The sequence below is a fragment of the Ammospiza nelsoni genome, chromosome 2, assembly GCF_027579445.1.
Source record: "Ammospiza nelsoni isolate bAmmNel1 chromosome 2, bAmmNel1.pri, whole genome shotgun sequence".
Lineage (NCBI taxonomy): Eukaryota > Metazoa > Chordata > Aves > Passeriformes > Passerellidae > Ammospiza > Ammospiza nelsoni.
In genome coordinates this window covers 43,931,203-44,219,560 of record NC_080634.1, presented here as the reverse complement: position 1 = coordinate 44,219,560, position 288,358 = coordinate 43,931,203, and the positions used below count along the sequence as shown (strand labels likewise).

The following is a 288,358-nucleotide window of genomic DNA, read 5'->3' as shown; positions in this document are numbered from 1 at the left end:
TGTTGTTTTTCACAGATGAATGTTTGCATTCAGCAGCATGCTCCTGAATTTCTCCATCTTATCAGGTTGTGAGTAATTACCATGCGCCACATCACCTGGAGTGCCATTATGCAAATTTGCATATGGCTTGAATACGCTGCTTGGATAAATATTTATCATCCTTTAAAGCTTCTCTTGGAAAAGAATGTCATACCTTCTGTTCTCTCTTATCACTTCACATGTACCATGATTCAAAAAGAATTTACAGCTAAAGGGAAGGTCTGTGGAGAAAAGGTTTGGTGCCTGCAGAGAACTTTCTTTCAGAATTCTGGAAGAATAAAACAAAAGGAAAAATTGTAAGTAACTAGCATATAAAAAGAAACATATAGCTTGGTGGTCCACCTTGTTCAGAAGTAATTTTATTCTCTTCTGCCAGGTTCTATTCTGTAGACTCTTCTCCTGAGCCTGAACCCCAAAGGATTCAGTAATCATTGTGAGAATATTACAGAGAAAGGCTTTGTCTTTTTAAGGTTACTGGCATGTTTGCTACCATCACTCATTTGCTCTCTCATTAAATGTTCATAGAATAAAATATATAATAAAAATTATATAAGATTAATGAGCAAGAAAAATATGCTCCTAATCAGGTTTCCTTTGGAGGTATTAAGGATTATCTGCCCAAGATATGAATGAGGTCTAGCATTGACCCTTTTGCCCAAAAACTAAGCTGGTACAATATTGCCTCATTAAAATTTTTGGAGCACAACTCTAATTTAGAGATTCAAGCAAGGCACACTGACAAGTGCAAATATGCACTAGGTTTTGATGGAAAGGAAATGAGCAAGATAAAAAGGTTCTCTTTCATAAAACTTTGGGTTTAGGAAAGTGTCAAACCCAACCTGAGATCTAGGCATGGCTTGAAAGCACAGGCCTTTATAAACTCCTAGTCTTGACTTTTCCAGAATGAACAGGTTGAGGACAAGGCTACCCAGGGAGACAGGACAGTAGACACAGATTAGGCCTGCTTGCTGTTCCCTCTCCATGCATGGTGCTTGTGGTGTCTGGGAAGGGTCAGAAAAGCTCTCCATACCACAGGGATGAGCTGAAACTTCTGGAACTGGAGTCTTGTAAATGTTTCTGTTGATTGGGCAGAGAAAGACCAGATGTTTGTTGTGGTGAATGCTTGTTGCATTCACCCCGAGTCATCCAGCTAGATGTCATTTCACCCACCCAGAACAAACAAATTCTCTCCTGCTCTTCTTGTGGGTGTTAGTGCTTCTCAAGAGGTCTCAGAAGGCAGAAGTGCAGCACCATTGCATCAGCTGAGCACCCTAAATCCCCTCATCATTGGAGGACCCCACTCACATGCTGGAGCTGAAATCCCTGTTCTGTTTACCTGCATGAGCTGAGTATATGCCAGACATTTTTCCCCCCAGTTCTAGCTTGCTCTTTCTTAGAGAGCACTACAAAAGATACATGATGCCTTCCCAAAGACACAGCATAATAGCTTGTGATTAATGGAGGACCAGTAATCAAGAAACAGGCAAAGAAAATGGAGCTTTTTACTTTAAATTATAACAAGAAACAAGCTTGATTTTATGTAAGTCAGGCTGATCTGATCAAAAATAGGTAGATAGATCAGGGAAGGGTATTTTGTAACATAAGAAGGAAACTTTAAATCTCTTGAGTGGCTAGCAATCCTAATTCTACCAACTGAAGAAAGAGATATGTAGATGCACACATTCATATTACAATTTGAGATGCCTTGAAAGAAAAGGTGGTGATGGTAAAATCTTTGCTAAGTAGAAATTAGTAAAATAATGATTTGTTCATTTTCTTACCTGTTTTTCCTTAATTGTCTTCTTTGTCATGTGAAATTTATGACCCAAGTTCAACAAGAACATAGCAGTGCGTTGTTAATGGCTCACATAAATCAGGCAAATTAGCTATTTTTACCATTTGTCTTCCTGAAAGCTTTAAGACCAATTTGTGTTGCCTGTCCAACTGAAAGAAAAATATCTGTGCCTTTGTGTGTTGATAATGTGGGAGCTGCAGGAACTGTTGCATTAAGCCAGGTGTTTCTTAACATACGATTTTCCTAAAACTGTCATGTTCACCTCCTTTAGGACTACTCCATTCTGCTTCTTCTTAGTACGGGAATATGTTCAGGGCTATACCCTCAGTGTAAAAGAACTTTAAAACAGTATCATTTTCTTAAGTCTCCCTCTGCAATCACTAGGGAAAATGCTACAAAAAATTCTCAAGCATGGTAAAGAATTGTTGTTTCCTATGATTTGGAGATGCCTAGTTTCAGAAACCTTAAGAAGACCCTGGTTTTCAGAGAGAAGATGTTGATCTTGATATAGCATAGGACACTATCTTCCTTTGGTTTTAGTTCCTGAGTGATTTAACCATGGTCATACAATATAAATCAACATTATCTTTCAGACTACTAACAGTTCATGATCAAAACAGGAATAGAACCTTGACTAGAGAGTAGCAAGTAACTACTTTAATCACTGAGCAGCCTTTCATTCTACACTGGAATTAAACCACTCCATCTTTGTTAAATCAAATCCTGCTTTTTATTTTGTACTCCACGCCCTTCATGCACTTCAGCCAGCTTGAAAGCCTGTTGATAAACCATGCTTTGAGGAACAGAAGTTGCCTTGTTCAGCCCAGAAGTACCATATGTAGTATGGATCATCAGGGCATTGCACTTGCAGGGGCAGCCTCATTATTCCCGCATCCAACAAACCCCATCACGTAGATTTTCCCACTTACTGCTTCAGAGCAGGTAACGTTTTTTTTTTCATTTAACACTTCTGATGTTATCCCAATAACATTGAAAAGACTTGAGCATCAAGGAGGAAACTTTAACAATGCCATAAATACAGCCAGCAGAAACTTGCATTTTCCCTGTAAAGACAATAGGTGTGTTTTGTGATACGGCTGAAGAGCCACTGCTGTCCATAGGGTTGGTATCCACTGTGAGAGAGTAAGACTTCAGCCAGCTCAATAGCATTCCCTGCAGCCAGAGAGAAAGGACTCATGCTCTGGAGTTCCCCCCAGCCTGCTTGTCCTTTAGCAGAGTCTCCCCACTACAAACTGCACAAATCACGGATGAACAGTGAGAACGGATAGCTAGGGTGGGCAACCTGTGAACTTCTGCAGAACATTTAAATACATCATATGTAGGGAAAAAGGCCTAGTCTCTGCAGGCCACCAAGGCTGATATTCATAGGACACTCTTTCTTTAGGAGCATGGAGGCAAGCTTCCCCCAAAGATGAGAGCTGAAATGCAAAGTCACTGTGCTATCACACAGTGTGCCCCCCAGCTCAGACAAACTTGCTGTACATTTCTTGTTTTGGTATCCATTTATCATTTTAGCACTCTTGGAAGGTTGTCTGCTGTATCAGGTGCTATTTCTCTTGACAGAGAGAAACACAGTCATGGAACACCACCCATCTCCATCACGTACTCTGGATTAAGAGAACTGGATCTGGGGGTAATACCAAGTCTGGAATTCTTTCACAAGTTGACTTTACTTCAAACAAATATTTTGTTCTGCTTTCCCTTTGTTCTTCATGATAGTCTGGATTTTCATTCCCAAATTGACAGAATAAAGAAGATAATAAGCTTCATAGTATAAAACTTAATTGCTGATGTGTTGCACTTTTACATTTTGCAGCATGCCAGTGATCATTTCTGTTGGAAACTGGATTACATAGCATATACTTAATAACTAAATTTCCATGAATGTAAATTCCTTGTTCCATTCTACCTTCTACTTAATTTCTCTGAATAAATTAACTCTTGTTCACTCAGAAAAGGTGTTTGTAAAGTCTATGGACTTTACAAACATTAAGTCCATAGACTTTATGTGTATGTTTATGTCCATTATGTTGAACATAAACATGTTCAACATGTTTATGAGAACATGTTGAACATATTCAAAGCTCCTCCTTCCCTGCCTCTTTCCTCCCCTCAACACACATGACTCAGGAGGAGAAAACAATGTTCCACCACAAAAGTTGTTGAAAGCCCATAAACTTTAAAGGAAAAGTGAGTATGGGCATGCAGTTTTGGGATAAAATGTTTCAGATTCACCATCAAGTTGCAGTTTAAGACTATTCAAGTTTTTGCCAGATAAACCACAATTATCAACTACTTCTCTCTGTGCTCTGCAAAACACTTAATCTTCAAGCTCTCCCTAATATTCAGTGAAGAGTCATCACCTAAACATTGAGATTATGGGATTTTACCTCTGTTTGTGTCCTGTAAGTAAGTCAGGTTCCAGTTATCTTCAGTAAGGCAACAGAAATTTCCACAGAAGAGCAGTGGTAACTGGTTCTGGGGGCTCTTCTTAGTAAGGACCCTTAAGCCTTGAACCAGACAAGGCATGTCTGGTGTGCCACTACAGCAAAATATTTCTCATCCTACAGAACCCAGGAAGAATATTTAGTGCTGGGGTAGCGCAGAAAAATATGATTTCCATTATGTGAGAAATGGTAGCATTTTGAAATTAATTTCTGCACTGAATTAGATTGTTCATGAAGAATGCTAAAATCTATGAAAAGAAGAATGCTTCTGCTAAAAATGGGAAATGCCAACTAAAACTGTCAGCATTTTCAATACAAATGAAAGTATTCCACTTGTTGAAAGAAAATAAATTTTAACCTGACAAATGGATGCTATGTTCTTGTGACTAACTCAGTTATGAAATGTAGACTCCAATTTTTACCTTTCCGTTTTCATCATCAGATTTGTCAGCTAAAAAAAAAAAAGTAATATTTGGTCCAAGAAGTTATTTACTTATGTTAAAAAAATCATATTTTCTGAAGGGAATTGTCCAGCATCAGTAGCTTTAAGAAGCATTGACTACAGTGTGTGGCACATGTGGTGTGTACATGCACATGTCCACACAGATGCACCCTAATTTTTCCTGGAGATCCAAGTAAAATCTCAAATTCTTAGAAAAAAAGGCTTTAGCTTCCAATGTGCCAGGCTCCCAGCAGGGTCTCTCCACCTCACTGCAGCAGATTTACTGCTTGTGTTAAGCTTTGCTGCTCTGCAGTATGTATGCACTTGCAAAGTTAATTCTGACTACTGAGAGACTACTGGAGCCCCAAATTAAGCATGGGAAATATATCTGGAATTGGAAATGCTTCTGAAAGCACAGTGAACTCCTGAAGTGTGCCTACTGTTTCTGTAAATTACATCTGCCTGGGAGATGCAATGCTATATGCTTTGGGATTCGTTTTATTTGGCTTCTTGTTTGTGTAAGGCTAAGAACATAAGCAAAATCAAATCTAAGTAACTGAAAAGTTCAGCTGTGAAATAGTAAGACAAGGAGAAACATTTCTTTCTCTTTGTCTCCTGGTGGAGGATTATTGCAATCCAAGTAAAAATTTTCCTAATGTCTTCACTGCTCTTTGCACAAAGCTAGCAAACATAGCCTCCACAAGATCCAACCTCTCTCCTACTCCTGAAAAATTAAAAAAAAATTAAAAAAAAATAAAAAAGCACCCCTCTTTCCTCTACACCAAAAATCTACAGGAAACACTTTGTATTCAGATTTGCCCTTGGCTTTTTCAAAGAAGATTTTGTCAATTTACATTCCCTTCATGCCCTTCCATAGTTAACTTACTCCTGTTTGCTCAAGCTACCCTCTCACCATTAGAATGATGTGAATATTTTTCAAATATCAGCCTTTACCCTGAGTCACCACGCTGCTAAAGCATCTTGACTGTGGCACTGGATGCAGAACACACACTGCTTTTATTAGGTTCCATTTTCAAAAATCTGATAGGGGCAACCGTATTTTACACTATCTCATAATGCAAAAACAAAATGAAGGATTGAAATCAATAGGCTATGGAGAATTGCATCAGCTGCATGAGAGATGGGCTGGCACTGCAGAGTGCTGTATTTAACCTGCTGGCTCTGGAAGCCTGAGAGCATGCTGACCACAGACATCAGGGCTAATGGTTATTTTCAGGCTGGTGTTTATCATCACTGCGCACAGTGTTTAGGTACAATAGTTTATAATACATCAAAAGCTTAAACTAAGTGAATGGATTAGTGAATTAGGAAGCAGGTGATAATAGCTGGCAGTTCTACTGCAAAACAGTAAAAATGTTGGGTGCATACCTGCCTCTCTCCTTCAGCCAGACCAGCTGTGGTCTCAGGTTGTGACAGCTCCAAGATAGAGCTTGTTTCAAATGCACATCCCAGGGGTGACACAGGAACACACTGCTTTTTAAAATTGTGGTACTTGAGCAGAAAGTGATGGAGATTTGTCAGAGTCATGAGAAGGCAGAACACTGTAGAGGAGATCATATGGATTACTGTCAATACTGTCACAAGCACATAACATGCTGCTCCCCAGTGAACAGGCACCGTTTTGTCAGGCTGGAAGAAGGAAAAAAATAACAGCAACATCCTGCAGTTGGAGGAAAAAAATTAAAGTATTATTAAAAAAACTAATATAAGCTGTACTAAAAAATAATTTCTTAGGTCACATCAGCAGGACAGAACATGCCAAGGGTTACAGATGAGGCTATCTCCCTGTACAAGATAGCTGTGGAAGCTCATAGATCCAAGAAGTATGTCCTTTGTCAATGCTGGGGACCTAAGAATGACTAGCAAAGACAATTCATTTCTGCTTTATACTGCTTAAATTTTCTGACCAAAGCCATTTTTTAAAGAAATATACTGATAGACATATGGATTAATTCAAGGTTCCTCGAGGACTCAAACTCCTCACATGATAAACAAGTTTTGTTCATTGGTTTGAAAAATCTTTTCATGAGAAGAAAAACACAGTTTATAAATTCCTCCACAGTTGAAACCACACATTTGACAACTGATCTTGCAGGATCTTAAAATCACAGAATCACGTAGCTTGGATAGTAAGCCTGGGAGTGATCTGCTCCAACTGTCCCAGGCAAACCAGGGCTAGATCCTGTGCAGATCAGGTTGTCTGGGGTCTTGGGCAGCTGAGTTGTGGGTACCTCCAAGGATGGGTGTGACAGTGTTCACAGGGGTTTTCAGGTGAGGGAAGAGACGAGAATATCGACTCCATGTTCAGAAGGCTTGATTTATTATTTTATGATATACATTACATTAAAACTATACTAAAAAGAATAGAAGGAAAAGTTTCATCTCAGAAGGCTAGCTAAGCTAAGAATAGAATAGAAAAGAATGATAACAAAGGCAGCTGCCTCAGACTCTCTGTCCGAGCTAGCTTCGCTGTGGTTGGACATGAATTACAAACAACCACATGAGACCAATCACAGATGCACCTGTTGCATTCCACAGCAGCAGATAACCATTGTTTATGTTTTGTTCCTGAAGCCTCTCAGCTTCTCAGGAAGAAAAAATCTTAAGGAAAGGTTTTTAATAAAAAGATGTCCGCCGCAGATGGGGATTCACAACATCTCTGGGGAGTCTATGACAGTGCTTTATCACTATTGGTGTAAAGATTTTCTCTTCCCCTAATGCAACTCATATCTGTTTCCTGAGGTGTCTCGTAGAACCCCTCCACAGACAGACTGGTTTCTATGCAGAGAAAGCATAAGTGTCTCTGGTTGGTATTTAGACACCAAATGAGATTCCTCTGCATCTTCTCCAGGCTACAAAGATCCAGCCCTTGCACTTCACATGTTAAAAGCAACAGTCCCTTCACAGTTTTCATGGTCCCGCTCTGGACCTGCTCCAGAGTGCCCATGTGTCTCTTGTACTGTGCAGCCTAGCACAGGACCTGGAATTCCAGATGTGTTTCACCAATATTGAGCAGAGGGGAAGAACCACCTGACTCAACGTCCTGCCCCATCTCTTGATGATACAGCACAGTACAAGGAACCTGCCAGGGCAGATTTCCACCCCCTGCTCGGTTTGTGGTTCTTCAGGACTCTCTCTGCAGAGCTGTTTCCCAGCTGGTCATACCCAGCTGGTCTTGTGCCTGAGATTGCTCTTCCCTGGGGTCAGGACTTTGACATTTGCCCTTGCTGAGCTCATGAGGTTCCTGTCAGTCCACTTCTCCAGGCTCTCCAGTTCCCTCTGAATGGCAGACCTGCCCTGCATCTCATCAGCTGCTCCAGCCAGTCAGGCAAACCCTGTGTCTGTGCTCAGTCTCAAAAAAACTCTCAGTCTGAAACTGGATCCTGAGAAAAATACTAAATCCAGGAAACAAACCAAACCAACCAACCAACTAACCAACTAATAAAACTCACCACACACCTCCCAGTATTGTGTATTACTGGTAAACACAGACCTGGAAGGAAAGTCTCTAAATGAAATCACTTACATCCAAAAATTACCCCAGGTGCATGATACTTCAAATCTGACACCTTCACCTGAAGATCTCTGAAGACTTTCCATTGCTAACACTAGTAATGAGTGGGGATGCGTGCTGAACCAGCACTAAAGTGCTGAGCATTGGCCCATGTCATTTCCTGGTCTCCTAAGACTCAGTTCAGCTGGGACAGGGAGCAGCACCTCTGCGTGGTGCAGGCTGCTGACACACCCCTGTGTCCCCACCTTTCTGCCTCAGGAGGTCTGTGCTGAGATCCCATTGCAGACTGCAGACAGCTACTGGGCACTGTTTCTATTAACCCAGGAAAGGTGTGCTCTGTGAGCACTAATTTATCTCTTGCATTCCTCCTTTCTTTTCCTAAGGTGTAACTGATCAAATTCACTTTCCTTACAAATTGCTATCAGCCATTCAGCAGAAAAAGTGGTAGCTCTTAGGTGACAATCAGTATATTTTTTCAAATGAATTGAACAATCATAGCAATAGAGAAAGAAAGCAATTTTTACTAACAGTACATTTTCAGACAAGGTGGGGGGTAGCCATTAGAAATCCTGAAGAGCACAAAGGTTAAAAATACCTGATTGTGCACTGCCAGAATATTTGTATAAAGGGGAAAAATGAAAATTTTCCAGCATAACCATACTGCAATTGTGTTTCAATAAAACCAGGAAAGCTGTGGAACATGGAGACAATGCTGGTTTAATCTATGACTATCAGAGACTGATTTCCATTGAGAGTAAATGCAGGAAAAAATGCCAATGTAATTTCCTTTAGAAAAATGCACTCAAAGTGAAACAGCATAGCTTTATTTTCCATAGCATTTTTATGTACAACAGTTGATAATATTGGAAAGTGAAATACTTGGATGGTAGGAAAATGCCAATCTTATGATACAGGAGAGAAGCCCTGTGTAATGTAGTGACTTGGTTTCTACATACTGTACTCTGAAGGTAAGGTCTGACCACCTGCAAGACAAGATTTGCTTATTCCTTGCAATTTAAACATGTCCTGTTATAGTTCTGGAGCTCTTTACGTGTGCCCATTTCCTACAAAAGACACAGATTTATGGAAGAACAAATATTGTAAGAATCAAAAGCCTTAAATCCATTATTTTAACAAACTATAAATGAATTGTCATCACTTTTGCATAGTTTAGAAGTCAGAAGAGAGATCTTATGAGTTAGTAAGATTTGCTGCATAGTACAGGAAACATCGAAACCATGAGGCCCATTTTCAAGCTCCCATGGAGCCCTCCACATGAAACATGGATCCTAGTCATGGCTTCAGCAATAACTGAATAAAATGGTAACAAAGTGAAATCAATTGGATTTTGAAGTCCATAATTTTCTTTGTTTATAGTTTTGAGTGAAAAAGATGAATGCACATGGGAATGTGAACAGACTAATACAAATCATTTACATTGAAAACATCTTTTCAGCAGAAAAATTTCAAAGCACAAGTACTTTATCCTGGCAAGATCGTCATGAAAACTAATAACATAACTCATCTGCAAGACTGCTGGGCTTGCAAGAAAATATGAACTGACTTTTCCAGCAGTTAATACAATCTGTTGTCATAGAAGGATGCTTCACTTTAAAAACTTAAGCATCTGCAGTCGCATGCTCTTTTTTAAGACACGGAGAGAGCAATGCTACAGTGCTCATCAAAGGCTCATTTGCATGCAGTGCCTCATTATTTTACTTCTGTTGAGGCCTCCAAAGTTTTGCTGACTGTATACAAGAAAGATCCAGTCCTTGGAAATTTTCTTACCAGGTCTGTGAAAAGAAATATTTTCAGGTCCATACCCTTTGGAAATTAATGGAGAAGTGGACCACATGATCTGCCTTAAAAGACAGATGAAGGTCTTAGTCAAATTTTCTAAGGGTTGATAGCAAGGAATTTTTAAGAAGAAAGCCTTTTATTTAAAGTATTACATGACAGATTAAATGATGAAATACATGTTCTGTCTTCCTCATTAGTAAATTATTCTAAATCTCAATTTTTTTTAAACAAAAGCCCTGTTAATGTAAAATTTCACTGGCAATTAACCTTCAACTGATGTATCTGCATCAGTCAATCTCATAAGACAGGGTGAATCAGAAAAGGAGCAACATTTTTTCTCTAACAGACTGTCACTTTAGTATTTCCTCCCAAATCACACAGTGTAATGGTTTCAGTCTAGTGAAGTCTCCTTCTGGGTCAACGCTCACAGATAAATAATGCAGATCTCTGATTTGCATGTGCACAGCTCAGATGGTGATGAAGCAGATGCTCTGAAGGCTGGCAAGTAGAAGACTGCACCTGACAATGTGGGAAGCATCCAACCAAATAAAATTTGGGACCCCACAAGTGGTGCCTGGCTTTGACTTGGGAGTGCTTGAACTTTGGCTTGGGACAGCATAGGACAATAGGTGCAAAGATGGACTATTTCCCTATAAAGGAGGTGGGTGGCGCCAAGGGCTGGACGTGGCAAATTCACACAGAGAAGTCAAAGGCTGTGGCTCATATGGGTCAGCAGCTGGGCCAGAGGCAGAGCTGCCAGATTTTCCAGGGAGGAAAAAACCAGTAAAGAAAGGAGCACTGGAGTACCTGCCCTAGGAAACACACAGCAGAAATCCTCACTTGGACAATACCATATTTGTAGGAACAATATCCTCAGGAATGTAATCCTTGGAGAAAAGTAACTGAGCTCTGTTCCCTATTCATTTCCTTTAATCTTAACTTGTATTCTATACATTTCCTCTGATTGGTCTCCTCCATGGAGAAAAAAGTTCACTTTCCTCACAAAGGCTTTTAAAAACACACATGGTACCTTTATACAAAATAGAGGCTACAGACATGACTCTCCAAGGTCTTCTAAACCCATGGTGGAACAGAGAGCTTTGACATTATACATATTTTTTTGCATGATGTAATTCCTTAACTGTCCTATTTTTTTCCAAAATATCGGCCAATTCTGAAGGAAAAATGTCAACATCAGTCTTGAATTCTGGTTGCCTCTAAGATAATTAAGTATTTGAATACAGCAAAGGCACTTAAAGAAAAAATGACAAACAAACCCCCAAAAAACCAATAAGCCCAAACCAAAACAAATCAACAAAAAAAGCACAAAACCCAAACAACTCTCAAACCCCAACACAGATATATTCCAAAGTAGCAGAAACCAAATCGGAAAAGATCGTCCATGGATTCTAAGTTTCACAGGAAGCAGGAGGAAGGGCTACAGGTTTTCTGAGTTACTTTTCAACCTGTGATTCTATAATTACAGGAAAAAAAGACAGGAATTGAATATGGGGGTCCATGGAGGATATGACCTTTCCACAGATGTGGGGAGGGTCTGGGAGCTCACCATTGGCACGCCTGACTGCTCCACTGCTTTTCTTAGGAGTTCATTTTTTTTGTTAATACAGTAGGCCATGGTCAATCAGTAAAACAGGGTCATGGAGGAAAATAAAAAGCAGTCCAAACCAACAGCACAAAATGAGACAATGGTTGCAACAGTTAATTTTGCACTGAATGGGAAAATTGACTTTGAAATTTTGGAATAACTTTTTGAATATAAAAGTTACAGGAATGCTGATGATCCATGTATGAGTGTTCCACGCATGGGCTGAAGACTTTCTGGTTTCTGTCTTGCTGATCAGATCAGTTTTCACATTAAATATTCTGACTCAAGCCCCAGATCATGGCTAACTAGATATAGATCTTCTAATATAAAACAGTAATTCCACTAGAATCCTAGTAGAGCATGGACATTAATGGATCCTCTACTCCTCCCTTTTCCGCAAATGAAGCTTTAACTTTAGGCTAAACAAATCTGAAAAATTACTTCTGGTGGAATTTAATTTCCCTGTTCACTAGCTTTACTTGTATTAATTAAAAGAAAATTCTCAGTCATATCTTATTTGACTGGAAGAAAATATTTTACCATCAAACCTTTCTGAATAAAATATCATTTCTGCTTTGAATAATTTCCTCCTCCAAAATATCCAGGTAAATTATCTTGCTATGCACATTTAATGAGTCCATCTCATTAGTATGTAGGTATCAATCAGAAACCTAAAATCCATGATAAATTGTTTATTTCACCTCATCCTGAGTTCAACAATATTCGTGTATGTTCCAAGGATGTATGGGAATATTGGGGTTTTTAAATGTATACTTTATTCCTTGGCTTATAAAGCTAACTTCTGATTTCTAATTGTAGAGCACGACAACCATGCCATTCCACATCTTGGGTCTTCCTCACGGTCAGGCTCAGGAGTCCTAAAAAGGGCAGAGAGTATCTTACAGGGAATTCAAACCTAGATTTATCACTGGGAAAAATCCCAACTTCATATGTTTTTTCCTGGTTGTCCTTTTAGTGAGACATTCTGTTTCATGGGAAATAACTGGTTATTTTGATACATTCTTCTTCTGCTATTTTCCAGAGAGGGCCAGTTAGACTATTCTTTTGTACTAATAAATAGTTTTTACTAAAATCAGCAGTACATCTGAGAGTACATTTGCGTAATCACAATCTGCATCTCTCCTTCTCTAACAGAACACAGTACCGCAGTAGGAAAAACCAAAATTATCTGAACAGTTCATTCCAATTTTGCTAATTGGAATGAATTTGCAGGTGTTACACAAGAATGTAGTATCAGACACTGAAGTTATGCAGGACTTGCTCAACACAATCATAAGCACAACCAAACTTTCAGAGGCAGACTGGTTGCCTATTCAAAGGTAAGAGAGACTCTCCAGAGAGGTGGACTGAGCTTCTTGTCAGCTGTAAGGTCAAAACTATCACAGTTTTTTAGCTCATCTTTCTACCATTACACTATTTCCACACAACTGGGCCCATGGCATAAAAAAATTCACAGCCCTGTCTAGGTCTCTACTGACACCTCTCTCCCAAGCTGGCAAAAATCAGCATGTTTCATAATCTATGTTCTTGTATGAACATGGTGTTTATAACACCAAGGCATGGGTTTGACCCCCACCCATACAGGCCATTTACTGAAGAGCTGGATTTGATGATCCTGGTGGGTCTCTTCCAACTCAGAATTCTGTGATTCTGTGATTCTCTATTTGTGTCTTGCACCTTGCGTTAATAGCTGAGTTTCTACAATTGTTAACATGTTAAACTACACTCATTGGAAACTGGTCATGTAACCTCTGGTGGTAAGTATCATGATTTTATCCCCCTTTGCTCCCTGCATAGGTGGTTCTTGGACATTCAGGGCTATTATAAATTCAGTCCTCAGTTCTGTGTTTGAGATGTCAGTGCCCTGGGCAGAGGGGGTGCCATCCCACCTCATGCAATTGTGGTTGCTGTCAGACTCTGCGGATTTACGTATCCTGCCAAACAGCCATTCCTATAAACATACCATGGATGGTGAACTTTTAACATGGCAACATGATCCACTTGCAGAAAGGCTGCCTTTCTAGTTAAATGGCTGGTGTGCTTGTTAGAGCCATCTCTCTTACTGTGAAAGCCTTTCTTCCCTCCAGGACAACACTGACAGAGAATTTGAACATTTATAATCCAGTAAGTGAGTTATTATCATAAAATATCATGAAAAGTATTGATTGAAGAAAAAAAATCTTTCTTAACATATAGTCAGGAGTTCACGACAGCAAAAATAATTTAACAACTATTAACTGACAGAAGAGATAATGTACATTATATAAATTCTCCAGTAGATACTGATCACAAAGGTTATCTGATTGAGATTCTCTGGAGTGTATAATACAGCAGGATTGTAGTAGCCTCTGAGACAAGTACAGCTGAATAATTCAAGTTGACATCTGTCTGGGTGCACTATCACAACTCGTTCCTTAAATTCCTAGATGCTGGTCTAAGATGTTTGTTCACATCCATGAGCAGTGAATGAACAATTCCCTCCCAAGACAGGTGTCCATTAGCAAAATGGCATGCCTCATTTGGCCTTAAGCATGGGTGACAGCTAATAAAAGCATATGAACATGTGTTATGTGTATATATGCCATAAAGCATAATCCTCTTTGCTCCATGCAGAAGTATTTCCTATTGCCCCAATTTTTGTGAGTGCTGGGAAGTATTTCAGCATGGAAAATCATGTCCTTAACATCTGTGTCCAAGCTGGAAACAAGCAGATATTGTAGAGTGCTTTTCACAAGCATCCATTTAGGAGTTATTCCCTTCCTGCTGTCTATCAGCAATAGGATCCCTAGAAAGACACTTCACTGGCACATGCTCCCTTCCTGCCAGCTGTCACAGTGGCTGTGATGGGCCCTGACCCTGAGTTAGGGCTGACAAGTGGCACAAAAGCCTGATGCCCCTTCCTGGTGCAAAGTTGTAGTTCAGGAAGGGCAAATTGTTACTCCGGGCTACCTTCTGAGGCAAATAATGAATGGAACATCTATCCTATAAACCAACAGGTAAGTTTCAGCATTTGTGCCCAATTTTTTCCCAATGCCTTAAAAAGAGATGCGAAAACACCTTCTACTATGCTCACCGATAGGAAAGATACATTTCATTTTAAATCTTTTATGTGACAGTATGTTTCAGCAAGTAGATCATAAAAATTTAAATTACTGAAGAGGGGGAAAGGAGACATGCAAATTCTTCAAAGCTTACTGAGAGCTTGTACAAATCTGATTGTGCATCAGACTTTTCACTTAGGTAAATGCACTCTATCTCCCAAAGATGAGTTATTCTGACTAAGAAAGGCTTCAGCAGCGGACATTGAATTCAATTGCGCCTCTGCAATACAATTAACTGCAACCAAAGTGTCAAAGCTGATCTCCTCATTGTATTTGAAAGAAAGCTGTCTCAAAGCAGCAACTGAGAGCTCCTGCTAGATGAGTTTTCTACAACAAAACAAGAACTCTTGGTTGTCTAAAGAAAGAGAGTGTTTTCTTCTAAGCTGGCCAAAATAACAAGCCTATGGGAGTGTCTATCTTAGATACTTTGACAGCAAAGAATTACTATTACTGCAGGACATGAGCTCAGAAAGAAAAGAAAAATGTAAGAAAATGTCATTCATATAATGAAGTTTGTTTCTGCATCTGAAAGCCCCAGGTAACAACCTGTCTCTCAACTTTTAGACCTTCTAACAATTACCTTCAAGCGTTCTCCAAATATGTTCTCAAAATGACAAAAAATTCCCTTTAACCAGTCTCAAGTGCTCAGAGCATTAACTTCCCAAAATCTCCCCAGAGATGAATGACTACAGAAAACAGACCCATTGGACATACCTATGCAGTATTCATTACTCAATATTCTTTCACAACTTCATTAGGTTCCTCATGCGCATGCAACACTCTCACACCTTACACTTTTGTACATGTGGATCCTCCTCACCTTCTGGGCTTGTGCACAGCACGAAGCTAAATGGTAAATTCACCTACAAAGTCTGGCCAGATGAGGATTCAGATTCAGCAGCTTCTGTGGCTGTTGGAGGCATGAAGAGGCAGCTGATGACCAGCTCCTCCATGCTTGACTGACATATAAAGGTCAGTGTTTCATGACATTGGGATCTTAAACATATTGTGGACCCTCTTCCTTGTGCTGGCTTAGCATCTTGGTGCACTTCCTTTTTCTCTCATTCTCTATGGCTATTTTGGTTTCCTGATCCTTTTCTTACCTTCCAGTCATCTTTCTCCACTGCTGGGCAGATCACTGTTTATCCTGATGTCCAGCTGACAGACTTGGATAATACAGGAAAAGGGAGAACTGAGAAATTATTTGCATTCACTTAGCAGGAGGTGGTAGAGGAAGAAGTGAGAGAAGACACTCAAGTGAGTACTCACAGGGAGACCAGGATTAGCCATTAGCTTGGGAGCCACTCTGGGCATGGTTATAACAGGGAGGTCACTGAAGAAGAGGAAACACTGAGATCTCAGGAAGATCTCCTGTCTTGCAGCCAAAGCATGCACAGGAGGATGAGTGGTGGTGCTTGGAGCAGACCATGTGTGGCACGAGGAGCTATGACTCTGGTCTTCCAGCTCCTCACTGGCATGGAGACAGAGCCAAGCAAGGGGGAGCCAGACAGGTGGAGAGTCTAGTACATAAAAACTACAGAGCAGACTCTCTCTTTACAAGATATCACACAGATATATGGATATATGTTCCTGAAGCTGGGCACCAACCAGGCCAGAACTGTGTTTGGAACACAGAAAATATAACTACTGCTTTTGTGATTTGGAAAGTTTCCAAAACAGTTCTCCTAGCTAGAGGCAGATGCTGCAGGCCACAGAGTTTAATAAAACAGTCCCAACCAAAGGTTTACAGCACTAAACTGCACACTTGAGGCCAGATTAGTAATAACAGATGGGCAAAATATAAAGCTGCACAGGCTAATTGGGTTCCCTGTTAGTGGACACTTTCCATAATCCAAGGGATTTTTGAATGACATATGTTTATCTTCTCCCCCTTCTTTGGATACTATATCATTATACACAGTAATAATGAGACACCTGTCTTGGTGATTACTGGGCTGAAAACCCTTATGAGGATGTTCACCTGCTGTGTGCCAGCTTTTTCATTGGTAAAACACAGACACTTCTCTCTGATCGCTTCTCTGGGCTCAACCTGAGACTGGCTGTCTGAAAATCACCGTGACTGGAGCTATCAGCATTTGTGAGGCACCTCTGCCTTGGCTAAGAAAGTCACCTGGAGGTCAGTTTTTAGATACAGAGGAAAGGTAGAGTGGGAAAAGGATGAAAAGAAGTGGAAATTGTTTCAGACATGTCACAGACAGTCTGGATAGAAGCACAGCAGCAGTGAGTGAGTTCACGAGACCTCGGTTACCACCCTTGTCTGAAGGTGAGAAGCCAGCCTAGTGTCCCACAGCCATTTGAGTGGCCCACCTCTGCTTGGGGCAGTAACAGCACTTGAGACACATTCTCTGAAATCCACATGCAAAACAGCAGAATTGTTCCTCCAAGAAGGCTGTGGTCACTGAATCATTGTGGTGGAGGTTTTTCTGTTTCTTAGTGATGCACAACTCTTTGTATTCACAGCCCCTTTTCAGGCGAGAGACCTCATGATGGACCTTCACAAAAGTGACTGGCCTTTCCAACACCTTAAAGGGATTTTCTTGCTTTCTGTGATGCAAACACCATCCCACCAAACATCTAATGGTTTTTTATGGTTGTAAGTACAAGACAAATCCATCTGTGTCCCTGTCCCTTCCCTTCTACCTTTACATATATACCCATTGTCCCTGATGGACACAAGATCCTGCCACCTGCCCTGAAGTGTCTGTCAAAGCTGTAGCAGGTGGCAGGTCTGTACGAGTTCTCACCTCTGAACACCTGTGGAATTGCTGGTATGGAGCTCTAGAGAGGAGCTGGCTCTGGCCACAAAGACTACACAAAGCTCAACATTGGCTGAGTTATTGGAGACAGGCACTGAGTAATCGTGTTCCTACCTGTATAAACTGGAACCAAAAGTGAGTTATTCAGTCAGTGGAAATAAATGGATTTTTCCAGTTGGTGTGGCTGACGTGTACTGTGTATATCACATTTATATATCTTCCTTCCACCAACCAGCTCCCCTTTCAATAATCAAGCTCTATAGCTATAACAATTCTACTGACTGGAAGGAAATGTGTGTTCACAACATGCGCCAAGAGATAAATCTTGTTACAGCGCCAGCAACACATTCCATGCATTACATGTGCCAAAGGAGTAGGATTTATTCAGGTCATTTATGCTCCACTGGAGTGGAAAAAGGGAAAAAAATAGGCTTTGCTATAATGAATTGGACTCTTTGAGTCCTGCAAAGAATAATGCCCATGCATGGACTGACAGGGATTGCCATCCATCAAGGCAGCAAGAGGTGGCCTTGCAGGACGTGTCTGTCCAGCACTCACAGCTCTGTGTGCACCATTCCCTCCTCAGCTGTGTGTACTGAGAGCCCTGCTCCATGTGCTGCACACCCCTCACACAGCCACCACCATGCTGTCCCCACACTTCACAGGGGCACCTCCTGCTGCCCAACACACCCTATCCCATGGGAAAACCCTTCCTGCAGCTCTCTGCTCCTCTTGGACAGGCCACTCTGACCGAGTTTCATTTTGCACAAGTTATTGTTCTTCCTGTAAAAATGCCCAGAGGAAAGTGACCAGTGTCCCACTTGGCTGTGCAGAGCCACAGATTCCTCTCATCTAAAAAGGGCAATGAGGGAAAAAAAGGGCAGAGGAAGGAGAGCTCAGCAGGCCAGAGCTATGGCAGAGACCAGAGCAGGCTTCAAAGCCATCACAATTCTCTCAGACAAATGAGGAGAAATTATTTATAAACTCCTGGGAGTTGCTGCCTCCTCCTTCTCTTCCTTTGTCTGAGCATAGAGCTGTGAGCTCTCAAAGCAGAAAACACCCCTTTCCCAGGATTAAGAAAACAACCAGCACATTTTAGCTAGTGCTACCACTACAGGGTAACCCAATGTACATTTGCAGGCGCCTTGTTGGTATCTCAGTTACTGTGGGTTAACAGCCTATCTATCTATCTATCTATCTATCTATCTATCTATCTATCTATCTATCTATCTATCTATCTATCTATCTATCCCTTTATGCCTTTATGCACCACCATGTGTCCTTTCTTTATCACGCTTAAAATTCACTGGCACAGAGCAAGGGAAGTTAAAGAAGAAGAATAGAGCAGGGAGAAAAGGGCCAAAGTTCTCTATTTGAGTTTCAGCATGAAACAGATTAAATCCATCAGGATGTCACAGGCCACCTGTCCCTACAAAGAGAAAAGGGGCAACAAGTTCACCTTTACTGCAGTGGAAATAACATCAATGGTGCTTTAAACCCTTACTAGCTTGAACTTTACCCAGAAAACACTGTGTGAAGTCAAAGCAGCCAAAGTATCTTGGAATGTAGAAATGCAGGTATGGAGTTGTGTTCATGAAGAATTCGAATGGCTCTGTACTTTTTGAAAGCAAAAATTTAATTTATTTTTCTCAAGTAATATCAGTGCAATAATACATGTGTCGATCTGAAAGGACATGATCTTTAGTCTTTCACTGTGAAGGAATGTTTGACAGTGTACCTATCTCCAGCTTTTGAGTAAAAAGCAGCAGACTACCAAGATGATGTATTTCAAAAGACTTCAAGCTACACAGGAAGCCATCAATTATGTATTTGCTGTTCAGTCTATTGACTCTACGTCTCTGTTGTCTCAGGCAGGAAGAAACAAGAACTATTACACTGGGATTAAAATGGAATGGTAATGAAAAGATGTAGGAAGGGAAAGTGCCTCTGAAAGAGTGAAGGAAATGTTTGCACAGCTCCCGAGGGCCTGGTAACACCAAGCTTCTTGGTCTTTCTAGTTTGAGGCAGGTTTCCCATATTGTCATAACACAAGACGTCCTAGGGAGGATGATTGAATATATCATGTTCCACTGGGCAGAGAATTTTGAAATTCTTCAACTGATGAAACAGACCAGATCCCATCTGACTTGTTTTCCCATCATCCCACCACACCTTATTGGTCTGGCCAAGAGAAATGAACAGGAGATACAAGGTATATAGAAGTGAATGGGATGGGGGACTGCAGAAAATTTCCTTTTCTCTATCATTCTCTTGGAATGAGACATGTGTGTAAAAACAACATACTTTGAAATGACATAGCACAATATCTGAGGCATGGATGCAGAAGGATAGTAGGTGTCAGAGGATCAGAAAAGGACGGGTGAATCATCACAGTAGCCCAGGACCTGGAGTGGACAGTGGGGTCACTGACTCTAACTGGCAACACTCTTTGCAGCTACCTAACATAAACTCAATCCTTGCACAAGCACAGTCCATCATGAAGTGCTGAAGGACGCTCCTGTTGGAAAAGAAATATATCCATGTCCTCTTGCTCTTGCAGTCAGGAACACACTTATTATTCTGTCTGATCTTACTCACAGCCATGTAGGAATCTGTTGATTCATACAAATCTTCTCTGCTCTTGTTTATCCTTCCCTAACACTGTCTCTAAGAAATATCAGTCCTATGGTTGTTTTGTGAAAAAAAACTTACTGTGAAGTCATCCTTAACGCCGTGTGTTCAGTCTTTCTCTCATTCAGAACTGGATTGTTTTTCTTTTTTTAATTTTATATGGTATTCATGTGTAATTGAGGGGGGTTATGTATGTTTAGGTTATGCTTTCCCTTTTCCTTAAATGGAGATGCTGTGTGTTTTTGCTTTCAGGGAAGATATTTGAAAGGAAAATGGTGTAAGAGGAAGAGGGATTAACACAATGGGACACACAGTTTCAGGGTGGGAAATGCAGTTGTGTATTGCACATGGAGGCATACATTGAACTGCAGCTTAGGTTCAAGTAAATAATAAAGTATATATATATATATATGCTTACATGTAATGCACTCCATAATCAACAGTTTTAGGGAGAAAATTAGGTAAGCTCTTTAGAAACACAAAGGATTTGAAATTTTGTAATTTTGTAATTTCTTTCTAAAGAGAGTTGGAATTCAGCCTCAACATGGAACCTGCAAAAGTGCACAAAAGGCAAGCTGATTCACATTTTGTCATTGTATGCTTATCCCTAAGTCAGTAAATAATACCCAAAAAGATAAACAGTAAAAGTAATTAGAGCAGATATTATGCATATTTTTGTATGTCCTGATATTTCTGCCTCATTAAAATCAATAGGAAAGGCAGAGCATGAGCCTGAAGCCAGGGTACAACAGTGGCTCCAGTATAGTTGGCAGAATCCAGCTGCACTGCTGGAGCAGATGGCCCAATACAAACAAAAAGAGTTGTCAGTGTCTTCACATAGAGAGATCTGACTAAGCAGTCACCGAGGTTTGGGTTTTTTCACAACCTCCCTCCAAACCATGTTAAAATTATAAATATGCTACTGGTGAAGCAACTCCTCTGCTCTCTATTCAGTCCCAGGCACAGTGGCTTTTATAGCAATCCTGATCTCTTTCCCACAGCACCTTGTTGAATACAAAGAGCCAAGCACATGCACGGGAAGAGATGCCTGAAGTTTTCCATGGATAACTTGTGTCCAGGCCTTTATCCCACCCAGTGGTTCAAGGTCCACTCTTAGCATGGGTGTCTCCACAGGCTGAGGTAACTAAGGAACATCAATGTCATAAAGCAGAGCCCTAAAAGGAGTGATATTCATGCTTTGAAATCCCCCTGGGAAAAAGTAGGTCTTCTTCAGGCAAATCTGATAATAGGATCAGTAGTGAAAAACCACGGTTTCTCCTCTGCCATATTCTCTGTGCATACATTACCTAGACAAATCATCCCAGAAACAGGAGACTAACACTGTTAATCAGTGTAGCATATTAAACATTCTTGATGCTTCAGGGGGAGTGGGGGAAGTCAAATGTAATTGTCCTGAGCAGAATATATTTCCATAACAATGAAATCTCAAAATCAGTCCCCTGTTCTTTTTAGCAAAGGAAAATTAGCATATCCCCAGATATTTTTGGTCAGTGGGGATACCATTACAACCTCCTGAATCTGTGAGAGCCATTTTGAGCTGCATTGTTTTATGACGACTCTGTCACTCCAATGTGACAAAATGGCACAGGTTTTAGTTCAGACCAGTAGATGGGGATTAATCAAGCTGTTATTCTTGTTGTTGTATACCATCAGTGGAGACTTTTAAATAACCAGCTGAGAGACTTATGAGTGTGGAAATTGGTTTTTTGCATATTCATTAAGAAGGAGAATTGTTCTGCCTTAGCAGAGCAATCTGTACGAGAGCAGAGGACCAAAACTTCCAGCAGAGTCAGGCAAACTGCCTGGAACAACTGAGCCATATCTCTGCCAGTGGGAATGAGAATTTGAATGCCCTGAGAATCTGGACTAGTCTGTAAATAAGAGGGGATTTTCCCTGCAGACAAAATCCTTGCAGAGTTTAAAGGGACAGCAGGAAGCACTACATTTTCTCTTGAAGCCATATAAAAATTGGGTAAAAATAGAAAAATCTGCTGTGTGCTCCCCTTACTGTGATGTAAGACTGTTACCTCTGCACCTGGAGAGAACAGATTTGGAAGAGGTACAAAACCTCCTATTGTCTTTATCGATCTCCAGGTGAAAACACTGGCATTGAGGGTAGAAACTTTGAGCTGCTGCTGGGAGTTTGTGATTGGCTTGAGGGGAAGAAGCAGCACCTGGATCTCTAAATGAGAGAGCCTGGTAGACAAAAAGTTTGAGCACCTGAAACAATCACCTGAGACACTTACCTTCATAACTGGCCAAGGAACAGTCATCATCAAAGCACAGTTCAAACCACCATGAAGTACATCTGACAGTCAGACTGATATTGGGAACTGTGCCCCAAATCAGTTTGTGTCACTTCACTGCCCAGAGGTCCCAAACACTGCCTCCTAGCACTGTTTTGTAGGTATGAAATTGGTTAGGACAATTGCTTCTTTATCCTTGAATCCAAAAATTACCCTTGAGGTCCTCAGACAAGTGAAATTTTTGTGGTGTTTTTGCAGCCTTCTGCAATGCCAGGTGCTACACATGCCTGTAAGACACCATGTTCCTGGGTAAGATGTGCGTAGAAACAGATACCCCAGACTCTGCTCAGTGTGTAGAAAACTGCTGAACTCAGAGAAAATTGATGATGAAGACAAGTTTAGTGCATTTGGTAGGTTTATATATTTCTAAGTCATGGCTCAGATTGGGCCTTGACAGTCTATTCTTCAATGTCAAATCCCTGAGGAGTATTATTTCCAGAAATGTTTAATGACTATTTAATAACAGCTGCATAAAATATCTCTGATCATATTTTAATATTCCCAGTGACAGAATTGTTCAGTGATTAATTATTTTATGATTATAAAAATATATCTCTCCTTTTTCAGAGGGCTTAAAGCAAACCCTGGCCATGCAGCATGACCCTCTCATCCCAGCTGAAAGGGCAGTCCAGGTATGAACTACATGAATCAGAGGGAGAAAAGGAGCACGGGAAATGCTTTGCCTCTTCATAGGAACTCACAGTGGTAAGACCTGTGACTGGCTTTTTAGAAAGGCTGAAAATCTTATCACTTAAGCATTTGCGAGTGGGCAGGTAAAGACAAGATACGAGTAATGAAATTCCTTGCTTGAAGGCACCAGCTGGTCAGCAGCAGGATGCAAGGCAAGAATTTATCTTCAGACAGCTGCCTGAAGAGCCCAGAGCAGATGCTAACATGTTACTGGAGCGCTTGGTCTTTCCCTGAAACAAAAGTTGCTGCCCAGAGGTTGGATACAGGTGTGCAGGAGTTTTCACACCCCAGCAGCATCCAGCCTCTGCCTCATGAGTAGCGAGGGCAAAGCAGGCGCAGCGGGTGCTACCAGAACCTGCCTGAGCTTGCAAAAGGCACTTGGGGCTCCCCTTGGCGTCTTCAGTGTTGCTGCTCTCCTCAGCTCAGTCTGGCTGCCTTTCCCTTGGCTTTTGGTTTTGGAGCCAAAGCACATTAGCATCTTGTGGCAGTGTCCTCCCCCCACAGCAGAGTTAAGCCATAACCCTCAGTAAGGCATCCTCTGGGATCTGGGGAGCAGATGTCACCAGGATAGCTGAGGGTGGTCTGGAATGGTGACTCTAACATCTTGCTGGTTGCAGCTATAAGTCAGTCATCCTTCTCCGTAGGATGAGCCAGGGCCCACTGAGCAATCCTACATGGCAGCAGGCTGCATGGCAGGATCCCCCCTTGGGTAGGGATGTCAAGGTTATTTCTCAGTGTTTAGGGAGTTCTTATAGCATCAGATATCTAACTTTGAAATCTTTAGAAACATTAGCATGTTAAACTTTGAAATATTAGTTGGGTGATATAAAAGATTGTTCATATCACAGAATCACAGAATCACAGAATCACAGAAGTTCAAGACTGGAAGAGACCTATAAGATCATCAAGTCCAGTCGATGTTCTAACTGTTCACTAGATCATGGCAGCTAGTGCCACATCCAGTCTTTTTTTGAATTCTTCAAGGGATGATGACTCCACCACCTCACTGGGTAAATGATTCCAGTATCTGACCACTCTTTCTGTGAAATATTTGCTTCTTAATTCTAACTTACATCTCGCTTGACGCAACTTGAGACTGTGTCCTCTTGTTCTATCTGCTATCGCCCGGAGAAAGAGGCCGACCCCCAGCTCACCACAGCCACCCTTCAGGAAGTTGTAGAGAGTGATGAGGTCACCCCTGAGTCTCCTTTTCTCCAGGCTGAACAACCCCAGCTCCCTCAGTCGCTCTTCATATGGCTTGTGTTCCAAGCCCCTTATTAGTCTCGTAGCCCTCCTCTGGACACGCTCAAGTAACTCGATGTCCCTCCTAAAGTGAGGGGCCCAGAACTGGATACAATACTCCAAGTGAGGCCTCACCAGTGCCGAGTACAGGGGAAGAATGACCTCTCTGCTCCTGCTGGCCATACCATTTCTGATACTGGCCAGGATGGCATTGGCCCTCTTGGCTACCTGGGCACACTGCTGGCTCATATTTAATCGACTGTCAACCAGCACCCCCAGGTCCCTTTCCACCTGGGCACTATCCAGCCATTCCGTCCCCAGCTTATATTGGTGCAGGGGGTTATTGTGGCCGAAGCGCAGTACTCGGCACTTGGACTTATTGAAGTTCCTCCCGTTTGATTCTGCCCATGCATCTAACCTTTCCAAATCTCTCTGGAGAGCCCTACACCCCTCAAGCAGATCTACACTCTTTCCCAATTTAGTGTCATCAGCGAATTTACTAATAAAAGACTCTAAGCCCTCATCCATATCATCAATAAAAATGTTGAACAAAACTGGCCCCAACACAGACCCCTGAGGGACACCACTGGTGACTGGTCGCCAGCTGGATGTGACACCATTCACCACCACTCTCTGGGCCCAGCCATCCAGCCAGTTCTGAACCCAGCAAAGGGTATTCCTATCCAGACCACGGCCAGAGAGTTTGTCCAGGAGTATGCTATGGGAGACAGTGTCAAAGGCCTTGCTGAAATCCAGACATAAACTGTTGAGCAAGCTGGGACGAGGACTGAAGCTAGGTTCCTCTCTGAAAAGGAGATTAGAACAGTTCAGTTAGGTAGGGGGTCCTTTCTGAGCCCCACAACTCAACAGGAGGGTCTTCCTGATACTTCTGACCCTGCATTCAGTTAATAACCAAGTTTATCTTGCCATTAAATCTTGTTAAACCACTACTGCATTATAGCCATTGAACATTTTTGACTCACTGGTTCAGATCAATACTAAGATATCTGAGCTTCCCTCTCACAAGTGAGGTGCTTGACTCATCTGTGGCACAGCCACGCCCAGGAGTTGCCTTGCCTTGGGTGAGATGAGCACTAGTTCCTCATGAACCGAGCCACTTGTAAATGCGGATGTGATGTGGTGCTGGTCAGGAACTTCCCACTGCAGAAGATCTTACTTGTCTTTACCCAGATATCATCTGGAGCCAGCTGGTGGCACCTCCCTGCTCCTCATCTCAGACAGGCCTGGGTATCACTGCCTGCTGTATGCCCCATTTTGTACAGTGATTTTGGGGTTCACACTATTCACAGGGACATCTGTAATAATCCTCAATAGTCTCTTATCCCAAACAGGACTGCAGGTCAAGCATGGTATGTTGTAAGAGGTTTACAGCCTTCAGGTGGATGAAAGAAATATTTTTAAATAAGAGAAATACGTGTGTCTGTATGTGCATAAAATAAAATATGAAGAGAAAATTTGCATGAGTTTACAGTGTTTACACTTTTACATAACCATTAAATGCCAGTTTCTGGTAAATGGATTATTGGCTCAATTGACTCAAATTCTCGGCTTCCAAAATTTATTGCTAGTTTAAACAGTTGCCACTCTTCTTAAGATGAGGTGGCTCTGAGCTGGGGAAGCAAAATATGTTCTTAAAGCACTTTGCATTCCTAAAGGGGATTGAAATAATCCTAGACCTTTTTACATTTCCATTTTTAACTGAATTAGTGACCCTGTTTAAATGTGCAGCCATTAGAATTTTCTTTGCAAATAGACATGGTTCCAGAAGGAATCATTTTTTATTGTATCTATCATCATCAATATCCAAAAACTGTTTTCTCTAAGTTAGTTACATGTGCATTTAAATTCCATTTTGAATGGGCTTCACCAGTCTGTACTTTCAAGTACAACTACCTCTGAAGAAAAACACCTTTAAAATCTATTCAGTCCATTGCAGACTATCAATATGGAAGAAAAGTCTGCTAAATGCCCTGAAGATTTATGCCCACTCTTTCAAGAATTTTTACAGTCTATATCTTTTTGTAATTGACATTTCCTAAAGCTGTCTGTAAAAGAGCATTCCATGGCAACCTAAAGGCATCAGTTTACCTGCTGCTTTCTAATGCAGCAGTGTCTCTTTAAAATTCCAGCATTTACAGCAAATCTAAGCTTATGTACAAAAGCATTGCTAAATTAATTGTTCATGTATTGATGATTTCACTTTTTCCAAAGAAAAGTGGAGAATTCCCTGTAACTAAAACATTCCTTTGAGTGGTGTGACTCTTGTCCAAGTTGTATATCAGTTCCAGAGAATTTACTTTCTGTTGAAGGAGTTAGTGGCATGACTGATGCACCTCATGTAATTCAGACTTCTTGGTGTGCTGGAGGAAGTAACAGAGCATAGAATTGTCTCCCTTTCTGTATGTGGAGGTGCTTGGTCAGTCATCTGCACAGGAAAGTTACTGTTCTATAGGTAGCTATAATACCTTGATCTATCATCCGGCTTACCCTTAACAAGCCTTACAAGGCAATACCAAAATGAGTCTGGCTGCTGCCTCATCCTTCCAACACCACTATGGACCACTGGGGTTCAACCTGGTCAGGCAGCTAAGCCCCAAGCAGACACTTCCTCAGTCTTTCTCTGTGGGATGCAGGAGATAATTGGACGGGCAAAAGGAGGTGTGCTGGTTTGGGCTGGGGTAGAGGTTATTTTATATATAGTAGCTGGTATTGGGCTATGCTTTGGATTTGTGCTGGGAACAGTATTGATAACTGAGGGATGTTTTCATAGTGGCCAAAATGTCGGAACCCAGGAAATTCCTCTGGCTGCCCTGGAGGACTTGAGCCCCTGCCCAGGGGTTCAGAGACCTTGGCACAGAGTCCAAGAGCCCTGTGCCTTTGAGTCAGCCCTTGGGAAAAAAAATTACCAACTGTATATGAAGAATTACAAGCCACGAAGTTTTAAGTAGAATGATGGTGAATTTATCACAGGGTGAAAATAAATTTTTGGTGTTTTAGAATGGGGATTCAGGGGGGCAAGATGAAGGGATCTGGGCGTGTCCTGCCTTTCTCCTTCTTCTTCTTGGCCTCCATCTTCTGCTGTGATGTTGGCACTTTTAGGTTGGTTTAGAGTAGAAGCTCATTGTCTAACATGGGTGATAGGTATTGGAAAGTAATTGTAAACATTGTAAACACAGTTTTTAGTATAAAAAGATAACACCGCCCCGAGGGCAGGCAGAATGCCTCTGACTGTCTTGCTGAGGTGCAGCGATGACTGGCCGGAGACCCTGTGACCTGGCTAGCTGAGAAGGTGGCCAACAGTCCCACTGCAGCAGGGGGTGTCAGCCCCGGTGGCAAGGCCCCAGGGCTGGCAGCTTCAAGCACTCCTCGGCAGTAATAGCCTTGGGCTGTGCCTGCAGGACGAGGTCTCGGGGTAGAGCTGCTGAATAGGGCGGAGCAGAAAAGAGCCGGACACTCTCTGGGGTCAAACGAGTTTAATGTCCCGGGGGGCGACCAGCAGGGAGTGACCGCGCCAGAAAAAAAAGTTGGGCATCGGATTATAAAGGGAGGTGGTAACTGGAGGTGGGATTTACAAAAAACCAATCAGGGGAAGTCAGGGGACGTGCTTAACATAATAGACTGTAAGGGAGAACTAATCGATACATTATAAAGGAGGGGCCCCGGGACCTCAGCCAATCACTACTCCCACTGAGAGGAACATTCTGGAAGACTGGGAGTGGTGGGGAGTGATTGACTGGGCCCAGGGAGGAGGGAAAATAATACATATTAGGAGATACAGGGTGGGGAAATTACATGACATGGGGGCAACCATAGCAACTAAGTAATAGACAGAAACTAGGGTGGGGAAAACTGGGAGGACAGAACCATCGTAACAAAGGGGGGGAAGAAACAGAACATACCAACACACCACAACATCTCCCCGTTTTTTGTTAAATAAAATTGAAAAGAACGGAAAAATCTGTACTAAAAGGTTCAAAAGGCTGGATTCCGGGGCTGATCAGTCCAGGCGTCTTCTTCTTCGAAACACAGCTCCTGGTGGTATAAGGGAGGCGCAGCGAGCTCTTCTTCATCTGCGGTTTCCTCTGCCTCCGAAGGATAGGTGTCTCCCTCTGCAGATTCTCCCGCTACCACCTGGTTGACACTTGGAGCTGTGATCTTATTAACGAGTCTTTGGACCAGCCCACGGACCAGCGAAAAGCAAATCAAAAGTAAAAATAAAACTAAAACAACTTTCATAACCGATTCTAGAACAGAACTGGCCCAACTGCCCAAGCCCCAGCCCTTAAAAATGTCCCTCAGCCAATCTGATGTTTCTTGCTCCATCCGATGGACTTGGTCTTTCATCTTCAGGATGGTGTGTCTGACGTTCTCAGCTCTTGATGACAAATTCATGCAGCAGAGGCCCTCAAACTCCTCACATTGATGATGATGGAGCAGCAATAGGAAATCTATTGCTGCCCTGTTCTGGAGTGTCGCCTTCCTTGTTATTTCCTCGTCTGTGAGGAGGTCGTATATAGCAGCCGAAGTCAAATTGGCTTGCTTAACCACCCAACACTCTAGGCGGCCCAATTCACCTAGAGACTTCGCCACTGATACCCACGGCAACAGAATGGTAAAAGCGACGGTTTTGGAATGGGACCAATGTGTAATTTCATCATCACAGTCTTCTGGGAGATCTTTAAGATCTCTTTTGGACCTGGCCAATTCTGCTGTGATGTTAGTCTTCTTCCAATTCACAATTTGAGTCATGTTGGGGGTAAACAGCGTCAGCTTGCCTAATGTGCACGGCCCTCCGATCAGACCAGAGGGGATGCCTGCCCACGCTCGGTCGCCACAAATTAAGAATGCTCCCCTGGGAAGGGCGTATGGGGTGCGGCCCGTGGTGGTGGGGCCGCTGATCTTTAAAATGGCCTTGCACCACTGGTAGGCTTGATATTCAGCTTTATTCTGTTGCACCACCTCACTGCCCTTCTCAATAGAGGAAAAAGTATACTCAAATTGAAAACAAATAGAGGAATTGGCGGAACCGAGCAGGTGGAGTTCAGTGGGCTCGGAGGGCAAAGGATCCAGCTTTACCACTCCGTCTCTCCAAGCGTTGCTGGAATCAAAACTAGGAAGGATAGTAAGACTCCGTGCCAAAATCGGGGAAAGGGCTGACTGAAAAGCGGAGGGGAATTCACCTGGAGAGAAAGGGATCCCCACAAGGCACGACGACATCGGGTCCTCTGCTGATGCTGCGTCGAGGCAGATATGATCTTGCCCTAACGCCTGAGCCAAGGTACGCCAGACATTCACCTTTGGCTGAGGGACGATCCACGCTGCCCAGGGTGGAAGGAGGAGGCAGAAAATCAGGAGATGTAAAGGAGCGCTTGGGCGCTGCCACAGTTGAGGGCTGAGCTGGGCCATTCTGGCGTGGTGTGGGCCAGGCAAAGGGAGACAAACTGAAAAAACAAAACAAGCATGGTTATAACTTAAATATTTTCTTAAAGAGATGGTTCTGTCTCAAAAAGTAAATTAAGTTCGGGGGAAGAATCTGAGACAGGGGAGGAAGGTCGGGAATCAAGAACGACTCGAAAAGGGGCGCGAATCAATGGTGGAGAGGAAGGGGACCCGGTCGGAGGGAACCTGTGGAGAAAATAAAGGTGAGAGAAAGTGAGAGGTTTCCTCCTCCGCCGCCAACATGCCTCCTGCACCTGTGGCACAGTCTCGGATGTTTTTGCCTGCTTGGGGAGGAAGGGCTTGACCCATTTTGATGGTATCCATTTCGGCCCTGAGGGAGTGGACACGCAAGCGTATCCCCTCCCCCAGGTAACCAGGTCATATGGCCCTTCCATCCGCCAGGTCTCCGGATCCCTTATCAGAACCGGAGGCCTGGCCTTCGGCTGCAGCTGTTGGTGACTGCCGAAGTGCCGGACAACTGGAGGATTCAGGTTGTCAAAAGAACAGTTTAGGAAGTTTAAGGTGTACAAAGCTCTCGACAACCGGACGTGGGGGGTCTCCACCTTCACTGCCGCACGTTGTTTCTCCAAGATCCTTTTCAGGCTCTGGTGGGCCCTCTCCACCATGGCTTGGCCTGTCGGGGAATAGGGGATGCCGGTCTTATGCTCTATTCCCCATTGTTGCAGGAAGCTCCGCAGCTCCTTGGAGGTATACGCTGGGCCGTTGTCAGTTTTTAAAGCCCTAGGGATGCCCAGGACAGCGAATGCCAGAAGCAAGTGCTTCTGGACATCCGCCGCCCTCTCACCTGTGTGGGCAGAGGCAAAGATAGCTCCTGAGAAGGTATCGATGGAGACATGGACGTAACACAACCTCCCAAAGGATGGGATGTGTGTCACGTCCATCTGCCACACTTCACAGCTCGCCAAGCCCCTGGGGTTTGCCCCAGCTGCGATGGTAGGCATTTGATGGGCTTGGCATTGGGGACATGTGGCCACAATCGCCTTGGCCTGATCCTGCGTGAGATGGAATTGCCTGACCAGGCCTGGTGCATTTTGGTGAAAGAGCTGATGGCTGATCTTAGCCTGGCCAAACACATCTGGGAGCGGGCCCACCGTGACAGCAGCCGCAGCCAAAGAATCAGCCCGACGGTTGCCCTCAGCGATGAACCCTGGCAGATCAGTGTGTGATCTTACATGCATTATAAAAAACGGATGCTCTCGGTGGGAGACTAATTCTACGAGTTTTGAGAGCAAATTAAACAATTTTTGGTTAGAGACCTCCTGCAGAACTGCTGATTCCGCTCTAGATACTACACCAGCCACATATGCGGAATCTGTGACCAAATTGAAGGGACCAGGAAACCTCTCAAATGCTCGGACGACTGCGTCTAATTCAGCTACTTGTGGAGAGGCCTCCACAATGGCAACATCAGCCTTCCACCGCTGAGTCTGAGGATCCCTCCAAGTCATTACAGACTTGTGGGATGCCCCGGACGCGTCGGTAAATATTGTCAGAGCATCTAGAGGCTTCTTACTCTGAATTCCCTTGATTGATAATTTAAACTCCGAATTAAAAAGTTTATGGGCCGGCCGATCGACCGCAACGCGGCCAGTGTAGCTGTCTAATGCGAATTGAAGCATTTCATTGGTTTCCAGCAGTTCATTAAAGGTCTTTAATTTGAGTTGGCCCGAAACCAATTGAATTGGAAGGTGAATGCATGCAAAATCACAGCCTGCCAGCTCCCTGATCCGAGATCTTGCCTTTCGGATCAGTTCGGCCATCAGCTCTTGTGGCCTTGTCATCCTTTTGGACCTGTGGTGGCTGAGGAACACCCACTCTATGATTAAGAGGGGGTCGCCCAGACCCTGGTCCTTTAAACTCTTGTCCCACTGATGGATCAAGCCGTGAAGATGTGGCAGCTTCCCCAGAATAATGAATTTAAATGGCAGGCCCGGATGGTAGCGGTGGGCCTGCCTGGCCGAAATGATTTTCTGAACCTTCTCCAGGGCTACCTGAGCCTCTGGGGTGAGTTCCCTAGGAGAACTCAGCTCCTCTCCCCCTTTCAATAAATTGAAAAGGGAGGCTAGGTCTTCTGTTGGTATACCTAACCAGGGTCTCACCCAATTTAAAGACCCACACAGTTGGTGAACATCCGCTAGGGTCTGGACTTTCGTCCGGATGGCCAATTTCTGCGGAACAATGGTCCGCTTGGTGATTTCAAGGCCCAGGTACCTCCAAGGTGGCATCCTTTGAATTTTTTCTGCTTGGAGCTCGAACCCTGCAGCAACCAACGCACTGGTTGTCAGGTCAAGCGCATGGGCAAGTAGATCATCTGTTGGGGCACAGATGAGGATGTCATCCATATAGTGATGTAACAGGACGACATCCCCGAGGGCTGTACGGACAGGAGACAGCAGCGAAGCAACATACCACTGGCAGATCACAGGACTATTCTTTAATCCTTGCGGAAGAACTCTCCAGTGATAGCGCTTGGCCGGGGACTCACGGTTGATGGAGGGAACCGTGAACGCAAAACGCGGGGCATCATCAGGATGCAGAGGAATTTGGAAAAAACAATCTTTTATGTCGATTATAGCCAAATTCCAATTTTGGGGGAGCATTGTAGGGGATGGCATCCCTGGTTGGAGGGGACCCATGTCAATTATTTGTTCATTAATTTGGCGGAGATCGGTCAGGAGCCGCCACTTGTCTTTATTAGGTTTTTTGATAACAAACACTGGGGAGTTCCAAGGTGACATGGTCTCCACCAGGTTGCCTTTGAGCAGCTGCTCCTGAACGAGCTCATTGAGCGCCTTCAATTTTTGTTTATTAAGTGGCCACTGCACTACCTGTACTGGCTCATCTGATCGCCAGTCCAGCTTCCAGGTAGGGCGCTCCTCAGTGGCCACTGCCCGAAAAACCTGGGGAGCCTTTGGGAGGTCAATTCTGGCTCCCCATTGGGCTAGCAGGTCCCTTCCCCACAGGGGCTCGGTGTAATCTAAAACAAATGGGCGTACAGAAGCCAATTGCCCATCTGGCCCCATAATTTGTACAATGCTCTTTGACTGCTTCGCCAATTTTAGACCCCCTACACCTTGTATGTGTCCGGCTGCGTTTTGCAAATCCCAATGTGACGGCCAATCCCTAGAGGGAATGATCGTCACATCTGCCCCTGTGTCCAGTAACCCCCGCACGATTTTACGGTCTGAGCCCAGGGACAGTTGACATGTCAGCCTGGGCTTTTCTCTTCCCACAACTTGGGCCCAAGCAACCGTTGGAGGTGAGGACCCCTTAGATGACTGGGAATCCTGTACCTCCTCCGGCACTGGAATGGCTTGGGCGATGATTTGGCCCTTGGGGAGAGAAAGCGGGGGCTGGACGCAGTACAGCCCTAATGCAAATCTGTCCCGGTCAGTTGTTACTAACCCCGGGACTATGTGAAGATTGAATGGTGTGTGTTTGGTGTCCCCAACAATGATCCACCTGCTACGTCCAAGTCTCCTCCAGCTGCCGGGATGTTGAATGTCGGCAGTCACCAGGTGGAAATCAGTGTCCGGGAGATGTATTTCGCGGGTCAGCTGCAGCCTAAAGGGAGAAAACGAAGAGGTGGTGGTTAAAGCAGGTTGAGGCTGAAGCCAACAGGTACAGTAAGTCAAGTCCGGTAAGGAAAAGTCAAGTCCAGTAGAGGCATGTGGCGGGCTTCTCCCTGTTCCCTCCTCCCTGCCTGGTGCAACCTTGCCCGCCTTATTTGTATCATGGCGCAGGGAGGGGCTGCGCTCGCTTTCTAGTTTTTTTGTTGTTTTACTTCCTGCTTCCCAGCAGGACACTCCTTCCTTTTAAATGTTAAAAATTCTTGCCGCAGTGGGCAGTCAGGCATCCAGTGCCCCGTTTTTCCACATAGATGACACGGGTGGGTCTCTGGATGTCTCCTTGCAGCTCCTGGGGTAGACGTTCCAGCTGCTGCCGCGCTGTAATCCTCCTCATCGGCGCTGGAGGTCGACGCGAACGCCACTGAGTTCCTCTTGTTCTTCAGCTTGGAGTCAGGCGCTCCTGGCAGTGGGACTTCTCGTGCCACGACCTCCATCATTTGCTCGATGGTAGGTCGTGGACTACGGGGGAGGGTTCGGATGGCTCTCCGGCATTCAGAGTTTGCGTTCTTGAACGCCATCCGCCGCAACAGGTTTTCTCTTTCTCCCTCCTCGGAAGCTTGAGTCTCCACGTATCTGTAAAGTCTTTCTAAAAAACGTAAATAGGACTCGTGTGGCCCCTGCTGGGGCTCTTCCTCGTCTTGCTGAGAGAAGACCGCTGGGAGCTTGAAAAAGGCCCTCTCTGCAGCCCGACAGGACTCGGTGATCTGCGTCGGGAAGAGCACCCGCGCCTGAATCGCCCCACTGGCCCATGCCCCTGTACCCACCAGATGATTCGTGGATATCAGTTGGCCATCTGCGTCATGTGCAGTCGCTTGGTTCTCCCAGAGAGCTGGGAGAACTTCCGCGACTTCCCTCCCCCACTCTACCGCCCAGGCCCTAAACTCCATAGGTCCTAAAAGGCTGGAAAAGAGAGCTCTCAGGTCAGCAGGGATCAGATCTCCCGGTGCAAGGGCCGAACAGAGAAGTCCCCAGAAATACTCCGATTCCCTGGAGTACTCTCTCTGGGCCTTGCACAGATCTTTGATCCGATCTTGTGCAATTGGCACCCACTGAGCCTGGGAGCTCCCCTCCCCGCTCAGGCGGTAGGTAACCGGGGCAGCTTCAAAAACAGGGGCTCGCCCTGGCTTCCAGTTACCCACACCCCCCCCCCGGAACACAAAGCGTGGGAACCGGAAGGGAAGGCGTGGGAACCGGAAAGGAGGGAGGCAGAGGCGGGGCCTGGCATCTGGGAGGGGCCAGCTGATGGGCATGGTGGAACTGGAGGTGGCAGCTGGGTTTTCTCCGCCTCCAAAGTGGAGTCCGGAGGCGGGGCGGAGACAGGAGGCAGGGTGAAGGAGGAGCTATTGAGGGGTGGAGCGCAGGGAGGAACAGAGGGTGGAGGCAGGGGAGGAAAGGGTGGATCTTGGGATAGGAAAGGATTTGACTGAGGGGTGAAGGGATTATGGGAAGGAGAAGAAAAATCGGCGGGAAAATGCACGTGGCCGCCCCCATCTTGGGCTCCATAGGAGCCATCTTGTGGAGGCGGTGGGACATTAACCGGGGGGACATTAAACAGAACACTCTTGGGAACGTCAACCGGGTACTGGGGAGGTTGGGAAAAGGGGTAGGAAAACCTGCTCCGAGGAGTCTGGCCAGGATCTCCTCGGAGTCCTCCTTTTGGAGGGCCAGGTCGGACCGATCGAGAGGGGGCAGAGGGAAGATGGAGCCTCTGCTGTGGGTTGGCCTTGAGGACCCCCCTCAAGGGCTCCGACCGAGGGACACGGGGTGAGGTAGACGGGGTAGGGACAACAGAACCGGGGGAACTGGGATTCAACCGCGACACTGATGAATTTTTTCGCAGTTCCCTCTGCTGAGACAACAATTGCAAAACTTTACCCGCCCAGTAAGCGGCCGGGTAAAGCTTTGCCTCCCCAGAGCTGACCTCTTGATCTAATTTTGCTAAAACAGCTTTCCAATAGAGAGGGTCTCTAATTTGCTCTGGGGTAGTGTTGGGGAACTGAGAAAAAATCCACTTTACTAAACTCTTTAAAGCAACCTTCGGGGGATCTAAACCTCCCCCAAGCAACAAACTTCTAACCTGGTGAAAGGCTCTTTTTAGAGGGGAGCTCTGACGCGCACCCATCGCGTAAATTAAAAGAAAACGACAGAGAAAGTAAAGAAAAGAGCACTCCTCTGATGACACTGACTGCCTAAACCGAAGTAAAAAAAACAACTAAAACAAGAACTGCCCGTCCGCCCGCTCCCACGCTGCCGCTTGCCTAGAAGACTGGTCCCAGAGCAGGCATGAGCCCCCAACAGCAAGACAGCAGGAAAGTGAAGGAAAAGAGGGGTTGGGAGCTGTCCCCAAAGCAGGGCTCAGGTCCCGGGAAGATTAAAAAGGTGGGAGGGAAGACCCCCAAGGCAGGGGCTTACCAATCAGACGAACGGCGAAAAGAAGATCCGGTAGAGGCAGAACTCCGCCCTCGGAGCTCTCCTTGGGTGAGAGGAGTTGTAGCTCCGGGTCCACCGGGAGCGCTGCTCCTATAATGGAGCCTGCTGCGACCGGTGGTAGATTAGTGTCCAGAGGTCCGATGACCTCGTCCACGGGGTCCGAGCAAGGGCCCCACGTTGGGCGCCAATCTGCAGCGATGACTGGCCGGAGACCCTGTGACCTGGCTAGCTGAGAAGGTGGCCAACAGTCCCACTGCAGCAGGGGGTGTCAGCCCCGGTGGCAAGGCCCCAGGGCTGGCAGCTTCAAGCACTCCTCGGCAGTAATAGCCTTGGGCTGTGCCTGCAGGACGAGGTCTCGGGGTAGAGCTGCTGAATAGGGCGGAGCAGAAAAGAGCCGGACACTCTCTGGGGTCAAACGAGTTTAATGTCCCGGGGGGCGACCAGCAGGGAGTGACCGCGCCAGAAAAAAAAGTTGGGCATCGGATTATAAAGGGAGGTGGTAACTGGAGGTGGGATTTACAAAAAACCAATCAGGGGAAGTCAGGGGACGTGCTTAACATAATAGACTGTAAGGGAGAACTAATCGATACATTATAAAGGAGGGGCCCCGGGACCTCAGCCAATCACTACTCCCACTGAGAGGAACATTCTGGAAGACTGGGAGTGGTGGGGAGTGATTGACTGGGCCCAGGGAGGAGGGAAAATAATACATATTAGGAGATACAGGGTGGGGAAATTACATGACATGGGGGCAACCATAGCAACTAAGTAATAGACAGAAACTAGGGTGGGGAAAACTGGGAGGACAGAACCATCGTAACAAAGGGGGGGAAGAAACAGAACATACCAACACACCACAACACTGAGGGGACCTTGGCAGGACAGGAGAAAGAATTTTATAGATAAGATACAACAAACAACCTTGAGACCGAGAAATGAAGAGCCCTGACTCCTTCAAACAGAGACTTTCTAATCCATCTCGGAGTGACTCTGACCAGCGAGAGATGCCGAGACCAAACAGGGCTTACACAGAGCCAAGGCCTTTTCTGCACGTGAGGAGGCTGGGGGTTTGGATTTGGGAGGGGACAGAGCTGGGACAGCTGACCCCAGCTGACCCAAGGGACATTCCAGATCATATGGCATGATGCTCAGCATAGAAATATGGGGGCAGGAGAAGCAAAGGGTGGCATATCTAGAGTGATGGAGTTTCTCTTCCCAAGTCACTGCTATGTGTAATGATGTGTAATGGATCCCTGTTTTCCTAGGGATGGCTGAACACCTGCCTGCTCATGAAAACTGGGGAACAAATTCCTTGTTTTGCCTTGCTTTTGTGCATGGCTTTTGCTTTAGCTATTAACTTGTCATTACCAGGACCTATGAGGTTTTTTAGCAAATTTATTGCCTTGGATCTATTTGCAAATTCTCAGTGGAATGATCATAAAATCATAGAATGCTTTGGGTCAGAAAGGACCATTCATCTAATCCAATCCCCTGGGATGGACAGGAACAATTTCCACTAGATTAGGTTGCTCTGGAGCCAATTCTGTCTGGCCTTGGGCAATCTCAGTGATGTTGCACCTCTCTGGGCAACCTGTTTCAGTGCCTCACCACAAAAATTTTCACATTTCCAATCTAAGTCTACCTTCTTTCAGGTAGCTGTTAAAGCTGTTGCCCCTTTTCCTGTTAGGCCCTGGTAAAAGACCTCCTCCCATATTTCTTATATTGAAATGCCACAATAGGGTCTATCCAGAGCCTTCTCTTCTCCAGGCTGAACAAACCCAGAGGTGCTGGCTTTGCACCCATGCCACAGGAAAATGGGGTGCAATGGTATCTTTGCAAAGAGGGACATTACCGTCTCACACAGAGAAGAAAAATGAATGGGCTGGGAGTTTTCTCTTACAGAGGAAGGCAGGCACACCCTCCTGCCCAGAGCCTAGTCCCGAGATCCCTAGATAGGGATGGTCTTTTCTTCTGCCTCAGCCCTATATGCTATAAAAGACTGCCCTTCCTCCTATGTAGCCATACCTTGGGATTTTTTCCCAGGCAGCAATGCCGCTTAATACTTGGCTTCAAACCCAGATCAAAACATCTGCATGCAGCCAGTACATGCCCAGCATCAGCTGCAGGAGGCACACAAACACGTGGGGAGGTAATCACTCTACTGTTGCTTCCTTGAGGCACTGAGAAGTACATTGTGATTTCCTCTGGGAGACCTCATGAGGACAGAAAGAGCATTTTTGAGCAGTTATTGTGATCCAGCCCTCCTTTGGTCTGTTTGCATGGGAGACACATGGCTGGATTGAAAGGAGTCTGAACGGAATTTGTTTATTTATTCATGTGGTCTCTGAAAGGTTATCTCCTGCATCGAGCAGCTGAGGACTTGTCCTGTCATGTTGTCTGAATAAAAACACAGCTCCTAAACCTGCCTGACTCCAATAACCTTAGTGAAACCTTGTTGGCTTTGATGGAACAAGTGGACGTGACATCAGATGCCGAGGATTCGCTTGTCATCTCCATGGTAGCTCCACTTTGGGATGCTTGCTGGGCCACAGAAATCTGTCACAGACTAATCTGCTTGGGATGTCAAGGAAGCCAGAGCTGAAGCCTTGATGTATGAATCTTCTGTGCTGATAACTCTCTGCTGAGATTTGATGAATGCATAAAGAGTTGGCAGATGAGTGGGGTTTTTGATTAACTGTGCTAGTCTATGCACACTCAAGCTTCAGTGAGATTGTATATTGTCAGTCTGCTGTCTCCTGTGTGCTGAATTCTCATTTAAGCTTTTGTATTTAACAGAAAATTTTGATTTCTCTTTCACTATGGAGTTTAAAATGAAGTTCAAATCAGACACTATTTACAGCATTATAAAGACTGGGTAATAACTTCTGTATCTGTAAGTAGCTTTGAGATGGGATTACCTTTAATGTTTATAACTTCTCGTATTCATATTTGCATTAATGCATTTTCCTTAACAAGATAAGAATATTTCTCTACCAAGCAAATCCATCTGGAGTTGTGCTCATGAATATTTTTTTCCCAGGTATAAAATTCCTCAATTTCTGCAAAAAAAAGTAGTTAACTTATGCTTTTTAAAGATGACATGGATCTAACTGAATCATTCAGGCACCAATAAAACCTTAAAAATTACTAGGAAGATCTAAATTTGTATTGCAACATACATACTGAGCAAGGCAAACAAACATACAGAAAATTATGTATTTCAAACCTGTAAGAGAAGAGAAATAGTTCATCTTGCTTTTTTTGTAATAATGCTGCTTCCTAAAGTGGTGCCTAGACAGCCACCAAGATGGGGAACCACAATCTTCATCATGGACAAACATTACAGGTAATGTAATTTCCGTCCTGTTTCGCTTGTGGACTAAAAGCAAAGAGAGGCTGTAGGAACAGGGACAGACACACAATGTAAGAAGGATAGAAAGCTATTAGAAAACATCCAAAGAAGGGCTATGAAGATGGTGAAGGGTCCGGAGGGGAAGCCATACAAGGAGCAGCTGAAGTTACTTGACCTGCTCAGCCTGGAGGAGACTGAGGGGAAACCTCATTGCACTCTGCAGCTTCTTCATGAGGGGTAGAGCAGGGGCAGACACTGATCTCTGCTCTGTGGTGACCAGTGACAGGACCTGAGGGAATGGCCTGAAGCTGTGTCAGGGGAGGTTTAGGTTACATAGCAGGAAAGGTTCTTCACCCAGAGGGGAGACTGGGCAGTGGAACAGGCTGCCCAGGGAAGTGGTCATGGCACCAAGCCTGCCTGGGGCCAGGAAGCATTGGGACAATGTTCTTAGGCACATGGTGTTATTCTTGTGGTTGTCTTGAGCAGGGCCAGGAGCTGGACTTTGATAATCCTTGTGAGTTCTTTCCAGCTCAGGGTATTCTAAGACTCTATAACTCTGTGATAATACTAAAATAGTCAAAAAGGTGCAAATATGGCCCCAGGTGCCTTGATGTGTTTTTTGTTTCCTTTTTTTGGTTTGTAATTTTCTTATCCTAAATATTGAACATGTTCATACAGCCCTTGGTTTTAATCAAGTTTCCATTCAGTCAGTATGTCAGACTGTCTAGTGAAAATCATCCTGGCCTAACTGTTTTCCTGTACCTCAATACATTGGGATGAAACTTCTCATAGCCAATGTTAGATGTCATTTTTGCAGCACATCTGTGTTGACTATAGGAGTTAATCTTGTTTCCAACAATGCAGGTGAGGCCATACCCTGCCTCTGACCCATGAGTTTGTACCTCTTTTTGCTTGATCTCACCTTGTCACTATGATAGCAGTAAAGCATTAGCCTGATGAAGAATTATATGGCTTCATCTGCTATGTTCTTTTGCACTGTCCCTTGCTATTATCCATTTTTTTCCAAGAAAATCACTATGGAGAATTAACCCAGACTATGCACTATTTAATAATTATTGTATATTACAATTATTCAATAATTTTAATACATTGCCTCACTGCTCTATCTCAAAACCTGCCAGTGTCAGCTATATATGTAGGAACATATGTCTTAATTATCCTCTGATTTATTCCTTTAGCTCTTAAACAGAATACACAATCTAATTCAATGCAACATAAAAGTTCACAATAGAAAAATTTATTAAGGTAAGTAATCTCCATTGTATGAAACTCCTGAAAATGAAGAGAAAAGGGAGGAATAGCAGGTACTGGGTTTTCTTGCCATGTTTTGCATTCCTTAGTGCACAAGTTTCAGAGAAATCTCTCAGACTCTTCTAACTCATTTTCATTATAATGGGCAATGGTAGCACTTACTGGCTCCACCCTTTCCTGCACCTTTTACTGTTTCTAAGCCACGCAGGATTGCAGTCAAAATTCACAGTCTGGATGTGCTGCCAGAGCGTCACTGCTTGCATGGCTCTGTAGCCTGATGTATTGACAATGTTTAAATGTTTTATTGCCTTCGTATATCCTGTCAGCTGGTCTTCCAGCAGAAAAGCCCAAGAGTTCTTTAGGAAGAATTGGTCACAACTGACGAGTTTTGAAAACACAATTTTCACTGTCCTTTGTAGGAATGGTGCCATTTACAACTATTTCTGGCAGAATGCCCCTCTGTGCCCAACAGAACTAGAAGAAACCAATGAAGTGTGGCTGAGTGTTTCTTTTATTGCTTTGGGGACCTCACAAGATTTGAGTTAGACATGAGGAATTAAAGGAAAAAAAATTCCAAAGCCAGTTCATTTCATCAGTGTTTGGATAACATTACAAAGTCTGTCTCCTACTACCAAAGCTTGGTATGCATGGCACATTGGCTTTTGACAAATCATCCCATCTCTACTGAAAGGCCTGTGAACCATTGAATAGTACAGAAAAGCCAGTGAAAAAAGGAAAAGGAGGAAAAATCCAGCATATTTTGAGTTATAAAGGCTCTACTTGTTCACTTCTTTGGAACACAATGCAACATTTCCATACACCAGTCTTCAGTGACTTTTAAGTTGTCTTTCAAAATGATCAAGTGCGCTTCAGAGCACAGCCTCCTGTTTGTCACCCAGCAAGGAGTGCCCCTGTCCAAGCCATGAGCACCCAGCTTCTCCAGGAGAATGCTGTGGGACATGGTGTTCAAGGCTTTACTAAAGTCCAGGTAGACAAAATCCACAGCCTTTCTGTCATCCACTGAGGGTCACCTGGTCACATAAAGAGATCAGGTTGGTCAGGCAGGACCTGCCTTTCACAAACCTATGCTGGCTGGGCCTGATCCCCAGGTTGTCCTGCATGAGCTAAGTGGTGACACTCGAGATAATCTGATCCATGGCCTTCCCAGCACTGGGGTTAGGCTGACAGGAGTTCTAGTTCCTTGGGCCATCTGATGGTACAGCCCACCTGCTTTGAGATGGTTCCTTCCACCTATTTTACAAACTAATTCCAGCATAGGATGAAAGGACTGCTATGCTTTCACTTAAAAAAAATAAATGGGGCTGTAATGTAATGGTGAGTGAAGCCCAGTGTTCCATGACAGCTGATGCCAAAGCCAGCTGCCTGCCACCCCTCCTGCATGGTGTGGGGAGCTGGGGCACAACTCTTGGGACCTACAGCTACACCGGGATTATAGGTCACATCTTGACAGATGAGGATGACTTGCCAGGCCAAGTGAAAGTCATATCTGGTCCCACTTTGGACCAGATAACTTGGCTGGAAACACTCAAATGCTGATGAGAGAAATTTTGTGTAGAGCAAAATACCCTGGTATTATTCCCAGTAAAAGCCTGTGTCAACACTTCAGCAAAAACCTGAGAGACCTGAGGTTTGCTGACTACCAAATCCTCATGAAATCCTTAAAAGCACAAGACAGGATTTTTCATAAGGTTCATAACTCCAGAGGATTAACGAGCCTGAGGCACTTCCAAAGTCCTGTTCATAATTATCAAAATATCGCATCCTGTATGCTGAATTCTGAAGGGAAATATTGGTGTCTGTGGTTTCAGATTGTTTTCTGTACTTTGTAGTGTGGGCAACAGCTATTTCAGTAACTGAATTTGCAATTTTTTGGTAGTCTTCTTGCTTGTCTGAAAATATATTTTTTTTATACTTCTGTTCCATCATCCAGAACAAACCCCAAATATCGCAGCAATCTGTAGGAACCAAATAGCACGAAAATCAAGGGCACATGCTCTAAGACAATGACAGCTTATCTCCTATCATAGGTCTGAACTGCTCATGCTATTACAGTCTCGGTGAAGAATTTCCAGTGCCACACGTTTTGGAGTTATAAACAGACAATTTATACAATTTATACAGAAGGAATCTAAAATTGTAGTCACATATTTTGGAGTAAAGGCTATAGTATGTACCTTGAAAGTGGCCAGACTCTGAAAACTAAATTTTATAATGGCAGGAATGAGTCCCTGTAGCTGACAAAAAATGCACTCGTATCTTTGATTAAATCAAATCATTTTTATAAAGCAAATTAATTGTCTTGACATATAATTTTAGTATTAACTGTTTGAAGACATTTTATTTGTTATTGGATAATTAATCTCAGATGTATAATTTATTTGTTTTGGTATCCTTTGGTGGTTTTGGTATTTCATTTATACTGGTATTCTTTTAGATATGGAGGAATATGTTCAGGTTTCAAAACAGAAAATTCCTATGAATTGAGGGATAAAAACTTCTGTATTGCAGCAACCCTAGAGGGACAGTCTAAAGTATTAAAATCCTTTTAAAATTTCTTATTTAGGACTGATTTCAACGTACTTTCCTTCTCAGAAGTCATGTTCTAGTGAATCATAATTTTCCAAAGGAAAAAGGAATCAGCACAAATTTCTTAACAGGCCCACAAAAAAACCCCAACCAATAAGTTCTGCTGTTCACCACAGCCATGGCCCCCACCACACAGAATTGTTTAAGGTCAAATTAGCTCAGTGAGACATTTCATCAGCTGATGTGAACCAGCACAATTCCCCTGAAGAAAACAGAGATGTGTTGACTTATGGCTGCTCAGAGTGCACATGTAAATTTTCCAAGTTTTCCACAGCACTATTCCTTCTGATGATTTGTGTTAATCACTCTGCCCCAGATAGGTCTTCAAGGTGGTCGTGATGGAATACAGTCAACAAATAGCTTGTCATACCACAGATTACTCATGTCGAACTCTGGACTGAATGTCAAACCCACAACTTTGGCATTATCAGCTCCAACCAACTGAGCTGATCATATGAGATCTACTGTAGAACCTTGCTCGGATTAAACATCCCACACAGTGGATCCAACTCCTCATCCTCCTGTCTCCAGCAACATTCAGCTGCAGATGCTTTGAGCTGAAAGGAAAGATGATCCTTCAACAGATGCATCACTCCCTTCTTGGCTTTCCAAGAAAATCACCACAAGGCTCTTCCTATATTTGCAAGTGTCCTCCATAAGGTTAAGACTAGTTCATAATAGGCTAAGATGAAAGTGGTTTTGCAATTTTGAAAGAAAATATAGTTCCTGCCTGTTCTTATTCTCTCTTAACCCATTTCTGTTCTGTTAAAAGTCTGGAGCCCGGCAGCAGTAGGAAGGGATGTGTGCCTGCTCCGGGCAGATGAAACCTCTGGGGAACAGAGGGGACCTTCCACCTGGGAAACAAGTACACCTTTGAAGTTCAAGGGACCTTCTGGAAAATAGGACAGAGGTAAAACAACCCAAAAAACCAGAGCGTAGAAATCCCACTAGATCAGAAACTGGTACTGTTGCAAAATAATTTAGAATTAAAATTTTTTGAGCACTTTTTTAGAAATATAAAAATTTCTCTGCAAAACACCTACCTCTGAAGTAGTTCCATCTGTAGGTGGGAAAGAAATGTGATCTATTTCTAAACAACTGTGAAATGAATAGAGAAATACAAATTTGTAAAGATATATTCAAATTTAGTGTTCCTTTAAATTAAAATGGCAAGAATAAGTAAGTATTTGCTTAATGGATCTTGGCTCAACTCCCATAATTTAATGAAAGGACATGAGCAACCCTTCACATTATAATATTTGTCCTGTTCATGAAGAAGCACTGGGAGAGTGTTGTTCAACAGGATATGAAATCTGTGGGAAGCAATTTACTATAGTATATGGATATCAAATAAAATAAAAAAATTTACATAGTGTTACCTGAAACTTTGTGACCACCTGATCATTAAAAAAGAAGAAAAAAGATAGTTCAGAATTCAGAAAAACTTAGCAATAGCAGTTGAAGATGGAAAACAACTAGATGGAAAACAACATTTTTTTCCTATCAGCAGACTCTGAAAGGCTGTGATTGTTTTGACCTGGAGGAAGTTATTAAAAGGGCATATAATTAACATGCATAAAGTAAGAATCTCAAAAGAAAAAGTATGTCTTGGGCTCAAAATTTCAGACAACTCAAAGAAGTTTTACACAAACATATATATGCATAAGAGAAATATTCAGGGATATTCTGGGTAATGCATGTTTTCCTGGAAAGGGAATGAAATCTGTGCTTTGGAAAATGGAGAAAACCTTTAGTTTGTAGGAAAGAGAAGGAAATATACATAGCTTTACTGTACTGCTTTTGCCTATTGCTGCGTGCATTACCATTTTTTTTCCTTTTTCCTCAGCTGTTTGCAATGGCAGCATTCTGGATCATTTGACATGTGGTCCTGATCTAAACCAGAAGTTTTCACCTTCCATTCATGATGGCAGCACCCAGTTGGATGCTAAATTTGACTCGTCTTTGCATTTTTCCACTGCACAAGTATTTTCTGGATTACAAGGCATACAATTCTTCGTCAAGTTGATAGATTTTCAGTGTGGACTACTCTTCAGGGTAGCTGGCATGATGCCAGTAGGTGTCTGGCTCTTCTGACTGCAGTTGTTTCACATTCCAGTAGTGAAGCATTCCACTAAAGAGGTGCCTAAAGAGGCTGATCTGGAGCAGAGACTAGACAGAGTTAAAGGAATAAAGTAGGTATTTATTAAAAGGCCTTCAAAAGATACACCTAGGGCAGTACAAGAGCCCAGCCATGGCTCTGCCCAAGATGGACTCAGATGGATGCAAGATGGATGACCAGTAACAAATTTTCACACTTTTGTAAGTTTTCGTCCATTTACATATTTGGGTGAATTGTCCAATTTCAGCTTCAGGTTAAGAAATCACATCCTCCCAGACTGCTCTCATCCATTCACTGTTGTTTGTACTTTTAGGGCCTGAGGCTGCAATGGTGTCCTTGGTTCTCAGGCTGCAAAAGGATTTTGTCAAACTGAACTGTGAAGAGAACCTGCTAACACTTTTTATGAAGTTCAGAGTCACACACTAAGGCAGTGCAGAGTATGGAAAATAGAAAAGTTAAAACTTAAGGCATCACACCAATTCCTCAACAAGCATGTCAAATTCAAAGATTATTTTTACAGAAGATTATTTGGGATTCTTCAGTAATTTTTAGGGCTTTTGCTCCTTAATTTTTAGCTTTCACTTTATTTAATTTTGTTCTGTTCAACTTTCTATTGCTTAGGAAATTGCCATGTTTCTAGTTTCTTCTGAAACTTTTTATTTGACAGGTCAGTTTAAGATGATCCCTAAGGCTCATCCCTTATTTAAAAAACACAGACTGAAATGTCAGTATGACATCACATGAGAACCACACTCAGGTTCTCTGAAATGAATTTTGATGCAAAGAATTAAGATTTCTGTTGTGGTCTTACCTTCTCTGAGTACTCTTTTTGCACTTAATCTAATAACCCAATACTCGTCTTGGCAGGCATCTTGCTTCTGAACTGTTCAGAACATTTATTGTTGGGTTTATGCCTTGAGGTTCCTCTAAATTGTTTTTGGCTTGCTCTATTATGGTTTAACATTTCATTCATCCATTTATTCTGTGAACTGCTTCATTTTCCATTGACTAACCCCTGAACTTGCTGATTGCTTATGAGGCAGCTGTAAAACTGAAGGACTTTGCAGGTCATTTCTATATGAAGCAGAAGGTAGAAAGAGCAGAAGGACATTATTTTCTTACTGTAATTTATACACTGTGCTTGAAATGATGAACATGTAACTAATCCACCAGACGGAGGCATATCATATTTCAGGTTGGAGGAGACACCAGGAGGTCCCCAACAACAGGGTCAGCTCTGAGGACAGAACGGATTGCTCAGGGTCTTATCCAGTCCAGTTTTCAATACTTCCAAGCACAGTGACTGGACAACATCTCTGGGAAACCTGTGCCTGACCTGTCCTCCTGCCATGAAATTTGATAACCTCCCTGTATGCAATGGCAAGCTGCCAACAAGTCCCTCCCCATAAAAGCTGCCTCTTATCCAGGCTGAAGAAGGCCAGTTCCTTAAGCCTTTTCCCAAAATTCATGTGCTCTAGCCCCTTGACCATCTTGGTGAACAGTCTCTTGTTTGGACCTGCTCCCATATGTCTGTGTCTCCAGTGGGGCGGGAGCCCAGCACTGGGCCCAGAATGGCAGATCTGTGTTGCCAGGGCTGTGCAGGGAGGGATCACCTTCCTCAGCCTGCTGGCCACGCTCTGCCTGGTGCAGAGCAGGAGGCTGGTGGCCTTCCATGCTGCAAGGGCAACCCTTCTCCTCATTCTTCCTTCTTCCTATGCAGTCACTGAAGATGTACAGAAACAGCTGCAAAATGGGTTAGAGTGGTCAGTCAGTGCCTTTTCCACTTGCACAAACCAGGCATCTTGAAGGAAGGAGAAATTCACTTGCTGAATCACTTATTTCTAAAAAGAACTACATCACAACTAACTAAAAGCATTTTTTTAAGATGTAGCTGCTTATTCAGCACTGCTGTAAGAAATTTCCTCTGGAACGGACTGTTGATGCAATGTTCTATAGACTATATATTGTCTTTACCTTCCAAACCCAACTCAGTCCCCTGTGCCAGGCTCTCACCAGGGTCTAGTCCACAGTACCATCTAGTGGGAAATGCTGATATGACCATGCCCTTCCCAAGAAATTGTCATTTCTTCCCGATCTCAGTAGGTGAAATGTAAGAAAATCCTCTTAGGCATGGCAGTAGTACCATGTGGGATTGCATGAGGAGAACTCACCTTGCCAGGGGCTGAGATGAGTCAGTCAGCTCTGACGATGAAATTGCCTATCTGAAACATTTAATAAGCACGATTACTAATTACTTCTTCCAAGGCTGATCTGTTAATAAGAATAAGAATAAGAAGATAATAATAAGAACAATAAGAAGAGTCCATGTTTGCTGCTCTGAAAAATTAAGTAGATCTGACACTAGGGGAAAATGATGAAGAATATATCTAAGACTTCTTCTAAAGAGAGATGGGGCAGCTTGCTGTCTCCTGAGATGCAAAGGCAGCAGCAATTTTGACACTTCTGTAGAAACTGCTCGCAGTTAGCGTACATAGATCTGACACCCACCTAGGGCATCTGCTTACTGCAGTTCAGGCAGCTTCCCTTACAGGATCACCCAGCAGAATGAACACCAGGCAGGGTATTTACACTGTGCTCAAACGACATGTGCTCTCAGTTAATTTATGTGTTGGACAAGACACTGCAATGCAGATGGCTTTGATGAGGAAAAAGTAGAATTGCAGCATATTCTCACACAGGGTGAATACCCAAATTCTTGCATTGAGTAGCCTGTCATACCTACACACTCATTCTAGAACTAGCCTGTATAAAGATCTCTGGATATTCTATCATGATTATTTATGTGCTATAATTAAGTCAAATTAATTCAACTTTAAAATAAAAATAAATAACAACCTCAATTTCCACAAATATCATATCCTAAGAACTATTTGTGCGGCACATTGTAGCCCATACTAACAGTAATTGTTGTGAAGCTCTTCAAAGAACACCAATTTTGCTCCGTGATTTTCTAAAACAGGCCAGTGGCAAGTCTTTATGTTTGCACCAAACACACAGAAAGTGAAAAACAAAAACCTTCTTCTGTTGCTTTCTAGGTCATGAGAACTAGGAGGAAATCTAGATTTGAAAGACTGGCAGTTCTTAAAACACACTCGTTTGGTGAGCTCTGCTGTAAGGAGCTTCAGTATCTGAAGAGAAACTCAGCTTCAGGAGATGGGGCTGAGTTATGCAGCCTCACTGCCTGGAGGCCATGAGCTGAGATGCAGGAGGATGGCCTCTCAGGCACGTGGGCTTCCAGGGAAGCTTCCGAGCTGTGAAGAGCTCCAGTGCACTGATGAAGCTGCACATCTTCAGAGGAGCACACAGCATAAGGACCCACTGAGGCTGAGCTTGTTTTCTCCAGCATGACCCACTGGTCATGGTCTTCAGACTCTCCCACATGTAGTTTCTCATTCACACCTTTCATTTGCAAAGGATTAAAAATGTAAAAATTAAAGGGAATTAAAAATGTCTATGTAAATCTTCATATGGAAATTTCTAGTCCTGGTAAAGGCTGCACATTTTCATATGGTAACCAATATTAAGTTGAATTTATGCAAACCTATTTTGTCATTGAAAGACAGTCTATCAGTTTAAGAATTCATATAATTCGTATTTGATGCTTTTGAGCATGGAGTTCAGGTTATTCCCCCTTCAACTCTAACAGTGATATAGCTGCTTGGGGAGGAATTACTGCTGTTCTGAGTATTGGTGTCTGAAAGCTGAAATAAAGAAACAGAGAGGAAAGACAATTTGCATCACCAGTTCTATTTATACTCAGCATAACTTGCATAACTTGCCTTCCACTGCAGCATTTGGACTTTAGTGAAATTGCAAAAATTTTCTGGGAGAAAAATTCTAAGTCAACTTAACTTAGCACTAAGACATGTGAGGTATTCTATCAACATCATAGGTCTTGTTTCTGAAAGGCAGTTTACCCCAAATAGCACAAAGTGAGTCTGACTCTTTAACAAACCTGTATTCTTGTTTGAGTACACAGCACATTTCTGTCAGTAGACTTGCAGTGAATTTGCTAAATGCACCAAGCAGCACGTCATCCAATGGAGAACAGCACCAATATCTCACAGAAACTTCATTGCTATAAGGTATAAAAGGAAGAAACCTTTCAAGGTTAAAATACATGCATTTGTAAAAAATTGTTTGTATTTTAAGGACATTCAGATATTAGTGCATAATCTTCATTATTTTCAAAGGTTTTGTTATCTTTTAAGGTTTTTTTCACTTTGCATTTTGTCACTTTGATTTCTGTTGATAACAATTTGCACTTCCTGAAGATCTGCTGATCTCAAGTCTTCGAAAGAGTGTTTACAGAGCAGTAATGTGTGTTTTCTAAGATCTCTTTATATATCTCTTTTTAGTCTTACAAGTTCCTATACCCTTGAAACTGAATAGCAGAAAAGACTCTTTCAAACCCTTTCCAGACCATTAAGGCATTTCTGATGTTTTTATTTCTTATGTTTACTGATTCATACTTCTCAATGGCTTATGCATGTGATACAGCTACACTTTGGTGGTAATAAAAACTCTGCAGTTCTGTTTTTTCTGCCAAAAATACAATTTCTATGATCTAGAGTAGCAGTTATCTATAGTATCTTTCATTTAAATTACAACATTGGGTAGAAAGACAGCATATTATACAATGCAAACAGACAATATGTATCAAGGAACAAATGATAAGTAATTTCTTTTTTCCTCTTTAGGTCATCTGTGAGCCATCTAAAACATTAGGTTTATAACTCCAGTTATGAGAAGGAAAGATTAGTAAACTTAAATCACTTAAACAAAAGAAGTATCAAACACACTGCTTAATACACTGTGAGTGTAATATACAGCACCCAAGGTTTGGGGGTATTTTTGTGATGATAATATTACATAATAAAAATCTACTAGATTTCAAGCTGAAAAATTAGATTGACATTTAAATCAGTTTTCTGTCCTGTGCTGAAAAAAATATAAAAGACATCAAAGATACCTCAGAAGAGAGAGCCTTTCACATCTGTAACAAAGATCAGCCTCAATGGGCTCCCACAGGATGTCTGTCCAAATAAAAATATAACTCAATGCTCTGGTTATAGCTAAACATTAAGAAGCTTGGGGTTTTTTTTCATGTCAGTCAGGGAATGCCTTAGAAAGAGCAGAAGCAAACTGACAGTCCCAGTAATGTGAAAGGGCTCTAAACTGAGAGGACAACCGAACAAAATGAGATTTAATCAAGCTGGCTAAGAGAAGGCTCTGACAGAAATGCATGAATGTGTGTCTGGCACCAAAACTCCTGATGCTGTTGGCTGAGAAATATTCCACAGTTCTAAATCCATGGCAGTAGTGGCTGATAGAAGAGGTTACAAACCTCCAGAGATAGGCCAGTTCTGAGGATTAGGATACAGACAAGTCATCAGTAAGAAACTGAATCAGTTCCTGACCCTGAAATAGAAATACGGTGTGGAAGTTTGGGAGGAGTCTCTTTTATATCTGTTCTTTGTGATAGGATCAATACCTGTATATTAGTAGAATCAGTAAGACTAAATATGTAGCAAGAAGAGACTTGAAAGGAGAGACTTTAAATATTACTCATATTTCTTCTGGCAATATGCAAGGCATTTTGAAGCTTATAATGAGAAGAAAAATTTAAAAAAAAAAAAAACCAAACAAAAAAACCCCAAAAAACCAACCAAAAAAAAAAACAAAAAAAAAAACAAAAAAAAAAAAAAAAAAAAAACCAAAAAAAACCCCAAAAAACCCACAAGGAAATTCCTAGAATATTCTTCTAATGATTCCTTTCATGATTTCTATCACTCACCACTTTTATTTCCCATTACAAGTAAGATAGGTCATCAAAACCACCTACTATGTCTCTGGTCTTTACTTTCTGTGCTAGGTAGATTAAAAGAAGATGTATTATTTTCCAGACATCCTTGTCCAAACAGCTGAGCATCTGTATTTCTCTATCTGACACTAAAAAGAAGCTGGAACTCATAAGAGCCAGGATACTGATTCCTCAGTTTGAGATATATGAGAGCTGAAATTCAGTATAGGTTATAAAAAAGTTGGATTCAAAAGGGAAAGTTGCAGTATGTTCTTTACATGTGCCTAAGGGAATTAAAAGTATACCCTCTGCAAAACTTTTCATCTTCAAGAAAGTCTAGTATGGCAGAATATTTTCTTTGGACAAGTCACCCTTTAAATCTTTACAGAGCTTGTACATAGATTTACACAAGTGCTTTTGTTCTGCTAGAGACTTTGTCATTTTCCCCCCAGTTCTTCTTCAGAAACATTCTTTTCCCAAATTTTCTACCCTTTTACTCTTTGGTGAATTGGAATGAAATATATAAAGGAAGATATGGCAATTATCTGAAAAGTATTAATTAAGTCTATTCTGCTTTTAGACAGGATTCAATTTTAGAAATGTACGTTTAATTGTATCAAATTATTTTAGGCCATATATTAGAAGAACAACTAAAATTTCCAAATAGAGATGAAAGACCAAGTTTAAGGCATGAACAATAGAGGAGATAAAAATGCTTGCTTGCAGAAGTTGACCTGAAAATGGGACCAATCTTTTCTCAGCTTTCCTTCTCTCTCCCTCAAACCATCAACGAAAAATATCAGGAAAGTGAAATATAGTCTTAATTTAAATACTAATTCAAAATGATTATAAAATCCATCACATATATCAGACTGAAAACATCTATTTTGTTTTCCAAGCAAACCAAGAAAGTGCTTTGCCTTTGGCTTTTAAAAATATCTTCATAAGGTGTGTAATTCCAGTTAAAAATTAGACACTTTCAACTGTTATGTTGAGACATCAGTAATGCTGCTTCCTGCTGGATTTTAGGATTTTGTCTAATTGCACTCCAATGCTATGACAGCATCCCAACCTGACATATCATGAAACAGTGAAATCAAACTTGGGTATCCTGCACTAAGAACAAGATCCCAGGTGTTTCTCACGTCACAGACCAAAAGCCCTATTAGATCCCTCTGTCTTTCATTTAATAACTGGATGGAAATCTCTCTTTTTTTTTTTTTCAGTAACTTCTAGATAATATCCATGATAGTAATCTAACTTTGTAACTTCACATGAAGGTTATCAAAATCCTATTATTTACTAGCTATACAAAGAAATACAATTTCAAGCAAAACATCATTAAAAGAGACTGAAACATTTATCCTGATTCTTATCTTCAAGTAAAGCATTAAATTTCAGTTACAAAAGGGAAGTTTTTAATTTTTATTTTATTAAATAACAGAGGCATATGAATAACCGTTTCAAAAGGATAATGAAAAAAAAAGATCAAGGAAAAAATGATGACTTTGAATTTTTATTCAATATTTCTGAGCAAACCAGAAGAGATTTCAATAACTTCAAGAAAGAAATACAGCATATTACAAACTAGAGAAATAATCTGAATTAGCAGTTTGCTGAATAGTGCCATGTCAATTTTTACAATATCCCACAAAGATACATTGAAGTTCTATCAAGTAGAATTATTTAAATACATCTTAAAAAAATAAACAGGAATTAATAAACCATTGCTTTAAAAATATAAAAACAAGGAATCTAAATTTCTCTTTGGGTAAGTAAGAAATTAGATGTTAAAATGTCTCTTAACTTCACAAGTTGATGCAATTTCAGATTACTGATTTTTCAAAAATAAAGCAGCTCCGCATTGAATCCACTGGTCTTGGTTTCCTCCGCAAGGTACATCAATATTTGTCACCACACGGTCTCTCTCCATACTAGAGTAGACTGGTAAAGATATGCATTCCTCTGGAGAATATGGACCATATGCATCCTGTCAACAAACAAGCTCTTAGTTGTCACATAAAAAGACAACAAAGCATGAGAAAGCAATATTGTCCACTGGCATGGTATCTAAAGTTAAGATACAGTTTGGACACTGCAGCCTTGGACAAGGAAGTCTTCATTCAGGGCACTAAGGAGAAGGATTGAATGAAGCAGGGACTTCAGAAAAATTGCTGTCTCCATAACTCAAACACCAGGAAGTAAATAACAAGGGTGATCCTCTGAACTACATATGAAAATCTTCCTTCAGCTAAAACCCTCCCAAAAACACACATCAAAAGTGTCTGCCAAGCAGGCTACGGGAAGTGCAGGTCAGTTTCCTGCAGGGAGAAAGCTGCTCAGGAGCCCCTGTGCTGTGGCGTGGGGAGCAGCTCTCCTGGCAGTGCCCTGGCAGGGCCTACTGCCCCCTCCATCCCTGCAGCAAACCCTGCCCTCCTCCTGAGGCACAGCCCCTGGTGTCATCTGAGATACCTGCAACCATCATACCGCAGGGACTACAATCCAAAAATCCTCACCCCACCTGTTCCAGGCTACTTTATTGAACTGATCCTCTCTGTTGCCTACCACAAACTGCCTGATTTCCTCCTAGGGCTTTGCATGGGGCCCTGTCCATATGTGTGACCACAGAACTGAGCTCAAAGACTCCATCAAGACTTCCTACAGCACTTAATTTCAACCCATGATGTATTTAGTTACTACAAATAGATCAGGGTTTGATTCAACTGATATATATTAAGCATGTTTTCTGTCAAACTCAAAATGTCCCATCCTGTCAACAGGAAAATGTCAGATTTTCAAGAACGAAATAACAAAGAAGCAGACTTGTCAGAAAAGAATTTTAAATAAAAATGAGTGCCATTTTAACTCAAATCACATCAAATGTGAGTTAGTGATGCTCCAATATTAGAAAATAACTAAAAACAGGAAAAAGGAAACATGCAAACAATAACTGTTTCAAGTACTTTGCCTTGCATGTGAAGTATAAAAATCATTTTGCTGTTCCTTTTGAAAATCAACTTCCCCTGTCTTTTGAACAACAGTGTTTCAATCCTTGCAGAAGATTTATGTGTGGTAATATTTGTACAGAATAATTTATAACCAGGAACTCAGCTGTTCTCAGAAGGACTGTACTTAGTCCATTTATTCCTTGGTTAACACTACTGAAGAAGACAAAATGCTGGCCAGACTGAGAGTAAAATGTTAATCAGAGAATTTAAATTTTGCCAAAGCTGGGAGCCAGAAGCTGGCCAGTTTGCTTTCAAAGACCTGTTTTTACACTTTTAGGAACAAAATATCTGTTCTTGTGCCTTTCTCAATCCTGCTGATGTTTTAAGGAATCACATTATTGGAGGGTTAAAACCATTCTGTGGTAGTCTTTTTAAGTCACAAATTGTTATGTCCTTGGCTTAAGTACAATCCAAAAGTTCTCTTTGTTAGACTGCCTCATGCACAGTTCCATCCCCTTTAGTGACACCCTTCACAGCATGAGATCCATCAGTGGATTAAAAATGGAAAGGACCTTCACAGTTTAATGTGAGAATAAGAGAACAAGCTTATGAGAATAAGCATGAATATGAGAATAATCATAGTGTTAATAGCTAAAAATATTCTGTTTAGAGCACTGCAGGATTTTGAGGGGATTCTCTCAGAGAAATTCCCTAGGTTGAAGTTAAGTTTGGTTGAAAATTCAAAACATTACATTATACATATACTTTTGCTCACTAGATTTCAAAAGTTGCATTTTTGGAGAAAAGAAAACAAGTTCAAAACCTAAGAATTCTAAGATAATATGTTCAATTTTATGCACTCTTCTCCTAAGGAGAGATAATTAAATTAAGGGAAATGAATGATATCCAATTCTGCTTTGGTTTCTGAGCACAGTATTTGATTATAGTCAATTTTTACAGTGATTGTAAAACAACTCAAGGGTAGACCAATTCAGAAAAACTCTCCTTAGAGACACTTTGTATTTAAAAAGTGGGCAGTTGACAGGTTATGGCCTGTGTTTTATAAGAACTAGATTTTTTTCCCAACACAAAGATGCCAGTTGCTATTCATTTCAAATATAAGTATATTTGACAAAGTTTATTTCATTGATTATTGAAGTATCTAATTTTTTAATTTTACAGATAAAGCTCTCCGCTGATTTCACATATAACTTTTGGATCCTACCTTTGGAGTTTAAAAAAAAATAGTCTTATTAAGAAAAGTACTAAAAAATCTGTTTTATTTCAAACACAAGATGAACATCTTTCAGAACAATGGGAGGACTAAGAATTCTCATTTAAAATGTGTTTCCATTTGGTGATACCATGGAAAACCACACATATTACCATCCTCCACATCCACCACTGAGCCAATATATTAGAATGTCTGGCAATTCTGTATTTATCCCATGCACCACCTCTCAAGTAAATTAGGAATCTGTTTATTAAGGTGAAAAAACCAAAACCTGTAAATACCAAAAAACTGAGAAATCCTTCACTGGTCAACTTAGTAAGAGCTTTTGTGATGTTTTCATTTTTTGTCCTTTTTTAAAATTTTCAGTATTTTCTTTCTTAATCAAGCTGGGAGCAATGGTGCAGATGGTGGCTAGCATTTACTTCTGTGTTCAAGGTCTAAATCTGTTGACCTTTATACTTCTAATGCTGTACTATGATACAATGCTATATTTCCCCTGATGGAAATAACAATGAGAGAAAAAGTAAGTTGGGATACAGCAGTGTGTTAGCAATGGAGCTCCTTGTGCATTATCTGTCACAATACACAAAGGCCATCATGGAGGTCTAGTCTGTTTCTAGAGTCACACTGGGCAGACTCATCCCAGATATCTTCTGATGGGATGGGCTTCCTAAATGTAAGTGAGACGAATTCCATAATAAGCAATTTTTTGTTAAAAGACACACCCTAGAATATATTCTATGTGACTTTATGAGTTATTTATCAGCAATTGCTATGCCAATTGGAAGGCAGAAGCAGTAACAGGTTTTACTGTTGGATTACTTTCTTTCATCTTAAAATCTGCAAGCAGTGACTTTTTTAAAATTAGTTTAAGTAGGAGAAAGGCTTTCTTTGCTTACAGCTCACATCATATTCTCTCTTTTTTATTGCCACTGCATTTTACTTTAATATTTAAAATGCAAAGAAAATATATTCTAGGAATGAACTCCCAAACATATGTATATATTTACTAAATAAGGTTTGTAAAACATGCCAATGTTTTTAAAACACAAAGAAACTAAGGTATGACTGAAATAAAACCCTTGAGTTCATCTAAGCAATATAAGCTAAGGAATATACACAAAATAACAATAAGTTTCAGTTTTAAATAATGTAACTGCTTTTCCTAGTAAAGACTGTGATTTTTATTTTGAAATGAAAGGAAAACAGGTCAGCAACATCATACTGAAAAGCTACTACACAGAAAAAATAAAATTATGGGTCTTGAAAGTTTAGGGCTTTTAATAATTTAGTACCTGTGGAATCCAGGCCATGTAACAAGGGAGAACAGATGACACACTGGGAGAATCATGCAGATTTTCTGAAAGTCGATTTCCATCGAAACGACAACCTTCCAGTTGTAAGCCACTGATCTGCCATGGAAATATAAAATATTCAAACATAAATAACAGAATTAAAATGTCAATAATGATTACACTGTGCTTTAATAAATGATGAACCTTTTTACTGTGAGCAAATTTTTAAATGACAGGAAATTAATTACTGTTATGTTCTTTGTGAGAATAGGAAACATGATTTAAAAGCAAGATCTGGACCACACTTCACTGTGAACTTCCTCTGATTTGGATTCACATTCTTTGAAATGCCAGAGAAAAATACCTGTAAATGTCATTAATTATGAAACTGCAGTTGCCTGGCATTTGATTAATGGAATTATGATAGCAACAGCCAAGTTCACAACCATTACAATGTCAAGAAGAAGAGAAGAACAATCACTGCAATAAGCATGACTTCCTGCTTGGAAGTCTGAGCTCAGCTTTCAAAGAATGGAATGTGCAACTACACAGCTTCAGCAGAGGCAAACAAAATACACTGAAATAATATGAGAGAAAATTTTATTTAACAAACTCAAAACTTCTTAGACAAGCATTTTGTTGTTTGGCAAAAAATTAAATAAGAACCACAGGTGCTCCTTAAGTAACTATGCAATGCTTTATTTGCAACATCTTTCAAGTGTTTTCTTTTAATTAAGTAATTTCAGCCTCTGAATTTAAGGTTCTATTTTTTCTTCTCTGGAGTCTTCCATAAGTTGGTGACCTCTATTCTAGATTCCTTAAAAATTAATTCCAATATTTGCTGATAGCTTTATATTCCTCAGTACAAATACTACTAGATTGCAAATAATAATATTAACATTAACATCAACAACAACAACAACAACAACAATAATAATAATAATAATAAAAAAATTATTTTTTTTTGGCCTGCTGAAGTGACAACTTCCATTTTAACAGTAATAAAACTTAATTCAATAATAACTTTTATGCAGCTTTTCAAAAGGCTAACTATCCAGCTGCAGCAGATATGTAACAGAAGCTACAATCTGAAAATCATCAGCCTGTTACACTATCGTACTAAAGCCTGAATTAAATTTATCATACTGAGGTTTGCTTTCACCAAATGCATGGTTCATAAAGAAGTGCTGGAATTAGGAAATACAATGTTGCTGGAAATTGGAGGAGTGATCACATAAGGAAAATGGAGAAAAATGTAATTTTCCAATATATTTTCCCTTGCAAGAAATTTTGAAACATCTATCAGATTGCATAAAGGAGTTAAAGTATGATGTTACAATGAAGATTAGTATCATAGATGAAATGGATATAATTTCCTTAGGTAATTTTAGTATTTTAAAATTATGTATTTCACACCAAAAGATGGAATAAAGCAGTAACACAATGTGAGTTACTGTCATGACTGAAAAGCAATGCTTTCCTCCCCAGTGTTAGGGGTTTTCAATTAATAGTATATTAAGTGTAAACTAGCTAAGATTACATTTTGCATATTTAATCTCTAATTATTCTTTTGATTGTAGACAGGCATTACACTCTTCAAGAATTTGCTTCTTTAAACTCATATTTCTCTTTTATTCTCCCAGCTGAGCTGGAGAATCTTCCTTACAATGTGCAAGATGCAGATGTAAAAATTTTAATATGAAAAAAAAAATATTATAAAACACGGCTTTTAAAAAAGACACAGAACAAAGCTGTGGTTCTCCTTGGACAGACAGTGACCAGAGAAGTGACAATGCTCTTTAGAGCAATCTGTGCTTCATATAGACTAGGACTAACAGCAAAACCACCAAAACTGTGGGTAACCTGAACCAAAACAATCCCAGATGGAAAGTTCAGAGTAGACTTTTTGTCTAACTTTCACACAAATTTTAGAAAGATTCATCTCCTATGTTATTCTTTCTGTCCTTCTTGCTTTCTGCAGGGAATATTTTTAGGGATCATAGTTTAATAAATAACTGGCTAAGTTATTGCACAAAGATTGGTCTGATAAAGCGATTTCGAAGTTCATTGCCAGGGTGTTCAAAGGTCTGGCCATCCTGAACATCTCTGAAAGAAATTTCTATAGAAGTGGGTTACCTATTGAAAAAACTTTTTACTGCACTTTTCTTCTTTGGTATTTGCAGTCCCTTTGACACTACAGTTGTGGAAAATACCATTTGATCTCCTGGAAAACTTCTCCTGGAAACCAATGCTAGAAACTCCTTTGAAGATTAGGACCCAATTTCTACTTTCATTCAACATTAAAAGACATTAAGAAAAAAACCCTAGCAATACTAGAACAATGTACTTTCCATACCATTTGACTGAGTACACCAATATGCTTTCATTTCTATAATACACATTATAGAGAAATTACAAGTACTATGATAGACTTGAATTTCACAGCATCTGTAATATAATCATAGTATCTTTGAAACTCACCAGAGAGTAATGGCAGAATTGACCATAAATTTTAATTCTTACAAAGAATATGGCAGTTCACAGCTATCAGTACTAGTTTAGATTCAAAAAACTTATTTTTACACATTACAGACTATGTTTCTTTAAAATACCTTAGTAGAAAGTGGGCTGATACCATGGTCCAAAGCACATCTGTTTCCAAATTTCAAATTCTCTGCAACAGATCTTCCCTTACTAATTAATGCCATAATTTTCCATGACATGATCCAAACTGCAGCAGACTTTGGGAAGCCATATTTTCACTTCATTACCTCTACAGGCCTCCATCATTAATTTATTGACATTTTGGGATGGAGGTATACTGTAAAAAAAGACCTCTCAGCATGCCTTATAATAATATATCTGTCAGTTGCTAAGAGTATAGTTTTGATCTTAATACTCATATTGTGGATTTGAGACTCTCGGTAATTTTTTTTTTTTTTACTGTGTATATTAAGTCCTACCCAATAAGTTTCTTACCATGTTTCTTCCTTTCTTTCACTCTTTTCTACAATACAGAAAATGGAATTGCAAAAGGAATGACTACCTGCTGTTGTGCAACAGCACAATCAGTGCACAAAGCAAACAGAAGAGATGTATTTGCATATCAATATGTAATTTTAGTGCAATAACCATACATTTTCAGTACCTTTTGTTAAAGAAACGTGGAGTGACATTAAAGAAGATGTAATTTCATACAGATTGATTCTAAATCAAATATTCATCACATCCTACTAGAGGAGATCCACTCCACATCATACATTTAAACCATCACCTGAATTAACACTGATAATTTAGCATCTCGTTTGATAATTCATATAAGACTAAGGTGTGTTCTTGGCCTGATTTTTCCTCTGCCTACTTTGCAGTTTCACTGACAGTTCTAGAACTGCACACTTCTAACTTACAGATGATCATGGGGTAAATTATTTGTATTTTTATGCATAGTAAGATCAACCATCTACAATTGCTGAAGCTTGATGCCATTTTTTAAAATCACAGCAAGACCAAGAAAGCATTTTCATCATACAGATTACAAGGAGATCTCCTTGTTCTTTCCTTGTCATAGAATAAATTCTAAGTCATCAAAACCTTTTAAAATAAAAAGTAAGAAAAAAATCTTGAAGAACATGTCTTCAAAGCCTGACAGTTTTCCTAAGAAAGTTATATAGAGTATGTGTGACTATCAGGTTTAAATTCACCTGTATTCCTACTTGTACTTCCTTCAACAGAGACATTCTATTAGGTTTTTAAATATTTGTTGATTCAGAGACTTGAGCACAACTCTCCCAGAGCCTGAAAGAGAGTCCCTCAACTCTGTGAGTACAAAATCAAGTCTCTCAGTGGAGTTAGTTACATGAAGTGAAATAATACCATTTGCATCAATTGAGACTGATAAACCTCAGAATAGCCTATACCATGGTCTGGTTCCTGCAGGGGAGTCTGGTAAGCTACAATTTCTTATTTAGGTGGGATAAAACAAGTCCCAGATATCTCACCACAGGATGTGTTCCAGGACTTAGTATTTTTGCTGATGGAATTCTCTTTCTTTGAGTTCCCACTCAGAATAGGTTCCCATTCAACAAAGTTAGCCTGAATTCTTGAAACTGCTGATACAACATTTACTTTACCAGTATTAAAATTCATAGTGCTCTGGTGAACCAACCTAAATGTACAATCCAGAGGATCCTTATCAAAAAAAATACATTTCAGAAAATTACTTTTCTGAATCAATAACAGTTTTATGCCCTAGTTATAGTCCCTCTTGTATGTAGCTTTACTAATGGGGAAGTCTCCTCTCAGTTCTCCATGAACATGAGGAAGGACTTATGGTAGGGAAATCTAAATATTCAGCATTGCAAAGGGTTCCAAAGCCTTTCCATTCATCAAAAAGGAACAGTGAAAATACTAGTGATTTCTTACTAACAGAGAATCAATGAGTATTTCTCTTACAGAGGAAAAGATAATATTCAAACCAAGTGAAGAAACTTGACAGGATTCTTATGTTTTGCTAAAAATAACCAATCACCTCACTGCTTCTTCTATTCTCAGGGCAGATGATTTCTCCTTAAACAAAATTCTCTTTTGATTTTAAATCCCTCTTAGAACATGACACATTCTTGTAAAGCAATAGATCATATACATTCACCTTTTGCCTACACACGATATAGACTGCCAACAGTGTACTTTAACTAGCATTGCCAAAAATTTATCCCATAAATTCTCAGACAGTAAAACATTTTAAACTTCAGTCAGAAGTTTAATATAAACTGGAGTACTGTAACAAAACTCTTTCCTCTCATTCTTTATTTGCCAAGCAGCTCTTTCAATCTGGCAACTGTAAAACACTGTGATATTTTTTAATATATGAATACACTGAGTTAATGTTGTTTAGGAGCTGAGGTACTTGACATTGACTTCTGATATTTTTCAGAAATGTTAACATGGTTTTGAAGAACTTCAAGCTCCTACAGTCTGCAACTGATAGCTAGGCTACTAGAATGACTGGTCTGAGAAGTGAAACTCAGTTTTGACTTACTGCTATGGCCTTAGAAGCCTTGGCTGAATCTGTAACCTCAGACCATGTGATTTGCAGATATATTTGTCATATAACAGATTTATACCAAGTCCTAAAAGTTCCCTGGTTTATTTATCTCCAACTTCTACAGACCTGTCTTCTCATGCTTCTTATGAAATGAAGCAGGCAAGCATTACTCTTACTTAAATATCAAGACTGAAGGATTTGTAAAATTACATTCTCTAGGTCCAACAGGAATTATTTCAACAAAGTTCAAAAGACTGCACTGTATTTAGGGCAGATTGGATGATTACAGTTATGTTTACTGGCTTTACAATATATTAAACTTTTAGGAGTATGAAATCTTACATATTCTGTATTAATAATTTTTGACAGTGTCAGAAGCCAGCTCAGAACCCTAAAATCTCCCCCACCCTTGTTTCTGTCTGCATTACTAGACTAGAGAAGGTCCCCTGCCACTTGCTCTCTCTCTCCTCATGCAGCAATCTCTGCTTCTGCTGCAGGGACCCCACAGCTGCTGCTGAGTTGTTGCACGGGGCACAAGTGTCTCTGTGGGGATGTGGTTTTAAGGGCCGTGCTCCATGCTGACCCAGAATGTGGAGCTGTGCAGCATTATTTTGGGATCAGCATATCTGTAAGAAGACACAGCAGAGAAAACTTATTTTGTCAATTCCCTACAAAATTAAGTATAAAAAAGGTGCACAGAGACCTTTGCTGACCAAAGTGGTAGTTTTACCTGGAATTAAGAAGTTAGTTAGTTAGAAGTTAGAAGCTAGTTAAGAAGCTAAATTAAATCATTTGAGGATTCATCTCTACTTTGCTGTCAAAGCAACCAGTGGTGGCTTTGTGGCTGCTGGCTGGGCTTAACTAACATTTAAAAATTCTTGGGTTTTTATCATATCAAAAAGTAGTCATCTTATGGTTTACTCTGGTTTATCTCCTTAGTAGTCTGCTTCCAGTGATTAAAGAAATTCTAACACATAGTCTTAGACTTATAGATTTACATTTTTATTTCCTCTGGCTACCAGCCACTCATCTATCTGGACAAGACCAAAATTCTAACTCATAAAAATTGCAGCTTCAATTTTCATCTAAGAGGTGGTTGAAGAGAATGGTGCAATAAGCTTAATTTTAAAATGAGAACAGTGACCAGGGAGAAGACAAAAGATAACTGCTTTTATTTTCGGTTTTCTGTGGAATTTTGCACTGTCATTTTAGTAGCTGTACACGATTTACCAGTCTTTTTACCTCTGGTAGACCAATTATTTATAGCTCAGTTTTCTAGGAAGTTTATGGGCAGATGACTTAGGTTATACTGATAAAACATCCTCATAAAATAGTAGTACAACATCCTAGTAAAATACCTTAACTTGGAGTTTGCCTTCCTGTATTCGCCCTTTCCATGAAGCTGTAAATTTGAGACTGTCCACCGAACACCTCATTACTCTGCAATGGAAACACACATACAGTAAATCTTACAGACGTGTAACAACAGGATAGCAAACAAAAAACCAAACTCAATGTATTTTCAATGTGTACCATATGATACTAAGTCTTACTTTGAAGAAAAATACATCTCTAACTGAAAAAAAAAAAAAATCTAAGCATTTAAACAGGTAACCGCTACTTTACTTCAAGGCAAGAAATAAAAAAAAAATGACTGATGACAGCAATTGACATAACTTTTTGGCTCTGTGTCCTCAAAATGAAATAACCATCCTCACACATAAGGAACAATGGCACATTAGCACAAATAGGCACATTATTTTTCCCTCACCTTGCAGTCTCCTGGCGTAAGGCATTGAGAAATGTGTCTGGATGAAACAGCTCAGAAAGGTCAAGGGTGTCTGACAACAGTTTCTGTTTCTCTGCTTTGTCTACCCAATTCTAAAAGAGAGAATAAAAAACAAAACAAAAAAAAAAAAAAAAAAAAAAAAGAAAAAAAGAAAAGAGATCCAGAAATAATTGAAATTATTATTTGATTTTTCTACATTTTGAGTTAATGTGGGTATGTCAATTATTATAATTAATTAAAAATGCTTGTGTAAACATACTGTAACCTCAAAGCTTAATTTCTATTATTTCACACTGGTAAAAAAGAAATGAATGCCCTCTTAAAAGATAAAGAAAATGAGCAGTTTATATGTAACATGACTCACCCATTCTAAATAAACTCATGTTTCATTCTTTGTTCATTGCAGCTTACTTTCCACAGTGAAATGTTATCATTGTATGATGAAAATTATAATTTCAACAATTTTATCATTGTTGAAACCCTATTTCACCTTTACTTATTGGGGTGTTTATGTTTTCCATCAAAATAGCTGCCATTCCTGTGTTTGCTTTAATAAGTTCAGGAAAATAACTGCATTCCTTTTAGGTACACTTTAAGATCATTTTTCCATATAAATAGCACATTGTATTGAAGAAACACTTGATTTTCAATCTGCAGTAACAGTTTCTATAACTACTTGCCAACAGGTTTTTTAAATATTCCTTACTACTAGGTTAATGCTGCCATTTTTAGTATATTAGTTGGAGACATGAATTCACAGAATTGATTATAAGATAAAAACTAGACTCTACTATACGTGGCAATAAATGAATCTAATAAAGGTGGGGGGAATAACTGTCCTCAATTATCCTTACAGAGCACATGCCTCAACCTTCTTCCACTCTTCTTACAGGCAGCTGGGAAGCCTGTTAGGAGCAGCAAGCTTGGAATTTCTCACCAATGCAACATCTTGCATGCCAGCATGGGAAAAGAGACACACATTGCACCTCGCCATCTTTATAAACCATGCCATCTTTATAATCCTAAGAAATGCAATCTTAGTTTGGTTCTCAAGACATTAACAATCTCAGGCAAAGAATTTGCTCTCTTCAGACAAGACATTTAGGAACCTGACTGGTTATACAACAGTTTACACTCAAAATCCTCTTCTGAAACGCTTACAATGTATCTCTTTGGTACAATTTATTTATATGATATAGTCACAGTCCTTACAATGGCACTGCAGTATGAACCTGAGGTCACTGTATAACCCACCCTACAAGTAAGTTCTTCACAGATATGTCTTCAAGGCCAGGTTGGATGGGGGTCTGAGCAACCTGGCCTAGTGGAAGGTGTCCCTGCCCATGGCAGGGGGATGGAACCAGATGATATTTAAGGTACCTTCCAACCCAAACCATTCTGTGATTCTGCAAATACTAAGATAGAAACTAATCAGAGAATAAGATTCCACATGCTGTCACATGAAATATAATATCAAAACAGAACAGAGAAAGACAAGCCCCACTCCTTTCTAGATACCAGCTCCCAGGAAATGATAAAATTGCTGCAGTCACTGAATAAAAAAATCTGGGAAGTTACACTCTCATCACACAATGTACCTGCCAAGAATCTATATCATGTTTAAAAATTACTTTTTTGTATTGTTTGAACTGCTGACAGATGAATAATTCCATAGAAGCACTTTGGAAGTGACAAAATCATCGAAAATGCAAGTAGATAACAGTAAGTTTTATTTTATTTTGGCAGTGTGTCACATATCTCCATAATGTTTCCACCATGTTAAAGCCTTTAATCAGTTTTGGTTTTTTTTATATGCCACATCACTGACTATAAGCCCTCAACCCAAATGATTATGAATCAGTTCAGAGATTTCTGCTTTCCATTTTCATTAGGTAAATGTACACAGTTAATGACTCTTATCTGCATGATTCCTTTAATGACTTTATATAACTTTATGAAACTTATGACTTCAATTTCTTTTATCATATCAGTAAATGTATTCTGATTAGGAGAGGTTTTGTAAATTGTTTTGTGTAATAAAAGTAGACATCACTTCAACTTGTAATTAATATAAACATTATATTGCTGTTATCAAATACATTTTTAATGTAACTACTAAAGAGAAACACTGTCAGGAACACAGATGTTTCTATCCCACCCAATTAAAAGACCAGTATGGGTAATATTAATTCTGAATTCATATAACTAATAGTACTAGGATGTACACAATAACAAAAACTTTCATTAGACCACAAAAGCAGAATTTTAATGTCTTGTACTGCTTGGTATAAACCTGAATATGCAGCTCATTTACATCCATTTAAATAAATAATTTTAGATGCAATCAAATGTATTTTACAACCCAATTGTAAAAAATATCGTTATGTTTATTTCAGTCCTATAAGATCACATGACAGCCTATTAGGGAAATGCTACAGTCTCAAGAGACAACACCAATCTATTAACAGATCATTTGTCACTGGTAGTGCCACTGCCATAGGGCTGGAAGAGATCAGGTGTTGACGGGAAGGAAATTTAAGCTAAGCTGTAGAAAGACTGAAGTGATGTTTCTTGAAAGGGAGAAATCCCTCACCCATCCCAAATCTGATAGAAACATGTATTTGTCAAAGTGATGAAAAGTTGTTTGACTTCTTATTCATCTTGGATGGCCATGCAGCATTTCAGTCTGAAGGGCTTTCTTCCATCACCAACTCTTATATAACCAACAATGTGGTCTACAGTCCGAATATCCTAACTCTGAAAATAAGTTTATTCCAAAATGTAAGAAAAAAACCATCATCCACTCTTCTTTGCAACTGTTTATTTTTAAAAATCATTATTTCAATATTTTCTGAATATTTCTCATTACAATTACACTAGGAATTTAACTGTCTGTGATAGATTAATTTAGAAAATTATTACTATTAGAAATATAATATCAAAACTTATCAGCAATAGCCAAAATGCTTGCAAAGAATTCCTAGGAGGGTATTTCAAAACTTCCATTAATGTGGGGTTCTGTTTGCTATAATAAAAACATTTTATTTTCTTTTTTTTCCCCTTACAAAAACAAATCTATTAGCATGGTCTCAGGTAATTCAAATAATATTTTTTCATGCATCTTAACATTCAATAAACATCTATTCCACTTTCAGAGAGAAGTCTTCCTTATCATCAATAATCCCAAAGCAAACTGAGTGCCTCACTGAACAGTGGAAGAATAAGGAGGCTGCCAGATTTTCACATTATTATTTATACAGCTTTAGGAACACAGAACTCCTCTAAAATGAAGCAAATACTCTTCCTTCACCAGTTTTAATTAATTCCAAATGTATATTATTCTACTGCATTTTTCTATTTCTGTGGTCCCCAAAGAGAACTTATACTGAAAAAGAAAATCCTATAAATCACCACAGAGGTGATTTCATTTTTGTGCCTAAATGGAAAATTGTATTCAGTGTTACACACATAAGCACAGCCAGGAACCATACAGTATAATTCTGTTTTTCTACAAGTTTTAGAAGTTTTCCACATTACTAGGGAAAAATATGCAGAACTTTGGCTAAGTCTGGCAGTAAATGATGGTGAGTAGCACTGCTAGGGGAGTCAGTACTCAATTAACTGGAGTTTAGACTGAGCCAAGGTCAAACAAGCAGTTATGCTACAATCCCATTTTCCTCACAGTGCAGCAGCTGTTCTACAGGTGTGCTCCAAAGTGCAGGCATTCAATGATAAACACCAGCAGGAATGACAGTATTACAGCTCAAAGAAATGAAACAGAAGGATTTTTGTAGGCACTGAGCCCAGAGGGGGTAATGCCTAGGGTTCTGAGGAACAACAGGTATACAACAATTCGCTCCCTTGTGGTAATTCTTTGTATGTGAAATCCTTCAGCCTTTATTCTTGAGGGAGCTATCCTTCATTAAATGAATGTGTGAATATTGCAGTATTTCAGATATATGATAAGGTGTTGGCCCATACTTACAAATGATAAGTAACAGAGTAATTTAATTTGGAGTTTATGTTTGATTTTTTTTTCCTTTTTCTCTTCTTCCTTTCCTTTCCTTTCCTTTCCTTTCCTTTCCTTTCCTTTCCTTTCCTTTCCTTTCCTTTCCTTTCCTTTCCTTTCCTTTCCTTTCCTTTCCTTTCCTTTCCTTTCCTTTCCTTTCCTTTCCTTTCCTTTCCTTTCCTTTCCTTTCCTTTCCCTTTCCCTTTCCCTTTCCCTTTCCCTTTCCCTTTCCCTTTCCCTTTCCCTTTCCCTTTCCTTTCCTTTCACCACTGACTACTGCTTTAAACCAAATACTATTAAAGCTTTATTTCAGTTTTCCACACCTCAGAGCCCCCCTGTTTGTTGAGGAAGTCTGAGCAATAACAGCACAGTGTTACAGCATGAATGTTCTCGGTCCCTCAGCATCAGCATGCTGGCTAACCATGTGCTAGAAGCAGATACACAGTAAGGCACAGGTGACAGAAACATAAGCAGATGTGATCTCATTATGGTTACTATATTAGCTCATCGTTTATCAAAACAGAAACTTCCCCTGAATTTCTGTTTCCGACATTTAATATGGATACCAGAATGATGCATAGGAACTGCAACAACATTCCTACAAGTTCATGACTGACATATGCCAAAAATATCTACTTCCAGATATTTCCTGTATGACCACTAAACACAGAATCCAGTTAAGCAATACTCCTATGCTTCATGCCTTCTAGTCTCTTTTCCCAAGTACATCAGTCACCAAGCACTAGATTGTATTTGCAGTTATACAGCAAGTGTATAACTGGGTAAGGAAGCCTAAGAACTGGAACTATTCCTTGGTGAAATCAACTCTCCATCTCCAAAAATAAGTTGCAGAGGACAGAAAACAGTGGCATACAATATTCTGGTGTAGATAACAGACTAGACTGTCTACAATAATACCTGGACAAAGTCAGGACTACCTCAGATATAAATCCTTTACAGAGCTCTGGAGCAGGGATGCTGAAATCTATACTGTGATGGTGCTGGTGTGACTAAACAGGGATAGAGAATACTCAATATATTGGCCACTGGTAATGATGGGATGCACTGCAGTAATTTGTTTTATAGTACCAGCTCAAAGGCTACATTATAATGAAGAGAGCCAACAGAGAACTGCTTACTTTGCCATGGCTCATTTTCCCTGGTAACACTCCATGAAATACAGATTTTCCATTAGCATCTCCCTCACAGTCCTTGTTCCTTTACTGAAACAATGACCCCTTGAATAGCAGTAACCAGTCTCTTTCCATTTTTTTCATTCTCGTTTACCAGTCATTTATTTTTTGTTAACATCCTCTCTTAAGGCTGTCAAAATACAGAGAAACTATCTCACCCATGCCGGTGTCACAGAACTCTACTATATTAGCAACTATTGAGGCTTAACTAACTCTCAGACAAGTAAAAATGTTAATCAAACAGACTAAAGCAATCTAATCAGAAATTGCTTAACTCTGTGGGGCCCATATCCCAAAATGCCTAGAAGATACCACAATTAAAAGGCAAAGAAGGAAATCTGGGTTTTTCACATGAGAAAAAGAGATTACCAAATGGAAACAGTGGCTGGTGCCACTCCATTTAAACAAAGGAAGTAAATGATGTCATGGATAGTCTGTGATGTGGCATCCTGGCACACCCTCTTACACTCCATTAAACAGTACACTCCAATACTGCTCAGATTAGCAAATAGTTTGTTCAAAAGAGAGATTACTGCTCAGACTAGCAAATAGTTTGTTCAAAAAAAGAACAACTTTGTGTAGATGCCGAATATAATTAAGTTGGGTTTTTTTTAAATTGATGCAGTAAGCTAGTATGGATTGTTGTTTGCTCCTACATTGTAAAGCTATGGCAGTTAGCAAAAATATACCTCAAGTGCAGCATATAAGCTCTCTGAAGCTCATAAAACCTTTTGTTAAACCCAAAAGCAAATTTCACTTGTTATGGCCAATTCCAAATGAACAGCTCATCATAAAGGCTGTAGGTCTCTTTCAGATGTCCTGTCACATGAGAAAGCTAAGAGAATGCTGCAGAGCATAAAACTTCATTCACGCCTGTTCTCAGGAAGCCAGAAAAACATGCATTAGGGAGCAATTCAAGGAAAAAATATTTCACCATTTGTTAAACACCACATTTTCTTTTCTTGTTATATTTTAAAATTAATTTTTGCTTTCTTTTTACTTAGCTATAATGGATTTAGTTTTTAAATTACTTCCATCATAGAAACAATTTATTCATAAAATTAAACATTTTGGCATCCAATCCAATTGCAATTCAGAGTAGCTCCAAATTCAACACCAATTTAGCTTGCCCAGCACACAGTCTACTGTAGTTCTGTGAATCTCCAAAGATACCTCCACAAATCATATATTTCCACAAACATCTCTGGACAATATGGGTAATGTTTCTTAATTTAGAAGCTGAAAACTAGACAAGTGTTTCAGATGTGGCCTCAAAAGTGTAGAAGAATTAATAACTGCCTTTGACCATTTGTAAGGTCATTAGGAATTTTGCATTTCTATGGTATCTTTGGATTTACACATTGGTTTCAGTTTCATTATTCTAGTAATATCTTAATGTGTTCTTTATTTGATGGATTCTTCTGTTGATATATCCAAATCAGTGCTCTTTCTCAGTGTGATAAAATACATGAATACACATGACAGAGCAAATCTTCATAGCTTTGTAATCTGCATATCTGAAGAATGAACAATATTTGGTTTAGTTCTAATTTATTTACTGCCTTTTGCTGATATATAAGTAATTTCAATTGCTTAATTTATTGCATGGGATAATGAAATATTAGAAATAATACTGAAAATGTTAATTATAGAAAACGTAGAAGAAAACACATTGTGCGTATAAGGAAAAGCACACACAATGCTGCAAAACAGTATAAACCTGACAGGAATTTTGAAATTCAAGTTCAGATGTAGAGAACAGATTTCTCATTGGATCATAACTCTCTTAGTTCAGAGTGACTGTGTGGAATTACCACTACAAATATCTCAATATGCTTTTGCATACTGTCCTTCATATGGGGGCACACATTCTAATTTAGTCGCTATTTATAGCACTCAGCTGAACACACTGGGAAACATCATAGAGCAGGAGGGCATTTATCCTTCCTGCCTTTATGCTTCACTTACACACCTTAAATAGGATCTAGGCTTCCCATCACTCTTAACAACTCTTCTACTTTGACTCAGGTTTTGTTTCTTCTTTCTTTAATTATGTACCTTGCTGAACATTTAGAAACAAAGACTACATCAGAAAGAATTCTACCAAGTAAAAACCAAACAACAAAATGAACAAAACCCCAAATCTGAATGCCTTTCTGTTGACTTCAGTTTTAAAATTCAGTCATGTCTGTTTACAGAATTGCTGAGTGCACTTTCATCCTGCTCTGATTGCTTCATTTGACTGTGAATTCCCAAGAGTAAAACTACTGCACACTCAACAGATAAGGAAGGGTTTAGTCAAGAATTATTCTTATGACTCTTTTCCTTCACAAACGAAATTTGAATTGACAGCCTTGAAACTTAAAAGGCTCCAAAATTTTAAATATTTTTTATATATTGGCAAATGGATACAATATGAAACTGTTGTAATTTCAAATTCAATAATACTGCATCTCCTTCAAAGAGAGAAAAATAGGTCAGGATGAGGTTACATCTCTGCCTTCCTCCAAAGAAAAGATTGCTAATTAGGGATGATGCTCACTTGTGGAATGGAAATCCGCTTCTAATAAAAAATGAGCTTATTTTTAAATACATATCTGCAAATGATATTTAAGAAATAGTTACAGCATGTTAACATTGATTATGACCTATTAAAATCTCAAAACAGGAGATAAAATATTTTGCAAACTGCTACACCAATCCAGTTCCCAGCAAACCATCTAGAGGTTAAAAAAGAGCCACGATCACACTACCTTTTTGTTACAAAGCTAATTTATTTCTACATATTCCACATAATTTACTTCTATGTATGAGCTTCTAACTACATATTCTGAAATCAGAATTACAAATAAAACAATAACAATGGATTTTTAATAGATTGCTTACTTTTAGTAGATACAATATTTCTGTCAGTGTAGTGGTGATCAGAATAGCAAGTTACTGTGACCAAGGACAAGTCCCACCAAACCAACCCAGTGGTCTTTTATAATGGAGTGATTATAGCACTGAGCAAGGGCAGGGCTACATATTGGGAGCCATCTATCTGGATATCTGTAAAGCCTTTGACATGGTCCCTCACAACATTTCTCTTTCAGAGAGAGACGGATTTGATAGGTAGATTGGGAGATTGATAAGAAATTGGTTGGATGGTCACATGCAGAGGGTGTTGATCGATGACTCAGAGTCCCAGTGAACATCAGTGACAAGTGGCGTCCCCTCACGGGTCAACACTGGAACCAGTGTTCCTCAATATCTTCATTAATGGAATAGATAAAGGGATCAGGTGTACCCTCATCAACTGAAGGACAGGATGCCACCCAGAGGGACCCAGCCAGGCTTGAGGAGTGGGGCCCTTGGAATCACTCGAGGTTTAACAAGACCAAGTCCAAGGTGCTGCACCTGGGTCACGGCACCCCCTGGTACCAGCACAGGCTGGGGATGAGCAGATGCAGAGCAGCCCTGCTGAGAAGGATGTGGGGGCACTGGTAGGTGAGAGGCTGGACATGAGCTCTCTCTAATTTGAAGTTGTCTTAAAAAAGCAAAGCAGATTGATGGGATGAACCTACAAATTGGTGCATTAGCATGTGCTGCAGCCTTCTCATTTATTAATGGATGGAATTTAAAACTACCAGTTTTTGACAGAATAACAGAAGGACTCATTTTCATATGTGAATGATAATAACATCGTTTTCTACCACTTGTACTAAAATTAACCTTTTTTGCTTGAGCTTTTGTCAGACAAGACTATCCATTTTACTCTGCTTTCTCTTTTGCAGACAGCTCTGTCCATAATAAAAGAGATACAGTGAAAAACAAGTTATTAGAAAGAGAGCAATCTACACTTTTAATTTTGACAGATTCAATGCATAAAATTGATTAATATTTTATCATTGCATCTTTTCATCTTTCTTCCTGTATTGTGAAAATGTATCTTGTAGCTTAAAGAGAAAAATCAATAAATGATCATTACTATTTTAGTTTAAATGAAGGATATCTACTACAGCTTTGCATCTTCTACAATATATAGCACAGCTTTTTGTAATTTACTAAGTATATAAATACTATCTTGCATTCATAGAAGAAATACAGAATACTAAATCTAGGTTTTTTAATTTAAATCTAGGTTAGGAAAGAAAGATAATTTTCTTTAAAAGATTGTAATTTCATACATAATATCTGTAGAGACAATGACCTGGGTTTGTCCTCTTTTAATCAACACTTACAAAAAGTCATTTTATGAGTAATTATCTCCTGAAATAAATATTTTATAATCAAAGAGCTGAATAATTGCTTAGCAGTATGATAAGGGGTACTGCGCAAACTTCTAGTTACAAGGTAGTATTTCATAATTTCAACAGAACAGCCATTCTCACAAAACATGCCTAGAATTTCAAGACTTTAATGAACAGCCACTGAATTCTGTTGAAACAAATTACTTTTCTCAACAGTTAAGCCTGATATTTATTAAAATGCCCATAACTTGTGGATGCCTCAGTTTAACAGAGCACCAAACACTCACTGGGAATAAGCTTCAACAGCTCACAATGAAATGTGAGCTGGGGAAATGAAAGGAAATGCAGGTAGTGATATTTTCCCTTTTCCAATGCTGCTTTTTAGAAACTGTTTTTCCAGTTTTTTGTGCAACTCTTTCTTGTGCAAAAGGCATGTTTTTCCAAAACTTGAGATAAGTACAGCTCATTGGCAACTGAAATTATTTACCTTTGAAATAGCATAGTTTGCAGATTTAAAACCTACTGTATTTTGGAGGAAAAGAAACATTTCACTACAAAAAAAAAAAAAAAAAAGTTATATTTAATTTTGGGCACCACAATATATGAAAAATATTATGTTATTAGAGAGTGTCCCAAGGAGGGCTGCAAATATGGTGAAGGGCCTGGAGGGGAAATTGCATCAATGCATTAACACAGTTTTCTGTAAGAGTACAAAAAATGCTTCAGCTTTTGCTTTAATTTCCTTGGATATTAGATCTTATTTCAATGGACAACTCCTATTATCCATCCATGTCCAAACCTTTTATCTCCCATTCTGTTTGGTCCCTCGTTTGGATGGTGCATTTTTACAAAGCACAACTGCTCTATATCAGCCATTACTTAATCAATGCAATCTAAATGAGACACTGATTAGAAAGGACATGATAAAACAGCTGCTAAGAACTTCAAATTTGCCTGTCAGAGACAAACAAAACATTTTTTTAGTAGAACTTGCAAATTTCCAATTTTTACCAAGCAGTTATTAATTAGATATAAGGTCTTAAAAGACATATCCTGGCTGATAAATTTGGAACAAAGTAAAATCATTTTGCAACATTATGAGAACTGAGGGAGCCAAATGAAGATCAGTTCCCTAGCAGATAATGTTTGGCTGCAGTTTTATTTTTGTTTTGATATTCATGACAGCTAAAGAGAGAACCTAAGAAAAACAGCAGAAAAATGCTAATTCTTCAGAATAATGTGGAAATTTGAGCTAAAATAATGGAATGGGTGGATTTAAAACACAACACTTTTATGAATTTTTGTGCTTCAATATTAGAATACTGAATCTGGAGTATTCTGCACTGTACAGATACCTAGGTAACAGCTCTTCAAATAGAGAGTCATGAGAGGAACAAGGACAAGGTGGGGAACCAGCCAAACTAATCTATCTGAATCAGCCTTTCCTAAAACTGTACAACACAAACCATTAAGCTATTGTCCCTGCTGCAAACTGCTAAGGCAATGTATTAGAAAACACTCTGAAAACTAAGTGTGATTACTTGGACTGGGATAGGCCTTATTATGGAGTGCCCAAGTGAATGAATAGCAGGACTCGGCATGGCTATTCTGGATTTGTACAAGATTTATTATGTGAGTTCTTTAACCTGGTGAAAATTGAGAGGATTTGATTCCCTCGGTTTTCTAATAGCAGCCTTTCTGCCTGTTATCAGCGAATGAATATTTAATATCACAGCCCAGATACCTGGGGTGTGAAGGAGAAATCCTGGGGTTCCTATTCCCAGAAGGTTTTATAGTACATTCAGCAAGCAATTTCCAAGATTTCAAACCTCATTTACCTTGGGCATCCAATCCACCTTTCTGGAGACCTAATTGTTGAAACGGAGGAATAGGGTTCCAAAACAGGAACAAAGTCATTCTTCCTTAAACAGTAAAAGACCATTAAAATAGTAAAAATCTTATACTAGGTGATCAAACTGGTATTGAAGTTAAATATTACCATGTTAGATTTTACTCAGGATGGAAAGGGACAAGAGAACACACAATTTCAACAAAACCTTTCATAAATTATGCAACTAAAAACTTTCAGTATTCATAAACATGTCCCTGATTAGAACTCTGAAACTGGTGCTTATGATTCTGAGGTCAGAATGTACACTGCAAGACTTCTAGCAGCTTTCTAACTCAACAGTCATCCAAAGGAAGTACCGTTTTTGTAAATGACATAAAACTAGATGAGTCCAAAAGAATGAAATATAAGGTCTTCTTGGAACAAGAAGAGTTTGGGATTCCTTTTTGAAAAGGAGAATTTAAGCTCTTTATTTCATTCTAGTGGAAACAAAAATTAATTTCCAATTTGTTGACCTGAAACAATTTTTAAGGTTGCTATTCAGCTGACATTTGCCTGGGCTGCTGTTTTGCCTCTTGGTAGCTGCAGTTCTGAGTCTGCTCTCTCTCCTTCTCTCTTGCTGGTATCCACAGCCATGAGAAGACACTTATCTAGAGACTGGGATGCATTTAATACCATTATAGGCTGATGTGCCTTATTGCTGAGCTATGATCATGAACCACAGGAGAGGGAAACCACAGAAAACATTTAGGGTGCCATCATGAGGAAACTGACAGTAAAAGGACCAAGAATTAAACTTATACAATGACCACTGATGATTCATACATTTCATATCTTAATGTTGGTAGCAAATATATCACTATAGACAGACAAGCTGAAGCACAGTATTATGAAGTTCAATGTCAGCACTGCTAATTGAAAGTATTCAGAACTCCATCTTAGAAGAATGTTCAATACATAACATTTGCTTCAATTTAAAGCAAAAGCTACCATCCAAATATCAGAACTTTCACCGGGATAGAAACCACCTATTTACATCAGGTCTGTCACCACAACATAGTACACAGCAACATATGGCTCTACTGCATTTTACATACACAAATTTCTTCACACTTTCATTAGGCAGGGGTTTTTTTGGTTGGGTTTTTTTTTTGGTTTTTTTTTTGTTTTTTAAATTTGCTTTTTACTGAGTAAATTCAGACCTAAAAAAAATGCAACACCTGTTGTTTTTCTGCCTGTTGTTGTGTAATGCTCTCAGAACATCTTTACACTTCTATAAATTCTGCTATAAATATTTTACCATCTGGCCTATATTTTGTGTTCCTCCCCATTCCCATTAAATGCTTGCTGCAGTTGCTTTTATTGTTTCCTGCACTGGCAGCAAACCACTTGACAAGGCAGCCTTTAACTAATAGCATAGGCAGAGACTTACTCCATCCTTAGTAAATGTAATCCTTTAGTACAACTTTGATCTTTCAGTGTCTCCTATTTTGTCTTAAAAATGCCTAAATTAAACCTTTGTCAAACAGTACAGTGTAAGTCAATATCTTACAGTTAATGTAACAGAGGGACATAAGAGTAACTAAAAAAAAAAAGCTTATAAAGCTGGTCATATAAAACTAATCCAAAATATGGCATTTATTGAAATATAAATCAGAAGATAATTTTCAGAGTTGTGAGATATCTTTACTGAAGCCCTTATTGAATTTCTGAATACTCACCTAGAATTACCTACTGATTAATTATATTTATAAAATCAATAATGAAAAGATAATTAAAAAATGATCAAGACTAATCAGGAAAATGTAATGGGCACAGTCAGGATTTGGAATCACATTTAAGCAAAAAGATGATTCAACTGAAATGCCTAACTAGAAATAATCTACATTTTATAATAATGTACAATATAGAAATTCACACACTGTATTTTGGATGTGATTTGACTAGAAGCTTGAGATGCAAAACAGACTGATACTTTATTATTAAGAATTGCTCCAAACACAACTATATTACATATTTGACATTAAAGAAATAAAATGAGACAACCAGTCGCTATTATCACTAATAAAAATTTAATATCATGTACTGCTTATGGACACAATCAAGTATCTACTGCAAAGCTGTGGCTTAATAATCTTTCTCTCTCTTACAATAAATAACTGTTAAAAACTGTAAATGAGTCCTTCATAACTTTCATAAAAATTACTAATCCAAATGTACCATTTTGTCAGTAGTTTGAGAAATGAGAAAGGAAGATTACTATCATGGTAATGCAGCAAATATAATGCAACACATTAGTCAATAGCTGACTGGAGTATTATATGGAAATAAAAGCTTCTGGAATATGAGTGGTTGAAAATCACCTGTTACTATTAACACTAATTTCATCCTGTTACCTCTGCATACTTTGCATGGGAGGTGCACTCCACACAGAAGCTCAATCTTTAATCTCAGACTTCCACTAAAAATAAATCATATTTTTAAGGAAAATTGCATGCAGTTTGGTCACAACCAAATGAAAGTAGAAGTTGCAAACAGTAATGTACTCTTGAAGCTTACAAACACACTGAATCGCCACAAATGATGTCTTTTTAATACTAAAGGCTGTAACAGTCAGAAAAAAGAGAGATGGGACGAAGTTCAACTCCAGTTATATGACAAATTAACATCTGAACATGCATTAACTTGTTGCTATACATATTTATATTTTTTCCTGTTTTGTACTTTAAAGTTTTTTTGAAGGAAAGGTTAAAGAAAAAATAAGTATTAGCCAAAATAAACTGTTTGTATAACAAGAATATTATTAATACTTCAGAGACATTTATTTGATAGTTTCTTTAGAAAAAGAAATGCCTAGAAGACACATGGCACTCAAATCTTTCTTCTGAATCTGACAGTCAACATAAATGTTGACAAAAATCTTGGTATCCCATTGGACAAGATCTGTTAATCAAGATCAAAAGCAACAGCTTTCTACTTATTGTCTGGAGGCAACAAAGATCTGTCCTTTCTGAAGTAGTCCTCCTCTCTTTCAGGTTTTCTCTCTATGTATCCAACACAGATAAGGAATCTGTTTCCTTAAATACTAATTAATTTAGATAAATTATTGATCTTTAGATTTTTATATACCTTTTCACACATCTAAAATTCTTTTGGACCTGTGTTTGTAAAGGTCTACTGTAGTGGAATTTACAAAATATACAGTGTCACTGAATACCAGCACAGTGAGTAAAAAATGACTCTTTAAAATTACCTGTATAGCAAGTGCTCGAGCTACAAGACTTCTAAGATATTGCAAAGGATCTTCTGGACCTTCCCACTTGCTTTGCCATGTGGCAGGACACTGAAATAAAAATATATACACTGAAAGTATCAAATCCACTGTCATTTCATTTTAAGTTGGCAACTTGAATAAAAAAAAATAACCTGGAGATCAAATATATCTAAAAAAAAAAAAAGACAACACCAGCAATATAATGATCAAGAACATACAACCTCAAACAGAAAGGTTGGATCCCTGCTAATTCTTTGTGTGACCCAGCCACAGTGTTAATGGAGAGCTTGCAAGAACCTCTGCTATTCAATAAGGAAATATCAGTTGGTTCCATAAATATTTCCAAAAAGCCTAAGAGCATTATGGCTTGGGAAGTCACAATGTTATCTTTCAACTGCAGCCAGTTTCCTACTCCTCTGCTGTAGCCTCCTCAGACTTCAAAATGCAGCTGTGTGGCTCTGTGATGAAGACAATCTGGTACAATTCCTCTGCATGATTATTTTCTCATCACCTTACAGCTTTTGTAGAGCAACACCTGAGAAAAAAAGGCGTGCAAGACTTCCTGATATAAATTTTTCATTGATTTCAAAAAGAAAGGCTTAAAAGGGCATCTCTTAAACTTCCTCCTTATAAGATAAGGATAGAAACACTAATTTTACCTACTCCACAGGAATCTAAAGCACACTGAAAGTGACTGCAAGATTCCCCTACTTATGAGAAAGAGAATTAATGTAAATCAGTACCTGTGGAATATTGTACACTACTGAAGATGCTAAGCAGAATCAACAGTTTATACTGTTTAATATTTACAGCTGCATTTTCCAGGAAGTTCCCATTCTAATAGAATATGTACTGAACAGGTATTCAAAATCCAATCCCAGAAGTTTGCAAAAAAAGGTATCTTCAAAGTAAATACACTGTATTTACCTTCTATAGATAAAAACCAAAACGTAATGAGATTCAAGATACTAATTAAAAATTAATTCAATAATCTAGAATACATACAAAACAATTAATAAAGGACAGTTAACTGCATGGGGTTTTTCCTAACTGGATTTTTTGAAAATTATTTTTTATTTGAGACCTTGCATTTTTGCAGCCTCTTCTACTAGATGTGCATTTACAAGCAGCTCATCAATCTATCACTTACAAGACATTTGCCTAATGCTGTTAATATATCAATCTAAATTACTTTAAGTCTAAAGAAATTATTTAACTAATTGTTATTATGCAAGTGTATCTCAGATGTGCTTATGCTCTTTTTGGGTGGGGTGGAGTTAATTTTCTTCACAGTGGATAGTATGGGGCTAACATAAGAATTTTACACAAATACAGGACATTGCCAAACCTTTACATGTCATACATTTACTGAATTTTACATTCCTATCCATAATCCAGCAGTTTCTTCAGGTGCTATAATCTTAAAAGAGCTACAATCCTAGTGGGTTTAAAATACAGCTTTTGAAAAATAATCCTTTGCTACATAAAACATGAAAACGCTAAACAAGAAGAGCGTATAGAAAACACATGAAGAAAATCATTTTAGGATGACAAATGGAGTGAGGTTTAGCTGCCATGCCAAGAATGTGGCATTAGCCTCTCTGGAAGGCTGCTGAAAAAATTGCTATATAGTCACAATCCAATGAAGTGATCCATGTCAAGGAAAGTGGGTAAGTAAGCAGGTGAAATGACAGAAGCACTGGTCAATACATCAGGAAGCGCTGAACCGATGCTTATGAGAGGTTAAAATGCACAGAATTTTGAAGAAACTTTTTGAGGCAGTGATCAGCTTCACAGCTCCTGCCAATTCCAACAGAAGAGTGCAGCTAAAACACAAGCAAGCCATGCTCTCTTGCTCAGTAACAATAAATATAACTAAGAGCTAAAGAATGGCCATTACATGTATCCCTTCCATTCACTATGACTTGGACTTAGTGCCAGTTTCTACCACATAGTCAAAACATGTTTTAAAAGGCAATGAGATTGCTAACAAGAAAACTTAATTTAGTCTGACTGTACAGCAATTTTGCTAACAAATGCTGTCTTGTGAATCTGAAATGACAACAAATTCAATTATTGTTTTGATTAAAATTTGATTTATCAATAAATGTATAACAATCTTTTCAACAGTACTTGTTTGTCACATGAAGATAAATAGGATGTTAATAGGAATTATTGTTCATTGCAGAAGCAATCTCATTATCTATGCATTTGTATTGACAGAATTTATCAGTTGCTGGAGGCAAAACGAAACCAGAGCTTCATGTCACATCAATGTTTGACTATCTTTTAACTCAATTATCTAGATATTAATGATAGAGCATGTATATTTGCTGTCACTAATTGTATCAGTTTATAAACATGCCCAGCATAATACCAAAAAAGATGGAGAAAGTATATATAATTCTGACTGATTTCTTGTATCTCAATAATATAGGGTGAGATGATAGGTTGGTATGACAGGCACAGTTTTTCTGGTGAGGTATGGCAATACTCCATACTGAATAAATGCAAAGAGAACTATTATTACAATTTAAATTTTAAGAAAATATAAAAACTAAGTAAGGGGACAGGTTTATATATTCTACTGGCTAATAGTATTTGACTTATCTAGCATGACTTGGTATTTGAAATTGAAATAGTATTCCACAACTTCTAAACTTATTGGATTTGTCTTTTAGAGAAAGTTTGATAGGAGAGTAATACATTCAGAAGATGCTGCAAATACTTCTGAAAAATGTACAGAAAAAACGGGTTTTGTTTTAGAGTTTCTATATTTAAAAGAACTCAATTTTAGAGTCTTTATCAATAAAAAAAATTTAGAACATGGAAATGACAACTAGTTCAGTTTCCTTGGGTTTTTTCAATGCTTATTATAATGTATATTCATTACAAAATGACTTACCTTCTGGTTTAACAGAGCACTTGCTAGTTTTTGTACTTCAGAACTCAGCAGCGAGGTGCCTCTGATGACTTTACTTAAAGAAGCAAGTGACTGATGGACGCTCTGCACAAGGCGAATGGCATTGAACTGCTCCAGGGTAATGAACGATAAGATTGGAGATCCTTGTTGTTCTGCAGGAGGAGACACCTTCTGATGGATCAGGTTAGAATTCTAAGGAAAAACAAGGGATATCCAGTTAATAAACTCAGGGAAACTATAGTGTTGTACAACACATAATTTATTTAATTCATGATACTTCATATGACCTTATTAGCTTTGAAGTAGTAGTGGTATCATCTCTTTTCCAGTACTGAATTGTAACTACAGTGATACTTTCAGTACTGTCTGTGACATATTCAATAAAGGCACCACTCTTCTGAAACAAGTCTGTCTATCCAGTTACTTCAAAAGTTCTTGAATTGCTGAAAGATCTTCCCTTAGCTGAATCACTGCTTTTAGTATTAATGTGCTATAAAAAGCAGTAGTGTACTCAGCACAACAAAATTTTACTGGGTACTGTAAACTATGTTGCCAGTTCTTGCTTCCTGAGACTAGTTCAACATGGAATTGAATTAAATACTATAAACACAAAATAAATATCATTTTATGGGTAAATCTTGAGTAACTTAGATTCTGAGAAGTACTGCTGCTCTTACAATGCCATTTTTACTATTCACTTCCCTTCCAATAAAGTCACTAAAAATCCAAATTTATTCAATAATTTCAAGAGATGGTGCAATTTTGCAAATCTTAATTCATATGCAACTTATTACATAAATATATTTTTGCATGTGTTTGGAAACTGCCAAACTGTAATGTGGCAAGATGCTGCAAAGAATTCCAGTTATAAAATTAAAAACCTTTTAGAAAATTCTATAAGGCACAAATGCTAAAAGTAAACCTTAGCCTATGGGAAAAAATGTTTTGGTATTTCAGTTTCTAGTAATTTAGGAAAGATAAAATCAGATTTTATTTTCTCTAAAATACGTTTTTTAAAATAACAAGTTTTGATTATTTTTCAGGTTAAATAAATTTCTGAATTGTCACATGGCAACTTGCTTTTCAGAAGGCACAGGATATTTACCTCTATAATCTTTCCCAGGCACTATGTATTTGGCAGAACATTTACATTTTTAATTTCAAGCTCATATTCCACTCAGCTACCAAGCTAAAATATGAGAAAAGCTAAATGAATGAGCAATACTTTGGCTTATGACTGACCAACAAAAAAAATTAAGGATAAAGTTTTCCAACACTGTTAAAAAGGTATACAAGAAAGCTACTGATCCAAGTGCCAAAGCATGCAGTATTTACAATTGTGATGCTTTGCATTTTTTCTTTGCATTCATTAAAAAATCACAGTACCAATTTCACATCAGTTTTTCTGAGACCATAATTTGCTGAGGATATGTAAAATGTAACACAAAACTAGCATAAGCTAGCTGATAATTTCTTATTGAGGTGTTTAATTGCACAAAATAAAGAAAACCCAAGACATTCCACCTTGGAGGCTTTGCTCAATCTTTGACACTCTCATAATTCACAAAAGCTTGTTGAAAAAGAAGTCCTTTAAGTTCCTCAATATTGTCCTTTACAATAAGAGTCTCCTATGAATTTCAGATTCATTTCATCACTCTTTCTAGTGTTTTCCATTGAGAATTTGTTGAAACAACCCATCTATCATTTCCATAGGAAAATTAAACATAAATACCAATATCAGCTTACACATTTAATGTTCTATTATATTCTCTTAAAATCCATTATGTATATAACTCACATCAGGTTTTAAAATATGTGTATGCTCATGACCTGCTTGGGAATTAAGACAAAAAACTGCTGAAGTACTGGGTGTTTTTCCTAATCATAAGAAACTGAAGGTAGATTCTAATCTTTAATATCAAATACTGTATTTTGCTACCAATATTAATCAGGTGTGTTTTCAGATGTTGATAATTTCTCCTCTTTCAGTTCTGTATATGTTGCTATCTTAGTATAATATAAGACTTCATAAGGTCTCACTTGAACTGTCCCAGAGCTTTACTTTGTTACCTTCTTAAATGCAAGCTTTTGCAAACTCCAGTATGTCCGGAAAACTGCCTCCTCAGAAATGTAACAAATGCAATGAAAATAAACTCATATACCTTTACTAGTTCTGCATTTGATTCAAAAAGCAGTTTTGGTGGTGGTGGTGATGGGTTTTAGAAATCCCCATTGCCCTTTTGATGTACCTCTTTTGCCTCCTCCTTTGAGACTCTCTGCCTATTTGTTTTAGATATTAGCCTCTCACTGTTTTTCACATGGTTTTCATCATTGAAAATAAAATAAAGAATGACCCTATATTTCTGTTTCACTGATTTTCCTTCACGGAAAAGTCCCTGTTGTATTTTTAAAGCTGAGATAGCTAATGAGGTACCAGGCACATGGTGTGATTCTTGGGGCTCTTCTGCACAGTGCCAGGAGCTGGACTTCAAACTAGATGGCAGGTTCATGAGAGTTTAATTAATTTGGTAAGTGTCAAGATGTCATTAAATCATGTTGCAAAACACTGTAAAAGCTGTTTTAGGACAGTATTCATTACAAGGATGTTTTCAATCAGAAGAATTAATATGTATGTTTTCAAATCAGGCTAATACAGGTGAAAAGGTCATGACATTCTGCATAAGTTCAGAATGGCTTTGCTTTTGTAATTTCAACACAGATGCAAAATGATTTGAAGCTCATTTTAAGTATCTATTTAATTTAAATAAAATTCAATTAAAAATTTCATTCTGAATTCTGGCTAGACTAATAATCAGTGGAATAAGGAGAGGCAACTGCCATGATTCTATTCTTATAGATAGATAAAGAATAATAAACCTCCCAGTTCAATAATGTCAGGATACCTGAATAATTGGTAGCAACAATTAACAGGGTTTTGCATCATGCATGATCTGAGAGAAAAAATGAAGCCCTGCAAATTACCAGAAATATTTCTGAAAAAGTAACAGCATGTAAGTTCCTTGACACCCTATTAATGTAGAAGAATCATATTTCATTTAGAAATGTCTAAACTGAAGAAAGCTAAAATTTCCAAAGCATATCTGCCATTTTTGCTGTTTGGCCATGAAGAATGTTATAGGCTCTGAAAACTGAACAAAAATAACTGCTATTCACAGAACCACAAAACAGCTGAAGGTTGGAAGGAACCTTTGGAGATTGCCAGGTGCTCAAAGCCACAGCAGATTGCCCAGATCTGTATCCAGTCTCCATCCAAGAATATGACCCCTTGCAGCTTTTCCACATAGACTCCAGCCAAGTGCCAGGGGTAGTGTGGAGCATATGAAGCTCCAAGGGGTCACAGTCTGAGGGCCAGACCAGCCTCAGCAGGCTTTCCACAACGTCCCACAGCTGAGCCCCTGGAAGGCAGCAAAACTGCCTAAACAACAGATGAGGTCAGAAAATGGGAGCATCCTTCCCCCAGCTGCAGGGAACTGCTCACTGCTTTTCCTTAGCACTTCCTCCCGGTGCTTCTGTGTGCATCAGGTTCAGTTGGCTTTTGGAGTTTCATTAAGAGTGCAAAGAGAAAAATATGTCCACACTGCAAGATTATGATCAATCATTGAGATGTAAATTCTACAGGATATACTTATGTCAAATGGTAAATTTTGTTGAATTTCAGAATTTTCAGTACATAGATGTACAACAACTGTTTTCAAGGTATTTGTAAGATAATAGTTTTTTAGTTAATTCTTGATTGACACACTCAACATGGGAATAAAAATGTTCAAACCAACTTAATCGTTGTCTACATATTAACAAACTTCTAAGAGTCTTTTTGCCTCTGGAATAAGTTTCTTTTACAGACTCCAGGAATACTTTTTTTAAATTTTACTTCTTTATATCTGGAAAACTGTATTAATTTCATATCCTCTGCCCATTCATGCATAAATAAAATAATTTATGATTATTAACTTAAGCAGCAATTCAACTATCTTCTTCATTCCAATTTCCAGGTCTTTAAAAATTCTGCAAACAAAGATGATGCCTTCATTGAACCATCAATCTAGAATGAGAATGTAGTACTGCATGCAATGTCTGTAAAATATTAAAAATATCCAGGCCTTTTCAAAGCTGGAAGCAATTACTGGTTGAACAGATAATGAAAACTAATTTTGATAAAAATATTATTATTCAAATTTTTTTTAAACACTCAAGAAAATGTCCCCGACACAAAAAATAAAACCTATAAAAGGTTTTATCCTTTTATAAGATATAAAAGGATTAAAGCCATCCTATTCTAAAGGATATATTCAAAAGATTAATTTAATTATCTGCTATTGGCATAAAACCTTTAGAAAATCAAAGAAACTTCAAGATAATATGGAATCCTTGAATGTTTTGGGTTGAAAAGGACCCTAAAGATAATCTAGTTCCAGCCCTCCTGAACAGGCAGCGATACCTTCCATAGACCAGGCTGCTCATTTAACCTGGTTTTGAATATTTCAGGGATGGAGCATCCATTAGCTCTCTGGGAAACCTGTACCAGAGCCTTACCACCCTCTCAGGAAAGAATTTCCTAATATCTAACCTAGACCTACCCACTTAGCATGGATTAGATGAGAATTCAATGAGATACTCGAAAATGTTATGGTAAATTCTAATGTGTACCTCATGTCACTTCTATGCATGTGGTCATTTGAGTAAGGGAAAGGTTTTTCCCATTACAGTGTGGGTGTGTACCCACACTGTAGAGACAGACTAAGACACAGTTTTAGGCCACAACATCTTTTGATCTTTTACTTGATCATTGAGGAGACAAAATAATGGCCTAATGTCCAAGTGTGCACCTAGCATGAGGTGGGAGAGATCCTTCCCAAGTATGCATACTGTCTGCATTCACACACATCATATCTAAATGTATGCCTGGAATAAGAATTCAATGGGTGGAAACCAAGCTTTACAATATAAGTTAAAAAACACTAACAAACTGAACTAAGCAAGACTAACAAAGGAACTTAAAGAGAGTGATACTGGATACTGCAGAGGGGATTTTCATGAACCTCAGTTTAAAGCTAACACCATATTTCAACACTATTAATACGTCATTGTATTTGAAATCATTAAAAATCACCTTGTGAATATCAGATAAATGAAGAAACTAAATAAAAATCTAAAGTGCATTAGCATTTTTCTTGGAAACACGCAAAGGATGCTAGTTTATGTTTTGAGTGTGATCTCACTTCCATATGGAGAAAAAAGGTGATAGCCTGTTGCATCACATACAGACTTCACATCTAATTATGCACCTAACACTGTACTTTCTACCTCAAATGCATTTAATTTATTTTTTTCTCTTCTTATGTTTCAACACTCGAGATAATTCATTAGACTATATTTTTAATGTATTTACCAGAAAAAAAAAAAAGTCCTCTTTTCAAATTAGGTACAGTCCTACCTGATTAAGCTTCTTCCATAGGTTGAGAACAGGAGAAAGTTCTGTTGACCATATTTCTCTGTCAAATTTGCAGCCAGCAGTTACTGACCTACTCAGAATCCGAAGCTGTGAAATGACCTGAGTGATGAGAATACAAATGCATTCTTGAAGAAAGATAAACAAACTTCTTTTAGTACAAAAATGCCATACACTAGCAAATACTCTTCAATTTATCTATGAACTGTCCTTTCCTGCATACCTAATTACTGATCAAAACACAAACAATATCCATATTCAAGAACAACACATGAACTTCATTCATATGAACACCTGAACTTCATTCACATTAAACTTAAAAAAAATCCCTACATATTGTCTTATCATAATAATTGTCTTCGTCCAATTATAATTTAAAAACTAATGAGATGCATAACTAAACAAAAAGCCTCTTTTCCACAAAATTTAGAGACAAAACTTGAGCTCTGCCTTTAACTAGGCTCCATGTGTAACTAAAATTTTAAGGGGAAACAAACTCCCAAAATATGTTACTAAATACATACAATAACTATCACACACCAAAACTTGAGACAATTATAGGAAATTCAATCTGATCTGACCAGGATCTCTTATTTACATATTCATGCCACCTCAACCTCTTTAAATGCATAACTATTAAAAAAACAGAGCATGAAATTAAAAAAATAACTGCAAACCTTCCAAATAGGAGGGGAGCTTCTAGTTCATTAGGTACAACTGCCTTTTAATGTAAGCAACCCTAGTAAGTTTACAAATCAACCGATAAAATACATCCATACATTTGGAACAAAGACCACTGAAATTAAAATTCTTCAGTGATATTGCAGTCAGTCTCTTAAACTGTATATAACCCCCCTGGTATTTTTGAGGCATTTTCATTAAATTTTAGTTATTTTTCACAGAGTATTTTTGCAAGGCATGTTAGAGAACAACTTATTAATTCTCTCCTCTTTCACTTGAAAATAAAGAATTAAGCTTCACAGCAAAAATGTATTAATCATTCAGAAGGTCTGGACTATTTAATTGTAACACAGACGGAGGGAGAAAGTCAAGTTGTTTTTCTGCTGGGATTTTACTTATTTTCTAGTCTTGAAAGATGTGCAATGATGAAGTGCTTTCTTTTGTTTTTCATTTTCTTTCACTGAAGCAAACCTCTCCTTCCTATTTATCAGCCTTGATAGGGACTGTGAAGCACTACAAGATGATAGTACACGCGACCATCATTTCAACTTCTATAAACAAGCTCTGACCATGAGACTGTGGTTTAAAATCCTGAAAGAATAATTTAAGGGCAGTAGTAGAATCACAGTCTCAGAATGTAGGAGAGTAGATTTCAGCTTAGTCAGGGATCTTTTTAGCAGAAAGCAGTTGGCAACTGTTTTGAAGAGCAAAGAGGGGCCAAGAGAGCTGGTCAATCCTCAAGAAAAAAATTCTCAAGGCACAAAACCAGTTCTTTCTGATGCAGAGGAAACAAGCATGATAAGCAAGTCAAAGAACAATCATGACAGAAGATCAACATGGATGTAAAGGAAGTTAGTGACCTCAAATCCTAGAATATGCTGAGTTGGAAGAGACCCACAGGGATCACTGAAGTCCAACTCCTGGCTCTGCACAGGACATCCCCAAGAGTCAAACCAGGCATTTTCTGAACTCTGTCAGGCTGGTGCTGTGACCACCTCCACTGGGGAGCCTGTTCGGTGCCCAACCACCTCCTGAGTAAAGAACCTTTTCCTGATATCCAACCTAAACCTCCCCTGACACAGCTTCAGGCTGTTCCCTCAGGTCCTGTCACTGTCACCACAGAGCAGAGATCAGTGCCTGCCCCTCCTCTTCCCCTTGCAAGGAAGCTGAAAGCTGCAGTGAAGTCCCCTACAGAAGATGGGGAAAAGGATGGACTACCCAGCAAGAGTAGAAAGGCATTGCTCAGTTGTGTTGGGGTCAGGTAAGGAAAGCCAAACCTCATCTGAGATTAAAAGCAGCAGTGTATGCAAAGGCCTAAAAGGGTTTCTGGCAGTATTCTAGTAGCTAAAATGAAAATACGAGCTACTGCTCTTTATAGCTTCTGTTACATAAAATAACATTTCACCCTCCCATTCTCATAACTTAATTTTAAACTTTCATAATCCTTTGTGTACCCCAGCTATTGTGTATATCAAAAAAGATTCTTGTTTAATTTAGCGAAAAATTAATTTCTCTGATGAATGTTTTGATCATAGTAACTTTATCATTCCAGCTATTCTTCCTCATTTTCACTCTGCACATATGCAAATGTTCTGACAAGCAATACAGATAATAAACATACATTTGTGCCTTCCAGATATCATTCTTTCAGCTATAGTTTTGTATCTTTTAATTTGTTTTTGGGTAGTTGCCTGCCATCATTTGCTAAGCAATAAAACATTTATATGAAATACACTTTAACTGGTAATTCAGAATGTGGTACTTCATATAAACTTGCATATAGTGCATACTATAAAGCTGAAAAATGTTTATATGATTGCTTTGTGAATATGGGGGATTGAAAACATTAACTCTGGTATTCATTTTCAAAGTGCCTTTAGAGGTACAAACATGCATCTCCATACAGCTGAAATGAGTTTGAGAAGTAGTGACTGCAAGGTAAGTAATTAAAGTATTTTTCTATCTCTACTCCACAGTGTTAGCTGTCTTTTTCTAATTATCTAATTATAAAATTTGTCAATATAGTTTAAATAGGAAATACAGTACCTATTCTTTATTTGAATTATTTTTTTCCTTCATTGTGCCTATATGTTTCTGCTCTGTGTATTTCATCAAAGTAGTTCAAAAATATTGGGTTATCATTATCAAAATTTAAACACTTAAATTAAAGGTACAGAATCAAAAGAAATCAAGTCTTAACTCTCTGTGTTCTGGAGTACTGTAACATACAATGATCTTCATCAAATGTTCATGTAACCATGTAACATCATTAACTCTTTACAGTTCATCCCATTTCTTTTCTCAGGTATAGCAGGCATGATGGTAGCATACTTTACTCCTAAAGTTTCCATGACAGCACAGTTTTCAATTCACCATAATTTTTCTTTAAATTTATGGGTTAGGCTGAAACTTTTTGTACTGGTAGCTCTTTCAGCCTGATTTTTATTTTTTTTCAAAATTTTAACCTACAATAATCATTCACGTTCAAGACACAGATGAAAATACATTTGATTCATGTCAAAAGACTCAGGTTAACTTTTGAACTGCTTCAACACCCCAAACTTTTGCTAACGGGCTACAAATTTAATGGCAGGACATCTGTCCGAATTCAGGAAAGAATTACAGATTGTAAAATAGTAACACATATTACTATTTAAGTATGATTACAAGTTTGATATTAGAACTTGAATGGTGCAAGTATTTCATTCTCACAAATCCCAGTGAAGTTCCTTACAGGGTTGACTAGTCTATACTACTTTGAATCAGCTAAAGCTTGAGAAAATGTTTACTTTCTTCTCTCAAATCAGTCTATATGTGGTTGTTATGAAAATGAAAAGGGAAATATATTTTTTTTAAAAAGGATCATAGAACAATTAACACTAGAAAGAAGATAGGGAGGTCTCTGGTGTAACCTCCGGTTGGAAGCATGATGAGCTTTAAAACCAGACCAGGTTGCTCAGGGCTTTATCTGGTTTTGAAAAATCTCAAATATAGAGACTGAAGAACATCTCAGGATGACCTCTTCCACTGCTTTACTACCCTAATAATTAAAAGGTTCCCCTAAAATCAAATCTGGACTTTTCTTGTTTTGGTTATTGTCCTGTAAAAATAAGAGTCGAATGGACTGGGACAAAGAATGTGTTAATACTGGGAAGGACCAGAATAAAATCATGAGTGGGATATATCACGCTATTAGAATTCTCAGGTGTATCACAGAAGTGTCCAAAGGATTGTGGTTTGTTTGCAATTGCTCCACTTAAGTATTTTCACCTCCAGGCAACAGAAATAAGTTTTCAGTTGGAAGGTAAACTGGATTTAAAAGGAAAAGGACTATCAGGAACACATTTCAGGGGTATATATGAAAACCAAAGGGACAGGACAGGAATGAACACATAGACTAGATAAGTACCTAGAAGGAAGGAGACCTTGGTTCAGATGACAAAAGGAACATGATTAGGAATCTGTGTTTAAGAAGATGAAACAACTCTTGGGTTGAAAGAGGGCATGTTACAGTCACATTAGGCAAGCACAAACTCACCCTTACCTATCCTTAGACACTTATTTGAAGCTTACTTAAAACTTACTCCAAAATATTATCACCTTAGCCTTAGCCTCCCTAAATAATCAGTAGACAGATCTTAAGTGGGATAACTTGCATTTGAAAGGTTCTCTTTTGAGCACATAGGAAAACTAAGTTCTATACAGAGGTACCTCAGACAGATGGGTCTATGCCATAGAAATTAGAATGAGGCTTTTAATTTAATTTCCTGGAAACCTAGCTACAAAACTTGAGAAGAATTTTTCGCGATGTAATATATATACAATAGCATCAGCCTAACCTATCATAAACTTCAAAACTTACTCTACATTAAGCTTGCCTTAAACATGATGTTTCTACATGATGAGCACACAGTGAGATCACAAGTGACCAGTACAGATGCATACATCCAGATCTGTGGAATCCTATTCTTTGCACTCTAACCCAGGTATGTACTTATAGTACTAAGGAAACTGAAAATTCAATCATAGATGTAGAATACAGGGTACTCAAAGTAAGAGTACTTTTACAATACCTAACCTTTGAATGTTCCCCTTTCTTATTGCAATGTATTCTTTTTATATATTATACACTAAAAGCTCTTACATTTTGTGCTAGTTCACACCAAATGCAAATCTACCATTAAGCAGGAAAGCAGTACCTTCATGAAAATATGAGAGCGATAGAAAAAGAGATAATAAAAATATAAAAGCAATCACAAAAAATGGTCTGTTTAAAGAGGGGCAAGAAGATTATTCAGAATCTAAATTCTTGGTAGAATCTGTCTGTTTTAAGTAAGGCTAGCTAATCACAACAGTATTTAAATAAAAAATTCAAGAGAGCAATTTATTTGTGAACAATGACTCGAATACTGATGAACAGACTAGAGAAAATGCTACCAAGTATTTTCTCTATTCTTAATAGAAAATTCATGCACTGTATGTTTTTTTCTGAGTTATCAGCACAGGAAAATACAAATTGCATATATTAAGAAAGGTGGGGTTGTCAAACTAAGAATGACAATATTTATTTACCTAGATATTAAATTACTTGTGCATCTCAGCTTTTTAATCATTACACACTTTTGGGTGCATCTACAGACATATGCTGCTATATTGACCAGCATATTAGAGTAGAAAACGTGTATCTAGACAAATTATGTGAGATAATGAACAAAATGGAAAGCTATAAAGATAATGAATATTCCCGTGCAACTTTCTATGGAACTACTAAAAAAAGTAATGTTTTACCTGAAAATTAAAATTCATGGAAACAAATAAAAATGAGGAAATGTTCAGATTTTAATTTTTCCTTCTCTGAAATTTAGACAAGACACTTCTAGGAACACAAATCTATTTCTGTTCTTTACTGATGCAAAAGACAAAGTCTTGCTTTCAGTCATTCACGCTACTGCAAAAAATGCTGCTTCACAAATACAATATATAATAAATGCAGACTTACATCTAAGACTTGTATTCACTTAAGAATCAAATCAAATTTTATACACATTATTAAGACTTGAAAAGAGGAAAGTAACACAGTCAAAAATATCTTGTGAAATTCTGACAGTGAATTAAAAAAAAACAGATAATTTCTGAACTCAGTATGATTACTGTTCTAAGAATTCAAAGCTGGAGAGATTTGCTAGTCAGATAACTGTTATTTTTTTTCAAGATTATGGAACATATAAAAAAGAATTTTTATTTTTGTACAAAAATCAAGCAAAGTCCTCTCTGTAAATCTACAGATGTCAAAGCAGATACTCTACTGCCATCTACCAGTTTTAAAAGGATGTAGTATTAGCACAGAACTTCTACGCTCCATTTCTCTGAATGAAACAATATATCCCTTTACACAGCTGTTTAAGGAGATATTTCTGGTTTTATAAGACTTTAGAGTTCAAAGTAAAATATGAAGCTATAGCTTAATTACTCTGGTAAATACTGTGAAAGTACTAACTAGTGCAGGGCAACTGTGTCTTTACTGTGTCACAAGAGGGAGCAGGTTTCTGTGCGACATCCCTTCTGCCAGAACTACACGCTTCCATCCTGCTTCTCACAGCTTGGCTGCTGTTCCCTCATTGCTGAGAACGGAGCCTAAGACTCAACTGGCATTGAAACCTCTCTGACTTTCAGTCCCTGCCTGTGTCCCTTACCCTCTCTGCAAGCACAGGATCCATGGATGCTGTTAGGATGAAGGTACTTAAATGGCACTTGTAAGCAAATCATTCCTACTGCATGTGGATCAGTAACAGACAGTGTAGGTCTGTCTATGCCTGCTCTTTTCTTGTTCCATCAAGGCCACCTCAAAGATGCACTTTCAGTCATTAAGGATCTGAAGTAGGGCTGGACTCTATACAGATACTTGCCTTCTCAATCAAACATAAAGTAAATGGGCAAAGATTCACCATGCCTGTATCTTCCTTTATACAGAAGAGAATCATGTATCACATACCTCTGACAATAGGAAGACCTTCTGTATAGCAGGGCTTCAGGGGAGGAAGGAAGAAAGTCAGCAGCATGCTGTAGATGGACAGCACAAGCCCTAGCTGAACCTTCTCCTAAGAATAACTAAGAGGTTTACTTCATAGAAGTCGACAGGATACACATTACCTGGAGACCATGAAGCTAAAAGGAGTGCCAGAAGAGCTGGTTGACCTTAACTAATCACACACCCTGACAAAATTTAAGGAGACTGGAAAATGAGAGCTGTTTTTTTGAAGAGAACAAACTTCTCATATGCAGAGCACCACAAATATATTTTCATATACACAGCAACAGTCCTATGAGAATTAATAAGGTTATTTGAAGCATTACATTGATTCACTAAATTGGTAAAGAGATGTTTTCTACCTCTTTTTGTTAGAGCACAGTACTGTGGCTTCCACTCCATTAATGGCACAGCACATTTCTTTCATGCATCACCACAGGTGTATTCAAAATACGTCCCATATATCAAAATTCCTTTTAAGTACTCAGATCTCTCAGTTGCAGGGTAATAAATACAGGTTGACATTACTCATCAGTTTCTACTAGAGACTGTTAGTCATGTATTTGTGATGTGGGATGTAATAAATGTCAGCAATTAAATGCTCTGAATAATTGAAAGGTTATATAATTGCTAAATTATTTTAGGAAAATAAATTCATGTTCATCTGGAATCTATAGTAATAACATAAGATTTTCAATAATAATACAAACTGCTTTTCAATAATGAAAATACTTTTCAATAATTATACACATATTACTCTATGTGGCATAATTAGAATTGTGGAGGAACAGTAAATATAAAATTCATGCTCTGAGTCCTGCTGAGCTGGATTATGAAAGAGAAAATTGTATCTGTTGACAAACAATCACGAAGCTACAGCTATCATTACAGCTGCACCTTGAAAAAAAAATCCCACACCACAGCCCACCTATTCTATAAACAGTAGAAATTCTGCAGTCAGATGTATGACTGAAATATTGGGTGGACATACCCTAACGTTTTTTTATCTTACTTGGGTAATGACAACTGTGGGTTTTTGGTGTACAAACTCAAGCATGATCCTGCAGTTTGAGAGTTGCCAGTGTCCTCACATACCCTCCCCTACACCTTCTGTCTCTTGCTGTCAGAAACAAGGCAAAAAGCATCACTGGAACCATATATCTGATCAGTTTTAGTAAGCCAGAGAGCAGTTTTAATCTAAATATAAGGATATTCAAGGAATAGCAAGAAGAGGTACAGAATCATCCAGCGACTTGCTGAAAATAAAAGTACATCATAAACTAAGTAAAAAAAAATATAAAAAGCTATTTTATTGCAGTCAGTGAGATCATTGCAATTACATTTAATGAGGCAAAATTTGCTTCATGTTTCCTGACCTTGATTTGTACCTTGTCTACTTTACTAGATTGCTCTACACTGTTCTTCATTATTAGTTTAATATTAATTTTAGCTTGAGAAATATCCATCACATAATAAAAAATAGTTATAAAAAAGGTAACTTTTTTCCTATAAAATTTCTCATTTTCAAGTAAGACAGAAGATCAAGAGTATTTACTTTAAATAAATACTGTACTTAGTCACTACACTAAGGATCAATTAGCTAGTCCTTTTGATTTCTGATGGATTTCAATAAAGAAATTGTTGTTGCTCTTTAAGCAATCACATCTATGATTCAGTAAGAGATTTCTGTGCAAGTATTAATTCCTGTGGAGTATTTAATTTGGCAACATGTTTTTTGCCTGAGTTTTAAACTTGACATTGTTCAGATACCATAATTTCTAACTCATGTAGATGTAACGTGTGAATATTAATTCCCTATGTTGAGTTTCTGCTAGAACAATCTCTCAAGTTTTCAAATTATTCAGCTGCCATTCATGATGAGTATGAAATGTCATGTATGAATCACAGAATAATAGAATGGCTGGGGTTGGAAGGGACCTCTAGAGATCACCTAGTCCAACACCCCTGCCAAAGCAGGTTTACCCAGAGCAGGCCCCACAGCATCACCTCCAGACAGGTTTTCAGTATCTCCAGAAGAGGAGATATTCAACCACATCTTCTCTGGCAGCCTGTTCCAGTTTTATGTCATCCTCATATTTAGGAAGTTCTTCCTCAGATGGAACACCATGTGATTCAGTTTGTGCCCACTGGCCCCTGTCCTGTCACTGGGCACCACTGAAGACATTCTGGCCCCAATCCTCTTGATACCCACCCTTAAGATATCCATAAACACTGATAATATCCCTCAGTTGTCCCTTCTCCAGGTGAAACAGACCTAACTCTCTCAGCCTTTCCTTGTAAGACTGATGCTCCAGTCCCCCAGGCATCATAGTCCTCCCTAGAGCCCCTTCCAAAAGCTCCTCATCTTTCTTGAACTGAAGAGCCCAGCCCTGGACACAGCACTCCAGATGTGCCTCACCAGGGCTGAGTAGAGGAGCAGGATCACCTCCTCTGACTTGCTGGCACTGTTCTTCCTGATGCACCTCATGATCCCACTAGCCTTTTGGGCCACGAGGACACTGCTGGCTCAGGGACAGCTTGCTGTCCACCAGGACCCTCAGATCCTTCTCCACAGAGCTGCTCTCCAGCAGGTCACCCCCAATCTCTGCTGGTGCCTGGGGTTGTTCCTCCCCAGGTGCAGGACCCTGCATTTGCCTTTGCTGAACTGCATTAGCTTGCCCTCTGCCCAACTTCCCAGCCTGTCCAGGTCTCACTGAATGTCAGCACAGCCCTCTGGGGTATCAGTCACTCCTCCCACATGAAAACAAGTATGAATACAGGCACAGATCATTCCTAGGCATTTTTAAATACTCCCTGTAGTATAATACTGTGCACTGGAGCTCTGTACAAAAACAAATTTATATTTATAGCAGTGATCTGCAAGATGAGATTTTTACTGAGATTAAGAAAAAACATAAAAGCTTTATACTATGTCAAAGAACTGCATCAACAAATTTTTCACGGGAATTACAGCTTACAAAATCTTAAATTAAGAGTTACCTTTTAGTCACAGAAGCTCTCTAAATACCATTATTTGCAACTCTGCATCTTTAAATTTCAAAATATATGTGAAAAGGCTGTATTATTAATGATGACTTCACTGAAGGCAATTTCTGAAGTGCTGGTTAACAGCCCACATTGCAAATGCAGGAAAAATTTATTATTTCTATTTATATATATGTTGAGGATAGCCATGAAGTAAACTACAGAATTAAGATTTTGGATTATGGAAATAGGACACTAGTTTAATGGCCATAGGGAGAGGGAAAATATGATACAGTATAGTAAGCAGAGGCAAAATTTGAGGGAGTAGAATGGACAGCACATTAATTTCAGTTGATTAAGAAGGAGAAATAAAAGATTATTTTTGAATAAGCTTCAGAAGAAGTCCCCTCATTGTGTAGAAAGGCCAGAATTTTTAGCAAAATGACTGAGTAAGCATGGAGTATCTCTGTGGATTGAAAGGTGAAAAAATAAGGAACATATAAGAAGAAAAATCAAGGACAGTGAAAGAACTGCTGGGCAATTCAGGATGAAATTAGAAAAGTCAAAGCCCATGTGGAGATAAGATCAGAAGGAAACAATTAGGGATGAAATGGGTTTCAACACATATGAAAAAGTTCAAAGACAACATGGGGCATTGACCAAATGTAAGAGAACATGTGAGGCATGGTACATAAACCATGTATTCTAAGGCCTCTGTGCATGGTGTAGGAAGCAAAGGTGCAGATAATACCGGGAAATAAACAGCCCATGCAAAGAACATGAACACATTCATACACTAACAAGGACTTCAATCCAGCTGTTGGCTGGTCACCAGTGGTGTTCCCAATGCTCAAAAGTGTGGCCAATTCTGTTTAAAATCATTATCAATGATCTCAACGAGGAGGTTGAGTGCACTCTCAGCACCCTGGCCGACGGTGGGCAAGTCTCACAAGGTAAGCCTCACAAGCACACTCTCTGCCATTAATGTGAATGATAGCCTTGCCTGAGGATGCATAATGGTGGGAACCATTCATTTGCTTTAGCAGTTGAATGAAATAAACTGGCAACGAACAAATGAAATTTTGAAATGTGTTGGTCTTTCACTGCTCTGGAAAATGAAACAAGCAAAAAAATGTGTCTACTAATTAATAAAATCCATCTTGTTTTTGAGACAAGCACAATAACTTGCATACTTTAGAATGCTTGAAATTTCACTTCCTTATCCTGAACTTTTCAATTTGAAATTGAATACTTAGATATGATATGCAAGTGTAACAACTATATTTACATTCTTACAATACTCAATGCGGAAATGGCAATAAAACCTATTTTCAAAATCCTGTTCAAATAAAAATCTAATTTTTCAAGCAGTCCAGTTTTCAGAAGAAAAGAAAGCCTCCTGTATTCTGAGTAAGCAACACTTCATAGTTACAGGTATTTTCTTTAATCTCTTCAATGCTCATGAAAATGTTCATCATACAAGTATTAGAAATGCTACTGACATTATTACAAAGCTTGACTCAAAGGTCAATGGAAAGAAATAGGTAATTCCAAAAGGTGATTCACTCCTTTATTTTAGATGCCTATCTAAGACTGGCACAAATTATTGCCTGTAGCTGTTTGTCTTTCTTTAGTAACAAAAAATAAAATGGATGACTAGCTAAGAAGAGGTGGATAAGAGTCATGTGATTGAAGCTAGTTGAGAGGTATTACACTGGGGTTTCTTTGTTTTCATTTCAATTGGCTTTGAATTTGGCTTATCATATTTTTCTATCACAGTACCTAAATACTTTAAAGAAAAACAAACTCATAAGAAATTATTCCAGTATCAGTCAGGGGAATTTGAAGATGCTTGAATCAATAAATACATCACAAGTCTTCCAGCAGGATTTAAACAAAATATCCTCTAAGAGCTGAACTAGAAATCTCACAAAACCTTCCTGTGTATTCCAAAGATAAACTCTAATTCCACGATATCTGTTTTTAAAATACCATTGACTTGTGGGAAATGTTAGAATAACATCTAAATAAAATATTTGGTGTTAACACAGAAGGTATTTTAAGAAATATTAAAACACTAACTGAAGATAATATCAGTGAACGAAACAGGATTTCACACATCTACATAATTCACACCCTGGCAGGTATGAATTTGCTATCTTGGAGCTGGACTCTAATACACAGGGAGCCTAGATAACAATTAGATTAGGCACATAACTCTGAGAACAATAAAGCATTTTTAGATGACTATCATCCTTAGAAAATATTTTTTCTATTATATTAGTTTCACTGCCAATGTGTAGTGACTAGCCAAAAAAAAATGTCTGTTCTGGTAAATAAAAGGGAAAGTTTGTGACTTCCAAGCAAGAAGGAAAATTTAAAAGATTAAATTTGAGAAAAATAAATTACCTTGTATCTTCTACCCTGTCACAGAAAATGATACACAAATTTGGATTCTATTTGAGACTATAAAATTAGTATGAAAAAGGTTCTTAAAGCAAGTAATTCTGTTGCAAAATCTGAACCACCTAAACTGCAGAGTATCACTGGTCTAGTTGAAAAGCAAATAAAATTACAAAGGACAAAATACAGGAAGAGAAATACTTCTAGCAAGTTCAGTTGAAGTGAACTGGAACCCAGTTAATATTTAGGTTATAAGTATTCAGACCTCAAAAATTTTAATTCATATATAAAATCTACAAATAAATAAATTTTGTAGTATTTCTTCAAAAATTTGGTGAAAAGCTACAGTCTGTGGACTCTTCAGCGATGAGTCCCAAAGGATTATTTTAAATCTCTGATGCCCTTAAGCATTTTGAAGGTGTATTGGGTGGACTTTGGCTAGCCACCAGGTGCCCACCATAGCTGTTCTATCACTCCCCTTCCCAGCTGGAAAGGGAAAAGAAAATGTAAGGAAAGGTTCATGGGTCGAGCCAAGGACAGGGAGAGATCACTCACCAGTTAGCATCACGAGCAAAAGAGACTTGAATTGTGGAAATTAATTTAATTTATTGCTAATCAAATCAGATTAGGCTAATGAGAAAATAATCTTCAAATCTCTTCTCACCATCCCTCATTTCTTCCTAGACTCAACTTCATTCCTGAAATCTCTACCTCCTCCAATCCAAGTAGTGCAGAGCAACAGAGAATGGGGGCTGTGGTCAGTTCATCACACATTGTCTCTGTCTCCTCATGTCTTCCCCTGCTCCAGCACGGGGTCCCACTCACTTGAGACAGTACTCCATTCACTTTAAAAAGCAAGTTCAATTGGGCATGCACAATCAACCTCAGGAGGTCATAAAAAGCTACTGCAAATCCACAGATTTGCCTTCCACTTGTGCTGTCACTGGGATGGTGGACATAAAAGAATCAAGATGCTGTCCAAGTACAGATAGACTGTAACTATCTTTTATCTTTGCATGATAATGTGAGAGTATTCATTCATTTATGAAAATATCCAAAACAACCTAATCTTCAACCTTACTGAGACTTAACCTATCTCATATGATACTCTCTGTGAAGCATTACAATGTGTAAAAGAATGCAGAATTCCTGAGGCAAGATATTATTAGAATTATTAAACATTGTATTGTATACAGAAACAAGCAATGAGCAAACCACGTGCTAGCCATATTCATTATCATTGTCAGTCATATTTGAAGAATCTTGTGCATCTTGCCAGCTACTGATTGTCTTTTTTCTCAAAATAATTTACTGCATTATTGAAGAATGTTTAGATTACTCAGTTGAGTGATCATATATAGCTACTACTGACAGGCTGCAGTTATTTGCATTTGGCAGGATTTGTTGGGATCACTCAACACATGCTACACTCTCTAGAGTGCCTGCAGTGAATATGTCTGCTGTGCTAAGAAAGGAGACAAAACAATGCCTCTGCATTTTCATTTCATCCTCCTAAGGTGGTTACTGGCAATAAGTCATATTAGTTGCAGGTATGGTAAATCCTGTACAGAACAGGATAATTCTTGTTGCTTTTCCGAGGTTTAAAAATACATATGCAGGTCTGTCTGTTTCAATCTGTCAAAATTCAATTTATCACATAGGATAAATTTTATTTTGATGATGACACTTATGTATAGTTCTATTACAATTACAATGAAGGATGAGATTTATTGATAAGAATTCATAAAAGCACAGAACTAAGAGTAAGAAATGAGTCCACTGGCACCAAAAGCCCACTTTGCAAGTGTCTAAATTGCACACTCTTCTCATCGCACAGGAAGCCTAAAGCAAAGCTGCATATATTTTGATTGGTCTAATCATTGGTTATGATTAGACTGGGAGCTGGACCGCCTGAATACAAGTCAATATGCAGGCAAAATACAGGGTTTATCAGGTCAGGAGGAAGGAGCATGATTGTAACTAAGTGGTGATGACTGTTGCTGAGAATGAGGAAACTGAGCTGCAGTACAGAAACCCTCTACTGGTGTACAACAGGTAGGATGAGGTGTACTGACTCCTGCAGCTGCACTGGCAGTGGAGATTTTTTTTATTTTAATGCACTGTTCTGCAAAGAGAACATAGCAAGGGATGTGAGATTATTCATTACCATATTCAACATATGAGATGTGTCAAAGGCTTATTCTAACATCAGGTGAGGCAGAAACAAAGAGACACAGTGAACTCTGGAAATCCAGGCTCTAAAACTTTACCATCTTCATCCACTTAGCACATCATTCAGAAAAAAACACTAAGTCATGCTTCTAAGATCATGCCTTTTTAAACAAAATTTTTTTACCTGTATGAATTCAGTATTAAGACTCTCAGAATTACACTACAGAATACTTCAAGACATAATTTCTAATAAATCAATTAGTAATTGCCAGTGTAAAAATAATACTGGTAGCAATATTCAGCTTTTAAATTAGAAAAGTTCTCTGCTGATAAGAAGCTGTGAATATAGTAACACAACAACACTTGCAAAATTTCTAAAAAAAGACCCTTTCTTTTTATTGATGTTTTGGCTTTGCCCAAACACTGGTAATGCACAGGTTACAGAAGAGATATCTGCATGACTTCAAAATGCTGCACTGTGCTGCAGCCTATTTCTACTAAAGTGTTTTGCTGCAGCAACAGCAGCTATCGCTTCTAGGCATGAAAAATTAATAATATTCATAGAAAGTCTAGAGAATCAGTGAAGTAGTGGACATGATACTACATTTCACCTTTCTAAAGCTAGAGACATGGCAGCTGAGCTGGTATCAACTTATTTCTGACTACCCTTGTCCATTACCTTTAGCTTGGTAATGGATTTCTGAGAAACACTCCTGTTAGAAAACAACCACTGAATTTCCAGTTGTGAACCATGGCATCACCTATGGATCTAAAACAGCTGCCATACTGTCAGAAATGGAAAGGGAATAGAAATCACAGTGAGGAAGAAGCACAGTTTAAGAAAGTAACATTTCTGTTACTTAAATTGCCTAAGACTTAAAGAAATACTGCAAAATACTATCAGAAGGATGAGAAAATATTTCATATGACAAAAAAAAAATCATCTCACAGAACTGTAACTAGAGCAGTCTCACATTTTCAAGATTATAACCCATAGTTTATAGCTTATAATCAATGCTATGGCAGACCAGTTCAGCAGAATGTGAGTTTACATGTAAATGCACTCATTATCTACTTCCCTTACACAGGAACTCTGAGTCCATTCTGATTTTCAAATATTAGCATTTTTAACAACAGCAGATTTTAACAAGTTATGCAAGCCCAGCTGAAATAATGAAAAAAATCAGCAGTCTACAGTGAATCTGAGAGAAACAAAAGCATCTAAATGGATGTTTATGTAAATGATTTTAAGACAAAATCAAAGAGAGATACGTTTAATCTTGGAGCATGCATTAGCTTTGTATTAGACAAGTTATTCAGTTCATCCTATTACATTATGCACCTTCATCCTACTGATTTGTCTTTACATGTCTTTATGTTTGCATGTTCTAAAGAAAATAGTTTGACAATACAGCTATGGATTTAAGTCAGAAGAAATATTTAAACAAACTTACAAGTACTGTATTTGATTGGCAATAAATGCAATACTCAAAGGCTTTTTTTTTTTCAGTCAATCAGAGGTCTTACCAATAGGACATTTCTGCTTGGAGCCCTATTTAAGTGACTGTGAGCAAACAATTAGATACTTTTTTTTAAAACTGCAATTATTAGTCTTGAATTCATAGGAAATTCCAGCTATAGGGAACTTTCAACTGATTTTGCCAAGAATGGTTGGGCCAGATGAACACTGAAGCTTCTTCCAACCTATGATTCTATAATTTTATTTTTTCCCCTCCATAATTTGTCTGTACATAAGACATCACACCAGGGCTGGGCAGACAAATACAGAGAGCCTTGATATATAGACCAGCTCACTTCACAGTTCTGATTTATGAGTCTCAAATCCATCAACTTTCACATTATCTGACACAACTAATTTACCAGTCAAATAAACTATGCTAAAGAGTATTTAAAATATTTGTACTGTTTAACTGCACCTATACAGTAATTGTATGCTCTCATCCAGACTTCACTTAAAAATCATATTTCTATTTGGAATTGAATTTTTTGACTCATTGGAAGAACTCTGGAACTTCTGGAAAAATTCTTCAGAATTTCTGTTTCAGCAAAAGCATAAAATCTTACCCATATTCCATGTGCAAAACTGTCGTACCACTCTTCAGTGTGAACTGAATTATATTATTGGAAACTTTCTCAATAATTATATGTTTATTTAAGTTCTAAATGAATACTCTTGTAACTAAAGATTATATGTTATTATATTAAAATATTATACAGATAAAAATCAAAATAATTAAAAATACACCAATTTACTCTGACTTTCTTATGGAAACAGCATTTATGAACAGGTGGTTGGGTTCTTCATCTTACAATGGCTGCAGAAAGGATTCAGAGGTCAATGAAAAATGGTAACTTTACCTGGGAACTGATGATACGCTGTGATGAACGAGCAATATTAGCTGGCAGGCCAAAAAAGTCAGGTTTATCATCTTCTGGGAGGCTTTCAATAATATGACGATAATCCTGCATAAGAAGAAAAGAATAGACAGAACAGCAGAAACTTTTTATTCCACTCATGAAAATGAACAGCATATGCTGAAAAGAATTTCATTAAGTGCAGAGCACAACACAAAGATTAAAATAAGTATATAAGACATGACACATTACGATAATCCTATTTATAGGTTTCTTAATTTTATTTATCAGAAACTATTTTTATGTAACATTTCCACCCTAAAAGACCAAAAAGCAATTCTGATTACAGTGATGATATCAAACGAAAACAAAAATATGCCAAGACCATTCCTGAAAAGTAGGTAAAATATTTCTGTTGAAAACTTAAAGGTAAGATTAATGACAATACAGAAAAAAAATACTTTGGCATTTGGAATTCTAATAAGAGTATAACACATATTTATAAAATTAAGAACACTCACTTCTATTTAAATCTACAAAAATATTCACTCAAATAAAGTGAAAAAGTTTAGATAAAAATAGGCTTGAATAATCATTGGAGATGCAGAATAGCATCAATAGTGGTTACAGTGTAAGTCACTAGTGCAGGATGCTCTCCTGCACAAAACAAACAGAGCCTTAGTGGTAGACTAATAGTGTTGCACATCTCTTTTATTGTGATTTAAGGGCAAAAATGTTTACAATCTGCAAGTCTGGCTACACCCTGTTGCTTATGTGCCATGTGCATTTTGTCTTTGCCTGCAGGAGCACGTGCTGGATAGGCACAATTCACTTTAACATGGAATCTCACTTCAGAAGTAACAACAGTAGCAGAACTCTACACCAAACTGAGGATAATACTACTTGAGGAAATACTACTTGAAGACACAAAACCATAAATTCTTACATACACAATCATATAAGATATCAAGAGATATTAAATGCTGTGCAGGCTAGAAAAAAAGATTCATCTACTTGACCATATTATCTACAAGAACAGAGACCAGCCTGGTTTGTTTATCCCTTCTGTTTTTATGATATTAACTCAGCACATCTACAGAAAATAAAAAATAATGGTCATAATAAAGTAATAAAAAAAATCCAAACCAAATCTAAGCAGTCAGAATCCAGGTAAAGAATGCCAAATCATAGCACTTTACTTTAACTGAGATAATACAATTTATATTTGTTCATATTAGAGGTCTAGTCTGGAGTCCTCCATTAGAATGCAAGTGAATCTTAATCACAGTAACAAAAAAAATTATATTGTGAAAGGACAGGGGGACATCAGTTGTTTAGACTGTTGAATTCCTTCTCTTTTACACTAGAGAAATACTGAAGGAGAATCAGAATCCATATTTATCACCAAATAAAATGTCATATACCCTCCATGGCCTCTCAACAGATTTCAGAACGTTGATACATTTTGGAAGCAAGAAGGTATTATTCAGATTTTCCTGTTTCATCCAGAAGTTGTAGGAATATTTAGCAGTCTTTAAAAAAACACTTTTATGTTAATATACTAATTATATAAAAACATAATTATATCTTTGTCATAAATTAACACAATTTATTTTACACAACTCTTCATAGCTAGGCTGCTCTGCACCACAGTCCAATCAGATCTCATAAAAAAGAAGAGTAAACAGACAGACTTAATGCTCCACACAAAAGAGATACTTTTCTGAAGAAACAGAGGTATCCTTTGGATTGTAACTTGGGTTTTCTTTGTGGAAATATTTCAAGAATAATTCTTGAAAATGAATTATTTTTTAGGTGATAGAAGATGTGTACCTACCAAAATGCTGCAGGAATTCGGTAAAGAGATGGAACATGGGAAAGTACTCATCTTCTTGCCTCTGGTATTTAAACTGCCAATGATTCGTGAATTGAAAAGCTGCTCCAAGTAGGACCGAAGAACTCTCATATCAAAGTAATTATCTACACGACCTCCATAAATTGCATTTTCAAACAAGCCATGAACAAATTCCCACTGAAAATCTTTGGAACCTATGAATTAATTAATTAGTATTAGTTTTGTTTCACTGAATAGCATTGCATTGTAAGCATTTCTTCTTGTCACTGCAGTTCTTCAGGGTAATAAGAACAGATGAACACATCAAATAATTAATTTTTTTTTAATCGTTCTTCTATATGACCAAATAGTAAAAGCTGCAGGAACTTGAAAGAGTTTGTAAATATTTGACATAAAAAAAATGAATACTTAGTGTGTTGCAAATGAAATACTAGAAATTTTGCTTTAGACTTGAAGTGCTTTTTGAACTAAGTGGTTATATGCATTTCAAAAATTATGCTATTAAAATTTTAATTTTGTGTTTCTTTGTCATAAATAAAATTTTATACACTATTTTCTACCACAGTATCATCTGATCTCATAAAATAAGCTGACTGATTAAACCAAAAGCAGATCATGCTCCAAATAGGTAAGATTCCTGGAAATGTCATCTTTCAAACACAAAGAGGTCCACGATAGATACTTTGCAAATCATTATGAATCACACAAAATAGCAAATAAATTAAAGCATGTTAACAATAATTTCCTGGTCAGGTTGATGTTGCATTAGATTACTCTGACCCAGACATATCCCATAAGTTCAAAGAAGTGATTTTTCCTCCATTCTATCATTGTTGCCCAAAATAACTATGTGGCACAGTGATCTACTTGTATCCTACAGCCTTCATGAGCAGGTGAAAGCTTGATCAGAAAGGTAGTCCCTAAAGTCCTTGAAAGGGGGAAGTGGCAATTACTGTAAGTGGGGTTTACTGGTGGTAACTGTTGTTTCCTAATGCCTCAATCATTCCCTCATAAGAAAACATATTTTCACAGTCATAATTAATGATTATCATTGACAGTTAATGATTCCATCTCCTTACCTCTCTGTGTGGTTCAAGTCTGCACAACTAAAGTCTGATTTTAGAAGTACTAACCATCCACAAACCCCATCTAAGTCAACAATCATAAATTATCTCTACATATCCCTAAATTTAAAATGCAAGGAGTTAAAAAAAATGCCTTTACCACATTAACTGATATTAGAAATTCCTACACTGGTTATCAGAACAATGAAGTGGGATCTACCTAATAGTGAGTTTCAATATGAAGAACTCTTTTATATTCAATTCACAGTCAATTCATTTTTTAAATATCTAGGTGAACTCACACTGAGAAAGAATAGACACACAAGATTTCATCTTACAGGCAGCCCTGTATTTCCTATTTCTTCCTCTGGACTCAAGAAGCTGAGCAGCATACTCCCTGGGCATCAAGAATAATTGGTTTGCCCAATCACCCAAAAAATGGATTTATGATTCACTCTGTTTTACTAGTTTTGCTTACTGATGATGAGCTCTACAGCATCTCCACTTTTATATGAGTGTTATAGAAAGATAAAGCTCCTCATGCAACATCCCTACTAATGGGACTTTCCTTAAGAAGTGACTTACCCTCAAAGAGTCCATCAATAATGTCAAAACCAGCACGGAGATCAGACAAAGAAAATTCATAAAACTTGGTCCAACCCTATCATAAAAAGAAACCCAAAGAATTTAATAAAGTGATCATTTAATCACAGATGATAATGAAGTAAAATACCAGTAGCATGTAGTCACTGAATGCTGTATAATACTTAAGGAAAAAAAAAGAATCAACCTGTGTCCTCTAAAGTGTATTTTTTGAAAGATAAAATAGCAGTAGTATAAAAAAATTCAGTTGTAACAGTGCATTTATTTTATATACTTACAAAACTCAGAATCCATTGAGTATAGAAAATATAAACTTAAGGTTATTTTATTTCTCGTCAATATTTACTTCAACTAAAACTTGCTGACATCTGAGACTAGATCATGCATTGAATTACAATATTTTATTTCTGAGGGACTTTTTGTATTTCAATATACAGACAGGATTTTCATTAATAGAACTGATTCTTCAAATACAGTCTTTAAAATACTCCCATCACCTTACTCCTTAATTCATGTCACTTATTGTCTGCCAAAAAAATCTATTAATTACTGCTACTATTTCCATAAAAATGCTGACCATCATATATATTTCAATCATTTGCAGTTTGTACCTCCTTTTTGTTCTTGGGGCATTAGTTTTTATGTAGCAGGAATGCATACTGTGTATGTAATTCTCACAAAAAGCTTTCAGTGTAAATAAATACTGACAAATGAGAAATCATTTAGGAAATCTAAGTTTCAATGGTATATCCTGTTGCTCTATCCTTTTACAGTGTACTTTGCATATGGATGATAGCATAGCAACAGTGCACATGATTCATGATGAGAAATGCAAATGTGTCAGCCACATGCACACGGTCCAGTGAGATGAATACAGCCTGAGGTGAAGCCTGCAGCTGCTGCCCAGGTCACAAAAAACTATCAGCCAGCCACTCTGAAGGTCATACTCTGGAAAGATGTGCCTAACAGTACTATGCTGTGGTTTTAAGACAGATCTGTACATGAACCCAAAACAACTCAAATTCATTATAAAATGCAAGAGCTTCTACCTGAGATTAGCTACTGTCCACCAATGTTAATACAAAATAATTGTGAAATAAAAACTCATCACTGTATACACATTTGTGCAGCTAAATTAAAGAGAGCACCAATCCTATCTTGTGTTACTTGAAAAACTGGTGCCAAAGGAACATGATTTTGAACAAGAACAAAGGAGAATTCATTCCGTTTACCACTTCAATTATTTTCACCTACTGTACTTCTTGAACATCATATTCAAAAGCCTTTTTGGTTGTGACAGGCAACCAACCTCAAAAAAAATCACAAAGTCAAAACCAGCAAAAAACTCTCAAACATGCCAGATCAAATCCTTCAGATGACAAAGTAATTTCGTATCTAGTCTATACAGAAGAAAACAAACAAGACATAAAGTAGTTTGCTGTTTGGTGTTTATTTTGGTCTGCTTAATTTAAGCATCTTGCAGCCAGAAAAAATGTTCACTTTAATCAAAAATTTAGCTAAGGTAAAAATGCATCTCTGAAAATCGTTATAATCCTTGCAAGAAATTAATCATTTCCCTTCTTCTTCCTTCTCCTTGAAGGAGTTTGTATGAAGAAATTGTAGACAATGTCATCTCTTCCTTCCCTCCAGTGTCTCTTTTCATTCAGCTGTGTTTCCATAATATTTTTGCCTGTCCCAGGCAAACAGGATTCACAGACTCTTTTCCACACTTCTGTAGCAGTATCACTTAGGCCACAAATCACAAAATAACCCCATGGAGGCAGAAGCAATTTTCTGAGGGACAAGAACTGAGGTTATCAGGATCTTATTTTGCAATGAATTCAGAGACAATAAAGGCAGCAGAAATACAGAAGTTTTTCTCATTTCTGAATATGACCCAACATATACGTGATGAAAAATACTTTTAAGTATAAAAGCTAATAAATAGGGCAAATTTTTTACAATATAGCAAATAAATTACTACCTGAGGGATATAATTTCTTCTTTCTTGGCATACAGCATGAAACCATGCTAAACAGAAGAGAGAATGCGCTCTAGACAAATTTCCCTTTTTGTTGATTTGTTCTGGTGTCCAGGATTCATAAGTTCGCAAGAGATTTTTTTTGAGGCCTGGAGGTGCCTGCATTGGAAGGAAAAACACTGTTCAAGACAGAACACCTGGTATTTTTATGTGCTATTTTCTTAGATTATAAACTGGAATTTGTAACTTAATTAAATGACAAACAGTACTTAATAAAATAAAATTTAACAAGAAAAAAAAAGTTTGTAATAAATGGCCTAAAACCAGAATGATTCTATAGTGAAAATAGACATACTGAAGGAAATGGTAACCAGAACCAACTTATAGGACTGTACTACACTAAAATAACTTAGTGGTAGGTAATGTTCACAAGCACTAGAAATAACTGCATTTAAGGTGTAGGCAGTAGCCACAACCAAAGTGCTTAAAAGTAAAAACAACTGAACACTCAGCCATTCTCAAATTATTTACAAATCTGCAGACAAACATAAATTTTAAAGATATTGAAACTACAATTTTGTATCTCTGAAAATATTTGTTGTTCTTTCTTTCTTTTGAAAAATGGCTTTTAGGGTTTTCATAAATTACCACTGTTGCTTCTGACAAATAATTGCAAAATATTGTAATAAATTGACTTTTTTTTAATATTTGTATCTTCATTGGTAACATTCTACATACATTAGAACATACTACAACCATACAACAATCAAATACCATTTGCAAAGTCATTGCCTATCATGTGGTAACAAAATATTAAATACAATTGGAAAGGGAAAAAAATTATTTAGAATATTACATATGTGCAAAGTTCCAATTATTCCAAAGATAGTGGAATGAGTAACACAGTATTGCAGTTTCTATACCATTAAAGACCTCAATATAAGCAAGAAGGGACTGCAAAAACTTTAAAATACCTGCAGTCAATGTAAAAGTATAACTATTTCAGCTTCTATAAAGTCAGCAACATTGGACTCTTAAAGGTCAAAGTTTCCTGGATTAGCTGCAGGCAAAATCTCCAGACTCCATTATCAATGGAAGACTTAGAAGCACTCCTACTAATGATTTCCATTTTGGACATCACTGCTTAAGTGCATTCATGATTAGACTACTTTCCATTTAGTCCCAGTTATTCCTTAAGTGGAGCCATTTCAAATGCAAAGCTCTCAATTTTGAGAAAAGGCTTTTAACTGTATGTTGTGCTGTATGGAAGGAGAGTCAGTTTTTGTTGAAAGAGTCCAATGAATATAAAGCTCTAAGGCCAAAAAGGAAAATAAGGGAAAAGAAACCGGGATTCTGTAATCTTCAGATGAGGCTATTCATCAAGGAGCAATTCCTTGTTTTCCATCCATGTAACAACACTTGAGTAGATTTTTAAGAAAAAGTGACTAAATGCACAAAATAACCTGGAGCACAAAACAGAACAACTAGCTCTCCGATGTAAACTTATTTTCAGTTCATACTTTCATTTGAAAAAGCACCTAGGAAAAAATAATATTTCAAGGTAAACCCATATTTTTTGTATTGCATGTAATTGAAGTATAAGGTAAAACCATTTATACTATCTAAACATATAACTTGTTATACATCAAGGTGCATTCAATGTAAGAATCTAATAAAAGCTTTCCAGACAGATCTTACTTCATAAGTTATTTTCAGGCTTGATTGAAGCAAAATTGGAGTAAACTTTGGATGAACTTCCGTAGTAAGCCAAAGACGAAAGTTTGGCTGAGGGTGTAATGTATTCAGTTCCTATTAAAGAGATGTTATATATTGAAATAGGCTTTGAGGTGATTGGGGGTTTTTATACATAGAACAGTATTTACAAAAGTATAATATCCTGGATTAGAAAGTTAGGTTTATTTAAAAAATCGACAGTTGCTTATACACATAAAGTTATAGTTCAAGATGTGTTGCCTCCACACATTCTATATCATTGCTGTGCTCAAATCTGAAGTTCATCCTAGCTGTGTCAAAATATTTGCACCTTTCTCTTAGATACTAAATTCACTACATAAAAATATAGAGCAGTTCTTTACTTCTTTTAAGTACAATAACACCAGAAGGCTACATCAAAAATGATGAAGGCTTGCAATGTGGGCTGCATATCAACAACAGATCTCAATGACTTTCAACACCAGTATAGCTATATTAATTTCTTTTTCTTCAAGTATTTGTTGTATGAATCCTTCATGTATCATGATTCACAGAAAACTGAAGATTGGAAAACTGAGTTCTAAGAGAAATACTGTCAAAAGTTATTTCAAATATAAAGGCTTCACAAAAATATATAATTATTGAATATATGGAAACACACTGCTGGTGCTTTACGCTCAGTTGAAACCCACACATTCGTCATCAGACACCAAAGTTGCCTGACAAGTGGTTTCAGAACAAAGTCAAGAGTTTTGTGTATGTGTATTGGAAGAAATTTAGCTCAGAAACCTCTTGAAAGACTTTCTTACAAGCCATTCATTCTGATAATCTCTAGACCATAATTATTATCATTTTGTTTTCAGTGTTTTTAGTAAAGAAAATAATCTGAAAAACTGTTACTTGTTCAGCTACTTAAGTAAAATGACAACTATAAGTGGTACACAGTATAATGGAATTGTGAAGCTTGGAAGGAACTACCAGAGGCTGCCTAGTCCAACTCCATGCTCAGAACAGAGCCAGATACAAGTTGCCCAAACCTGTAGCCAGTCAGGTTTTCAGAATCTCCAAAGATGGAGACTCGGTAGCTTCTCTAGGCAACTTGTACCAGTGTTTGACCACCCTCACACTAAAGTAAGCTTTATCATATATTTAAATAGTATTTCCTGTATTTTAGTTTATGCCCATGATCTCTTGTCCTGCCATGGGATACCACTGAAAAGGGTCTGATTCAGTCTCCTTTATTCTTTCCCATCAGCCAATACACAAAATTCTAAGATTCCCTCTGAGGCTTCTCTTTCCCAGGCTGAACAGTCCCAGTTCTCTCGGTTTCTCTTTGTATGATACAGGCTCCAGTTCCTTCAGGACCTTTGCAGCATTTTACTGAACTAGTTCCAGTATGTCCATGTCTGTCTTGCACTGGCCAGCCCAGTAGGGGACACAGAACTCCAGGAGTGTCTCACCAGTGCTGAGGGGAAGGACGACCTCCCTCCACCTGCTGACAGCATTATCTAAAACAGCCCAGGATGCCAGTAGTCTTTGCTGCAAAGTCATTTTGCTGGCTCATGGTCCCCTTCTCACTCACCAGGACTCCCAGACCTTTTCTACCAAGCTGTTTTTCAGACAGTTTGTCCCCACACTGTTTGGGTGGCTGAAGTTACTTCTTCTCATGGGAAGCACTTGCCATTTCCCTTTGCTGACCTTCACAAGGTTCTTGTCAGCCTACTTCTCCAGTCTATCAAGGTCCTTTTGAAGGAAAGTACACTCATCTGTTACATCAATCATTTCCCTCAGTTTTTTTATCATCTCTGCTAGCTGAGGATGCACTTTGTTCCATTATTCACCTCATTAATTAGGATGTTAAACAATGTTGGTCACAGTATCAATGCCTAGAGCACAATGCTGATGACTGGCTCCAACTGGATTTTTTAATGCTGAAAGTAACTCTTTGAGTAACTCAATTAGGCCATTTTCAATCTACCTCGCTGTGGTACACTTGGGTCCACATTCAAAGACTGTAGAACTGAATTTCTGTACCTGGATGGAACTGACTTATGAATATGCAGCAGTCCCTTGAGAGGATGTTCAAATGTAAGAATTACATAGCCTCACACTTGCTAATGGTATGCAAAACAGGCAAGGGGATGTGCAGACTCAAACATCAGCAGATCTTAGTATATATTAAGCTCAGCAAGAAGTTTAACACATTCAGTATTACGTTCATGTGGAAAGAATAAGACCCTCCTGACACATATATCCATATTTTAATACTTACAAGATCTGAAATTTTGTATTCAGTAAGGAGCTTACAAATATTTCATTACTGTTGACTACCTTGTTCAGACTACATGACAAACATATCAATTTTATCTTGCTTTGCCTGTCCATTTTTTCAGAATGGATTATAGGAATGCTGAAGGTACGTGCCACGTGGTTACTGTGAGACAATGACAGACTCCAAGCTGACGTCCATGGACTATGCTTTACAAAAATAATTGAAAACTGGAAAATTAAGACTGTAGTAACTGTTGAAGGAATTCCATGATTTTCTTCTGAATTTCTTTTGAGGATTTCATGGTGATGTTCATGAAAAGTATATCATGTAAAATCAATTTTAATTAGCAAGTTAGTGATTTTATATGCCAAAAGTGCATGTTTCTATAAAATATGAGACATTTTAATTTCAAATTAGCAAAAACCTCCTAGTGAGTCAGCCTGAGTCTACATTTCAAAAAAAAAAAAAAAAAAAAAAAAAACTACTAAAAAGAAAGCCCTAGAACTAAGGGGGGAAAATTTCAATTCAAGCACACGTAGATTCATGGTTCATGAAAAAACATGGGTAGTATCCCATAAAATACCAGAAGTCCTAACTGGGGCATTTGCTCACTCACTGTGGTAGAAATACTGTACATTGTACAAAAATTAAAGCACTCACACAAAGAAGGGAGCTGCTTAGATCTGAAGCAGTTCACCTTATTCACAACTGAGAAAACCCCAAAAGTATATTTTTAAACTGCAATTTTAAACATCACCATAGAAATGCCTGAAATGCTTCTAAAAGGTTGCATACTAATTTTGTCTGGTTTCCCGTATCATCTTCTCTATTCACCCTCACCTTCTCCAATACAGGAAGCCAAGATGTAACGAGATGCAGGTTCTTCAAACACAGCCATTCTCCATTCTGAGCACATTCTCTTAAAGTTTGAATAGCCAGGTCAGCTTGGCCCTGGCCCATGGCAATCTGAAATGACAGACACAGTTGTATCAAGAATCTCTCATACCTCATTTAACAGTTAAATACAACTTCATGCTTTCAAGTTAGGAATGCATACTTTAAAAAAAAGAGTGCTAAAGACAACCAGAATTTTCTCTAATGTTAAAGGTTACTAAAGTAGGGAAAAGATTAAGGAAAACAAGTTCTTCTTTGCAACTTATCTAGCCAGTTTCTGTACAAACAACATTACCTAGTCTTTTAATGGAAAAAACCATACATCACTCGGTGACAGTGATTATATTCTCTGGGAAGTCAAAAAGTAATTTAAATAACAATGACTAAAGTGCATTACTGCAGAACTGCAAATATAAGAGAGAAATGAGAACTAAGTTTCTTTTGGCTAGAAGTTAGGAGTACTCCATTTGAAGAGAAATACTCAATTTTGCTGGGATATATGAATAGTTTAACATATACTCCTTTCTTCACTTTTTATAGTACCACATTAGTTCTACCTTACAATCTATTTGGAAGATAAAGACAACAAAAAACCCTGAACCAAACAAGTTGAAAATAAAGATGTTTCAGCCAATGCAAAAGGTCTTATCCTGGTATTTTGATTCTCTGACTAAGTAGAACTGTCCATAATATCTTAAAATAATTGAAAATAGCCAAAAAAAGACAGCCGAAAGTCACTAGCAATACAGTAGCAGACAGTACAAATTTAGCACTCTTCTCATTATCCCATGTGAGAAATTTATCAGCAGAGAAGAAAATTCTATCTTTTATGTTCTATTCAAATTAGACGAGAAAGTGTAGGAAAAAAACCAAAAAATATTCTCATTAGTGTTACAACTTTCAAGTGATTTAACTTTGAATCCTGATCCTTAACTGAATACCATACTATGTTGCATTTTGAAACTCCAACATATTGGACTTTATCCAAAGGATATTTAGAGATAAACATGAAAATCGATGTGGCAGAGTAAGAAATATGCATTCTGCAATGTTCACAGCTAGATAAGATAGCAGTAGGATCTAAATATTTACAGTTTGATGGGAAAAATATATTATACCAGTTTATGTTCCAGGAAAGGAAGAATTTCAAGGACTATTTAAAAGCAACATTAAACTCGACATTTTCCATTTGTATGCTAACCAGTTATCAGCTAGATAACAACTTCCCTCCCCTTAATATGTCAAATGACAGAAGGAAATAATATTTTTGAGAAAGTTATAAAGCATATTGGTACTGTGCATTGGGAATATTAGGAAACCACTTGATTCATATAATAATTTTAATTGGAAAGGATCCTGGAAGGTATCAAGTCCAATCTCCTGCTCAAAGTAGGGCCAGGTATGAAAGATTAAATCAGGAACTAAGGGCTTTGTCCAGTGGATTCCTGGAAACCTTCAAGGATGTAAAATATCTCAAAATATTTTACAGAATTTAATGAAATACCTAACTATTCACAAGCACTGAAGACGCAATTTGTGTTTTCTATCGAAGAAAGAAATGTGCAAATCCTATAAGCAGAGGAGATTATGAAGTCTAGGTTTTAGTGGTTTTTGTTTTCTTCAGTTACTCCACACCAAGAAAGATGATGCTGCAGCACGTAAAACAATTCTCAGCCTCTTTTGTTCTTTTCCATCCATCTTCTCATTTTTTCCTTCTCCACACTGGAGGAATGTTTCTTATTTGGATTCTGCTTTTGAGAGCATGACTAATGTGTGTCCCTTCTCCAGTCCATTTTGCCAGTGGAATGAGAAGTTAGTGTCAAGACAGGTGGGAAAAACAAAACAGCACAGACACCAAACTATGATTTTACTTACTAACTTTCTTGGAAAACAAAGTAAAACAGATATTACTACAAGGTTTTACATATTGTGGGCTTTAATCACTACACTTATCTAAGACTGACCTGATGGTAGCACTCAGTATTTCTTTCAACACTGGCAAGTTCCTGTAATTCTTGAGAAGGATCAGCGCCAGGAGAAATTATTATCAAGATGGGTTCAATTTCCAGTGTCTCTTTATACAGACGTTTCATATTCAGAGGTGATGGAGATAATTCTTTTATTCCTGTAATTAGAATTATAATTATTATGGAAATAAAGTGACTATACATGATGGAGTGCTTCATTATCCACTTAAGAGTTCATCTGGCTGTCAAGAGTTCTGTTCATGAGACACCATAAAACCAGTTTGAAAATGAAGAAAATATCCTTACAACATGCAGGTAGGTATTAGGCACCCCATACTGAGAAGAAAAATATTTCTGGATTTCCAGTTTGACAAACTGCAGTCTTTATTTAGAGTGTAGTCTTGAGGAAAACATACAAAAAGAGAGGAGAGGAGTGGAGTGAGAAGCTATGCTATTTGCTAAAAGTCATTGCAGTGTGTATGTCCACATGCAGAACTTCTCTCTTTACTGCTTTGAGAGCCTTAACTATCCGGCTTACACAGTTCTTGGTACTGTGATTACTTACATCTATTTTTTGTTCTAATATACAACTTAAATGTCTACAATGTTGACCTAGTAAAGGCAAGGTATTTATACATGAGGCCAAAGATACATGTATAACTGATTCATAAATTAAATAGTGTTGACCACATATTTTCATGCATCTTTAGAGCAGCACTTAACCAATGTAGCATTGGGTGCAACAGGAAAGCAGAACATAGACTAACACAGAAGAGCCCAAATCAGTGACATCTATGCCACAACTACTAAAAAGATGCAATACACACTTCCTTGAGGATGCAGTCTGTTTTCAGACTTGAGCTATTGAATGTTGCACATAGAACAATGCCATATCATTTGTACCATAGAATCATGGAATAGTTTCTATTGAGACCTCAAAATCATCTGGTTCCAATCCCCCACCATGGGCAGAGGCACTTTCCACTAGACCAAGACGCTCAGAGCCCTGTCTAGCCTGGCCTTGAATGCTTACAGGGATGGGGTATCCACAACTTCTCTGGGAAATCTGTTTCAGTCCCTCCCTACTCTCACAGGAAAGAATTTCAGTCTAATATCTAATCTAAATCTACTCTCTTTCAGTTTGAAGTTGTTCCCTCTTGTTCTGTTACTACATGCTTTCTTGTGAGCCCCTTTAAGTACTGGAAGGCTGTTACAATGGTGTATTTGTGTATAGCGTGTAAAATAAAGAAATAAGCATGCATCAGGTGTTACAAAATACCTTAGTAGAAAATTATGAACATTATCCTCAAAAGAAATTATTTTACTCTCTCTTCACCCATAAATTTCAAAATATAGGTAAAAGGTGAGAAAAGAAAAAAAAGGTCTGGATAAAACAGAATTGAAAGGCTTTCTTTTAGGATATACAGCTCTTTTGGAATTCATTTTTTCTCACAGGAAAGCTGCCAAATGAGATTGGAAATTTAATGGCTCCCTTTAGAACTATGTGAAACAGTTTGTTTAAGTTGTTTCAGGGCAAGGACACTCAAAAAGACAATGCAGAAAAAAAAGATGAAAAAATATTCGTACAAGCATGATGTTTTTTATTGGTTAGAAAGTGCTAGTCAGGATTTTTCCAATCTTACTGACACACATGAAAAATCTGTGGCTAATTTGTGGATGATTTACTGGTTTTGAAAACCCAAATGGAGTCCATGGTATTCTGCCTTCCTTGGTGAGGCTGTAGCTTCACTCATCAAAAACAGTCCCTTGTGCAGCGTTCCTCCAAGGAACTGGCCCCAACACAAGTAATTTATGTAATACATTAAGATTTGGAAGACAGTAAGCAAGCAAATAAATTTACTCTGCATTCAGGTCTCTGCTGGTTTTTGAGCCACACACACTGTAGATCACTCTTGTCATTTGAGTCCAGCAGGCAGGGACATTGTCAGCATGGCCATGTCACCATGACCCACATACCCTCTCTATCTACTAATAATGTTTGACAGATAAGCTATACCTTAATGCTGAAAATCCCAGTCTGGCTGACAGATATGGAGCCAATTTTGAGCAACAAATAATGTCCACAGACAGCATAAGGGAGTAAGATAACGTGACTTTTAAAACTTACAGTGCTTACCTTGATGAGACACTCAAAACTGCTAAAAACTGAAGGAAGGGTTTTGTGTGCTGTACTGCAATATAAAGGTTATTTGGCATACTGGTTTCAAACTTTGGATATAATAGATATGAGAGAGGAAATTGACTGACTAGAATAAATAGACAACCATAGCACTGAACCACGCTAATCATGTGTATTTTTAAACAGACAGTAAAAAGTATTACAGACCAAGAGCTCTACAAAAATGACTGATATTAATGAAATAATATTTTAAGACTCAATTTATAAAATATCAAACCTAATAGTCTTTAAATGGTAAATTACATAAAATAATATTTATGGAAAATCTGAGTCTTAAGGAGAGTGCTGCAGCGTAAAACTTAGAGAAAACCAGTTATCCTCCTTTCTTGATTACTCCAGTGTTCAAGAATTAAAAGAGTTCGGCAGATCTTTTTATTATATTTTCAATCACTGTGCAGAATAAACCAAACCATTTTAAAAGCACTTATAAGAATATCTTACAAGAACAAAATTAGCAAACCATTTACAGTATATTTTCATACACTAAAACTTAGGGATTCCATGAGAACTATAATACAAAAGCGGAACGTAGGACAAAAAATCCTATTTAATTGTTGTGCAGAAATACCCTGGTGGAAATTTAACTTACCTAGGGCTTTACATGCAAAAAGAGCCATGGCACTCTGTAGTCTGTCTGGTCTGACAGCCTGGATCACAAGTACCTTAAAATAAAATATATTCAGAGGAGATGAGTTATATATAGTGATAATTTAAAACGCAGAACTCTTATAAGAAGGATGAATTCTTTGAATTTATCTTCAGAACAAAGTTATTTTCTCTGAATATCTACAGCTATCTGATCATTGCTTTCCAAGATAATTGACTGTAATTGTCCTTTTCTAAGTAGTTTGTTCTATTAACAGAATCAGAAGATAGATCTATACCTAATGTCTACTTGTAAGCTACAAACTTTTCTACAATATTTTAGAAGAAAAGTAGCTATGTGGGTAGCTAGAATGAGAGAAAGCACACTTAGCTTTATACTAGCATCTAAATTCTGTGCACATATAGAGGCAGCAATGTCCTACTTGGAATAGAAATATTTCTGGTTTCAGTTCAAACTAATTTATGAGTGGCATATCAATCTAACAATGTAATTTCAATACATTTCATAAACATAAAATTCTTAATATTTTCTGTACAAGAAACAAGATGCACTGATCATTCCAGATTTACTTTCGGATAAAAGCAGACATTTTCTGACAACACACTGCAGACATAAGAAGTGGTCTTCAGCATTTCATTGAATCAAATATGACTCAGAAAAAATCCTTTCCAAAAGGGTTTGTTCCTAAATTGCATCCATGCTATTTCAGAAATTTCCCTCCTCCACAAAAAACTCCAAATAGACAGTAGCTAAGAGCCAATCAACATGGAACTACATTGTCAAATACCCCATCATTTCTCTGGATGTTTTCATATAAAGTAACTTCAAAAGAAAATCACAGCATCATTTGAAAGTAAGTAACAACATCTTTTTCCACAAACACAAGTGTTTATATTTTTCTCTTCCAGAGGAAACCAACCTTCAGGTTGAGGAAGGAACTTGCCTTTCTCATATTCTTGGTGTGTTCTTTAGCACCAGCTTTTCAGAAGTCATTTTTCATTTCTTCTATTCTATAGAAGCAGAGGTGGCTACTGCACTTTGTGTCTGATGTGTGAGCTTGCACATTCAGTGAAGTAAGATGCTCAACAAGCTGACACATACCGCAGTAACAAGTAGCAACCATGAAAGAATTTTAATACATATTCATAAAATTAATTCTGTGAATATTTCTAAAGAATTTGTTACTTGATAGGGTGTACTCAGTTGTTGCTAATATATCAACACTAAAAAGAATCAGATAACAGAGAAATAATATGCACTATAGTAAAAAAATATAGAATTCTTAGATTAAAAAACCAAAAAAAACCCAAGTTAAACTGCAGGACAATGTAGATACTGTCACTGCTTATAATTCAATCAGGCCTGGATGTAAAATATACTTTCACTGGTGAAGTCATAATTAATATAATGAATGGAAAGATTACCTGCTGAAACAAGGACATTCTTTGTACAACAGCAGACGGAAAGTCTTGTTCACATACAGAGCTCTGAGAAAAAGTGCGCCACAGACTTTCATCTTCAAAGCAAAGTGTCTGATAGAGACCTGGGAGTGAAAGCTACGAAACAAATATTGTAGATTTAACTGTAAAGAAGAATAGCCATTTGGGCATTGTATATTTTAATTTATTTCCAAATATCATTATGAACACTACTTGGCAAATCACAAAATTCAATTTTATCCTTGGAGTTAGGGAAGAAAAGAGTACATTTTAAAATTAACCACTTGTTTACCTGTTCCCTGGAAAGACTAAATCTATATTTGCACTCTAATTTTAGTTTTATACCTTAAGGTTCTTTGATTTTAAACTTTGGGCTTTACCTTTAAGCCCTTTCCTCTAATAATATCTGCTATCTGGTATCAGTAATGGCTTGCTATCAGTGCATGCTACTGATTCACTCAGTTACTCAAGTTCTGTTTGTTTGTTTAAACCTCTAACTATTATGCTTGCCACAAAATTATTGTGATTATTCTTGATTTCTGGTTAAAGAGAAATTAAATAGTGAACTCTGGGTTTAGCAAAAGGCATCCTTGCCAAAGAGCAGTCAATGTTTTTTTCCTTGCTGCTGAGCTACATGCAGGAGGAGAAGAGGCTAAGACAGAATTTCAGGACTAATATTTTCCTTTAGTACCCTTCAGAATCACAGGACTTCAACATTGACCAATGCAGGAAAGAGCTTTTGTTTTAGTTCAGTCTGAGCAATCACAAACTCTATAACACCTATGAAGATGTACAGAGAAATCTGATGAGGAGTATATTAATTTCTGAATCAACAGTTTATGGCTTTTAATACAATATGAAGTGATTTGTGAAAGTCATTACACTAGTGAAATCCACAACTAAATATTGTTTGCAATTTTCTTCTATCATCCTGCCTATAAAAATTGTAGAATTGTGCAGTATTTTCTAGTATCAGTAAGATGACAAGTTCACTCACATGCATTGAAATTCATTACAGACAGGGTAGAAATGTTCATGAAAAAGGCTCAGAAAAATGAGATTAAAATGAAAACCAAAAAACATTTGGTCTTTTTTAGGCAACTATATATTAAGCCATGGTTCCTGGAAAATAGAATAAACAGCTTAAAACAACAAAATATTTTGTTCTGACAAATAGATATCTGAGTATTCATGTCCAGATTGCCATCTGCCAAAACCAAAGTTATTTAAATTTAAATTCAAGAGACCACATGATGTATACCTTCAAAGATGCTACTGCCCAGACTCGGTCCTGTTCTATCCAAGAGGGAACCTGGTCACGAGCACTTCTTTGTGAATCCTTATGGAAGCAAGTTATATCACACATGTAAGCTACACAATCTTTTATGAAACACTATATTCAGTAATAAGGTTGTGAAATACATGTTTTTTAATAAAAACATTCACAACAGCAATCTTTCCGCTGTTTTTTGCTAAGTTCATAAATGGCATAACAAAAAAGCTACCAAAATATTTAAATACGAGACATAATGTTCACATTAACACTCGCTCAGCTACTTGAGCTTGAAAATACTTTATCCATTTAGAGCATCCTTATAACATTCTCAATTCTAAGTAATTTTTTACTAATAACAAGTGACACAAATGATTGGCTATCTGCATAGGCACTCTGAGAAACTGGCTTCAAAAAACAACTCCATTGCACATATTCACAATCATGAAGATGGTTCTTCACACAAAGAGCCAAACACCTGAACATCTCTGCACTGGTAATTTGGCAACAGCTCTATTTTTCTGCTCTTTAGATGTTTGGCATGGAGGAAGTGCTAAGGATGAACTATACTGTTTAAGCTCCAGTGGAATTTCTGGATTCACTACATCATCTGTTATTAAAAGATCTTACAGTACACATTAACTAGTCTGAGGAGTCTCTGCATGGAAATGCATTTGGATCTCTCAAGGAATGAGAAACTTCAAGAGAATCTTAAATGCTCAGCAGAGAAAAAGAGAAGCTTTTTTGTGAAAGGGTATCTCAGCCATGAGTTACAAAGTCTGAGAAACAAAACTAGGAAATTTGGAAGTGATTGTAAGAATAAATTTGACATGGGTGTGCAATATACATTCCATTTGGGCTGAAGGGCACACAAGCACAGTCTTTCCAAAACCTATGGATTGTGCCTTAGATAGGGTAGAGGTAAGACTGGTATTAAATTCCATTATACAATCAGATCACACATTCCTTGAAAATGGCCTACAGCAAGAAATACTAGACAATCACTCAGTTCACAGACATTTAAATGAATTACAGTGACTCCAGACAGATGAAGGGGGACTTCTGCAGTCACACTGAAATGCAAAGCCTGTAGTTGAGCCTTCTAATGGCTAGAGAAACTGGATTTCAAGGATCATTTTAGCTACCAGCTGCCTGAGAAAATGTACCTAAAGTACAACACATACATGACTCTGGGAGAAGGAGGGATTTAGAAATACTGATTTTAGTTACAGAAGAGGGCTGAAAATGTCCTCAAACATGCAATTTCAAATTGCCATCCTGGTCACAGAAAAAATAAAAGAAAATACACAACAAAGTCAAAAAGATATTCAAATTAAAAAAACTATTTGCCATGTTCAAAAATTCTTTAATAAATTTATATCTTTATATTACTATGCGAAAAGTTACTTTTTTCTTTAATGTATGAATACAATTAATTAAACAACACAGTAAGAATAAAACTTTAACTTTTCAGGATTAAAGAAAGTGTTCCTTATTTCAAAATATGAAAGTAAATGTAGCTTACTGATTTTTTGATTGTGTCTCCAATGATCACACCTGTAAAAGTCTCCCATTCCTGGGTGGAATAAATGAACAACTCAGATAAGTCACAAGACACCTTTAAGAACTAAGATTAATATGTAGTAGCATGTAGACAGAGTAGGAAGATAAGCAAATTAAATGCTGGATTCTGAAAGAGTTCCAAGACATTTTTTAATGTCTTGCTAAGAGATGCTACCAGAATGTAAGTCCTTTTGCAGAATTCAAGCTAAGTGGCTGCACTGCTTTATAAGAAAAAAAAGCAAAGGGGAAATTCTACACTTTCTCAGCATCCACAGTTCCTACCCAGACTGCCCATCTACAGACTATCAGGAAGCAGCAAATGTGGCTGGCAAGGGCACACGTCCTGCCTGGTGGGGCATCAGCAGCCCACACAGAACAGGTAACTATAGAAAGCATGACTGAATTTATGTATGATTAAAACTTTTAGACTTCATATATGTATCCAGAAAGACAATTTTAAGTCGTTTAGACAAGTATTTAAAACCACTAGAAATCACATAATCCTGTATTTGGAGGTGGCAAGAAACAGACCAAAAATTCTTCATAAGTATTGAAATTTTGCATAAATAATACCTATATTCTATGATGAAGATTTTTTATTAAAGAGAATAGTAACATCAGACATTTAAAAGTCGATTGATATAAATCCCAGCATAATATTTTGCATCCATCAGTCTCACTGAGTCTTGAAAAGGCTCCCTCTTTCATTTACAAACTGATGCTCATCTCCCAGTTACAAAGAAAATGCTTGTGCACACAAAAACGCATGGAGCATTTTTTGGTTTGTGCAATATTGTTATGAAGAAAAGAAGAAACACAATATACACACAATATAAAACTACCTCAGAAAAATCTATACATATTGATTCAGAAAGAGAATGTCCTTACTGAGAACCAAGGCATTCTAAGGCATATTGCTGAAGTTGTACTATAAATTTCAAATCGCTATGCAAAAAAATACTTCAGTGAAGAAGGTTCAATTCTTTTGGGACAGGGTCTTAGAATACTAAATTCTCTAGCAGCATATTAAGCAACTCCTAGTCTCATCACATTAAAAGCTTTAGAAGAAATAATTTCAAAAGAATAACCACTTCAGCTTCATTTTCTTCACTAAATATTTTCTACAAGCACTTTTCTCTTAACAATTTAATGAAAATAACTTTTACCTTTAAGAGAAGTAAAAAAATTATTGCTATTATTTGCCTGTTTTCACTCTTGAGAATTCAGATACAGTAGAAATATGCATTATATGTAACCTAGATTAAGCTAAGAGCTCTAATAGCTGATGGAAATGCATGCTTAACAATAGAAACCAACACTTAGGGCTGTACTTTACAAACACTTCAGAAGCCAGGATTTAATTTAGTCAGAAAACTGTTTCCAGGTTGCTGCCTTCATGACTTTAGAAACTCAAGAAAGATAAAGCAACTTATTTTCAGAAGCTCAAATAAAATAATAAATATCAAACAGCAAACTTTGGATAATGAAGAGCAGCCAGGATATATTTCTGCTAACAAATGAGCTATTTTTATAAGGCCACATCATTGCTTTGTCAATCCATATGTCTACAATGAAACTACTTCTTCATTGGAGGGTTCCAAACAACTTGTTTTGAACCTTGTACCTTAAGCTCATATATTTCATATAATCAAGTTTCATTACTTCCTTCAAATGTATTATCTGATGTTTACCTCTATAATGGACTCTATTGAACTGACATCTACTATCATTTGATGTCTCTTCTGATCTCCAGCTTCTAGAACAGAAAGCCATAGTTCTGTCTCTCCATTCCATGGAGGTACTTTAGATAATTAAATGTGTCTTGACTCAGTATAATCAGCCATGTTTAAACAATTCTATTAAATCAATTATGGCATACTGTTTCACTGAGGGCAGACTATATAGGATTAATCTGACTACACTACAGACAACCACAACTAAGTCCTACACTTGCTGACAAAAACTTTTTATCTACTTATTTACTCTTCATATAAAGTTTGAGTAAAATACTTGGGGATTTTCTTCTTTAGCACTTACATTCTCTTGAAAAAGCTCAGGGTGCATTCCTCGTACAAAATGTAGAGCAAACATTAGCTGATCAGCCTGAAATAAAAGCAGTAAAATGTATTTATATACTCAGGAAAAGTCCTATTTCCAGTTCTTTTTTATGAGTAACATTTCTTTAGAAAAACACCTCCAATTCCATAGTAATGACTTAGTGACATATATCCTAATGCAAAATTGCTACATCCCTTTGCAAATTAGAGACAAAAACTAACTCAAAGTGGGCTGTGGAGTGGAGGGCAAAGAGGCCCCTACTAGGAAGTAAAATCAAGTTTTGCAAGGCACTGTAGTTCTCATTTTATTGATAAACATGAGCATCATACAACATTGTGAACAAACCACACCATTTAACTTTTTCATCTTCTCAGACAAGGTCTGCAAGCAAATCCATATCATAACTGCCTATTGAGATGCTCCCTGGATGATCTAATATCCAAAATTTGAACAAGAATTGTTTAGAAGAACAATAAGTAGCCTAGACCAAACCAGCTTTGAAACAAATTTAAGCAAATCAAACAAATTTGAACATTTAAACAAATTTGAACATTTGAACATTTAAACAAATTAAAGAGGGAAGATGGGCCTGTTCAAGTGCTCAGGTAAATTTCTTGGCACCACTTCATTTAGCAACATTCATGAAGCCTATGTACACATAAATAACGTCCACAGACAGACAAAATCCTTCTTTTTCATTCCAACATGCTTCAAAGGGTATGAACTCATATAACCTATACTGTTTATGAAGACACTAGTAAAGACTCAATGGCACAGCAGTCTTTTAAAATTTTCATGGATAAAAGGAAGAATTAGCAGTGAATTGTGGATGGTGTGAAGAGTTTATTTATTCTCTCCATTATTAGAACACAATAGTAAACTGGAGGGACCATTAGTTTGAAGCTGCAACAGTACCAGTAAACATATTTTCAGTATTTTCTAAACTCCAGTCTGATCACACTTAAAATCTTTCCTACTAGAAATCTCTTCTCTGCCTTGCACTTGAACTCTCTACTCTTCTTACATATAAAAATTGCTACCTTCCATATTCACAAGGTGTAATGGAAGGCTTAGTGGAAGGCTTCACATAGTTATGACTTCAAAGACAAACCTTAATTATTATGAGACTATTTCATGAGATTCCACTTGGACTTTGATAAACAAAACCCCTTAGAAAGAACTGCCACTCCTATATCTTCAATACAGCATTGCTAGATTGGGGGGCAGAGGTAGGAGGTGGTGTAGAATTTTCAAGCTCTCTCCATTGTCACAAATCAAACCACAGACTTGAGCGATTTGTACTGCTCAAACCATATATGCAGATCTACTGTGCTTCCTTCAGCCTGGTGCTGTGAGACAAACACCTCCTGCTGTGACAGTTTAATGCGTAAGTAAAAATTAAAACTAAAAATCAAAGGCTTAGTTTCCCTAGGTTTTCAGTAAGAAAGTAAGAAGTGAAAAGACATCTGACTGAAATAAAGAAGAAATACATTAAGAACATTTTTTTGAGGCAGAACAAGGAACAGACAGAAACAAAAAAGGTAGCAGGGAGACCTTTGGCTACGAAAATAAAAAGGCGAATATCACAATGTAGGACTTTTAGAAACATAGAATCATCTAGGTTGGAAGGGAACTTTAAGATAACCAAGTCCAAACATCAACCTAACAAACCCACTTTTGTTTTCTTTTTAAAACAAACCAAACCAAAATACAAAAAATTCCCAAATAATCACACAAAACCTTATATTTAGGAATGCAAGAAATAAGAGCAAACACAAAATGAGTGCTCAGAAAACTGTGATGCCCATGTCTGACTCTGAAGCCAGAATGAGGCAGAGAGGTAGAGCTCTGTGGAGAAATGTGCATCAGCAATATTAATTTGGTCATATACTGATTTTAAGTCTGCATTTAGCATGTTAATTATTGATAATGTTTTGTATCTATTACACAATACTGTTATTTGAAATAGATCAAGTGTGAGCTCCTGAAAGAAAACTTTCAAACCCAGTGCACTGTATAAAAGCCAGAAAAATACAATCTTACCTTAAACAAACAACGACAAACGTATTCATACACTGTATGTTTCAATGTGCCAATAAGCAGCTTGATTCTTTCCTCAGTATTACCTGAATCCTAAAAAAAAAAAATTCAGATTTCAAAAATTCCCCTGGAAGTAAAAAAATTTCCACATACTTTGTAAATTTCAGCAAAATGACACAAATAATCTGGGATCTATATGACACTAGTTCTAAAAACATATTAAATTCATCTGCAGCTATCAATGATTAAATAGGAAATTCATGCTGAAGTATTAAGAAATGAATATTTTGGCATTGAATATTTTGACTATGAACATGATAAAACTTTGTGTAAAAGGAGAAATACACTGAGAATGAGAGTACGTTTCCTTCTCCTAACCTCAAAATCATTAAGATCTCATCATTGTCACTTGATAAAAAATTGCTTATTAATTGAATTACTATATTTAATACTACTAAACAAGTATGTTGATCTTAAATGTAGTTAATAAACTTCTGGTCAAATCTGGCCCAATTGAAAAGAACACTGTAGAAAACAGTAAGTGTACACTGTTCTTCAAAGCTCATAGACTGAAAAAATAATTCTAACAGGAAAAAATTTGAAAGACAGGACAAAAGAAGAAAGGGACTGGGGGGTAGGGAGTGTGTTACAGGTAGTATAACTTCTTTTCCACCATGCTGGAATTTGAAGAGACGAATTTAAGAAGGGCATTTGTGCAACTGATTTGCCTAATGCCTTTCCCATGTCTAACAGATTTCTTGGCATGAAATATTGGATAGAGGAGAAGGAAAAAAGAAAGCAAGTAACAAAGACAAAACCAGAAGTTGAGCTTTAAATAGGTAACATTACAGGCAGGAAAAAAAATTATGAAGGAATATGAGTAAGAACAAGAAGTTAAAACATCATGTTGTGGAAAAGAAGTAATAGGAACTTCAAAGAGGGCCAGTTCACATAGTCAGAACTGTGTTCCTAGCAATGACTGGAGCTGAAGGAGAGTTGTAATCACAGATGCCAGAACAAAGGGGAATCCAAAGGAAACATGATGAAAGGCTGATGAATGACTTTCTAAGTAAAAACAAAGAGAAATATGAAGAATTTTGGAGATGCTTAATAAAAAGAAAATACACTATTACTCAGTGTGGGTATTTTGATCTAAGGAGTGAGGTGACAAGGGATAAATCCATTTTTTGCTTCAATAAGAATATACTGGCCTAAGAACACAGAAGAATAAAAAATACATTTTAAACAGGACAGGCTGCAGGCATGCTTACAGACTGTAAAAAAGTAGATAAAGGTATGACCTTCCTTCGGGTAAATGAATCAGGTAGAAATACAGGATTTTCTTATTCTACCCCTTGTTGATAAAATTAGCTTTATTAACATTTCAGATCATTAATTTATTTAAATAAAGCCCTCAGTAAACTTATAATCAGCCTTTGTTTTCCTAATTTGCCATAGACAAAGAACAAGCCTGAAATCACAAAGAGTCACTTTGCTTTCAGATGGTAGAGAAATTCTGGGATTTATATACAACATAATTTATAAGTCCATATGCCTGTATTCTGAACATCTAAAGCACAACAGGTCAGCATCACTACTTATTATACACTTCATCATCAGTTATTCTAAGCTTTTTTAAAAAAACGTCCAGATTGACTAATAAATTCTAAGGATCAAAGCAGATGGACACTTCTGCAGCATTAGCAGCTTCAGGAGAAGAGCAAATACCTGCTCGCTCTGCAGAGCCCTTTGGAAAAGCCGCAGGAACGCCGCCAAACTAAAGCGGTACATATTATTAATTTTGGACAAGTCAGAGATAATGAAGTACATTTTGCTAGCGCTCTCAGCCAAAGGAAGATAGGCATCCCTCTCCTGTGGAGGAAAACAACACACACATAAAAAAGCCAGGTGCATTACTGCCACCTACTGATTATTGCATAAACATTTACTCAGCCCACCGAGAAAATATTCCCATGACTCCCACTGATTTAGAAAACAGAATCCTTTCCAAGCCTTCAAACTGAGGGATCAGCACTCCAGACTTCAACACTGTATTGAGATTTCAAAATTGGAAGAAAAAATTTTTATCAAAAAAAATCCTTTAAATTATGAAGAACATGTTGGAAATTAATCCCTAGGGCACTAAGATCTTTTCCCACCACAGATCACATCTCAAAATTCAATGGGAAATTTTAAACTAAACAAATAGAACACAGAAGAAAACTCTGCAATCTGTCACAAAAACAGGATGTCAGATGAATAGCACCAGCAATTATCTAAACTTTTCCAATAGCAAGGGGCATATTAAGCAAAAACACCCACATGAACTATAATGTTTGCAACAGTGGATGACAAAAATAAAGTCAAAACCCATTACTTGCCAAAATTCCTTTAGTTCAAACTGGCAGACTTTAAACTGTGTAAGTACTCAGCATATACAAAACAAAACATTTTAATTACTGAAAATACTGCATGTACTTTCATATCCAAAATATCATTTACCCAAAAAGAACTAATATAATATGCTCCTCATCCTATAACCCCATGGATGTACGTATCTTCTCTAGATAAAAGATGAATAATTTTAGCAGGAGAAAAACAGTACTTTAAAGATTAAAATATTCTTCTACCTTATCAAGGAAACTCTGAAGTCTGGAAGATTCAGCCAGTGATTCTTGGATGAGTGCACTGCTTGCTTTAGTTTGATTCAAAGACTCAATCAGATCCTTATTTTCTAGTATATTGCCTTGTGATGTGGCAAGTGTCTGGAAAAAGTAAGTCATTTATGTTACATTAAAAAAAATCCTGTAAACCATTTTGGAAGCTATCTTTCTGATCTGTATGCATTTCTGAATCATTGAATGCATCTCAAGAGCTTTTGAAAACTGATAGTCACTCCAAAAACTGAGACATTTTTTAAAGAAGTATGGAAAATACAGCTCAAGAACATATTCCAAAAATCCAGACTGCCGTATTCTGAAACCAGCAGGCTTTTGAAAATGATTTCTATGACTAGAGTCTTAGGAACTAATATTCCCATGGTAAATACAGATAAGGTATTTCTTTCTTGTGTTTAACTTCTTGTTTAACCTGAAGTTGGCTACTTGTAAAAACTTCCTGTACTCAGTCATTCATTAATTCATTTTCCTTCAAAAGCATTCCAGTTCTCATAGAACTCTCATCTCCAACTGAGATGAATATTCACATTACAAAATATGAATATTCACATTACACAAGGTGAACAATTTAAGTTTCATAATCAAAGATCACTTTAAAATCCTTAGGATTGCCCCACATTTTTCCTGAGTTCTCCTCATTAAATTAAGTGATTAAGAAATTAATCTCACTTCTAAGAAGTGGGAAAATCTTGAATAGTTCACATATATCTAAGGTTTTTTACTAACCTTCAGTAAATACACATAAAGATACTTATTTTGAAAACTGGTTGCTTGTCAGTCAAATCAGTTCTGAGCAACCACCTGTAGGACATCATTTTAGAATATCTGGAAGCACAGATTCACCAGTTAGAGTAGTAGAATATACCTACTTCTCTACCTGAAACAAGTTTAGGAAAGGATCATCTGCTTTTTCAGATAGCCCAGTTCATCCATGAGGAATCATATTGTGAGCTATGAGACAGCACCCATGTCATTACTCTGAGGCTTTTAGAAGGAAATCAGTACAGTACTTCAGAGAGAATGGAAATGTTACTTTAAGATTAACTTAAATTTAGCCAGACCTCATCCAACATTGACTTCTTTGATAATGAAGTCCACCTGCCAGTTTCCACTGAGCCTTAGGGTTTTTTCTTCAGGGTCAAAGAGTATCCTGATTTCAGGATAACTAGCTAACAAGAATTCCAAAATTGAAATCAACCTTGCTGTAATTACTCAGATGCTTTTTGTTGCAGATATCTTTAGGCATCAACTTCTTTAAGTTTTGTACTCAATAATTCAGATCAGATAAATAAAAAAGATTTTTGAGTTCCAAGATTCCATAAAAAGTGTGTTCTAAAGTGTAATTTGCTTTGTTGTATCTCTGAATCCTCAGCTTCTGGTAGACAATATGTGTTAAAATGGTCAAATCTGGATATGAAATTTTATTGGAGAGCAAGTTTCTCTCTTCCTGTAAGAGAAATCTACCCCATCAGAGTTTTAAGAAAGGGCTGACCTTAGTATTTGAGAATTAATAGGGAGTTCAATAGGGACAGTAAATGGAAATTCAAATCACATAAAATAATTATGTACAAAATTCTAAAACTGAGCTATTAATCATAGAATTATGATTGCATGGGACCATCTGGTTCCAACTCTCCTACCATGGGCAGGGATGACCCTCACTACATAAGGTTGCTCAAAGCTCCATCCAAACTGGCCTTGAACACTTCCAGGGATGAGGCATCTCCACATTCTCTGGGGAACCTGTTCCCAGAAGAATGGTGCCTTACCACCCTCCCAGCAGAGAATTTCCTTGTAATATCTAAACTAAACCTTCCCTCTTTAAAAGCCATTCCTCCCTTGGCCTGTCACTGCATATCCTTGTAATAAGCCCCTCTCCAGCTTTCTTGTGGGCCAGTCTAATCTTCAAAACTATTATTTTATGCCAATCCATTGCACTCAACACTGCAAAGTTCTGCGACTTAGCTACAGACTGAGGGTTTAGGGCACCAGGTCAATCTCCCTGCATCTCTGACCTTTCCGAAAGACAGGATTCAAGGATCCATTCTTACAAGCATGAAGTACAATTTCTGTGAAATCCATGGCTAGAAATAATCAAAAAATAAAACAGCCCTTCCTTGGAAGCTACCTTTTTTTAGAGAATTGAACAGATGTTTCTGAGCATAAATACTTTCAATAAAATAAAAAGATGAACTGGAAATTGAGAACTTTAATTTTAAATGCAAGACAGGGAATGTTTACTGTAAAGAATATTACAACTCATTGCTAATAGGAAACAACTGTAGAGGTTTAAAATTTTAAATGTCTCAGCAATTCTTCCATTTTGTAGGGGGATTTTTTTCCTTTTTTCACAACACAGGATCATTTCTCAACTTGAGAAAGAGTCACTTGATATAATTCACAGGCTTAAAAGTGTGGCTTTTTTAAAAACTCATAATTTCAAAATAAAGTAGTATAATTTTTAATAAAGCTTTCTCTTCTTGGTATGTTAAAATTACTTAAATTTCTAATCAACCTAAATCAGCCTGAATCTATCTCACCAAATTAATAAATTTAACTATGAAACTGCTTAATGTATTGAATACTACAGTTTCATAACAGACGTACTTTCTTATCTACTCTATTCTTCCAACAGGTCCAGGCCAATAATGCCTTTTTTTTTTCTAATCAAAAATCCTGACAGCTCATTATTCCAACACTTCCAGCATCTCCACTCAAATAACAATAATGTGATTATCATCTTATTGATCTAACAGATATTAAAGAGGTAAATTTGTTTTACCTCCAAAAGAGAATCCTCAAGTTTAGCTAACTGTATCTTCTTATCTTCTTCCTGTTGTAATAGCTTTGTCTTCTGCTCTTCCAAATCAGGCTTTTCATGCTGAATTGTTAAAGCCAAAAGCTAAAAACAAAGAGAGAAAACAAAAAAGAAGATTTTTTTGGGGTTTTTTTTTGCATTTCCACTTCAAGAGGGGTCAGTTTTCATGTATACATTGCATGATGCCAATTCCATACATCCAGAGGAAGGAGGAAATCCATATGGTTATCTATGCTTCACATTTTGAATTATAGCTTACTTATCAACATCTCATCCGCATCCCATTCTAAGCCCCTTGTTAGTGTAGAAAAACTTTTTTCATAGCAAATAAGGAGGGGATTTTCTTCCCTTAACTGATCTCTTTCTTTTTTTTTTTTTTGCTTTCTTCCATTTGTATGTCACATTTTGATTCCTAGACTTTATGGATAAAACCTCAACAGCTACTAGCATTTTAAAGGAAATAAAATACACAGTATTTTGGTTTCACTACATTTTTTTCTGTACACAAACTACTTTGATGATACCAGCATTATTCTCTAAGTAGGACACTGGAGAGCTGTAACAGAAATGTTTCCATGGTACCATAAATGCATCTTGAACAGAAAGAGAAGGCTTAGCAATTAATCTGTTGCAACTGAAGTCAATGAGAACATTTTCATTTTCTCTACTGGACTCACTCCTTGTTTCCAAAGTACATAAAAATTTTACTATTTTACTTGTTAGCTTGAAAATACCTCCATAACCGTTAACGCAAACTGCACCGTAGGGCTTATTCCAGGTGCTGGATGGAGCTATGCATGTTCACTACACATACACTGGTTTTATTCTAAATGCATACCTGCCCTCTTAAACCACTTGCTGTTGTGGTAAAGTTTACTTCTGTAACAATAGAAGAAGCGTCAGGTGGAATGAAGGGATTTGGGTTCCTTGTTGATAGAAAAAGACGGAACTCTTCATTATAATCTATCATTTTTTCACCTATTTGTACAGCGTAACGGGGTCCTGTAAACAACAAGCAGATATTAAACTCACTCTGATTGGAACATTCTATAATCATCTGAAAACAATGGTATTTATGTAATACTTTATGATCAATGGATCTAAATATATTTTATGATATATATTTTTAAATTGATTGGAAAAAATACAAATTCAAAAAATTTAAAGAACACATTCTAACCTGCATTGTTAAGAGACAGAAAATTAATAACACAGCAATAATATAGGAAATTACCTAGTGAGAATACTTAATACATCTGAGTAGTTTAATTATCCTTACCCAGAACACAAAGCATCAAGGACAAAAATGCATTTGAAGTAAAAGTAATACTAACAACTTTTTGAGATCTTCAGACCATGAATAGGAGACAAAACACCACAGAAGATGACCTTGAGAATCCCACTTATGTATAAGAATTTTGTCATAATTTAAACACATTCCTTTACTTTTAAATATTGGTCTATACACTAGCCATAATTATATAATTATATACTGGTTAACTAAGATGGTTCAATATTTCCTCCTCCAGACCCATTAGATTTAATCTTTGGTTCTATTTATTTGTAGAAGGTTGATGTTGCTGTATAATCATAATTCTATTAAGATACTATTTTCTACAATAACTGTTATAGAGCAAGTCAATGAAACTAAAAACGATGGAATAGCTAGACAGCAGAATGAAAGAAAAAAATTCCATCAGAAATATCCCATATTGTATTTTAAATATATTTAATTTAATCATGTTAAGTAATTTATTAAATAACTGATGTCATGGTCTCAGTCTGTTTATACTCCTCATACTTCTCTATATGTCTGTTACAAAATAAAACTATATGTACAGTCCCCTCCACCCCTCTTCCATAACAGGTTTCCATTCCAGCAGGGTTAGAAAATAATAGATTCAGAAAATGAGATGATTAGATAAAGATTTTGCCTCCTGATACTGAAAAATAAGTAAGAACGGAATTATAAGTTGAAAAGTGAAAATTTCCATTCCAGAAAACTTGCCAAGATGGCAAACTTAGGTGCTTCTCTATTTTTAGCACTGGGTGCAGATCAGAAATATAAATCTCTGGCTAAAACACTGGTAGAGATGAAAATAACATACCAATTTTCCTTCTATGCCAAAGATCAGAATAAATTTTAAGACTATGTTGTAAAAACGTCAAACAGAAAATGGAAGCTGTACAAAGACAAATTTACTACAGCATATAGATTCACATTTTTTCTTAACATTTCATTCCAGGTAATGGAGAGATGTACAGTCATCACAAGCAAAATAATGCAGACAGGTCCCCACACCCAGATTTTGACAAAAAGAAGGAGTGCATGCCTGCTTATAAAGTGATGGAAAAAATTCAAATAGCGACCCATTCTTCCTTTTTCAACAACACCTCTTTAGTTTGGACCTGCACAGACTTGGCATTAACATAGCTCATTAAAAAGCAAAAGAGGACATCAGAGCATTATGAGCAATTTTCCTGAACAAACCAGTATATTTGAATTTAATCTGCTTTCTCCACAGTTCTGCAGCCACAGTCATCTTTCATACTGTATCTCATTAGCTCTCCAAAATTCAGCAGAAGCTAGAGGGGCAAAAAAAAAGTTGTTACAGTGTTCTACCTAACCCTCCACAGATCCCTGAAATCACTACTTTGGTTCCATTCTTTTAATGAGAATAAACAAGCAGGTGCATCTGTAATGGAAGCCTGATTTAAAATAACACTTTCTTTTCCCTAAATAGATCTTTCTTATATTGGTGATAAATGTATATATGAATCCTACAGTATTTGCATTTATTTTTATTATCTACTTACATTTGAAGAATTATTGTTACCTCACGCATCATTAGATCTCAATAGTAGATGAAATGACAGCAAAAAAGGAGTCTTGAGCTATTTTTAGTACCCAAAGTTCATAGAGTAAATTACATGGCACATGCTGAGGAATGATCACTTGAAGCAGAAATACAATTACAAAGGATAATACAAATCTATTTTAGTTACTGTAATTTAGAAAGTACTCAAAACACACATTGCTGTACTTTTTAATTTACCAAGTTCTCTTAATATAATTTCAAAACATGTAACATAATTCCACTAAATTTATGCTGAGGTATTTGCATAATTACAATTTATTTTTGCTAAACTTTTATCACAATTTTTCATATTAAAAAAAATTATTTAAAGCAGCTACGTTTAAAGCAATCATACAGTTAGGTAGAACACATTATCTGTCCAAAACAGAGATATTATATTGCAAAACCTAATCATTGTGATTTTTCACTTTTCTTGCATTGGTTAAGGGAAACCTCCTTTCATGAAATTCCACCATTTTGCTGATCTCTATGACCTTTCCCATTCCAAGGGCACATCAGGAACAGACTTGTGTTGTCTTTACGTTCAGAGAAATCCAAGAGAAGCAGGAACATCAACATCCTAAACCTTTGATTTCTAACTGCACTAACACTTGTGTAACTTGTGGTTTATTTAAGGCCTAAGTTTCCAATTAAAAGTATGTAATTGAAATCATCACTGGAAATCAACTTAAAATTTAAATTTTTAGGAGTCTATAAAAACACATTTTTGTAACTTAAATTTAATACTTTTATTTACTTTTAAATAACTTTCAATTCAATACTTTCCAATATTTTTCCACTTACTAAATAAGAACATATCTGCAACATATTTCATGCACTGAAGTGTTAGTAGCAGGTTAATACTACAGAGGAAACAAACTACACAATATTATGTTTTCAGAAAAATCAAGATTCATATAAATAGATCTAAACTACAAAAGTTTTGAGCAAGCTTATGCAATGATCTTGGTGATTTACCTTGAGCAATAAGATCTTTTCTTAGCAATGGGTAAAGCACAGGTTCCACTCCATCCATTTCCTGTATAATAAGTGTCTTCCCAAATCTCACTGCTAGCTCAAGAGCAGTTAGGAAGTTGCTGTCCTGGATAAATAAGAACACATTCCTTTGACTCATGCTTTTTTGAAAAACGCAAACACTTCAGAATGAGTAGAAAGGCATTACACCAAACAATCCAAATCTAAAAATCAGTAGTATAGATGAAAAATCCTATTATAGGAATGTGATATTTTAAGGTTTAGCCACAAATGTTTACTTTAAATAAACTTGGTCAACTGATCAAGAAAACCTATTTAACATGCCTAGATCCTCAAGTGCTGCAACAGAAGAGAGCAGGTTCACTGTCATGTCTGCCAGGTGCACCTGGAAGTCCTGGTCAGGTCTCTTATCTCAAATTTTAAAATGTAGCTATGTCTCAAAACTGAACCAAGCACAGGATTCACATTATTAAGAGGTCTACAGGCAGTCTTTTGTTGCACACAGGTGTTTAAGTATCCATGTGGTGTTTATGATCTCATTAGTCAAGAGAGAACCTGGACAATGTAGGCAACAGAGGCTAAAAGGTAATCAGGCCAATCAGCTAGCAGGACAAACTATCAATTACCCGAAGATATGTTATCAACTACCACCAGAGAGTATCTACAAGGGTTGCACAGAGCCAGCAGGGATCTGTGGAAGACCCACATGCTGTTGAAGGCCAGGTGGGGTTCAATAAGGGACTTCTGAATAGCACCACATGCCTGCCTGTGTTTTAGCAGGCTGAAACAACATCCAGTTGTTTTAGCAGGCTGCAACTGAGCTGCACCACACTACTCAGGTAAGCAGTTACAGGTACACAATGAACTTCAGATACCCTAATCTCCAAGTGAAATCAAATTTACTCTTTCCAATGTAGATAATACAACACAGCAATCACAGGGAATTAAGTGTATATATACTCCTGAAATCCAGTGAACTGCAACAAAGTATACAAAAGACCTCTCTATTTGAAAATCTTTTCTATCTTCCTCTTAGCAGGGAATATGACATTCTCAGAGATAGTAGGACAAAGAGGCAAACGTGTAGAAATAATACCATATGTTGACTCTCCAATTTTAAATAACCTAGAACTCTGCAGGGAATTGTATGCTTCACACAATATAAACTGATTTTTGGTGATTTCTATCACAAACCTTTAAACACTACTTTGTAAAATCTGGAATAGAGAAAGCTCAAACAGAAAAGACTAAGAGTAAATACTGCACCTGTTGGTTAATAACTTCCAAACGAGATTCCTTCAAATGCGTCTTCAACCATTCAGTAGCCCGGAAAGAAGGGTCTATCAAAAATGGACAAACTTTACTCTAGGGAAAAAATACAAATATATTTATTAAAATCTATTTTAAGAATAAAATTGGTTTTTTTTTTTATTTCCCCAAACTAATGGAATATGTATTTTAAAATCTTTTTTAATTAACAAACTGCTTAGAGAAACAATAACAGACTAGGAAATTTATATCTTTCATTTTATCTCTTCTTTAAAAAAACAAGGAGACCATCCAAATCCAAAATTCTCAGACGTTAGTCCTGCTGAAGTTAGGCAGTTCCTCACCTCTTAAAAATAGGATTCTCTATTCAATGAGTATAATCTACAGTTGTTATTCACAACTGCTTTTAAACTTAGAAGAATTATTAGTTTTCCTTTTTCTTCCTCTGGTGGGAAAAGGTATACAATACTTCTGGGTTTGGACCTCAATACATTTTAGAAAGAATCGTGAATAAAGTATTTTGCATGCACAAAGCTACACTCGACTCTCTCCAGTACATCCATGTCTCTCTTGTGTTGTGGATCACACAACTGGATCCAGGATTCCAGGTGTGGCCTCACCAGCGCTGAGTGAAGGGGAGGGATCACCTCCCTCGACCTGATGCCAATACTCTGCCTAAAGCTGTCCATGATACCACTGGCCTTCTCCTTGGCAAGGGCCCATAACTGTCTCATGGGCTACCTGGTGTCTACCAGGACCACCAGGTCCTTTTCTGCAAATCTGCTTTGCAACTGGCTGGTCCTCAAAACATCAGGGTACATGGGGTTGTTACTATCCAGGTGCAGGACTGTGCAATTCTCCCCTTCCTGAACTTCATGAGGTTCCTGTCAGCTCATTTCTCCAGTCTACCAAGGACCCTCAGGGCCTCAGTCCTACCCTCTTGTGTATCAAAGACTCAGTCATAGAATGGCTTGGGTTGGAAAGTCACTCAAATACCACCTAGTTCCAACACCCCTGCCAAGGGCAGCAATGCTACTCACTAGATCAGGTTGCCCATGGTTCCAATGCAACCTGACTGAGCACTTCCAGGAATGGGGCATCCACAGCTTCTCTGGAAAACCTGTGCCACTGCCTCACTATACTCTAAGTAAAAAAATTTTCCTTAACATCAACTCTAAAGCTCTCCTCATTTAGTTTATAAATATTCCTCCTTCTCCTCTTATTATCTACCCATGTAAGGACTTGTTCTCCCTCTTTTCTGTAAGCCCTCTTTAAGTACAGAAAGGCTGCAGTGAGTAGTCCCTAGAGCCTTTTCTTCTCCAGGCTGTACAACCCCAGCTCTCTCAGCCTGTCTTCATAGCAGACATGCTCCAGCCATCAGGCCATCTTGGTGCAGCAGCTATGTCTCCCAGTTTTGTGTTAGCAAACTTGCTGAAGGTTTAAACATGTATTTTCCCCAACTCTGTGGTTCAGTCTGATAGAAAAGCATTTCCAAGTTTGGGGCTTTTTCTAGATCAAGTTCCAGTATTCCAAACTGAGGAGCTACACAGATCTCAAACTGGAAGACAGGACATGATGAGTATTCAAGCATCAAAAGATGATCAGCACAAAACGCTGAGAACTGTACTCTAGATCACACTGGTAAAATATAATGTCAAATTTCAGCTTTATGAGGATGTACACAAGGAAAATTATTTGACTTGATTGAGTGTTTCAAAAACCTCTTTACACATGGTGAGATTTTAAGAGCTCAATCTATTCAACTAATGAAAAAGATGAAAATAAGGTTCTATTGTAGCATATAAGTAGCTTTAATGGTACAAGACAGTGTTTATTGAAAAGCTTTTTAGTCAAACTGAGAAAAGAATATACAGATCTACTAAAAGGATGATAAAGCAAGATAAATTCAAACTGGAGAAAAATCGGTAACTAATTTAAATCATAAATCATCTAAGCAAATCACCTGTAGTAAATGCAGATTCTCCTCATGCCATTAAATATTTACTTGTTAGTAGATCTAATAAATGACTAGAATATTACATACATATGTATGTACATTACATCATATGTTATGTATTATATGTATCTATATATATGATAAAACTGGATATTTTCCTTTTCTCAAGTATTATTAGACAGACATATATATAGATATTTAGAGAGATATATATATATAGGTATATATATAGATATATTTAGGTCTTGAACGGTATCTGCATATAGCCTCTTCCTTTTTCTGAGAAAAAAAAGGTAACAGAAATTATATGCCAAACTGAACATATATAGGACATAATCTTCTACTGGTCATTTGGTGTTAATAACTATTCACACTTTAAACCTGAATAGACTGATATGGAATAAAATAGTGGCAGCAAAACTGAAAACAAGTATTTTCTTTTACATATTTTTTCCTTTTGCTACAAAATATCCATTGTTACATAAGTATTTATTTCTGTAGGCATGTGCGCTCTGTGATGCCAATAAAAAACACAAATGAAATAGTTCAAGTTGCCATGTTACTGAAATTTGCAAAAATTTAAATACTTCCAAGACAAGACAAAAAAGCAAATTTACCTGCAAGATGACAAGAGCATTTTCTATTGAAAGGTCATCTGAAGGCAAACCTTCACTTTTCCAAACTAACTCCTCACTTTCTGTACACAGGAACCGTCGTAAATCAAACTCTGGCAAATGAAAGTGTAAGTTTCTGTCATCATTTACAGTCTGCATATTTTAAACGCATTTACCAGTGTATACAGAAGAGAGACTTTGTTCTATTAATAGAGTGCAAGTCTGTAGACTTCCTTGAATCTATTATTTTATTGCTTTTATTGAACTTATTATTAATAAGTTGCAGATGTCATAGAAATATTTTATAGTTTTGCTAATACACAGATAAAAATGATAATTGAAAAAGCAGAAGCATTCAGAATGCACTGGCAAATTTACCACATTTAATGTGAACACATTCATTTTTGTAAACTTTTCTTTTTAAGAAAGGACTATAAAGATACAATTCTTTATAAATATTTATAATCTTAATAATTTCATAGAATGATTCTAAGAAATCATCTGTCGGTATCTAGAAATATTTATTGAGTAAGAAAACATCTCTTCTCATTTGGGAGTACAAAGACAATTGAGACAGTTCATTAGAACTCACTGGCATTTCTTACTTCCTCAATCAAGCTTAATTACTTATTACTTGCATGCAGACACTGACACACACACACACAAAATTACTTTCAAGGCCGGCTGATTTGGTCCATTCATCCAAGCTGTTTTTCCTCTGATCCTCCGGAGCAGCAGAAAGATATGTAATAAATGCAGCTGCTAACTGAGCTCTTTTAGGCAGCGTTGTCAGGTCATCTGTTATCTCTGACACCTTCAAAAAAGGAAGTACAGAAAGTATAGGGGTTTTGCAAACATAAACTGCATTAATACGTCTCATCAGTTACTAAAATGTCAGAATTAAGTTTGCCTGCCATTGGTAATACAGTTGAGAGAGTTTCTCTTCTTGCATTTCAGATACCTATACCTAGCTAAGACACATGGAAGTATGGGATAAATTCCTTTCAGCTCTGGGCTAGAGCATGCACAGATATTTCTGAGAATGTAGCTGATAAAAATCCATGAATTTGATGAACAGTTCAACTTATAAGCCAATGGATAAATAGTATATAGCAAGAAAGATAAGAAATATGTGATCCTAGTCACAGTCAGGCTGTAAGTTCAACTTACAATATGTATACAGACAATAAATACTATGTGCAACTTTTATATTTACTGCTACTCACTGCACACTTATCTGATAAAAATAAATTTATCATATATCTTCAAATAATTTATCTGCACTTAATCAACTCTGGTTTGAAATGTTTCAGTATTTTGAAGAAAAATACAGTGTATCAACATCATATGCGACTGCCATAATTGGTTTCAAAGTCCTGTCACTTTTACTTTAATCAAATTTACATTAAAAATAAATGCTGATACACAAAATAAAGGCAAATTTTTATTGGTTCTTCTTCACTTTAAAGGGAGAGAAACACTGCCTTTTTACTGTCTTCATTACGGTATGAGTTCCTAATTTATCTATTTGCCAGTTTAGTCTACAGCACACCATTAACAGATAGTTTGAATTTTCTAATGTACCAAAAGGAAAAACTGTGAGGAACCACTTTTAGAAGCACTTAAACACTGGAGTTCAAATACCCAATCCTTACTACAGCAGGTAGCTATATAAAGCTAATTTCAGAGGAAAATCTTCCCAATTTTTCCAGAATGGTGGTCAACCTACAAGAAGGATTCATCTAATTTTAACTTTGGTTCTCCAAAATGCAGGCATTTAGTCTGATTGCTGAGGCTTTTTTCAGTATCAGTGGAGACACAGAATTATGAATCTCTACATGAAGATTTCTTCTGAATTATGATCTTCTGACCCATGAAAGTTACTTAAGGGCTTTCTGGAGGTGACAGCTGTTTTCAGCTTATAGGTATCTTCAGATTCTCCTTTCTGTTTCAGACTGTAGAAGGATCTGTGTCTCCAAGACTTGTCAGTTTCTCTCAAATATACCATTTGAGCAAGAAAGATATGCTTACCTTCCCTACTTCAGTAGCAGAAAAGTTTCAAGCATTAAAGTGAAGACTTCAAAAGAAAAACAACATTTTGGGTATACCTATATGCACATTTACACACAAATGCCATGAAGGTGATACATTATAAGACTTTAATTGTATAAAAACTGTATCTTAGGTTGGAGAGTCCAACTGCTGACATGTTCAGCCATCATAACAATTCCATTATTGGGATTGAAAACCAGCAACGAATTTTGTATGTTTTCATTGAAATACAATATTGGAGGAGTTTTACACATAGCAAGGTTATAAGTACGATGAAGTAAAAAGAAGTTTCAGAAAAAATTAAAGCTTTATTTTCTAATGAGAAATCAAAAAATGTGCACTGGGAGAAAAGCATAATGACAGTAACTCATTCTCCAAGCAGTGCAAAACTGTATTTTCACTTATTAGCTATAAGATGTACTTTTGAAAATTTTTGCTAACCTGAGTGCTCCATCTTTTGTGCTCCCTATCAAGTTGATTTATCAGCACCTCTGCAGCTTTCAACGTTTTCTGTGCTTTACTTAGTTCTGCTTCAAGTTTTGTTGCTTCTGTTGTTCTATTCTGGAACCTGCAAAACAAATACTCTTTGTAATTGCCATCATGAACTACTAAACTTACCAAGAGTTATTTTCAAGGAACTTTAACTGACTGAATTTTTCATGAATGCCTGGCTGTAGTACTACTACTGCAGTAGTTCTTTTTTTTTATACCTTCTGCTTCTAATTGGTAGATGGGCTTGTTAGACTTTTAGCTAACAAAATCTAGATGGATGCACAGGTGAGATTTAAAAATTGATTTGAAATACAGACTATAATGTCTGAAAATCATTCCTTCTTCTGCTTAAACAGCCTGGCAATTTTAGTGATTGTGTAAACCTTTGTTCTGCATGTAGTCAGGACAACAGCAGGCTCAATGCCATACCATACATTTGTAACTATTTGGTAAATTTTATCTATCAAATGTTTAAAAAACAGAATTAATAATTCACATGTATGACTCCAGTTTAATTCACAGTAGTCTATTTTGTAAACTAATATGAAGTAAGAACATGCCCAAAAAACAGGCATGTTTTAGGTATTATTTCACACTGTTCAGTATCTATTTAGTTTGATTAATATATAAAATAATTAATACATTTAATTCACCTATTCAAAGTAATATATTTATTACTTTATAAATATGTAATATATAATGATAATATTAAATATTAAACTCTAAGATATAGTATTTAATTAATCTAACAAATCACTGTATAGTTGATTTACAATAATTCAATAATTATTTGGTTTTTTTCTTTGCAGACCACAAAACATGACTTTTAGTAATATGTACATATGTCAGGTTGCAAAGTATCTCCTATACTAAGTACCTAATAAAAACATCAAACTGAAAAACTTGGATTAAACAGAATCTGGAGAAAGTATAAATGTTTATCAGATCTATTTTTATGCCTCTGTGAGTCATGTACTTGATGAGAGGCTAAGAAAAAAGGAGAGAGCTAACTAGCTAACTGTCAGAAAAGTAGGCCATCCTAAAAGAAATACTGCTTCTCTTCAAGCTGTGATCAGTAGAAGTTTTGTATAGGAATGTTTCCAAAGTCCTAAGGAGTCATTGAAGTCCTCTGTGATTCAGAAGGTGATAAACACACTGTTATCCTTTGACATCTACAATGCCTCCAATAAAGGCTACCAACACAGTCAGCAGAGAGAAGCAGATACTTTTAAGGAGCATTTATTTCATCTGATCAAGGAGATGAATTGTGATCTAACAATATTTATCTCCACTGAGAGTACAGATCGCCAAAGCATCACTAATTCTGATGTAAATATCTCGCAGGACAGGAAGTTACATTTCCTTAGATAAAATTCATTATTCATACTGTAAAATCATCCATGTTTTTTATTTATATCTTGAAATAAACACACCCAACTTACTTGTCTTTCAGTTCCAATACTTTTTGACCAACAGAGTTCAGAAGATCCTCTAATTTTCGTTTTCTGTCTTCAGTTTTCTTGAGATTACTAGAAAAATGTAACAATTATTTTAAGACTATGGAACCAAGGGAAAAAAAAGAGTAAATCTAACAGGAAAATAATTTGCATAGAGATAGTTCAAAGATGTTCTTCATTGTGTTTTATAATGAAATATATATTTTTCACATGTAAAAGCTTTTGAGTACTTCTCATCACATCGTTTTAAAAACGGAAACCAAACACCCCACTCCTAAAGATCCGAACAAATTCTTCTCATACAGAATTTTAAGACCTGGAAAAATAATCAGTACAGATTCCTCAGGTTATGGATGGTCACAGGACTATGTCTTATCTTTCTGATCCTAAGGAGAAACTGATAATGCTCAGTACATGACTGAAAAAGAGGAACTTTATACCTCATAAAATAGCATGGGTTTCACTGAGAGAATACATTTTAAGCATACCTGTGATGGTTAGTGAACAGTATTCACTGTTCTGACAGTATTCAGCTGAGACAGGTGACTCATGATTGTACAAAAAGCATCCAAGATGTAGCTTCCAGGAAAAAGAAACTATTGCACACTTACTTCTTCTGTCTCAGTATGTACGTTTTATTGCCTCTGTATGAGGTTATCTTTTATCATTTGTTTTTAATAAACTTCAATTCACACAGAATCTCAGAATGGTTAGGGATGGAAATTACCTCTGGAGATCATCTAGTCCAACCCCCCGCTAAAGCAGGATCATGATCAGGCACAATTTTACTATCAGAGGAGGAGACTCCATAAACTCTCTGGCGCCTTGTTCCAGCGCTCTGTCACCCTCAAGAAGCCTTTCCTCATACTCAAATTCCTCCTTGGCAGCCTCAGTTTCACCCATCACCATTGGAATTGGAATTAAAATCACTGATTTTGTAATAGAGTCTAACTTACGCTTCCAAGCCAGCCTTTTCTTTTTCCAAAGGCTGAATTCGTTCTAAGACATGGGAATACTGGATGTTGGCATTCACCCAAGCTGCTAATGGAGCAGCTGCAGCACTGGCTCGTTTAGCATTCTGAAAAATTCAGTACAAGTAAAGTGGTTATAAGAAAGTCCTTGAAGTATAACGTAGAAGAGATAAATACAGGATAAGTAATGGCAACAGATTTTCTAGTTACCAACTTAAATATGCTAATAAGCCAACTCTTCTAATGAACTAATCTTTTAAATTGCTACTAAGATTATATTGAAAGCCATCAATCCGCGTAAAAAACCACAGTGGGTATTTTTACAACTATGAAGCTAAACTGAAATCAACAAGTTTTAAATCAATGAATGATTTATTAGACTCTTACTGGTACAAGGACGCCAAAGGAGCCAGTTAGAATTCCTTGGTCTGAGTTTTACTTTATAGCAGTATAAAAATCTTTGAGTACTCAACTCCATAATGACTTCTTACCCCATCCCTGCACACTCACCAACCAAATTTTCATTTTAGGGGCCAGTATGTAACAAAGTAATCTCTGCTACACCTTCATCTGCTTATACTGACAAATTCTGTAAGTAGAATTCATCACTTTTTCTCTAACTGAAGTTCATCCTAAAAATTTTGCTGGCAAACCAGGCTATCGTGTCTTTTCTTTTGGTCTTTGTTTGGTCTTTTTTTCCTTTTATGTAATGCAATCAGGAATTACCTTTGGATCAAAAGATGCTCTGTTTTTAGAAAGAAGTTCTTCAACACTTGCTCGTATTTCTTTTGGAATATTACGGGCATCAAATGATCCTATGTCCTCCCTTACACTTCTTTTGGCCAAGAAACTGTGAAAAGAATTAAATAAATAAGTAAAGAAGAAACAAATGTTACAAAGGTTACTTCTACACGAAACTGAGGAATTCTGAGCCCAAGATTCCTGAATATGATAGAAAGTAGTTCATATGGTAAATTAATGTTTCATTTTAAATGTTAAATAAAATTCTTACCTCTTCATGCTCACCCACGATGTATCAAAAATCCCCATCAGGCGCAGAACGCCCTCTAGAATGTCTCTGATTATGTCAGGGGGCATCCGTAGTGACCGGATTTCTAACAAGGCCTCTGGCTTTATATTTCCAACAGCCAATTTAGCTTCAGTAACCAATGGCTTAAAACATGAAAATACATTAAAAAGAGAGATGAGCATATGAGAAACTGAGCATTTCCCATTCCAGTTTTCACATAATTTCTTGTTCTTTTTAAATACTTTATTACCTATGAAACTAACATTGATGCAGATTCATGTTTACAAGTTACTAAAAAATTGCCATGTATTTACTAAGTGATAATAAGTTTACTTCCATATAAAACAGTATCATATAATCTTCACATTGTGATACAGGTAGCTTTTAATAATGATGCTAACTACTATTTATAAGCATGACTGGGGATCTCTTTGTAAATATCCATAGAAGTACAGGCCACAAGAGCTTTCTGTTTCCAGTTGCTAAACAAATCCTTCACCCTTATCAACAAAGCAACAAAATGGTGAGGAAACAAAGTTACAGATTATCATTAAAGATTGTGCACACCTTGCACATCCTTCATATTTATCAAAGACCACAGAATGGGTCTAACCCTGTAGTTCTATGTCTCTTTCAATACAAGGATATAATTCCTTGGTACCTGTAACATTTAAAAGAACAAAAAATTAAGTTGTTGCACTGTTCTCTTAGTTTTTAGTATAAATTTAAAATGCATGGTATGAAAAATACAGACTAAGAGCAATGAGTGAACACACATACCTCCCAAAAAAACTGATGCCTAACAGTTGTAAAGTCTCTAAAACAAGCAGTTTGCTGTATCATCATTAGATATACACTTTTCAGAATTTAGGAATAACTGTAAATTATCTCCCACTAAACTATGTCCGTTCAGCTGATCATAAAAAGCCCTATATTACCAGCTTGATCAAAGCAAAGTAATGTAGTTGGTTTATATAAAATATGAGTAATTGAAAAATAGTATATAAAATCAGCAGAACTCAGCTGGAGAGCATGGCAGCATAGAAACAGCAGGTGAAGTAAAGATTTGGCTTGCCTTTCTTTCTGTAATTACTACCTAACAGAACACAAATGCCAGAATGACAATCTCCATTTGCCACATGGCATACTGTTTTCTAATGCAAAAAAGTTTTAAGATTAAAATAATTTAGAGTAAAATTTACGAATTGCAGGGATAAATTCTGCAAAACTATTTTGCACAGCAGGACATAAGTCAGATAAAATCAGAGTGCAAAATATTACTTTTACTTATCAGCTCTTACCTGAACCTCTTTCAGTTCATCTTCAATTTTTCTTTTTCTTTGTTCTATTTCTGCAGCCTCTTCTGCTATTCGTTGTTTTATTTTTTCCATTTCCGCTTTTTGCTCACTAGCACTCTGTAAAAAAAAAATCCTTTAGTTTGCAAATTTACACAGATTTTATTCCTTTAGGTCTCTTATTTCTTTTAGTCTTCATTATAATAATTTGCACAATACCAATTACAATAAAATAGCTGAATGTATTTGATATCAGGCAGACTGGCTAAGTAAATAAACTATATAGAATAAGCATAATTTGCTTTTACTGTGTGTCCTTCCCTTTCTTTACCACAGATCAGATCTGTACCTCTATCAGTGACGCTCATTATGACTTTTTCCCCCTTCCTTCTGATTTTCCATTTCTATGTCAGCCTTCTTCTAAAAGCATAAGGCTAACGCCTCTGTAACATTCTTATTATATTTGAAAATACTATTTTCCTTTCACTGTCTTTGTCCTGATCCCATTTCATTTTCAATTTCCTTCACAGTGCCATTAAAATACTCTTTTTCTATCATGTTCATAAAAGCAGCAGTATTGGTACTATAGCTTATTAGGTAGGGATCATAGGTAGGGATTCTTTACTTGGAATTTCATACTGATCTGTCTGTAAGGATAACTGTCTTATGTCATACACTTATATTGTAAATTGTTTAGGTTTACACTTTTTTTTCTGGGTTTGTACTGTACCGACCAGTGTCTACAGGCAGACAGTAGCTATTAGCCATCTCCAGGAATCCTAAACACTTCAATACAACAATTAATATCTAGTACATAAAACCACAGTGGAAAGGACCTTAAAAGGTTTTCTTTATTTATTGAGGATAAAAGTACAACATAAAATATCAGTATTCTAGGCTCAGATCACCTAAAAGATAAAGACAGCAAAGCCCAGAGTTTCTTTTTCCAGTATCTAACACATTATCATCACCAGCAATTGTCAAGTTGCGTTGAAGCTGTAGCAGAAGGTAACAGATGCATAAAAACAGAGAAAATCTTAAAATAGTAATAATCCTTTCAGCACTTAACCCAAGCTACAGATCAGCATATTATTGAAGATTACATTCAAATCCATAAAACATTAGCTACATAAAACTAGATTAGACATTTCATGCAAATGAACATGTACTGAATGATTGCTCTGAATAAGAAAACCTTAACATTCAGTTGTAGGTCAAAAGCTTTTCTCTGAAAGGAGATTAAAAGAGTCTGTATGTATTAGAGCTCTCTCTGTTACATAAGCTAGATCATTTGCAGTGACATTAAAAGATTAGAGGGCACCTATACTTTATGCTAATCTAAATAATCAGACTTTCACTGTAATGTTTCTGATGTCAGTGAGGCCATCGTGTTTCATTGCTTTTGGCCTATCCTTTGATTTTCTCCCACGGCGTAGCATGTGCTACCCACATACCTGTAACTCTACTGGACAACAGCAGATGCAGATTTAAAACTGAAATCATCAATACACCAAGCCAATCATTATTATTCAAATTCATGTACTACAGACAGGAAGAGCCTAAAAATATTAAAAACTGCCTACAGGAAGTTACTTACAAAGAATGGAAGTAATGCACCTTTAAAGCACTGTGAAACAAATGGTTTGAAAGACCAGGCATTTATTCTACTGCATACTGCAAATGTCTTTGACATCAAATTTCTGACTAACCAGATTAAACAGTAACCAAAAAAAAAAAAAAAACCAACAGTGTAGTGACAGTAGACTCATTACAGTTTATCTTACATTTATAATTCCAGGAAGTATCAATGTAGAGACCTATTGTCTATAAAATTATTTTACTTGACTGAGAAAACACTACTGAAGAAAATTATAGAATTTTGAAAAGAAAATCTGCCTCTGAGCTGAAGAATAAAAATTCAAAGAGTGATGAATATAAAGACATTATCTAACCTTCTCTGACGTTAACTTCTGAGAACCAGACCTCATGAAATACATATTTTCTAATAGTTCAAAAATTTAATTCCTGGTATTTGTTACTTAAAATAGTGCTACTTGTAAGTATTTCATTGAAATTTCCTATCTGGGATAAACATAAAAGCCATCAGTTTGGATTAACAAAGTTCTAGGAAAACTTTCAGACAGACTAAATTACAACAGTGAATACTGCTCAGGTACAAAACTTGTACTGATATCTTCCTACTCAACCAGTTCTAACCTGATTTAAATTACATAATACTCTGTCCTGTTGCAACTTTATTCAAGCCTCTGGGCTCATGCCTTCCCTTAGGTAAATTCTGGTAAATGCATCAGGTTTGTAACAGTTGAAAAGAACGTGAAACATAGGCAGTTACAGAGACCAAAGATAGAAAAACATCTTTTTTGCCTTTTTTTTCCCCCCACTTCTGATGTGATTGTATACCCACCTGCATAGATATTGTAATTTCTTGAAGAGCAGCATCAGCTTCATCCTGCTTCGTTTTGAGCAAAATGCTTTGTTCTCCAGCTTTCCTGTTCAGTTCATCTACCAGGGCTTTAGCTTCATTCAGCTTTGAAACACCTGCCTATAAAGGTTTATAAGAAGCAAATATTTAGGAACAAATTTGAAGTGAATTTAAATTAACATTTGCTACAAACAGTATGGACAAACAAAGAATAATGTAGACTAACCTTTTTTTAAAATTGTTTTTCACATTTTCTTGATACTATTTAACCTAAAATTTAGATCTGGTAGTTCTAGCTGTGTCGCTCTAAGATCTATTACTACAGCCAGAAGATAAAAAAAATCTCAAAATAATAAACTTTAAATGAAAAAACAGCTAGCATATACTCTTTTTCCCAGTAATTCAATAGCATTTCAGTTAACTGATATTAACTCAATGTAACTATATCTCCCCTAAAAGCAAATCAATAAAAGTTAAACAGAATGAAATAAAATAGATTATCTGATTTCTACATATTTGAACACTAAAAAACATATATATAAAATAAAGTTTCAATTATGCTCAAAATTAACTATTTTCTTAATTCACACTTTCTACATTGTTTACTTAATACTAATTATATACTACCAATATTTCAAGATATGTTTAAAAAAAATATCTGTAAGATATTTTGATTGAGGATAAACATTTTCCATAAATAATTTTCCAGTAAATTATTACCTTTACTTAACAGAGCATTTAATAAGAAAACATGCCCAGTCTGATACATTCTCGAGGAAAAGTATTAACAAAAACAAGAAAATCACCTTTTACTCTTTCAGGCACTTGAACAGAGAAGGGCATTAAGATTGATACTATTTCTCTCCTGAAACCAGAGCATGAGCATTTGCCAATAGAGGACAGACCACATTACCATGCTAACAGCCACAGCTCATTAATACAAGAGACATATCCTAATGCAAGAATATATTGAAGAGTCACACGTTAAGGGTTTCAAACACATACCTGCAAGTGGTTCTGCCTTTTTATTAGCTCTCTTCTTTTACTGCTGTTGATGGTACTGTACACACGGAGGAATGTCATATACCTGCTGGGTGTTGCTCCGTACATTTTGCATGATTCGTGGATTGCCAAAAATGACTTCAGAAAATCAGAATGACCTGTGCAACATCATTTGTTATACAGATAAAATTATACTGAATTTTATCTCACATTAAAATAACTAAGAAAAAGCAAGAGAATATGCTTGCTTTTCGAGATATGAATTAAGAGTATTCAAAATAGCAAAAAGACTACACTTTTTTATAGCACTCTCAGGGAAACAACATATAAATACATTTGGAATGCCTATTTCTCAGAAGGAAATACACTGAAATTGTTTGATGTTTGGAAAAGCCAGCAAAATTAATTGCAGACTACTGAAGGCTAATCTTATAAGAAACTACTTCCACAAAAATTGAATTTTAAAATACTTGGGACTGTTTTAGAAATAAAGCCCATGTGTTTTTGTCTTCTCCCTTATCTCTGATGACGGGCAAACTAAAAGGTTTTCCTGTCATTCAGTTTATTGAACAGTTTCTCAAAAAAAGCCCAAAGATACTGTAAAATAAACTGCATTACCCTACAAAAGAAAAAAATGCTAGAGCATATCTATATATAAATGAATGCCTGCAATAAGTACTGCAGCCTAGATTAATTACGATGATCTAGGATAAAGAGGGATGGTAATGTGAACACCAAATACTATTTTTGCCCATTATTCTGATTGCTCTATTAAAAAGCAATATAAACCAAGAAACTCCAAGTGATCCACTTACCATCTTATATTCTGTTAGCTCCACGACCTCTAAGTGCTACTTTTATAGGAAGTGGCTAAAAGTAGTACTCTGCAAGTGAGTGCTGGCACTGGTCACTTAGATTATGTTTGAGACACTCTTTTTAACATGACTATATTTGAAGCCTTATGAAAAAACCTAATTATTCTGAAAAAGGGGCATTACTTCCAACAAAGGAGTTTTTGAAATTAATAAAGTAAGATGAAAATCTACAAAAATAATAATGAAATATATAAACTCTCAAAACATCAAATTTTCAGATTGTGAAATAACATCCACATAGAAGGAAGACACTGACCAAAACAAGATATAGCTAAATCAGTGTATAAAACTGAATATATACAGTGACTACTTGTATAAAATTGAATATATACAGTGACTACTTGTGACAGAAGAGACTGCATTTGATCAGCCGGGATGTATGTTCCAGACTAATGCTCCCTTGTGCAAAATGCCTGACATGTGAATAGCACCAACGTCTATGAATATGCTGGTAAACACATCCTTAAAGTATCTATTTTATTACCTACGCCCAACACAGGATCAAGTGTTTAATAATAATAACTAGTAGGTGTACTTAAATATTACCTGAATGTTTTTTCTTAACTTCTTTATGTGTTTTTCCAATCTTTTCTTGTTCATCTGAATCACACAGAAGCATTTCAGGTATCTAAAAAAGCCACATAATTTTTTGCATGAAAATTATGAACAATGACATTTTGAGTTAAAATTTTTAAACATCAAAAAACACAAACCTTCAATCTAGTTTCTCTTTCCAAAAGACTGAAAATGATACACTTAGAATAAGGAATCTACAGAATACTTTTAGCATTAGAAAGATAAATTCTGCCTTTCCATGTCACTGATAACTTCCTGTTCTCTCAAGTGGAAGATATTTATCCCAGAGGCACTGCCACCACTGCTGTTGGGCTCAGACTTGGCCAGTAGCACATCCTTCTTGGAGCCAGCTGGCATTAACACCACCTGACATGGGGGAAGCTTCTGGCAGCCTCTCACAGAAGTCACCCCTGCAGGCCAACCTGACACCAAAACCTTGCCACACAAACAAAATACAACTGGCTTTAATATTTTGCTTGCAATCTATATTTTGTTCTTAAATGCTGTGTTTGATCAGAGTCATAGCAGTCAGCATGTTGTTCAAGTCAGCCCACAGAGAGAACAAAACATAATGTTACTGGTAAAATAACAATACTAATAATACTTCACTGTTCTGTGGAATTTTCCATCTTTGTAGAAGTGTACAAAGGGATTAAATAGGTACAGTGATAATTATTCCTTCACAACCTTAAATATCTTGACCTTATTCACCAGAGCTCAGTTATATTTAGAGATACTAATTTACGTAAGTCACAATTAATGCAACTTACCTTTTTCATACTGTCTTCTGACCAGGTTTCCATCCATAAAACCTGACATTTCTTATACAGTGCTGGATTACTTTCACAGTTTATTGTGAAATTTAAATTGGTAGAATCCATGATCAAGACAACATGCAGATTTTGTTGGATCCCTAAGAAAATGCAACAATTTTTAGTAAATAAAATCTGACTACATGACGGTAGCTTTAATGCAAATACAACATAATTCACTTTTTTAAAAATACTTATCAAAAGGCAATTTCTGAAAAAAAAGAGCCTATAATATCAAATCACACTAGGAAAGGAATGTTTGTAAGTAGAAACTTATTAAGTACCATGAATTCTTGTTATCTATACTACAGTGCATTTTTTAATTCTGAAGAGCTGGCAGTATTTAAGTAGAAAGCACTAGTTCTCATTCTAATTCATGTAGACCAATAGAACCAATCAGAAGTAGTTCCATGGCTGGCTGCTATGACTGTATTCTTTCAGTCATATTCCTTGATTTATTTCTAAACTATTTAATCTTCTCATTGGGCCAAGGAAGAAACACAAATAATTAAGAAAACTATCTGTAAATTTGCTTGTAATTACTGAGAATCCAGAGTGATTTCTTGGTATAATTGATCAATAGAAGAAATCTCTCTTACCAAATATAAATAAAAGCCATACAAACCAGAAAATAATGGGAAAAAAGCTTTCTTCCTTCTAATTACTTTCAAAAGCAGATTTCATAACATTTGTACAACATTCAATACAAAATTTCAGACAGAAAAATAAATTTTCAGCTGAGGGTTCTGTGCTCTCAAATACCACAAATATTATTCCTGCCTGCTATTTGATTACTAATTAAAAGTAAAGACTGCACACAATAAAAAGACTATGTTAGAAATTATTTGAATCCATTATTATATCACTTTTTAAACTTCATATTTAATTATAACTTATAACTCTGTTGACATACGGTATGTGAAGTAGTTGAAAATTGGTCCTGTAAATCCATCTTGCGAAGCTTGATCCTTCAGAGGAGATAGCAATGGTTCTAATTCTTCTATTTTATACAGCCCAGGAACTTCTCCTATTTCAAAAATTAATTTGAGTCAGATAAAATACACTATAATTATTTAAATTGCTTTGAAGGTCTCCCTTGAATCCTCTGTATAGAGAATTCCAATTTCATAGTTTTCACCTCTATACTTTCTTGACCATTATCCCACTTTCTTAATAATTCTTTTCATGATATCATGAAAACAAAAAAAAACAACTTACAGTGACTCTATTTAACAGTCTACTTTGTTTACATTGCTGAAATGTGTTTGAAAAAGGCTCTTTCAAATCTATCCAAAGACAGTGACCCTGTTCTGCATACAAAACAAATCAAACCAAACTGACACACACCAGGAAGATGAAAGTGAGTAGTCATCCAGATTCTCAGACATAAAGTTTTAACACTGCATAATCAAGATTTGGGGTAGATCTGGGGTAGCACCTGAGAGACAGGAAAATCTGGTGCTCTTATTAATCAGCTCTTAAACTACTGCAGTTCCAAAAAAACAATTTAGTAACTTTGACTCAGTCCTTCAGTGATCTTCTCATTGATCCAGGAACAAAGCTGGACACTAAAATAAAGTCACTTTTGTTATTTGTTATTGTTGTTTATCATCCCTCTCACTACCTTCAGAAAAGTGAGCTTTGCTGGTGACTCTTTAGTAAAAGAACTCAGTCTATACAATCTAGTAAAGCATTGGAAACCTCTCTATTTTGAGTTTTATTATAAAAGGGAAGCAGAAGAGTAGAATGCATTTTAATTCTGTTGTTACGCTGTTATCAAGAACTCCTTTGAAATGAATTAGAGGAACTGAAAGCACTGTACTGTAAGGTAAATTAAAGGACAACTAAGTGGACCTTAAGTCAGGTTCTTACATACAAGTACTCTAATGAAAACAGCACAGAAAGCTATCTAAAGTTAGAAAACATTCTCTAATTCTGCCTCGTTGAGCTAAGTCTGTGTGGTAAAAGTAGTACCATACACTCTTTGGACTTGACTCACCTGAGGACAGTAAACTGTTGACCATCTCCAGGAAAGTGGAATGAACAAACTGATAATCTTCCAGCAGCAATACCACCTGCTGGGCTTCAATGCCTGCAAGCTCCATCACCTAGAAGCAGGGAAGACATTTAAACCTCAGTGTATGGTCCAGAAGAGAATGATAATCATACAATATCCTGAGTTAGAAGGGACTGGCATGGATCATAATCTTTCCTTGACTAGATATTACAGACATATTTTCTCCACAGCATCTACACTATTATATATTTACAAAAGATTTCCAGGTGATTCAGTTAAAAGAGATATCAAATATAAGGAACATTTTACCTAGATATACAGCTTAGTAATGAAAAAATAATTAAAACCAGGCTCTTTCATAAAGTATATTTTTGTATATTACTCAATGATAGAATTGTATCACTCTTTTGTATAGGCAAAGATCTAGAATTTTCTTTAGGATAGCTGAAGGTAATGAGAAACTGTTGATTCAAGGCTTGCATCTGGTTTTAAACAATATGTATACTTTCGCCAATCACTAAAATTTCATTTTATTTAACTACTGTTAACTGGAAGATCATAGTAGAGACAGAAAATAAAAGTAAATACCAACCTGAAAATATATATATGAAAAAGCCTGTCACATAAATATTCACATAAACTTCAAATTTCTAAGTTCTACAACAATCAAAAAGAGCTCTGGTATTCCAAAAAGAGGATTTTCAGTTAGTTACTCTAAAGAACAGTATCCACATCTAGAGTGAGAACTTCTAAAAAATTACTTGTTTCATTTAGACTATCGTTCTTCTTCTCTTAAAATATCTCTTTTCCACAATCTTTGGTGTCCTTCAAAATTCCCACATTCTTTTTTTTTTCTTTAACATACACCTACAGCATTAGAAAATAGATCAAACTGAGTGACTTACATATTTAAGATCAGTTTTGAACTGCTTCAGCTGATAACCTCTGGAAATTTTGGGAGTAATCAGCACAGCTCCATGCATATGACTGACTAAAGAGGTAACTGTCCGACGACCTACACCACTCTGTCCTGCTAAAAGAAGTGATCCTCCAGGAAAACTCAGCACTCTGTCCACTTTGGACACATAACTGAGGACTTCATGGAACAGTAAAATATCTATCTCTTTTTTGTCCCGTCCATAATGAATTATACCCTATTTAAAAAAAAAAGAGGAAAAAAATCTGATCACTAATAATAAATATAAGCAGTGAGATATGCAAACATCCAACTTTTTAACGTTTCAAAAAGAAAGGCTTAAAAGCTTAAGAGACCACATTGGGCTTCATTCAATTTTTTTTTTTTTCACAGAATTTAGAAACCTCACATACCCTTTATGAGTAATAAATATATCAAAAATTAACATATCACACTACGCCCAGCACCAGAACACCTTGGAAGTCTTTGATATATTGAAATAGGAATCTACCACTGAACTAATTAAAATTGAATAATGGACCAGAACAAAGTCTGAGCTGTGTTTCTGACTACAGCTTAATTAATAACTCAGGAGAGTGTTTTAGGCATCTAATTGCTGCATAATTGCTTATTATGGAAGTTCCTAGTGAAAGACACACAACAGCAGATCCTATGATTAAATTATGACCTTGTTATACTCATTAAAACCTCATCTTTGAAGCCCAATGTATCCTGCAGTCAGGAAAAAAAAACACCAAAACCAACAAACTCCCTGCTTACTGAGGCTATTGAATTTCATAATTTCCCATGTAGTGTATTGGTCACAAGTTGGCACTTAAGGAGAGGTGGTAGATTCCCATCTACAGGCCATCAAACACTACAACTAAGGGTGACAATCTCAAAATTCTCATCCTAAAAATCAGATAGCCTAGAGGAGTTAAAATGTTTGCATTTCCTCATCAAGCTCACTTTTTTGTACTTTAACTGCTTAAAAGCATGCCAAATCTCCAGCAGTTCTTCAAACAAAAATTATGCGACCATACTGCAAATTCAAAAAGAAATTATTTAGTAAAACACTTAGGTACTCAAACAATACACAAATATATATGGACATAAATGTTTCTCAAAATGTTGGTTCATCAAACTTTGAATCAAAATGTTGGTTCATCAAACCATCAAATGTTGGTAAACAGCAGGAAAGACAACTGATGTCCTTTCATCAACCTAACCTTGCTACATGCTTCCTACTGCCTGCCACATAACACCACAAGTCTTCCCTTCATCAAATGCAAAAAGTGATGCCTTGAACAGGAAGCAGCCCCCACCATAAGCCTTGTTGCTTGCATGTTACTCTTAGGCAAAACTGTCTAGAATCATTGCTGTGTATATTCTTTAATCACGCCTCACTTTTTGAATAACATCTTTCAGGTCTGTTGAGTTTAGTCTGCCAAGTGGCCTCCCATGTGGTGGTAGTGCCTGGCCCAGAGTGATGAATGCCTCTTGACAAGCTCCCCAAGTTACATAAAAGGTATCTGTGGGAAAAAAAGAAAACTTTTGAAACTTCGGATGTTCAACTCATATGCTATCTAACTTGACTAGGCATTTCCTAAACAAATGTTTCAGGTTTGTGTGGTATGCTTCAAATGGCTTACCTGCCATATTTTCCAGAACATTTGAGCCCCAATCATCTTGAAACACATTGGTCAAAATGTTATCAAATACTTGAAGTTCTTTTGTGCCAACAATTCTGTCACGGAACAAGCAGCGTGCCTCATAAGCAAGAACTTCCAATACAAAGTCTGCAGTGTGTATCAATGAACCTACAAAATTTAATGAGAGAATTAATTTCATATTTTTATAATAAATTTTCAATTTTCTACTTTAAAATATGAAATTGAAAATGATAACATACCAGCAGGAGAGCATCGGTAAGGAAGAAATAAGAGAAAAAGTAAATATTATGAAGTGCTTTTTAATAATTTCTTTATGGATCATTACAAGATAAAATGAAATATATTCTATTAAAACAAGTTCTCTCTATTAAAACATGTGTCAGCTTTTAACAAAACTGAACAAGGTGTTGCACTCAAAGTTAAAATTAAAAGTCAGTTTTCCAGGCAATGAAACCAAGAAAAGCCAGAAGACATTTCTAAAATGAAGAGAAAGACTGATAACAAATACTAAAATAATAGTAAATACCCAAAACAGTCTGTATTAGAAAATGCCAATAGAGACTCCAAATCTTAAATACTCCTCACAAAAGGAAGGTGAGTAAATAACAAGCCTTCATCACTGGAAAAGCACAGGCACATGTCAATGTTAGATACAACTAAGAAGTCCTTAAATCAGCTAAGATTACCCATCCATTGATTGTCAGTACAGCTTTTCTGACATCATTAAGGCTGCATCTACCATCTCATGATCCCAGAAAATAAATGGAAAGGGAGCACAGCATTCTTATCACTTTTATCCTCTTTAAGCAGCCCTCTATGCAACCTTCTAATGAATGTAAGAGCTAAAACATAATGAGTAATTTCTTGTGATGTAGTAATAATACCAATTTCAGAGACAAAAACAAGATTAGAAAGCAGCCTATGAAGTATGTGTATAAACCAGGTTTATACAACCAGGTACAGCAGGACAAGCATGAGGCAAGGCTCTGGGAACACAGAAAACAACACATATGCTCAAAAAAACCTCAACACAAAACACAAAAAACCACAGAACAAAACAGTGAAGAGTAGGGGGCACAGCTCAAATTCCCATAGTAGGAATGCAGTCCCAAACCATTAACTTCCCTTAAACCATAAATAGCTCCCACACGTATTTTAAAACATTGTTGTATTTTTTTTTAACTTGTTTACTCTTATATTATGGAATGAACTGTCAGGCATTTTTTCCCTCCATTGAGTTACAGACAGTTCACAGTTTAAAAAGATGAATGTGGAGCCAACAGTAAGACTGACACCAATGATAATCTAGCCCATTTTAAAACTACTTTATTAATGAAAACCAAACAAGTGACTTACCACCTTCTAAATCATATCTGAATAAACCAAGAACCCACTGAGTAAGAATACATGGTGTAAAAAGGTAATGACTGCGATCATCAACTGTGAATTTTGCTCGTACCTAAAAATGGGAGTTAAGGAAAGGAAAAAATGATATTGTAAAATTTAAAGTAGTTTTCTAAGGTACCAGATAGATTAGTTTTCTAGTTGGTGAACATTTAGATATTGTATGAATGTACTCCTTGTTTAAATCTTGTTTTCTGACCATGAAAGATTTTCCTCAGAACATTTTTTCTGTACCATTTTGTGATGGAAACAACTGCACATCTCACCTAGGACTGTTAGTGCAGTATTATTAGACAAAATACATAATTTTTTTAAACAATACCAAATATGAAACATAAAGGCAATACTGAAATGTAATAAAAACCTACCTAAATTATTAACATTTTCTCACTAAAACCTACCTAAATTAGTAATATTTTCTCACTACAAAATACTTCATACTTACTCTTCTCCCAGAGAGGATATTCTAAGTACATCTTTAATTCAAGGAATAACTGCTTTTATCAGTTATTTGATCACAGTGTAATGAGACTTCAACTCATATTTCTTGGAATACATCAATAATGTAATTGGAATACATCGATAATGTCATGAAACTCCTGCTAGGAGGTGAATGCCAGCCAGTGACTGAGCCCACATCATAGTCAAAAGGATCAAGTCTGTCTATATCATGCTTCTGCCTGGATGGGGATGTTCATACATTCTACAGCAGCACCACACAGCACCTTCCCCAGTAAGGCTATGTACTGATTAAGAAAAACAAGCAGTTAAGCATTTTGCTAGACAAAAGTTCTTAAAATTTCAAGTGGGAGGCTAAAATGAATTTGTGTCCAGTTGTAAACACCTGCTTTTAACAGTGTACCATTGTAGTAGGTAGTCCTTGATGTTTGTAAAGGATGCCACCCTCATATCTCCTTCTGTGTTCATAACAGCATCCGTAACAACTCGACACACATCATCTGTGGCACTGACTGTCTCCTCATCCATTAAGTACTAAAACACTACTATCCACATTTTATAAACCAGAAACGAAAAGTACAGAAGTGTTAAGATGTGAGCCAAAATCCTAAAACGAATCTGTGGGAAAGCAACAGCACTTATTGCTTACTCTGCTTGCTTCTAATACCTAAGATTTTCTGAAAATAAGAAGTTCCAAAATTGATATCAGCTTTATTAAAAAGATATAAACTTAGATTTTAATACTGATAAAACTTTTTACTTGCTTGTTAATATCAAAAGCTTATTATTTGTAATAAAATATCTGAACTCCATCTCCTTGAAGAAAAAAAAAAGGTTTCCATACCTGTTGATAGACCTGAACCATAGATCCTGCTAGCTGATGTATTTTTGGTAAAGAACCCCAAACAGGGTGATTCTTTAGGTTTTTCTGTAGTACAGGTTCCAGGTAGGCACTATAAATAGTTTGCAATTGTTCTCTTTCTGGATAGCTAAAAAGGGAAAAAATCTAGTCATTATGGACTTTTTCTGCATAACTAAAACTGAGTTAAACTTATATAATTACTGAAAAATTTCATTGAATAGCATTTCCATCCAGCAGCTAAGAAAAATCATAATTTTATTGAATTAGGCCACTCAATGAAATTTTCTAAGTACATCTGTTGGTATGGTCACACTTAAATAAATAAACTTCAATTTCTCTAACTTTATAACCAAATACCACCTTAACATAAAGCTGCAGAAAGCAGTTTACTGCAAGCAAAATTATCCAACAGGAAACATCTTTCAAACACTTCACTACCAATAGGCACCTGTAGTTGGACTCTCAGGCACCAAATAGCATCAAATCTAACAATCACAAACTGTGAGAAAAAATGAAAGACTGGAAGAGCCACATCTTTGTAAAGACTAAATTGACAAGAGGTCCTTATAAAGAGAGGCTGAATCTGAGTTCTGAGAGTTTGATTAATTTACATGTACTTACTCAATTGCACAGAGACGAACAATAGAGGTAAATCTGGAGGTAAGTTTATGTCTTCCTAACGTTCCTCCAGCTGACATGGAAGCCACAATTTGGATGTTTTCTAAACCAACCCATTCCAGATTTTCATCATAAAATCCTTGATATGTAAGAACCTTAGATAATCAAATAAATACTTCTTTAAAGGAAAGTCAACAGAGTATCATACAAAAGAAAATATAATAAAAAGTGAGAAATATACCATTATTTATGCTTTCTTAACTGCCTGAGGCATCTTACTCCTTATAATTTTGTCATCTGCACATTTGCAGGACTCCATTTCCCTATCATTAATGAAGATGTTAAAACAGATCACAGCTTCCAAATAGACTCTGTACCACTGACAATCACCCTTTGGGCCTGGCTCTTTAGCCAGCTTCCAACCCACCTCACCATGTGCTTATGTAGCCTGTATCAACAGCTTTTCTTGTGAGAATCTTTTGGGAGACAGCATCAATGGTCTCAGTGAAGTCCAGGTAGACTATATTCACTCTCTTCCCCACATCAAGCAAGACTTGTCCCTGGTGAATCCATGCTGACTGCTCCTGGCAATCTTCTTATCATTCATATGTCTACTGCACTGTAACTCATTGAGATGAGTGCTGCCTTTATTTGTTTATAAATATCAGCCAAACAAAAATGGTATCTTATTTCTGGCTGACACCTGCACAGTCTACTAAAGCACAAACAAAACCAATGCCAATACAGGATGCAGTATTTTAACACTGAAATTAATCAACGTAGGTATTTACTACATATGCTAAATTATATCCAGTATACTTGAGTCTCTTTATAAATAACAGACATAAGTATTCACCTGCTGCAGAAAAGCCACGAGAGTACTTGTTCCCCATTTATCAGGTTTGGGTAGATTTATGTCTTTTAAGTACAAAACAAGCCTTTCACAGTCCTTTGGTCTGTACACTCGCCCAGTGTTTGTGCTGATTACAATGCAAGTCTGACTTAATTTCTGTAGAAGATGTTGAGAAGTAGTCTGTGCACTGCAGTGAACAGTGGCAATCTGAGTGGAGCGGAGCTGAGAAAATGCATAGTGAAGCAGCATCCTAGAAAACCAAACAGGTACATACATTTAGGCATAAATAAATTAAAATGCTGTGTATTCAAAGATATTTTATAGTTTTTGAATTAACATGCATATACTACATCCTATATTAATGGAAGAGGTGGAACATGAAGTTTGCTGAATTCAGGATTCTTGCCTTTAAAACTGTTAACATTTTCCATTCAAAAAATTCAATGGAAGTGTAGTGTATACGCTACACAAAACAAATAGGTAATTCAATACCTTGGTTTAGTGACTCAAACCATCTAAATAAGGAATCTAACAAAGGCAACAGGACGTGCTAAATTGAGTTGCCTGCACATGGCATCTAGAGCCTCTTGAAACGAGACTGGATATCATGTGCCTCTAAGCTGCTGCTCCATGACAGTTGGTTTTCCAAAGATCCTGTTTCATATCTACAAGCTACATTCAGATATCTTGGATGCAGTGTGACAGTATGAAATGTCTCTGTAGAGCTTCATAATTTACTTACTTGCACTACATAAGGTTTTTTTAATTAATGACCTAAACCAGTCATATTCTATCAGAAAGTCATATGATAAAAGCATTATAAAAAACCTACAGATTCTGTCAAACAACTGGAAGTATATTTTACTTAAAGTAGAAATTATTTTTACCCCTTTCCGCATCCTTCAGGACCAACAAGAAGAAATGGCTGCTTATTATTAATATCTAGCCACGGTTTAAAGTAATCTAAACCTCTCTGCATGTCAGGGGTTTGGATGACAGGAAGTGTTTGGTGATTACTGAAGTCATCAGCTGTTAAGTTTTCAGGTTTTTTCAGCTGATACAGCATTAGCTCTCCAGTGTCAGTGTCATAATATGTGTCCAGGGGCTTCCTTGGATCAGGAGGAGACTCTTGCGCCCAACTGAAGATCTTTAAAAAAAATACAAACAAAGTTTCAGTTAAATCCAGATTCCTAACAACAAGATCTACCATTTCAAGCTAGTCTAAAGAATGTTCAAAGAATATTTACGTAAAATCAAACATATAATTCTTCGATTTGATAGTTTGAGACTGCCTTTGAAAATTAATTAATATCATGCATATACTTTATGATTAAGTCCTTAACTAAACAATAATATATTACTCTTCCACTTTTCATAATATAAGGAAATTAAAATAAATTGTATTTAGAAAAGCTTTAATTCTTTTTTATATTAGGCATCCTAATAAGAAGAATACCCAAGAATATGTCCCTGATGAGGAAGAGGTAGAGTCCTGTTTCTATTTCAAGTATTCTGAACAGAAAAAAAACTCACAAAAATAAATCTGAATTACATATACAATACATATAGACAAACACAGTCTGCTGCAGTGAGTCCTAAAACTAAGCAGTATGGACAAAGGCATTTCACTGTCTCTTGGTGCAGGACCAAAGGATTGCTATCTGGGATGGTTGCAATCTATCAGAGACACATAAAACATTCCTTCACTTCTCAGGTTTTTCCCTACAGATTACACAAATCAAAATCAAATTAGAGCACAGAGATTACCTCTTTTGCAAATTCTTGTCGTGATTTCATGTTGAGATTGCCACCAAGACCACGTAACAAGTTAATAATAAACTGTCGACGATCAGTGCTTCCATGAAGATGAGACAGCCCATTCATCACAGTTCCAACTAAACTTGTTTCCACTACAAAGTCATTCTGTAAATTGAAATTTATAGTAGATGTAAATATATTCCTCAATGCAAATGTGATGTATTGCTAGCATGCTTTTGTTACTCATTGCTTTTTGACATTTATGCAAATGAGGTAAGATCTCAACACTGCTATTGTTCTAGAAAATTCACTTGACATTAAATTATTTCTAAACAATGATATAGTGGTTTTAATTCCAGACTATAAGTTAATGTAATTTAGGATAAGCAATCAGAACTTTCCTCACAGATTTTGAGAATCTATAAAGAATAAACATAACTGTACACTGGAAATCTTCCTTTTGAACAGATTATTTATGGATTTTTCTCTTTGGCACCAAAGGGAATTTGCAGCCTCAGGAACAATGCCATGGCTTTTACTTTGATACTTTAAAAGTCAAAAAAATGCCATGGGTAAAAGAACTAGGAGGAAAAATAATTAGAAGAACACAACAGGACCATGTATGTTCCCCATGAGGAGATAATGCACATCTGTTAAACACTAGCACACTGGCCATAGCAGTGGGGAAGTCTCCTAAAAAATATTTTCAGCACATAAGCTACTTGATCAATGCAAATTCAACTCCTCCAGAAGGGAAGTCTGGGAAGCAGAATTAATGTGGTCACAGCACCAAGCCTGCCAGAGTACAAGAAGGGTTTGGACAATGCTTGCAGGTGCATGGTTTGATTCTTGGGGTGGTCCTGTGCAGGGCCAGGAATTGGAATCCAGTGATCCTTGTGGGTCCCTTCCAACTCAGGATATCCTACAATTCTATAATTCTATCTAAAAAGTGCTGAGATTTTTTTTTTTTAATTACAGTTCAAAAATTAATCTGAATGATTCATTTAGTGCTAAACTAGAAAAATGAATCATACTTAACAGAAGCTGAAATTTGATTAAGTATTCATTTACTAACCTTCTTTACAACCCAGTTTAAAGCCTTTTCAAAATAGTCCCCAATCCAATTTTCAAGGTTGCATCTGTATTCTTCAGGCTGACTTCTTATCCAAGACTTTATTAGAGCATTAAGATCTGTATCTTCATCACTAAGTCAAAACAAAACAAGATTCAGATAAATACAAGACACCAATGTCTTTAGATAGATTGTTTTAAAAGAACAACAAAATTCCAGAAAAAGTCTAGTAAAATACTTTAATAATTTCTAACCAATATTTAAATAATATTGGGCTTTCCAGTGAAGAATTTAAAGTGTCTTTTAGAAAAAATCTATAGATTTTAGAAAAAATCTATAGAGATATTTCAGTCAAAAGTTTATAACAAACACCACAGAAGGGATACGCAACCTAAAGAAACTTCCCCAGTGATTTACTTCCTAAATGTAAGCAACTAATCAGATGCTCCCTTCACTTGAGCATACCTTTCAAGAAAAGTAGTACATATTTGCTTACTTTATAAGTATGGAATGCTCTTCTGGCTTACCTGAGAAAGATCATTCCCATTCGAGATATTGTAGCAGGAGAAGCACAGCTAAGGTCGTGAGTTTCAAATATAAAGTTGACATTTGAACCAAACTGAATTCTTTCTCCACTGGGCATAGTCAACAATTTGTTGTCATCCAAAACAGAATTCAAAGATTCAATCCATTCAGGATCAATATCACCATCACAAATTATCCATGAAGTAACATCTATTTCCAGACAGAAAAATAAAATATCAAACCCAAGAAAACTAGTTAAAAAATATCACCGCTTGCTATCTTAATATTATTTATTATTCTTTCTTCATTACGACTTACATTTCTATGAAGATACTCCTCACATGCTTTACCTTCTGCTGCCTATTTTGTTTTCTTATAACAAAATTTGCAAAGAATGTACTGAGGCATTTGGCTACAATTGTTACTAGAAGTTTTCCTTGCCTTATGCTATCCACAAACAATACCACAACATGAAGAAGTACTTGAAAAGGAACGATTTCAGTAATTTCAGTCTAACACCCACAAGCCCCTCTCAGACATACCTCGGGGCTCTCGCACCACTTGCCGAGCACTGTTTGTAAGCACTCCGTCAGACCACTCCCTGGTATCCATGTCAATGCGGCCCAGCAGCTGATGCCGGGGCATGGCTTTGGGATTCATTGTGTACTGCTTCACCACTCTGCCAGTTTTACCAAGGGCTGCCTTCAACATCCGCCAGAGCGTCGATTTACCTCCACCACTGGGGCCTACGATAACTACACCCATTCTTTGACGCAGTTGTTCATATAACTCCAAGGCCTTCTTGATCTAGACAATGAAAGAGATAATGGCTATGCGAAACTGTAAAGCTAAATGAAACATGTTCCTTTACAGTATTTCTGAGATTTACTTTGCATGCAGATACTTTCTATAATTTTGGGGGTTTTTAATAATAGATAATAGCAGATATATTTAGAATTATGATACTATGGTTTATGAAGAAATTTATTTTACACGTTAGGAGCATTTCACTAAATTGCTAATATAAAAATATGCTGGAAGATACAAAAGTTATCTTCCAGCATATTTTTAATGAGAATTTAACAAATCTTCAGTCACAAAACTTCATCCAGTTCTACAATAAATAAAAACAAGGCAGAGAACTGCTTGTGAAAATCAAATATTCACATATTTCATTCTTTCATTGTCCAAAATATTCATTGGCATTTGTATCTGGCTTGAATGAAACTGTGTGTCACATGTTCACATCTTGATTTTTCTTTCACTATTTTTCTTTGAATTACATAACTGATCTACAGTGCTTCGAACACACATGTAATTTTTTGTATACATGTAAATAGAATCTAACAACCAGTTATTCTCACTTTTTTATAAAGAGTTCTTCAAAAAAACCCAGAAACTTGTTAAATGAATGTAATATGAATCAAAATAATGCTGTTTTGTTGCTGTAGTTGATGTTTACCTGTGTGCTTATAATTTCCAAGTTTGCCTCCTCAAAGACTTGTTGTAAAGCTGCAGTTAACTCAGCATATTCCACATCTTTAGAATCAGTGCCAGGAAATACATCTTTAACCAGCTCATCAAAACGAGTGCAGTCTGCAAATGTAAGCTTTGATGTGGTGTTCAGTCGCAAAGCTTGAACCACTATGTGACTTTCATTAACTGGAAAGAAAAACAAAGAAAACAGATCAGTTTAAGCTGTGTCAACACTGCTCATACATTGAAAGTAGAATTGGAGGATAGATTTCAGAATTCCAGTTCATATACCATTCTACTTGCAAGTCAGGTATTGTAAGTACAATATATGTCCAGAAATGCATTCTATACAGATATGAGGTGGCTATGATGCTGGTCAGATGCAAACCATTTGTTATGTCAAAATCTGTAAACTTTCAGATACATGCTGGTTAAGCAAATAGAAAGCAGTAGCTGTCTTCTAAAGATGTGAAATGCTCATCCATTCCACACTCTTTAATTCCCTCTCATTTAATATCTAAACGATAACTTAAAAAATCTTTTAAAAATGCAGTGACTCAGTCTAGGCCAATATATTTCTATCATTCCTCCCTATCCTTATATTTGTCTGTCTACCAATCTGAATCTAGTGCCATGTGATAACTCTGCAAAACTCAGAGACAAAATGGTCTGATAACTAATGAATACTGACAGCATCAGAAGATCAACTTTCCTGTCCTGAGACAAGTGAAAACAAGAGTTTGAGAATCATTTTAAATTATTCCCAAATGTAGCCCTGTAATCTATGTTCTTATCATCACATAAAAGCTCAATCTAGAATACAACAAATCTTTTGTGATCTCCTGGTGAAGGTGGGCTTTCATAGATATTTTTTCTTTCCTAAATTACCTAGAGATACAAGCCATGGCTTTATAAAACTCCAGTGAACAAGAAAGCTCAAGTGAATTATAATTGTATATGATTCCAAAGAATCAAAATTAGGTATGGTCAGTCTTACCTTCTTGCTTTGCATCACTTTTCTTCAGCTGATGAAGAAGACTGCCACAGCCTCTCAAAACAGTCTTCAGTGCTCGTAAACCCCAATCATAGTGCTGCTGTGGTGTCAGAAGCTCTCTGAATTTAAACATAACAATATTGCAATAAGCTGTAGGTGACAACAGCTGAAATTTTGGGTTGGTGAATGAACACACTTATAATACAGGTTTGATCAAAAAAGAAACTGTCACATATTTGTACTTCCATCTGAAATGCATCTCAGAAATAGAGCAATGACACTCTGGAATTTTAAGAGGGGTTATATTCAACACGTACTTATTACTGGCCCTAACAGCATTCACTATAACTTCTGATCTTTGTACTCTCTAATGCACATAGTTTTAACCAAACAGGCACTTGTATTTCAACAGTTTTTAGAGTTCAATACAACACAATGCTTGTCAGCATTCATATCCTCACATTTATATTTAGTGAGATACTAGGAAAGCAGTAATTTGCTCCCTTGAGATTGTAACTGAATTGAAGATATTTTCACATCTCAACCTCCCAATATATTGCAGTATTTTAACTTATAAAGTTAAAATACTGATGACCACAGCATCCCAAAAACCCACTTCCTTTTCAAACCAGGACAAGTATCTGTACAGAGATTTGCATGGTAAACCACTTAGATTTAAGAGCTACAAGGGAAGAAAGTTAGAAAGGTAACTTTACTAAGGAAGGGAGAGGTGGGGGGGTGACAGCTTACCTTGCTAGATTAAAAATAGCCACTAATTTTCTACCCAGTATTTTAGCATCCTTAAAGCCTTCTGAATACAATATAACTTCTGCAATGAGTTCATTGTCTGGATGAGTCATGGCAACTGGCCTGAAAAGTTGCTTGAGGTTATCGGGCAGCTTTTGTCTTCCTCCATAACCTTTTCCAGCAGGATTCAGCGTGATAAAAATTCCAGAATTCGGATCCATTTCAACCTAGCATTAGAAGTGCATTGTAATGATATGTTGTCAGATGAAACAGCACTGAGAAATGCTGGGTGGACCATGTTTAGTTACAGTAGTCAGTTTTTAAATGTGGCCAATGTGAACAAGATAATTCAGATTTGCTGTACCTTTTTGCCAAGCATGTCACATACAGGACTGTGTTTCTTCAATGCATGTTGAATAGTCTGAACCTGCATGGATACTGCAGACAATACAGCTTCCTCAAGCCTATTGAATTCATCAAAACATCCCCAGGCACCACACTTCACTAAGCCCACAAATATGCGTCCCATTGACTTCACATCGATGCCCTTGAAATTGAAAAGAATGTTGTCAAAATTCAAATAACAAGAAAATATAAAAGAATGTCTTCCCATCCACTAAAAAGCAGGTCCCTGAAAACATCCACAAATTTCTAATGGCAACTGACAAACCATTTAGAATAATTTCCATAATAATTTCAATAAAACTACTACTACTACAACTACAACAAGTACTACTACTAATAATAATAACAACAACAATAACGATTAATATTATAATTTTAATATTATTTATGGAATATAATATTGCTTTATGAAGTATGCATGTAGATATCCATTTCCTAAATTAAACAAAACCATATTCACCTCATCACAATTAAAGACCAATACTTGTCTTCCAAGAATCCCACCCAAGGCTTTTACTGATTCTGTTTTCCCAGTTCCAGCTGGACCATAGGGATTTCCTCCAAGGCCCATCTTCATGGCCTGAGTAAGAGTTAGGTAACACTTATCTGTCAAAGGTGTATAAACAAGTTTTGGGGAAATCCCCTGCAGAAACAAAACAGATTATATTGATTGGTAGACAGAAAATACTGGCAATTTAGTTACTTTTATTTTATCATAAGTAATTAATTTGATAATATAAAGCAACAGCCAAAACTTCTGTGTCATTAAGAATATGAATTTGTTTACAAAGCTGTCCTGGTTTTATATCAAATGCCAATGTATAGTTTAATTTTTTTCACAACTACATATGAAACAGCATTCGATATATAAAAACAAGCATATTAAAAAATATGTAGATGATAACTTGATACAATTTATATTTACCCCATCAGCATTAAAAATGAAAATTATTACCCTCTCAAAATTATCTATGAAATAGCATGTTAAGGACATAATAAAGTTTAGAAAAATGACAACAGGTCGGAGACAATCAGCCGCATGTATGAAATGAGTAAGTGTTTTACTCATACATAAAAGCCACTATGTAAAAATATCACACCTGATATTCATAAGTATATTGGAGTTCAGCATCTACCATCTGAACATAACATTTTTGGTCATTCATATAAAATCTCAGCTGCTTCTTCCATGCCCAGTCTTCAACACTGTGAACCTCAGCTTGATTCAGCTGCTTCACCACATCAATGTTATGAATGATATCAAGAATCAGAGCTTTAAGCTTGAGCTCAAGAATTCCAGATTCTACAAATAATCACAACAAAAGAAAAAATCACTCTTGTTTAGCAAAGAAGACACGTTACCAATTCACAAGTTCATTGCGCTGCTTTCTATTATCAGCAGATTTTAATTAGATTTTGTTTGAATTATATAAAGGTTTTTTAATTTTTTTTTATTTTCTAAAGCAAGAAGCGTAAAATAAGATCCTGACAGACAATGTAAATCATGTAACTTTAGTCATTTTGATGCGACTTTGTCTGCCTCTATATGGTGGGGGGGGAGGTGGGATTTGAGACAGAGGAAGAGGGGGAGAGGAAAAAGGAGAGGGAGAGGCTTTTCTGCAAAGCAATTTATGCCAGGAGTCTGACATAGCCATGTCTACTTCAGCAATCAGTGGCTCAGCCTGCTGAGTGACCTGTTGAAAATCTCAAAACCATTCTACACACACTCTCCAGATTTTACTCAGAATAATTGTGGTGATGTGGAGTGAAAGTTCATTAACAGATTGGGTAAATTAAGTATACTCTTAGAGCATATTGTTTCATTTAGTTTCATTGAAAGAAATCAATGTTTCTGTGTTTCTATACCATTCCATGATGGGAATTAAATCAAAGTAAGTGAGAATAATCACAACTCACCTCCAAATCCCACCTATTTTCCAAACTAAAGCATAAATGTAATGTATTATACAAGAAATGAAATGAACACTGTAACTGAGGAAATTTCTCTACAGAAACAGCTATAGAAAGAGCACAGAAAGGGAGCTCAGATAAAGAAACACACTTACATACTTCTGGAGGTAGGTGATATGAATCCTGATTCTAATTAATGTATCAGATGTTTACAGTTCACAAATTGTAAGCTAAAATTTAATGCAGTAAGCAGCTATACAAATGTGGTTGAAGATTATCAACTACATATCGAGTCTTTTTATACCTAAGATAAAAGCCATCTCACCTAACCTGCAGTGTAGAGTTTTTTATCTGAAGTAGTCACTCAAAGCCCCACCTCTCATGAAAAAAAAGAAAAAAGCACTGAAAGGCATAATTATTCTAACCCATTCAGACTATGTAAGATCTAGAACAATCATGTCTTGAGAATAACTAGCTTATTTTGACTCAAAGGTACTCAAAATTATTAGCTCAGAGGCAGATGTGGACGTCTAATATAGAAAAAGAGAATAACCTACACAGTTGGACAGAATATACTGGCTTGACACAACGTACCTCAACTGTTGTTTACCCACTTCCTGTGAAACAGTAGATACATAAGCTAAAAGACAGAAACGTACTAAAAAAGTTCAGAAAAGAGGTCTCCAAATATATAAACTCTCCAAGACAGTTTCTAAGATATATATAAAAATCCTTTTGTTTACTTTGAAATATTAATGACTCTAATCTGGGCTGCAATAGGTGACTTTATGTAACTCAGCTTTGTGAACTCAAACTGAGACACATTTATATACTTTCCTGTTTAAAATAAACAATGTAAAATACTACACAACTCCAGTCATAATAAAGAATTATATATTAAATATCATTTTAATACCTGTACTCCCAGTATCTTCTATGTCACTACCAATGCTAGTATAATGGTCCAGTTTAGCCGTAAGTTCTAATTCTAATTGTTGCAGATTATGGGTTTTGATAGCACTTTCAACATCTTCAGTGAACAGAATTTGTTCTGCCAAGGAAAGAATCTTTGGAAGAGAAAGTTCAAATTATATTTTGTAAATACTTAACACATATGAAAATTAACCAGTTTTTCAATTAATTTGTAATTGCTTATTATGTCTGATATTTAAAATATTTTATTGTATAATTTTTAAACAAAGCTCTACATTTGCTTTCATCCTAAGAACAAGTAAAGCTATCAAAAAACCTAGCAAAATTTTGCCTAAACTTGCAACACAATCTAAAACAGCAAATCTTTTTCATTAAGTGGTATGTCAAAATGCCATGCAAAAGACTTGAATATTTCAAATTTTGCAAAGGAATTTAGTAAGAGCACATATTTTTAAGGACTTCACTACATGATCAGTGAATAAAATGGACTTGATTTGGGTTATTTTCTTCCAAATCTAAAAAAAAATAACTTATTTTGTAATTCTAAGACTACACAGTGGCACTGTTGGATCAACTACTACCTGGGAAGGAAAGAGTGATGGATCGATTGAACCTTGTGATTTTTTCCCAGCATCAACACAGTCAATTAACATTTTTTTCAGGGTCTCCTTCATCTCCAAAGCCAAACTGTTTAGCCACACCTGAAAAAGAGATAAAAAACCTCAAAATTATATTAGAAACTAATATCTCAATGATGTTTGAACTAGACTAGGATGTGATTTTTCTTACCTCCACATCATTTGATAGAAGAACTTTATTTCTAAGTGGCACAGTTTCTCCTTCTACAGACTTCATGGCAATAATGTATTTAAATTCTTCATCAAAGCTCACACTATTAATGCCTATTAATCAGAAAACATCAATAAAGTTATATATACTCAAAGTCAAATATTAATTACTAAGTGTCTAGTCATGGAAAGAGAAGAACTGCAACATATTACATGGCTTCAAAGACACTTATCTCAATAATAAGTAAATAAGTAAGTTTCATAAATAAGTAAATTTCACAAATAAAGATTAAAGCATTACCAGCAAAAAGTTTCTTAAGATGAGACTGAATAACCAGAGGATTCGTAGACTGTCCTAAAATTTCTAATAAATCATCATCTCCAACAAAATAAAATCTTGGAAATGCTGAGCGCTTTTCCTATATAAAAACAGAATAAATCAATTTTGTTGATTTAAACCCAAGCTTACTGACTCTCTTTATAAAAAAATGTATTAATGTTCACTGTACCTCTAAAAACTCATTCAGAGATTTCTGACACCTCTGAAGTTGGTCAAGTATGGTAGTTAAGGTATTTTTTATTCCTGCCCGGGCATTCAGTGATGTTATCCTATTGTCACTCTTAATATCTGACATAATGGATCTTGACAGAAAAAAAAAAAATCATAAATAAATTATAATTTTAATTTTAATATTATATATATAAAGTTATGTGAAAAAAAATAACACACAAACAAGTAATATAAACAGCTGATATATAACTTTTACGTTTTGTTATTAATGATGAAACATTTCAGAATTTACCTCAACATCTCTCCAATTTAATTTAAGAACAATTTCCTCCTAAAATTTCTCTACCCAAAGCCAAGATAACTTAATTTTTTGACTTTTATTTCCATTTAAGTTATTTCAACTCAAGCCAAGACAGATAATGGTACATATTTTTCCATATTTCTAAAACCTACTCCCTTTTTTATCTTTTTATTTGTTTGGAACAAATAAACCATCTGTTTCCTCCAAAACTGTGTCACTTTCTTAGTGAACAAAGTGATAGTCTTCAACATGATTCTTGAAAAAACAATTCCATCCCCTCTGGTTCTGCTGCTAAGACTAACCTTGTGTTTGCCTGCCTTGCTCACAATCTTTGATACTTCTCAAGATTCCCTTCTTCACATGTTCCCCATTAAATGAAAACATTACTACTTTTATTCAAATATATGTTGCCATCACACATATATATCTTCTGAATTCTGAATATATATCTTCCTGCCACCGACCTTTTTGTTCATACATATGCCAATTGTTCCATATATTTTCACTATGAAGAATGTTCCAGACTACATGTCAAAAGATACTACAAAAGGTAAGTTGCATTCCATAACACTAACCTAAAGTTTTCATCAACTCTGTTAAAACGAGCTTGTTCTTTGGGGAGAGCTCCACGACCAAATATGGGTTCCAAATAGACCCATTTCCTTTGAATTTGGTTTAAATTCTGCAGGTACTCATCCAAGTCAGCTAGCTTTTTTTCCCAGATGGACACTTTATCTTCAAAACCTTTGTAATACGGGGAGTCCTTAAGAGATTGCAGAAGGCAGCGATGATCTCCAACTTGATTGACTGTGTCCTTCCAGTCTTTAATAAGCCTGATAGTCTTGCCTTGGCTATCTTCATAATCTGTTAACACAAAGACAGCTCCAACTCCCCAGAGTTCAAGCTCACGTAATGCTTCTCTGATTGTGATTTCACCTTGAGCTCGACAATTCAAATCCTATTTAAAAGCAAGAATAGATCTCATATGAAACTACAGAGCTTGGAATAAACTCTCCATTCAAAAATATAACACAAATTCTACTTCTACAGTATTTAAAATATATGCATATGGAAAAACATATACCACATCAAGTAAGCTATAAAATAAATATTGATCCTGTATTTAATATTATTCATACCTTAAGCTCCATTGCATTTTCAATAATGGCATCTGTCACTTTTAATAGATCTCCAAATAGCAACCCCTCAAGTGTAGTGCCTCGGGGAAGACCCAGAAGACGAAAGAGATCCAACCAATGGTCTGGAGAAAGATGTTCTCCTCTTACATATTTTAGGAGTGGAATTATCATCTATAGAAAAAACACACAGGAAAAACCATGTAGGTGTTAGGAAAATTGCATCTCTTTGATTACAGAGTGACATGCCATTCAAATAAAAATAAAATTTAAATTCTTAAACTGAAGTACAATTTTTCCAGTTCCTGAATTTAAAGTTTGGGAGTATGATTCTGAAGACAACTCACTGTAAATCTGTGTCTATGTAAGCTGTAATGACCACTCTGTTTACTGTAGAGAACTAAAAGTTCCCAAAATTAAGTGAAACGTTCAAAACACTATCAGAAGACATTTTGTTAAATATTAACATGGTTTTATTGTAAGAAATTAACAATGAGGCATAGAATGGAGTACATTACCCAATAATACCAAAACACTTTTTGTTTCACATGACTTTTTGAAATTCATAGAATCACAGAATTATTTGGGTTGAAAGTGACTTTAGAGATCATGTGGTTCCAACCCCCCTGCTGTGGGCAGGAACACCTTCCACTAGACCAGGTTGCTCAAAGCACCACCCAACCTGGCCTTGAACAGGGTAATTAGCATCTTACTTTATATTTGTCCACTTCTTTTTGCAACTTTACTGTCATTACAGTATGTTCTTTCATCTTCCTCAGTCTGTCATGCCAGTTAAACAAAAATTCTTCAAATAGGTATATCTTACTTCTGCAGAATCAAACATAAAAAGGTCATAACAACACAGTACTACAACCACACCTGTATGCCCATTAAAAATAAAGTAACAAGATGTTACCTAAAAGTAATCCAGTCTTCTTTGGCTTTTTCCTGGAAACCTTGATAAAACTCTTCATACAGTGCCCAGACATCTGCACAACTCTGAATATCTTGACTTACAGCTTCTGACAATGATAAGTCAGGCTCCTCCAACTTAAAATGACGGCATTCTTCACTGCATAAAAAGATCATTGCATTATGCATATTCCACTGTACTTTTATGGGTTAAGAAATGGTACCACACAAAAATCATCATACTTTTTTAAGAAAAGTCATTAGTTTTATTGAAGAATATTGCTGCCAACTGCACTTTCCTTATAATCCCCTTCTTGAATAAAAATAATAAAGAAATATGAGTGATAACTCATTCACACAATAACCTTCTCCCATAATCACTATCATTTTCCATGAACTTTCATTTATTTTTTATTTATGAGAAAGTTGAATTAATTTGTGCCCTCAAAATCCAAGCTGGAATTAAAATATTTTTGAATTGATAATTTCTTCCTGGTGGTAAAAAGAATATGCTAATTTTATTTGCCATCATTTACATGCCAAGGTAAGAAGTTAAATAGAAAACCTTATCTTCAAGATCTGCAATAATGAGCACAGACACCTACTGGGAGAGGTGAGCTCCTCTCTACTTAAGTTACAAGATCCCAAATCTTCTCTTAGTGAGAATTTCAAAAGTCAGAATTAAGCCTTTGGGGTACAAACTTCCTTTTGCAAGACCTCAAGAGACTTCTCAATATATTTATGCAAAAAACATCTAGAAAAACTTAGCTTAAGAAATTCATGTTACGTAAAACCAACAAAAAGGACCCTGAAAAGCTAATGAAAAACATGTAATACAAATTAAATTATTTGCAACATCTGTTGTGATAAAAATTAGTGAACATTTTCTGAGATACTATTGCTGTAAAAGATCAATACATTAATGAATAAGATATACAGGGAAATAAACACACATACATGAGTTTTTCTTTCATGATTTTAAGTTCATCAAATTCTTTTTTTTTTTCCTTTATCATCTGAGCACTTTGTTCGAGTACATCCTGACCACCTTTTTCAATTACATCATCACTTGGCTTTAGCTGATCCCAGCGAGCTTTGAATTTTTCAAGATCTTGAAGATATATATTGACACGTGAAAGCACATTTCCTTTCATCACTTCCATCTGCAAAGCAATAGGCATAATTACATTCCTTAATGGTTTGTATCTACAACTATGATCAAAATCTATGCATCAGCTTCAAAACTTGATAATGACTACTTGATCAAAAATCAAACTCAAACAACTTCTTGTAAAATACCTGAAGAAAGAGTTCAACTTTATTCTCCTCACTCTTCTTCTTTTAAAAGGGGCACTACTTTTTTTATCATGTTAGTACTTGAGACCTATTCACTCACCCTATGCTACCTACTTAGGCTTGCCTCTTATAGCATATAGAAAAAATGCTACATGTATGGCAAATTAATTTCTTCAGCAGAACTTCAAATGAGTTAAGTAGTTTGCCTATGGACTGGAATTACAGGACTGTGCATAGGTTAGCAAAGTTAAGCGAAAAGAAAATAAAAAGCTTCAATACTAAAATCATGATAAAGAAATGAAAATGCTATATTTAAGCTGTTATCCTCTTTTCCTCTGTTAACCATTGCATTTATGAAGCCATTTCTGTCACGAGAAAGTTGATTTGAAACAGAACTACAACAATAGAACATTTATTTTAGCATCAGTTCAACGAAAGTTTCCCCTAGTTACTGCTTCAGAGTTAACAGTTAGTGCTTAAGAGTCTAAGCATTCTTCCTCAGACAGCTCTCCCTCAACTCAATAATGCCCATGTTATTATTGAACTGACAATATTTATGTATTTAATCTAAGAAAAAAGTATTGTTCCAGACATACTCAAAATAATTTCAACATTTTCAAGTAAAACTTTAAGCTTTCATTGCTACCTGTTCGGCAATCATAAGCTGGTGGCTTTCCATCATTAATTCAAATTTATCCCATGTAGCTCTTAGGTTACTGATACTGTCCAAACCTGCACCAGCCACAGTTCGCAGAAGTTTGTTTTTATCTTCAGCCTCTTGAAACAGAAGAAAAATCTAAAATCAGAAAGATCAAAAGTATGCATGTAAAAATTCAGCAAATTCTGTTTACCTAAATCAAATACAAATGAATCACCAATTCTGTATGCACAGATAATAAGCTTATATACAGCTGGTTTTTTTAATATTGCTTATAGAATAATATTAAAATATTTGAAAAAAAATAGTATCTGAAGTATTTAGAGAAATACTTCTAAATTCTAATTCTAAACCTTGATCCTAACATGAGATATACAGAAGTGAATGTTAACTATGAAAGAGGTAAGTGCCACCTTATAGATTGAAGAGATCAACTCAGTTAAATTGAAGAAGAGCAGCAGCGCAACAGAATGTGATAAATCTCTGCATATGTTTGCTGGCTTTGGCTGGCATGCAGGTCATTTTGCTCTTAGTAAATGTTCTGGACTGCTCAAAGTGCTTATAAAAGAATTGGAAAAGAAGACCAGTCTGTGAGATTATTAAGTTTACTAATGATAGTATGTAATTTCAGGCATTAAAATACTTCACCTGAGAAGAACTACAGAATGAATGCATAAGAAATAATAACTGATGATAATAGTGACAAGCAAAATTAAACTAGATAACCATGAAGTGACAGAAATGTGAAAAAATAAATTTCACATGTACAAGCTGAGTTCTAAGATAAAAACTGCACTTGACTGCTATCTTAGGCCTATGACAGCTAGTTTAACCAAAATGTGAGCTAAATCTAAGGAGTACGAAGCAAAACTAATATTATGAGTCACAGAGACCAAAAAGATAATAAGAGGTAATATTACAATTTCATCATGTAAATCCATGGTTTATTCAGATCTTAAAAGATTTAAAAAATCTGTTGGTCACACAGAAAAATGAAATAGAAAGAAAAGACTTATCAATAGGCAACAAGGATAATCAAAGTTATGAGTGGGCTTATGCATAAGAAAAGATGAGAATAACTAACACTATTCAATCTGCAACAGAGATTGCTGATACTAGACACAACAAAGTAGAATACAGACATGTGCCATGAAAAGGAAGAATAGGAACTGTTTGGTCCATATCTCTTCCAATATAAGACATAAATGGCATGAAGTTAACAGATGCCAGTTGGAAAAAAATAAAAAGAGGGCTTCTACAAGTAATGGGTAATTGATCTACACTTTACCAGAGTATATTTTGGATGTCAAACATATGTTTGCTCTCAAGAGAAGACAAGGTAAGGCTGTGGAAAAGAAATCCACTGTGTTCTTATATGCTCAGGAACCACATAAAACTCAACAAGGTTCAGGTTGAAGGTTAGAAGTAAAAAGTATCAAAAAAGATACCCTGATTTTATCACTCCACTGCTGGACACAAATTACTCTGCTACATGGACTATTGCCCTATGTGACCTGAGAATGATCTTTACTAGTTATTTTTAAATTTAAGTTTCCATACTAGAAAGAAATTACAGTTTTATAGCTGTTGCTCTGGATAGAATAAAATAGTCTCTTACCCCCTCTTTTCGTTCATGTAGGCTTAAATATTTTAAATTGTCTTCTGCTACTTCCTCTACAGTCTGGGGCCTAATCACTAGTGTTTCCATGGCATCAGTGAGAAATGTAGAAACATCACAGAGGTGAGCTACATAAAGATGGAAAACAAAGTTACCATGGAGAGAATATTTCTAGTTTTAAATATCCAAGTCAGACAAATGCACAAGGATACAGCATTAGTCGTAAGTATGCAAAGTATTTATTTAAAAATTGCAGACTCCAATCTTGTCTACTACCTGAACAAAAACTGTACATTTGTGTTTACAAGTAGCTTTCCAAATGTAATCCACTGTGTCCAGTGTATGATTTAGACCATAAGTATCAGAGCTCCTTCTGAACATTAAACATAACATTAAACATAAATAAGCGAGGCATTTATTTATAGACTTTCAAAGGTTGTAAAAGTCTTTTTTTTTTTTTTTTTTTTTTTTAGGTAAACACATATAAATTGGTTTTGGGTTCTTTGGGTTTTTTTCTATTTATTTTGGTTTGGGTCTTTTAAAGAGGCTAACTAACCAAAGCCACCTTGCTTTACATATTGAGAAGATTCACGAACCAATCCCTGCATAAGCTATAATGTTGTATTTACCTAACAAGGTAAATCTCTTTTGATACTGAGAAAGCAGCTGTACAGCTCCAGGAAATCTTCCAGGAAAGATTCACCTTTCAAGCTATGAAATAATTCACTTTCTTGCACAATCCCTGTTTTATGTTTCCTGTGACAACCATTAGATTTAAAGCACAAAGCACGGTTATTCCTCATCGTCTATGCTTTATTCCACTTTGTCCTGCTGTTCCATATATAGGTTAATCACCCAAAACAGGGAAATGTTTTGTATTCCTCAACACAGCTTTAACAGTTTTGACAAGCAATTCTATGGAGTAAGTCCAGATTATTTTAGACTGCTCATGAAGTATTTCAATTTGTAAAAGAAAAATCTAATAGCATTTTATTACATTTTATGACACCTTCTCAAACACCTAGGAAATTTTCCTCTCTCAAACATTAAATAAATTTTCTTCTCTGAAGAAACAAAATTTTTCTTCAGATAAAAGAAACAAGTAAGACAATATCCATATGTATTCTTTTACATCTGTAAGAGAGGTGGCCCAAACAAGAAAACAGGAAAGATACACAATGGACATCAAAGGGTCCTAGGCTACATCTGTAGTGAAAAAGTAATATTGAGGAATACACAGCTGCAACAGATTATTTTCTCTGTATTGTGACTTCTGCAGTTCACTCTGCCTGAAAGTAAAATATTTCTATAAAAAAGTATATACATTAACACAAACGTGCCCAAGTACAACAGAAACAAACAAAACTAAAATACTGTTCATTGATATTATTTACCTTGAATAGATTTTCTCAAAGAAACAACTAGAATGTCATACAACTTCTGGATGAAGTCATCAATCACAGTTTTCACAGGGTTGCAATTCACAGTTAAACAATCTATTCTGATCGTGCTTCAAAAAAAGAGATTAAAAGACAGCAAATATTCAGTAGCATACTTAGTTGTTAGTAGCTCTAGATCTATGTACAAGTATAGTTTACCCCAACTTCATAGTTTAATGAGAAATTTCCCTTATAATTCTACAAGTGAAAGTCATAGCTTCTTGGGAAATTAAGCCATAGTATTGAAATTTTTACAACAATTATACATTTTACTTTCAGTTTTATGGGGACTGAGGTCCAATGCTCTGCTTCTCCAAATAGTTAGAAAATGGCTTGATTTTATATTACCAGTGCCATAAAATTCTGAAAGGCTATTACCATACTCAAAAGAAAAACACATTCATTATTTGTATACTCTTGTCTTCAATTCTCTGATTTCCATTACAGTTCACTAACTCAGCCTTCAACAGCAATAAGAACCGAAGACAAGCCATAGAGAATCATTTCAAGGCCCCATATCTAATATATCAGTGACCATAAGTAGATACCCAAAGAACACTAAGCAAAAGGTCTACCTTACTTAATATCTTCCTATCTTCCCTCAACACTAATCTTTTCACCTCATGGATTTCTTAGCAACATGTTGCTTATAAGGCACATCAGCCAGCTTCTCTTCTATATACCTCAGTTTGTCCACAAACTCATGGAAACCTTTACTATTCAGAGTATCACTACCCACAAGTTCTACTTCTCCAGCCTGGAATGTCACATCTTTCTCCTTGCTCTAAACATGATTCCTACCAGTTTTACTTTAGAACTCTAACCATACAGTACAATCGGTTTGTGAGAATATACATAGGAATAAAAGCCTACCCTACCATATTTTAAACTACAAGTTGTAAGAGGTGATCAAATGTTTCATTACAGGAATTACTTCAAGACAAACATTTGCTATGTCTGTATCTAACTCCCACATATATTTCACATGTACAGGACTTAGCTAAAAGATTTGTTAAAATACCATGTTTTGGAATATTTCAGGACTAGCCCTGAATTCTGAGGAAGTTTCCCATTATATCAAGAAGAAGTAATTAGTTTTCAGAGAAGGTGAACAAATAAAAGAGAGTATCTAAAAATAAAAATGAAAAATCAAAATCTAAACACTTAAACACTACATCCACATTTTAAACACTTGATCTATATCTTCATCTCTATTTTACTACTACCTTTAAAATACCTGATAGAATACAATATTCAAACAAAAGAATAGAGTTACACTATACCTTGGAAGACGTTCTGCTTCTTTCCCTCTCACTTTTAATGCCTTGAAATTTTTTTCCCAGTCCTGTTTGCTAGAAAGGTGTGTCTTCACCAAATGTTCCATATCTACTTGGCCAATTACGACCCATTCCTTTCCAACATTATTTTTTTATTCCATGGAAAAGAAATATTTTCCAGATTAAAAAACAGTTTCTCAATAACATTAAAATACTCTAATAAGGTTTTCAAGTTACATTCTCTTTAACCTTTGTGCTTCTTCAATTATCTGTACATTTTCCTAGTGCAAAAATCAGGAGGTAAAAAACAGTTCGACATGTTCACACATCTAAGGCTATTCAAAACAGAAAGAGTGAAAAGTCAGCTATTATACAGAGTATTCAAAAGGAACTATAGATATACTTCAAGTCAGGCATGTACTTCAGTGGTTGGCTTGACAAGGATGGACTCGCTAAGCTTTCGCTTACATGCCTTGAAGAAAAGAACAATTCACAAATGTCATTGCTCAACTACTTCTAGAATGTCCAAAGCATAAAATGATACAAATCTAAGTGAAAAAAAGGTATGAGTAGGTCTACTATGGAAAATACCTTGAATTGATTAGAAACATCTGTCAGCCTTCTGAACAAATCCTCTGCTTTGCTGAAAGCGGTCAGAAATCCATTTGCATTTCTTTCAGTCATAACAGTGAATATAGACTCCTCTTCTGCCTCACTTACTCCCCTAAACTGATTTGGAATAGAGATGAATCTCTTCATTTCTCTGTAATATCTAGCTCGCACTTCTTCAAAAGGAGGTCTGAATTGCAAGCGACCTTGCCTAAAAAGTGAAACAAATAACAGAAAAACTAGTATCTTAATGTAATATGTGCCCGAATATTTTCTTTTAAGAAAAAAAAAAATCTTACTTGAATGTCAGATCAATAATTATCTCTGGTAAATTCTCATTGAGTGCTTCTAAGCCCATTTGATACTGATGCTCCAGAGCTTTGTAAAGTTGATGATTCCAGTGTTGTCTCCAAGCTTTCATATCACTCGATTTGAAACCCTAAAATTTAACAATGTTTATTTTTATTTTATTCCTCAAACCATAAGATGAAACTTATACAGTATAAAATCCAAAGACCGGGATCTCATTAAAATTCAGTAATCACACAGCTGGCACAGACCAGGTCATGGCACCAAGCTGGACAGAGTTTAAGGACCATGTGGACAACATACTTAAGTCACAATGTTTAGTTTTAGATAGTCCTGTGAGGAGCAGGGAGTTGGTCCTTGTGGGCCCCTTCTAACTCAAGATATGAGTTTTTGATTTTGTGACCAGTTATTGCATTTATTGCATTTATTTCAAATTAATATAGGAATTAAAAAAATATCCAAATCAAACAGTCTCTGTGGTAAATCAACATAGGAATTTCACTGATATTCATCACCCATTGGTTTAACCAGAACATTCTTCAGGGTTACTCTAAAATACACAGGACTCCACTGGAAATAACATAAAGAGCTGGCTGAATATGAGACTTAAACCTGTATCACACCTTCTATTTTCTTATAATATGTAAGCTACCTTTTAAATATAATTAATAAAAATTCTTGTGTGTTTCCACAGAACAATGTTAACTAATAGATTATTGTAAAATTCTACTTCAAAGAATTCAGTTTTTCATCGAAATCTGCTACACTGGACTGTAAGAACATGGAAAGCCTTATCATACAGTCAAGTTCTGTAAATCATAGAATATTCTGAGCTGGAAGGGACCCACAAGGATCATCAAATCAATCTCTTAAGTGAATTGTCCATACAGGGATCAAACCCATTACCTTGGCATTATTAGCACCTTGACCAATGGAGCTAAATGGTCATTTGCAAATCATGGAGGAATTTGCAGAAGGACAACAGAAGCTAGGAAATAAGCTAGAAACTCCTTCCCAGTTAAAAGGTTATTTTGTTTAATTGGAGATTTTCAGGCAGGGCTTTGGAGGCAGTCCAGGTTTGCTGCAGGAAGCTATACAGTTAAGGTCCGTCCTACAATTCAAACTGCCTACAGGAGCTCTTCCAAGATTCTAAAGATTAAGAAAACCTGAAGTTGTCTTAATTAAGCCTTAAAACAATTATAACAGGGTTTTTAAAGAAATATGTAACATATTGATGACAACAGCATTAAGACTACACCATCTTATAATTCTTGGAATCACATCTAGTCAAAGATTTTTGAAGAGTGACTGAAAACAGTTTAGGTAATTTTCCATCTAAAAACAATTCATAATATCAAAATAATTTTCAAACAGATCCTAAAGGAAATCTAGATTCTTTTCATAAAATATACCAACTTAAAGATAAAAATCTGCAAATTAAACTTGAAAAGAAACCAATCCAGATTATTTTTTATATTATCTTGGGAGAATAAAACCAAAATTAGAAGTAAAATACTGTAAAGACACTACATTTATTTGACTAGCAAATACCAATGGAAGTAATTTGCATTATAAAGCATAAGAACAACATATCCATCTAGGAATATAGTCCTTTGATTGCTGAAGGCTATAGGAAAAACTAAACTGGCTTGAATAATAACTCAAAATAGCTTCCTTGGTAATATGATATTTTTAATCAAAATCATTATCATCTTAATGACACTAAGGGTCTTTTCCAACCTTAAGGATTCTGTGATTCTGCTTAAAAGTTGTCAGTCGATAAGTAAACAAACAAAAATATGTTTTTCTCATTATTTCAGGCAGAAATGCATTTTAATTGCAAATTTTATACATTTGTTTTATTCTGTGTGTGGATCACTCATTATCTGTACCAATTTCTTAATTTTAATTTGCATTAATGGCTCAGACACAACTGATCTACATTACCCAAGGTTTTCCCATTTCCTCATCTAACACCTGTCATTGACCAAAAGTTCTTCTGCCATTGCTAGTATGACCAAAAAAAATTATCTCCATCCTCCTGATCTGTAATTTTATCTCACGTCTGGCATTAACTAGGACACAGATGTTTTCCTAAGACAACTAGTAACTCTTTAATCAGAATTAATTCAATCATGCTATGTTTGAGTCTTAAATCTTGACTACTGTTGAAAAGTCAAATGTTTTCAGTTTGCAGTAGGAAAATCAAACCCTGCCTGTGACTCGAGGCTGGCAAAACCAGTTCTGAGCTCCTGAAGTCCATCTTTCCAACGCTGCTGCTGCCGCAGTAGATCAATATTCATAAGCGATATGACCTGTTAAAAGAATTTTAAGGGATAAGAAACATACTTATCGTCATGTAAATTAAAGAAAGGTTAAGGTATGCTATGACAGACATTACTTCAATTTCATCGGGAAAATATACCTTTTGTATGAAGTTTGTGTGCCACTTTCTTAGTTTTCTATTTTCAGTGGAAATCCGTTCAGCAGCACCTTGGAGTTTTTGGATATAAGCCTCTAGTTCTCTGGGATTATCCCATGTTATTTGAGCTTTTCCTCCAGGACCTGATTTTGGATGCTTTAAAAACACACATTTGTAACATTTAATGACAGTCTATCAACCAACATCCAGAAGTGATAATATAACAAAAGTTGTTTTATTCCTAGCAAAACAAATGGAGGATCTCCCTTTCCCTAGCTGCAATAGAGACAAGATAATCTGGCAAATCACAGACATGTAGGGGCATAGCATTATAGCTACACCAGTGCACTGGAGAGGGATTAATGACAGACTCCTAACAGAGTTTGAAATAGATCAACTGATGTTGAGACTGCTGCTCCACAAAGATAACAGACATCTAAAGATGGGAGGACACCTTAAACACCTCTCTTGGTCTTTGTTCTGCATAGATCAAAACCAAAAATGTGACAATAATTGCTAATCAACTTCACCTGTTTATCAAGAAATAATTTTTTTAATAACAATGCAATAAATGTAAAAAAAAGCAGCACAGAATATGCACAGATACCACTGAAATTAAAAAGATAAAGATAGGGGAATTCTTTCACCTTAATTATCTGTTCAAATGCTAGAGCAGATTGTAACATCATTGGCTTTTGACTCCAAATCATTTGTTGATCAATAGAATTATAGAAATGTGCCACCTGTAAAAAAAGGAGAGCTTAAATTTAAAAGAAAACATAAAAAGTCACATGTCACCTTTGCCCAAGCTGTAGGAGTATCCCAGATATCAATGACACCTCATGTGAAAGTGAACTGAAATACAAGTCAAACAAAAACATATGTGGCATTCAGTGCAACCAAAAAATAGGCCCCCCACCCCCAAAAACCCAAAACATACTTCCATTAAAATACTTGCTCATATATTTTCAGTTGAAAACTAGCAATGGTAGGAAAAGTTGTTACATTTTATGAGAATTCCCTTTAGCCATAATTATAAAAAACTGAAACTAAAACTGGGTAATCAACTAATTACTTGTCGTATTTTTGTATATTCATACAGTAACTTCATATGGCTTTAATATTATATTTCAAAAGAAGACATATTCTTAAATTTTAAAGCATTTTTGTTTTCTTTTATGAGCTTTTCTAATTTTTCAAGAAAGAAGTCACTTTCATACAGACAAGCACAATGAAAAGCTTAACCACACAGACAGAAAAGACAGCACTGTAGAGAAGTTCAAGCAAGGAAGTCAGAACAGGAAGTTATTATGGCATAATCTTATACCTGCTTGAGGATGACTGCCTGCTTGCAGAACTTTTGTGCAGTGTTTGCAAGATGCTGTATTTTAGCTGGTATAGCAAACCCAAGTGCTGAAAGCTGACGTACTTCTCTCAGCAGAGTCACCAAACGATCTGAGTAAAGTATGTTTAATGTTCCAGAAATGGGATCCAACTCCATCACAGGGCTGTTAGCTTGGATACTGAACCAAAATCAAACATATTACTGAATATAATTTGATATTTATCCTTTCTTAGGTGAATTTTACTACAATATAACAAACTATACAAAACAGCTTCATGTCATTCTATTTTGTTTTTCTATGCATATTAACATTTTCATTTACTCAGAAATTATTCCAGTAACCCTTCCTTTAATTCAAAGCCAATGAAGATAAAACAGATCATTTTTGCTTACAAAGTTTTTCAGGTTTATGATGATAGTTAACATGTAACTCACAGCTAGACACTATTCTAGATTACACTGTATCCATCACAGTCTGTCAAGCAGGAGCCTTACCAGCCCCAGTCTCCAGCACTGCAAAGAGGCAAGAAAATAATGAAATAACCAATCCTAAGAAACAGAACTTGTATCAATGGAGAATTTTGGTATATTCAGCCAGATGCTCATAAGAACAGCAGCCTTTCTGCAGACTTTATTCTATTTTTTTGTCTACTTTAGCAATGCTTCTACTACCATCCTTTCTTAAATACTTCAGCCTAACTCATTCTTTTCTTTTTTTCTTTTCTCATCTCTTTTCTAGTTCCCATATCCATTGCATTCCCCTTTGTAGGGAGCTACTTCTTTTCTTGTTCTTTTAGTTACCATTTCACATATTTTAAAATCTCACAATAACAAAATGTTATAGTACTAATAAATTAGATGGCTGTTATATATTTGAGTATTTTCATTAAAATAAAAGCTTTTGCTTAGTATAAACTCCTGTATCCCCTGTAACTGTGGACAAATTCTTTTCAGAGGAATTATGCAACACTCAGAGTTGAAGACAGAAGATATGTGCCCAATCAACTAGAATTGTTAAAATATATTTTAGTATCCCATACAGAAATTTTATTATTTTGAGAAAAAAATTCATGAGGTTTAAATTTATCTGCTTACCCTTCTTTCATCTGCCTTATGTAGAATGCAGAATTTCTTGTGCATAACAATTAATTTGTTACTCTACATGTGTTATCTGTATATCACAGCTATATTCCCATATAGTCTCTATGCATTATCACTATAAAGATTACAATGGGTAACAAGTAAAAACAACAAGCAAACCAAACATGTCTTTCATTCCAGGTGCTAACAAAAACTTCAAGATTAGCTATTGATCTGCAATATTGGCTATTAATTAATAATTCATAATATTGCCCTATATACTTCATCTTACTAAGCAAGACTGGCAGGATGATGACAGTAAAATAAATTGATCTATTTTGTCTCTCCATTCATTCTCAACCCTGTAATATTTTTTTATTTCCTTTGTCAAGTTCTAATGAATTATGCCACACTACAGATTTCATTATTTAATAAACATTATTTAAACAAGAGTGTATTTACCAAAGTCCTGACTTGGGATTTGATAATTCTGACTGGATATTCCTAGACCAATCATCAAATTGTTCTTGCTCATATACTTTCAGCTGTTCCAGAAAAGAATTTGCACTTTGATGAAAAGTTTGAAATCCAGGTAAGTCAGACAGAAGAGCCTCTGCCAGCTTAATAGAATCATCCACCTTAAATACAATAACAAAGAAAAGAAGGTTAATTTCCCAGTATTCAGTCAGAAAAGAAAAATCACCACAATAAAACTCAGTATTACAAAACATCCAAGTGGGATTCAAAAGCTGATTAGGGAAAAAAAGTGAATTCTAAACTGTGTCCCAATGTCTGAATTCTCTTTACAGTAAATTTGGTTTGAATAAGCTGTTCACTAATAACACTGACAATGGTACCCACTCCTATTAAGATACCCCAGGATATCCCACTTGGTCTTCAATTAAGTCTCTGTAAAGGTACAGATCTCCCATGAGTCTTCTGTTGTATCCATAAGGTCCATGACAATACTCAAAGGTATTTGAAATGGAATTTCGTATCTACAATGGACAAATTAAAATCCTAGTCAATACAATCAGTGGATATTTGAGAGCAATTAAAAAATTCAGCACAGCCTAAAGCAGACATAAAACTGACATAAATCAGCTGAATCAGGCTAATAGGTATTCTGGGATAAATACCTTCTATTCTTATTCAAATCTAGAGTTATTGTAGAGGGCACTTATGTTCACAAAAAACATTTTGGTTTTCACTGGTCAGTGTTGTCCAAAAATGTTTAACGTTTCCTACTAAAGTATAAATACAAACTTTAAAAAACAAGATAAATTAAAACAGAATTGTTGTACATTTACTGCAAATTCCCTGGCAAGCACAAGCTCAAAATGTACTACTCTTTGATTTCAAGAAGACACTACAGAGGTTAGTAATAACAAGTGAGGATCAGGATTTCAGATTCTGGGTACCTGTGAATCCTAAATACAATTTTAAAATGCAAACTGGAGGGTAAAATTTAACAAAAACACCTACTGTATGACTTTTAGTATTTTTTTTTTTAAGAGGCAGTTCAATTTACTACAAAAAGACTACATTCTGGGTCTGCCAATAAAATTCAACTTAGCAAGCAGCACCACTGATAAGGAACCTTGATTATATAACTCTTGGGAAGCTCACAATTTTTCTGTGTGGAATTCTCCACAGAAATGTCAAATACCATGTTCTACATTCTATGAAAAAATGTGTGCAAACAGTAACAGAATCTGTTACCTTCAGCTCCAGCTGCTGTACCCATACAATATTATTGACAACTTCAGAAAGGTTCTTGCCTGACAGCAGTCCAGAAACATCACCAGGAACACCATGGCATCGAGTTCCAAAGTCTGTCTCAAAGTCTAACACATGCAAAAGATTCATTAGAACAGAAATCTAACAGAGCAACTTTAGATCATTACTGCAGTTATAAAAATATATGAGGAAAACTGGCATAATTCTGTAAGTAAATAAAGATCCCTGCATGCACAAAAATACTAATGCAATTAAATACCTTTGACATAATCTTGAAGTGCTGCCAGCAATGTTTCCCTCTCAAAAAGCAACTCTTTGCTTATTTTTGGATGCTTTATCAGTTCCTTATGCTTCTGAAATATTTGAAGAAGCTGGAATATAAAGATTTTTAAAAGTTATCACTTTCTTAAGAAAAAAATTAAACATAGGCTGATACCACCCAGTAGTGCTGTCTTTGGCTCTAAGTACTTACTCCTATCCCCTAAACTGACTACTTAGGAATTAAATAACTTGATCTTCAGGAAAGTTTTCAGAATACAGAATTACCCATACCTGCAGTGGACTGTCCTGAATTTCTGAAATAAATTTCTTCAATTTGCTTGCTATTTTTTGTTCCACTGGTGCAATAATTCTTTCATACTGAGAGACTGCTGCTCTCCACAATGGCTAGAGATAATGAGTTCATGTGTTAGTTTAGGGCTATATACATTGCAGAAAGACACAGAAAGAATGTGAATAAATTAAAAATAAGCATTATACCTCTGTGTAAGGATTATAGTGTACAGGATTTAGGCCAGCAAAGGGTTCAAACACATGGGAAAGATGTAAAGAATTTTTTTCTCCAGCTGGCAAAAAGAACACAAGTTTTTCATGAAGAGTTCTAACAGTTAGCACCTATGAGGGAAAGAAAGTATTTGATATAACAAATGTATTTTTACATAAAATTTATATTTACAAGTACATATGTCTCTCCTTTTTACAAGAAACTTTTGAAAGACTCAGACAAACAGATTATAGAATACTAACTGACTCTGAAAAGACTATGGAAGTACTTTAATTCCCTTTTTTTAACTTGAAACTATGCTGTTTAATTCTGTGTCCAATGAAACTAATGTGTATAATTCAAACCTCTACCTCATCAAGACGTTGGCTAAGTTTGGCTATCAGTTCAGGGAAATATTTCTCATTTTTCCATGGATGTAGAGTGTAATGTTGCCACAGTTGTCCAGTCAGGTATTCACAAGCTGACACCCACTGCTCACAAACCAAGATGCCAGCCTGTATATTTTCTTTAACACTGTGAAAAGTATCCTCCCACAAATTCAAAGCTGCTAATTTTCTCTGAACAAATCTACCTAGTGAGCCACCTAGAAGACAAAAAAAAATTAAAAAACCAAGATGTTTAAAATAATTACTTTAATGCTACACCACATTCCAATCACATTAAAAAAAACAGTGTAGTGTCTTGACTTGAAACCACAGAAATGCAGCAATAACTGATTATTTTGTTTCCGATTCAATAAATCTCTTGAATATCTCCAAGGTAAAGAGAAGTTGGTCCAACATGTGAAGCTGATGGATATGGATTCTGGATTCCACACACAAGCATCTGACTTTATCAGCAGCAATGGCTGTATCTGGCTGCTCCCCACAACTCTTCCTCACACACACACACACACATCTGGCAGGAGCACACAACCTCACTGTCCTATGCCTGTCCCCAAACATGGGGCTGCTGTCAAGAGAATGAGAGAAGAACCTGTCTACACATCTTGCTCTCATCTTCACACAGACTGAACTGACCTTTAATGGGAGTTTATGTAAATAAGTTTTCTCCTCTGAAAGAAAGACAGGGAGTCAAACAGAAGCATGACACATCCAGCCCACAGGCTGAAAGATATCCAACTCCATCTTCTAACTATCTATTACAACTACATTCTAACTTACTATTCCCAAGCATATGTAAAGGCATCAGAACTGGCTCAATTACCACATACTAGAAGGCAAATAATATTCATGGATCATAATTACAAGAAGCAAGCACCTTCATGATGTGGGCTGTTATTGGTGCCTTTACAAGGAAGAAGGTCTCTGCTCAAGGAATCATTTTACTTTTCTTGACTGCTCATTTAATAAAGACTGCATAAAGGCTTACCTATGACATCCAAGAGATTATGCATGCGAGACTGTGGATAAGGATCATGCTCTGTCTGTCTCCACACACTGTCAACAGTGTCCTTGGTAGCCTCCACCAAATCCACAACTTCAAATAATGAGAAGGTATCCAAGTTGTAATAATCCTAGAATAAAATATGCTTAATATGTTTACTTTGCAAACAGCATTGTCAAAATATTTACACTTTTCTGAAGATGGCAAGTGCTGTAGTTTCCTGAGGTTTACTGCATAACAGAATATGTCACAATCCTCTTGAAAAACCAAGCATTTGTGTAAGTTTACTTGTGTGAAGTATTCATTGCTATCTGAAGCACTATTCAAGAAAGTGCTTTGAGGGTGCCTGAAGTGTTGCACAATAGTATTAATGGCATCCTTTTCATCTCATGAGTCAATCCCCAGCTCACAAACCATAGCATACAGTTCTATTTCCACAGCAGCTCCTAGTATTCAATGACCAAATCCACTCCCAAGTAAATGTCAGCATTCCCATGCACCATTGTCACTACAAGATACATGAATATCATTTAAAGTAAAACTTCGCCTAAGAAAAAATAACTCAATAGTTATATATTCATATATTTGGAAAGAGTGTACATATACTGACATAGATTTCATAGGAAGAGTGGTTCTTACTAAGTCTAGAAATATTTCCCCGATCACACGAAATAAAACATACTTTTGCAATGTCCTCAAATAGGTCTCTAAAATATGAAGCTCTCTCTTTACTACATCCTTTATGTCCACGATGAGCACATTCTCTCCAGTACTGAAATTCATCTGTTGGTGTAAGTATAGCTGCAAATAAAATAGAAAATATTTATATATTAAATGAATGAATGTTTATAAAATACATTCAGTCAAAACATACTTTCTAAAGCAAATTTATACATATGGTTATCCAAATATTCTCTAACTTCTGATCCTGAGTAGATGCAGTATAAAAGTCAACTCTGCTCTTGTGGCATGACCAAGTAATTCCAGTCTACTAACAACAACCAGTTATATTTTACACTGTGAAATCACTGGGAAACCTAAACTCTCAACTTGTAAATAAATTATTTACTCTGAATTCAAAAATTAACTGTAAAAGACATAATTGCAAAACAAACCTCGCACATCATCTTCACTGAATTTTGTTCCCGTGTAACTGGGATCTGATCGTCTGAGAGCAGTACTCAAGCCAGCTTCAAGCTCACTTAGAAGTTTCTGGAGCTTGGGATCAAATGTTTTACTCCATTTCTCATCCTGTAATGAAAATTTTGAAAATTTTGAAAATTATGACTCACATGATAGAGGAATTAGTATTTTCTTCCCATTAAAAAAATACAAAATTCAGATTAAGTACCAACCACGTAGTACCATTTTTTTCCCTGAAGTCAAGGAAGAGCACCTCATTCTTTTGATTTAACAATTCAGAATAATACTATAAAAAACATTTTTATTACAAAATCAAAAGTCAGTTGCCAGGTTCATAAAAGCACCCTGAAAGCATGTGAGCCATTTTTCCACATTAACCACCAATGGCTAGTGTATTCCACATTTCCTGTCAGGCATATGTATGACCAGAACCTTCCTTAAATCCTTACTGATAGGAGCTTAAGTACTTTCTATAACTTAGCAACTATAGCTATCAACCACTGCTTAATCTCCTCAAACATTTTGGTTTCATGACATGAAATATTTAGCTCAGAATTAGGTAACATCCTATTGAATTCCAATGTCTCAATATAAATCTACAGAACATTAAAGTAATATATTGCTCACCTTTAGTAATACTGGTGCAAAAACTTGTCGTACAGCTTGATAAAGGGTGTTGACTGGTGAATCTAGCATAGATGACACAAGAATATTACTGTGAAGATTATCTTCAGTAATTACATCAGGTCTCAGCTTAAAGAACACCAACACGTTATTCTTTGAATCAGTAGCTTCAATCTGTAATAATCAAGAAAACAGGATTTGTTTAGAAAGCTGTTACTAACCATTTACAAAACAATTTACATCAAGAAAACATATAACATAACCATATTCCTCCCTCTGGACTTTGATAAAATTCTGGTAGTATTTTATTTGCACAGAAAATTAAAAATTTTATACTTATTTCTGAGTCCATAGGAACCTGACTTCCAACATCAAATACATAAGGCCTTCTACAGCATATAATGTCTGTAAATATCACCAGTTCTTACTATATTTTGAAAACTCCACTTACCACTTTCTCTGGACAAAACAGAAACTCTGTCTTGTATAGAGAAACTAAGCATTAAGCCTATTTTTTTTAATTGCATTTTTATGCTACAAACCTTTGGGAATATTTTTCTATATATTCTAAATACTCTGTATGGTTCTCCTGAGTTTGTAAATACATTATTATAGATTTCTCAAGAACAGAGACAGGCATGCTCCTTCATCACTGAAATCATAAATTGCAGCATGACAAACATTCCATCCACAGCCTAACTTATGGGTAAAGTTCAAAAACTTGCTATAAAGTAATTACTGAAATTATTTGTGGCTAAGGAGAAATCATAGAACTGGAAAAATTGATAAATTTATAGCAAAAAGATATGCTAAGCGAAATCCCAGATCCTGTACAATTGCAAACATTTGTGTACTATTTTTCCGTTAAAAGAAACAAAGGTTAGTAGAAACAGCTTTCACTTTTATTGGGCAGCATCAGTTTTACTTTCTTATCAAGTGTTTAGCCCATCTCCCACAGACATAGCTTCATTGAGACAAGTACAGAGTATAAGACCAACATGCATCTGATCTTCCACAGCTGCTGAAAGCTGCTTTGCACTTCAGACAGTGGCTCAGCAGCACCTCCAAAAACTGGGTCACAAATATGTTCATTTTTGCCTGAATACAGCAGGCACTAGACTTCACAGAGGATTAACCAAGGAGTTATGTAAGTTAAGGGTCCACATCCACATGCTGAGGACCCCTTACATGCTTCTTCCGTGTGTGAAGCCACTGACATAAGAGACACCAAGTCCCTGGTCTCACAGCAGAACAACAGGTCCCATTGTCAAGACCCACACCTTGCCTGTACACTCTGAATGGCTGCACCACACCATGCCCTCCCTACATGGTGACACTGAGTGCACATCACACCCCATTGGCAGCAATCCCAAGAGTCACTTGCTGAACACAAGACTCAAGGCAGGACATTTCACACAATGAACCTCTGATATGCTTACAGCTGGACCCATCAATTTGAAAAATACATGCTTTGGACAAACACCCACTTTGGATTTGTCAAATATCAGCCAATGTGCCATACATTGGGTCCCATTCCCTGCATGGACACTGTCCATACAATCCTTTGGGCCATGTGCTTGCAACCATGCCCAGGAAGAAATCATACTCCATGCCCTGGGCCATTCACATAGAGACAATATACAACACACTAAAGCTGCACCAACATGGGCACAATCTGCTAACAAATGTATTGTCGGCTGACAATACAGTCTTCATGGACTCAGGGGACAGTGTTCTTGTTTCAGCAAGGATAGAGCTGATTTTCCTACAGTGCTGTGTTTTGGGTTTAGTATGAGAATAATGTTAATATGACACAGTGGTTGTTGCTGAGCAGTAATTACCCAAAGCCGAGGACTTTCCAGTTTCCCATGCTCTGCCAGTGAGGAGGGCACAAGAAGCAGGGAGGCAGCATGGCCGGGGCAGCTGACCCGAACTGGCCAGAGGGATATTCCGTAGCACAGAGCATCCAGCTCAGTGTATGAACTGGGGAGAGCTGGTCGGGAGGCACCGATCGCTGCTGGGGGACGGGCTGGGCATCAGTCAGGGGGTGGTGAATAACTGCACTGTGCATCTCTTGTCTCTCTTGGATTTTATTCCCCTCTCTCGCCCCTTTTCATTACAGTTATTAACATTATTAGCGTGTTAGTAGTTAGCTATTATTATACTTTATTTCGTTTCAGTTATTAAACTGCTCGTATCTCAACCCACGGCGTTCTTTTCTTCCCGATTCTTCTCCCCACGGCGAGGTGGGGGGACAGTGAGTGGTACTTATTTGCAGGCTGGGGTTAAACCACGGCAGCCGCCAGAAGCTTGCAGCAGACACAGAGACCTGCACAGATATTCGCAGAAGGGAGATGCCTGCCAAATCTGACACGATTTACGGCCACCAAGCCTGGGCTGACTGCGGGCTCTGCCTCCCCGCTCGCACGCCGGGACGCGGCGATACACCACGGTACCTTGTTGGAGGCGCTGAGCTGCGCGCCCGAGTGCTGCACCACGAGCAGGAACTCATTGCCGTCGTCGAGGAAGCGGCTCAGCTCGGGACGGGAATGCAGCCCCCCAGCCAGGGCAGCGGCACCACCCGCCGGCTCCAGCCCGAAGTAGTTGGCAGCCGTGGCGGAAATAAAGCGCTTTCTCCTGTCTCCCTCCCCGGCCATGGTGGCGGCGCGAACCCCGACAAGGCGGGATCAAGGCGGGGGCGGATCCAGAGCGCCAGGGGAGCACATGCAGGCGCTGGCGAGATTGGACTCAAAAGGCTCACGGCGGGAAGGACGGCGGCTCGCTCCGGGGCACAGGGCTCCGGAGAGGCCCGGAGCCGTCCCGGCGTCGTCGGGACCCGTCACTATGGTGACCAGAGATGGCGGCCCTGGCGCGCAGGCGGCCTAGCTGAGGGTGGCGCGGGGCAGGGAGGCGGCGCTCGACGCGCTCGGAAATCAGCGGAACGGGGCGGGACGGCGCTGGAGCAGCGGGCGGAGCGGAAAAGGTGCAGCGCTGCTCCTTGGCACGGCAGCAGCACTCGGCAGTCACCCAGGCCTGGGCCGGCCCAATCTGCTGCCAGGCTTCCCCTGGGATCACCGAAGCAGCTCGCCTGCCATCAGCTGCATCACGGCCGCCGCAGTACCTGGGGTGTTTTCCTCGCCCCCGCCCCACTCCGCTAGGGAGCCCGTGGTGCCCGGTACAGCAAGGCGGAGAGGGACCGCGGTCCCAGCCCCGGCGAGTGCTGGGAGAATGCTCAGACCGCCCACCGGGACCACAGGCTTGTGGCTGCCCGTGGTTTCGCGGGCCAGTGCGGGCGTAGCGATCCGCGCCCCGCTCAGCGATCCCGGCCGCTTCTCTAGAGTCTCCCTAAAAGGACGGAGCGCCTCGCGTCCTGCCCAGCAGCTGCCCCTGAGCTCCGCCACCGCTCGCGGCTCTCGGCAGGCGGCTGTCCCAGCCCCGAGCCCGCCTCCGGCGCTGACGGACACCCAGCTCCCCCCCGGCTGTGGGCTGTGACCGCGCGGGTTCCAAAGCACTGGAGGGGTTGGCGCTTCCCCGTTTATTTCGCTGCAAACGCCGAACCGTAACCGGCACGCGCGCGGGCCCCGCTCCGGCCGGGAAACGCGCGCGGCAGCCCCGCCCTCCCGGGGGCGGGTCCCGGTGCGGCCCCGCCCCGGCGGCGCTAGCACTTCCTGCCCGGCACCGTCTGTGTCCGGGTCGTTCTCGCCGTTCTCTCCGCAGCCGATACCGCCCGCGCTCGCTCCCGCCCCCGGCACGACACCCGCTTCTGCGAACGGAGCGGCGGCGGCGTCTGCCCGCGGCGAGCGGGGGACGGCAGCGCCCAGTGGGGCTGGGGAGGAGCAGCAGGAACGGGGTCTCCCCTCGTTTCCTCACCGCCGGTCTCGGGAGGCGGCGGCGGCCAGGGGAAGCGAGCCCGGGGGGGCCTCGGCTGCGGGCCCCGGCAGCGGGGCGGCCCCGCCCCGAGGCAGGACGATGCCGGTGAAGAAGAAGAGGAAGTCCTCGGGGGCGGCGGCGGCGGACGACACCGGCCTCAAGAAATGTAAACTCGGCAGGTACCGTCTCGCGGGGCGGCGGCCGGTGCCGGCGGGCACGTCCCGGGCCGCTCCGCTGCGGGCCCCGGGCTGCGGCGGCCGGGGGGCTCCCCGGGGCGGCGGGCGGGCCGTGTGGGGCCCGGCAGGGCCGCGGCCGTGCCGGGGGACACGTCCGGTGCAGGTGCGGCGCTCGCTCGGCGTGCGGCCGCAGCGGCGGCGTGGTCACGCCTCGGCGAGAAACGCCACGGAACGGCTCCCGTTCCCGGCTGGCTTTGCCTTTGGCTCTGCCTCAAGGGCCAGTTCTGGCATTTGTGCCCATATTCGTTCTATCTCGCTGGGGTAGGCGGCTCTCCGCTCTTTAAGGTTGCCGGTGCTTAGAGGCTCCGTGCTAAATCGTCGTTTCCTCTTTTTTTTTTTTTTTGCTTTTTTTCCCCCTTTTTTTCTTCTTTTTTTTTTTTTTTTTTTTTTTTGCTTTTTCGCAGTAAATTGGTAGGATTGGTCAGCACACTGGAAAACAAGAGCAGGAAAGGTTTCTCGAATAAATACAGGCGTCGGAAGCATCTTGTTCATTAACTACTCTAAAAAGACCGCTTTATGCCGAGATACTCAAAAGTTGGTGTTAGAATGATAAACCATTAGCGCGGTGCAGCAGGAGCTTACAGGGTGGCTTCCCCGAAGTAACTGCCTGCTTCGTCTATTAGACCTTGTTAAGTATGCCAGTAGAGCAGTAGTTACGGCTAACGTCCTGAGGACATGAGGATACAAAGGACTTGCGAAATCCACGCTACGGGAATGGCTATTGCAAAAAATTGTGGTGTATGGCCTTTCTCGTTGGCTGGCCAAACTTGAGCTTAGAAGTACACAGGCTCTTATTTTGTTATGATTGTTCATTTTGGGTAACCATTCCAGAGCTCATTTTTTGTAGTCATTGATGACCTTTCAGTTTCAATCTGTTATTCATTGCCTATAAATCTCTTCTTGTGCCAGCATTATCCTCTGTACCACTCTACTCTCTCATGGTTCTGCCTCAAGGTATATTTAGAGGGAACACTTCTGTTTTCTCATACTTTACTTTGTATACTTCTAAAAACTAAGTTATTCTGGTTTGTAATACCAAATTTCAGTTTCCATGCTCATCTTAGCACTTGTTTGCATGTGTTCACTTTCAGTTTGTCTTTCTAGAACACTGTTAATGGAAATTCAGGATCTTAATTTTTTTTACTTAGTGTTTTTTTAGCTTAGGAAAAGAAAAAAACTCACAGATTCTACAGGGAGCTGGTTTTTGGGCAGAAACTATGATGTCAGTCAGAGTTCATGCTAGGTGATCAGAAAATGCTAGATACACCAGCATTTTTGACATTATGTTCTTACACAACAAGTTATTGGTAATATTCTTTAGTAAAATCAGTGATTACAAATAGATCTATGTTAATCTGGATAAAGCCAATAAGCAATAGCACACCATATGACTCTGCCTCTTTCTGGTGACTTGAGTTCCTCATGCCAGTTGGATGGACGGATGAATGTTTGTAGGACTCCTTTAATTCTAGCTTTCAGCACAGAATGCCTCTTTTTAAGAGTGTTGTGTTCTTTAACAGTGAAGCTAAAAATGATACATGGGAGTTAAAGTTGTTCATCCCTCTCAGAATTGAACTATTCTTCTCCTGCTTGACGTTTTAATTTTAAAATTGCAATGTGGGAGCTGCATAATTTTAAAGCCTCGTATGATTAGTTCTCGCCTCATTGTTAGAAATAACCTTAGCTTGTTTAAAAAGTCTGTAATTTGTGTTTGAAAGGAGGATGCATTGAAAAGGTGCTGCAACTCCTTACTGACTGAAGGTGCCTTTGTGTAGCCGGTGTTTTTACTGGAAGAAATTCTGTGCGTTCTGTTAATGAACGATGAATTAGAGAATTCACTTCCTAGGCAAACTGGGTTGTGTGTTACATAATGAAAACAATGATGGGGGAAGCTCTGTGTGCTGAGCAGCTTCAGTCTTGCCACAGATTGCACACTGCTATTCTGGTATACGTACCAAATAGCTATAGAATTTGTAGATGCTTAATTACATGTATAATGTAAACCAATTGACCGGGTATTTTTCCCAGATTTGAATGGTTAACTATAAATAGCCTGACTTTTAAATATGTCAAACTCTGCAGCTTCTGTTGACCTTAATGGGGTCTGTGCATGTTCAGCACTCTTGCAAATCAAGCTGCTTATTAGAGACCTAACATTAAATGCTTGTATGTATAAATAAAAATAGATAATGAGGCATTTGAATTACTGAGGAGTGATATTTTGGCCATCTGTGTGGGGCTTTTGTTTAATATCTACAAGATAACAGTACTTCTGCATTTCAGGAAAAGTAATAGTTGTAATAAATTGAGCTATGAGATGGTTGTAATCTAAAGGTAATTTTATCTTCCAACAGCTGAGGATGACACAGCTGCCTTTTATGAAATTCAGCATAACTCTAGATGTATACTGACCTCATTAAACAATTTAAGTAGATTCATAATAAATGTTGTGTAATTTAATTTTTCCTGGTTTTCACATGTGTCATTAAAATAACACTGTTCATCCCTGTGTTTCTATTTGCTACTGCAGATCACAAGCATCTGGTAAAGTAATAAGTGGAGAGGAACATTTTTCAAGCAAAAAGTGCCTGGCTTGGTTTTATGAATATGCAGGTAATATGCAATGCATTCATGTTCGAAACTATATGATTTTGTTTTAAATAAAGCAATACATAAAACATTACTTGCGTTTTGCTTTTTGTATGCTGATGTAGACATAAAAATATGTCCATGTATTTGCTTCCTTATAACGTGTACTTGAATTAGGATAGCTTTTATTATTGCATTCTTGGTATTTGTTTTTTTTACTTGTTTTTGTTTATGCTTTATAACTTTAAAATGAAACAACAGATATGAGCAGTACAATGTTGAGCTGGGATATACTGAGTGATTCACTTCTTGCTTTGAAATTGTCAAGTAGAAGTCAGGACATTCAGAGATAATTCAGATTGATGCTTATGTGTCTAACTATATCTTCTTTGTGATCATATTGGAAGGCTAATGATATAGGTCATGATTTAAGCTCCTTGGATTTCTGTTTTACAAAACAAAATAATAGAGGTTTATACTGGTTTTCCGTCTGAGAATTTGTACTAATATTTTTTATATTCTAAATATCAATGTTTCATTCCAGAAGTATTTGAAGTAGCCTCTTTCAAACAACTCACAATTGCCATCAAATAGCTGCTTTAAGTGAATATGCAGTGTATATCACTGCTATTTATTTACCAATTCTATGGTTTCTGAATTCAGGATTTCTGAATCGTTATTAATTTCTTGTCTGGTCACTACTTAAAGTCCATCATAGCTGGTTGGTGATTAAAACTCAATAATTGTCAGATCTTAGTATGGAGAGAGCTGCTGATTTATCTGCCAGCAGTTGTTTTGAGTATATTTATCAAGACTGATATTTTCCTTGCAGTCTTTTCACACCAATGAACTACTCTTGTTTATAGTAATCTGCTCTATACTTTAGATTTGAGGCATACTCTTCTGGAGTGGAGTCTTTTCTAGGGAAATAATAATTCAAAGTTAATTTTCTTGTGATAAATTTCTTTGCACATTCTTCAGAATTAATGTCTATAAATTTTGGCTTTGTTATTGAGTCAAGAATTGAATGTAGGAGGTTATACTTTTAGTTAACCGGCAATCAAAAAATGCCACGTTTCTAGCATGAGCTAGAATTCCAATTAAATTATATACAACAGAAGCTAAAATGCTTCTATTAAAAGATAAAACTATACACACACATTTAAGTGTATGAGTTTTATGTATGATTTCTGGACCAGAAACACTCATTCAAGCTTTTACTTGTCATTGCCAGTGGACCCTTGTATGTGTTTCTCTTCATAACTTGCTGGGGTTTTTTAAGAATTTTCTATCTAACACTGTTTGGCCTTGCTTACCTAGGCAAAATGTCCTTTGCAATATTTTTCAGGAGGTAGGTATTCATGATGTTAAGTGTCAGTTGGATTTTATTTTTCTGCAGAAGTAGCCATTCTCAATAGGTTTTATTGATGATGTTCTTACCTCACAGTGAGTAGTTATTCAAAGCACATTGTCCAAACTCTTTAAGAGGCTTCTGCTTACACTGGCAGCAGATAAAGTGGAGACAGATTCGTCAAGGACTCTGCCTATTATAAGTAGCAAAATTTGCCAAAAAGTTGTGAAGTGGTATGTTGTTTTGGAAGCTAAAACCTTTGCCTTTTACATTAGTTCATACTCATTAACTGTTAATGTAGTGATCCAGGACGCATTCAAATACTGTGTTGACAGGCCTTTTAATAATATTTGGCTGCCCAGTAGGAGTCATTTTTGGAGGCTTAGTCAAAATAACTGAAGCCAGAGAGATTAGAGGAACAAATGACATGGAGTGTCTGTATGCACTCTTTAAAGGCACTATTTTGCTGCATTTTAGAGATTTTGCTGTTAAAATGGAGAAATGACAGCATAACGCTAACTGTTGTGGTCCTAATCAATTTGTTTTCATTATGGTCCTGAACCTTTTTTTTGCTTTGTATATGGCTAACATGCTCAGCATTTCTTCAATTTATTGTTTTCACTTTGTTTGTTTTACTCAGCATTGTAAAACTCATCTTACTTTATTTGTAGATTCACTCTCTGTGTTAGTGTAAACCCATAATGTTAGCACCATTGAAAGAATAATATGTGCAATACTAGCTCAGACAGAATTAGAATTTTTTTGTTGGTGATGAAATAATTTTTTAAGAACATTATTTATAAAGTGACTTCAGCAGAGAGTAGTAGTACCCAAATTGTCTTAAAACAATTGAGTGCCACAGTTATTGGAGTTGAGCTGGTCAATAGGAAGCTCAATGGAGTTTTTTGAGAACTCGGATACAAAACTAAGATGGCTCATCTGCTATCATAGGGAGGCAGTGCACAGCACAAACATTCTGGTGTAGCACATACATGTCTACACAATTGCACTTGATAGAATAGGTCTTGCTTAAAAGCTACTTAATAGTGTAATTCAATGTTTTTAGAAATACTTTGGGTGCAATATAGCCTAATTATTGTTCATAACTCTTATGAGCAGTGAATGTTACTTGGATTTTTCACTCTGGTGTGGTTTTTGCTTTGAAGGTCCTGATGAAGTTGTAGGCCCTGAAGGAATGGAAAAATTCTGTGAAGACATCGGTGTTGAACCTGAAAATGTAAGTTTCTTTCATAGTGCTAATAACACCTAAGGGGATATTCGATAAGGTTAAATTCTGTGTATAACTCTTAACTCCACTAAGCAGAGAGTTTTTCATCTTCCTGCTTGTAGGAGCTGCTCTTAAGATATTTCAGCCGAATACATCAGTTTTACTTGGCTGGTGTGTGAGGTTTTTTGGGTGGGTTTATTATAGTAATACTTAATTTTCAAAAATTGAAAGTGAGGGAAAAATCGCATGTAGCTGAACTTTTTAGTGGTAACAAATATGAAGACTAAGCATGTATCACAATTGCTAGAATGTTTGAATGCTTTAGAGTTTTGTTCTTGGACATTAGTAAATCAGCCTTTTGTTATGTACTGACTTCTTTTCCTCCCCTTATTTTTATTTTTGTTTCCTCTAGATTATTATGTTAGTTTTAGCCTGGAAACTAGAGGCTGAAAGCATGGGATTTTTTACCAAGGAAGAATGGTTAAAAGGAATGACCTCATTACAGTAAGAGTGTTTTTACATATCTAATAGAATGTTCTAATTTTATAATTGTACCTGTAACTTAACTATTCTTGTTCTGTTTCATGTATGTTGGAAATAAGACACAAAAAAAGCTGTCTTTTAGTTCTTGTTTTGGTCCACAACTGCAAAATTAATCTGAGTTAACTCAAAGGATTAAATTATTGTCTAAACCTTGTTAAGTCAGGTTTTGATGGCTTCCTTTTCTTGCAACAATATGTTAAAATACCATTGTAGTTAGCAGATATAAATAAGTAGATCAGAAGATGCACATAAGCATGTCTCAGCACTGATATTATGGAAAGATTTTACTGATTTCTGAGCTTTATAGATGACGACTGGATAGTAATTTTGGCTATTGGTGTTATTTATTAGATGCACATCAGAAGCCATGCTTAATGCTTAGGTTAAGTAACACCTTTTCAATTAATAAGTTAACTTCTTGCTCTTTCTGTTTGCATTTGGATTTTTGATTAGTTAATGCTCTGCCTAAAGAGATTATTTCTTATATCAAAGTAATCAGTTTTTTTTTGTGAGGCTTAAGTCAGTTGTTACTTTTTGTTCATTCTTTGTTGAACTACTTATGGTACCCTAGTGTTGTAAGGCTGTCTTGTTATGACACTGCATTTAATATTACAAATAGGGAACTACTCTTGCAGCTAGAGCAGAGTTCCCTGTCACTTGTGGATTGGTTTGGGAAATTGTATCAGGCATATACCCTCTGGTTACTCAAAACTCTGACTCTCAACTCTTACTTGATTTGGCATCAGGCTTCTGACAGTTGCCTTGATTATTTTGTGACTATCACCAGAAATTAAATTAGGAGTGGGAATTATTAAATTGCCTGAAGTTCAGGGTGACAGATTAAATTCTGGGTGCTTGATTTTTCAGATGCAGTGAATGGGTATTGGTCAGTTATCTGAAGTATTTAATTCTTACCCCCAAATAGAAGCTTTAAGAGTTAGCCAGTTTCACAGAATGCAAGCACGGACACGTATGAAATCAGGCCCCTGTTCAGAGCCCATGTTTTAGACTAATAATTTGCTGACTGGAAGTCTTCCGGTTCTTTTCAGAACAGAGCTGGTCATGCTATAGTCTAAATGTGTTTAATACTGAAAATAGGGTACTGCTGTGCGTTTTCATAGAAACAGACTTCTGGTGAGAGCGCTTGCCTGAGCCTAAAGCAGTTGATGTGTATGTTTGCTTCCCCTGTTGCTCTCTAAAAAGCTGGCTGAGCAGCTGGGTGAAGCAGAGATGCTCACATAGCACAACTCAAGATCCATAGGCTAAAAAATACGTGCAGGCTTTGGCTGGGAGTGAGCAAGCAGTTCTGTGATGTTTAGCTGCCATCTGAGGTTAAACCATGATGAAAGAAAATACAAAGCTGTAGACTTGTGCTGTTATTGCTTACTAGAAAGGGAGGATTATATTATGGGATTCCATCTGGAATGGGATTATCTATTTTCTCTTGAAAAGTCTGAAAGGAGTTTGAAGGAAAAGGGTTTTACACTTAATAAAATATTATTGCATGCTTACACAGCTTATTTCTTTTCTTTCTAATTTTTGCATGAAGAAATGAGATTGAAATGCATTAAAACCCTAGAGTGTATTCCACATAGACTTCTGTATAGAATCTTTATTTCAAGATACGTGAAATGTTACACAAGATAATTGCATGAACAGTGTTGGGTGGGATTCAGCTCAATAGTAAGATACCTAAATGTTTGGTTTATGTGCAAGAGCTGGATTTCTTAAACTCTTACTGCAATCTTTGGAGATCCAGTCAGTGTAATGGAGCCTAGGGAAGTATCCAGTTTGCCCTAAGACCTAATGACTGGTCACCTCAATTGCTCTTAGAGGTTGCTTGAATGAATGGCAACACCTGAAGCTTAGGACATCCCTGACAGTTAGATGGCAGCATTTGGGTGCCTGAATCTTGAAGTGACGTTCTCTCTGCGTGTTGTTTTGTAATACACTGGTGAGGTTTGCTGTTTATGAGAAAAATAAATGTGTAGTGAGGTAGATACTGTCAAAATGAAGGTGAATTCAACCTAAATATCATCTTATGAGACCTAAGCAGCTTAGGCTGGGAGGTTTCCAGTATGTTGTGTAGGTGGGGTGTGGGGTGAATTCTGCCCTGTATATGTGTGTGTGTGCATATACATATATATGTATGTATATATGCAAGCTCTCTTCATGGCAGACAGAATCAAGTACCTCTGCTAGGCCGATTATTTCATCCTTCTTAGGATGAAATGTATATAATAACCTTAAATGCTTTTGGTTTAGTGTTTGTAAACATCTTACTGATTTTTCCTTTTAGTAAAAGACAAGTATATATGAATAGCTATGAAATATAAAACATTGGACTATCTGAGTAGGAGTTAATGAATCATCAGTTTGTCCGTGTTAGCTGTGCCTCAGATGATCTCTCTATCTAAACAGAAATTAAAGTACATTCAGTTTGTGGTGCTAATTTGAGTTTTGTTAAAAATGTGACATAGGGATGAGAAGAGAATGTAGTAAGCTAATGTCTAATTTTGTTAATCTTGAGGTAACACTATTCAGTGCTGTCTTTCAGTAAAGACAGTTTGGGAAATTGCATCTTTTTCTAGTGTCTATACAGGAGTTTAGTGTTAATTCACTTGTGCTAATGAGAAGGTTGTTCTGCTTATTAGGAAGCTTATTCCAAGTATGGGTGACCTCAGTTGTCTGTTTTATGGTGCAGCCACACAGGCAGCTGTGCCTTTGTAAAAGAGGAGTTTGACAACTCCTTGCCTATTTTTGGGAGGAAGGTCAGTTGCTGGGTACAGAAATGCCTTAAACAGCTTTAACCAAAATATGTTTGTGTGTCAGGATCCAGAGGTTGGTGCTGGTCTGAGCATGATCCATTTGGCTTTTTGTTATAAATGCACTGATAATAAATTGCTTAGGAGTCGTGATATTTAATTATTGCTCATTTTCATACCAACTTTTTCAAAAGAATAAATTGGGTATTAAAATACACATAGCCAATAGTATTGTATACAATAGCTGGCATTTTACTTTGCACTTAGACTTATGATTATTTGAACAATTTTAACTAAGTAGTTTGCCAGAAATTTAAAGATACTGAAATTTGAGTTTACCCATGATATGGTAAATAGTCTATCAAGTTATATTTAACAATGTGTGATAAACCCACTATAAATATTTTATATGTCACTAGTACACTTAAAACTTGAGCATTTAGGTAGATTAAATAGGTAGATTTGTCCTCAAATATGTAGAACATTCTGGTAGAAATAGGAAGCTTTGAACAGTAGAAGAGATATGAATAAAAAACACAACGCCTTTCTACCATAGCATAATGCCATTTTAAGGGTTAAATAGTAGAATACAGACCAATTCAATGGCTGAAGACAAAAAAAGTAATTTAGTAAATGTAACAAAAAATAAAATCTCATTTAACAAGAGATCTTTTCAATTTGTTATATGGTTTATCACAGAATATACTAGTTGTCATCTGAATATGTAGCCTAATTAGCTAATAGTTTTATTTATTTAACACCAGTGTTGGCTAGGACTTAGTGCTGCTTTAGGTAGATGCTGCTAGGTACAAGAAATAATAAAAGGTTGCATCAGTTGGAATTGCTACTGAGACAGACTGACAGACAGCTGTGCACACACGGGCTGGCAGATCTGAGGAATGGGAAGTATCAGCTGTGGGCAAAGTAGAGCATCAAAGCCCAGCAGCCCTTGCTGGAGGCCTGTGTGACAAGTCCATGTGGAGCTGTTAGAGGTGCAAATGTATTCTCTGAGAGGCAGGCTGCTAAAAGGGGGACACGTGACCAGAGGAAGTATTTATGTACAGCTGCTTTTCTGAAAGTATGCTTCTTCATGAAGGATACAAGGCAAGGCAGATTTTTTAATTTATTCTTTTTTAGTCATGGCAGCTTTTATAAGAATAGAATGTCCTGTTATAACTGTTCTATTGAGTGAATATTTTCTGGAGGATTAGCAAAGTTAAATTGCATTCTCCTTTGGCATTGTTGGTGAATCTGACCCATTTTCTATTTCCTTGCTGAGTAAAGTACAAGGAGATCTTTCTGCCAAGGGGTTATTTTTGCCAAAGCTTTATCCTGTTGACTAGTGGACCTGTATGTTCTCATAGAGCCTTTGGTTTTTCGGTTTAATAGTTACTGACTGTTAATCAGGTGATTAATGTTTTATCAGAGTTTGCATTTATAAGTCATAAAACATGAGCAGACTAGTATGTTTTGCAGAGTGCCTGCTCAATCCTGCCAGTTGTAAACACACACTTGAAAACTACGTGTTTAGGGTTTACATTTTCCCATTATTTACAGCTGGATTTTACCCCTTAATGCTCACTGAATGATGTTGTCTTCAAACATTCATAGTGATTGGAAGATAAGATACTGCTGGGTGTGAATATAGATTACAGAGTTTGGAATTAAAAGACTATTATTTGAAATGTGAAGCATGCACTTCATAGTATGTTGCTGATATATTTAAAATTAAAAACTTGCTTACAGAAGCCAGCATTCATTTCAGTGAGCTGCAAATATTGAGCATGTTCAAGATTCTTCAAGTCAGTTTCACAGTATTACTCCTGTATATCTAATGATTGTGCTGTGACGATTTCAGGTTTTTGTGTTTGCTGGCTTTTTTTTTTGTTGTTGCCTGCTGTTGTGTTTTGAACTCCTAATGTTTTGGTTTTTTGTTGTTTTTTTTTTTTTTTTTAAGGTGTGACTGTACAGAAAAATTGCAGAGTAAATTTGACTTCTTACGGTCACAGTTGAATGACATTTCATCCTTCAAGAATATCTACAGATACGCCTTTGATTTTGCAAGGGTAAGACTGCTGAAATGTTAGGCAAGTTCTTACTTTTATTTATTCAACAAGCTTGTACTTGATTGGTTTCTGTGCTTTCTTTATTCAACCTTAGGAAAAAGACCAGCGAAGTCTTGATATTGATACTGCAAAGTCCATGTTAGCTCTTCTGCTCGGAAGAACTTGGCCACTGTTTTCAGTATTTTATCAATACCTGGAGGTACAAGTTTCCTTGACTTTTTGAATGTTGGCATAGTAGTTGAACTGTTCTGTGAGAATATTGTGGTTTTTTAATTCAAAAATGTATCTGTATTGCTCCCTTTACCTTGCTCAATGTGCTTATGAAACAGTAATGTTCTTGTATGCATCAAAATCCTTTTCTTCCTCTCTATGCCCCAGCCCCTTTTCTTATCAAAGACAGCTAAAATTCCATCTGGGTTTTACTCCTAAATATAAACTTGAAAGTAAGTAGTAGAACCCCATTAGTCTATTCAGCTGCATCTGCACTGCATTTCAAGTTTGATTTTTATGTCCTTATGATCATAATGTATTGTACCCTGGAGAAAATAAGATTTTTAAATTTTTTTTAATAGTTCATTCTGAAAATACATCTCAGCTAGATATGCCCCACTTTAGGACTAGGCAAAAATATAACAGTTTTTGAAGCTTAGAGGGGTAACTTAACTGATTTCCAGGTTTTGGGGAGTTTGATTCTGTTCTGATCTTCCAAGAAATCATTTCATGTTGTTTCATAACTACAAAATATGTTCATGTGTAGTATTTTTTAAAATAGAAAATCAAGTAAGTAATAGCCATTGTTACCTATTAAATAGTTTGTTAGGAACTCATTGACGATAAAAAGATAAATGCGGTGCAGGAGTACCAAATGCCACTTGACATTTTAATATTTTGAAATTACTTTTCCTAGCAATCGAAGTATAGAGTTATGAACAAGGATCAGTGGTACAATGTACTAGAGTTCAGCAGAACTGTCCATGCAGATCTTAGCAACTACGATGAAGATGGTGCATGTAAGTATTCTTAATGTTTTGCTTATTCAAATATTAGCAGAGAATTTTAAAATTGCATAAAATGAATTTCTATTGCAGAAACAATACTGTAAGGTTTGGGTTTTTTTCCAACAATGAATACAAAAACAGACCTGATAACCATCCACCTTCAAGCTGCAGTTATTAATTTTTCCTACTTGTTTGTCAGGGGTATAGTATGTAAATAGTATGATGATTTACTTGAGCCAGCTTGTATTCAGTGAGAATCTAGTGAAGGTGCTTGCTGCATGCAACTGTAGACTTGCAAGTAGAATTATAAACAGCGAACTCTCATTTTGTACTAATATATAATAAACCATATATAATAAACCATAGCTTAACAATTTTTGCCTACTTGCTGGTATTTGGGGCTGAACTTTCCACCTGGCTGGTAGTCAGTCATGCCATGACTGAATTGCCTAAGTTCTATTGGTCCATGTTGTAATTGTTCACAATTTTGAAAACTTAGGAAAGAAGGAATTAGTTGTGCTGTTTGCAACATTTGTAAGATTATTTTTATGCCTTCCATTCCGTTCACTCCACCTGTCAGATATCGGGAACAATTTTTTCCATAAAATGGGGGTTTTTTGCACTTTTTGTCATCCTTGGATTGGAATGATTGTACTAATCTATGAGTATTTTACCATGGGATTGCCATGGATGTTTCCTAGAACAGTAGTTTTAAACCCTCATACTGAAAATGTTTGAAAGACATTGCCCATTATGACTCCAAGTTTTGTCTGTCTGCAGGGCCCGTACTTCTGGATGAATTTGTTGAATGGCAGAAAGTTCGTCAAGCGTCATAGCAAGAATTCAAAAGAAAATGCAAGAGTTTTTTTTTGGTGCCCGCCTGTACACAAAGTAATGAGAAAAACAAAGGATTGCATTTTCATTCATAAGAAAGACTTTACAGTAATTTTTTTTTCCTTTTTTAAGGAGACTTTCTTGTTACATGTGCTATGGGCATTGAACCACACCTCTTCTGAGACTGAAAGTTGGAGTTCTTGTTTTGAGTCTTATGTTTATAGCATTTCTTTCAGAACAATAAAGATTCAGATTTGTGACAAAGGCCTAAAAGTGAAGGATGTCCCTTGAATGTGAGTGTGGTGTCTATTTTTAAAACCAAATCTATAAGATATCTTTCTCAGAAGTGCCCTTTGCTATGAATTTTTGAAGACCTTAAAATACTTAATTGGCGCTCCTGCTTGCTGTTGGTGTGATTGTCTGTGTGGCAGATGTTAGAAAGAATGGCTGATTTTGGAAGCCCTGGGTGGGAGTGTGCTAATTTATGTAGTAAGTATTGATCATGGGTTGTGCCACAGTTTTCAGCTCCTCGTGGAGATAAAGGCCTTAAACTCCTGCTATTGTTTTTTATTTCTTTGTCTATTTCCCACCCAGTGGCATGGCATTTAATGGCAGACCCTTTCAAAGTAGAAAGGTGTAGAAGAAATGGCTTTGTGTGCAGAATGGCTGGAAACTAGTTGCCTGTACTTCAGATGCTAAACACAGATGCTAAACTCTTTGGTACAGCAAGGCAGCTTCAAATTTTTACTGCTATTTAGGTTTTTTGGATTGCTTTGTACAAGTGCAATTTATATTTTAAAAGGGAAAACTGGGAAGACTTGGTTTCATGCTTTTCTTCTTGCATGTTTTAGACTGGAGGCACTCATAACATGACTTTTTTTTTCTCTCTGGATGGTTTTCATAATATAAATCAAGAAGCAACTATTTAATCACCTACATTTCACCAAGTAACAGGCTGTATGTAACAGGATATTAAATAGCACCCTGTTACTCTGTGTTCTGAGTCCCAAAACTACTGTGCTTGCCCTTTTAGGCATTCAGTATTCATTACAACTTTTAAATATAGTAGAAGTTTCTCACTCTACCTCCATGCCCAGGAGACTCAATGCCACCCTTGAGAAGGGAAGGGATTTTAATCAGTACATGTGAAAAACCAAACCAGAATGAGAGAATGAAGCATTTCCAACTTCTGCTTTATTATATAAATATTATACAGACTGTGATAATACTGGAAGACTCTCAGTCGGTGATCAAGGCCTGTGTGCCAAATATTTTAACAAGTGAAGTAAGAATAGACAATGTAAGCTAGGCATGACTTGAAGATCTTTGCCTCAGGGAAATTCTGTTTTGCACATCCCTTAGTCAGACTAAGAAGCGCGAGTTTTCCTGTCCTTAAGGAAAGCTGTGTTTCCAAGATGATTTTTTTTTTTTTAAGAAGGCAGGTGGAAAAAGGAAGGTATGAAGAGAAATAAGGGGTACCAACCAAGTATGTGCCTGTGCTCTTTTTCTACTACTGAGGACCACACTTGCAGCTTCTCTAGAAGTATGCTTGCTGTGGGCTGCAGGACACTGCAGTGCTGGGCTGTGGGCTGTTCTGTGAGTCACCTTGAGCTGTAGAAGCTTGGTTTCACCCAAGTGAGGAAAGCACCGGAGGAAAAGATACTTGGAAGATTTCTGCTTGTACAATAGCTAGTGTCTGTGTGCATGTAAACAGATGCACTCCAGCTGCTCTAAATATTTTTTTCCTGTATTTTACAAAAAGTACCTAATTTTAGACCTCGTGTGAGCTGCAGCATTTCCCTTCAACATGTTACAAGTTATCCATTTGCATTGCTGATAATTCTGATGTCACTCATAACAGAGTGCTTTTCATTTAGGAATTGCCCTACTCCACAGGAAGCTTCTGCCAGAATGAGATTAATTTCAACAGTCCTAAGACCTGCTGGTACAATAAGGTCCTAAGATGCACAGATAAACATGCACCATGTTACTGATGTCAAGGGATGTACTGCTGTACACTAAATCTCTTCAGGGATGTTGATTCTAAAATTACTTTCAAGTTCACTGCAATGACTCCTTGCATACTGTGTTTAGTCCCCACTAGGGTGTTCTCTTTCCAAAAGTTTTGAAATTCTGGTCAGAAGAATCTTTTATAGCTTGATTTTTAAAAAATCATTGCTTTTAGGTAACTGCAAGCTGTTGTGAGTTCAATTTAAACCATTTAGTCCTAGAGGATGATATTAGAGTGTAAAAGTAGCAGTGACGCACCTACCAATCTGAGTCAAGTGCTTGCCATTAAGGTGTAAGACACTATATGATGTATCATTTGTATCTGTTAAGGTTTTATCAGTAATCCTATAATAAATCCATGTTTCAGGGATTTACAATGCGGTTGTGTGAGTGATTGAAATTCATCAGTTACTGTAAAACTTTGGGGATTAATGTATTTAAACTAGTTGAAACAGTTTCTCAAGTTTGAATAAAATAGAATTTCAAGCCCTGGTTTTTTGCTTAAAACAGCAGTCAGGTGTATTGTTTCAGTGGGAATTATTGGCTTGTACAGTTTCATTGTGAACCAATCATGTTTATTAGCTGTGTTTTATTACATGACCTTACAGCTTATTGTGGATAACTGCCAATAGCTGTTAGCTTGGTTTTTTGTTATTTTAATTTTGTGCATGCCCACAAGCCAAACTTGACTTCTGCTTTCTTTAGTCTTTGAACTTTAATTTTTGTTTTGTTCAGTTGTATTTCACTCTGTGGAAATTGTTTTTAAGTGTTATGCCTTATCTTTCAGTGTTCTAAGATGAAAGTTTCACAGGTGAAATATACTGCCACAGAATGACAAATTGAAGGTGAAATGTCTTCCAAAATTAAATCATAGTGGTGTCTATATTAGTGGTATAAATTTCACATTAATCCCACTTTCACTTCTTGACATTAGTTCTTCCTAGCACAATTAAATCAGTTCTAGTTTTCTTAGGTAACTAATAGTTTGCAGTTTAAAGTCTGAAAACACCCACCTCTTCATGGGAAAAGCCATACCGGTAGATCACAATGTAGTATTTCTCTTGTGTAAAAATGTGATCTTGAATTGAACAGTTGTGTCTGTTTACCTATGTCTTTAACTGTTTATGTAGTTTTGGTCCAATTTCTCTTTACTCTTTAAATTAGCTTCTTAAGTTCTTTACTAATGGCTATAATTTCACTTTTCTCTGTAACAGACTTTGAATTTGGCTCTTGAGATGACTGCGGACATCAGCTTGGTACCTGTTTTGGGATGAGGGCCCTGTGGTCTCTGTGGCTTTTGTTCAGGGTTTTTTTTTTATCTATCAAAAGCTTTGTGCTGATACATTGATAGTGACTGCACAGAAAGTGCAGAAGGGACCATAAGTTCAATGTTTCTGATATTTTCATATTTTGAGCTAGTAAACAGTTCCTTCAAAGCAAAATGTAGAAACTTGTACAGGTTTAGCTTTATGAAGTGTGATGAATAAAATGGTATGTATTAGGACAAAAAACTTATTTTATCATGCTGCCTCTTAGTTTTTCCTTATGTGTTTTTGTGTATGTGTATTTGTTCATAAAATCACTGAGGTAACTTAATTCCAGCAAGATGGATCAGTCTCATTGTTAAGTCAACTTTATTGAAGAGTTTCTTTGCTTCTGTGTTTAGATGTAGGAAATAGAACTTTATCACAACTGTGAGTAACAACAAACACTGTTCTTGATCATATCATCCTGTGTTATTAGGTGCTGATAGAACATCATGATCCTGGACATTGACTCTCATTAATTCATTGAATGAACACAGTGCCAGCAACCTGTTGCAGTGCATGTGAATGAAAAGGGAATGAGCTTTCCTGTCTTCTCCAGCTGCATCCCATTACTCTCCCCCAGTGTCTCTTAGGTCACATGTGTGTTTTTAGGAAGGGACTTGGTGTTTTGTAATATACTCTTCCATAAGGTTTTTCAGAGCCCATTACAGAAAGGATAAAGACAACATCCTGTCATATGTTTGAGTTAATAGCACTGCTCTCTCTCAGACCTAAGGCAATGCCTGTTTGTTGCCTCCACGGTTCTGCTTTATGTTGGTTTTGACAATGAAGTTCCTGATGCCTTTCTGAGCCAGTAGAAGTTTAGTGATATATGGACAGCAGGCATCTCATATCTACAAGTGACGGCAAGAGTTTTGTTATTTCTTTACCCATCTGTATTAACATTCTTCCTATTTTTTCCTGTCTCTGTGAGAAAGGGCATTGAATTAATAGGTAGGTGCATTAAAGCCTGAATGTGCACTGCAAGGTTATGTAGCCTGTGTTACCTTAATTTTAATTTCAAGCCACTGCCAGATGTGTCACCAGAAGGAAATTGTTGTATCACGTCATCTGGATTCTTAACTCTAATCTTGTTCCTGTTTTTGTCCTGTTTAATCAGAGTATAACATTCTACATATTTGGATCTCCTTGGCTTTTTCCCCTGAATAGTTACCATAATAACAATGACAGAAGATGTAAGTTACTGCATTTGTTTTATAGGCCTTAGACTAGACAGATGTTTGTCTTGATGAGTCAAATACTATTTCTTTAATCCAAGTTGGTTCCAGTGTGTTTCTGTTAAATGACTTACTACTTTATAAGTAATGAAAATGTAATTGTTGTGTCCTGTTTCTCTAGAAACTGTACATTGATCAAGTTGCTTTCAACGCATAAAGTTCTCAAACTTCTTGAATTAAATTTCTTGCCTAATTATGACAATTTTAAAAAGAATCACTGTATGTTTCAGGGATTTATCCATGAGTGTATTTTTATCAGCTCAGTCGTGAATTAGTGCTGATTATAAAATAAAGGTATTTTTGGTTGATTTCAATTCTACCTAATGTGCAACTTAATTTTTCCTTAGTGTTTATAGAATTACTTTGTTTCCTTTAGTCTTCATTTTGTGGTAGTAAATTAAAGGGCTAGAACACAGACTGCTAGCTAACTTTTTTCTTGTGGTAGCACTGAGGTGAGTTTTTTTAATTCTTTTAAATATTAGGATATTTCAGAAACGTTTGTTGTGCCTATTATAATAATTAAATTATGAAGTGAAATAGTAGATGTGGTATCTAGCCTCCTGACTATCAAAGGCTTAATTTGAAATTATTTTAGCATTCAAAATCAATTAACTATAAATCAGTTTTTCTAATGAAAAAAGGAGTATCTTATGATGTAATGTCTCTCAATGATTAAAACTTACTAAGAAATACGATTAACAGCTGTATATTTCATCCTCATAAACTGCTCAACATATGTCAATTAGAAGACTGACAAAATGTTAGTCTGGACACATTGGAAAAAGAATCATTAATCCATGGCATATGTAGTGGCTTTAATTTTTTTCAGATTACAGCAGTAGGAAGAGGAACATTTATTATATGAAAAATAGGTTCTCTGCATACCTGACACTTGCACTGGAGTGATGCTTTGTGTAGTAGTTACAGTTCTGCCTACAAAACAAAGGAAATGGTTTATTCACTCCTGCATGTTAGGCGGTTTTTGCATCGGGACTGAGAGTAATGCAAAGAAAAGGCCACTGCTGGAGCTCTGAGGACTGGGCATGGGTCATGACATGGTACTTCTGCCAAGATGGGAAATGCAAATATTGATGGCACATAGGGGAAGGAATAGGAAATACATTTCCAAATAAAAAAAAATTCCAAATAAAATCCAGTCATATCCTGCCATTTTCCCCTGTATTTCCATGATTCTTGGTGTGTCCAGGGGTATGCTCTATCTGTGTTTCAGACTTGCAGCCTCTATACATGCACATACATCTTTATATATAAAAATAAATATATAATTGTTACCCATCTAGTGTTTAATGTGGTGGAAACTGCTCAGAAAGATTTTGAAGCGGTAAGGAGAATTAGGAGATTCTCATTCTGTTCTGCTCAGCTTTCCTAAATCATATGTACTTCTTTGGGGCTGTGGAAGTGGCTGGTCAGCTTTCTGTCCTATGCAAATCTACCCTGATGGTGTTTTTTCTACCTTGGAGTGGTTCTGTCCTCGAAGGGAGCTTGTTTAAAGTTCTGATAGTGAAACACTGTTTCCTTCCTGAATCTTCAGTAAGCTGATTCCAGACGCAGTGACTGACTTTTTGTGATTTGGGGTTGGCTTTTTGGGTTTTTTCCCTTGGTATGGTGATTACTGGCTTAGAGAAGGAATATTCTAATGAGGAAAAATGTATTTATACAGTTGTTCATGGGAAGAGAGTAATTATTACTGTCACTTGAGTGAACCACTGTGATATTTATGTACCAAGGCCCACCCCTTGCCAATGTTTCTGACTTTCTTTTATTTCTAGTTTGTTCATGAGGCTGTGATTTTAGGTCGTGGATTAAATCACACAAGGATATTGCTGTGGCTGTGCTGTACAACTGAGTGTGCTGTACTGAAGTTCATTACAATGTGTACTTCTAAAATGCATATCTTATGACTTTAATTATGTACTGTGTTACAGTTTGTGGGGCTTCTTCACATAATTTTGCAACATAGTGAGTATGCTGCTTTGCTCAATGGAAAATGGTTTCTGAAGTCATGGGTAAGCACCTGAAATGTTAGGAGCTGTTGAAGCAGGAGTAAGCTTCCAAACAGAGTTGAATTTGCTTTTTTATTTTTTGATGCTCATTTTATTTTCCTAAAGGGTCACTGTTCATCAGGGAACAAGTTCATAGTCCTTGTTTAATACCAGAATGCTATTTTTCTATCAGTTTGAGAGTTTGCTGGACAGCTAGTGCACTAGCATGTAAGGCTTCAATTTCTTTGTACTGGGTACTGTGTTGTTAGTAGAATTTCATTCCAACCTAATGATACAACTGTCCTACTAACACTGTTCTTCTGCTTTGCATAGTGCTTGTCTTTTAACTAGTCTTCTTCTGCAATTGCAGTAGTAAATATTTTTCCATTTAGATACATCATCTATAGTTGCTCAGTATTCATTAAAAACATCATTAAACCAAGAACTTGTGTGGTTCATGTTGTCTTGGTGGTAACAAATGCCAGAGAGAAAAATCACTTCATTCCCATGTCTTGCTTAGTTTGTATGTTCACTGAATGCTTTTGCCTTTTTTTAACTCAAAGATTTGATGTGTATTAGTATAGTTAAATTCATCAATGATTATTCCAATCAAGCTGTACAATCATTTTGGTAAAGTTAATAATGGAAGTAAATAACAGAGACTCATTTCTCTGAACATTTTAAGATTTCATCTTTACAGAAATTGGATTCGTAATGATTGAACAGACATTTATTTTAGGCCCTTCTCTCTTAGATTTTAATAGGTATTTTTAAATTAATTTTCTGCTGTCCTTGAAACAGTGCTGTCATCAGTGCACACTAATTGCCAAGCTTTTGCTGCTGAGCAGTTCCAGGTGGAAGACAGAGGAAGTGCTGACTTATAGATTGCAGGCCACTTTTGGAACTGCAGGCTGTCCATCCACTGGATTCCCTGTCCATCACTTGGGTTACAGTTTGAAACAGGTGTGAGGTGGGCAGCATCTTTTTCTGTTACACAGCAGTGAGAAATAAAGATGACAGTGTTGCATTTTGTCACGTCTTCACAGAGTTAGAAATGGCGTGTTGTAAGGCACAGGGATACAGAAGGAAGTTTCAGGCAGTTTGGGATAGTTAGTTAGCTTTTGGCAGGTATACTGCTTTATGCAAACACTGGTCTGGATTTTCAGGCTTTGGATGTTTCTTTATGCAGATATTTAATATGCTTCACAAAGGGCCTGCTTTTAAGATTTGAATATCCAAAAATGTTACTGTTGCAACAATGTAAATCCCTATAGTGTTCTAGTGGCTGATAGGAAGAGGAAGCCATTTAATGTCTGGATATTTCCCACTAACAGTACACAGGAGACAAGACCAGTGAACTCTTGTTGAAACTTACATGAGTTTCATGTCTTCAGAACTAGAAATTAAAGGACTTTGATTCAGTTGTATGGTTAGAATTGGTGCTGCACATGTACCTACTATTCAGCAGCCCTCCTCACCATTCAACATCATTTTATCCAAGCTCAGAGGGATAATTTTGGTTAGGAATTCATGTTTATTGGCTTATCTTTCCAGCAACCAGAGGAGAGCTTTACATCTTACATGTTTGCAAGTACATCTTGCCCCCAAATGGTATGCATTGACCTTTGTTACTAAATGTTCTTTATCAGTGTTTGATGTTTAGGACCAGACTCTAGTGAATTAGCAGTATGCTAAACAAGTAAATTTACAATTTTATACAAACACAACACGAGTTTGTAGACAAAGTAGAAATGACACAACCAAGAAATCTCTCCCTCCCTACCCTGCTTCCTTTCTCTGTAATGTCTATCTTTCCTGTAAATGAATAGAAAAATCCTGAAGAAAATGTTCAGAACAGTTAAATGACAAGAAACTAGGTTTAGAGATAAGAGTTTTGTTTTAGTTATCATTTTACTAAATAATTTGATTGGAAAATAATGGAGTTGAAAGTTAAGCTTCATAAAGTGCAGTGAATTAAAATTACAATATTTCAGTGTGTAGTTTCAATGAGTTTTGTAAACACCTTAAAGTCATGCTTGTGTAGTTATAATTGTGTTTTTCTTCCTCATTCCAATAAAATACAATAGGGAATCTATGGTCATTCAAGGAAATATTTAAATTTCAGTGTTACTATTGACTCTTGAAGTTAAATGTTTCTGTTTTCTTGAAATTACACCTCCTATCTAATTTTTCATAGTCTTTCTCTGCTTAAAGAATCCAATGGGGAAAAAAGTAGTACAAAGGAAGCAGAAAGTAGTGGTGTCTCACTTAGATAATGTGAGTAAACTTAACTGAAAATCTGCTAGATATAGTCAAGCAAAGTTCTCTGATGAAAAAACTGAGAGCAGAGGGAATAGGAATAATGTTGTATTTGAAAGAATATTGAAAATATTGGTTTCTAGCTAAAGCAAGTTTAAAAAAATTCCACCAAAAATTTTAATTCAGACTCTGTGTTGTAAACATGTTACAGTATTTCAGGCTTTCAGCAGTGGCACTGACTTTGAACAGTAATTTCAAAATTATGTTTTTAAAAGATGAAATTAATTAGGTTTAATAGAACTGTGTTGCCTTATCCAATAGGCCTTTTTTATGTTTGCCATCTGTGCAATCCACTGTTGTAACCAGTATAGAAATAAACATCTCCTTACTATCTATTTTTGGCTTCAAAGAAAATGGGTTATATTTTAGAATACTGAAATACAACAGGTTATTTTCAATTTTAATGCAGAGAGAGGATTTGGAGCTTTTAACGGTGCGACTGAGCAATTTGACTTTTAGGTAAATATAACTAGAAAAGAATCAATGTGCATTCAACTGTTCATTAAAGGGTGCATTTAACAAATATCTCACATATGCTGCAGTGCAACAGCACAGTTTGCTTTTTTAAAAGGCCATTTGTTTTTTAAATTGAGACTGATTTCATTAACAACTCAATCCACACCTCAATTTTGCTCCACAGAATCTCTTAATGGTACCAGAGCCCATCAGTCTTCAGGGCTATCTCCTTGCAAAATACATGCTAGAAAATGAGCAAAGAATAGCAAGAGTCCTGCTATGTACTCCAAGAAGCCAATATCAGAGACTTCTCATTAGGACTGCAACTTTAAAATACTGTTTTCCAAAGAGGCCTGGAAAGGTTCTCTTTAGGCTGTCATAGTGATACACCTATGATTACAGATAAAGGAATACACTTGGAACAATATTATTCAAGTCTGCTTGTAAATGTGTTAATGCAATACATGCACCAAGCATAACCAACTGTGCCCACATAGAATCCTTAAAAATAAGGAAGAAATACTGTTTCATTATATTTACAACTTTTACAACCATGTGGTTTTAATGCCTCTTTCTAGCCCATTAAGTATTTATACCGAAGTCATTATTGTGTCCTATAGAACTTCAGGTAGTGGATGGAGGTGGGTTTGCAGAGTGCTCTGGTAATGCAAAGGCAATATTGTTTCTCATGTCCCTGAATTGGATCCTGAAGCCCTCTGTCCATCTGGAAATGAAGCCTCTTGTTTCTTCCAGTAGTCATTGGTGAGCAGGGTGTGTTGGGGAGGTCTGAGAACACCATTCCTTCAACAGACACTTCTGTCTGGAGCAAGGTTTGGAGCCAGCATCCAGATGCTCCTAAGGCTGCAGGCAGACCTTGGGCACCTGTGCAACATCTAACCACAGAGGTGACTATAGCTCTAATGGCCCCAGGTTCTTTCTACTGCTTTTGTAGCAAGTGTACCAAGTACCTGCTGATGGGGGTCCCCAGAACTGCTGCATTTGGTGTGTCAGAGTCAGTAGATGCCTGAGTTATGTCTAATCCTAATGGCAGTTCAGGGGGTTGGCAGCTATTTTGTTTCTGGGCAAAACAGATTAGGCATCCCAAAATATACCTAATTGTTTGAGCCACTCAGGAACAGCAGACACAAACAGAGAAAACAGTCTTATTTTTGTCCAGTAACCTAAGCTTTTGTGGCTTTCAGGAAAATTCAGGTGAATATTCATTTTAGTAGGGCTTAGATTTCTGATCTGATTTCTAAGTGCACTCTCTACCAAAGGGAGCTCAGGCACATTCTAAATTTGCTCTCCAAATTCTCTTAATATCACTTTTTGGTCTGGCTTGTTGGTCCAGTTCAACAGAAGAAATAAGGTTTATAACTGAACATATTCAGTGTAATCTGGCAGCTGGTGGAACAGTGGATCAGAGGCACTGGGTGAGTTCATCAGACCATTGGAAGCTGGAGCAGAGGGGTCACAAGCCAGTTCCCATGGGAGATGGCAGCACATAGCTGTCCTGTGACCAAAGCAAAGCAGGGGATACTGGATCAGCTGAAAGATCCTCAGAAGAATCTCTGCTCTGAATCTCTCAGAAAGAGATCCTCCCTCTTTGTCAGAAGACCTTCTAAAACTACTTTGTTCAGCACTTAGAATTTCCTTGGAGATCTGCTCCAGTTCATCTCAGTTTAACGGTTTTCATTAAACATATGCCCAAGGCCTGCAGAAATTCAGGTGTAATAAAAATGGAATGAACAGATTTAAGGCACTGTCACAGGTATGAGGATGAAATGAGAGGCTGAGCCGCCAGGGAGAAAGACATGATGGTTTTAACAGCAGTAAAAAGAGCATGCTCAAACACATTTCTGTTCATCACTTTCGTTTTGTCTCTTGCAATTTTGCTCTACTTTAAGAGACATACAGACCTGGACAAACTTCAGAATTTGTATCTTTTTTTCTCTATTGTTTGTAGAAAGAAGAAATTAAAGCAGGCATAATTACTTCATTGGAAGAATCACATCTATGCAGCCCACTTCTGCTATTCAGATTAGCCTATTCTGGCTAGGTTGTGTTTCTTAACACTGCTGCATAATGAATGATGCTTAAGTGTGACTTTTACTTGCTATCTATGTAGGACGAAGTGGTAAATGCTCCTATGGCTTGATCTGATATCTACAAAAAGAAGATTTCAAAGATTTCAAAATTCTAACTTTATCTATATATAATTTGAAAAATCTAAGGACCATTTCATTTGTGAACTTTCTCAATAAGTAGAAACTTCAAATAACTTCTGTAAGATATCAGTAGTTCCTTTGTCTCATGCAGATTTTTCTTCCTAAAGTAACATTATCAGGAAGCTCCTTATTTTCCTGTTCACGAGGTGACATTTTTTATCAACAGGACCATACCAAACGCAGACCAGGTAGATCAGCATTTCTGCATAGACTGGGCCAGCATTATTGTTCCAGCTACAGGATAGAGGCAGTGAACATGTTAGTTCTTGAGGTCTTGGATGTGTTTTGAAAGAATTTTTCCCTCCTCTTCCTGTATCGTTTTGTTCCTGTGGAAGTCATATTCATAACCTCATCTGAGGTGGACTTGATGACAGAAAGTTCATAAAGGTTATTAGATCTTTGATATATTTTAAGTAAGTAATGAGGCAGTCCCTTTTAAAGTTCATACCTCATATGGAGATGCTTGCTTGCAAATATTTCATGTTTTTCCCAGCCTGGACATGTCACTGATGTAAATCAGCAGTTTTTGCTTTTACTAAGTATTTTGTAATGGGAAGTGTTGTTTATAATGCAGCCGCCCTGTAATAGGTAAGCCCAAAAAACTCAGAAGGCTGTGGCTCCTTGGGAAATTTTGGATGAAGATTCTACAACAAATGTTGTAAAATGTATATAATTCAATTATGTGCTCTATTGATTTTCTAATCTGTATTCTTTATTACCTTATACGCACATCTTCTGTAAGAATGACATTTTTCTATTACTTGTTTTGTAAGCTGACCACTGATTCAGAATTCACTGGATAATATCATGTGGCCCAAGAAATTTAGAAGTAAGCCACATTAATCCCACGTTGTCTTGGCACCCATGCATGTATGAATGCAGTAGTACTGTGGGCTTGACCTACTGGAGTGCTGTACAATTTTATTAAGTGTTCTTGGGGTAGCTGCCATTTTTTTTCATTTCAGGAGTGGGTGATGTCTGTATACAACTTGCTTACAGTAGTGTTATTTTAAGAAAACCCAGTTACACATCTCAATTTGCTATTAATACCATACTGTGATTTGTTATTCAGCATTACCCATCGTGGATTATAAACCAGAATTTTAAGAATTACTATAGTTGCAAGTCTAAACAAATACAGAAATAGTTTATATCCATTTGATAGTTTTATTCCAAAGCACAAAGTTGATTCATGTCCTGTACCACCAAAATTTTGGCCTTACCTGTTCTGTTTTTTCCACCAAGTTTATGTGCCTCTTTCCTGTCCCACCTTTTGTCTGCTATTCCATCCCTCTTTTAATCAAGACAGCTGAGAGCCAGGTAAATTCATCTCTCCATGGTACATGCCCATTTTCCGTGTTAAAACTTTGGATGAATCACAGTCATGGAATATGCTGTCTTGGAAGGGACCCATCAGGATTATCAAGTCCAATGCCTGGCCTTGAGCAGTATCCCCAAGAATCACCCTGTGTGCCTGAGAGTGTTGTCCAAAGTGAATCTCTTTCATTGGTCCCAGAGAATCCAGATGGCAGTGATGAGTTAGAGCGCTTGTACAACTCCAGAATTTTGTTTAACCATAAAAATAGCCATAAATTGTCTATACCGCTGGGAAACACTGAAACTTTAAGGGCTTTTGCTAAATATTTTCTGCTGGAAAACCATGAACTTCATGCCTTTCTTCTTTTATTTATGGTTTCTTCATTTGCGCATGTCATTTTCTTCTGTGAGTGGGACAGATACATTTCAGGGCAGGAGCAACCAAAATTAACTTACCCGTTTTTAACCTCTGGGTGACACTGCTGTGGATCTTTCCCTCGCAATTCCAGCTTTGGAGGAAGGCAGTTTTTAGCTGGCTCCCCCTGGGCAGGATCAGGTGCTGCGGGCATCCCGAGCCAGGCGCGCTGTGCTGCGGGAGCCGCACGATGCCGCCAGGTGGGGCCGTGTCCCCAGCCATGCCGGGGCCTGCTGCCACCGCAATTCCAGCTGCCACCGGCATTCCAGCTGCCATCGGTACGCGGCACGGCGACACGGGACAGCGGGAGCGGGGCGGGCGCGGCTGCGGGCTGAGAGGGGACCCTGCGCTCTCTCGGTCTGGCGCACGGAACTCATCGGCTGCTGAAAGCATCCCATGCTGATAAGGCTCCTCAGATAGGCTCTGTGCTTTCTTCGAGTTACACGAGGATATGGACAAGGTGAATTTTGGATTATTTTCGCTCTTTCGAGTGTAATGCGTTAACTGAAAGAATACAGAAAGTCTCATGTGACACCGAGTATTTAGTGCGGCAGGGCGCAGGAGTGGGGGTTTCTTAAACACTGTGTCCCTAACTCCTTAAACATTAACAGATGTGTCCCTAACATTCGAGAAACAAACAAACAAACAAAAAACCCCAACAACAACAAAAGCAAACACAAAACCTAAAGTCCCAACAACATCAGCAACAATACAAGCTGAAAATAAGATTGAGAACAGAAGCCAATATTCCTTTTTAACCTAGAGCTGAGTGGTGTGCATATAATTTTGTTCTGTCTTACACTCTCTTATCTGGACATGAGGAGTAGCATCTTGTCCCACAGAAGTAGGATTTTGTTCATACCAATACTTGGAAATGCTGAAAATTAAAAAAAAAAAAAAAAAAAAAAAACAAACAAACAAAAAAATCCCCCAAAACCCCAACATATTTCTTATTTTTCAACTTTTTTTAATGTGGAATATTGATATGCACTAGACTTTTATAAATAGATTCTCCCACTCAGTGATGTAAAATGCCTAATGTTAAGTTTCTAGGGTTCTAGTGGAACTCTGCCCCAGCTGCTACAACAAAATAAGAATTTTAAACCATCTGGAAATTTGAACACTTCACATATTCCCTGTATACCTATATATAGTAGACTAAATGTGCCACTGCCACTATAGGGACTGAAATAAGCCATTAACCCAGTTGGACCAGCCAGTTAAACCACTCTTCTGTTCCTGTGCATACAGCCACATTTCCCTGTTGACTTTCATGCTGCGCTTTTTCATATGGCATGTCTATTGCAAGAATATAATCAAAATATAGTTAACAATCATCTGGCTACTTTAAAATTCTAATGCTTCTGCAAACTCCCTAGCAGAGTAGAGATTTTATTGTTTTAGAAAACATTCCATAGTACACTGACTTGTGAACTGATTTAAGTGGTCAAACCGTGCTGCAGTAGACAATTTCAAAGGAAATGGAATACAGCTCTTTTCCCTGCTGATTCAACTGCTGAGCTATGCATCTTGTGATGAATATGCAAGTGATTCCTAATGGAAATGAGAAACAAATAGGAAAACTGCATAGTTTTTGTGATTCAGGGAAGTTTCCAAACAACAGGCAGAGCTACTGACTTATATCTGGATGGCAGGGTGAGGTGGAGCTTAGCATTAGGGTGCACACAAGCAAACGTGATGCCTCAGCCCCAGGACACCACTGAGGTGTTTAACACAGCCCTGGTGCCCCCTGGGCTGCCTCACAGCCCAGCATCCTAAGGAGATGCAAGATACTGGCACACGGGAAACAGGACCTGGGGAAAAGGCACAGGGCTTTTATTTTAATCTCAGCTGTGATGTCTCAAGGTCTGCTGTCTCTGTACATGGACAGTGAGCTCACACCTGGCTGCCCTGAGCAGGGTTCAGGAGTCTGGGAATAGGCCCTCCAGATAATAAATCCTGAAGTTGTCTTTCTTGAGCATAATTCCCTTTTCCTAGCTTTTGTATGCAAACGCTTTTATATTTATATTTATATGTACGTATATGTTTATAAAGTGCCTGGATAGCATAAATAGGGAGTATAATAGAACAAATAAATTTGGTGCACTATAGATTGTAGCTTGGGAATACTTTTACATACATATAGCTTCTGTATGGGCTCAAAGCCTAAGAAAAAACAGAATGCATTTACAAGAGTTAAGGTGATCGAAAACCTTAGTGTAGAGGATAAATACTCCAGAAATAAACTTGAAGTACAAAAATTGCTATAATGAAGCATTCTAGATTATTACCAATAGCCACCAATTAGAATTGAATTATTTTAAGGCATCTTAGCCAAAATCTTGCAAATGTAGGATTTGTTTGAATGAGACAGTCTCCCCCAGGAATTCAGAGAAGCAACTTCACAACATTTAAAAGTAGACTAAATAAATTGTAACTAAAAAAATCACAATAAGAAATCCTAATGACCTGGTAATGAAAGGCACCAGAAATTTAATAATGTGGTTTTGAAGTCTGATTTCTATGATTACAATATATTCTGTCCTCATAGGCAGCTAGCTACTAAGTCAGACAACTGTCATACCTCCTCACTGATTTGTGTTCCTACCACTATAACATTTATTTTACTAAGAACAAATGTCTAAAATAATCTATTTTTGTATTGTATTAGCCATATTTTCTCTGTTATTGTCATGATATTGTCGCAGACAATATCACAATATTGTCTGGGAAACTTATTCTTCTGAAAATAGAGAACTAAGTAATATTTAAAGACTATGGTAATTAAAAGTTAGTGTACAAGGGCTCTCTGAAACTAGCAGGGCATTCAGGCACTGAGGTGGGCAAAATGTAGAGCTGCTTCCTACTCAAGCCATTAGCAGTTAGGATATTCATTTTTCCTAAGATGTACAAAATATTAATACTTTCAAAGGCTTTTAAAGCTATTGTAATTCAATATAGACATTCCAGCTACAGACACCAATCTTTCCTGGAAGTTTCTGTTCAGTATTTCACTTATCTTGGTAACTCAGTTGGTGGGCATGACTGGTCTTGAAAACATGCCCATGTTTTCCTTACAACTGGATGTTAAATGCATAGAGGACCACATTTTTAAGTGCCTCCACATTTTAAAAAATCCAGATACCTTGACAAGGTGGCTCCTTATCCTGTATCAGAAAAAAATGTCAGTAGAAAATTAGTATGTGTCCATGAAGACTTATGATTCCAAAAAATGAAAGAGCTTAGCTCATAAGTCACTGCTCCGTTGTTCTTATCATCTCTATATCTTGGGGCTTGGAATATACAACCACAAGTACAACTTTTGGTCAAAGCTGGATAATCAGCTTATTTTCACACCATTGAGAAGAATTAAGATACTTGGACATTTTTTTAATGATTAATATAGTCATAATTGACAGCAGCATTACACAGTTGAAAATTTAATCTTAAAAAGAAAATAAATATGGTATTTTTTCCAGAGCAAACCCTAAAAAGCTCAGGCTTCCTAAAAATTACTTGGCACAAGAACTTAATTTGGGCACAGTAGGTAATAATCCTACATTGGCAAGGAGAATGATCAGATGACTCATCACAATATTCTTCCCCATCTCTTATTTTTATGATTTATGTTAAGATTCAAGCAGAGGGCTTCCTCTTATTTGGCAGAGAAGCTCAACTGCAGAATATCAGCTCCAAGTTTCTGCATCTCCAGGTACTCTTTATGAAGAGAAGACACTGGCACAAGCAAAGTGAAGGAAAGCCACCTGCTCGTTATTGGTGGGCAGCGGGGCTGGGCACTGATTTGCAGCCAGGGAGTTTCTGTCTGGCCTGGTCAGCCATGAGCTCTCCTAAACAACAACTGCCAGAGTTCATCTTTTCTTCTTGCATTTGGGGCCAGGAGTAATCTGGAGCACAAACCAAAGCAATGAGCAGTAGCTCTATGTTGTGAAGGGACTGAAGCCATATTTTACTGTTACCTTTATGCATTAAGTGATGGGCACTAGTCAATGCTCCTCTGATTGCTGTGTATCTTCCACCTCAGTGCAAAGGCGTGTTACAGCCCCCTGCTGCTTGGCAGCCCATTACAGGCTGTTTAGAGCTGTGTTTAACGACTGGTTGGGTTGTCTGTCTCTAATTGGAAGAATTCTTTTCTTCTGAATACCAGAGAGTAGCAAAGTCACAGCTGTTCAGTTGTTCAGTTATAAACAGTCAGAAATCAAGATTTACTGCTCATTTTACTACTCATTCCTTTTTTTTTTCTTTTTTGAGAGATGTATCATCATTTTTCTTATTACCTGAATGTAATATATGAAGTATCTACTTCTATTGCCATTTTACTAGTCTGTATTATACCCTGTCTCCTCATTCTTCATTTCTTTGTTCTTTTTGGGACCACAAATGATATTGATGATATCACAGTACACGAAGTACTGTGAAGCACAGACAGGATTAGATTGTTTGTGAAGCTCACAGAGAGGGATCCTTCTCTCTTGCATGGCTGTATAGCTGTGATCACACTCAAATTTCTCATAGAAACACATTCAAAATAGTTTTTTTCAGATGTGCCAAGAACTATCAACCTTACCCCTAACAAGTTAATTCCAGGAACAGCTGAGTACAAAATAGTATTTTCTTCCATCTAGAAGTATTTACAGCCAAAGAAATGGATCCTCCTGGGCTCCCATTGATGTTTTCCCAAAGCAGAAAAGATTTTATTAACAACACAAACATGGGGAAGCTCAAAAGGCATCAATAAACACATAATATAGTAAATTTTTGCAGTTATTTTTAGATCAAAATTAAGCAAATGTTTGTTTTTTAATACAATTCCTGAACTTGCTTCAAAAGCATGTGATGAGAATAGTTCCAGGGAAAGGGAAGAACAACAGAAGTTTTCAACCCAGATAAGCTAAAATTAAGGTAAAACCTATTTGCAATACCCACTGCTAAGCAATTAAGTGTTCAGCATGACTGTCATTAATTGAATAATTTAATGGATTGATAACTGAGGAGAAAACTTTCCCTCTTGCACTTCTGCTCTTTGTATTAATTACATTGAATTCTAGTGCATTAAAGAAGGTGAATTAAGGATTCACCATAGGACTCATATTATATCCAATATGCAGTATTCATCACAAAATACACCAAAAGGATAAAAGACAAAGCTATAACCCAAAACTGTGTGCCTTAGCAATCCTTCCTTTCAGCAGCGTGGCTGTCAGCTTCATTATCTCACAATTCTGAATCAGCATCTATGTATTGAAAGGAAATCCTGAAATCTGAAATCCTAAGAAGACCAAAGCTTTACTATTTTCAATACTGGTATATTTTTTACTCAAAATCACTGACAAAATCAGATTTTTAGTGTTACTATTTTGATTCATATAAATATTTGGATTTTCTCTGCCACCTGGGCAAAGATATTTATCCATAAATGAAGTGTTCATACTTCTTGACAACATATTAGCCATCCTGTAGGATCTATATAATTAAAAAAGAAAACTAAGCCCCAGCAGCTTCCATAGTACCCTGAGAGAATGCTGAAGTAATTGTTAAATAGAACTGACCTGCAAGTACTACTCAGTATGCCAGAAAACAGAAGCCAGTAGCTGTTTTTAGAAATACAAAGGTCCTGGATCCAAAAGGGCTTCATTTCACTATGACTGAGAGATTCTGAGAGGAACCATTGAATGTAGTCATTAGTTTATTCTGGCACAGCAAGTAACCACATGTTTCTAAGTGAAGTGAGAGCTTATGATCTTAGAGATGGTGTACAGCAATCTAGGCTGGTAAAGATGTAAGAAGCCCAAAAAATCAAAGTCCATCTGTACATTATTTCATAAGAAGTCCTTCAGAATTACTTTGGGAATATTCATAAGTTGCAAAATAAGGGAATTTTTAGCATCTGTAATTGATAGAAGGACAGGAAGAAGGAGTTGCTCACAAGTTAAACTGAAGTCTTAGTAAGGGGATGCAAAAAAGGTTTCTCCTTTGCCTATGACCCCAACTTTGCCTTCAGATGTCTGGTCCAGCAGCTTGTGGTCATTCTTCCAGTATTGCCATTAACTAACCTAAAACAGGCCTGCTTTCAGTTCAACATATACATATACTCTGAATCTAGACCATTCTGTCTTGTGTGAATGCATGCATTTCATGAACCTGATTGGGAATAACTGGTATTTGAAACAAACAGTCACAGGTAAAATTGGAACTTGCTTGACAGTTGCTTTTTTGTTAGTTATGTGATGACATTATTGGTATAGCTGGTGTAGAGTCTAGAGACCAAGTCCTATGAGGAGCAGCTGAGAAAGCCATGGTTTAGTTGACAAGATGTTGTTCAGTGAATAGTTGGACTTTTTGGTCTTGGAGGCCTTTTCCAACCTTAATGATTCTGTAGTTTCTGAGAAATCATATACTGCCTTGTTAATGTTTTAGGTTCTATCACAGAAAAACAAAGGCAGCATGTGCCAAGAGTAGCTGGAACAACATTCCTGCTGCTATAGCCCGCTCATCCATGCATAATTATGTGGAAGCTTAGACACAAAGGTGTTCATGATTTTGTCTAATCCTGCAGCACCACAAGTGTTTACTATACATTGCCTCTGAACCTTTGACAGCAAAGAAAGACATAAAAAAAAAAAAAGTAAAAACCAAAACAAAATAAGCAAATAAAAAGCAACGAACAAACAAAACCCCAAAACAAAATGAGCAAATAAACAAATGGCCAAAAAAGAGAAAGCAAGAAAAAGGTCAAGTTCCTTGACAAAGAAAGCCACCTAGGACATATACAAACACATGCTGTCATAATCCCCATTCTTCCATCCATCTTTTGGTGCAAATGTTGAATAAAAATACATGGAATTCCTGGTCTCACCTGCAGCCCTTTGTGCTCCCACATGGTGATGTTCGTACATTGATGATTCCCTTTTCCACATGGTTCCTTCAGAATGAACTTTAATTTGTCTTTCTTTTATTTCTAATTAAATTGTATGATCTACACTTTTATTGCTTTATGTGACCCCCAACAATATTTAATGTCTTAGCCTTCACCCTAATCTTTTTCATTTTATGCCCACATGCTACTGCTGCTGCTCTGTATTCATATTTAATAGTGCTTCTGCTTTTATTCAATTCCTTCTTATTCTCAGCTATCTTCAAGTATAATGGTACCTTTTTTCAACTTTGTCTTACTTCAGAAGAGTTTGCCTTTGCACAATTTATATTGTTTTTCTTGCTTCTTTTAGAGGCTACTCTGCCCTACACTCTTAGATTATTTTCTTAGACTTGGACTATTTTCTCAAAAGATTGCATCTACCACTTTCCTGATTTTCTTGCAGTCTCCTTTCCTGAAACCAATTATTCTTATTCCCTCCTTCTTTCTTTCCAAAACCAAATTTATAATCTATACAGCAGAGAAAAGAAAGCTGTGACAAAAAATATGGAGCAGCTACACTTGCTATGTAATGATCTAAATGATTGATAAGATCTGAGAGTAATTTTAAGCTTTATTTTAATTTAAAGCATTTGTTTCATATTCATTTTCACTTATGCATAAGTGGATGAAACATTATATCACTATTAATTTCTCTTGACAGTTATATTTATGTTTCTTTTCACTTCCAAAGATCTCTAAAACATTTAAAGGTATACAGAAGAACATTGTAAAGCTTATTAGGAAGAAACCATGAGAGTTCTATAAAAAGAATATATTTGAGATGTAGGGAAATAATTATTTACTTAAATTTGTACAAAAAACACCACAGAGGGATAATTTCTAACTCACTTGATAAACAAATTCTGATTTATATTTCATAACAGAATGCCTTTAACAGAATGGTAATGCTACTGTAGCACTAAATAGCAGAATAAATGCATGAAAGGGATGAAATTTAAACACTATTGGAATTTACTGGAACTTAGTAGTCTTAGCAGCACTTAATGGAATTTAGCAGTCAGGTTCATTATGTGAGCGATAAACATTAAAAGAAAGGAAGAAAATACTTTAGTCAAGAAATCCAGAAGTAAACTCTGTCCTCATAAAAGTTTTCACAAGCCTTTTAAAGATCAGAGGCAACTTCAGTTATGAAGATGTCAACTAAACAAAGAAGAAACTACAAGGGTTGCAACTTGCATGTCATGAAAAGCTGAAGGGTTAGAATATGCTTTGTAGATTAAGGAATATAAAGGTACTGGATATAGAATATAAAGAGGCTGGACCCTTTGGCTTTAATACAATGGATGAAGAATTATGATTTACTTGAAATTAGTCTCTTCAGAACAGTCAGAGGGCTGTTCCTAGCATTGCAGGGCTCAGCTCTGAAGTGAAGAAGATTGTGCTCCTGCTCCCAGCATCTGCAGGAGGTCTGCTGCCACCCTGCAAGCTCTGCTGCCGGGCACCCTGGCAGGACTGAACCCACAGAATGTTTGTTTGTATTTGTGCAAACCTGATTTCTTCCACAGCAGTATTGTGGAACTTAAACAGGAGAGCAAATGATGCAAATCTGAAGAGCTATTTAAAAGCATACTCAGTTTCCTCCTGCCCTTTAATGCTTTGTGTGTTGGCATGTTTTACCTCTTTTCCATGAAATTGATTTCTTTGTAATTAGTTCAGATTACTGTCAGCAGCTGCTGTCAGACCTGCTGTTTATAGTGACTAGGATTCTTGAACTGGGCAAAGTTTATTTGGAGGAGGAAGGTGAATTTTTCATTTAAAACTTAGTGTACAACAACAAAAGCAGGCCAAAAAATGTTCTGTTCTGTGGCACTCTGTGGTCTTTACTGGCAGGAGCAAAACCAGTGTTAGTGTTGTGCTCCTTGTGGTGGACTCTTCCCACGCTAACCCAAACCTCCCCACCAAGGTAACCCAGAGCCTCAAACTTCTTCTCTTCTCTATCCTGACAAGAGGGAGACTTGCTGTCTGTGCCTCTGAATTCCTGATGTAAACAGCAATTTTTGTGGTTACCATTCTTGGCAAAAGTCATGCTTCTAGGAAAAAAACCCCTTTTGTTTGGAAAACAGGAAAACGCAGCGAGGGCCGCTCAGAAGTCTGTGCTACAGGACCCATACTAAATGGACTAGAAACCAAAGCTGTTACTCAAAAATCTGCTGAGTTACACAATTCTTAGGTGTCAGATTTACAGGACCTGATGTCGGGTCTCTGCTCCACACCCTTCTGCCAGCTCAGCATGCAAACTGAGTTTTTAAATACCCTATACAGATTAGGCATTTATCTTGCAGCAAGATAGTGGGACAAGATTTTGAGACATCAGTTAGAAGTGAAAAAGGGAAGAGCATGGGAAGGAATTCTAGTAGATTGTTCTTTGGAGAGATACAACACAGCCTCAGGGCTACAAAGTAAGCTGCAACAGGATCCACAGCTCTGCTGTACATCATACCCATAGGCACGTCCAGAGAACATGACTCCATTCCATACCTGTTATGTATTGGCTGTGCAGCCTCATATATATCAGACTGCTCCCAAAGGGAACAGAAAACACAGGAGAGCCACACTGCTCCATTAAACAGCCAGGAATGGTGTGTCTGGGGCACACAGCACAGATGTGCCCACGCCACCACAATGCTTCACCAGCCCCACACCTCACAGTACAGCATCTTCACCTTCTCATAGTGATGTTTAATCCTTTGCGAAGGTTTAATCCACATTCTGCAGGGCTTAACTGTAGCTGTGATTTTGGGGCTGTGAGGCCACTTCAAGGCAATTTTTATGACTAATTTATTCAAGTTAATTTTCTGGTAAGATTCATAATCAGAAATCCAGTTGGAAGTCCAGATACCGCTAATGGGAAACAAACCATACTCAGAAGTCATAAACAAGAGTAGACATCATAGCAAAAATATGATACTCAGAGGAAGTTGGAAGAAACCCTCGTAGGAGGTTGGAGAACCCTCAGAGGAGATTAGAGAAAGCAACCGATGCTCAACAGTAGATTAAAACTAAGAAAAATAACATTCTAGACATAAAAGAGAATGTACAACGACTCCATGGGAAATTAATTTTCCTTGTTTAGTTCATTTGTCATGGTTCCCTGCAAGAAAATATGGTGTTCTTGGGTTTATGTTTTTATTATGCCTGTCCTTCCTTGCTCTCAGAATCATAGAATATTCTGAGTTGAAAGAGACCTATAAGGACCTTCATGTCCAACTCTTAAGATCAAACCCACAAGCTTGGTGTACCTGTATTTGCTGATTTCCTTCTAGTACAACATCTTAATAATAAAATGAGAGTGAGCTTCTTTTCTGCTCCCCTTGTTGAACTACCCCTCAGGAGCATCCTGCCCCATGACCACGATGGAGATGGGATCACAGGGATCTGCTGCATGCTCTGGCACTGTTCCCCTCATTCCAGGTTTCTCTCTCCCCATCTCAGGCTTTCCAGGAATGGAGCTGTGTTTCAGTCCTCTGGGTATGACAAGGAGAACACCAAGGCCTTCCATAAAGAAAGCCTTCCGGACTCTGCTGTGGGATGTTGGGGAATTAAAAAAGAAGCTTTTGCTCTTGTGGGGAAAGTATCTTGGACAGAAGTGAGTGAATATCTTAGTGCATTTGGATGAATGATAGGCACATATTCCTCTCACTTTTGAGAAAACTGAGAAACCGGGCTGGGGAGAGGTCACCATAGGCTGGTACCGTCAGCAGAAAGAGAGGACAGAAAAGGAGAAATCAAGATAAAAGTATCAAGAAATTATTCTTGGAAATTACCGCGGAGCTCCCCTAGGTAGGGAGTATGTTTGTGCACTGCAGTGTTGCAAGAAGTAGGTCACAGACTTCCACACAGGCTGTCTGGAAGCCACTGGAGCCATTCCCATAGCTGTGGTTTGGCTCAGGCTGCAGGCTCCCTGTGACATGCCCAGCAAAAGCAGCACCTTCTGGAAGCTTCTGCCAGCTGGGCTCAAAGGGCTGAGCTGCTCCAAACCTCTTCTTCTGGGGCTGAGCTTAATACAACTGGCCATAACTTTAGCCTTATTTTCTGCTAAGATGACATAGCTGCCCACTTGTCTTCCTACTGGAATTATTTTTATTTAACTACCAAATTACTTCAAGGCAAACATTTTATTTACAGCTGATATGGTAATACTTCTGTAATTTCCACTTCCTGAGGGCAGCATGGGGGAATGGCAGGGATGTACAGTGATGATGGCTTTCTCAGTCATTTCAATTCAGCCTGCATAGTTTTGCCAATACCAGTGTAGTAATTCAGGGGAAAAACTAGAGCTAGAATAAAGGAAGAATTTAACAAAGTGCCTAATAACATTCCCTTCCTTCTTAGGTCCGATGAAAACAAGATAAAGTTTGCTGATTCCTTACTTCCCAAAATGAGTACTGAATTAATGAGAAAGCCACAAATAGCTTCTCTTTCCTGTCACACTCCACAACTGCACATAACAGAATCATCCACAGGCAGCAGGAAACCAGTGGTGGTGCTGTTCTGCAGCAGCTGCTGGAATGACATTGGGAAGTAACTTGTCCTAAAAATCTTAAAATCTCTTTTTTCAGACTGTGCTCTCACTTTTCTTTTGTTCCAGAAAAAATAAGTATATGATGGAGAAGATGCTATCCTGATAGGACTTCAAAGAAATTACTGCAAATAAATTTGTGCAGTTAGAAAAAATACAAGATTGACGGAATAATTGTCTTTTATTTTAGCAGACAAAAAACGAGTTTGTAAATCATCTGTTCTTTTTCTAATATATTTTTCCAAAATATAGATATGAAAGATATCTAGATAATTCTCAATCTCACTTCAAATACCGTAATTATAAATGGGAGACTAAAGATAAAAAGACAATGTTAGCCAGGAAAAATTATATATATCTTGTGATTCTTTGTTGGTTCCATACAGCACAGAGATGTAATATTACAGAAATATAGAATTATGTAAGTGCAAAAGTATTTTTACCGAAGTCCAACAGGCAAAGTACTGATCTGAAGAGAAATTATTAAATAATCAATAATGTTTCTCTTGTGCAGCTGTTGAGACTAATGCTCTGTGGAATTTTGTCACTGAAAAATCTCCCTCCTCTTTCAGACTGTCACCTTTTTTCACTTCCAAGTTTTCATATAATACACATTGAAGGCATCCAAGACCTTGTCCTGTAACTCACATGGGCAGGGCACCAGTTTTGAGGCCAGGTATCTTAAATTCTTTGTAGGCTTCTGTACATGACTGATGTAGAACAATGTACGTATCAGTAGTAGTATGTGCAAGTTCTATCTAGAACAATTAAATGTCCTCCACAACCACCATGAATCAAGCCCAGAAACTCAAAATATGGTCTATATTTTTAAATTATCTAGTAATTGAATAGAGAATTAAAATATTTGAAATCTCTATTATTCCTAGTAATATTAGTTCTAAAGCATTGACAATGTTATTAATATTTAATGCATTTTTTCGAGTCTACTGCATTTTAGCAAGCAGATGTTTGAGACATCATTCGCTTGATTTGGTAAAATGTCCATGAGGATCTGTCCCGTAACATTTGCAGCCTAAGACAAGAATTTCAGACTTATCTAAAATGTCCAATTCTATTAACCAAAACAGATATGGGATAATTAACCTGTACTTGTGTCCCAGATACCACAGGCTGAGCACAGCATTCCACCTCAGTGGTTTTATATTCCCTTGGGCCACAAAAGCTCATCCTCGATGTCAGTATCTACATAGCTCAAATCCCTTTGTTTATAAGCAATGTTTTTCAATGGACATGCCATTTCATGCACTTGCATTTTAACTATGGGCCCTACATGTTAAACTTGATTCCACATTTCTGAACTTTTCAAGCTCCTTCATGAGTTACAGACCCGGAGAGAGAGAGGATGAGAGAGAGAGAACATGGTGCATTTACAACCCCTGATCACTCGAGCTCCATCTCTGGTTTTATGATGGAGGAGCTGCCAAGTAGTGTTTAACAGCTGCTCTGCTGCTATAAATGTGACTGCTATACTTCCTTTCTTTATCATTAATTTCTGATGACTAGTGCTGCATGGAACATGCAGGGTTTTTCACGTCCAATGTTTTTAAGTATCTTGGTTTGTAATAGGCAATAAACATTTCTTCACTGGAATGCAAAAAGTCATTCCAATTGAGGACAAAACAAACAAGTTCAAGGTACATTGGAAATCAGGATTTGCTGCTTCATTAAATATTTTTTCTTATTCTATTTATATCTAGCTGTCTTGAGTTCAGTACCAAGATGTGAATCATGTGTTATGTTTACTGCACATTTTATTTCAAATTAATTTCCTGATACAATATAGACCATCAGCTCCAGCGCACCTAGGATTGCAGATATTAAGCCAAATTTTGGGCCATAGTTTCCTTCTACACTCACTTTGTTCCCTCTTTAGTCTTAATAATTTCACACTAATAAGCTGATTAATTCTTCTTGATAGAGTTTTCAGACAAGGAACACAATTACACTGTCATTTGCTATTATTAGATTTATGTTTATTTAGGAAGGAGTTTCTACCAAGAAATGGTTAATTATGAAGTTACCTCCAGATATCTAATGGAGCAAAATTTCTCGAGTCATATCCTTCTCAAAAAGTCTAATTTTTAACATGCTTATCTGCAGTGAATTACAGCTTACAACTGGTTTGTACAAAATTTCATATAAAAAGGGCTAGTCCTTCAAGAGAAACAAAGAGGGGAAACCAGGAATATGTGACGAAAATGCTTAAACCCAGGAATATGTGAAGAAAATGTTTAAACCCAGAAATCAGTTTTTCTTCTGAGTCTTCTTTTTCTGGGAAATAAATACATTGACTGGCAAGACCGCTGCTTAAATAACTCTGCTTGAGTCTGGGACTATAGCTGGGACAACATGAAGAATCTTTCACAGGAGGAAGAGGAAGTAATTCCATCAAAATTCCATCAAATCTTTCTCCCTTAGTGCCATGATAATAATCCAAATAAATCACCCAAATTAATTACATTAATTAATTTTTGAATCTTTGCCCCTTTATGAACAGTGTACACAGTTACCTTCTTTTTTCCTCCGTTTAATCCGAATGCCTTGTGTCCTTAATGCCTAAATCATAAGGTGTTGTCTAGTTTAGAAATATAGTTTTTCCTATTGCACCTCTGAATAGTTTTCAGGCTCCAGGCCTGTCTAAGATCCAAGTTTATGTCAAATGAGATAATCTTGAGAACTTTCATTCTTCATTAGGGAATTTTATATGTATATAAATATGGGGCGGAAGGCAGATGAACACATTTTAGGAAAGTCCCCTCAAATAACCATTTAATTAGATGTCACAGTATGAAGACTGTACTCACTGTTTTATTCATAACTGTTGTGTTATTGGCTTTTATTCAGAGGCATGCATGACTGACCTCTCTTTCCAATACTGCCGTCAAAAATTTCATTAACTCAGGGTGAGTAGGAGTAAATAATTACACTGAATGTTATTCATTCTCCTCTGTGCCATGCCCATTCTAATAGTATGTGTATCACTTCAACTATCTCAGGTTTGGGGTTTAGCCTTGAGCTGTTCAAGGCTCAACATTTTACCCCTGGAAGTCTGCTCCTTGTTGATCAAGACAGGGGTCATTGCATCGGAATTTAACCACTTACTCTGTAAAGACGACTGACAGTAATGTTACCCCTTGTGATGGTTTGTTTTGGTTTGGTTTCAGTCTGAGTCAGACAATACTCAAACATCTAACAAAAAGCCCCTGGTATTTAGCAGTTCCTCAGAGAAATCAACGTCTCTGTAGCTTCATTCCTATCAGCAAAGAATGCCCTTATTAAAGTATTTTGCAGCTTCTGTTATCAATAATGTCTTGGCTGAATCACCAAAATCTGTTAAGAGAAACAGAACATGATTACCCTGAACAGAATGTTCCCACATAAAAGGCATTTGGGGCAAACTGAACAGGATTTTCCCCATGACACATTTTCAGCATCTGCATAGGCAAGTCAAATCATAGGGAGAGACATCCAGATTTTTCAGAAAATAGTTCTGAATAAACATCTAAATAACTGAGGATCTAAATATCTGCATAAATGTCATGTTGCTCTTACTGCCTGCATAGTACTGTGTTTTCTAGTACGTTTTTCACGTGTTAGAAAACACAATTTTTAACCATTAAAGTTTTGGATTTATCAGAGCCCTGGAACTATGCAACTATTCTGATAAAGTGAGAAGGTTGGTTACTTTTTACCACATACATCCTATATAGGTTGTCTGAAAATACAGTGTGAATAAACTAACTATATCTTTCAGATGTTTTAACACCAGTTTTTGACTCTTTGCAAAAAATTTAGAAGTTCAGAGCAGTGTCTGTCTACAACTGTAGACTTCCAAAAAGAATACTAAAAATAATATCATGTCAAATGGATCATTCAGCTAAAGTGTTTGCAAAAATGACAACACACCATTGTGCTTGGATAGAGTTTAAATCTGTACTGCTTTAAAGAGAAAGAATTAGTATTTAGAAGAGGTTAATTTGATTTTTCTTTAACTTGCAAATCATTTAGCAATTGAGCTGCTTGTTGTTATTCTTCTAGTTATTTTTTAATAGTAATTGTGGAAAATCCACTAGTGACTCACAGAACAGACCTCTGCTTTCAAGTGCCTGTGAAAAACACCTTACACTTCATTCCTTAGGTAAACAAGATGAAAGAGTTCCCTGCCTCAACTGTCTGCCCATTTTTTAATAATCTAAAAATACTGACTGAGTTTCAGGCTTAGACTTGAGTCATAGTTTAAGCAAGTCATAGAAACATTAATCAAGTCTTATCAAATCACAGAAGAACAGTTTCAATTGTCCTAAGTTAAAGTGGGCACAATAACACCAACATGTTGGCTTTGGCAACCTACCTACTCTTTTATGTCCCCAGTCATTTTCTAACTCTCATATGCATGGTGCTCACCCACACATGTACATTTCAGACTGAAATAATTAAGAACAGCCCATTTTGAACACTTCACCCTCTTACAAAGCATTTGTAGATACCATTTTCAAGAATTTTTTAGCCAGTCGCTTTGACTTTTTTTTTCTAAAGGAATGTGCTAAGCACATGAACCAATAGAGAGCCTGGCATAGAATTTAAAGGGAGAAAACTTTATATACCAAAAGCATATGTATATTTTGGGTTGTCAAGTTGATATTTATTTGGAGCTGCAATATCAACATGCTGTGATTACATGGAGATTGGATTGTGAGACAGATAGCTGTGGATACACTTTTAATGTATTTATTTGTTGAAGAATTAATTTGCAAACTTCCTTTGAGCATCCTGCACTAGAATTTGCACTATGACTGTCATTAGTGAGTTTGCTGATGTTATGGGTCTGTAAATTAATATTTATAGCGGATTTCATTAATAGCTTTAGGATCCTCTCTTATACACCTACCAGTGAATTTTTGTTGACCTGGATTTGAGGACCAAAGTGAGATGCTTAACAAACTGTCAGAAATGAATGGAACTGACAGATAACTTTGAAGCTAGGGACCAATATTTCTGTACACCCTGCATAAAAATGCTTAGTTGAGTAATAGATATATATGAGGATTAATCATCTAATGCTTGTGAAACATTCAGAAGCTAGAAGGCTAGTTTTTAGAATTTTATTGTTGACTCACTACTATAAAATTAGAGAAAGTTTAGAGCTTAAAAACATTTTAGACGAATATTTTTTTCACAACAAAATACAATTTCAGTGGACCTGATAACATTCACAAATCTGAACAGGGTGGAAGAAACATGATCCAGCCTAGACAAAGCCAGAAAGCCAAAAGCAATGTGCTGAATGTAGTTTCTCAGCAGCTCAGATATAAAATACTCAGATTCCTTCTGAAAGGTTTTTCAATCATCTCTTGGATCAGTAACAACCATCATTCAAAGAAATGCAGAAATATATGTTAATTTAATTTGGAAGGATCCTTGAGAGATCATATAGGCTACCACTGCCTCAAATTTAATTAGATCATGTTTCTTCTGGATTTGACTACATGAATTTCGAACACCTCCAAGGACAAAGAACTAAAACTCAGCCCTTTCAAATATTTTACATCTCTCATGACAAAGAAAATTTTCCTAACACCCAAGTGGAATTTTCAATGTTCAATTTTGTTTTCATTGCCTCTTGTCCTTTCTCTGCCCACATCCAGGGAAAGTCTGCCGCCATCTTCTCTGCATTTTCTTGTCAGGTACCTGAAGATATCAGTAAGGTTTCCCCTTCACCTTCTGATCTCCAGCATGAACAAACCCAACTTTCTCAGCCTTCCCTCTTTCCCCTGTGCTCGAGCCCCTGACCATCTTGATAAGGTCCTCTGTGCGCTAAAGAATCCAGATCTGGACACACCACTCCAGACATGGTCTCTCATGTGCCAAGCAGAGTGTGTGAGAAGATCACTTCCCTGGATCTTATGGCTGTAGTTACTACCCAAGGGTTTTTAACTGGGCTTGCTTAAGCCTTAGCTCTCATTAAGGAAACATGAAATATGGGTGGTTTTTTTCCGACAAGAAAGATAAACACAAAATACTTCACATTAAATCACTGGGGCTTTCAATTTTTCTTATTCTGACTGAACAAAACCATCAGTTATTCACACAGTTTTAGAAAAAACCCTCACATTTGTCTGGTGTACAGCACATCATATATCCTATAATTTATCTTACAGTTTGTTTAGCCGCATGGGGTTTTTTGGTCATGTCAGTTTTGAATGAGAAATTGATCTTTTCTTCCTGTTTTTTATTCTTTTCCTGTAAATGATAATGAAGCAATGCAGCCAAAAAGGCACCATAAGGTAAAACAATCCTTATGCTGTGATTAAGTCAGAAGGCAGTGTGCACTTCTAGAGGAGTTGTTTCGCCACCAAAAATCTGTAACCATGTCAAACTTGTTTCTGTTGTAAGCTCACATTCTTTCTGCCTTCTGGACTTGGAATTTAAACAGGCCATTGTATGAAAGAAAGAGTGAATTGTACAAGACTAAATCTTCACTCAGAAATCAATGGCTCAGTATGCAGTGGCAGGCAAAAGGAGTCAACAAAGAACTGGAAGTTATCAGGATAAGTGCTGAAAGAGGAAGTGATGGGAAGATTTTCCTACTATATCAAAACTCCCAGTGTCCAGTTTTGGGGAACTTAGTGCAATTTTGTTCTCCAGATCTCAGAAAGGAAATAATGACAGTGAAGAAAGTACCCAGAATGCAATTTCAATCATCAAATTGAAGGATCAGCTACCAAATGAGGAGTTTGGACAAGATGAGATCAAAAACTTCATAAAATTAAGATGTGCAAAACTATGAAAGTACATCAGAAGCTGAATGTAAAGTGCCTATAGACCAAACTGTACAGTATTGGAGGCATGGGTCATTGAATCAGGCTTGCAGGAGTCTGATTAAAGATAGAGAAACTAAACCATCTCTTGTAGAATAGTAAGTGAATATCTGGAATTTATTCTTACAGAAGGTTGTCAAGACATCCAGCATCAGTCAAAAACTCATCTAACTCATGTTCTCCCTAGATATTGTCTTTAATTATCATTGCTAAGAGATATGATACTGAGGTAGATGAGTCATTTGTATGTTAATTCAAGAAACTGAAACAATTGAGCAAAACTTAATGAAAGTAATTCTATTTGGTGGTACAATCAAAGTTTTATGCTGTGAGAATTAGGTACTCTGTGAAACAGGATTAAAAACTAGATTGATCCCTTCTTACAGAAAGGCAGGAGAAATTTAGCCTTTACTGCATGGTTAAGAGCATTCATCTGGGATATGGGTGAACCTCAAGTTCCTACTTTGTTAGGTGCATGGATGTAAAATTTTGTCTCTTTAAACTCTCTAATGACCAAAAGTAGATCTGTTATGTTGTAACATCCTCTTCCATCTGAAGATTTTCAGTATCTGGAAATCAACTGGATTCATATTGCATAGAAACAACACTTGTTCTTTTTGTTCAGGTGCGAGTCAGGAATCGTTGCATGTGATGTTTCCTAAACATAAATGAAAAAACTGAATTCATAGTTATTTGAATAGTAGTTATTTATAGAGAAGCAACCTTCAGAGAAAATCCTAATATTTCATAATATTTTGTTACATTTTTAGATAAAACTGAAAAGTATTTCTTCAATGCTCATCTTTCCTCTTCCAAGAATAAAGAAAAACAAGAATACATAAACCTTATTTTTAACCAGGCTAATAATCTCATTATGTTTCATTGCCAGAGTTTTCTATGTCAACTTTGAACATGTTTTACAAATTATTTTGCATTGAAAGGACATAAAGCAATAGCTCAACTTAATGCATAAGTTTTGTGGAACGTTCAGTGAACATTTGTCCTGGTTCACTTTCAGGCAGGAATTTCCATTTATATGCTAGGGAAACCAAGGCGTATACGACACCAGATTTATTACTAACTTGAAAGATTCTGACACCACTATGCACAGAGATCTCCTAATTTGTTTATGTAATAAATTCCACTTCACATCTGGCTAGAGAAAAGTGGAATAAACAGATGAAGATACTGAAGGTTCAGGAGCATGTGGCTGGAAATTTTCCCAAGACCTTGATCTGACTGTCTCATGGCCTTGCTAATATCATGATAATGAAAGCTGAAGATGCTTCCAGCATTTTAAAACAGTCAGGGATAGAATCTATTCTGATTTAAGCCCTGTGTAATTTAATGAGCTTTTTAATTGTTATGAATCTGCAAGTATGAGCCATCATAGAGTAATTCTCCAAAATGAGGTGAATATTGCTTAAATTTTGTGTGGTCCTCCTAGCTAAGGCATGCTGAGGATATGGAGGTGGTTTGTGACAGCCAGCACAGCTTCACACAGGGCAAGCTCTGCCTGACCAGCCCAGCAGTGGACAAGGGAAATGCTACAGGTGTCATTTGCAAGTCTTCTTCTTTCAACCAAATCCTTTAACCCTCACTAAACCAGTTTGAATTACTAGAAGTTGGTCTTTATCACTGCAGTTAATCAGAGCACACTGCCTGATGAGGAAAGAGGAAAAAGTAAGTGAAAGAAGCCACTTCTTGCTATCTGCTGGTACAGAAAAGAAAATTCTGAATGCCAAGTCTAGGGGACACGTAGAATGGAATTTTTCAGCTGACATAAGAACAGAGATAGTGTGATGAAAAATGCATTTCTAACAGCTTATCAGGAGTGCTGCAGAAATTCCTTTCTTTTGTTGTCATTCCATCCCACAGCTAGCATGTGAAAAAGAGAAATGAAAGCTGTTGTCTTTTTCTGAAAGTGAAAGGACATTTAAATAGCAGAGGCCAGGGTGAAAAGGGTAGAATGTCAGAATGGCAGAGAAATTAAGAAATTTGGAGAAATGGCTAAAAACACTCTGCTCATATCATTCATATAGAGCAGTGTTAGTGTGCAAGATAGTGTTAAGGAATTAGATAGGCTAAATAAGATGTTCAAAATATTGCAAATACTTATCTTGAGAACTTAGTCTGAATCATGTTAATTTGCATTTGCGATCTGTATTGGCTGCTTAATTTTTCTAGATCACTTTCTGAGCAGTATTTCACAGTAACTGAAAATTCACTGATATCACGAAAATATTGACTGATAAATTTGATCATGAGAAGTCTCTGAAGATTTCAAATGACAGCCAACATATGGAGCCCCAGATTACTGGGCTTATTACTAATTCTCACTCAAAAATCTGTAATATATGGAACTTGATATGAAGTGTCACATCAGCATATTCACTAAAATGTTTTCAAAATATATGACTTTGATGTTTGGTTACTGGTATAAAGGAAACTTCACCACAGGTACTGGGAGCTGCTGTAGGTCCTCCTGAAGCTGTCTCTGCTCCAGGCAGAGTCCAGCTGTCCAACCTCTCCTCACAGGGCAAGTGCTCCAGCCCCATCATCTTGGTGGCCTGAATTTGATCCAAATGGGGAAGTGAGATTTTTGATTAAATGTAGCACCCCCTTTTAATTATATTTCTTTCTAATGGAAAAAAATTGACCTTTATTGCTGTGCCACATTATTTTATAGTTGAAAACATGCCCTTTTCCAGGTAGCACCTGGAGTTTTCTTAAACCCACCTTTAGTAATCTCCCACCAGTTATCCAAAACTTAATTTTCAGCTTACCACTTGCTTGCTGTACTTTCTATAAAATTGTGTGCGTCATTCTTCTAGTTTATGCCCCCCTTACCCTCAAGAGCTTTTGCAATGGGGTTGAGAAACTGCTTTGTAAACAGCCCAGCTGTATAAACATGAATGTGGCTGGCAAGCAAAACCCATGGCTTTAAACATTACACTTCCTTTCCTAAATGTTTTTTAAATGTATGGTTTTAGTCATAAAACTCCTTACAAATCAAAAATTTACAGTAAACTTTACTTCCATGCATTTCCATGAAGGACAAGTATCTGTCCAAAAGATTTGTGATGTTTCTCTTTCAGATAATGTCAATGCAACTTTTTAAATTTACTTGATACCATTCTGAATTATTTGTGTGCATATATGAGAAGCTCTAATCTTGAAAATAAATTTGTAGCACTCAGGTGGAAATTCCAATAGATATTGGCTTGAAAATATAAAAGGAATCAGGAATACAGTTCAATTAGGTGTTGAAGATACAGTGCTCTTGAGAAGTGACCAACAGAAATTCAAATCAGAAATTATGAGTCTTCATTATCAATAGTAAATGTATTAACCTATATCAGAGAAAAAGGTTTGTGGAGGCAGGAAAAAACTTGTGTGTTTCTGTTAGGGTCCTAGCCCAAATTTTCAGAAATAGTATGTACTCTGAACCTAAATGTTTCAGAGCACATTACATTAATTTTAATTTCACATCCTGAAGGATCCATTTGTCCCCCCTGAAGGTGTAGAATCCACAAGTTTAAAGCTCAAACAACACTAAGATATTTAACATGCAAAATTCCTGTTTCCTTTGGGTAATTTATTCAAATTCTTAAGTCCCCAAAATTTTAGAAAGAAATGTTGAATCGCTTTATAGATAAACCATCAAATGCATTTTGCTTCCTAATGCAGACTTTTTAAACAGCTACAATTAACTAAAATTAGTATTTTTTTCTATGAACAATGGCCATCCATTCATAGTGAAGGTCTTAAGTTTTAAGGCTAAAATTGCTACAGCAAAGTACTTAAACAGTAAATTGACAGGACAGAGTACATTTTTTTATCATGATTGAAGAACTAAAGTAAAAATGCTTTAAGGACATAATATATGTGTTTTGGGGCTGATACAAGAAATAAAATACATCAAAATATACTAAGACCTACTTATGGGTGTCAGAGATCCACCATGCCACCAAGACAGTCTTTGAATGCATTTTTAAGATTCTGTGCAATCTTAAATATCAGAAGTTAAAAATAGATATAAGATGATGATGTATTTTTAAAAATAGAAAATTAAGTTTTTAGCTTGAATCTATTTTCCTGCTGTTTCATTTCCCCTTAGTTTTACTGTTGACCAGCTCCTTCCCCTGAGCAGCAAAATTCTGTTGGCTAGACACAAACTCATTAACTCATTGTTCGCCTACAGTTTTCTAGCAATAAAGATAAGTAGATATTTAGTACTTGATCTGGGCATTCGCTTTGTTTGGACAAAGAAGATTTGGATTCATGTACCTCTTTGAGGCATTTTCTCTCTCTCAGTTTGGCTGTGGGCACGAGGCAGGAGTCAGGTGTGGCTGTGAGCAGGAGCACACCAGGTCAGGTGTGGCTGTGAGCAGGAGCCCTGTCCTGGAAGGAATGCATTGCCCAGCTGCCCACCAGCTGCAGAGCTGCCACCTCGCACAGCCACACAACAAATCCTGCAGTGTGATAGCTCCTGGCTTCTTCAGGCGCCCAGCAGAAAATGGGGTAGAAGTTTAACTCCAGAAGAGGCCACCTGAGGTGAAATATCCCTGTGTGAACCAGCTGGGGCTCCACTAGAGTCAGCAGAGCCCAGGTGTGAGGGACTCAGCACGGGAGCCTAAAGAAAGGCATCTAATGCCAGCTGAGATGCAGGGGGGGACCCAAGGCACCTGCATGGGACAGTCAGATATGGCACAGAGCAGATGAGAGCTCTCTGTCCTTCAGACAACGTTAGAAATCTGTTTGTGGGCAGCTGAAACAAATCCCAAATTGCCTACCTCAGTGTAATAAACTAAACTGCTGTCTAGGGATTAGAGAGTGCTTTGACTTCATTGATTATCAGAGACTTCAGACACAGCACCCAGGAGGGTGCTCAAATTTAGTTCTGCAGACAAAAGGCCAGTCCATCTCTGGTGCTCTTCACCTCTGCTCCATGGATTCTACAAGGTCTCATTCAAACAAGAGTCACTGCCTCTTGGGATCACGTTTATCTGTTTCTTGCTTCTGGCACTGGACCATACTGAATGTCTCTGAGCACCCCAATTATATCTTTGTGCCAGCAAATGGCACAGGGATGCTGCTGTTTAATATAAAAAGAAGTCAGGTGGCTGTAGCATCCCCTGTCATCCCAGATGAGTTGTCTTGGTCTCCCCTTCTTGCCACAGGTCCCAGAGATAGAGTCCCACCTGGAGAGGCAGAACCAGAGTATTTCCATGTACTCTGAGACTCCATTTACCCATTTGCACAATGGGCGTCAGAATAACATCCTTTTTCCCAGAGGAAGCTCATCTAAATGTGATGGCACAGCCCCAGGCACTGGGAATGTTTCGCTTGAAATACAACTGCCTTGAGGTAAGAAACATTAAAAAATGGGACCATTGACTTTTGCTTATTTTTCTTAAGTGAAGTGTCTGCTGTTTCAGGGTCAGTGATCATTCACCACATTCACTATATGCTGTTATTTTGGGCACCAAACACAGACTGTAAATCAAAACAGGACACCTTTCAATTATTTGTGTCAGCAAAAGGTATGTTAAAATCACATGTTTGGCTCAATTCTTGTTTTCAAATAAATAGTACCAAAATGCTGTTTTAAGGCACTTCATTTCTTCTTGACACATCTTCCATCCCCATTTTCCATTTTTCCTTGGGAGGGAAAGACCATCATGATTGTTCCAGTTTCTGCTGTGCCTGTGTAAATTACCATCAGTCCAGCTAACTTTACCCACACCCACAAGATGACAGAACTGCAGAAATTTTGCAGTGCTTGTCAAAATCTTACTATTCAGCAGTTTTGTGGGTTTCAGAGCTTTTAAAATAAAACTTTCCAGGCTTGCTTAGTTGCACTGGGGTCAGCACAAGGTCTATGAACCACTGCCGACTGTTTTTACCTTCATTTACACCTCTCTTCAGAGTTTTAAATTATTTTCTGACTCAGACAGTGGCATCACCTGATCCATAGATTTTACATCTTGCAATGCCCAACATGGGCTGGCTTTGATGTTCTTGTTTGTAAGTGCCAACTTTTAAAACTTCATTTGTGTGGGGCTTTAAAGAGTCACTATATATAAATGTAAGATCTTCAGAGATCTCTACTTAGTTCCCAGCTCAGTCAAGACTTTATCTACCCTTAAAAATGCCATCATACACTGCATCTGTGATGCTGTTTCAGAAGAAGGGGGAATAAAGCTCATTTTTTTTTGAGCCTTTTACTTGCTTGCTTGCATGGCCTTTCACCATTTTTTTTCACTTACAGAAGACATAAATCCATGCCTCAGTTTAGGCTTCTGGCCACTGATGTAGTATAAATAGCAATAAAATGTGTAAGAAAACATATTGAATTCTATATTTTTACATTGCCAGGACTCCCAAAGGATTTAACGGAATGTTCTGAAAACATGATTCAGCCATAATACACCCTCACATGGCTCATTGCACACAGTCTTTCAGAAACTAGGTTCAGGTTTAGCATTTTGATTTACTCCCTGTGACAAAACAGCTACAGACTCCCTGGTTTGTTTGTTTTTTTTTTTTCTCTTTGTATGTTTTCCTACTCACATGCAGAATCTGCTCACTACAGTGGACTATCTTCACTTGTTCATTTAATTTCATTGTCCTACTGTGACAAAGATCCAGCTTTACTCATCTTTTCCTACACAAAGAGAAGTTGTTTTCAGAAAAGCTGCCTGTTCTAGTTTTTGCTGTAATTACTTTGCCCAGTTTTTAAAATATTCCTTGGTAATGCCTCAGGACAGCTCTCTGGAGGCACAAAAAGCAAAGTTTTTGAAAGATATTTCACAGTGAACTTCAAAGGACTTCAGAGCATTTGTGAAAAAAAATCCCAGAAAGTAGAAAATTGTTCTTCCTTGCATAATATATCATTCTCTTCATGCAAGACAATTACAATTACAATTACAATTACAATTACAATTACAATTACAATTACAATTATAATTACTACTGCTTGTTGACTTCAGCTTAAGCGTTTTAAAAACCTGGGCTCCACATCACCTTGAAGCATTGTTGAGTAGGCTAACACTGTTCTTTAATTTTACTCTTGAGCCGAGCTAAATATTTTTTTTCAGTTCTACATTTATATCACTCAAATATTTGTTTTCACCTTTAATTGGCAGAAAGCTGACCTATGTTTATTAAGGTAAACCTGAAACCACTGAGGAATAATTTGGGATCCTTCTCCTCGAAGTGATCACATTTTTGCGGTAACAGTTGGTTAAGAAATCTCTCCTTTCTAGAAGCAAAGATTCCAATGTCTGAGATGAGAAAGAGTAGCTCTATAGGGACTTGACACAGAATAAAAACCTTTTAACTACATTTGGTAAGAGGCAGTATACACAAATGGTGGTATAAAACTGTGCTTCTTTATGCATAAGAAACCTAATTTCAGAGAATTTGGAATTCACTGAAATGTTACCCATGGAGTTTTACGCTATTCATTTCAATCACAGATTTCTAAGCTATGTCTGGTAGTGCTGTGGACAGCAATAACATTCACAGCTTCATGGTCTCCAGGAAAGCGTTCCTCACAGCCAAAAAATGCATGACAAGGTAGCACCACTGCTCCTAAGCTCCACACAAAGCAAGCAAAACACACTGTAAACAGTGCTTATCTGCTAATTGGGTACCCCAACATTAATAAAAGCAGTGCTGCAACTATCAATACAGAAATATTGGAGGGAAGGAAATGGGATCCAGACACAGTCTGGCCGTCTGCACCAGCAAGGAGTGCAGTGCAGTGCAGTGAGAGCATTGGCAGTGTGGATTCAGTGCTTGTCCTGAAGCACTTCAGGGAATAGGTGGAGAAGGAAAGGTGGAAAGGTGGAATAACTAATTAACAGTCTCTATGTCCATTGCTGAGTAAAAGTCTCAATGCTGCTGACTGACAATGTACAGGAGAATATACAAACTGCTTTAACAGATGTTTTCTGCTCCTAAGTGGTGTGACCATATTTAGCAGTGGCTGAGATGGGCAGAGAGGCAGAAACAGCCTACATAACAAATTCTTCTCAGCTTTATTTGCTTTTGCCGTTTGCCATCATAAAACACACTGCTATCATTGTTTGAGTAATAGAGCTTTTACACATTTAGCTTCACTGATTTTCGTCCTTTTCCTGTTTTTGTCAACAAGGGAACATCCACATCGGGGTAGTGTATTTCAGGATGCCTGTCCCAGTGTCTAACAGAAAGCTACCTGAGGTTTTCCATACAGGCAAAATAAATCATCCATGAAAGAGCAAGGCAAATTCAGCAGAAACCACATCTCCCCTTGGACCTGTGCTTGTAAGCAGGTGATATGATACAAGTTATAGCAAGAGCTGAGATTGTGGTGATCCTGGGAAGATAGAAATAATCCTTATGTTTGAGGTATAGTAATGACCATCTCTGTCATAATGCCAAATTTATCCTACTATCCACCTCATAAGAAAAAAATCACATTTTTAGTTATTCTAGACACAGATCCATTGTCTATCTGTAGCTGGTAGATTGCCTCTCTCAAAGCATTAGCTCTCTCATTGATCTATGATTGTCATCTTCTCATAAAGTAAATGAAATTCAGGTTTTTTGAAGATATATTGTGTGAATTAGTCACTCTACATGACCTGCTTTATTACTAACAAAAAATGCTTTGAAATGTTCTTAACTATTCCTGATATTTAACATTTCTGGTTTTGAGTATGTTAGACAGTAAAGTATCCTGTAATATAAATAGAAATTCTCTTTAATGATCTCTGAAGTAAAATTTTTGTTTATGCTATGGAGTTATAGTTCTTTACAGAAACAAAGAAACAATATCATATTTTATATTCTATAATGTTATTTCACTAAAAATTGCTGTTGAACTAGTGTAACTACTATTACACTACTACTAGTGTAACGATTTTAAAAAAATGACCCTTGTTATGGATTTTTATTGTTTATCAAATGGTAAAAAAGCACAATTTTTATAGCAAAGAACAGTAAGTTATTGCAGCATTGTTGCCAGTTACTGCCAGTGGAAGTTGCTGCAAAATAATCACCAAGTGTGGTTTGCTTATGTCCATTTCTTCCCGCAGCCTATGTCAATATTCAGAGACCTCATGTTTATACAAAGATACAGTTTCGGAGCCCTCAGCTGGAGAACGGATGCCTAAACCACAGTGCTGGGGAGGAGAAACAAACCAGCCATCTAAGCATGTTTACTTCCAGCAACAAGGAAGTTCTAACTTGTCCCTGAGTGGTGACTCACTGGGTTGGGACTATAAAAGTAAAGGTAGCTGCTCTAAACATCAGGGCTTCAGACTTCAGAAATCCAACATGATGCAATCAGGACTTGCAGCTGTTTTCTTTTTCTTGTTGGGTTTGTCATTTTGCCTGACAATCCCTATTCCCCTGGAAGACAGCCATGAATTCACAGAAAAGGACCTTCAGTTTGCAGAGGTATGGTATAAAATAATTCATTTGCATGTTCCACAGTAAGCTGTGCAGTTACAACTCTTTGGAAATTATGCTTATTACTCCTTTTCCCCTTCTTAGCACTATCTCAGGACTCACTATGACCTCCATCCAAACCCTGCTGGCATAATGAGGAAGAGTGGAAACACAGTGGCAGCCAAACTTCGGGAAATGCAAGCTTTTTTTGGCTTGGAGGTGACAGGCAAGCTAGATGAAGAAACATATGAGCTGATGCAGAAACCAAGATGTGGTGTCCCAGATGTGGGGGAATATAACTTTTTCCCCAGAAAACTCAAATGGTCAAAAATGAATTTGACATACAGGTAAATGCCTGGTATTTTGAGTATTATTACTGTTATTACCTTCTTTCCAGGTGCATTGTCCAATGGGTTGCTCAGTACATGAGGCTGGTGTGAGAAGGGTGAAATTGAGTTTGACTAAATTAACGTTGCAGTTTAACACCCTTACAGCCCCACTCCTGGAAAGATGCTCCCAGCCTACCTTGCAGCCCAAGGAAGTAAACATTTTTTTTTTTTTCCATTGCACTTCTCCATTTGTCATGGAAAATGAAACCTGGTGTATTGTAAGTCAGCAATTCCTGATCTGGGCTCCATATAGACACTGAGGACACATGGTGTCAAATGAAAGAGGGGTAGGGGCTCAGATCATGCACTCCTCTGGGTCACTCCTTAGCTCTGTTTGGACCTGGTGTAGGGTTTGCTTCTGTCTTGTCCTGGACAGAGAAGTGTAGATGCAAACCAGGCTGTGCAGTGTGGCTGTGAGAGCAGGCTCTTCCATTTCACATCCCAGATGTGGATCTCTGTCTTTGTTCGGACAAATCCCTGTACCGTGACCTCAGAAAAGTTAACCTTGGGAGGTGAAGGGCTGACAGTTCACAGGGTAGATCCTTCTCCTTTAATTCTGCAAGGTCATATATCTGGGCTTTCAACAACTACAGACTGAGTTTGTTTAGCATATTCCAAATATGAAATCACTAAAATCTCTTCGTTCCATAGCTAGTGATAAATGTTACTTTAATATGGACAATTATAGCTTTAAAAAATCACTTTGGATAATGTTTTGCTGCTCCAGGAAGTGAGGATCTTGAGATATTTTATGTGTCATAAAAATTTTGAAATTACTGATATTATTTTACTTAATACTGAATATATCTGACACTTTCTAAATCTGGTGCATAGAAAACCAATTATTGAAAGCTGTTAGATAATTTCAGATATCTCTGAATTATTTTAGTGATTACATAAATGTTTATTTTTTTAATACTGTATGCAGCTACTAAGCTCCTTGTTATGTGATAAGATCATATGACAAAAGCAAAAATTTTTAATGAGGTGTACAGTCAGATAAAAGTGCATTGCATATTTCTTCAATTCACACAATTTAACTGGAGATATTAATCTGTTTGACAGAATTATGAATTACACTTCAGATCTGAGACGTAATGAAGTAGAAAGAGCTTTCAGAAAAGCATTTAAAGTTTGGTCTGATGTGACACCACTGAACTTCACCAGAATACGAAGTGGTACAGCTGATATCATGATCTCCTTTGGCACTAAAGGTAACACAGAACCAATAGTTTTCATTTTAGAAGTTAACTGCGTTCTTATACACATAACATGGAGTAATTAATTTAACTGGTTTGAATTTTGCTTTATAGAACATGGTGACTTCTACCCTTTTGATGGACCCTCTGGATTACTGGCACATGCTTTTCCCCCTGGCCCAGACTATGGAGGAGATGCTCATTTCGATGATGATGAAGTTTGGTCAGATGATTCTAAAGGTAACAGAAGTTCTTGAGATTATTTGAAATGGTGATGGAAAATTTATCCCTGTTTGATATCTGTAGATGGTTTGTTTTATCTGTTGACTGTTCATCATTATCTTCAGTGTTCACAAATAGAATGCTGAGTTTAACCTGCAGTCATAAATGGAGGTTTAACATGTGCTTAGCATAAATTTTAAGATATAATATTCCTAAATTAAGTGATTAAAAAAAATTACACAGATAAGATTCTGTCATTTTGGCATTTCACTAAGGGCAGCTAGTTCTGATCACAGACTGATGGGCATTGCCTTACTGAAGCCTAGAGCAAACATGCCTCAGCTGCACATTGTCTGCTTGCATTTAATTTGAAAATTCTTCACCTTGCCTATTCAGGACAGAGTTTAATAGAGCAAAACACTATTTTTTTCACCACTCAGTTAGGTCACCCTCCTGGCATTAATGCTAATTTCTGCAATATTGGACTCTCTACTGTAGATTAATTCACAATAAAATGTTCTTGATTTGAGTAGGACCAAGACTTTACCCTAGAGCTTTCATGTGTTGCTAAGAAATTTCAAGAGATCTAAATCTCCCTGCATAGTAACACTGTCATGTAAGAGTTAGGCTGAACACCAGCTGTGAGACACTAGATTTCTTAGGCCTTTATTAATGCAAAACCCTCCACAGTTCAAAAATGACAAGCAATTGTATCTAGTGGAAGGTGTCCCTGCTCAAGGCAGAGGGTTTGGAGCTTGGTGGTCTTTAAGGTCCCAAACGCTTCTATGATTTTTTGAATTATGCAGAGTTTTTCCATGTATTCAGTTGTCTCATTCATTGTCCCCTATGTTAAAGCGCAGTATGGTGATGCAAGGAGATGCACATTTACTTTTGCTGTGGTTTGTTATAGGCTATAACTTGTTTCTTGTTGCTGCCCATGAATTTGGTCATTCACTGGGACTTGAACACTCTAGAGACCCTGGAGCTTTGATGTTCCCAATCTACACATACACTGGAAAAACTGGTTTTGTTCTTCCTGATGACGATGTGCAAGGGATCCAAGAGCTCTATGGTAAGTCTGCATAATATATAATATTTATCTCCTGTATCATTCTAGCCTGCTGCAGATGCCCTGCACAGTTACTGGGAGCTGCAGATGTTCAATAACAACTGTCATGGCTGATTAAGAATGATTCACTGGAACAGGAGATGCTTTGATTTAGTAGTTTAAGGGGAAAAATAATTAACTAACGTAGAGCACAGTTGGTCACTGATGACCTTAGTCTCCTTTAGTGGTAGGTGATGGGGACCAGAGTTCTTCTACTTTTTGACCTGCCTGAAAAGAGAGGGTAAAACAGAGTCTAAAGGCAGAAACAGAACTATCCAGTTTCATTATGAAAAGCATAAAGTGTTTGGAAACCTTCAAAACTTGGGATAAAGAAAGGAAGTTTATTTAACACCATTGTAGCACACTTGAACTGCAAAGTTCATGAACGCATTTGGCTAGAGGGAAGAGAGAACAGATTTTTCTGTAAAAATTTTTTATTCATTATGGTTCTATTCTTCATGATCTTGGGAGATATTCCACTTTCTGTTCAATATCATGACCAACAGGCAGAAAATTAACATTGTCATACATCATATGATATCATTGCAGGTGCTGGAGACAAAGATCCCAACCCAAAACATCCCAAAACCCCAGAGAAATGTGATGTAGAATTATCTCTTGATGCAATAACAGAACTTCGTGGAGAAATGCTGGTCTTCAAAGACAGGTAAAGACACTCCCATGTCAAGGATGGTGGGTACTGGATAAAGTCTGACCAAGAAAAACACTATTTTATTTTTTACTAAAGATTTGGGTAAATGCACATTTAAAAGAGCACAAATCAATATAGATGTCTCTTAAGAAACTGCATCCTATATCTTTTTAGGCAGGGTTCATAATGCAACTACAGACTTGACTGTCCAGTGACATGATGTGAAGATAATATGGCTGAAGCCTGACAGTTTTGTGCACATTTTTAAATTCATGGGATTTTCTTCAGCACACATAAATCTGCTTTTATTTGGGTGAAGATGTACTGCATTCAGGAGCTTCACATGGGACAGCAGTGACTCTCTTATTATAAATGAAGAGGCTTAAAATTTGTTATTGTTTGAGGTGATCACTGTGTGAGTTACAGAAACAGTCTGCAGCTGATGACTGTGAGGAAAGGAAAGGTGTAAGAGGGGCTCAGTCTATTCAATATTCTGTGATATGATAACCATTAATTTACCAATAATTTATTTTAACTATAGGACATCAAAGATATCGCTATTCTACAGCATGACAAGAAACATAAAATATATCTTCCTTTTCTGAACTAGGTTTTTCTGGCGACTGCACCCTCAGATGGTTGAGGCAGAACTGGTGTTACTTAAGTCCTTTTGGCCAGAGCTTCCAAATAAAATAGATGCAGCTTATGAAAATCCCATCAAAGACCTTGTGTTCATGTTTAAAGGTGAGTTTTCGATTTTGTTGTTGGCAGAAGAATACACATATTTAATCAAGCTCAACATGTGGTGCAGAGGTAAACAATAGGATAATAAAACATCCTACCTTCCTCGCTTGAAAGACAAATGATTTCACCTCTATATGCACCTCTATAAAATTTTCAGTGAATTGGGAGATGTACAATTTAATTAGGATGCCCAGAATCATAGTACAAATAGTCTAATACCTACTGAGTACGTGACCTAACAATCTGTTTGTTGTATGAAAACAGGGATTACGGTTTCCTCATTTGATTCTTCACTCACAGCTGAGTACTTACAAAAGACTCACTCATACTTTGTTTATATTTTCAGGAAAGAAAGTCTGGGCTCTGAATGGTTATGACATAGTTGAAGACTTCCCTAAAAAGATCTATGAAATGGGATTCCCAAAAGAAATGAAAAGAATAGACGCAGCCGTCCACGTTAAAGACACCGGCAAGACTCTCTTTTTTACTGGAAACAAGTACTGGAGGTAAGCTGGAGACAGGTCAGTTTTGGTGTCCCTAGTCATAACCTGTCCAGATGTATGGAAAGATCAGGAATTTGGATCAAAGCAGGCATTTGGCCAATCCAGTCTGTGATTTTCATTGGTGCTACAGCTGTGTACAACATGTTGTAAATAGGGGCACAGATTTTATAAACTGAATGAGTGTAAGGAAATGAGAACAAAGTGCTCTAATCTGGGAGAATTTCAAATGTGGTCATGCCTGCTAGACAAATTTCCCATCTTGCCTCCTTGAGTTGTGAAATGGTATCAGTGCTGTGAACAAGAAATCTGTCCCACCCATTATACTGTCCATGAGTGGGGCTCACAACCAGGTCTCATGCATAATTAAGACATCACCATCCTTTCCCACTCTCATTGGGCCAAGCAGCCTCAGGATATGTTCATAGTACCAATACATCCAGGTACAATAATCTCCATATAACACATACTTTATAGATCAGTTCTGAAAATTTAGCTCTATTTTCTTTGTGTTTATTACACTTCTGGTGGAGGTGTGCCCTGTTTATCACCCTGCATTTCACCATTGCACTAGACAGAAAGCACCCAAAGACTGCTGGCTTGCTTTGGATGTGGGTAACTTCCAAACATATAAAGGGCACAGACCAGACTCCCAGGCTGTTTAAATCCCCTAACTTGTTTTCTTTTGTTTTCATTATAGTTATGATGAAGAGGCAGAGGTTATGGATGCAGGCTACCCCAGGCTGATAGAGGAAGAATTCGCAGGAATTGGTGATAAAGTGGATGCAGTCTATGAAAGAAATGGTACATAATCTGATAATGAAAGTTTACTACAATTAATTGCCCTTGAAACTTGAGATTAATGTCTTGTAGAAAATTGTGCATTTGTAATTTTAATTTCTTCATATCAATACTTCTGTTCTTGACTGAATCAGTTTTCCAATCTAAATTATGCTCTGGCCGAAAAAAGAGCTTCTTGCTTAGAGAACTTAAAGTGATATGTTTAGTATAGAAGTATTGTAGTGTGATAGCTGGAGCCCATTCCTATCCAGCTTTTCAGGGAGTGTTTCTGAATCAATGTATTAAAAATTAAAATGCCCTGTGTCTTCCTGATCAAATAACATAAGAATTTTATGCAAGATTAAAGAATATCAGTAATTTTAAAACTCTGATCCAGCTCTAGCAAATGGAATGAGGATCTTTAAAAATTTATCTCAGCATTCTAAATATGAAAATGTTGCATTTGAGTTATTAAAAATGAAAACAAGATAATTACTATTTTAAGGATAATTTTGATATGACACCACAGTTTCTTAGTGTTAATTCTTTTTAACTTTCTTTTTCCTTAGGTTACCTCTACTTCTTCAATGGACCACTGCAGTTTGAATATAGCATCTGGAGTCAAAGAATTGTCCGTGTTCTGCACACTAACTCCCTGTTTTGGTGCTAATTACAGCTGAGTGCCATGTCATAGGCTGCAGAGCAGCTTGTAGCACATGGGAATATTGATAAAGTGGGCATTTAGGTTTACCAAAGGACAGCAAGGTTCTATGAACAAGTACCAGGCTACCTACCAACAAATGTACTCTGTATATATGGACTTACACAGCTGCATGTCAGTCTGGAATTGATTTAACTTCATAGGAGAGGAGAGCAGAAATTGTTAGCATTTCAAGGTGCATTACACCATTTAAAGTTTGTCTAGTATTGGAGTGATGCTGGATACATCACTCACTTTTATAAACACTACTAATTCCCAGTATTCTGAGCACACCTAGAATCTTACAAGGATCTCCTAGCATGTCCCAAGAAATAGACTTGGTAAACCCAGGAGTTTTGTATCTTTGAACCAATTCTTCTTCCCTTTTTGAAGTGTCTTTCAGCACACTGGGAATTCAGATGTGTAGTGAGTGAGTGAGGGCTGTATGGTAACTCCCTGAGCAAGTGAAACCAAGCAGCAATGATGAAGTTTGGGAATTCAGAAGTATTTGACTGTATTGAATGGGAATGTCCCCCTGGAAGCAGATGCCCATGTCATCCTTAGAATAAGGAGAAGGTACAGAAGCAGTGAGATGTCATTCCAAAGAAGACAGGAAAGCAGGAAAAGGGAAAAGTACTCCCTGGAGAAATTGTAAACCTGTATGATACTGGGGAAACCAGAAGAAAGCAGCTACAAGAGAATCACACAAGTAGAAGCCATGCATGATGCTACATCTGGTATCACAGCCCAGATGTTTTCAGCTGGTGTTGACTGAAGTGACATTTATAGAGGTTGTGCCTGTGCCAGAAGAGAACCTGAACATCCAAAGCAGAATATTGAAAAGAATATATTTTTTCATGTTGGCCACTCTTTTAATATCTATATTAATTTTTTCAGTATATTGTAATATTTTGTTTTGTTCTGTTTTGTTTTAATCAATGCAAATTATGTGGGACTGTGATTCTGTGATTATTTTGATTTTAAAAAATAATATTAAATAAACTGGAGAAATAAACTGATGTTGTGAAATTACTTAAATTTTATTATGCTCCCTGTCACAGAAGCAATACAGAGCTATAGGGAAAAAGAAATCAAGATCCCTAACCTGTGCATTTTATTCATTAAGATTTCAATCTCTGTTTAAAAATAAAATTTAGTTTTTGTTCCTTCAAGAAAAATAATTTCATGGAAAAAAGGAAAGACAGAAGAGGGAAAATCAGAAAGACCCCTCAAATCTGCAAAACAAGGACTAAGTTGGAATTAGATCTTATCATTACAGAAAGAATGAGAAACTATTAAGAAATACTGGGAAAAACAGTTACACCTTATTTTGAATGTTAAATATTAGCAATTAATTAAAACTTCATTGTCCTGTTTTCCTCTCAAAAACAACCCCTAAGTCAATCAATCAGCCAGGCCTGCCAAGCAAAGCTGACCAACAATTAATATCTTTAAACAGACATAAATGACCAGACTTACCTAGCGGTGGGCTAGGTGTGGTTAATTCTGTAGCTCACACGACATAGATGGTTGGTTGTGATAACCTAACAGATTGAGAGCTCTCTTCTGAACATAAAATTGTGAACTAGTGAATTCCAGACCTTATTATGCTTAAAAGAAATGCATGGAAATAGAATTGGAAAAAAACTGTACAAAATGAAAAACTTAGAAGCTTTCATTTTGAAAAACTTGAAAAACTAAAATCAAAGTTCTGTTTTATGAGTTTCAAAGGTCTGACATGAGCTGTGTTGGGTAAGGGAATGCAAATGTGGACAGGGAAGCAAGGAGAAGCAGTGAATGTCACATCTATGTGAATTTCTGTTAACGTTGTACCTTTGTCAGGGAAAAAAGGTACTGCATAGGAAGCTGGACCTTCAAAAGCCTTCAGCATGATCATATCCAGATGCTCTCCAGCCCAAACAGACAGATTCCTGTCAGCTGCTCGGCTGACTGGAAGCAGCCTTCGGCACAAATCCAAGCACGGCTCCAGCTTCTGTGTCCGCATCCCCACCAAGAGATGGGAGCTGTTCTGTGGTTAGCTCTACCTCAGCTGAGAAAAGTACCAGGATGCCAGTTCCTGGCATTTGTTGAGAAAAAAAAAACAGAAAAAATTTCTTGTGCTGTGGAAGTGGAAGGCTGAGATCAGAGCCAGAGGGACCCTGTTGCTGCTGTCAGCCAGAAAGGAAAACTCTCTACAGTTCCTTGTGCCCTGGCACCCACTGCCACACATGAGAATAGCACTGCACAGGTGAGGGGTGAGAACCAGGTGGGATGTCACCCAAGACCATCAAGAATTGAGAAGAAATAATTCTTTTCCCAGAGTCAGAGACTGAACTGACTGGTTTCCCTGAGATGTGTGGAGAAAGGACCACAAGGAGGCTGAAGCAGCTGTCCCCCAGGATGTAATACAACCAGAACTAATAACTTCCCACCAGGTTGCCAGTGGAACTACATAAATTTTTTTATATGGAACTACATAATCCACCTAATAGAAAGGAATGGACAGAATAGTCCTACCTAATAGTAGGTAATTTTGTCAGGGAGGTTTAAGTTGGATATTGGGAAAAGGTTCTTCACCCAGAGGGTGGCTGGGGACTGGACCAGGCTCCTCAAGAAAGTGGTCACAGCATCAGCCTGACAGAGCTCATGGAGCATTTGAACAATGCTCTCAGGCACATGGTGTGATTCTTGGGGTATCCTGTGCAGGGCCAGCAGTTGGACTTGATCCTTGTGCGTCCCTTCCTGCTCAGCATATTCTGTGATTTTGTGATTCTGTGGTTCTATGATTGATTCTGTGATTCTGTGATTAGTACATGAACAGTTATTGATTAATGTGTCTTTTATATTCATATTGATCTCTGCTAGGAATGGTCATTTGAAGGGAGAGAAAGGATAAGGCAAGAAAAGGAATCTGTCAAATTCTCCTCAGGGAGTGTTCTGTGTTGGTTACATGATCCTGAACAGGGAGGACTTAGAGGATGCAAATATATATTGCAGGTGAGAAAAAAAGTGAGTAAACATCATCTAAACTTTCCAAAGTGAGAAATTAGGCGACACTGTAAGAATTTCCATGAACTACATGAGATCTAGTAGTAGCTGATAAACTTGAGAAGGGATTCAAAGTTACAAGAATGGATTTTTTTCCTTAGTATAATCTCCAGAAATCTACTCTGAAGACACTAGATGGCAGTGACAGCTTTGCTTCTTAGAGATTCTGTACAGAATTAAAAATTGTAATGGTGGGTGAGGAAGCCACAATTAACTATAGTGAGTTCTTATATTATGTGATGACATAAAAAACCCCAACACTAATAAATAGAATTCAATTATTTATTCTACTGAAATGCAGATCTCTGAGTAAAAAGTTAGGATATAATAATGTTCAGGAAGCTTCTAGATGTATTCACTATCAAGGATAATAATTTTTTAGTCTTTTGCAGAATTCAATGCAAAGCACTTCAAACAGTACACTCTTGTCCTATGCCCAATGCAGCCCCTTACTCTAACCCCATTCCCTGGAAAATTCCATATACACATAAACAGACATGTTCTAACTGCCTGGGAACATGGCAACCCTTCACAGATTCTTACTGAGTCTGGAGAGGAAAACTCACTGTTTCAGTATTTTCTCACATTGACTTAAACAAGGATCTAGACCTCAGCCCTCAGCCTAAGTCAAAGAACTGCACATTCACTTTTGTTGTGGTGTGTATTCACCTGTTCTGTTGGAGATGTTTTCTGTTTACACAATTAAACAGTACTTTGTGGAAATACTGATGGCCCATTAACCTTATTTGAGGTAAATAGACCTTTTGTTAGTTATGTTTAGGGGTTTTTGCACAAAGCGGGGTGTCTTTCGCACAAACTGTGAATCCATACCAGTTTTGGGGTTTGGTGCTTTTGCTGCTTCTGATGAAAAACTTTCCCAAGTAAAATCTCAGTACTTCTCCCTAAGATGATGCAGAGGGTACAAAGCCCACACAGAGTCCCTCCAGCCTGTGATCCTCCTCTTTCCTGCTTAGCACAGGGGATGTGGTTGGTACTTCCCTTTTAGTCACAGCTTTTCAATTACATACTGCAGTTTGAATTTCTAGCCAGTGCTGTTCAGGACTACCTCTGGCTCTCACGTTACATATTTCCCATGTGCTGTGCTACAGAGTGTGCTCTGCCCCTGCCCCTTTAACTCACAGAAAATGGATCAAAGAATATCTTCCTCTAAAGAAACTTTCACCAGGCAGCAGACAAGCAGCTTTCAGTTTCCTATTTAAATGTCACATAACACATTTCCTACTGCTACAGTAATACAGGATGGTGCATTTCTGTGTGCATGGGAGTAAGCCATCCATGTTGTGTCTTGACTTTTTCTTGGACTACACTGGGGTCCTACCGCTGGACAGGAGGAGCCTGATGGAGCAGTGTCCTCAGAATAGTCACAGCCATACTGTGTAGTCTCTGCTGGACTTTACATGCTCTTACATGATTCTGTTCTGCTCTTCTTAGAAGAGGAGGATGGGTCATGTCCAGGGTCAAGTGTTGCTTTCTTAGCCCAAATGACATTATTACAACACTCTGTAATCTCATCATTTCAGGGATTACCAGCCTAGGTAGAAAGTAAGAGAAATTTCATTTCTGCAATTTTTTTACCTGAATAAATTTTTCACAGGAACAAAAAAATATTGTAGCCCCCCTCAGAGTCTGCCATCCTAAGAAGAACCTGTGAAAGTCTGTTGGGAATCAACCATGTCTGATGGGTCTGGAGCTCACAGTGTCCTTCCCACTCTCTGCTTATCTAGCAAATGTCCTTTTCAGACTCATCTTGGACCATTCTATGATTCTGTGGTTCTATGGTTAAATTAATGGTTCCAGGTTGTCTTCAGGTGAATCAGGAGAATTTAACATACAAATCTTACCTCTGATCCAAATTATGTGCTATTTTGCTATAGCACATTGGTGATATAATGGCAAATAAACCATGCATGATGGGGTCAAAAGGCATCAGTGGTGCAGAGAAGACAGCGTGAGACAAATGCCAGAAAAAAACTTGGTCATGAAGGCTGCAAGGACCCATGGGATAAAACACCATGTTTGAGGTCTCCCAAGGGAAACTGCAGTTCAGGTAAGCCAGGGCCATTAGAGTGGTCTATGCAGTGCTATAGGGTGTAGTTTAAACAAGGTGCAGCCAGGATGTGGCCAGGTAGCTGGAATAATTGATCTTGGTAAAATGTTTGCTCTCCTCCTGGCTACGTATTCTGATCTGTTGGTCTCAGCTGATTAGATTAGACCCTGCAGGCAAAAACCATCAAGGAAAGCCATCTCCATTGTTTTGACAGAGCCTAAACACAAGGTTGGTTTATGCCTCAAAGTAGCCCATACCAGAGATTTAGCAGATGGCTGGGCAATCCAGCTGTACTTTCCAGGAATCACCCAAGGACTCTTCCTTGTGGAAAGTTTGGGTCTGTAACACTAATAATTTAGCACACCAAGTCTGTCTACAGTGGTAGAAAACCGTGGTAGAAAACCGTGGATGACACTGCAACAGGGAGATAGAGATCTCTAACAGGAGAATGAGGATGTTGTAGGAAATATAAAGCAATTGATAGCATCAGCTTATCTCCAATTACTGTGTTTGTAAAATTAGTATTAGTAGCTGAAGTGTGGATATTAAGAAAGAAATAATCAATAAAACCTGTTAGGATCTGAACCACAATTCAAACAAAACAGAAATCTTAACATAGACTTCACTTTGTTTTTGTTCAGGGAATAATTGCCCAGATAACAGCTGCTTTGCAAACTGCTAGGGAAAATCGTTGCTCTCATATGAGCAGTCTCAAAGTTAATAGTAATTTCAGAGAAGCAACTACAAACACATGTTTTGGAGCAGCATCTGAATCTGGTACCATTCAAGCATTTAAAAAAAGGGGCAACAAAAGCCCTTTGGCAGTTTTCTGCTGAGTGCCAAGGAGGAAACACTCAGCTCAGAACTTTGCATTCGGGAATTTTCTGTTCTATGTTCATGAGACTTAGAGTATGAGTTACACTCTCTGAAACTGAGTCACTTGATGCACAAAGTAAATATCGGATGTGGGCTCCTTCTCCCTCTATGAGGCTACACAAGCATCAACTCCAGAAGGAAAATGCTTGTTGAAATATCAGGCTTAAACAATCCAGTGCTGTGCATGCAGCCTCAAATAAACACCGGAAATTGTAATTGTTATGATTCCACTTGCTCTATTCATAGCTCTCTGCATTAGAATTTTCATGGCACCCCAAGGAATGATTTGCATTATGTTGACATGTGTTTAAATTGTGACATTTCTCTTTGAATCTAATCGTTAGAGTCATAGAGTGTCAGCAATACCCAGCTGTCCAAATCAGGCCATCTCAGATGGTCCTTTTCTTTTCTATCCATAATGGAAATGAGGAGTAAATAAGATCCTGTCCTGTGATATTTCAGGTGCTGCTGAATTTTTCATTGTTTTTCTTTAGTTCTTTCTTGCATAGATACAGGAATTCTTAATATCCACATTCTCAACTGAATCTCAGATTTAAAATAGTACAGTAAACTCAACATTGATTTTTTGTGTTCATTATGAAAGGCGACTTCCCTATGATCTATTTTTACACTATTGTCCTTGTTCACTGAGTGTGTAAATAAGAGGACCTACTTTCTGTAACTTGCTTACTTATGTATCTTTAGCAGAGCTCTTATTTGTTTTAACTTTAAAACTGATGTTACAATTTCTTGCCCTTTGATGTGAGCAATATTTTTTATTTCTCCTGACAGTTTTGGCAGACATTTTTCTTGCTATCTGCTTTGTAAGACTGTGTGACCAGAGCTAGACACAACATTCAGGTCAGATGGAATCAGGTCATTATGTTTATAGAATTATCATTAATGTCTTCCTCTGCACTTTATAGCCTTATTTTTTGTAGACATGTATTGGTTTTAGTTGTTATGAAAGGTTTACTTTAATCTCAGTTAACAGAGATTTCATCTAATAAAGATATTTCATCTCAGACAAGCCACAGGACCACAAATTTAAGAAATTCCCCCAGAATTACAGGAAAATAGGCAGAAGTCAAGGACATCATCAGTATTGCTTCAGTGATTAGCTATCTGCAATCTACCATTTTCTCTGTGTTTACTGAAAATCAGAGATTTAAAAGTTCAACATGCATCAACCCCAACTGCCAGAACTGAATCACAGAGAAGCCCAGCCATCCTGTTATAGGAAAACCACTCAGGAATAAAGTAATAAATACTAGTGTATTTATTACACCAGTCACACTGGTAAAACCTGTGTAAAACTAGGAATTATTTTCCTTCCTCTGATGCATCTTACTAAAGGGTACTACCCGCTCAGATTACTGTGCCAATTTTATGATGCCAGGTTTTAGAAAATAAATTTATAAACAGCCAGAAGGCAAGAAATGCAGCCTGAAAGTACACTTCTGGGAAGAAAAGGATCTGGGAAAATAACCTACTTTATAACAGGGCAGAGATTTAATGAATGTATGGAATGCAACCCTTGGGGTACAGGATAGGAACAAACTGTGGCAACAGGAAAAGCGGGAAGGTTACTGCTGCCAGTAAACTCCACCAGTGCTGTTATCCTTACAAGGGAGGATACATGGAAACAAAACTCAAAGGAGCAAGAAATGTCAAGTCAACCTTTACAAATATGTGAGACCCACAGCTTTGATCCAATGCTGAAATGCATGGGTGGATTAAATCACCCGTCATAGCAGATTTGGCTACAAGATTGTGGGGCTGTAATTCCAACACCACCACCCCCCAACACACCTTAGAGCAACCACAGCTGTGTAGGTGGCACAGATGTGTTTAGGCTCAGGGTGGGTAGACTAAATTTTGATGAGGTGATATAATCAAAACAAGTCTCACTATTATTTCTAGCATTGCAATTTGTTACTGAAAATAGTGCGTATGTAAAATATCAATTTCTTAAAATATCCCAATGACATAATTAGCCTCACTTCCTCTGTGTCAGATGACTAAACAACACACTGTGTGTCTGCACAGCCAAGACAGAAGTTGCAAGGCTATATGATAGGGTGATTACTGTATCATTAGTGACTTGCCATGAGAATGACCAAAAGGGACTCTTGCTTCTGAAATGTTAGGACTGAAGCAGAGGTAGAGTTTAGGGGCCACACATCTTGAGGTAAACTGGTTTCTGTTTGGGCACAGATATGCTCCTTCTCATGGACCTGGGAACAGCAGTCTTTGAAACTCCAGTTTGGGATGAGTCAATTCCTCCTACAAAGAGTTTATGCTCCAGGGAAATGTAATGCACAGTGAGCTGGCAGGTACAACCCCATGAGCAGAGCTCCAGCCTGCAGAAGCCAGAGCCAATCCATGGTGTATTTCTTTTCCCCAAATTTGGATGGCATGCTTTTGGTTGGAGAAGGCAAAATCAGAGACAAGAACCACCAAGAAGAGGGCCTTCAGGCAGAAGGGAAGGGAAGGGAAGGAGAGAGATGGGCAGGGAGAGAGAAGGATGGGCAACTGTCTCAGACTGGCCTGGACTGTGGGGCAGCTCAATGCTATAATGGATGCCACTCATGGGAAATGCTGAGTGGGTCCTTTGCTGCTCAGTTTCCTTCCAATGGCAATGTTACAGTTTGTGCTTCATTTGATTCCTAGAGGAAGCTGAAACTGAGAGCCAGGGATTGCTCACAGACCACTTTGCCTAGATGTAAGGAAGATGCTTAAGTGCCCTGGCTTTCTTAAAAGTTTCATTGAATGACATGACATTTTATTTTCAAATTTTCATACATACAGTGCTTTGTTACTGAGTTTTTAGATTATGGTCTGTGCTGGACATTTTGCTAAGAAAGCAGCAGACTTCTAGGCAGATGTGGAGAAATAAAAGCTTTCCAAGCCTGCCTGTTTATTCTCTCAGAACTGTTTTCAGACTCAGGTTGAAATCTTCCTGTTTGAAGTTTCAGAGAATGAAGGATGAGTTATTTTTGTATAAACAGTAAATATTTTCCATGAGCTAGCTGGTTTATCAGATCCTGCGTCCTCAAAAGGAGTGATTTACTGAGACTTGGTGTTCAGTTCTAAATAATGCATCTTTCTGCAAAAAATTTCAGTTGCTACTCAACACAAGTTATGCCAAGGAAAGCAGTGTAATCCCATGTGTGAGATTAACGAAGAAATGTTAGATGTTGCATGGTCTTCATTCCTTCCTGTTACAATGAAAGGAGAGCAAAGAACAAACACACCAGTTGGTGGGAGTGATCATGCCAGAGATGTGCCTTCACAGGTAGAGTCATTGTGGTCATTCCCACAGTTTAACACATCAAAAAATTGTTATACTTCTGGGGTATCTGAGACTGTATTTCAAATTCACTTAAGTAGCTAAAACACATTCAAATTCAAACAATTTTTCTGTGCAGGTCTGAGAAAGTGGATCAGCTCCACAGGCTCAGAAGTATTTTTCGTTATTTTTCATACTGGAGATCATCACAAGTAACTGTTGGGTTTTTGTCTTGGGAATATCCCAGATTTATTGTGTGGGTGTAGTACTTGTCTAGCATGATCCCACTGACTAGTCTGCTTCCTCACTTTGAATCATTAGATATTTCCATCAAGCAGATTGCACAGATTTAATTTTGTTTCAGCTCTCAGGTGCCACAAACCCCCTCTCATTTGCTGTGTCAGACATTCTTGCTTCAGCTGGCATGGAGTAAATAGCAAAGACCTGGAGGGCCTTTCTGCACCCAGCAAAAGAACAAAGGCACCAGGCTGAGTTATGTCATGCAGCAGGAAATAATGCCTGCTAGGACTTGAATGGAGATTAATATAGTTTGGATTAGTGTTGAAAGAGCAGCTTTAGTGCCTTCCCTGATACGTGATTTCTGTAGCAGTATCTGCATTTGGATGTCATGGAAGCAAGCAGGATTTCCATCCAGATTGGATCCCCTGGGCTCAGCTGTCAGATAAATGACAAAAATCAGGCACCTCATTCCTCCCACTTTGCCCACCCCACAATGCCTTAAAATTTTTCATGTTGTTTAGTTTCAAAGGCTTCAAAAGGAATTCAAGTATCATCCAGCAGAAAACATCAGCAAGTAAGAAGGTGTAATGCAAGTGTCCTGAGACTTCATCAAACACTTCTCTGTCACAATCTTGTCCCCAAACCACCTGGCAGTGAACAGGTGATGACACATGATGGCAGATGATGTAATGTAAGGGACTCACTTCTCTGAAAAAATGATTGCCATGCAGTTAATCAGTGAAGGAAGGTACAGAACAACCTTCAGGGAAGTAAGAGAAAGTAAAAACCCAGAAAAGAACATGCATTTGCATAAAGGCTTTTTTCAGCAGACTTGGTGAAATGCTTCCACAGCGTTCCAGGAAAAATGAAGAAAATCAGCTAGGCATGTAACAGAAGAAGGAAACAATCAGAACTGCAGGATAAATTGTAAAACTCCTTTTTTCATACTTAGCTGTGAGATAAAAACAACAGAAGCAGCTCAGTGGAGTTATTACTTCTTTATTAATAATGAATACTTCTGTCCATGCAATCTCTTCTGAGTTAAAGTAAATTATTTGCATTCATTGGGTAAGGGATGACTTAAAGTCAGATAACTGACATCATGTGCGTTATTTCAATTTGAGTTTAAGGTGAGGTATCTTTCAAGTAGAACTGATTGATTGTGAAAGAAATATAACTTTTTTTTTGAAAGATATAAATTATTTTGGTTTAAGAATGAGTTTGGTTTTTAAAAGTTTTTATTGATGTGAAGGCAAGACCCAGTGGCTTAGCAATTAGTTTCCAGAACTCTGGCAGCCTTGGTGCCATGATCATTTCCCTGGGCAACCTGTTCCAATGACTGACAGCTGTCTCAGTGAAAAACCTTTTCCTGGTGTCCAATCTGAATTTGCCCTGAGGCAGCTTCATTCCATTGCCTCAAGTCCCATGGCTGATCATACTGGCACCATGAGCTATGTAAGTGAAACAATTTTCACCTTTATCACAGAGTTAAACAAAACTTGAAACAAAGCAAAAAGATTTTCTGGCTAAATGCATAAAGAAAGTAGAAAGATTTGGCTGTTATTGAAGGTAGATTAATGCTCTAAATAAGGCCAACGCACTTCATTCGTATTCATAAGCTAAACCTGACTTACATTACCTAAGGAACTCTGGTGGTTTTGCAATCTTGTTCTCTAATCCTGGGACATCCTTGAGGTTGTACAAATTGCTTAATCACCTCCAGTGTTCAACAATGGCTCATTTCCTCAGGTATCTCCTTTTGTGCAGATTGAGGACTGAGCCATAGCAGAGGTAAAGGGCTGAAGCCATCATTACCTACTGAATGTGGTGTTAAGAGGAATCTTTCTTACATCTGGGCTGATCACATATTCCCAGCAAGCACATGCCAGCCTTTGGGAGGCCAGATGTGCTCCTCTGATGCTGTGTTGGGGTCCCCTTCTCTTTACATGAACACCAGCTTCTCACCACATGGACTAACTTTTACCAGAGTAATGGCCTCTAAATGAAATGCTAAGCCAGATGCAAAATTGTCCTCTGTTCCCATTTAGTGAATGAAGAAAGGTAGACAGAAAGTGATTCACACCACTAATATTTCAGCTTCTGTCTGAAGGCATCTGTTTTTCTTCATTGACTGCAGTTAGGAAACTGGATGACTGTGCTCCTAGCCTAGAAAAATCTATGAAGCTGCTACATTTTTGAAAGATTTATCTTAGATTTAGCCGGGTTTCTGACTTTACGTATAATACCCCTGCTTTTGATTTTTTTTTTAAATCAAATAACTAACATTCTGATACATTGAAGTACTTTTCAAAGTTTTTGTCTTTGGGGCATCTAGTTTCTTTTCACCTTTAGACCCTCAGAAAATTCAGATCCCTTCTCATTCGAGTAGCTGGATATTTTCCTCCAGCTAACTTCTGATCAATTCGTTGATTTTATCCAATGAAATTCTAGACACTATGACTTAGTCAGTAAATGACTTTTCACACTTTGTAGCCACTTAGCAAAATCAAAGCCAAAAAAAGAAATATTTAATAGTGGGGCACTGATTACTGTTAATCACCATGTCGACTATAATACCAACGTCTGTTTGGACCTTGCAGCTGGTTTTTGTTAGGAAGATGGCATGAAACATAAATGTAAATCCATTCTATTCCCTTTGATCTTATGCATTTGTTAAAGCAAAACAACAGAATCTATGTATAAAGGTCTTTTAATGTATTTTAAGTGTGTACTTTAGGTGAAATGAATCACATTCTCTGTAGGCTAATCTTTCAAAAGGAGAGATCCAACACTAAGATAAATTAATTTCATTCCTGAATATGACTTTCAGAGCTTTTATTTCTCTAAAAGAATTCCAATACTATCAGAATCAACACAGGGATCTCAGTGAGATACTCAACTGCACAAAATTTAGATCCAGATAAATTTCTTTTCTTTTGAAGTGACTAGTTTGTTTTTATTCCATCACATCATAATGCTTAAGGCTAACTGATCATCCCTTTCTTGTTTCTCACATCAGCCCATAATGTGCACACATGAATAATTATGTTCCACTCACACTTTTGTTCCGCCATGTTATTGTTAACTTTGGCCTTGGATTCTTGTTCTGAGATACTATCTACTATGTTTGGAAGCTGTCAACATTCTAATGTCTGTCTCTGTTTACAGTCCAAAATTAACAATGAGTTGAGTTTAAAAAAAACAGAGTTAAAATTCAGGACTATTATGCAAGAGAAAAAATAAATTAATAAGGATTGGGAAGAAAAATAAAATAAATAAAGAAAAATAAAATAAATAAAATAAAATAGCAAAAAGGAAGAGAAGTGATATATTTGCTTGCAAACAGTTGTTCTGAATAAGTGAATCTTCATTGTACAAATATTTTCAAACTACACTTGAAGACAAAAAAACAGATGATGCAGAAGGATTCAGGAAGCATCTGTGGTCAATAATGCTTTTGGACAAATAGTGTAGAAGTGTGGGAAAAGACAGAAATAAGCCAAATTTTAGCTCTTATTGGTAACAGGGAAATGGAGGCAAGGCAAATCTCTGTTGAGGGATTGCTGGATTCCACCTCTTTCAGTTTTATCTCTTCTCACAGAGCTTTTGTTATTACAAAGAAAATAAACAGTCCAGGCTGAACAACATTGTGGAAGTGACAAACCCAGATTAATCCTCCAGTTAAGCATTCTAAAGTGAGACCTCAGTGACTCCAGCTGAGCTTGTAGGTCCATCTCCCCTGTTCTGGCAAGAGAGAAGGTGAGGGAAGTGGCTTCTCTGCCAAGTGCAGTGAGAGGGTGTAAGGGGTGGCAGCTGCTCCTCAGGCAGGCTCTGCTCCTGGGATGGGGACTGAGGAACCTGGGCTCGGGCACAGCGCTGGGGAAAGGAAGGAAGGAGCTCTTTCCTGAATTCAGCTAGTTACCAGCCTTTTCTAATTGCTTGGCAGCTACTGTGGCTTGTGGGGCAAATTTGGCCTGTTATGGTCCAAAGAGATACCAGGGCTACTCAGCTGGCAGGGACAGGGGGCAGGTGACTGACTGTGGGGTTCAGGGCTCAGCCCACCCCCAGGGCCAGGTGCCACACTGCAGGCAGGGCCTTTGGGCACAGCCAGGCACCCTGGCTGACAGCTCCACTGAAAGGGGTCATTCTGGAGCAGGGAGGGCACAAAAGCTCAGCCACAGGGGGGCACAAGGCACACTGTACTTTCCAGGACCAGCGGGTGATGCTCCTTGTTGACCTGGGTAGGTGTCCCCAGGAGGCTTCCAGTGGGTGCAGAGCATTTCCTACATGACACACATGTGGTGCTGCCTCTCCTGAACTGATACCAATGACACTACTTATGAAATTACCTGTGCCCCAGACTCAAGGAGACACACAGTGAATATTTTCTTTCAAGGAAATTCCCTGAACTATTTCTACTTAGCTACTTCTTGGGAAGGATCAGTGCCCAGGCCTTCCTTAAAGCATGTGTGATTTTCACAATATTCCCCTGTGCCACTGGTGCTTCCTCATTCCCACAGACCTGAGTCTCCTGGGCATTTGCTCAGTCCCCACCAGATCTGTTCTGCAGGGTGTGGAAGTGGGTACGTGACTGCTTCAGCAAAATGCAAATTCTTCACAAATTCTTCACTTCAGAACAGAGCCTCAAGCAGATACTTCTAATTGACTCACTGTGCTAAATAATTTGTAAACACCTGAGTCATGCATCATTATAATGCTCTTACAAAAGAATCAGCTTCAAGAAAATTGATATGGATTACTGAGATAAAAGGATATTTTAACAATACATTTAGGTTAAATGCTCCTTTCCTGAAATGCCTGCTGGGAGGCACTGAGATATATTGGTGCATTCTATTTAATTGCACAACTTAAGTATGGTACCAATGACAGCACTAAAGAATTTTTTCCTAAAAAACTCCTCAGAAAAATTAACTAAATATATTTCTTTTACTGCCTTGGGGACAAGATGCTATAGGACGATGAAAATCCTATTGCACTTTCCACATTAGTCTTTGTGTAATAGCAAACAGGATTTTTTTTTCCTTTTTCATTATCCTTCTCGTACCAACACTTTAATTTATAATTGGTCAAATATATATAGGAATCTGTAAATTGCTTGTGAGCAGAACACACTCTTGACTGTGTTTCCAATTCCCTGTGCTAATGAGTTGGTAGTTAACATGACAGCCAGCTGGTTTTCGCACTGTTTTACTAAAAGGAAAAATAAAGAATTGCTTGTACAGCTGCATGAAAATGTGGAACATCTCTCGTGGAAGGACTTATGTCACTGTTATGAAAGCCTTTTTGTGGTCAGTGGACAAACAGAGGAAACTCTCTAAGGGCTGTTTCACTCTGTCTTCAAGGAGTTATTTCAGGGAGTTTCAGTGAATTCTGTTTCCCAGATACTTCTTAAGAGTAATGGGAGCTGCACTGCCAACAAAGTCTATCCCTGTCTTTGCACAGATAAAAGTGCAACTGAGCCTCAAGCTTATTGTGTGGGGATTAGTACTAACAAAGGACATGACTGCAGAAAAATACTCCAGTACTCTAAAGCAGTTTGTCTGCAGGTACAAATACCTCCCTTCAGGTTCTTCTCCTTCAGGCCCTGCTAGTTCAGTGAAAGAATATCCTTTTCTTTTCCTGTAAATTATCTCCCCTCCAAGGTCAACTGTGCATCCAGAAATCTTACTAGTTTTTGTCTAGGGTAGACAGGACAAGCAAGGTGTATAAGCAGCTACTGAAGTTGTCCATCTCTCCTTCTCTCCATCTGCCTTTAGGCACAAAGACAGGTTCTGTTTAAGCCCTTATTAGCCATGACAGATGAAATCACAAGTGCTGCTTTGAGTGCTGGTCTTTCCCTGCTCTGATGGGTGTGATTATTGCAGTTTGGGGATTACAAGGTAGTTTTCAACAAAGATTGCTACTTTCATTTTCTTTGCAGTACAACAGTGTTTCAATCTTTCATGTGCACCTGAGAGTGATAATTCATCTGTAGTACAATAGTTTTGTACTAAGATGTTGTCCGGACCCAAGCACAGGAAAAACAGACTGAGAAACATCAGAGCTCTGAACTTTATTCTCTCACCATAATTGCCTCTCTTTATGGTTGTGTTGCTCTGTATATGAGGTAGGTTCAGAAGTAAAGAGCATGGATAGATATGTACATCGTCTATGGCACCAGTGTAAGGTTAAAAACTACATATTTCTGTTCCTGAGCACTTAGGTGAACATTACTGCTCTTTTAAATGACGTGTTTCAAGGAAATTTTTTTCCTGTTAAATTCAAAATATATGTTACAAGCAATATATATTTGACTGGATCGTAATTTAGTAGTATTAAACAGTAGTAGTGCTACTATTAATAGTAGTAGTAATACTATTAATAGTATTAATAATAGTAGCCTTAGTTTAATAGTATTTAAAAATGTGTAAAACCAGAAATCAAAATTTTCCAAGTTCAGGAGGAAAACTATATTTAATATTTTCAGTGCTCTTGCTACTCAACACTTTCTGAATTTAATGTGGTTTAAATTTTTTTTAAAATAACCCTTTCCCTTTATTTGTCAGCTTTGAGCAGGAAATGGTTTCTGAATATGTGAAGTAATAAGTGGTGCAGAAGTTTGGAAGAGCTAAAACATAATGTGGGAAATTTTGGGTGGTTTTGACTATTATATATTTTTAAGGGAAAGGGAAATTTTATTGTTGGAACAAAGAAAAACAAGGAGTTGTCAACCATATTATGTTTGAGAAATAGCGAAAAATTCCCTATTAACAATTTAAGAGTCTTGTATGATTACTTTTAACACATATTCATGATTAATTCATATTCCGTATTATGGAATTTCCCAAATGGGCAGCAATTTATTTCACTTTCTTTTCCAGCTATGATTTTTATTCTAATTGAGCCATGTTTGAGCCCTTATTGCAACAGGAGAATTTTTTCACTTTTCCATCACTGAAATCTCTATTAACACCAAAGAAACTCACACCAGATTCTTTCTCACTTTACATAAAATGAACAATGTTTCATGTCAATCATACTTTTCTTGATTTTATCCTACAATGACAAGTGAGTATATTCTCAAATAATCATAAAAGGAAACAAGAAGTCCTTTCTTTGCAGTACTTGAGAACAAACTGTACACAATATTTCTTTTCAGAAGAAATAAACCATGGAAATAATTGCTAGATGTTGTATTAGAAGTCGGTTTCAGATGTATTGGGATGAACTGTTTTTTAAACAAATATGTTTTCCTCACCTTTACATTTTCCTAGAATATAAAGGAAGATACCCCTGTCACTTGAATAATGTTGACAGGTCAAAATAATGAGGGTTTTCAGATTAAAAAGAAACCAAGGTTTGAAATGTTCCTGCTTTCCTTTCACTGGGTGTCTTCAACTAACATTAATAATACCTGGACAACAAAAATGATTATTCCCTTTATTCTTTTTCCATGTACAGTGAATAGAATGATAATATCCCTGTCTATTTTGTTGCCTTTTTAATTGCTTCATAAATATTATTTGTGTTCTCAAGTAGAATAAAGAGAGACTATATGACACAGATATTAGAGAAATGAACTAATGATCCACTCTACACAACATCCCAGTTCTGACAAAAGAAAATTTGGATACTGCAAAGACAAATTCCCTATACTGTAGCTCCTTTGAGAATTATTGTGTTTGAAAGGATAATCCAGTGTCATCTTGGAAAATTCTAACTCTATATTTTGCAGTGCAAGTCCAAAGATCAGTAACTGCTTCAAGAACATAAATTATGAAAAAAATAAATTTGTAAAGTATATTCAAAAACCCACAGCCTATTCCCCATGGCCTTTTGACATTTGTACTATTAATTAAACTGAATCTCCTAACAATGTTTTGATGTTGCAGGTATCTATTTGCTAAATTGCATAGAAAAAAAGAAACTCTTACTAGATAGTAAAATGTTCATGCCAGTAAAAATAATTTTTTGGAGGTTTGAAAGAGAAGCAGATGACTTTAGAATTGAATGCAATATGAGATTTTTTTTTATAGTTTAGTTACAGGTGTCTTATGTAATGTCTGTAGGGAAAGATGGTTGCCATATGTGGGGCTGAGGAAACTGTTACTAAGATACAGGTAAGGCAAACCAAAATTTCCCGGGGAAAAGAAATAATATAGTTATCACTGGAAAAAAAAGAGAAAGACAAGTTTTGACCTGTGGACAGTGGGTAGTGACTGGGAGGGAGCTAATGATGTGCCCTAATGGTGTGTGTGCTGATGCTGAGGGTTTTGGCATTGAGCACAGCTGCGTGATTTGGGGTCCAGCACATCTGTCAAAGACATTGTGTAAGCTTCCCTTAGTTCACCCCAGCTAGCTACTGAGAGAGTACATGGTACCCTGGATGAAGTGCCTTCCTCTGCAAGAAGTTCACCTATGAGCTGGAAACCATAGTGGGCTTGTGATGAAGTGTTTACAGGAAGGGCAGAGGAGATGCACTGACAAGCCCTGTGTGTCTTGTAAATGCACGATCTAGGGAAAAATCATTCTGAATTACACAGCTGCCTATTACTTAATTCCTCAAACTCCATGACAACCCACAGCACTTCCTTCTGTTCACTTACACCTGAAGAACTTCTTTTAAATCTGGGTACAGTTTAGCACGTCTTTAGCATGTGAAGTAATATCCCAGGGCATTTTGGAGAAAAAAGGCTGTGATCAAGTCTTACAAAACTGTAGTGAAGCAACATCCTGATGAGCCTGTCTTGTGTTTTTTTTAATTAGCTGGAGGCCACTGGATAATCATCTCCAATTAAGTCATGTGAGTCCAATTCCTTGAGAACATTGTGAGCATGAAAAAATATTTCAATTTATTATCTGAAACTTAATCCCTGTCCATGTTCATGACTGCACATGCAAGCTTGGCCCATGTGCCATCCTCAGCAGTAACAGCTGGAGAAAATGCTACCCAGAAGCCTCTTCCTCTGCTCCACAGCAGAGCACGTCCCTCCCTGACACACTTCACTCAGATCACTTGAATTTAATTAGCAATTAAAGTTGCAAAGGTTTTACAGCTCAACTTATCTTGGGTGAGGTATCATTTGAATACCTCAGCTAGATATTCAGCAATCCCTGTGCCGGCACATAGTGGTGAGCTGGAGAAAGACACTGCTGGAAAGTGTCTTACTGACATATTAGTTAGTAATTTCATATCTGTACTTCGTCCTGACTCTGCATTCTTGAAATCACAATTGGTTCTTTGTTAACTACAAGAATCATATGTTCAAGGTAATTTTTTTCCATATAAATTAAATGGATTGCAAATTTAATACTTGCAATATTTATTAAATGCATCTCTTTTTTAGTCAAGAAACATTTTGAAATTATTTTCCAAGGCAATTTAATGTGTTAACTGTGGCATTTGATTACTTGAACTGGTATTCAAAATAGGAATATGCTTTTGTACGCAAGAGTAAAAGAGATGTAGAAAGTAAATTACTTACTTTGAGCTTAGCATTTCCACAAATGCACAATAACAGCAACTTCACTAGTCAGCATCTTTAAAGAAGTGGTTTGCGATGTTGACTAGCCTTTTTTTTACAAGAGTTTAAACTAAATAAATATTTTTCATCTTTTAGACGTACAATTTGTATACAATTCTTTTGGCTTCTTATATTTAGCAATTGCCCTCTGCTCTGTGGATTCTTGTCCTAGAACATCACTAAAACATTTCATTGTCAATTTTATTACATAGCTGCTAAATTACACCCTGATCTTCTACGCTAGCATCTAAAGATTTCCCTATTCATCACATTGTTCAAAGATCTCCTTCTGCTAAGTGAAACCTTTGTCGGGTTTCCTCTGAGCAGACATGACTCCAAGGTGGGTATCACCATTTTATTCATCAAAACAGAGAAAGGATTGATTGCACAAATGATTTTGGTCTCCAGATAAAGGAGGTAAGTAATCAGGGTAAAGTTTATATTTGGTACTCATGTTCTACTGGCAGCTATTTAAGGATCAATGTGGACTTCTACATAAAATGACTGCCAGTAGTTGATTACATAATTTTCAAATTATTCTCATACCACGACAGACCATGACATATGAGAGCAGGATGGCAGACTGTTTCCTAGAGTGCTTCCTCACTCACTCCCCTTCCTCAGGTCTTTCTTTGGACAGAGAACTCAGGCTTCTTATGGCAGTGTCTTTTGTTTCATGCATCAATAGTGAGCTGGCTAAATATCTAAGGGCTGCCAAGTCAAATTGTAAATGCTTTCAACTTTTTCCAGTCCACATGAAAAGGAATTCCAGAAAAGTTAGGAGATTCTTTACATGGCAAAGTTCCCTATCTCTTCCTAATATTTGGTTCAAAGCATTGCAGTGGAGTTCATATAACATTAGCATATAATATATTAAAAATACGGCTAATGGACTTAGCAAAGTCAACTGATTAAGCAGTTTTAAAGAGATGGGATGACCAACCACACATCAGAAATCATCTTCTGTGGACTTTCTTCTTCTCTACACAACCAAAAAACTACAGTAAATCTTCTTGAGTCTAAAAACCCATCACCTTAATAAACAACCAGAGATCTGGCAGCTTATTCATATCCTTTACAAGAGAATAAGAATCCCACAGGTCCTTGACCATAAAAGACTGTGCTTGGAAGGAGAGAGTACTGCAACATTTTACTGGCCATCCCCTTCAGAAGGAAAGGCAGGATCCTGCCCACATTTCATTTACTTCAATGGTTTGGTGTGACAGCCTGAGTGTCATAGGGGCCAGAATGGTAAAGAGGAAACAGTGAATTAATTGTGTATCACAGCCACAGTGCTTCCTGTCATGCCTATTGCTCAGGCCATGTCCAAATTCTGAGTATGACCCCACTACATTGCCACATATGAAATAAGGGTGCTATTATTTCCAACTTTCATATTCCAGTTTAGCTCCTGCAAACCCCAGAGTTCTTGGGCATTGGATTCTGTCACACCTCTTATTCACTGATGGATAATATAACACCAATGCAATCACTCAGTGACCTTGCCCTCTAAGCTACCAAGTCAGACATTGCTGAGAGGAAATGACATGCAGCTTAAGAAACTTGTTTATATACAAAATACAAATACGGAAGTGATTTCACCTTTGATATTGCTAATAATACTCAAGGATACCGACATCAAAAATCTCCAAATTCCTATGTAATTAAGATCAGCTATTGAGTCTACTTCTACATGCTATCTCTCAGTTTGCAATGAAACTTGGACAAAATGCTTAGATGAAGTAGAAAAGTGAGAGATATTATTACTATTAGAAGCTGTATATTAGAAAAGCAGGATGAAGAGATTCCACTGATAAATGGAAGTATATGGATATACAGGAAAAATCATGGAATTCAAGTCAATTCCTTTTTCAGGCTCAGCTTCAATACTCTCACAATACTGTCTTGCAGAAAGAGACTGAAAGTTTCATTTTCAGTAAATACTCTCTGTTTTTTCTGAGTCTTTAAATAGCGGACCTTCCTTTTTCCACATCACAAATTTTCTTCTTGCCTACTTCCCCCAACCACTTACATGCTATGATCCAGCTGTTATTTATTAAAGACTGGCTCATAATGTAAAGGGCTTAAGTCTTTTTTCTGTTCAGTTATTGTTCCTCAAGTCCCAGAATCTCTTTGTATGGATTTATTTCCCAATTCTGTTCAAGTGAAAGAAACCAGCAGCTTCTTCCATGTCCAGGCACGTCCAAGACCTTTATAACACATCCTGCATGTTTAGCACAAGTAGGGAGAGTTTAGAAACAGCGTGAGTGAAGGGGAGGTGGAAAAGAAGACATCTACAGATCCTTCTAAAAAGTTTAGGAGGTGAAATTATAGTGTGTGTGTGTGTCTGTGTATGTTATTAGTTTAAGCTTCTTTTGACTTAATTTGCTGTTGTTTGTAGAGTTAATGACAATTGTTTACACGACTGTGTTAAGTATCCTTCTATCCTTCTACTTCTTTCCATAAGTCAAACAAGCCAAGCAGAACTGGAATGACATTTCTGGATGAAATCTCCATAGAAGAAAAAAAAAAAAAAAAAAGAAAAAGAAATGGCAGAATTCCCAGGTAGAAGTTTGACAAATCCTCTAAAAACCCTGGCACTTGGACTAGACCCCACAGGATAACACAGATTGCACTGCCAGAGGACAAACAGTTCTGTGGTGGAAGAATATTATGATGTTGGCAGGCTTTCAGTGAAATGCTCTGTTCTGCTGCAGGGGTCTTCCTGGGAAAGCACCCACTCTTGTCCCCGAGTGTGTGGTTAACTGCTGGCGATATGGGACGAATGAGTCTGAGTGCTGATGAGCTGAGGGAAGAAATGAGCAGTATTCCTGGACCCATTCTGGCTGCTTCACTGCTGCATAAGCTGGCAAGTCACCCCTGACATCTACATGGTCTCCAGCCCAGCAGAAGGAAAACAGCGACTTCAGGGCAAAGGAGGGATCGACTTCCCAGGACTGGGATGGGAATATCAGCATCTCTTTACTTATGGGACCAAGGCATGAAACAGGCATCTGACCTGCTTTATTTAAGTGATTCTGGGCACCCCTGAAGCAGAACCCATCAAAGAGTTGACCTGTAGGTAAGGCAAGAGTGCCATGTGAGGTATCAGCTCAGCTCACTCCATTCAAATTCTAGCTGCGTCTTTGCCAGTAAAACTTCAGTAAAACTACTTTGAAGTAAAACTTCACTGTGTCCCCTGGCAATGTAATTTTCAAACACTTTAAACTTTTGATTAAAGCCACAACACAGCTTCTGTTTTTATCCTGCAGTACTTAAACCCGGGACTGAATACCCACATTAGTTTGAACACTAAGATTGCTATCTTAGGGTTCAGAATAAGAAGGCAAGTCATCTCTTGGATCCATGTGTAAATATCACACTTGCTCACACATCTCAGAGCCATGCAGACTTCCCAGCAGTGAATTTGCATCACTTGTGCTGCCAAACCCAAGGCAAGGTACAGCTCTTTCTCCCAACACTCACCAGGGACTCCACAAATATCAGCTAGAGCATGTAGGCAACGGGATCTGGAAGGAGAAACCAACAGCTGGAGATGCAACATGTCTATTGGCAGCCATGCAAAAGTCACAGAGAAAGAAAATCTTCCTAAACATCCAAAAAGGCTCACTGCAATATTTGCCAACTGGGTGTGCTGCATCTCATGCTCTGACAGATTCTCCCCTGGACACAGCAAACAGGGTGTTTACAAAACATTCAGCTGAAAGCAGAGGATAAGTGCCATATGCAAGCTGCTGCTGCCAGGCACGGAGATACAAAAACAGTGTTTAAAATGTCCCTCCGCTGTGTCTGGAGTTCTATATGGAAATGCAAACATCATACCCTACAAATGCAGCTTGGGATGCTCTTCCATGACCAGCAGAGAGAAACCCTGCTGCTGCCAAAGGAGAGGTCCTAGCTTCTCAGCCTTCCTGCACCACTATTCCCACCCATGATATCCTACCCCTCCTTCATGGAGACCCTTTACATCTCTTAGGGTACCAGTGCATTTGATAACTTCAGCATCAAACTATTTTTAGTGGGATTTGGGTTATTTTTCTGGGCTGTTTCCTATAGCTTCAGCCCTCTGAATTGGTTTATTGAGGACACATTTGGTATCAGATGGGCACAAGAAAACAGCAAGAGCACAGGGCAGGCTGGGAGGAGCAGGAGGACCCTGTCACAGCAGCAGGGGCTATTGGCAAAGCCACCCTCATCCTACTGCAGCCTTAGACATAAACATTTGTACCACTTCACTCAGTGGTTCAGGGACCTGGGCTCTGACCTGGGTCACACACAATGTGTTCAACACCAGTTTCCTTTGGAAGGCGGCCATGCCTTTCCCCAGGCCACTTTGCAGACTGCAGAGCTCAGCTGCTGTGGTGCTAGGATTGTTTTTATGAAGTCTCCAATATGTTTTTTCTCACTGGAGAAGTGGTTCCTTTTTTCTTATTTTTCTCATGTTCAAAGAGAAGTGGACTAATTTTAGCTCATGTTTCTCCTTTTGAACTTGCATGTGGGTATTAAGTCAACACAGGAGAATTCTGTTTCCAAAGATGGATGTCTCAGAAATGACAGTCAATAGTCACTGAGTGACAGTCACCAAGTGACAGTGGTTCTGCAATCCCTCCATGAGGCACAGTGCACCAGGTTCAGAAAAGGTCATAGGAACTGAAAGTAGGACTTCTGGCAAAATGGGAAGCTTGGAATGTATGGCACAAATCCTCATCACCTCCCATCTGATGTTGGAGAAGTTTATTAAGAGGTTCTGCTGAAGACCTTTTATCCCAAAACTGCCTGTAGTTCTGTAGGGCGATTTCTTCTGTTCCTTCTTTAGTTGTGAAACCACCCTTGGCTAATAGGACATGCAGACCAGGATATATGATATGGGGTACTCCGTTGAGACTTTGTGGTGTGAGGGGAGAAAGGGGATGAGGCCATAGATACATGATTACATGGGCCAGGTAGCAGCACAAATAATGGTTCTGTAACAATACTGGGATGTCAGGTTCAAGAAAAGAAAAATTAGTTTTTTGTATAATTGGCTATGTCACAAAAATTGTCAGGTACAAGATGGGCTAAAGAAAGGGTTTTTTTCCTGGTATGCTGAGGTCCTGAATGCAAGGACTTTGAGAAAACTGAAGGCAGTTTCTGGAGGTTCCTCCTCAAGCACTGTGAGGAATTGCAGATTATTGACCCCTACAAAGAGCCAGGTCACTTCAGCACCTCCAAAAAGTGGGGTAGTTTTTGTCCAGCCCAATTTAGGAATGAAGAAAAAAACAACATACTGTCCGATAATATGATTGCGAAATCAGGGGGTTTTGGGCAAGGTAAACTGTCATGTGTTTGCTCGCTTCTAAACCCAAATTTGTTTTCTGCGTTTCTGTGGAAAATCAGAGGATGTTATAGGCTGAGTCATGCCATTATTGACTTTAGCAAGCACAGCACTGATATAAATAGTGAAACACTGGTGTGTCTTAGACAGAGGAAAAAGAGATTGAGAGGTCTTCTAGCAAGGGCTGGTAGGACAGGGAGACAAAGATGAAGACAAAGATCCTTCTTTTCCTTGAGTTATTATATTTTACATGCTCCTCTGCTTTTCCAGTGGCTCCAGAAAAGGAAAAGGAAGATATGCAATTTGCCAAGGTAAGGACTATGGACAGAACTGATGAAATAATTTATTGAGAAAATGAACATAGTGGTCTATTAGCAATGTAGAGTATTTTATTACCAGATCTCTGCACTTGAAAAGAAGGTTTTATATTCTAAACTGTTGCTTTCTCTTCCCTATCAGAAGTATCTTGAAAACTTCTATGATTTTAAAGAAGAGAAACACTCTCTGTTTAAAGCAAAGGACCTCAACCACATGGCTGACAAAATACGAGAGATGCAGTCATTCTTTGGGCTAGAGGTGACTGGGGAGCTGAATCAGAAGACGCTGGACATGATGAAGCAGCCTAGATGTGGAATCCCAGACATCCGTTCATACAGCGCCTTCCCACGCAGCCCCACGTGGACCAAAGAAGATGTGACCTATCGGTAACATACACTAGAGCACATTTTTCTCCACACCTCTGGGAAGCTTTGTGAATGCTAGGCAGAAGTAATGTAAACAGGTTCTTTACTATTTATTTCTGTATTCCTCCATATAAAAGCTCCATTCAGGATGAAAGAGATAGGAATGTGGGAACTATTCAGGCTACCAAACAGCGATGCGAATACCAAAATAGGGCTTTACAGTAGTTAGCTAATAGCCTACTGAATAATATACTCAGTGGGTAGAAAGAATACAGCTGAGTATAAATGTTAGGGTTTCTCAAAGGTATAAAAGAAAACTGTGAAATCTTTATCTGTCATGTAAGCAAATATTTTGGAAATAAACCACTTGAGACATGTAAATAGTTGTAGATTAAAATATTTGACCTTGATACTATGTGTCCCAGTCACATATGATCTGGTTGCTTTTAATTCCTTTCACCTTTAATTCACAGGATTCTGAACTACACTCCAGACATGCTGCAAGCTGATGTAGACGAAGCAATTGCAAGAGCCTTCCAGCTCTGGAGCAGTGTCACCCCTCTGAGGTTCACCAGGGTCTATGGAGGTCAAGCAGATATAATGATTTCCTTTGCAGCTGGATGTAAGGAAGCTCTGTTGTCAGGGAATCATAGTACTTGTCACATTTACTTAGCAAGATAATGAAAAGTATCCCTTTTTTCCCCCTTATTTTTAGTTCACGGTGACTTCTATTCCTTTGATGGTCCAGGAGGAACTCTGGCTCATGCTTACGCCCCTGGCAGTGGGATAGGAGGAGATGCCCATTTTGATGAAGATGAAAACTGGACCAAATTTACGACCTATGGTGGTAGGCAAACTTAAATATTGTGTTGACTGTTATTTTATTAGAAAGTGTTGTCTTGAAGATGCTGTAAAGTCACATATCCCATGGCAGTAGTTCCAGTATTTACTGAGATGTAAAATGTCAGCAAAATTTAGTAAAACAGTTCTGCATATTTTGATCTGGGATGCAGTCGCAACAGTCCCTTGAAGTTAATGCAGACTGCAGTTACAGCTCCAGTGGAGTAAATTAAGTTAGCATTGATTAGCAATGTTGGGTACTTGTGACTTCAAAAGATAGGGAATTTTCACCCTCAGATAATGACCTTAAAAGTAACAACATAACCTCTCACATTTGTTTGTTTGCTTCAGTTTGGGTTTTTTTCTGATTTAAAGTCATGCTCATCTTTAACTTCTAGAAAGGAAAAAACATCTTGAATTAATTGGTGAATAAAATTAAATATAGCAGGGAATTATTCTGGTTTCCAGCAGTGTCCAGGGATTATGTTACACGTTACTGGTTTTGTGAGGTAGTTACCAAGCAAATTCCATGTCATTTACAATTCCCAAAATCTGATCAGGTGACTAAAACCTTCTCACCTGCTTTTCAATTGTTATTAATAGTAAAGAAACCTTGATTATTTGTTGGAAAATTTCTGCAATATGGGCAAAAACTGTTCCCAGAGTGGTTTTCCAGTGACAAATCAATGTCTATGATTCAAAACTCATTTCTTCTCCAGGAGGCCAGAGAGCTCTTACTTGGGCATAGTTAGATTTTCCCATTTTTTTAGGACTGTGAATGATATACCCTACATGAGAGAATAGCGCCTGTATCCTGCTGTCAAGCAAAAAATTTATTTTGCGTTTGTGTGGATCTTTTGCAGGATACAACTTATTTCTTGTTGCTGCTCATGAGCTGGGCCACTCACTAGGTCTCAGTCATTCCAACGTTTTCGGTGCTTTGATGTATCCTGTATATATGGCCACGGATACGAGGAACTACCAACTTCATCAGGATGACATTGATGGCATTCAAGCCCTCTATGGTAAGCAAGAAGCATCATTTTCTGGTGAATGATGGATAACAATTTATAATTAATTTTACCCAGCAGATAAAATGTACTGAACTTCCCACTACAAAAAAAAAATACTGAGGTTTTATTTCTTGTTATTATTTTTGGGCAAATCTCTTGGGGTTTTTGTGGCTAACAGTCTACACTGCAAAATGGAATCTGTAGACTGTATTTATTCCAATTAGTCAAAAGGTCCAAGAGCCTTTCCCCAGTGATGCCAGAGGAACAGCCCACATCTGTAGCATGAAACTCTCTTATCTTCCACAGAAGGGTGGTTTTGTATGCGCACAGCTGCATATACACTTGACTTCACACCGTACTGCCTGAAATGCTGTGACATGAACTGCTCTGATCCACCTTCCAATTCCACTCTTATTTATTTTCCAAAGGACCCCCCAAGGAATCTCCTGCACTTCCAACAGCAGCTTTTCCCCCACAAGAACCAACTGAAATGGTACCTGCAGAAGCACCAACTCCAATGTCTCCCAGGGAAGAACCAACAGAAATGACACCATCCAAGCCACCCCAAAGACCAGACGACTGTGACCCTCATCTGACTTTTGACGCTGTCACGACTCTCCGTGGGGAAACAGTGTTCTTCAAGGATGGGTAAGTGCTTTTATTTCCAGCAGCATCTTTTTGTGAGACTCACAAAGGCAAAGCACGAAGTTCAGTTCAAGGAATTTATCCTCCCTTGGTTATGAAGGAAAATATTTTTTTTCTGTAAGTGTTAAGGCAGCTTTGAAAAATTTTGCTAGCCCACCTGTGCTGGGTGAGTAACATGGTTTAGTAATGAGTACAATGCTTTAATTCATCATACATCACTGTCCATGTCCATTAAAATTGTGCAAGGCTGAATAATTCCAGTGTCACTCCTCTGCCTGCAGCTGCTTTACATGCAGCACTGTCTTCATCACACCATCCTGTGTGTGGGCCAGGGAGCCGGGGAAAACGTCTCTGGTGATTTTTAGTGTCACTCTGACCTAGGATTCTGCACTAGACCAGTGTTGTCTGCAGAGAGTCTCTGCTGTTGCAGGGTGGCCTTGTTTTGGGCACGCTCTGGCACTCTTTGTAGAGAGGTGCTGGCTGGGCACATCCACCCTGGTGAGAGCAAGCAGCAGGGTCAGGGCTTCACCCCCTTCTTGGCTTAGTAGTTGTCTTTTGATTGAACAAGCTTCCTTTGATGATGTAGGTCTGATTTTCCTTCTAAAACATATGAAGTATTGTAGCTTAATAGTTTTCAAGGAGGAGGGGGAAAGAGCAATTCTTTCTCTTAACCTGGGTTTTAATGTGTTTCTCAAGAATTTTTATTTAACCTTTGCAACCAAATTGAAATGAGCTGTGCTCACCTACATGGGTCATGATGAAGAGAAAGCTGCAATTGTCAGCACTGCCACAGATATCCTAAGGTGTCTTGGACAAACCATTATGGTGCAAATGCAGAAGTCCACTGGGCCACCAGCTGTAGGTGTTCCTGGTTGAGCCAGGAGTTGGACAAGATGAGCTTCAGAGGTCCCTTCCAACCTCAACTATTCTGTGACCTCAGAGCAGCCTGCAGCAAAGGGCACAGGTCTGTGAGGGAGCAGAGTGAAGGACTGCATCCCAAAAGGGGTGGTGTCTCTGCCTCATAGGGAACACTGGTTCCAGCACCCAGACAGCAGGATTTCAAGTACATTTATGGGCCCTTGATCTCCTAATGAGATGACAGACAATGAAGCACTGCTGGTTTTGTTTCTAACAGCTTTGTCTGGCGCAAAAGTCCATATTTCTCAGAAATTGAGCATGACACCATCTTCTCCTTCTGGCCATCACTGATAGCTGGCTTTGATGCTGCATATGAGGTTGACAAGAAGGATCGAGTGCTATTTTTCAAAGGTACTTCTCTTACATTTTCATCATTTTTTAATGCATATGTGAAGTTATAACAATACTACTAAATATTATTTAATCATAATGGAAGGTATATTATGCTAATATTCATATTAACTCTAACACTAGTGCTATCACTAATAGAGGATATTCTTAATATTTAAACCCATTTAAATTTTGCAAATTATGTTATTGTCAGTAACTAATGGTGCTTCACAATGGTCCTACATAGACTTCCTTTGGTCAGTGACAGCAAAGACCATACCTGAGACAAAATTAATTCCTACATTACATTATCTAAATACATTTTGAAAGATGAAACACACCTAAAATATAGACTTTTAGTTATTGAGTATATAATACTCTTAATGACTATAAAAAATAGAAAGTCCTTCAGCTGTGAGATATTCAGACCTCTGTGCGTTCTAATTGGGTAATGTTCTCAGCTGGACATCTGTGCAGTTTTTGGCATTTACTACACAGAAAGCTCTGGGGCTTTGGCAAAAAGAAGATCAGACTCCTCAAGAATCCTCACAATGTTTTCTGTTTTCCTGCAGATGGCCAGTACTGGGCTGTCAGTGGCTACAGAATAGAGCCAGGGTTCCCCAAGCCCATCCAGAACCTGGGCTTCCCCAGCAGTGTTGGGAAAATCGATGCAGCCGTTCACGACCAAAGTACCAAGAGAACCTATTTCTTTGTTGGCAACAAGTACTGGAGGTAAGGTTCTTCTCTCTTCTGTACAAGACATAATCAAAACAGCTTTTTTAATTAAGTGATGTATTTGTACAGGAAGATCATGTCCTCTTTTTGTCAGCCTTCTCAGCCACTAAAAGCTGAAACTCAATTACTCAAGTGTTTTCTTAAAACAGTCTGTTACACCTGAGTGTTCACTTACCCTTATCAGGCTGTGATTAAGGGGCAGATGAGTTTTTTTTGTTCATTAAGAAGTAGTGTGAGCTAGTATAAAAATACAATGTACTATAAGTAGTATAAAAATATAAATCGAGTGGAGTTTGTCATCATGTCAGGTATTCATTCAGTAATTACTAAGAAGCAGAAGTACTCTGTGAAGTTTATAAATGACAAACCAAGAAAGTTATAGGAGACTAAAATATATACTTCCTAAGAAATAATTTAGCTAAGCAGCAATCTGATCCTAATAATTAGTCTGTAATACTATCTTGAAAGAGTGTTATTACACCTGAAGTTTACATTTCTCTTATGGGGTCATTTCATAGATTGTGGGCTGTAAAATTAAAATAATTCTGTTTGATTAATTATTTAAGATTACTACTCAGTATAAGCCCCATTCAGCCTTATTGTCAGTCTCAGGGAATGAAAGTAAATATTCTAATCTGATATTCTGAAAACAGACTTACCTAGGGTACTAAAGATGTAAATATTCACATAGCCAGGATTTATACAGCTCTGTGAGGTCACAGATTGCAGGTACTGGATTTTCATCTGAGAGTAGGCATATTTTGTAAAAAATCCATCTGGTTTCAACTTTGAATGTCACATGCTTATTTTCTGTTTCCACACAATTTCTTTATTTAGTTTCAATGAAAATAATCAATCAATGGAAAGAGGTTATCCAAGAAAAATAGCTGCTGACTTCCAAGGGATCGGCCATCCAATTGATGCTGCCCTTCAGAAAAATGGTAAATAAATTAAAATGTAATTTAAAAACCCCAAAGACCACCTGCCAAAGGCAAAAAAAGTATGTTTAAATACATATATTAAATTTTTGGTTTGATTTTTTACGTCACCCAAGGAAATAGTGAACATGTAACAATAGGTATGCAAAATTGAACTATTAATTTTTCCATATTTTTTCCTTCCAATTCTAGGATATTTCTACTTTTTCCATGGATCGAACCAGTATGAGGTTGACATCAAGAGGAAGAAACTCATCCGTATAATGAAAAGCAACAGCTGGTTTAATTGCTAGAAATATTAAGTGATGATACAGGAGTATATTTGTACCAGAAAGAGCTTTTCATGTTTCTTGATTTTAAACAGTGTTATTAACCTGTTCCTGTGCATCTGAGTCTGAAATGATGGCCTTTGGCAATTCTAATTTAAAACCTTTGAAATGTAAAACCTAATGTACAGTTTAATTTATTTTGGTTCTCCATCTATTTATTAATCAAGTTGTTTTTGAGAAATAAAGTATTTTGCTTGAGTTCAGCAGTTCTTGTGCTCTGATTCAGTCCACTGGAGACAAGGCATCTGCTGCAGCCACACACAAGCTGAGTGGTGCCAGGTTCCATCAGCATTTTCAGCAGGGCTCAGTGCCTGTGAGGGGAAAGTTAAAGAGAAGTGGAGGGGCAGTTCTGGCGGGCAATTAGAAATTGCCCAGGTGACAAAGGAGGGAAACAAGGTGCTCAGGAACAATGTGGGGGAGGCATAAAATGTAAGAGGAGATCCTACACAAGAGTGTGTGAAGGGAGAGACTGGAGTCTATGGCATGCTGTGACTCCTGGCACAGGGACAGAGGCAGGGGTGGGGACAGGTAGGTGGGAACATGGCAGTGGCTGAGAGGACCAGTGCCACTGAGGGTGGTTTTAATGGACAGAGTCATTGGTACAGCAGGACATGAGCAACCAGAGAGAAGGATAAGTGTCCAGTTTGGGGATGGAAGAAGCATGCAGGCAGGTTGGGAAGTGATGGAGATATGATCACAGGGTTGCAGGGAGTCAATGGATTAGCCCTCCTGAGCTGTAACCATGTGCCATGGAAATGGAGTCAGGGCTGGCAGTCCAACTCACAATGCTTGACAACAAACCAGAAACAAGAACCATTTCCCTGCTAGAGCACACAAGCCAAAATAATAAGAAAAAAACCTAAGGATTTTTATGTAACTACCACAGATGAATCCTCCAGAGG

The 288,358-nt window shown here is 37.4% G+C and overlaps 4 protein-coding genes across 4 annotated transcripts; 3 read left to right on the top strand and 1 right to left on the bottom strand.

Annotated features, from left to right (window-relative positions):
* Positions 1–52,709: 52,709 nt before the first annotated feature.
* On the bottom strand, positions 52,710–195,945 carry DYNC2H1 (dynein cytoplasmic 2 heavy chain 1). The gene is made up of 89 exons (XM_059493367.1): positions 195,275–195,945; positions 192,822–192,992; positions 192,167–192,302; positions 191,734–191,852; positions 191,037–191,181; positions 190,016–190,248; positions 189,641–189,775; positions 189,434–189,547; positions 189,141–189,252; positions 188,864–188,988; positions 187,604–187,779; positions 186,044–186,239; positions 185,364–185,459; positions 184,720–184,872; positions 184,511–184,609; positions 182,285–182,424; positions 181,968–182,196; positions 181,383–181,510; positions 180,055–180,170; positions 178,661–178,788; positions 177,031–177,180; positions 176,046–176,251; positions 175,093–175,248; positions 174,890–175,004; positions 174,180–174,350; positions 173,616–173,998; positions 172,738–172,870; positions 172,530–172,647; positions 172,230–172,342; positions 172,022–172,141; positions 171,424–171,574; positions 169,697–169,899; positions 169,057–169,239; positions 168,556–168,738; positions 168,195–168,418; positions 167,448–167,563; positions 166,437–166,636; positions 165,517–165,781; positions 164,977–165,184; positions 164,453–164,582; positions 163,387–163,542; positions 162,507–162,766; positions 161,623–161,869; positions 160,770–160,921; positions 160,131–160,275; positions 158,780–158,882; positions 157,403–157,570; positions 157,158–157,282; positions 155,740–155,988; positions 154,817–154,925; positions 153,731–153,844; positions 152,776–152,918; positions 151,976–152,057; positions 150,558–150,712; positions 149,535–149,672; positions 147,116–147,229; positions 145,797–145,957; positions 145,511–145,634; positions 144,770–144,891; positions 143,799–143,885; positions 142,306–142,432; positions 140,485–140,626; positions 139,816–139,925; positions 137,239–137,337; positions 135,955–136,078; positions 132,957–133,120; positions 132,083–132,202; positions 129,253–129,387; positions 128,351–128,494; positions 126,626–126,715; positions 124,562–124,627; positions 122,487–122,537; positions 120,950–121,027; positions 119,674–119,805; positions 118,232–118,304; positions 115,440–115,600; positions 113,422–113,547; positions 110,295–110,405; positions 108,600–108,755; positions 106,598–106,673; positions 104,931–105,142; positions 103,097–103,201; positions 86,434–86,550; positions 80,961–81,170; positions 78,035–78,124; positions 63,481–63,590; positions 63,068–63,149; positions 56,666–56,782; positions 52,710–53,178 (listed from the first exon to the last, which is right to left on the bottom strand). Exons 1-89 carry the CDS (start codon positions 195,473–195,475, stop codon positions 53,020–53,022), a joined length of 12,921 nt encoding a protein of 4,306 aa, XP_059349350.1. The 5' UTR covers positions 195,476–195,945; the 3' UTR covers positions 52,710–53,019.
* A 576-nt stretch (positions 195,946–196,521) lies between these two features.
* On the top strand, positions 196,522–209,571 carry DCUN1D5 (defective in cullin neddylation 1 domain containing 5). Its single transcript, XM_059465887.1, has 8 exons — positions 196,522–196,867; positions 199,455–199,537; positions 202,031–202,101; positions 202,505–202,596; positions 207,358–207,466; positions 207,561–207,665; positions 208,374–208,476; positions 209,245–209,571. The coding sequence occupies exons 1-8, from the start codon at positions 196,788–196,790 to the stop codon at positions 209,298–209,300; spliced, it is 699 nt and encodes a 232-aa protein (XP_059321870.1). The 5' UTR covers positions 196,522–196,787; the 3' UTR covers positions 209,301–209,571.
* A 40,492-nt stretch (positions 209,572–250,063) lies between these two features.
* LOC132069905 (collagenase 3-like) lies at positions 250,064–257,657 on the top strand. The gene is made up of 10 exons (XM_059466395.1): positions 250,064–250,357; positions 250,454–250,695; positions 251,803–251,951; positions 252,051–252,176; positions 253,069–253,230; positions 253,816–253,933; positions 254,529–254,662; positions 255,009–255,168; positions 255,863–255,966; positions 256,512–257,657. Exons 1-10 carry the CDS (start codon positions 250,064–250,066, stop codon positions 256,610–256,612), a joined length of 1,590 nt encoding a protein of 529 aa, XP_059322378.1. The 3' UTR covers positions 256,613–257,657.
* Positions 257,658–281,181: 23,524 nt separating this feature from the next.
* On the top strand, positions 281,182–287,662 carry LOC132087363 (stromelysin-1-like). Its single transcript, XM_059493474.1, has 10 exons — positions 281,182–281,336; positions 281,485–281,729; positions 282,182–282,330; positions 282,424–282,555; positions 283,412–283,573; positions 283,990–284,209; positions 285,342–285,475; positions 286,027–286,186; positions 287,027–287,130; positions 287,320–287,662. The coding sequence occupies exons 1-10, from the start codon at positions 281,232–281,234 to the stop codon at positions 287,418–287,420; spliced, it is 1,512 nt and encodes a 503-aa protein (XP_059349457.1). The 5' UTR covers positions 281,182–281,231; the 3' UTR covers positions 287,421–287,662.
* Positions 287,663–288,358: the final 696 nt, after the last annotated feature.

Coding starts and splice junctions, on each gene's coding strand:
- DYNC2H1 (XM_059493367.1), bottom strand. CDS start 195,475: ATGGCCGGGGAGGGAGACAGGAGAAAGCGCTTTATTTCCGCCACGGCT. Junction 181,511..181,967: donor ATGTTTCTAATCAATTCAAG/GTATTTTCCATA, acceptor AATGTTGGAAAG/GAATGGGTCGTAATTGGCCA. Junction 152,919..153,730: donor TTTCAACTACTTCACATACC/GTATGTCAACAG, acceptor GCATTTTCTTAG/GGATCCAACAAAATCTGCAT.
- DCUN1D5 (XM_059465887.1), top strand. CDS start 196,788: ATGCCGGTGAAGAAGAAGAGGAAGTCCTCGGGGGCGGCGGCGGCGGAC. Junction 207,467..207,560: donor ACGCCTTTGATTTTGCAAGG/GTAAGACTGCTG, acceptor ATTCAACCTTAG/GAAAAAGACCAGCGAAGTCT. Junction 208,477..209,244: donor CTACGATGAAGATGGTGCAT/GTAAGTATTCTT, acceptor GTCTGTCTGCAG/GGCCCGTACTTCTGGATGAA.
- LOC132087363 (XM_059493474.1), top strand. CDS start 281,232: ATGAAGACAAAGATCCTTCTTTTCCTTGAGTTATTATATTTTACATGC. Junction 282,556..283,411: donor CAAATTTACGACCTATGGTG/GTAGGCAAACTT, acceptor GATCTTTTGCAG/GATACAACTTATTTCTTGTT. Junction 287,131..287,319: donor TGCTGCCCTTCAGAAAAATG/GTAAATAAATTA, acceptor TTCCAATTCTAG/GATATTTCTACTTTTTCCAT.
- LOC132069905 (XM_059466395.1), top strand. CDS start 250,064: ATGCCTAAACCACAGTGCTGGGGAGGAGAAACAAACCAGCCATCTAAG. Junction 252,177..253,068: donor TTGGTCAGATGATTCTAAAG/GTAACAGAAGTT, acceptor GGTTTGTTATAG/GCTATAACTTGTTTCTTGTT. Junction 255,169..255,862: donor ACTGGAAACAAGTACTGGAG/GTAAGCTGGAGA, acceptor TTTTCATTATAG/TTATGATGAAGAGGCAGAGG.